Source organism: Aotus nancymaae, unplaced genomic scaffold, assembly GCF_030222135.1.
Source record: "Aotus nancymaae isolate 86718 unplaced genomic scaffold, 86718_ANA_hifiasm-v0.15.2.pri h1tg000014l, whole genome shotgun sequence".
NCBI lineage: Eukaryota > Metazoa > Chordata > Mammalia > Primates > Aotidae > Aotus > Aotus nancymaae.
In genome coordinates, this window is record NW_026988425.1 from 121,896,488 (window position 1) to 122,184,845 (window position 288,358).

At 47.7% G+C, this 288,358-nt stretch overlaps 2 protein-coding genes across 6 annotated transcripts; both read left to right on the top strand.

The window, feature by feature from the left end:
• Nucleotides 1-25,902: 25,902 nt before the first annotated feature.
• On the top strand, nucleotides 25,903-62,861 carry ALDH1A3 (aldehyde dehydrogenase 1 family member A3). Of its 2 annotated transcripts, XM_012463881.3 has the most exons (13): nucleotides 25,903-26,078; nucleotides 31,159-31,263; nucleotides 33,162-33,302; nucleotides 38,337-38,466; nucleotides 38,773-38,834; nucleotides 39,740-39,868; nucleotides 41,409-41,522; nucleotides 43,530-43,632; nucleotides 45,982-46,166; nucleotides 51,015-51,179; nucleotides 52,947-53,104; nucleotides 54,212-54,286; nucleotides 60,939-62,861. In XM_012463881.3, exons 1-13 carry the CDS (start codon nucleotides 25,980-25,982, stop codon nucleotides 61,009-61,011), a joined length of 1,539 nt encoding a protein of 512 aa, XP_012319304.1. In that variant the 5' UTR covers nucleotides 25,903-25,979; the 3' UTR covers nucleotides 61,012-62,861. The 2 variants fall into 2 exon arrangements, with proteins under 2 accessions (XP_012319304.1, XP_012319305.1); XM_012463882.2 differs by lacking the exon at nucleotides 33,162-33,302 and having other exon boundaries at nucleotides 25,959-26,078.
• An 8,561-nt stretch (nucleotides 62,862-71,422) lies between these two features.
• LRRK1 (leucine rich repeat kinase 1) lies at nucleotides 71,423-209,030 on the top strand. 4 transcript variants are annotated; one of them, XM_064376303.1, is made up of 33 exons: nucleotides 71,423-71,632; nucleotides 116,157-116,320; nucleotides 125,793-125,964; nucleotides 131,171-131,350; nucleotides 131,777-131,925; nucleotides 153,736-153,962; nucleotides 155,318-155,445; nucleotides 155,539-155,702; nucleotides 156,583-156,720; nucleotides 159,183-159,295; nucleotides 160,179-160,255; nucleotides 165,594-165,723; nucleotides 166,407-166,519; nucleotides 166,939-167,153; nucleotides 169,326-169,490; nucleotides 170,452-170,624; nucleotides 172,094-172,214; nucleotides 172,471-172,630; nucleotides 173,785-174,061; nucleotides 183,912-184,083; nucleotides 186,414-186,577; nucleotides 187,563-187,702; nucleotides 190,382-190,631; nucleotides 191,512-191,678; nucleotides 191,817-192,014; nucleotides 193,839-194,116; nucleotides 195,770-195,964; nucleotides 196,904-197,055; nucleotides 200,115-200,232; nucleotides 201,250-201,366; nucleotides 204,319-205,169; nucleotides 205,601-205,702; nucleotides 207,593-209,030. In XM_064376303.1, the coding sequence occupies exons 1-33, from the start codon at nucleotides 71,536-71,538 to the stop codon at nucleotides 207,768-207,770; spliced, it is 6,045 nt and encodes a 2,014-aa protein (XP_064232373.1). In that variant the 5' UTR covers nucleotides 71,423-71,535; the 3' UTR covers nucleotides 207,771-209,030. The 4 variants fall into 4 exon arrangements, with proteins under 4 accessions (XP_064232373.1, XP_064232376.1, XP_064232374.1 ...); XM_064376304.1 differs by lacking the exon at nucleotides 71,423-71,632 and adding an exon at nucleotides 74,576-74,599; XM_064376306.1 differs by lacking the exons at nucleotides 200,115-200,232; nucleotides 201,250-201,366; nucleotides 204,319-205,169; nucleotides 205,601-205,702; nucleotides 207,593-209,030 and adding an exon at nucleotides 199,585-200,105.
• The last annotated feature ends 79,328 nt before the right edge of the window (nucleotides 209,031-288,358 follow it).

The following is a 288,358-nucleotide window of genomic DNA, read 5'->3' on the forward strand; positions in this document are numbered from 1 at the left end:
TCACTGATGAAAGGAGAACAGGACCGTTCCTAAGTGTGGAGCACCAGGCAGCATCTATGACAAATCCAGACACAAACACCAGTGTAACTTTTTGAAGATAACTCCCTTTTATATTCACGTTTCTTTGTCTCAATGAAATACAAGGTCCTTGCTGGAAGGGCTGTTACTCATCTCTGGGCCCCTCGTGGTTCAACACCTGAATGTAATGCGTAATCCTCAACCCTCCAACCTCTCCACCGACACTCAAGGGTGTGGCATTCCCTGGGGTCTAGGAGAGGCAGATTCTAAGCTGGGCATGAGGTGAGGTCAGAGATAGCCCTTTCCCGGGAGCTCCAGGGAGAATTGAGGGCTGCAGCGCCTAGCTGCAGTTGAAAAGGGATGATCCAGGGATAGCTATTTGCCCACAGAACAGCAATTTTCAACAGCCAATAAAATGCCTTTTTTTTTTTTTGAGACAGAGTGTTGCTCTGCTGCCCAGGCTGGAGTGCAGTGGTGCGATCTCGGCTCACTGCAACCTCCAACTCCCGGGTTCAAGCAATTCTCCTGCCTCAGCCTCCCAAGTAGCTAGGATTACAGGTATCTGCCACTATGCCCGGCTAATTGTTTTATATTTTTAGTAGAGATGGGGTTTTAACATGTTGGCCAGGCTGGTCTCTACTCCTGGCCTCAGGTGGTCCACCCACCTCGGTCTCCCAAAGTGCTGGGATTACAGGCATGAGTTACCATGCCCGGCCAAAATGCTCTTTCTTGACTCTGGATAGCTAAGACAGTTATAAAAATGTAGCTCACCACCACCACCAAATAACAACAAAGTACAGTTGTGTCTATGTGAGAATTCTTGTATCATTCCTTCTACCACTTACTTACATGTGAATATTACCTGTAAATGTAAGCAGCTAATCAGCCATGTAGCTCACGTAGCATCTTAGATGATTATTTGGAAAAATAAAGCCAAGCACACACTTTTGACTCAAAGCAGGAAGCGCATTCCTATTGAGCTATTGTTATTTTAATAATTTGAAGTAAATTTCAATAAAGCCATTAGCTTTTGCTAAATACACAGTTGTGCTTTGAGAGTGACGGAAAACCAGTTAAAGCCACGTTTGAGGCTCTGTCGTTGGCACAAACGAGATTGAAAGTCTGTGTCTGGTTAACCCTTTTAAAATGCCTTCCTTTACTTCTGATCTGTTGACAAAGGGCTCTATTTGTTTGTAGAATTTTTCCTTAAAAATGGGGCAACAGAAATTATTTCCTGCCCAGTGTTCTGTTTCAGGGAACCTGGTGTGTTTTTACTCATCTAAGCTGATCTCTCTAGCAGGATGCAATCCGGCTGCTTCGTCCTGCTGTAAAGCAAGTTTAATTTACTTGATTAAAAGTACGCCTATGCTCAGCATGTCTCACAAAGGCAGGGACAGACATTAATGAAGAGTTTCCCTTTGAAATAAAATATACAGATTTTGTTTCCCAGTGTTCCCACGTCTATCTTATTTGCTTTCTTAGTTTTCATGTGGTATCCGGTATCACAGAGACTGGCAGCAGAACATGGACATGCTTCTCATGGAGGCCCATTCTCTGAGCTTGGCAGTGCAACATATATTTTACAAGAACAATGAGAAATCATTTAGGGATCCACTTTTCGCCATTCCCTTAGAAGAAATGCTCTCTGGGATGGAAGAGGGGGTGGAGGGTAGATGACTGTTATAAAAAGCACTTGACAGGAAAAAAGGCACCCCCTCTTTCTTAGGATTTTTCTCCCACTACAATCCCTTTAACAAAGTTCCTTTGCCTAGAATGTTCCCAAAAACCATAAATATTAGAGAAGAAAAGGGACTCCTATTGACTGGAACTCATTACATCATCAGAAAAATTGAGCGTTTTATATTTGTTTTTATACTTACATCCTTCAGGGGAAAATATACTATGTATATTAATTTTTACCACAATGTGCAGAAATTCCTTAGGCAAGTATGTAATTAGGCATTTTAAAATATAAAATGTATTTATTCGTAGCTTCCAAACACATTTTTATTTTTATTTATCTGGAAGATTAAAACGACACTGTCTTGGATTCGTTCTTTCTTTGGTTTCTTTGTAAAATATATAATTGGGCAAAGTTTGAACATACCTAGTAGCCCTGAGGAGCCTGGGCAGTGATCTCTCTGAAGCTTTAAAAGTATTAGTAGGAAGCTGTTCTCTTCTTTTTCCCCAAAGTTCAATAGCTTAGCTGTTCATTTCCCGTTTCCCATCGCCAAGGTAATTAGACCATAATGAGAACTCTTTGCTTGGAAGATGACATTGAAAGTTGAAACTATTTGCTGCTACTCAAACCTCAACAGGGAGAGGAGGGGGCAGGGATCACCTCCTCACGGGAGAGAGTTCCAGGACTAGAGTGTCATTTCCCCCTAAAATTATTTCTCCCTGAAAAGACTCCAAAGTCCAGGAGGCAAAGTGACATGTGCACTGTTTTTTTTATGGAATGGTCAATTCTTCTTCATTGTTGAGGAAACATCTCTTAAAAACTCCAAAAAGCCCAGAACATACAGAAAATCTGTTTCCCACTTATTTTACCTTTCTTTTTCTAAGTATCACACACATCAAGTGCATACATCTGAAATGCATATGTTGATGAATTTTTCACCTGTGGGAATATGTGTGTAACCACCACCAGTATCAAGAAATAGATCATTTTCTGCCCTTGAAGGCTCTCAGACCCCTCTGTCAAGACCCCACCCAAGGGAGTCACCGTCCTGATTTCTATCCCCTGGAATGGTTTTGCCTGTCCTTGGATTTTCCATAACTGGAACTACAAATTTTATATACACTCTGGCTGGCCGGCTTTTTTCTCTCAAGGGTCCGTGTCTGGGGTCCGTCTGTGTTGCTCTGTAGAGCTGGGCTCTTGCATTTTCACTGCAGTTAGTGTTCCTTTGTGTGGATATTTATTTGTCTGTTCTGCGTTTTATGGACATTGGGGTGTTTCCCAGTTATCCCTCTTAGGAAGAAAGCTACTATGAACACTCGTCTGGGTGAAAGCACTTGTCTCCCTTGGGTGTATACCTAGGAGTGAACTTCCCGGGCCACAGAGGATGTGCGGTTTTGGCAGATTCTGCCAAACCATTTCCCAATCATCGCTCCCACCAGGAGTTCATTCACTTTTTGATGGGCAACAAGGGTTCAGTCTCATCAAAAGCAAAGTCTCAAAGACTTAGTAGCAGGAGAGTTAGAAAGAAATAATTGAAAGAAGAAAACGTTCCCCTAGGCCAGGTGCAGTAGCTCATGCCTATAGTCCCAGCACTTTGGGAGGCCAAGGCAGGAGGATCTCGAGGTCATGAGATCAAGACCATCCTGGCCAACATGGTGAAACCCTGTCTCTACTAAAAATACAAAAATTAGCTGGCTGTTATGGCACGCATCTGTAGTCCCAGCTACTTGGGAGGCTGAGCCAGGAGAATTGCTTGAACTTGGGAGGCGGAGGTTGCAGTGAGCTGAGATTGCACCATTGCACTCCAGCCTGGTGAGAGAGTGAGTCTCTGTCTCAAAAAATGAACAAACAACAACAACAACAAAGCTAACCCCAAGAAAGGAACTGGCCCAGGTTGAACAAGCTCTGGTAGGCCCTGGGACCTTGCTGGGGTAACTGTTTCCCACCCTTGCTGCCCAGGAGGAGGGGTGGTAGCTCTGGCGGGAAAGCTCAGTCCCTCGGGGCTTCCCACCTCATGCACATGGACAGGCCAGGCTTTCCTGGGGTCACCCTCCAGCCCAGTTCTCAGCCACATCGAGCATCACTGGTAGGACGGTCCTACTGGCTGCAATAAGTCCCCTGAACTTTTCTCTGGACCAAAATTCCATATGTTCTCTCTTTCCAATAATTTTGCTAACTATTGATCAAAAAGTAAATAGTAAGGTTATGTCAGAAAATGTGCTGCTTCATGACCAGCAACCCTCCCCAGCCCTCAGCGGCCCCACTGCCCTCAATGTGCCTGTCCTCTGGGACAGCACTGCCCCAGCCCTCCCCACTTACACCAAGCACCCCACTTCCAAGAGCCCAGAAAGGAGCCTTCAGGCACTGAGCTCTCCACTAGGCCAGAGTTCCAGGAAAGGTGAGAACCCAAAACACCTACCCTCCCCACCCCAGCTATTCTAGAAATAAAGGAGATGGAGGTTAACGGAAGACCACTGTCCTTCCTGACAGCTTTTCTCAGCAACCAGGGCAGAGTCATTTTCTACACTTGATATTCTCACAGCTCCCTCTCCAAATGGCGGATGCCCCACCAGCAGCAGTGTGGGCTGTCAAGAGGTGTGTGTGAAAGTCTTCCTACCCTTAGCAGGCTGGAGCCTCTGGGCCAGGCCTGTGGCCGCAAGCCTGGCCCATCCCCCACCCGGCCGCCCTCACTCTATCTGCCGACTTCCTGCTGGGCTTTCTCTTAGGGCGTTTGCTCTGTCCTCTCTGTCTCTGGCACTGATTGTTTGGCATTGCTGCTGGGAGTCTCACATGCACCAGGATGGATAGTGTGGAACCTTAGTCCTGAACTTTCTCTCATAACTCAAAGGGACAGGTATATTTTGCTGTAGTACAAAATCGACTCCCATCCCCTGGGAAGCTTGTGTGCTTAGTGTGTACTTAGTGAGGAGCTCACCTGCTCACTCACCCTCTGCACAAAGGAGCATTTCTGTCTGCCCAGGCAGAGACCGCTGGCTCCAACAGGCCACACCCATCAGTGGTGGAGCACGTTAAGCCAGGGAGAAAGTTCCTATGGGTAGGAAGATTTTCAAATACACCCCTTGACAGCTCACACAGCTGTCAGATCAGCGGGGATTCTCAGTTTGGAGACAGAGCCACAGAATATTAAAGTTTAAAGATGCCAAAGGCTCATGTGCTTCTCTTCCTTCTCTCTCTTTGTCTCAAAGAAAGACAGAGAGAAGGAAGGGAAGACAATGAGACTGTTTTGGAAAGGGTGCACTCTCCTCCTCTCACCCTCCTGGGGCCTCTCCTCCTGTCTCAGTTGGAGAGGGACAGGGACAGGTGAAGAGGTCCCAGACACAACTGGAGAGCCTGAGCTGAACCAGGACCAGCTGGACCCACAGCCCTGCATCTCGGTCCCAGTCTCCGTACAGTCACCTGGGGAACTTGTGTAGGTGTGGTGGTTTTCAGATATGACCCCAGATTCTTTGACACTCCTTTCTTCAAGAGGTGGAGCTAAATTTCCCTCTTCTTAAGTGTAGACGGGATTTAGCGCCTTGCTTCTCGTGCATAAAATAAAGTAGAAGTAGATGGTCGTGGTGGCTCACGCCTATAATCCCAGCACTTTGGGAGGCTGAGGAGGGCAGATCATGAGGTCAAGAGATTGAGATCATCCTGACCAACATGGTGAAACCCTGTCTCTACTAAAAATACAAAAATTAGCCGGGTGTGGTGGTGCACGCCTGTAGTCCCAGCTTCTTAGGAGGCTGAGGCAGGAGAATCACTATAACCTTGGAGGTGGAGGTTGTAGTGAGCCGAGATTGTGCCATTGCACTCCAGCCTGACGACAGAGCAAGACTCTGTCTCAAAAAAATAAAATAAAAAATAAGCCAGGCGTGGTGGCTCATACCTGTAATCCCAGCACTTTGGGAGGCCGAGGCGGGTGAATCATGAGGTCAAGAGATGGAGACCATCCTGGCCAACATGGTGAAACCCAGTCTCTACTAAAAAATACAAAAATTAACTGGGCATGGTGGCGCATGCCTATAGTCCCAGCTACTCGGGAGGCTGAGGCAGGAGAATTGCTTGAACCCAGTAGGTGCAGGTTGCAGTGAGCTGAGATCGAGCCACTGCACTGCAGCCTGGCACCTGGCGACAAAGCAAGACTTTGTCTCAAATAAATAAATGAATAAAATAAAGCAGAGGTAATGTGTGTGAGGTCATAAACAGCCTTGCAGTTTCCTGCTTGTTCTCTCTCTCTCTCCCCCTCTGTCTCTCTCTCTCATTGTTAGCTCTGGGACAAGCCAACTTCTATGTCATGAGTACACTCAGGCAGCTCATTGGAGAGACCCACATGGTAAAGCAAGGAGGCCTCCTGACAGTAGCCATGTGAGTGCCATCTCAGAGCCAGACCCCCCAGCCCCAGTCAAGCCTTCAGATGCCTGCAGCCCTGGCTGACATTTTAACCACAACTTCATGAGGGATTTTGAGACAGAACCACCCAGCTAAGCTGCTTCCAGATTGCTGGGTAAGAAAAATAAATAGTTATTATTTTAAATGGCTCGGTTTTGGAATAACTTGTTACACAGCAACAGATAACTAAACAGGAAGTTATTAGCACTACTCACCAAATGTTTCTAGTTCTAGCTTCCAGAAGCATGGTAGGATGACCTATGTCCCTGCTTGGAAGTTATGTATATCCACACAGCTTTGAAACTGAGCAAGACCAGGATGTGTTACCTCCATGAGGGCACTTCAAGAGCCAGTGTGCCATCATGATCTCTTTCTCTGCCGCTACCAATCAAATTGCCGGTGTTGTAAATAATGAGACCATGCTCTGTCAGCTTGGGGCCAGGGGTTGGGGTGATGTGGAGCAGAGCTGTTAGCTGACCCACCGTGGATTCGTAGCAGCAGAAGAAACAAGCTGTGTGGTCTTTAAGCACGCACATTTTGGGTGTTTGTTACTATGGCACAACCTGAACTATACTGACTGATACAGCTGAGGACAGACAGGGATCCCCTGTCCCTCCACCCCCAGCTCTTCATGCTCTTTGGGCCCAAGAAAGCCAGCATCTCCATCAAGGTCAGCAGGATCATGCCCTTGATGTGGGCTCCCTGTCCCCTACCCAGGGAATGGCATTCCACCGTGTCCACACCTGGATAAAAAGCACGGAGTGGAGCCTGGTTCAGGAGTGGGCTGGGGGCTTGGTTTGGTCATCACAGCCGCTCTGATTAGAACCCAGTGGATGGGAAAGGATTGCATGGCAGTAAGAGGCGTTTAAGGTGTTAAGTAACGGCCCGTGTGATCCAGTTCTGAAAGCCACAAAGTCAACAGTGATTGATCCTTTGCTTTCTTTTCGAGAACCAGAGAGAATTTGGGGAAATTACTGTCTGGCCACCCAGAAAACAAAGACCAGTGAAGATTTGTTTTATTTTCTCTTCTTCCCAGATCAATCCACAGTTCTCCAGGGACCCACTGTGGTTTTGTGCTTCCTCTGTGCCTGTTCTGCCCCTCTCCACGCACCCCCGCCTCCCCAGCCCCTCCCAGTCCCCTCAACGGTCCTCGCCAGCCCTGCAGCCCCCTCTCCATCCCACAGCCCTCAGGCTCCAGCCTCCTCGTTAGGAAGTGTTAGAAAGTTGCTGGAGTGAGAAATGAGCCTGTGAAAGCTCGTTGTCCTAATTAAACTTCCACAAGGAGAGTGACAAGAGGCGACGGGGAGGAAACACTGCCACCACCAAGGTCTCAGCCTGGGCCCAGGTCGAGGAGGGCCTTTGTCCTGCAGAACAAAAGCCACTGTTTGCACGTGTTAAACCTCATCAAACTTCAACAGACCCAGGTGCAAAAACCCGCATCCCAAATGCCATCCGGGCTTATGCCACCTTCCCGAGCACTGACCGTCCCAGCCGTCAACCCTAATCAGGGCCATGCCCCACATCAAAGCCGCACTCCCTCCACAGACAGCTTCTGCTCCAAGATGCATTGTTCTTATGACTTCCTACACTCAGCCCTTGTCTGACGAATTAGGGCACAGAGACCCCCATGGCACAGCTGGGCCCTGCTGGCACTGTTAATGAGGTAGGCAGGGCGCGTTGGTCCGAGCCGGCGACTGACATAATCATATAAAGCTGTTGCTTTGGAATAGACGGGGCTGCCCAGAGTCAATTTTCTTGGAAGCAACGCAAAGCAGAGCTTCCTGGGAGAAGACACAATGCCTCCTATTGTCTCTGCCACTTCCGCTCAACCTCCCGGCGTGTCTGCGTCTACTTGGGAGCCACTGCCCTGTGCAAAAGCTGTTTGCTGATGCCCAGCCGCGGTTTCCAAAACCCCCATGAGAAGCCGTTTCTGTCCACAGTCATTGTTTCCAGACCCGCCGAGCCAGCTGGGGAGGAGAGGCTGGGCCCAGGGAGACCAGGAAGAGGCCCAGCTTGCAACACAGGCCCCCAGTGGCTGGGGTCGGCGCATGGGTTGCTTGGGGGCAGCTGTTGCCAGCCCTGCTAGACATGCCCAGGGTCGGGGCAGAGGCCAGTGTGGCTCATCCACAGCGAGGCCCCCAAGAAGAGGCTCCGAGGGCTCAGATCCCTGGAGGACAGAGTGTGGATTATCCAGTGAGTCCTCAGAGTGCTCCCAGGAGACTCTACCCGTAGGCCCTCACCCTCCCTAGGACTCAGGAAGCTATCTGGGTCTCTGCTTCCCTAACCACGTCCCCCTCCACCTGACCATCACCTAGCCCCAAGGGCTTGGGCAACTTCTGGAAGTGGCTGAGACTGGAAGGATATTGTCACACCTACCAGATACCCCCACGTTCATCTCTACCACTCCCACTATGTATTCTGAAGAACCAGAATACATAGTGGGCCAGGGGAGTCCCCAGGCCAGCAGGGCAAGGCCTGGGCAGGAGTGGAGTCAGGAAGTGAGAAGTGGGGACCCTGGGGGGTGGGTCGTGGGGCTGGGCCGAGCTGGACATTGGGCAGGAGGTGGGAGGTGGCTATGGAAGCGACCTCTCCCCATCTTCCCCGGCTGCATATGTGAGTGGTTCTGCTGCATTGACTGAGTCACCAAAGGACACTGGATGGCCATCAAAATTTTTGAGTGACCAAGACATGGCTTCCTTCTTACTATCTGTGAGGAGACAGACATGTGAGCAACCAAGTCTAACCCAAGCAGAGTTGACTGAGAGCTATTTAAAGTTTCCACAGAGCCTGGGCACTGTGGTTCACGCCTGTAATCACAGCACTTTAAGAGGCCAAGGCAGGTGGATCACTTGAGGTCAGGAGTTCGAGACCAGCCTGGCCAACATGGTAAAACCCCATCTACTAAAAATACAAAAATTTGCCAGGTGTGGCAGTGGGTGCCTGTAGTCCTAGCTACTCAGGAGGCTGAGGCAGGAGAATGGCTGGAACCCGGGAGGCAGAGATTGCAGTGAGCCGAGATTGTGCCACTACATTCCAACCTGGGCGACAGAGGGACACTCCATCTCAAAATAAATAAATAAATAAAGGTTCCAAGGACGGTATGAAGGACAAACAAAGGAGAAGATGTGATGCAGGAGGACGAAGATTCAGGGGAGAGCAGCCCCACCTGGGGCCACAGTCAATGAGTGGGGGTCTTTTGCAGAGAGGAAGTGGAGGATGTGTGTGGTGAAGGCGCTGCTGAAGCATCTTATGTCAGGGGCAAAAGCACTTGCCTCCTCCCAGCTCTGGCTTAGCCTCTCTCCAAGTCTCTGGCATCCCTGGAAAACCACGACTTTTCCAGTCCGCACCTCCTCCCAGCCCCTCAGGCTGCAGTCCGGTGTGTGTGACGGACACTCAGAGAATACTTGCTGGTCTTGAAAATGAAGCCCTCCTTCGGGCCCCCTAGAAACCAAAGAGACCCACTTAGCCAAGAGATCACTCTTGGACACCAACGAGAGTGAGATCACTTGGTAGGTATTTTGTCGTGTGTTTCTTTTTAACTATATAAAAAACAAAGGGTGGATGTGCAAACCCAACCCAAGAATACCTTGGCTCAGGCTCAACTAGATGAAACTTTAAAAGATGATTTAATGTTATGTTAGACTGTTGCATATTACAGCGATGTAATGCCTTCTAAGAAATGAGAGGCAGCGCCTGAAAGCGATGACTTGGGTATATTTAAGGAGTTATAACCCACTTTTCGAGGGAACAGCTATGAACATTTTGCAGTCTATACAGCAGCCCAGACCTCTAATGACAGTGTCCAAAGACTCTTTCATCCCCAGATTCCGAGACTACCACTGTCTCCTCCCCTTCCCGAGCCACACTTTTCTAAACAGCAACTGTGGGGGCGGGGGGATGGGAAGCTCATGAAAAGAGGAAATATTTGGGGCCCTGTCGGCTGGCGGAGTGGGGCTTGTGGTCACCGTGTTACAAAGTTAAATCACTTCCCAGTAAACACCAGTTTCCGATGGCTCTCTGGCCAGGGTTGGCCGGGGACAGGAGGGAGTATATGTGTCGGGTACGTTGCATCACAAGCTGTGCAGCTGTGTAGGCCTCTCTGTCCAGAGGCATTAATGGAAAATGATTGGGCACCCAGCCCGCAGCAGATGCGCTGGGGAATCCAGCCAGGAGGAGCTGGGATGCAGCGGAAGAGGGGACACGCAGGGCCTGAAAAGCCTGGCAAGGTAACCACAGGCAGAAACCTGAAAAATGAAGACGTTCCCACCAGTCCCAGAAAACAAGGCTAACTTAAAATGCAGGCTCTTTCCTTGAAGTGGGCGTGGCAGGCCCCAAGTGTTGAAAGACAAAAGAAAAAAAAGAGAAAGAGAAAGAAAACAACATGTTTTACATTTATCTAGCCTGCATTTCTAGCTGAGTTTCCTTCAGACCCCCTCACATATTGAACTGATGTGTGAGATCAGAACAAAAGGAATTTCGGGGAGTCATTGCTGTAGGGCCCAGAGCTCAGGAGACTCTAATTTTAAAATATTGGTTCATGCTTGCACTTATTAGACTAAATCAGCAAACAGGAGTCCAAGCGAGCAGCCCAGGCGAGGGCAGCTCTTCCGGGAATCTTCGTCCTCCTCCTGCACCAAATCTTCTCCTTTGTTTGTCCTCCAGACCATCCTCGGAATCTTTCTTTATGTTTTTGAGACAGAGTCTCACTCTGTTGCCAGGCTGGAGTGCAGTGGCACAAACTCAGCTCACTGCAACCTCTGCCTCCCAGGTTCCAACGATTCTCCTGCCTCAGCCTCCTGAGTAGCTGGAACTACAGGTGCATGTCACCATGCCAGCTAATTTTTGTATTTTTGGTAGAGATGGGCTTTTCACCATGCTGCCAGGATGGTCTCAAATTCCTCACCTCAAATGATCCACCTGCCTTGGCCTCCCAAAGTGCTGGGATTATAGGCGTGAGCCACTGCCCCTGGGTCCTCCTGGAAGTTGCCAGAAGTCTCATGGCTGTAGCCTCCCTGGCTGCTGCTTCAGGGGGTCCTGGACCCCTCAGCCCAGGACAGGAAGGCAAGGATCCACTTTTCCTTGTTTTAACAGTTCCTCTCCCCTCCCCACCCCCACCCCTTCCTGTCTCAGAGCCCCAGCTCCTCCATGTCTTTCATCTGTCAAGTCTGCTCTCAGGGAAAAGTGGAAGCTCACTCAGACCCGAAGGTGATTGGTGACCCCAGCTTCTTTTCCGGGTGGGAGGGGAGGCTTGTGTTTTCCCAGATCCTAAGCTAAAGTAAGCTCCTGCTAAACAGATGAGGGAATTATATTGAGGGGAAGAGGTCCACGCTGGACTCCTGTGAATTCCTTGAGGGATTCATGAGATTTCTCACCTCTGGGCTTTCTGTGGGGTAATGCTCTCTGTCTGTAATGCTCTTTGTCTAATTGGCTCATGCTTTCTTTCTGCTGAAAAATATCACTTCTGTGCTTGGGAGTGGTCCCTGGGGTCAAGGATGCCAGTTGCCAAGCAGTAATACGTAGTCCGCTTTCTTCTTGACTGAGAGACCCTTATAGTATTGGGGCAGCAATAGGTCCAGCTAAAGCACTACCTTTCCCAAGTCTACAGACATCTGTGGCCAAGAGGGTGTAAGCAGAAGACTTTGGGGTAGAGGATACCTCAGAGAAAGTTATTTGAAAGGGGGATAATTAAACTAGGAGGCCAACTTTCTTCTTTGCCCTTCCCCATGGAATGTGGCCATGATGGTTGGAACTCCAGCAGCCACCTTGAGACCAATGTGAGGATGCACATTAGAAGCTAAGAGGGCTGAGCAGAAAGAAAGAAGACAGTAGACTCTCTGATGAGTGACTGTGGAGCTGCCTTGCCAGCCCTGACTTCCCATGGCTGTATTTCTCTTACGTGAAAATAAACCCGTGTCCTCTTTCAGTGATGTTGCTTCTAGTCTTCGTCACTTGCAGCTGAACTAAACCAAAGTAAGCCTTCCCTTTCTGCCCTTCTCCACACCACTGCTCAGGCTTACAGCTTCTCAGTCCATGTCTGTCTTCTCCCCGCCATATACCAGCTATGAGATCAATGCTGGGTCTGTGGTGCCGTCTGCAGGAGCCTCAGTGCCTGGCGTGGTGTCTGGCATGTAAGAGAAGGCCTGTAAATGTTTTCTGAATGACATGCCCCTGCAACATGGCTCTGCCAGTGGGTTGGTACACCTGAAGCCTCCTTCCATGGAGTTAAGCAAGATTTAAGGATATTGGGGGCTGATGTAGTGGCTTATGCCTGTAATCCTAGCCCTTTGGGAGGCCAAGGCAGGCAGACCACTTGAGGTCAAAAATTTGAGACCAGCCTGGCCAATATGGTGAAACTCTGTCTCTACAAAAATACAAAAATTAGCCACAGGTGGCGGTGGGTGCCTGTAATCCCAGCTACTCAGGAGACTGAGGCAGGAGAATCTCTTGAACCCGGCAGGTGGAGGTTGCAGTGAGCGAAGATCGGGCCGCTGCACTCCAGCCTGGGCAACAGAGTGAGATTCTGTCTCAAAAAAAAAAAAATAAAGATTTAAGGATATCAGGAGCCAGGGCCCATGAGAGGTCAGTGTTTATAATAATTAGGGCACAGGAGAGGGAAAACCACCTATCTGCATTTATTTATAAGAAAACCAGCTATTTTTGAGCACTCTCCATGTGTCAGGAGCTGTATTGACACTTAGCAGAAAATCTTTCCGATCCTCACCATGGAAGTGGTGCAGGGAGCTGGCATTCCTCACTTTAAGGTATGCCTATGTCTTGTGATCTATCTCTGCATAGCAAAGTGCCTCCGAGCTCAGGGCTTAAAGCAACAGGCATTTTTTGAATTTCTCATGATTCTAAGGGTTCACTGGGGCTCAGATGGAGGGTCCCTCTGCTGGTCTTGTTTGGGGTTTCCAGCTGCAGTCAGGTGGCAGCAGTGGCTGGATGTCCAAGGTGACTGCTTCACCTCCCTGGAGCTTTGGCAGGAGTGCCTGGGAGGCTGGGCTCAGCCAGGACATTGGGACACCCGGGCCTGATTCTCCTTGGGGTGCTGGGGCCTCTCCCGCTGCACGTGGATCTTCCATGTGGTCTCTCCTGAAGGCTACCTGGACTTCTTACATGGATGCTCAGGCTCACAATAGTACAGAGTCATAAGCTGCCCAGCTTCCCAAGGATCAGGTCTGGAACTGACCTGGCACGACTCAGCACTTTGTAATTAAGGCAGTGGCAGGGCCAGCCCAGAGTTAGCATAGCCGGGGACTGCACAGAGACATGGACACCAGGAGGCTCCATTCGTGGAGGCCATCGCTGGGGACTAGCTGCTGCCCCCATGAGTAGGCGTGATTGAATTTTATAGGTGAGGAGGCTGAGAGAGGCAAAAGAGCTTGAAGGCCCCACACCACTGAGGGTGAGGATGCAACCCAGAGCAACCCACCTCCCTCGCCTGCCTTCTCTCCTCCATACTCAACCTCTTGAGCAAAGGAATACTCCTGACAGTGCATTTGAGGCCAGAACTCTGCAGGGACTGCAAGGACACACAGTCAAGGACTGCCTGTGTGGGGTTGAGGATGGTCTCTATCCGGTGTTTCATAAGTCGTTTATAGCAGGAGGGAGCCGTGGGAAAATGTCACCAAGATGAAAGGTGAGTTGACAGATGGACTGAGACACGGAGGGTCAGGGCATCTGCACTCTGTACCCACAACCATGGGCTTCTCTGTTCACTCCATCTCATTCTTTGAAAGCCTGTGCATTATTATCTCAGATTAAAACCAACTCACACCTGCACCTTACCTTCTCCAACCAGAGTTTTCTCACCTGAATCTCTGCAGGTGCAACAGGGACCCGGGGCCTCAAGAGACGAGGATGGGGGAGCATGACTCCAGGGCTCAGAAGGAGCCCCTCGAGTAAGGTCCCCTCAAAGCCTGAGAGTTCCCTTTGTCCACAACTCATCTGTTTTGCCCAAATATGTTTTTGGACACGCAGTTCCCAGAGAAGAGCAGGCCCGGCCCCCTGGCCTCAGAGCTCAGCCTTCAGGGTAGGGCAGCAGAAAGAATGTAATCAGAGTTATGGCTTAATGAAGTGAACCGTAATAACCGTAAACAGACAGTTTGGGATTTGATTTGTTATTTTGTACAAGGCAGTACCTTTCAATAGCAACTGGTGTTAGAGCCAAGCTTAAACATTTTCATCTCACCAACAAAAAAAAAACAGTCATGCCATTGTTACACTGTACTTTCCCACCTTAAAGTGGGATTGGTTTTGTGGATTGGGAAAGTTACCAAAAATAACTTTCTTCCATCACAAAGGTTAGCAGAAAGGAAGTTGCTGGATTGTTGCTAGACTGCTAGGAAGTTGCTGGATGAGACGGGTCTGTAGGTAAGCAGTGTCTGTTACAGACGATGTGTGCCAAGCCACCTACCTCCAAACGTCTTCCCTATTTAATCCAAGAGCGTGCTTTGGCCCAGGCGTGGGGTCATGGGTTTTTGCATGGCGTGGAAGAAGGTATCCCAGGAGGGGGGTCAGATGGCTTGGGCTCCTCTGCCCTAGCTAACAGCTAACCCCACGGCCGTGGACACACACTTGTGCTATGGTGCAGCGTTTCTAAAGACATGGGTTTTGGAGAGCTCTCCGGCCTCCACCAGGGATGCAACACTATGCCAAGCACTGACAGTGTCACTTCGTCTATGAATGTCCCAGTCACGGATGGGAAAACAAGCAGAGCTTTTTTTTATGACACCAACCTAAGGTCTCATTTTAATTTGTTCCGGAAAGACTATTAGTCCTGATGCATTCACTGCGGGTCTACTAATAACCTATCCAACTCCCAGGTGGTTGGTGAAGGTGCCAATTTTGAGTATTTGGGGGCCCTTTGCAATATTCAGTACCAAGCTGTCCTAGGTCAATGATGCCACCTGGTGGCTGGCGTTGGGGGGGTTCCCCTGCGTTTTCGCACTTCGGTTGTAGAATCGGGAGTCCTTCAGCAAACAAAGAGGAAATGTATAATCAGGGCCATAAAGATGTCAGAACAGGATGCGGGAGGGAAGTGTGAGGTTGTGGGGTTTCAGACAGACTGGTCAGGGGAGGCCTCTCTGAGGAGGGGGCATTTAAGCTGAGACTCTAATGAGGAGAGATCAGTCATGCAAACATCTGAGGAAGAGAGCACTGCAGGCCGGGGCAGTGGTGATTATAAAGGCCCTGAGCAGGAGTGAGTGATTCTGTTTCAGCAACAGAGGTCACCCTGGCCAGCCGGCCCTGGTGAGCACACGCCACACTGAGGCAGTGTAGAGGCAGATCACTGGAGGCCTTGCCGGGCGGGGACAGCTGATTCAGAGTGGAAGGGGATTGGGAGTTGGGTGGGAGAGTGGTGTGAAGTGTTTGAGTGGTGTGGCACTGGGCTGTATTCCTTCATTCTCCGGGTCAGTCCTCACGCTTAAGTTAGCTCCACTTCAGAAGGTGTTTCTTTATATTCCAGCCTTGTTCAGGTATGACAGAAAAAATCATCTTCCCTTAGTCTTCCCTTCCATTCCACTGGGACCAAACACAACCCTAACCTTGGCCAATAAATGTGCCGTAGCCTTGGAGACCTCCTCCTTGAGCAGCTGAAAGGTGACCACACACCCAGCCAGCCCCAGCCCCAGCACCCCCACCTGGAGAGGTCCATTTCCTTAACAGTCCAGCAGAGCAACACCGTACAGTCCCCATAGCTGTGCATTGCCAAGCCACCCACTTTTGCAGAGAAGGAAGCGGAGGGATAGAGACCTCTGCTAGGTACCCCAGGGGTTAGAGATGCAGGTGCTGGAGTCGGGGAGCCTGTAACTAGCTACTGAATCTCTCTGTCTATAACATAAATGGGACCTCTGTCTAGTAAAGAAGACCGACATCAAAGAAGAACTACACAAATAAATGCATCATTATGATTCTGTGTCTACAAAATCATATGTGTATGATAATGTGGCCACCCTACGAGCTGGAATATGCACAATGCCTAAAGTCAATGCTCTCTCGTAGGAGGCTGGGCCACTACTGGGCGGGGCTGAGTGCCTGAGACAGCCCACAGGTCCCCAGCTCGCCCGAAACCTTCATCTCGAACCACTCAGCCTGAGTCAGGGCAGGTGCTCCAAGCCCACGTGGATGACCCCACCCCGTCCTTGCCTCGCCTCTCCAACCTGAGGCTTGGGGCCGTCTCCCAGATCTGCCTTCCCATTGGCTGCTTCAACTGTTCACTGTCCACACTTGTCCCTTTAATGTCCCCCTTCAGCCATTCTGGGGAAACACCTTGTTGTGCCCTGTTGCCCCTGGGGCCTCACATCCCAAAGTGGGGCTCTTAGCCTGGTGAGATTCATTGCAGCCTCTCCAATGGGCACAGGACCTAACATCCATTGTGCACAGAGGGTCCCTCCTTTCTCCCCAGAGTATGCATCCCATCCCAACAAGCCTGCCTTCCTCAAGCCCCAGAATTCAAGATCTGTATAAAGAGCAATTTACATGCAATGTAATGAAGGTACAACCTCTTCTTAATAGTGTTGCCCTCATACTTCTAGACTCTAATCTTGTAAAACTATGTTGATTAAAATCCTTCAAAGCCATTCCCTTGGGAATAGCTGTAAGGACCCTCTAAAGAGCAGGGACAGTTGGGATCTTGGCTGGGACCAGTATTGGGCTATCCTTGGGCTCACAGTAGAATGTGATGTCATCTCCCCCCTGAAAATAAACAGAAAACAAGAAAAAGAGGAGCTCGTTTCAGCCATTCTGACAAGGTGGGCTTTGAGAGGGGCAGGGAGTGCTTTTCCTAAGAGGCCAGGTATTAGCCAAACTAGATCCTGGCGGCCCTTCTCATACCGTGATGTGCATTTGAAGCTCCTGGGTAAGGCTTTTGTCAACCTACAGATTCCAGCTCAGTAAGTCTAGGACAGGGCCTGGGAGTTTGCATTTCTAACAAGCTCCCAGGAAATGCTGATGCTGCCTATCTAGAGAGGATACTTGTTAGTAGCTTGTTAGATACTTGTTAGTAGCTTATTAGAAGGGCAGAATCCTGAGCCCCACATCAGACCTATGAATGCAACCTGCCTGTCAACAAGATCCCCAGTGACTCCTGCTCATGTCACCATGTGAGAAGGCCAGTTTCTAGGGCTTGCCTGCATCCTGTACCCACGGCAGACATCACTAATCAATCAGCACATTCTGATGATGAGTCAAGATCCTTGTCTACACAGTGCTGCCAGTGCCCCACCAATGCCTGAGAGGCAGCATGGGGAAGAAACTAAAAACGCTGAGAAGAATCAGCGAGAGAAGCAAGTTGGGGCAGAGATGGGTTTTCAGAAACCCGAAGCCAGATAGATACCTAGAAGATGCTTAAAAAGTGTCTGTAAGGTCTTGATGAAGCATAAATACAAGTGAGGGGATGGGTGTTGGAGGAACGGAGCCTGGCACCAGCCAGAGAAGAGTCTGGAGCTGCTGAAAGCCGCTCGTAGCACAGATCAGAGAGAAGACCAGGAAGAAGGTTCTAGAAGGGTTGAGAAGCTGCCTAACCAGCTGGAGGTTTCTTGGCCAGGGCTGAAGGAAGAGACTGAAGTCCATCCCCCTAGCAAGAGAGTCTCTCAAGTGACATAAACAGAGCATCCTCTGTACACCAGGCAGGGGCCGGACCTGTTACATCAGTGATCTCTGTTGTGTTTCTCATCCCATGAAGGAGGTACCATCATCTTCTACAGTCAAGGAATCTGAGACCAAGGGAGATTAAACAATGAGGCTGGTAAATGCCTCGTAGGAATCCTTCCCAGTTTACTTGCCTGCAAGGCTGACCTCCTAGGCTCATACACACTTATCCTTTGCCGTTGTTTATCCTGTTGGAAATCCTTGACAAATTTCTAGTGGAGGGTCCTGGGTAGTCTTGTCTGTCAGAGGGACAGAAAGGGATGGGGATGAGGTGGGCACCCAGGGCCCAACAGAGCAGCCAGGTCAGTCGTGATGCCTCACAGCCGGGAACAGGCAGGACAGGGTTCTGGGTGGTGCTTTCTGTGGGATCCCTCAAGAGTCAGGCAGTGGTGAGGTCTTGTCTGTCTGCTTGCAAATGTACTTGTTACACCTCCACTCTCACCCACCCCTGTGACTTCCTTGCTGAGCAGGAATTATTATTCCCATCCTCAGAAAATGAAGCAGTGGTTCAAAAAGATGAGGTGCCAGGGTCAAGTTCTCCCTGAGCTGAGAACAGCACCCGCATCTGTCTGATCTCGAAGCTAGGAACCCATTTTAGACTGATGAAGAAGCAAGTAGGCTTTTGTGGGCTAGCCTGGGCACTAATCACAAGTTCTAGTATCATGTCTGTGGTGAAATTGACGTTTTGGGCACTCCACTATCAACAAACTTTTGCACTGCCATTTACTGCTAAGTCGGGAAATTCCTGCTGCTTGCGTAGAACAAACTTCAGTGGCAGCCTCCTACTCAACTTGGTCCTGTGACATCTAGTGGCCAACAGGAGAAGTGCAGTGAAATCCCTGGACATTGTAAGCAGGTGCAAACGCTTAGTACTTCCTGGGATTAAAAATAATGCGCTGAAATTCACAATAGCGGAAGTATCCATGGAATTTAGAAGATGCACATTTACATGCATCTTATAAAGTCTATAATCCCATATTTTGTTCCTAATACTAGTGTTTATTTACTATCACTGTTGGAAAACACACCATATCAGATCCATTGTCTCTTAATTGATAAACTATCTTCACAAATAATACATAATACAATGTAATGTATAATACAATGTAATGCATACTGAATGCTTACAGAATGCTTAATAATAAAGAACATTATAAATATGAAAATACTATAGGTCACTAATTAATCTCTTCCCCTGGGAGTGTTTTGGAATCACCATAATGCCGTAGGAAACTAGATGAAAATATACGTAAATAGGCTTCCTGTCTGCTACATACATAATAGGCTTCCTGTCTGCCTAAACGTGTTATAAGACACGATGTGCTTTATAGAGACTTTCTGATTACAGGGGAACCTCAAGAGTGCTGCCTGAGTAACTCTCATTCCACAAAGAAACAACTGCAAGAGGGTCCCCAGGCATTCCCATGATAACACAGATTCTAACAACCCCTCCATCCCCCACCCTGTTCTCCACCCCAGGACTTACAGAATGGCAAAAATCCAAGGAAAGATTCTTGGGTAACTAATGCTCCTTTACAGGGGGTCCCCGGATGAAGGGCGGGGGGAAAGTCTTCTTACTGTGGGGCTAGCATAAATGAACCCAAGAGTGATTCGCCAAACCTTAACACACTCAAATTATTTTTCAAACATTTTGGGTTTGGCGAAATGCATGTTGCTAAGCCCCCTTTCCCGACATTGTTATACCCATGTGAATTTCAAGGGAAATTCAATATGTACGTTTTTGATTCACTTAGGCTTAACTCAGCACAACTATTTAGTGAGAACCACTTTGTATCCAAGAATCTTCCTGAACCCTTTCTTTTGTAAGCCCCCTTAAACGATTTTCCTTTTAACCAGGAAGTATGTTTTGTCTGGGGTAAATTGAACTCAAATCCCAAAGAGTGTGGTTCAAAATTTAGAATTCTTGAATTTTGAAGATGACTGGAAAGTCTGCAAGCGGAGCCTCATGCCACTGAGAATGGCCAGTGGTGGTATTGAGAAGAGTGAAGTATTATGAGCAAAATCCAGTGATCATATGGAGTGACATTTTGTTTACTTTAAAACGAAGTCTGACCTCTTGATGCCTGGGTTGAGTGCTGTCCTGGCCAAGTATCTTTCAGGTCTGGGTGGCCCAGGGACTTTTACTGTCACACAGTCTCTCTGAGTGTTGGTGCCTTCCTCAGTAGATGTGAGGACACAATTAACACCTATGGGCACCAGAGGATGGCAGCTCCACGGGGCTTTTGTACGAAACAGATTCTCTTGCCTAGCAGGACCTTACCATTCAATTTAGGCAATTAAAACTATGAATGAATCAATGAGCTAGCTCCATTTATTCCATCCCAGGCCTTGTTTTTGTGTTTGTTGAATATATTATAAACCTGAGCACAGCGCATCAAGGGTATTTGATTAATGTCAAAAATAAGAGAGATGGTGATAAGATTTTTATATCTGTGCTGCTCTGTTTACACAAAAATGAGATAATTATTCCACTTGAATTTAAAAGTTTGCTTTTCTTGTCATAGCGATGGCCAGCCGCCAGCTATGCTGCTTAGGATTAGGTCAGCCATGTATAACAGAAAACCCAAATGGCGGGCTTTAATAATGCAGGAATTTTCCTTTTGCTCACATGTAAAAAAAATCCAAGAAAAAATATTCAGGGATGAAAGACTGGTTCCAGGGCCATCAGGGACCTAGATTCTTCTTACGTGATTCTTCCAACTTCCTTACCATGTAACTTCCCTTTCAGAATTGCATTATGGTTACGTGATGGCTGCTGGAGACCCAGCTCTCATGTCTATGTTCCAGGCAGCAGAAAGGAAAAAGAGCCTTTCAGCTGACTCAGTCCCATGTAAAGAGCTTCTTTGGTCTCGAACTCCTGGCCTCAAGTGATCCTCCCACTTCAGCCTCCCAAAGTGCTGGGATTACAGCCCTGAGCCACCATGCCTAACAGTTTCTTTGAAAGCCCAAATCAAAAATCTTCAGCTTACACCTCTTTAACCACCCATCTGCAAGAGAGGCTGGGAAATATGTTTTATCAAATTCCATTGCCACCCTTGATAATATGGGATTCCACTGGCAAGAAAGGAGAGAAGAATCAGGTAGCCGGCCAGCTCTCCCCACCTCACCCTCCATGCTCTCTCCCGGCTGTGCCACAGCTCATCAGAGGCAGAGTACAGACCAAGGGGAAAGAACGTGCAAGGGAAAAAAGGCTGTGTGTATGTGTTCGTGTGTGTGTGTGCACGTGTGTGTGTGCGTGTGTGTGCATGTGTGTGCGTGTGTGTGTGTGCGTGTGGCCTCACTCAGGCCTGACCCACAAATACTGTAATGTGTCCCCTTTGCTTTTATGAATTAGTTCTCCATTTACTCCTGCTTGGTCTAAGACTGATTTGCCTCAGCCTAATATTGTATGGGGAAGGCCTTCCCCAGGGCCAGAAAGGACCAACAGGGCTGGAGAAAAAGTAGCTGGCAGAGCTGTCTGGCAGGCTGGCAGCTCCTTTCTCTTCTCCTTGCTTGGGTGTTATCAGCTCATCTTTCTCCAACCTGTGGTGTTCCTGCCTCAGTATAACCACTGATGGAAACTTGCAGGGAAAAAGACTTGTTGGCCAGGCATGGTGACTCACGCCTGTAATCCCAGCACTTTGGGAGGTCGATGCAGGTGGATCACCTGAGATCAGGAGTTCGAGACCAGCCCGGCCAACATGGCAAAATCCCATCTCTACTAAAAATACAAAAAAATTAGCTGGGTGTGGCGGCCTGTAATCCCAGCTATTTAGGAGGCTGAGGTAAGAGAAGAGCTTGAACCCAGAAGTCAGAGGTTGCAGTGAGCTGAGATCTCACCATTGCACTCCAGCCTGGGCAACAGAGCAGCATTCTGTCCCCTCCACAAGAAAAAGAAAAAAAGAAAGACGTGTTTGTGTGTTCCTTGAAGACAGAACAATGTTGTAGTATGGAGAAGGCTTGGTGGGTCTTAATTTATAGTGAGCTTGAAAGGTAAGTAGCTGCCTGTTCAAGTCAGGCTTAGGCAACACAGAACAACTCACGTGAAACACGGAATTGACTTCACTGATACCAGCAGGGAGGGGTTCACAGTGAAGTCAACCTTCCTTCATCACAGGAGCACATGCCACCCCCATTTTATATCCAAAAAACCTGAGGTTAAGTCACCTCCCCTGCATCACCCAAGAGCTGCACCCACGAGCTGGCCTTAGAGCTGCATGGTGGCATGACTGGGCTTTCCTACATCGAACAACTACCCTCAGCCCAGGGGCCTGGCTCTCTAGTGAGGGGTTCAGAACACACGCCCAAGCCCCAGGGCCCTGTCTCAAGTCCACAACACTGAAGGAGGTGAGCAGACTGGGTAGGAGAGGCACCCTGCAGCTGGACAGAGGCTGTGGGGACACAAGGGGCACTCAGCAGGCCTGGTACCCACAGGCCTCAGGTACCAGACCTGAAATAATGTGAAACACAGTAGGGGCTCCCTCAATATCATCATCATTATTCATTACATTTGCTTCAGACCTCAACATCACCCACAAATGATTATGGGTTTAAAAATGGAATTAGGGACTGGGCGCGGTGGCTCACGCCTGTATCCCAGCACTTTGGAAGGCCAAGATGGGCAGACCATGAGGTTAGGAGTTTGAGAACAGCCTGATCAACATGGAGAAACCCCATCTCTACTAAAAATACAAAAATTAGCCGGGCATGGTGGCACGTGCCTGTAATCCCAGCTACTCAAGAGGCTGAGGCAGGAGAATCACTTGAACCCAGGAGGCGGAGTTTGCAGTGAGCCGAGATCATGCCATCGCACTCCAGGGCAACAGAGTGAGACTCTGTCTCAAAAAAAAAAAAAAAGCATCATATGTTGGTAATCAATTCAGATCATACTAAAAAGTAAAAATAAATACAAAAGTTAGCCAGACATGGTGGTGTGTGCCTGTAGTCTCAGCTACTCGAGAGGCTGAGGCAGGAGAATTGCTTGAACCCGGGAGGCAGAGGTTGTGGCGATCTGAGATGGTGCTGCTGCACTTCAGCCTGGGCAACAGAGCGAGACTGTCTCAAAAAAAAAAAAAATGGTATTAGGTTGAACTAGGGGGTGATCACCTGACTTCTGTTTTATCTTAGTCTTTTACTCATGCTTCTTTTTACTGAGTGTTCATCCACAAACAAACCTGCAACATGACACATCTTGGACTCAGCTCATTTGATGCACCAAGAAGACAATCAGCAGACAATGGCAGTACCACAGAGCTGAAAACAAAACAAATAAAGACTTTCTCACAATGAAATGAGCGAACGGACTGCTGACTCCAGGAGCTCCCGCAAGCCAGAGAGAAGTGAGGAGAACTTGCTGTCTTCCAAGAAGAAAAGCCAGCAAAGAGGAACCAGTCTCCAGGAAGAATTGGAAAATGAAGAGCTGGCACGTAGACAGCACTCTACAGCTTATGAAACACTTCTTGAGAGCCTTATCTTGCTTGAGCCTCCCAAACACCGTAAAGTGGGAAGGAAATTATGGAAAAGGAAGTTCAGAGAGATCAGTATCCAACTCAAGGGTGCACAGCTGGAACTCAGGTCAGGGATGTGGCCAGAAGGGGCTGGGGGTCTGCCACCTCCAATGCTGAGGCAACCCACTGTGAGTAAAAGTAAATCTTCCTCCTTCCCAGCCCCTGTAGTCCCTGCCTCTGAAGCCACAGCTAGGAGATATGATTCCTAGGAAAGGCACAATGAAATGGGTTACTCCCACCATTTTTGACCTTCAAAGCACTTGGTGTCTTCACTATGTCCTATGCAGCCCCAGTGACCTGGGACCCCCCTGGGTCACACATGCCCACCTGCGTGAAAGAATAGGTCAGAGGAATGTCAGAGAAGCCCCTCCTCCCTGCCGTGCACCACCCACTCTCACACAGTCTGGCCTTAGTTTCTCCACCGATGGTGATGTCTGGGACAAGTATCTGCACGCCTCTGTTTACTCACCTGTAAAATGGGGAGAATCGCGTTTGCCTCCACCCCTCCCGCCGATGGGAGCAGAGGTACAGCCTGCTTGTCTGGACAAGCCCAGAGCGAGGCCCATTCTCCTGATCTGCTCTCTGAGAACCAGCTGCTGTGACAAGGTCTGTGGCTGAGTGCTCCAGTCTGATCTCAGGCTCCCAGGATCACGTGGGTATCAAACGGAGTATCTGCAGGTGAGCCAGATGGCATCATTGCAACTGGCTCCTGAGACCAGACCTCGGGCACAAGGATGTCTGAGTGCGAGGTGAGGTGGCTTTCGTCCCTGACTTCATAGCCAACAAAGTGGTGGCTGTCTACCTTTGAGCAAATAGGCTCAACTCTTTTCCCTAAAGGAGCAGAGTTTCAAGCTCAACCCTATTTGCCTCCCCCATCAATCCAGCAATTATTTAATTAACACAGTTTCCTCTATAAATTTTATTTCAGATAAAAAAAAAAATCCTGGCAGTGACATAAGTTCAACCAACCAGAATGCCAGATAAAGTCTCCGAATGGGAGTTCACTCCCTGGTGCCTGGTGCACCCACTGGCCTTGAGCCCCTGGCTTCCATGCAGGAAGGGCCTGTCGATCACTCTGACAGTCCTCCTGGGCTCAGGCACCCAAACGCTAGAGCTCAGCACCCAGCCGGGGGCCCTGGCATGGCGCATCTGCCCAGAAGTTTACAGGAGACCTAAGTGGAAGCCAAGAGGGCAGGGAGCCCAGGATTTGGCAGAAGCAGCTGAGGAAAGAGCTGGCATTGCTCACACTCACCAGTGTTAGCCTGCTGATATTGGTCAAGCCTGCCAGGCTCCAGGGCCCACTATCCCCTTTCCCCGCCCTCAGCTGCGCACTCCAGCCCATAACAGCACAGGACCTTTCCACCACCACAGGGTAAAAGTCAGATACGGGGTTTCCAAAAGCTTCAAAGCTTACCCCTCCATCCCGAAGGACACCACGGGACAGAGATGGACACGGAGGCCTCAAAACAGGAGGAGCCTCAGGAAAATACGGAGACCCCTCTCCCTTGTTGATTACTTGGGTATTACAGAAAGAGACGGACTGAAGCGGCTGAGCCTATCTGAGGATTAAAGCACAGCTTTTGTCAGGAGTTCGTGCCTCCCGTCATTGTTCCAGCGACCTGAGAAATGGCATGCACCAGAAGCCGCTTCCATGTCTCAGATGGGGGCTGGGTCAAGTCCTGGGGACTGATGGAGCATTTCCCAGATGGCAAGAGGAGAGGAGCTAGCCGTGCCTCCCTCTCCCGGGAAGTTATGTGCGATGAGAATTTCACCTCTTAAAACGATTAGCAGCAGAGATCTTACATGCTTTTTTTTATCATCATTTTCTAATCGAGGTACAATTTACGCGTTTTAAAAATCAAATTAATTGCAACCCAGGGCTCTGGGATGGAGGGCGGTGTGCGTCCGTGAAGGTCAGAGGCCCAGCGGCGCCAGGGCTCCACAGCGTAGCGCTGGAATGAATGGCCCCGCGCTTTGCTTTCGCCTTCTGCCCCACTGCGTGTGAAGCCCCAGGGCCGCGGGGAAATTCCAGACCAGCTGGGCCGGGGTGCGCCCGCCGGCGGTGCCCGCTCGGGCAGGGTGGGGCGCAGCGGGCGTCCTGCGAGCCGGAATCAGGCAGCTGGACCCAAGACCAGGGCACGTGCGCAGCGACGCGGGGCAGCCCCTCCAGGAGCCTCGACCCGGGCGCGATGCAGGACCCAGCAGAGAGCGCGCATTCCGGAGGGCGGCGCGCCGGCCGAAGTTGGGCCTGCGCGCGGTGCGGCGGCTGGGAGGGGGCTGCAGGTGCCGCGGGAAGAGCCCGCCCGACTTCGGAGAGGCAGCCGGGTGCTGTGGCCCCTGCGGCTCAGCTCCCTACGGGGTCGGGTGTCTCATACCCGCGACTTCCGGGGCCCGGCGGCGCTTCGGGGAGCTAGTCCAAGGGCAGCCTCCAGGGCTAGAGAGCGCACGGGGCGGTCCGCAGCACGCGGGCAGCGCGGCCGGCACTCTGGCTCCCGCAGGGGCGGCGGGCGGGGTGGGGTGAGGCGGGCCGGCCCCCTCCCCTCCCTCCCGCCGCCCGCCCTCCCTTCCTCCGGTCCTGCAGCCAATTAGACGGCCCCCTCCGGGGGGAGGCGTGGGGCGCTGCATAAAGCGGCGGAGAGCTGTCACCCCGGGAGCAGGCTTCGCAGTGCCCGGGCCGAGCCAGTGCGCCGCAGACTCGGGGGCCTCGGGCCAGGGAGCGCGGAGGAGCCATGGCCACCACTAACGGGGCCGTGGAAAACGGGCAGCCGGACAGGAAGCCTCCAGCCCTGCCGCGCCCCATCCGCAACCTGGAGGTCAAGTTCACCAAGGTGAGGTGGGCGCCCCTCCCACCCGACGGCCGCCAGTCTCCGCGCTGCGCAGCCGGCTTCGGGGTGCCGGGGCCAGGGGCCAGCAGGCCGGGAGTCGGCCGGGCGCTCCCGAGACCCGAGCTTCCCTGCCCGGGCTCGGACCTCTAGAAACCGCACCCTTCGCGGGGCATCTTGGGCGGGATCGCAGGCTATGGGGCTCGGCGCTGTGAGCCTCGAAGCCGGCAGACCGAGGCCGTCTAGCGCCCGCGCGGTGCCAGGCTGCAGGCATCCCCGCGCGGCCCCGACGTTTCCCTGCACTGCCCGCTTTGATCGCGAGTGGAGGTGAGCGTCACGTTGACTCGGAGCGCGGGGGTCTCGCTCCTGCAAAAACCCCTGGGATGGTTTCCAGGGTGGACGAGTCTGGCTTTGAGGGTCAGAGGTGCTCGAGAACTCCAAGAGCGAGCCTGGGAGCCACATCGCGGAGCTGCAGTTAGAAGACTGGGGAAACAGGTCCTCCGAGCAAAGCGAGAAGAATGGGCACCTTCCGAGCTTAGCTTCTACCCAGCTCACCAGCAGAGCTAGAGGGGAGTAGGAAGGTGCTCACCTACTGATGAAACCGCCCCGGAGCCCAGAGGGCCTGGTGTTTACAGACCAGGAGGGCGTTCTGGAAGGTCGCCGGTCTGGTCCTTGGGAAGCCGTGGGTAGCAAGGCCGAGCGCACAGGCTCCGTCGCGCGGCAGAAGCGCACGGTTCTCTGCCTCCTTGCGCTGTGGGCTGGGAGGCCAGGGCGGTGGCAGAGCGGTGAGATTAACCTACCTGGGGCAGAAAGGAAGAAGGGAAGATGGTGAGGCCTCCGAGGCCTCTGAGCTGGGGCTGAGGAGGGCTAGGAGACCCGGGTCTGGAAGCGCTGTCTGGGGTGCGCTGCTGCCCGTGGGCCGGTGCTGGGCACTTTAGAGGCACGGGCCAGGCCGAGAGCCACGGCCTTCACTTTCCCCACCTTTGGCTTCTCTTGATTTTTGCTTTTATCCATAACCCCCAGCTCCAGCTGACACCGCACTTAGAGAATTTCCTCATTCGTTTTACTTTCAGAAGGAGCAATTATCTTTCTCAAAGAGTTTTAATCAAGCGGAGAAAGTTGCAGGGCACTATGTGTGGCCTTCAGATTTGGGTCTCTCGGCACTTAATTCCCAATGTCGGCTGAGCCTCTGATCACATGACATTTAAATTAACTGTTTTCAGAAGGCTCTGTAATCAACAAAGACAGGTCGCCGTGAACGCTGGAAGTGATTCTCAATGTAGTTTTCTTTGTAATATCAGCTTCAGAGTGAAAATTCCAACACAAACTCTGGGAAGAGTGAAAGTGGTATCTTCATGTTGTGCCCTAACCCCAGGTGCTTGGCTCCTGCTACTGGCGGCGAAGTGGGGAGGTTGTGTGTTTTCTTTTGGTTGTGCAGGATTTCAAAATACTATATATAGAAACCAGAAAGTAAAGGTATTATGGTCCTTTTACTGTTGATGTTTTTAAGTCCTATCAGCAATCTGACAACATACAAAAATTTACCTCTTTCTTTACAATTTTTAGGACACTTTTAAAGTGTAAACGTAGCCTTTAGGGAGATCTCAGACAATGCACAGAGCCATGACTGCCTGTCGTCTTGGCGGGTGCACAGCCTCTGCCAGTTGAAGGGAAGCAGTGCAGGGCTGAGGCCGAGGAAAGGTGGTAGATGGGCCTGGAGCGCTGGGATCTTGAGTGTTCTCCCTGGGGTCGATGGCCCCAACTGCCTGACATTGGCTGCTCCCTCCTCCCCCGTGGGGGACAGTGCTGCTGTCTGCTTTGTCCTGGCTTCTGGTCCATCTTCTGCAGAGACCTCCTTATAGCCGTTGTGGACCCAGGCAGCTTGCCTGGCTGAGGGTGGGTAGCCAGTGCCCTGGTACAGGGCCTGGCCTGGAGAGGCCGCTGAGCGTGAGGCTGCCAAGAGCGCCTGCCGAGGGAGGGAGCAGCAGAAAGTGCAGGTCCGAGGCCCAGGGTGGGCGAGTGGCCCCGGCAGGTGGGCGGTCTGACGGGCAAGCAGACAGTGGAGCATGGGAGCCAGCAATGGTCTGCTGTTTTCCTAAATTGACTCGTGATGCTCTTGATAATTGGGGCACACGCCAGAGTCGGTCTATCTGAGCCCCAGCCCCGGCGGTGCAATTTCCCAGGGTGGTCCTGCTTTCAGGAGGATGACTTTGTCAAAGCCCCTTCATTTGTCCTCACATGTTAACACTGGATTCTCTAGGGTCATGCTGTGTGGTTCTGGATAGCCAAGAGCCCCTCCAAGGTCCCCACACAGATCTCAGAAGATAGAAGCCCCTTCTAATTTAGGGGTCCTCTTTCTTTATACAACTTCTTCCAGTAGTAGAGATTCTCTTTAAAGTTTTCTGGTTTTAAAACACCAGTTTTTATTGTCTCTCTTATGAAAAATGAAATTCCCCCAAATCTCCTTTTCTGAAAACATGTTCTTTTTGAGTTTATCTGAGTGGCCCGTTGGCCAATGGAATTTACTGGAAATCGGTGCCAGTAGCATCTACGTGTATGACTGCCATTTTCACCTCTGCCTGAGACACCTTACAGCTCAGTCCTGATTCCATGCTATTCTGTTCCTTTTGTAAAATGTGAGCCGTGTCTACAGCTCAATGTAGCTTAATGTTATCCCTCCATAAGGTTCGTTGTATGCTAATTCACAAATCAAAGACAACAGTTCCTTCTAGACCCTTTACCCTGATTTGGAGTTCAAAACAATACAGCCAGCATAATCGGTAGGCCATATTTACTGACCCTTTCATTAAATTTTTGTTTTAGTGGAGAGAAAAATCAACAGTAGAAACTACTTACAAGATTACTTACTAGTGTGGTGTAGTATAAAGAAACCGATCTTACAAAATAAAAAATATTGTGATGGGAAAATATGGTTAGAGCCAAACAGTCTGAATTTTTTTTAAAGTTGCTTGTTACAGATCAATGTCATGAGCAAACGAATTTTTTCTCTTTTTTGGAGGCGTATGCTCGGAGATGAAGTATAGCAGACATCCGATCACTGTAATCTGTTTCCAGCCCCCTTATTTATATTCTTTTCTGCCACCTTCTCATTTTCCCTCCCCTTTGGAATTGATACCGGGAAGAATCTGGAATCAGCAATTTTCACTGACAGTCTCTATTATCTAACCCACGAAATTTCATCTTTCTACAAATGGGCCTCTCTTCCTGGCTGCACTTTCCTCCCCGCACTAACTTAACTCTTCTTCCCAGTTTTTAATTTCTCGCTGTTACCGAGTGATGACTTGCTGAATGGTGAAAGTGAACTCTTGGATTTAGTTTCAGCTGGAAGAATAAACCTGTAATTGTAGCCTGGCCTTTTCCTGGTGTGCTTCCCTGGGGGCCTGGCCTCACGCTCGAGACACTAAGCTTCCAGAAGCCAGACAGGCACGTCCCACTGGTGACGGATGCTCTCAGTTCTGGATTCCAAACGGGGGCAGCTGGACTCTGCTCACCTGCCCAGCCAGAGTCTGCTGCGTGTGCTTGGTCCCCAACAGACTCAGACCAGGCTTCCCCACCCCTGAGCTTCGGAGGTTTTTGTGTTGTTGTTGTTGTTTTACTTTTTATCAACTTTTAAGTTCTGGGAAACGCGCAGGATATGCAGGTTTGTTACATAGGTAAACATGTGCCATGGTGGTTTGCTATGCACATCAACCCATCACCCAGGTCTTAAGCTCAAGCTGTGGCGTTCATACAAGAAGCTCAATACAGAGATCGTAACCAATACGCATGCTTAGGAGATGGCTGCCCTCTCTCACCTGCTGTCACTGGGGAGTCAAATGCTCCAAATGAATCAGTTTCACAATAATTGAAATTAGTCCTTGAGGGATGCAAGTGTTCCTTTAAAGAAGTCAAAGAGAAGCAAAGTAAAGCTGTTTGCCCTGTACGCAGATAGATATAAAAATGGAAACTGATGAACTAATTCTGTCCTCGGAAATTATTGATGGCATTTTATTTGATAGACTTGCATGTTAGCCATTTCTGCCGTGGGGGTTTTTCTGATGCTGTGATAGGCTGTGATGAGGAGGAAGCCATTCCAAGCTGGTGTCGTAGGAGTCTGTGTGTCTTCTTACTGGGCAGTGGGGGACTTCTGTGCTGTCGGAATGTGCTTTGTAATGTTGTCTGTCCCCTCTGTTCCTAGTTCTTTTCCAAAAGCCCTCTCTTTTAACTGACGTTATTAAGACAATTAGAACTTAGTGTAAACTAACAGTAAATAGTACATATGTTTTAGTGCGTGCCCTTGCTATGTTCTCCTTAGTCTGCTCATGATGTCTTTTGTTAAAAAAGTTTTTATTCTCAGCTGCACTCTGGATCATTGAGGTTCCCAGAAAAGTCATTTCTGTGGGTTAAACAGTTATTTGCGACATCCCTTAATGTAATCTGGAAAGTTTCTAACGCAGATATTTAACTTTGTATTTCAACATTGGTTTTTTTTTTTTTTTTATCAAGACCAATGTGAAAATACACATTTTAAGGGGAATGCTGGGGAGGGGCATCCCGATGTGCATTGGTGAAAATTGAAGGGTGATGCTGAGATCCTCCTCAAAGCAAGCTCCTTGGCAATCAGTGTGCTGGGTGTTGCAGCTGAAAGGAGAAAGGGAGCACTCAGTTCGTCTTTACCCTCCAGGGGCAGGCGGACTGCTCGGGACTTTTCTATATGTAAACCTAGTGACTCTTCCCCCAAAGTCTGTGAGGTTGTAAGATTCAATTCATAGCCTCTACTTAACCATTTAACTTAGTCATTTCTCTGTGAATCCATGTCATTGTTGAAAATAATAATAATAATTTAGAAAAAAATCTCTAAATGACTTTAGTTTTATTTGACCAGCTTGGATTCTGAGTTTGTCCTGGTTGATCTACTGGTCGTGTGGTCCTGGGACTCTCTTGTCTATAAAATGTCGACGGGGAGAGGGAAGCAGCAGGGAAGAAGGTGGACAGGATGAATAAGACGTTACCTAAGGTCCTCAGCATGTTGAGATTATATGATTTTGATTTAAACCTAATTCGTTACACTTCCTTTCCTGGTTAGATATTTATCAACAATGAATGGCACGAATCCAAGAGTGGAAAAAAGTTTGCCACATATAACCCTTCAACTCTGGAAAAAATATGTGAAGTGGAAGAAGGAGATAAGGTAAGTACTTAAAAGAAAATGTTGCTCTAAGTAATTCAGTTACAGATGACCAAAGGATAAGGAAGCCGTTTGGCTTAGCTAGAAGACAGGACTGGCCCATGCTAGGGGCAGGGCCTGGGCTAGCTGCACGAATTGGCGTGTGCTCCTCAGACACGTGGCACAGAATGGGATCAATTACCGACAGTCCTCTGCAGAGTGTCATTTTCCTGTGATAGATGTTTCTCCATCTATGAGGATGACTTCAGCTATCCTCATCATATGGCTAAAGGAAAGATTTTTGGGTTTTTTTTTTTAAATCAATTATTTGAAGAGGCATTAAAGAATCTTTCCAGAAAGCATTTCCGGCTGGTGTGTTTCACCAAATGCAGCATTCTGACAGGAGACACTTGAGAAAAAAGTAGACTTGAAGGAAAAAAATAGTTTCTCCACAAGTGATGAGGGGATAGTTAATAATGTAACCACCAGATTTCTTCTTTCTTAGAAATTTACATGAGCATGGAAAGCAGCAATCTTTATAACTCTATTTGCAAGTGCAAGGTCTATATTGTAATACAGAAGCTAAGGAACTTCTGAATGTGTCCTTTAGACTTTGCAAGGCCATCAAATCTATTTTGAAGGTCAGTGCAGAGGTAAAGCCCTTCCACTGAGGGCGGGGAGATGTGACTGTTTCCTCAGCCGCTACAGCAGTGGACTGATGTTCTTAGTCAACAAACTGATGATGTTGGATGTAGATGGAGTGAAGGGCGTGTGCAGGGTAGGCTTGGATTTTATCCTGCCCGTGAGTTTTGTGACAGGTGAGCAATTCACAGCCGCCCCACCTGTACAGGACAGCTAGGCTCTGCTAATACAGAAAGCAGCACAGAGGAGCTCATAGAAAAATGTGAGGGCATCGGGGGGAAGCCATGACATGGAATGGGGTTTCCACTAGAAGACTCCCAAGTGGCCTGTACAGGTGCTGGGAGGAGAACGAGACCGTTGCCCTGGGCCTTGGTTTCTCTCGTTCTGAGTGACTGTTCTGAGCTACAGGCCACCCCATCCTCTGCAGCTGGAGAGATCCTGGCCTCCACCCCAGAGCCTGGGACAAGGAATTCAATGTCCCATATCTCCCCTACCAAGCTTCTGCTCACCCCCAAGCCAGCTCTGGACACAGAGTCTCGGTAGAGTTGCTCCTGCCTGGGGTCCGGCATCAACTTCTTGCTGTACCTTCCTAGAAAGAGAGAGGCGTGAAGGGGCCTTCGAGATGAATGTGACCCATGTTCCTGAGAAAAAGAAAGAATGACACTACTCTAAATAGCCCCTACTTCTTCTAAAGAAGGTTCTGTTGTGATTATTCTATCAGTGCACAGAAGATCCAGTTCTGCTCCCATGGGGCGGGAGAGGGCAAAGGGAGAAAAAAGGCCTCCATGGTACTCCCTGCTCCTCCCTGTCTGAGAACTATTTCACAGGGTCAGTTCCGCAATCTAGAGAGGAACGAATTCCTCCATTCACTCTTGACCACCAGTTCCCAGCTGGAATAAAACGCCAGGCAGACGCGTCCCACCTGATTTGTGAACAGCAGCTGGCATGTGTTCACACTGAGCTAGCCGGTGGGAAGTCTTTTTGTACTTGGGTCCTCGAGAGAAATACTCAAGGTCGGTGACTTTCTGAAATATTTTATAATGCTTTTTATAATCAGAAACAAGCATTGATATTTGGCCACTGTAGACATCGTAAGATGTAAAGAAGAAAAAAAATCACTTGAATGCTCCCGGCCACTCAAGTGCTTTAAAAACTTGATGCTGCTTGGGGCCTGTCTGCCAGCGGCACGATTCTGCTGTTCTCTGTAACTGACAGCCGCCGTCCCAAACTGCAGCCACGTGAAAAGATGACACCCTCTCTCTGTCCTTTTGGCCACTCAGCCCGATGTGGACAAGGCTGTGGAGGCCGCACAGGCCGCCTTCCAGAGGGGCTCGCCGTGGCGCCGGCTGGACGCCCTGAGTCGTGGGCGGCTGCTGCACCAGCTGGCTGACCTGGTGGAGAGGGACCGCGCCACCCTGGCCGTGAGTACATGCACACAGGGGCCAGTGTGGGATGAGCCGTCCTCAGGGAGGGTCCTGTCTCCCATGGAGTGTGCGAAAAAGATCAGGGTCCTGGTTTTGTGTGGTCATGGGTCTGTTCCGTCCTCTGAGATACAGCTCTCTAGCAATACAGGCAGGCGTTTATGCCTCTGGCTGAATCCCTTCATTTTCGAAGTCAGATGTTTTGTCCTCTGCAGCTCAGCTTCTTGACCAAGTGGCTGCCTACAGGAAGTTCAGCTCTCTCAGTAGTCTCAGGCTTGCTGCACTCCCAGATGGTGACCATGAGCTGGGCCATATCCTGGTACCATTGTGTGTTTTTGTAGTTAACTTTTTTCGATTAACTCCCATTTATTTATTTATTTATTTGAGACAGAGTCTCCCTCTGTCGCATAGGCTGGAGTGCAGTGGTGCGAACTCCGCTCACTGCAGCCTCCGCCTCCCGGGTTAGAACATTTCTCCTGCGTCAGTCTCCCGAGTAGCTGGGTCTGCAGGTGCCCACCACCATGCCCGGATAATTTTTATATTTGTAGTAGAGACAGGGTTTCATCATGTTGGCCAGGTCTTGAACTCCTGGCCTCAGGTGATCCTCCTGCCTTGGCTTCCCAAAGTGCTGGAATGTGACAATATTCATTAAGTATTCATTAAATCACAGGTTTGATATGCTAATTTTATTTTTCTAATACTTACTAAAATAAACGCCAGCAGTTAACATAGAAAAAATTGCCCCCATGTGCCCTAAAATCATTCCTCAGTCACCCCTGAACTGGCCAGTAGCAAGCGTATGTGGCGTGGTGATGAGGTCAGAATAGCCTGCTTATAGGAAACCTCAGAGTAGAAAACATCTAGGTTCAAATCCCCACTCTGCCACTTACTAGCTGTGTGACTTGGGACAAGTTGTGAAACCTCTCTGAGATTTATTTCTTCATGTAAAATGTCCCCAGTAATGATATCTCAGTGGTGTAAGAATGGTCTATCTAAGATTCTAGGCAGAGTCCCTGGAGTGCAGTAAGCACTAAGTAGGTGATATCTATTATTAATCTATTATTAATAATGGCAGTTATCATAATAAGGCCATATGAAGACCCATATTCTTTTTTTTTTTTTTTGAGACCGAGTGTCACTCTTGTTGTCCAGCCTGGAGTGCAATGGGGCCATCTCAGGTCACTGCAACCTCTACCTTCTGGGTTCAAGCGATTCTACTGCCTCAGCCTCCCTAGTAGCTGGGATTACAGGCATGCACCACCACGCCTGCCTAATTTTGTATTTTTAGTAGAGACGGGGTTTCTCCATGTTGGTCAGGCTGGTCTTGAACTCCCGACCTCAGGTGATCTGCCCACCTCAGCCTCCCAAAGTGCTGGGATTACAGGTATGAGCCACCACATCTGGCCGAAGACCCATTTTTTAACCTCAGCTACATGCATTGCTGGCCAGTAATTTCTGGATACCTTAGGTGGGGATATTGATGCAGCGTATCCCATGAGGTTGGGCTGCGAAGGCATTAATCAGTAAATGCAGTTTTTAGCAGGATCCTCAGACCTTCCTCTGGTCTTGAGGGGTGATTGGAGGACATCTTGGGGCCACGTTGGGTGGTGAGGTCCTCTGCATCTTGTGCATTTTGTCCTTGCACGTCTCAGCCTCTTATTTTTAAAACTTGTTCCAAACCTTGAGGCCTGTTGTAGGGAAGGAAATCTCCTTTTTGGCCTTTGATTTGGAAAAATGGTTTTTCTGATGTCGGGAACAAGCAGTAGGGTAGCCACTGTTTAAAGGAGGGTGTCAGCCAGGACACGGAAACTGCTGTTGCTCCTGAATGTGGAGGAACTCTCAGGCCTTACTCTTGGGTGCATTTTCCTAAGAGTGCATCAACACAGAAACTTGAGCTCTCCTTCCTTCCTTCCCAGTCAGCCCCACCAGCCCGAATGTTTCCCGGGTGAGGGTAGCTCCCTCCCAGGGTAAGTGCTTCTCTCTGAGGAGCCTCTGGTTTCTTCCTGCAAAGTAAGCCAGCTTCAACCCTCAAGCTGCCAAACTGGCTTTTTCAAAAACATTTCTGTTTTCACCCGGCATGAGCTCATCGGTCGGCAATGTCCGTGTGGACTAATAGCAGGCTAGAGAGTATGTGCCCTGGGCACCCCCCACCCCCGAACCCTGTCCTTAAGTGTCAGTATCATCTTAGGAACAGCGGCTGCAAAGCCACCTTCATCTTCAGCCCGCCCCATTGTCCTGGCATGACTGTGTTTTGATAGCAGACAGAGCTTTGGAGGATCTCAGAATGCAAACCCAGCAAATCACTTCTGCCATTGGGACCTCACTGCCCACAAGAAATAAGATCCAGCTCTTTGCCACGACATGAAAGGGACTAGAGAATTACTGGCAAACACGGTTTTTAAAACTCCGACCACATCACAGGGGAGCACCCCTTGCTCTCCACCTTGACATGGTTTCCGTGCGTGTTCATGGAGCATGTTCTCTCGCCGGCTCAGTGGTTTGACAAGACTGGATGTTTATTTCTGTGCTCAGTGTCTGGAAACAGATGTGGGGGATCCCGCGGCTCCTGGATGGCTTTCCTTTGCTGGGGCACCCAGGCCCCAAGTCTGGCTCTTTGGGTGCTCATTTTGGGAGCTCCCACATGGAAGCCCTCCCTGTCCACTCTCCTTTACACCCCAAATGCCGTTTCTGGGTCCTCTCATTGTAAGCCCTGCCGTGCTGTTTTCCTGGCACTTTCCGGTCACTCTTTAGTATATGAGGGTTATGATGTGTTAATTTCTCAGAAGGCACATTTTTCTCTTAAAATATTAAAGGAAATTAACTTAGGAGTGGCTGTGGTTTACTCATGATCGAGCCACAAGAACAAGTTGTTTAAAGAGTGACTGTTTCAATCTGTAGCTAGCACTTGTACTCAGTCACCTGCAGAATTTTTTAAAAAAATAATTGCCCATCTAAACCTATCATGACCTGGATTTTGCTTGGAGAAATTCCATAAAACCAACCCGGTAAATTCACGTTGTCACTCCAGTAAGCAAACTTGCTGAAGTTAATAATAATTTAAAAAGCAATGTTTATTGAAAGCTCAGCATGTACCCGGCTTGTTGTAGGCACTTGGCCTGTAGGATTTATTGTCTCAGTTTCAGAGGTGAGAAACTGAGGCCCAGAGAGGTTAAGTCACCTGTCCGAGGTCCCCCAGCCAGAGGTGGTAATCCAGGACTGGAGGCAGAACGTTGGCTCCACGTCTCGCACGTACACGTACACTCAGGGCTGATGTTGAAGTCCTCTCTCTTGTTCCATCCCAGAAAAGAGCGAAGAAGAAACTCTTGGTTCCACTGACGGATATTCAGATACTGACTAGGTCAGGCTTAGAGGCCTTTTGGCACTATTTGCAGTTGCTAGGTTTCCCTGGCAAAATGAAAGTTCATGTTTGAGTGCAAATCTATAGGAACCAACAGGAGAATATACTTGATGTCACACTGGCCTGACTCAGTCCCTGAGCAGCAGCTGCTGGGGGCGGAACACACGCCCCGACCTAGTCCTGTGGTCTTCAGCAACTCAGGGCCCTGTCTGGGTCCCCAGGTGAGGGTCACCAAGCCCTTGACTGGTGCCTGAAGGGAAGGTGATGATAATCAGCGTAGCCGTCAGGGTTCCCATCTGAACACCATTCTCACACTCAGCACGTGCGGGCAGTGCGGTTGGTGCTGCGTACACCGACTCCTTTCACTCTAACACTCGCCCTGTGAGGTAAGCACCATTATTATTCTTCTTTTACAGATGAGGAAACTGAGGCAGGGAGAGATTCAGGGCCTTACCCAAGGCCCACTTACTTAACTAGGTTCATCCGATGTGGTTGGCTCCATTTAGAGGGGTCTTGCTCATTCCTGGAGCACAGGGGAGCTGGGGGAGCCGCAGCACTGGAGCGGTCACCCTGCAGCCTTTCCAGACCCACATGTCCAGGAGCAGCCTCTAAGGGCCGGTCTCTGTGCTGGCTGGAAGGAGATGCCCCGAATTCAGCTGCTGCCTCACTGGGTGGCCTTGGCCAAGTCACTGGGCCATTAGTGCCTGTGGCTGCACGTTGAAGTGGGAACAGAGTCGTGGAGCTCACGGGTGAGACATCGGGGAGTGCACCGGGGTTAAAGCCCTGGACCCAGGAGGGGCCTTCTTCCTTTCTCAGTCATCATCTCACTCCCCTGACTCTTCCGCAAGAATCCAGCCCTGGGCTATGCGTCAGGGCGGCCACTTCCTGCAGAGGCGGATGACTGGCGGTTTCAGCGCTGGGCTCAACTGGGGCCGCTTGTCTGAGGGACAAAGGGGTTCTCTTCCACCCAGGCTGGAAATAGAAAAGAATCCCTGCCATTGAGTGGCTGCACACTCGCCCTGGGTAATCACCTCCCTCACCAGCAGGGCAGTCTGCTCCCTTCCGACTCCGCATCCGGCCAGCCGGGCTCCGTGGTACAGGAGGGAAGGATTGCATCTTTGTGCTGGGGGCGCAACCCCTCTAGGCTTTCCACAGCCACGCTGGCCAGCTCGGTGGGAAGGAAGAGCCTATATCCTCCCTTTCTCTTTTGTTCGAGGAGGGCAGCCCCCACCACAGCCACCCCAAAGCCAGCTAACCTTCAGAGAGCTTCCTGGGAACGCATAAGCACACATGACTGGCCGCACAGCGGAGGCCCCTGTGCTACAGATGGACGGTCAGATGCCAATGTGCATTCCTTCCCAGCACAGCTTCAAGTCCGCCTTGCCTCCAGGGGCCCCTCAAGGGGGTTGCATGTCTATGCTCTGGCGCACCACCCTGCAACCCACTTTAGGTGTTTTGAAATCGAAGCAATCCTCACACTCGGGGACAGGCCTCCGTTTACATTTGGTGTCATGCTTTCTGATGAGGTACATCTGACTGTGAGGTCCGGAGAGCGATGTCCTAGGACTGTGTTCTCTCTCCGAACGCTGTTCCCAGTCCACTTGCATCTTGAACAGCCTGATAGTGCAAAAGAAAAGCAAGTCGCGTCTGAAATAGACATCATCTTGTGATTGCAGGCCCTGGAGACGATGGATACAGGGAAGCCGTTTCTTCATGCCTTTTTCATCGACCTGGAGGGCTGTATTAGAACCCTCAGATACTTTGCAGGGTGGGCAGACAAAATCCAGGGCAAGACCATCCCCACAGGTGAGCAAGGTGGATTATAGCCTCATCTGGGATGCCTTTGGGGCTACGTCTTCCCATTAATCCAGAGCCCCTCCTCACTGTTTCCCCAAGGCACTATTCCCAGCCCCACTCCCTCTCCAGATGGCACTGCCAATTCTTCTTCTAAAGAACTTCACTTTTAAAGTAGAGTTTACGTCACTTCTCTGTGTAATAGATAAGACTTGGCTCTGGCACCTTTGTGGGTTTCTTTCTTGTCTTTTTGCTACTTGAAGTTCTCAGCCTGTATTAAGCGACTGTGTTGTTTCCCACCATGCAACCCTCTTCCAGATGACAACGTTGTGTGCTTCACCAGGCATGAGCCCATCGGTGTCTGTGGGGCCATCACTCCGGTAAGTGTGGCAGCTTTTCTCAATAGATTCTATGAAGATCCGGCCCCACTGCCCTGTGTCCTTTGGAACCAATGTCCGGTGTGTTTTGAGCATTTTCTCTATGGCATGGAACTCCATGCCTGGGAGCTCTTGAGATGGATTAGACCCCATTCCTGCTCTCCTAGGACTGGCTCTAGGTGTGCAACAGAAGGCACTGTGGATTCCAGCCAGAGTGCTCAGGAGTGGCCAGCATTCCCAGGAAGGTAGTCTCTTAACTGGACCCTAAAGATAGGAAAGACTTGTTCAACAAGAAAAAGGATTTTCCAAGGAGTAAGAATGGCCAAGGCCAAGGTGTAGAGGTGGCTGGGCTACTTGGAAGGGAACAGCAGGAAGACCGGTGGGGCCAGAGCTCAGGCAGGAGCGAAAGTGAGAAAGAGGGTGAGCACACGTGGCAGGTGGTGTGGGCCAGCTTCCAGCAGCCTTGGCTGCCGAGGGGCTGGGACTCTATTCACTGGGCAGGGGGGATATTCACAGGAGCCCAAACAGCTTGTCTGGGAAGCGCCTGGCCACTGCAACAGTAGCCAGGCAAGGAGCTGGAGAGTCAGGCAGCAACACGAAGTGAGGGTTGGAAAAGCACCCATGGAGGAAGGGAGGAGGCCAAGTCTTCAGCAGACGTTTTAGAGGGAGAAGTAGAGCACGTGCAACAGCATCCTCTTTGCAAAGGCTACCCATTAGCACCACCCAGAATGCAGTTTAGAAAGTGCTGTGCAGGAGTGCAGTTCTGATCACTGCACACGCCTACGTTACCTCACATACCCCAAATCCTGACCATGAAAAGCCAGTATCCTCCACAAAGGCCTCGCTGGGCACATGGGACAGGGTAGGAGGATGGACCGGGCCCCCAAAGCCCTTGTGCTCTGTCGCAGTGGAACTTCCCCCTGCTGATGCTGGTGTGGAAGATGGCGCCCGCCCTCTGCTGTGGGAACACCATGGTCCTGAAGCCCGCGGAGCAGACACCCCTCACTGCCCTTTATCTCGGCTCTCTAATCAAAGAGGTGAGACATCCAGAAAGAAAATGTCACGTGTTCTTGATAACGTTCCCACTCCTAGGAACCAGGCCACCGTCACGAGACAGGACGGGCAGACTGCTGGCAGCCGAGTGGGAAGGGAATGGCTCCCAGTGTTTTGCTTGGCGACTGTGCGGTCTTTCTCCTGCTTGTGGCCACTGAGCTGGAGAAACTCCACTCCTCCTGGTGGTCTTCATGAGAATGCTTCACTCTTAGTATGGGCTCAAACCCATGGTTTAGGACCCAGTGTTTTGTTTAGAGAATTTTCAGGGGGGTCAACCAAGAGGGAGCCAAATATTTGGGAGGTTCTCCGGGATTTGCATTTGCAGCGTGTGAAATGGTCCGTTTTTCTCTGGAGGGGTGGCCGCACCAGCTCCAGCTGGGTGGCTGCAGCCATGCATGTGCCGGGTCCCTGCTAATCAGTGCCTTCCTCTCTGAATGCAACCTCTTCTCCCTCAGGCAGCCACAACTTAGGGAAACAGAGGCCCATAGGGACACCTCTTTCCAGACGTACCTTTAGCCATCCCATCCCCAGGTTATATGGAGCAGAGATTCAGAGAAAGCAACGGGAACCAGAGAGACAGGAGAAAAACTGATTCCTTTCTCCTCTTAGTCAGGGCTGATATGGCTGGGAGCAGGTGCATGGTTGCTTAGAGGCTAGGTGGGAACGGCTGGGGATGGGCCGCTTTCCCACTTTCCTTTGGTGATGGGGGCATAATTAAGTCACACGGGTGAGACTTAGGAATTCAAAAATCCCAACTGTTCAGAAACAGTGCCTAAAACTCTACTGACTCAAACACTGTACCTAGAATGTTGACTTTCTGAAATAGTATGTTCTAAGTAAGACTCAGGACAGGTGGGGAAGACCACCGTCCACCTCGTCTATTTTGTGTTCTAGCCTAATAAAGAGGCTTAGTATATGCAAAACATGAGGCATGAACTTGAATGAGGTGACAGCCCCTGCCTTCAGGAAGGGCTTGCTCCAGGTGAGACCCAGGTTGAACAGGCAAAGAACTTTAAGGGAGTGATATCTTGTCACAACATTTGGAACAATAATGAGTCTGATTAAAAAAGGAAAACTGAAGCTCTGGGCAGATGTTTCCAGATATTTTGCAGGTGCCTCTGATTCTGGGCAGGGAGTCATGATCAAGCCACCTCTCTCCCCTTAATACATACACACACTCTCTCACACACACGCCCCACATGGAAAGGCACTGTGCTGCAGGCAGGCCACTGCCACCTGTGGCATCACGACACATTTGTGCTGCACATCGCTTTGGGGTGGCGTCCGCCCTGGAAGGAGTGGGCATCTCCCCCGGGCTGCACACTGGGCTGGCAGTTGGGGGTGAGAAGCCCAGGTCAGCTCCCAGGGTGTCCAAGGTCAACTGCACTTGGGTCCTGGGTAAATTCACCCCAGCCCAGGCTTCCCTGTGGGGACATGACACAGCCACGGCTCTCTCAGCCCAAATGTGGATCCTTGGCAGATGAAGTCCATCCTTCTTCAAGTGCTATCTTGATTTCTTCCCAGGTCGGGTTCCCTCCAGGAGTGGTGAACATCGTGCCAGGATTCGGGCCCACAGTGGGAGCAGCAATTTCTTCTCACCCTCAGATCAACAAGATCGCCTTCACTGGGTCCACAGAGGTAACCCTCCTCACAGGGTGCTGGCAAAAGTAAAAGTGGTGTGTTACTTGACACGCGTGAACTTCTCCTGTGACGGGCCCTAATGTGATTTGCTTTTCTTCTAAATTTGACCATGTTTTAGTACATAACGACCAGTTAAAAAAAATCACTGGCCTGGTTTCCAAACTAAATAAAGAATACTAGAACTCAGAAACCTTAGAAGAAAAGATTGAGAGATAAGATAAAGTAAAAATGTAAAATATTCATCTGGCCAACAATACCATAATTAAGGTTAAGAGATAAATAACAAGCTCAGAAAAAAACAGTTGTGATGCAGTCAGCGCTCCAAGAGTTTATATCCATCATATGTAAAGTGCTCTTACAAATCAATAAAAAAAAAAACCAAAATGATAGGTAGAAAAATGGGCAATTCCGAGAATAGAAATACTGAATGCCCAATAAGCTTAAACTACTTTGCTGGTAATCAGGGAAATGCAAATTCAAACAAAATCAGACTCTCCTTTTGCCTGCCAGATTGCTAAAAACTGAAATGATACTATTGAGAATATGGGGAAGAGGTGCTCACTGGCACTTTCCCTAAGATGAACGGTGTTTCGGTAGCACTCATCCAACATTTAAAAGTGAAAAACTTTTGATTTAGAAGCTTCATTTAAAAAAAAAAAAAAAAACTACTTAGAGAAATTTTCTCATGAGCCTTCAGGGACATGTCTTCCAGGATGTTCTATTTACTCTACGAAACGTTTTACAGCCGTTACAAGGAAAGCTGCCCACTCTATTGTTGAAGCACAAAACGGCAAACTGTAGAAAATCATCAGCGATACGAGCTTATTGGTAAAGTGTGTGCTTGCGGAAGTGGAAGTTATCTGGAAGGATTCCCAAGAAATTATTACTGATGGCCACCTATGGGGTGGGCTCAGGGGCAGAGCGGGAGGGAAGCTGAAGACTTTCTCCCTTTAATTTACATACATCTCTATGTGGAATTACTTTTAATGAGAAAGTACTTCTGTACTTGAAAAAGAAGAAAACGCCCATTGCAATCAGTGTCTCCATACCCCTCCTCAGTCCAGCCCAGCCCTGCTGGACGCTGTTACTGTCCTTGGGGACACACATTGTCCCTGTGGACGGATTCCAGACCTCATTCAGCCGTCACCCACGAGCTCGCTGAGGTTTCAAATGCACTCACATCTTAGCATTGGAGAAACCAGCCTCAGGCCCAGAAGAGCCCGGGCCGCCCCTTGCTGTCTTCTGGCTCTGGGCCTAAGTGTCTGTGCTGGTCTCTGAGGGTCCTCCCAGCTCTGAGGTTCATTCCTGTTGCCCTAGATAAGTCACCAAGTCATGCTGGGCCAGCCCTCCCCACCAGGGGTGCGGTGGGCGGTGGGAGAGGAGGGGCCTTGAGCAGGACTGGTGCGCGGCTTCTCTGCTCCCTCAGAGCGCACCCCTTCTCTCCCTGCCTGTCAGCGGCAGCCTCAGTCTTAGAATGTGTTTCCAGAGAACTTGCTCCCTCTCACCCTGAGGGCTGGCTGCCCTCGCTGCTTCTCTAACACTTGGGGGCTCCCTCAGAGCACACCAAAAAGCCACACAGAACCACCTCCCAACTGGGCTGTTGGAATTTCAGTTGTTTCTAGTGAGGGTAGAAGAGTCACCCCATGGTCCCTGGAGCCCTTTACCAGACTGGCTGGACCAGCCTCCTGGGCTCAGAAGGACAAGCACCAGGACAGGTGAGAGGGCGAGGCCCTGCTCCTGACCAGCTGTGTGGGCTCCCAGAGGCTCCAGCTCACACCTGTAAGTGGAGCAGCTCAGACCAAGGATCCCGGGATGTCGCGGTCTGGCATGGGAGGAGGTGCTGGCAGAGGCCAGAGAGTGAAGCGACACCATTGGGGGCTGGAGTGCCTGGGCAGAGAGGCAGGTGGTGGCACTGCCTACCAGGCTCATCCAGAATGTTCACCTGCATCTGGGCCAAGTTCAGCCGCATCCAAGGTACACTGTGGTCTGTGTTCTGTCCTGGAGGTTGGAAAGCTGGTGAAAGAAGCCGCCTCCCGGAGCAATCTGAAGCGAGTGACGCTGGAGCTGGGGGGGAAGAACCCCTGCATCGTGTGCGCTGACGCTGACTGTGAGTCTCTGCCCTCCTGGGTGTTGCTGGGGCGTCGGGCACCCATCAGTCTCTCCCCACTTCCTGGCCTGAATTCAAAACCCACTGAGAGTGAGATGCGTACACACACAGTAGGGATGCTTCCGCTGCAGGCATCCTGCCCACCGTCAGCCAGCCACAGACAAGCAGGTGGACATCACAATGCCAGCTTCACTTCTGGTAGAAAGCTTCCTTCAAAAGGACATGGCTTGAGTGGCACCAGAGGGGCTGCCTGTTTCTGCCCCTCAACATTAAGTGTTCCTGCGTGTTCCTGCAAAGCTGGGGTCATGAGGGGCAGGTCTGGCTTCTCCTCCAGAGCCCCCGGGAGGGGCAGGGAGGGCAGGTGCCACCCACTCCCAGGCATTCCTTTGTCTCCCTCCAAGTCACATTTCCTATCATATGTTTTAAGATCCCTGAAGAGTGGAGATGCCTTTTCCTTATGTGTCTCAGACCTAAGAAACCAGAGGAGGGCAGTGTCAACTGATCCTTCAAAATACCCTGGTGGTCTGGTTCCAGGGGTGTACCCCTGTCCTGGGAAAGCAACCAGCCCAGTGGCTTGGGGGCAGCTTGTGTCTTGCCAGAGCCGAATGACACAACATTAAAATACATGCTATTGTTGGCTGCCATGTCCACAGGAGGGAAGAAAGGGCTGGCCGGGCATTCATTCACCTGCCAACAGGGTCAGCTATCAAAAGGTGTGACTTCCCAAGTGCCTTGAAACACCTTTGCCTTAAAGAATAGCCTCACCCAGCTGTCCACTGGTGCCAGAAATCCCTGTCACGGAGAACAAAGCCTTTCATTTCACACTCAGATAAGGTTGGAATTGCAACTATCCCAGAGAAAAATGACCCTTGCGCAATTTCTCACTAAGGTGTAAATGACTGATATCAGTTCCTTTCTGGCAGCTGGCTCTCACAATGGGAGAAAGGACAGGAGGAGGGAACAGGCTCTCAGGAAGGAAAGGGGAGCTGGGTATGAAGACGGACTGCCCATTTCTTGCCTGGGTTAGTGTTCCCTTGTGGAAGCACTGTGAGTGCCGTGGATAGCACGAGGTTTTTGGAGGCACCCAGAGCAGTTGTGGCACTGTGACTCACATTTGGAGTCCCAAACAGCCAGGACTCCCGTTTTGCATTCCTGTGCCACCATATCTGGACACTCCACCTGCACTCAAGTTCATCTTCTTCCTCTCGGGGCGGAAACTGCGGCTAGAGCACAAGACTAATTCTGTTTGGGGCTTGGTTTTACTCCCAAGGGTCATAAAAACATGCTGTGTAGCCACCTCCTACTCCTCATCAGGGCAGCGCCAGTCCACAAATTACATCTTAACGTAACCAGCATCCCAGGCAAGACATCAAGGGTAACAAGCCACCATTCTACTGCCCCTTCGCCTGCCACCCCTGGCTCCATCAGGAGCAGGAAATGAGTCTGTTATCTTAGAGGAGGGGCAGTTCCAAGCTGGGAGCTGGCCCAGCCAGCTGCAGGAGTTGAGGTATAAGAGAGGTACCCCCAAACTTTATGGTGCTGTCCTGCTGCCACCAAAACTTGCACAAATGACCCAGCTAAATAGTAACAGCCTCCTTCTCAAAGCCAAGGGCAGAGGCTCTTGGAGCAGCCCCAGTGGAGTTGGAATGGATCACCCTGCAATGCCCAGAGCCACTACCAGCCTCTGTGCAAAGGAAAGCTGCATTTCTTAAACAGGCAAGAGAGTGGGGGTTGGTGGTCATGAAACCAGCCAAGGGTTGAGCACTAGAAACCCCTCCGTACATGTGAATGACATCCCAATACCATTCTTATCCACTAGGCATGTCCCCCAAGATCTTACTCTCTGCAAGCCCTGTAGCTTGGTTTGAATAACTGGTTTTAGTTCAATGTCAGCTCTACAATTTAAAGTCAACCCTTCTAAGTCACATACATGAAGTTACCTTACTTAATAAGACCCTTCTTTTACTCAAGATGAAAAATTTTGGCTTAAGTTCTTGCCAGTGGGCCTACATCAGTAATTAGCAAAGTTTATTCTATAAAACATTAGTCCTCTAGAAAAAGGGGAGGGGAGGGTTACACAGGCAAGTGAAATGGGGGCTGCTATGATTCTCTGGGTTCATTAGCATACTAAAGGTACTGAGAAGTCCTACAGGGAATTGATTTAACCCCAAATCCTTTCTCCCTTCCTCTCTGGGAAAGTCTGCAAACAAAATTAATTTCTGAAATGCAGCCACCCTGGGGCCTGTTTTCTTGTGCAGGCAATTAGAATTGCAGCTGTCACCAGTGCTGCCTTAACAACTTAATCGCTTCCTCTCTCTGCGGCTGCTCCCGCATGCCCTCCCCCTCCAGTGGACTTGGCAGTGGAGTGTGCCCATCAGGGAGTGTTCTTCAACCAGGGCCAGTGCTGCACAGCCGCCTCGAGGGTGTTCGTGGAGGAGCAGGTCTACGCGGAGTTTGTCAGGCGGAGCGTGGAGTACGCCAGGAAACGGCCCGTAGGAGACCCCTTCGATGTCAAAACAGAGCAGGGGCCTCAGGTAACTCCCTGATGTGTCTGAACCCATGGTACTGGTCTCAGGGCTGAAGCTGGCAGGCCCACAGCCTACAGGGTCCCTCTCCAAGGAAGGAACCGGTGACTTGCCCTGCCCAGGAGCCTTTTCTTTAGAAGCTGATCAGGTCCCAGGGGGTCATGAAAGGAGGCAGGACACACTCAGGCGTGGGAGGAGGGCGCTGTTCCCAGGGCAGAAGGCCATCTGCCTGCACCCTCCACTCTCCAGGATGGCCTCCCTACGAAAAAGGGGCTGTAGGGTGGCTAAAGACAGCAGAGTGCAGGCAGAGTGTGGCGTGGAGCCTCTGGCACAGCCCGAGGCCCTCAAGCCCACGTGGGTTATAGGACAAGGTGAACCATCAGAAACCAAAGAATCCCAGATGGGGAGGACCTGGGGCATGGGGCTGTGTCTCCGGGCAGTAGGAACATGTCTCTGGAGGCTGAGTTTGGGAAGCCAAGGACAGGATGAAAATGATCATAACCACGAGATTTAATATCCTCTTTAAAAGGGCACATCCTGTATCACTTTCTTACTAATTATGAAGTGAAGCAGATGGATAAATATTTAAGAGGGCAGCCTGACCATCCCATGCATTATTGAAATGGAGCGCAGCAGCCACTCACTTTGCTTTTAGCCCAAGTCCTGCCCCGGCCATGAAATTTCAAGTCACATGTCTATGACTTTCCCACTGGTGTCTATCCCAGGAGGTTGCCACTTCCCCACTTTGACAGCGTTGCGTGTTTACAGGGGAGGCTTCTGTGGATCTGAGCTCAGATTTGGCCCTGGGCTTTATGAAAGTCACAAAAATCCTTCCATTGCTCAGTTTCCTCATCTGGAGAATAGAAGTAAGCAATGAGTATTATGAGAATTTCATGGCACCTAGGAAGTATTCAATTACGGGAAGGTTTTATTTTAAACAAGAAGAACCTTTAAATGAGGTTCTCCAGTCTAGGTGGAAGTGAGTGTCTGTGCATGACCTCAGGCCATCCTATGGGGATGCCCTGGCTGGGGAAGAAGGGAGGGCCTCATGGAGGAAGGGTGTATTTCTGGCCATAGTGCCCACCCTCACCTGGCCCCAGCCCACACACTGATGCCACGTGACCCTGGCTGAAAGCACTTCTGCTCGTGGTTAACGTTCCTCCTCCTCAGTCATTGCCTGCCCAGCCTCTGCCCCAAACCCAGTGGTCAGTGACACAAGGTTGTCTAATGGCCTCAGCTGGATTTCAGATCTGAACGCAAACATGACCACAAGTCATTATCGAATCCATCGTAATTTTAAAGCTAATCCAGAATCAGTGGGAACTATGTGAGCTGATCCCCATACCGAGGAAACTTTTTTACCCCATCATTATTTGTAAGTCTCTTTCCATGGCTCCGGTCTTGACTTTTGAGGCCAGATATGCCAATCTCTTCCAAGAGAACAGATAGAGGCAGAATGGGTGTTGATTTCATCAGTGCATTTATGCCACCACTAAGTCTGTTTGAAAGCTCACTAAAGCCATCTAACCTCAGCATATTATTTTAGAATGCTGTTGGTGTTTTTTTTTCTTCCAAAGTGCTTTTTCATCTACAGTAATAAGATTTTACTCTGAGAGGACTTACAGCTGTCCAAATAGTCCTGTCTGTCTCATGCCTGTGAAACAGCTAGCTGACCTAGATCGGGGTCCGTGGCCGGGCTAGCGCTCCCAGGAATACTCCAAAATCGTTCAGGTTTATTTGGCAACTGAGCAACGAGGCACATAAACATTCTGCAGGCCACCTGGCCGGGCAGGATCCGGCAGCGTCCTCCCGGCAGAGAGCCCAGCACAGCCTTGAGCCAGTCCTTTGGGGGCCGTATTTCCCTGTTTCTGGTGTTGTGCCCTGCCGCGTCATCCCACTTCCTGGCAGGTCTCTCTTCCTGTACTGTAAGGCACCAGCTGACATTTCATGGAGGATTATTAGATTTAAACAATGTGTTCCTACGGACTCTCCAGGGAGTGTTGAGTTTGGAATGTGTAGGGTTTCCGCAGGGACCCAGCACTGCCTGCAGGACAAACGGGGTCTTCCAGATGGCCTATGCCCAGCAGCCAGGCCGGACCTGCAGTTGGGTGAAGCCCCTGTGGCCCTTTTGGCCCCTCAGGGAGGAGAAGAGAGGCTCAGCAACACCTGGAACTGGTAACCCGAGACCTGGTTCACCCAGAGAGAAGTTGAGAGAATCTTGAGCTCTTCCGGGATCCGTTGCAAAGTTGTTTTGTTACTTTTTTTTTTTTTGGAGATGGAGTCTTGCTCTGTCACCTAGGCTGGAGTGCAATGCCGCAGTCTAGGCTGACTGCAACCTCCCCCTCCCGGGTTCAAGCGATTCTCCTGCCTCAGCCTCCCAAGTAGCTGGGATTACAGGTGCACACCACCACACCTGGCTAATTTTTAGTAGAGAGAGGGTTTCACTATGTTGGCCAGGCTGGTCTCAAACCCCTGACCTTGTGATCCTCCCACCTCAGCCTCCCAAAGTGCTGAGATTACAGATGTGAGCCACTGCGCCCGGCCTGTTACTTTTTTGTTGTTTTCGTTACTTTTTTTGAGTGGAAGTACACATACATGGGTCAAACTCCAAAACGCCTAAAACATCTGCAGTGAAAGGGTTCCTGCCCCTCCCACCCCCACCTTCACACACCTGGTCCTTACCCTTCCCCGCGTGGGTATCCCCAGTTCTTAGTTCCTCACGTTTCCCTCTAGAATGTCTTCATGTGTATACAAGCAAATATGAATGTGTGTCCTGATTGCCTTTGTTATTTTTACATGGAAGTTACCACGATAGTATACTGTTTTGCACTTTCTTGTTCCTTAAGAAAATGTGAAGAGCTCTTTATACCAATCCATGGGAAACTGCCTGATTCTTTTTCACATGTGTACAAAATTCCACTGGATGAAACCACCAGGATTTAAGTAACATCTTCTGATTAGCACGTGTATGTGTGCAGTCACACACAAGACCTCAGAGTATGTAATTTCACACACACACAAGGAAATCCCTGGGACAGATTCCTCAAAGTGGGTTGCTAAGTGGGAACACATTTGTAATTTCCTTAAGTGTGACTGAATTACTTTCCTCTATAGAGGGTGAACCCACGTGTATTCTTACCAACATTGTAGAAGCTCGTCTGTTTCTTTACCCTTGCCAACAGAATATGGACTTTTGCCCATCTGAGAGTTAAAAGTAGTATCTTATTTCATTTTAATATGCATGTACCTCTTATAATAAACAAGGTAGAACATCATATTATATATTTAAAAGCCATTTGTATTTCCCTTATTATCAAATGTGCATTTGCTTTGACTATTTTTCTTTCGAATTGTTGGGCGTTTTTCTTATCACTTCTAAGACCTCTTTACATATGTATTAGAAAGATTAGCTTTCTATGAATACGACTTGCTAATATTTTTTCCAAGTCTGTTGTTTTGCTCTTTGACTTTGTTATGATAATTTTGCGCCCCCCCCTTTTTTACATACTCAAAATTATAAATCTTTTCTTTTTGGCTTCTGCATTTTGAGGAATTAGAAGGCCATTGGTGCTCCAACTTTGCAGAAGTCTCCCACATATAAAACTTTTATGGTTTCATTTTTCATGGTTATATCTTTGATCTATCTGGAGTCTGGCTGGTATAAGGTGTGAGGTATGGATCTGAGTCAGTATTTTTAAACGGGGTCTATATTTCATGAGATGATTGGTCAAGTGGCGTGCATGGTTTATGCCCTCTCTCTTGAGAAAGCCAGCCTCCTCCAGGACAGACTGTCATCCAGTCACACCACTGGGTTTGCATGTTTTTCTGTTTACAATTATTGGAATGAAACCAGTTTTCCTACCTAGAAATCCCAGCTATAGTAAACCTAGTAAAGCTTTGTCTCTCCCAGCCAAAGAGGAGGGGGACCAGCCACAGACCATAATAAAGGACAGGATTCCCATGGATTTAGGAAGAAGGACCAGTGGAGGGGGCAGAAAGAGCCCTTTCCCCCTTGAGCAGTCTCCCAAAAGGGTGCGATTTTGACAATTGGTCAGTAGCAGGTTCACAAGCTGGGTATCAGGCTGGTGGTACAGGGCAAACTCCAGCCAAGGAGACGTCTAGACAAGATAGCAAAAGGAGGAGTCTTTTTCACGAGCTGTTCCCCGCCAACCAAGGAGCAGCCCTTCCACCCCACCTGGAGGCTCATTCTGCTTTGTCTCCGGGGGTGTTGAGTAAGGTGGTCAGGTTTGCTTTATGCTTCTCTGCACCATGACAGGAGAATTCCAGTAACTATTACCCTGATTCATAGTACCAGCTGAGCAGGGCACAGGGTTGCCAGGTGATACACCCAGGTAGACTTGAATTTCAGAGAAACAATGAATGCACTTTTAGCTTTAATATATCCCAAATATTGTTTTGGGACATGCTTACGCTAAAACAAGAGAATCGTGTCATTTTTCTGAAATTCAAATTAACTGGGCATCCTGTATTTTTATTTGCTGGATGTGGCAACCCTAGTAGAATGTGAAGCGTTTGGAGAAGAAGGAACGCGACCACTTTATACCTATGTCACCCATGGATTAACTTTGTGGCATGGAAAAGCGAGATAGAAGTGCAAATAAGTCCCAAACCTCCAGAGGACGAGACTAGCCTGTCTCCCCATCTCTCCCCTGCTCCAAGGAGCCCAGCTCTGGGCATTGGAGGAATATGTGCCTGCAAGTCACGTTCGTTACATGGATCACGGCTTGACAAGAACGTGCAGAGGGAGGACGGCCGATCATGTGTGAAGGCCACCGAACACGAGATGGCAGCCACTGCCCAGAAGGAAGCCAGGCTGTACTTGTTCGTGTTTTGCAGATTGATCAGAAGCAGTTCGACAAAATCCTAGAACTGATCGAGAGTGGGAAGAAGGAAGGGGCCAAGCTGGAATGCGGGGGCTCGGCCGTGGAAGACAGGGGGCTCTTCATCAAACCCACTGTCTTCTCAGAAGTTACGGACAACATGCGGATTGCCAAAGAGGAGGTACAAGGCGGGTGTGTCGAGGCTGTGGCCTGCGTGTCCTTTCAAACAGGAGTCCTTCCCTAGGGCCCGGGGATCCCAGAAATCCTTGTGAGCTGAGGGTTTTTTTTTTCCTTTTTATTCGGTGTGGTCTTTCCCCTCTCCTTTGGGGTCCCTGGGGAAGCCGTTTTGTCCCTACCTCTAGGGAATCCCAAGCATGATACAGCAGGTCCCTTGTTTGTCTTAGCCCTGTTTCCACTGCTGGCTCACCTTCTCTGGGGAGCAACAAGCCCTCTCTGGTCTTCTGACATACCCCCGTCCCTGCGTCAGTCGTGGAGCCAGGGTGGAGAGCTGTCGCCACCTGTGGGCTTTGCCAGGAATCAATTCAGGAACCTGTGGATTCAGGGCCCAAAGCTGCCTTCAGTGCCCCAGACTGAATTTCAAGTGTTCATTCAAGGAGCATGTCACAGCTGGAATTCTTATTGACATTTTCTCCCACGGATGTCTTAGAAATGAGGGAAACTTAGGAGACTCCCCCGCTGATAAGAGTGTAAATCTTTGTCTTTCAACCTCACTGTTACACTACACTAAATGGGAACTGGTTTTCACACAGCATTCAAAAGAGGAGGGCTGGGTCCCGGGACGTTAGACCCTGCACGTGGTCTTTTTGGGCACGTAAAAGGATGAGTCCCTGCCGAGGGCTTCCTGGGGCAGGTATTTTAGAGATAGCCTCCTTGAGATTTTTTTTTTCTTTGAGACGGGGTCTCGCTATGTTGCCCAGGCTGGAGTGCGGCAGCTATTCACAGGCGCGATCCCACTACTGATCAGCACAAGAGTTTTGACCTGCTCCATTTCTGACCTGGGCTGGTTCACCCCTCCTTAGGCAACCTGGTGGTCCCCCGCTCCCTGGAGGTCACCATATTGATGCCAAACTTAGTGTGGACACGCAATTGGCATAGCGCACTACAGCCCAGAACTTTTGGACTCAAGCGATCCTCCAGCCTCAGCCTCCGGAGTAGCTGGGACTACAGGCACGCACCACCATGCCTGGCTCCTTCTTGAGATTTTTGTGGGTCATGATGGCATGAAGTTCAGTTCCTTAAACATCCCTGTGACGAGAGGTCCTGGGGAACCCAGGGAAGGTATTTTGGCAGGCAGGGCACCATCCTGCTGGCTTATATAATTATGTCTAATACTGAATCAACTACAAACTCCCTTCAAAATCATCTTTAAATATTCAAGCCTTAGTTCTTCCATTTCCTTTTCTTTGTTATGTTACAACTGTGATGAAACATAGTTTCAAAAAACGTATGTTACAAACTACCAAGGGGAAAGCTAATTCTTTCCCCTTGGTAGTTACTATGGAAATGTTGCAGGGTGTCTTCATTGGTAGAAAACACAGCTCTCAAGAGGTAGCGGCACAGTCTTACAAGGTGCCTGTCAATATCCTTCAAGATAATTCTCAAAAATTTATTGAAAGGTTTTGTTTTCTGTGCATGTCACGTGTATGGGTTACTACAAGCCTCTCTGGCTGGGTGTCTCAGAAACCCTGATGACGACAACGCATCTTAAACACAACGTACATTTTTGTTATTATTTTTTATTTTTGTTTCATTTTAATCCTTCTCTTCAGTCTTCAACGGTAATGCAGCTTCTTCTCTGATCATCATTTTTCATCTATGTGTGTGCTCTGGGTGCACGAAAATCACGTAAAGAGAAGGAAATGCGTGCTCACGGCATACATTTCCATTCGATCAAAGCTCTCATTGCCATTCTTGCAATTAATCGTAGATTTTCGGACCAGTGCAACCAATACTGAAGTTCAAAAGTATCGAAGAAGTCATAAAAAGAGCAAATAGCACTGACTATGGACTCACAGCAGCCGTGTTCACAAAAAACCTTGACAAAGCCCTGAAGCTGGCTTCTGCCTTAGAGTCTGGAACCGTCTGGTGAGTTGACAGTGTGTGTATTTCAGCTCTGCTGAGCTGCTTCTTGCTCAGTTTCTCATTCTTCTATTAACTGAGAGTTTCTCGTTGTTTACACTGTATATTATGTGCCAAGCATTATCTCAGGGCTTCCTTCCATCCTCAGGACCACCTTCTGAGGTAGGTGCCATTATGTCTCCATTTCATAGATGAGAAAATCGAGGCACAGAGAGATGAAGTGACTTGCCGGTGTCACTTCAGAGAGGGCTCCAGTGCCCATGCCCGTGCCCCCTGTGCTATACTGCCCCTCTGACCTTACTTCCCGTTCTGATTCTAAAGCAATTCATACTCATCTGCAAAATATGGAGACTAGTCCCTGCCTCATCAGTGATTCTGCAGATGATGCTTTGTGATCCCCATGTTAAAGATGAAGGAATTGAGACTCAGAGAGGGAAAGCAACAAGCCCAGAATCACATAACTAGGAAGCAGAACTTTGGGGTCAGATCTGTCTCATTTCAAAGCTAATTTCTTATTCCTCCACAGCCTGATTTTTCTCTCTCTTTCTCTTTTTTTTTTTTTTTTTTTTTTGAGATGGGGTCTCGCTCTGTCGCCCAGGAGGCTGGAGTGCAGTGGTGTGCTCTCGGCTCACTGCAACCTCCACCTCCCAGGTTTAAGCGATTCTCCTGTCTCAGCCTCCCGAGAAGCTGGGACTACAGGCACACACCACCACACCTGTCTAATTTTTGTATTTTTAGTAGAGACGGTGTTTCACCATTTTGGTCAGGCTGGTCTTAAACTCCTGACCTCAGGTGATCCACCAGCCTCGGCCTCCCGAAGTGCTGGGATTACAGGCGTGAGCCACCTCGCCCCGCCCTCTCTTCTCTTTTTTCCCCTTCTCATTTCGTTTCTATTCCAATGAAACTCCCTGTACTTGAGGATTTCCAAATTTCAGTTGCTAATGGGAAGAATGGGAAGGCAAAGGTTGAGAGTACCATGTGTTTTCATCATGGAAGCTTTGGCAAAAGACCACTTATTAGACAGTGCCCTGCATCAGGGGCTCAGTGGCTGCAGTGCCAGGAGCCAGGGGGTCTTTTCAAGGTGACTCTGAGCCTTCTTCCATTCTTTTCTAGGATCAACTGCTACAACGCCCTCTATGCACAGGCTCCATTTGGTGGCTTTAAAATGTCAGGAAATGGCAGAGAACTGTAAGTGTTTCCATCATTCTGAGCCTGTCACGGGCTGAAACAAGATCTGCTGGATATGCAGACGGTGACCCTGGCTCGCATCTGCTGACCCCCACCTCTGCTCTGTCTGGGCCAGCTGTGTCCCTCTAGGGCTGGTGGGGACCCATCCCTTCCTCTCTCCTACCCACCACCCCTACCCTTCCCACACACATCGTCAACCTGCCCCCTCCAGGCCTCAGCTTTTGTGTCCACCCAGCACCCATCATGCTGGGGACCTTGAGTGGGTATTTGGCATAAGCTCCCTGGATGAGGACACAGGCAGAACTGAAAAAGTGTACTTTTTGCCAGATGTGGGGTGTCCTTATTCACACAGCTCCCCACCCACAGCAGGGAAGACAGGCTCTGATCCAGGTAAGGCTCCTACCTGCCAGGTCCTTCCTTCTGAGCCTAGCAAGGGCCCCCTCCCAGGAGGCATATGACACCTCCTGTTGGGCCTCTGTGGCCCTCTGAGTATGTACAAGCCCATTGCAAACCGCTTCACATGTGTGTGCAAACCCATGAAAACCCCTCCACATGTGTGTGTGGAAACCCATGCAAACCCCTCCACATGTGTGTGCAAACCCATGCAAACCCCTCCACATATGTGTGTGGAAACCCACTGCAAACCCCTCCACATGTGTTTGCAAACCCATGCAAACCCCTCCACATGTGTGTGTGCAAACCCATGCAAACCCCTCCACATGTGTGTATCAACTCACTGCAAAACCCTCCACGTGTGTGTGGAAACCCATGCAAACCCCTCCACATGTGTGTGCAAACCCATGCAAACCCCTCCACGTGTGTGTGTGGAAACCCACTGCAAACCCCTCCACATGTGTGTGCAAACCCATGCAAACCCCTCCACATGTGTGTGTGGAAACCCATGCAAACCCCTCCACATGTGTGTATCAACTCACTGCAAATCCCTCCACATGTGTGTATCAACTCACTGCAAACCCCTCCACATGTGTGTGTGCAAACCCACTGCAAATCCCTCCACATGTGTGTGTGGAAACCCATGCAAACCCCTCCACATGTGTATGTGAAAATCCACTGCAAACCCCTCCACATGTGTGTGTGTGGAAACCCATGCAAACCCCTCCACATGTGTGTATCAACTCACTGCAAATCCCTCCACATGTGTGTATCAACTCACTGCAAACCCCTCCACATGTGTGTGTGCAAACCCACTGCAAATCCCTCCACATGTGTGTGTGGAAACCCATGCAAACCCCTCCACATGTGTATGTGAAAATCCACTGCAAACCCCTCCACATGTGTGTGTGTGGAAACCCATGCAAACCCCTCCACATGTGTGTATCAACTCACTGCAAATCCCTCCACATGTGTGTGTGCAAACCCACTGCAAATCCCTCCATATATGTGTGTAAACTCACTGCAAACCCCTCCATGTATGTGTGTGGAAACCCACTGCAAATCCCTCCACATGTGTGTGTGGAAACCCATGCAAACCCTTCCACATGTGTGTGCAAACCCATGCAAACCCCTCCACATGTGTGTATCAACTCACTGCAAACCTCTCCACATGTGTGTGTGGAAACCCATGCAAACCCTTCCACATGTGTGTGCAAACCCATGCAAACCCCTCCACATGTGTGTATCAACTCACTGCAAATCCCTCCACATGTGTGTGTGCAAACCCACTGCAAATCCCTCCATATATGTGTGTAAACTCACTGCAAACCCCTCCATGTATGTGTGTGGAAACCCACTGCAAATCCCTCCACATGTGTGTGTGGAAACCCATGCAAACCCTTCCACATGTGTGTGCAAACCCATGCAAACCCCTCCACATGTGTGTATCAACTCACTGCAAACCTCTCCACATGTGTGTGTGTAAACCCATGCAAACCCTTCCACATGTGTGTGCAAACCGACTGCAAAGCCCTCCGCACTTCCTCTGTTGTCCTGCCTGCTGGGAAAATGAGTTCCCTAGGTTTGGATTAATGGGTGGAACTTCTTGTGTCTGGCCCAGGCCCAGAGCTGGCTAGAGCAGCCCGGGACTGGAGATGTGTGTTTTCCAGCCAGACGCTGTCTTCTCTCCCCAGCTCAGGATTTTATTAGCCTGTGTGGACAAACATTTTGTAGGATCAGTGTTCCCAAGGAACCATCTGTGACAACACCCCAGGGCTGTTCCTGGGACATCTTTAGGGACACAAACTCTTCCTTTTATTTCACCAGTTTGTCCTATTTATATACAAATGTACTCCCCTGTACGTTTGCACATCTTCCAATGGGAGCAGACTCGAACACCTCCCCTCGCCTTGGGTCTTGGTTGAGGCCTTTTTGCGGCTCCCTTTTGAGATTCTTAAAGATGCTACGAAGTGACGGGCCTGGCTTCCATCCCTGAACAGCTGCTCTTGACCAGTCTATGTGGAATTGGGGTCCTGTCCCCCTCCCACCTCAGTCCCGCTTTGTAGTCCATGCCTGACTCTCGGCAAATACCCCAAGGCGTCTGCACATGTGAGTGGAGCCTGCCCATTGGCCTCCCCCTTATTCCTATGTCTGGCTTTCCCTTCGGGGACATCAGTAAATTCTTGGCCATGAAGACACTTTGCAGAGATTGCATTTCCTCCCTCTAGTGGCCCATTTGTATTTGAGTTCTGTGAGCCCCTGCTTCACTCTTACACCGGCCTGCCCTCCAGAGACAGGCAGCCAGGGTTGGGGTCACCAGGGTCCCCTCTTGGGCCCTCCAACAGCAATCGTGCTGGCGACAGCTGGGATTTGCTGAGCACAGACTCCGCGGCAGGCTCTGCTGAGCTCCCTGTGCCTGTTCCTTCATACCCTCCTCACGCCCATCCTTGAGACGGATCCAGGTGTTTCTGGATGAGAAAATGGCACAGGAAGCTGGTAAGTGACAGTGAGATATGAATGCTGGCAGCTTAGTCCTTGGACCTACCGCAGTGCAGGACCTTGCTCAACAGGGGTCACCCGTGTCCGCCACCTGTTCGTGAGGCCAGCCAGGGCTTGCGTGGTCATTGTCTCCTTTCATCTGCTGCCTTCAACCAGCTGGGTCATTAGGGCGGGGGAACCCAGACCCCCCACAGTCCTCCTCCCAGAAGCCAGACACAGCCTTGTCCCACGCAAGAACTGCAGTCCCCAGAGCAAATGTCCCTGGGCATAGAAGCCGCAGGGCCCCCAGTCCCTGGTATGTACTGCTTTGCACTGGCGATTCGCCGTCATTGCAGCCTCCCCTCTTGCTACCCTGATGGTGCTTTTGGCTCCCTAACACCCCCTCGCTGGCACAGAGCTGGGCTGGGTGAGTCCTCACATGAACACAGTCCATGTTTCCTCCTGCCAGTTAGCCACCATCGGGACTTTTTTGAATGTCTGTTTTTTAGACCCTTGGCATATATTTTCTCAAGGCCTTTGATAAAATATTTAAAAATAATTCACAAGGAGCCTAGAAACTGCCTGGAAAACCAATTTCTGTTTTCAGTTGTCTCTGATGAATGTCCTCAATGTTGCAAGAAGTTCCCTTTTTTTAATGCTGGAGCATCCCGTGGGGGATTCCATGGTTTTCCCCATCCCCGGCCACCTGGGCTGGGCTGGCTCCTGGCCGCCCACCCACGGGCCCCTCCAGGAGCTGTTTCTGTGCGGGTCTCAGGATGGAGCCTTCAATTCCTCTTCCTCCTAGGCGCCTTCCTTCTTAATAAAAATGATACCGTAACCAAAAAATCTATGCAATAGAGATAGGGAAAGTCAAGGCTTCCCTTTCTGCCCCTCAATCCCACTTGTTAGAGATAAACATTGTTCAGTCATTCGTTTGCTCATTGGTTCTTTTATTCGCTTGGCAAATATTTCTTGAGCATCTTTGATTCACCAGGCATGATGCTAGGCTCCGAGTGTATAGCAGTGAACAACAGTCACCAGGCCCTGTGCCTCCTGACATTCTGTGAGGTTTAACAGGAGTAAGTCTGGGCTCATGGATAGCTTTGAACTCCAAGGTGGATGAGACTGGGTGAGAATCCATTTAGGAGAAGCACTACTGGGTTGAATAAAAGCAGCAAGAATTTAAACCAGGACAGTAACTTAAGAAATAGAAAGAATGAGAGGATCTATGTATGTATTCTTAAAGGAATGATTTAATACTTCTGCATGTGTTAGTTATGTGTTAATTTAATCTTATCGCTTTGCTTTTCTTTACTAACTTGAGAAATCATTATTGGCTTTGAATTTTTACAACGCAACATTATAGTCTCACTTTTTAAAGTATATTGTGCATTTTCTATGCATACAATGGATTTATATATGTGTGTTCTTTTCTGTTTTCAAATGAAATGGGAGCAAGCTACATGTTGTTCTTGATACTGGGTTTTGGATAACCATCCATTCTTTTTATTGATGTCTCCTATAAGGAACTTCTGTGTACTTCCAAGGGGTTTGCTATTACAAACCATGCTGGTGTACTTCCTTGGGTATACATCTTTATGCACTTGTGGGAGATTGTTTTCAGAATACATTCCTAAAATTGAGTAATGTGCCACGTGAAAAAATGGGCTCACCACTGTTTCGGTTGCATTTCTTTATCATGATGGGGTTGAGCACCGTTTTCACACTTATTAGTAATTTGTATTTCTTTTTCTGCACACTGACTATTCCTGTCCTTTGTTGATTTTTCCATTTGATGGTTTGTGTTTTTCTTGTTGGTTTGCAATAGTTCTTTGTATATTAAGGAAAATCGCACTCTGATTTTCTCAGTGCTCTAAGTTTTTTTGTCTAGTTTGTCATTTGGGAGTTTTTGATGGAGTCTCTGCTCTACATAAGTAGAATTTACCATTCTGTTTATGGCTTTTATATTTTGGGTAATATTTACAAAAGATTATAAAATAATTCACTCATTTTAATGGGTTCTGAAGCTATTTGTTTTAGGAAATTCCCTAAAAATCTCTATGGCACCTGCCATTCATTTTCTGTCTAACACATAGTAGGTGCTCTACATGATTATCTGTAATTGTTATAATTACAAGGAGGTGATGGTATTCCCATCTGATAGCTGATGAAGTTGAGGGTCGGGGAAGGCAAAGAGCTTACCTAAGCAACATAGTTTTAAGCCAGTGGTTCTCCAACTTGAGCACGCATCAGAATCACTTGGAAGACTCGTTAAAATACTGATGTTTGGGCCCCACTGTAGAGTTTCTGATTCTGTAAGGTTATTAGTTTTTTTATTACTCCTACAAGAAGTTACCATAACATCAGTGACTTAAATTACATAAATCTATTATCTTACAGTTCTGTAGGATAAAAATCTGAAACAGGTCTCCCTGAGCTAAAATCAAGGGCTGTGTTCCTTTTTGGGGGTTCTCAGGAGATAATCTGCCTCCTTGCTTTTCCCATCCTCTACAGGCTGCTCACATTCCTAGGCTGGTGGCCCATCCTCCGTCTTCAAAGCCAGCAGTGATGCATCTCTGAAACTGTTTCTGTAATCTCATTTCACTCTGCCTTTCTTCTGCCAGTTTTAGGGACCCCTGTGATTACACTGGGTCTACCTGGATGACCCAGGATGGTCTCCCTCTTTTAAGGTCAACTGATTAGTTGCAACATTAGTTCTTCACCATGTAGCCTAACATATTCACAGGTTCAGGGGATTCTATTGTGGATACCTTTGGGGAAATCCTAATTCTGCCTACCATAGTAGGGCTGGGCTAGGCCTGAGAATCTGCATCTCTAGCAAGTTCAGAGGTGAGGCTGATGCTGCTGGTCTGGGGACCACACTTGGAGAACCATTGGTCTAAGGGAGGAGATGGGATTCTGTCACAGGTCTTTTTAACTACCGAGACTCCAGCAGCCACGTCTACTTTCATTTCTTCCTAAATAAGCACACGGTTTTCTTCACCTGACAGCAGATCAAGTGCTTAGAGGGATTTAAATCTCTCCCACGCTGCCTCTTGGCTCTTGGAAGGGAAGCTACCCTGAAGATGGCCCATGGTGCCAGGGAAGGGTCACCTGAGCCCAGCAAGATTTAAAGAAAGAAAATACACCAAGGATGTGAACTCAAAGGCTGTGGCTTCCCGTGTCTAGTCTGTGCTAATGTCCGCTTCCCTTGTGCCCCCCAGGCTGGCCACCCTGGCTGACAGCTGGCCCCTGGCTGTGCACTCTGAGACCAAATTCAGGCCCTTGGTGTTCTTACCTCTGGTTCTCCGGCATTATCCCCAGCCAATAGCCTTGGGCCTCTGCCCCTTCTGTCTCCTCTTCAAGAGCTCCCAATTTCCATCTAAAAGTTATCAACCCAGTGTAATTTCTGCTCCCCACTTGTTCACACCCAACCCCTACATACATCAGGCCCTCTCTTTTTGCTCTCTGTCTCCACCCCAGGGCATTCACCTCTTTATTTTTTCTTAATCCCCTTCATTCTCCAAAGGTAAACCCCTGGTCCTGGCTATTTCAAAGCATCACACACAAAAACCTTGATATTTACATTTAAGTCACATATGCAGTTACTAACCCTTACTGTGGTATTACAGTCCTGGCTATTATTCCATGAAGTCATCACATTTTGGCCTTTTGCATAAACCTCTAATGGCCTGATGGAATGAGGAAGCATCAGAACAGTTTCTACACAAAGGCTAAGGAACGTGCCCATTTTGAATTTTCCTTTTTTCTGTGATCACAGAGGTGAATATGCTTTGGCCGAATACACAGAAGTGAAAACAGTCACCATCAAACTTGGCGACAAGAACCCCTGAAGGAAAGGCGGGGCTCCTTCCTCAAACATCGGACAGCAGAATGTGGCAGATGAAATGTGCTGGAGGAAAAATGAGATTTCTGACTTTCCCAGGACACTTTCCTCTGGAGGCTTTATATCTACTGGAGTTGAATATTGCTGTTTTCCTCTCACTCGCGTGTTCGTTGACCAAACTGGGGATGCCCATATGTGGTGTGCGAAATCGCAGTCCCGCCTGAGGAGGGAGCTGTTGGCCGTTTCTGTTTTTAACCTTAAGACCAGATCCCAGAGACAGTGAGAAACTCAGGGCGTTAACAGGGAGTGGTATTTGAAGTGCCAGCAGTTGCTTAAAATGCTTCGGCAAATCTAACTCCAGTAAGAATGTGGGAAAAACCCCCTGTGTGTTCTGAAAGCAGGGCTGTTGCACCTGTGGTCTCCTCAGGGTGGACCCGCTCAAAGAGCAAGCCACACCTCTTTCCGAGGGAAAGATGGGACCATTCTATGGGAAAGGATTCACACTAAGTTTGTTTGTGTTTTTTTTTTTATTTCACAGTGGGAAACTTTTGGGAAATGCATACCATGGAAGGGTGCCAGAGGCTTTGGGCGTGCACAGGTGTGGGTCTTTGTGGACTGCGTATTGACCTTTACCGTGAGATGCAGCTTCAAACTAATACAGCCTTTGGAATATGACAGAATCAATGGCCCAGAGAGCTTAGTCAAAATGTTATCATGGTCTACCTTAACCAAGGCACTTTCTTAAGCAGAAAATATTGTTGATATTACCTTTGCTGCTAAAGATTCAGTCTTCTAACACCACAACAGCATAGCAAATCCTAGGGTAATTAACCACCCCCTCATTTGACAAATCAGAGTCGTGATTCGCTGTAACAAATTCTGCATTTTTATCATACTCACTAATGGTTTATGATAAGTCTATGTAACTTTCCTTTTCTCTAGTCCTGTTATCCATTGTACATTAGTAAAGCATACACAACTGGGAAGACTGCTGTGATCACGCAGCCTTGTTATTTTTAAGTCCTATTTTGACATTAATTTCTGATTAGTTAGTAAATAACGCCTGGATCCCATGGAGGACCTGGGTCTTTATCCAAGTGGCCTGAGGCTCTCACTGGCAGGTTGTGAATTTTTCCTCTTTAGGTATCCAAATGATGATGTGCAATTTCATGTTTTAACTTGGGAAACTGAATGTGTTCCCATATAGCTTTAAAAACAAAAACACAAATGTATTATTCAGATACTTTTATGGTTACTAACTAGTACTTTTCTAATTGGAAAAGTGGTGCTTAAGTTTGCAAATTAAGTTGGAGAGGGCAAGAATATAATGAAGCCCCGTATCAGAACCAGTGTGTGTGTAAGGAAAACCATGTATAAAACGGACCGATCCCCCTTGTCAGAGGTATGAATTACCACATCTACCTTCTCTTTATCAGCTAACACTTATCACTTACACTACCAATAACTTGTTCAATCAGGATTTGACTTCATACACTGAATTTTCAGTATTTTATCTCAAGTAGCTATAGACACTAACCTTGATAGCAATACGTTAGAGGGTTCCTATTCTTTCATTGTATAATAATGTCTTTAATATGAAATGCTACATTATTTATAATTGCTATAGTTAATGTATCTTTTTATAGTTGTAAGTACACAGAGGTGGTATATTTAACCTTCTGTAATATACTGTATTTAGAAATGGAAATCTATATAGTGTTAGGTTTCATTTCTTTTAAGGTTTACCCCTGTGGTGTGGTTTAAAAATCTATGGGCCTGGGAATTCTGATCCTAATTGCAGACCGTGTTCTACAATGTGAGAATGATAAAATAAAATTGGATATCTGAGAAACATTATGCTTTTCATTTAAAGACCAAACTCATTTCAATTCTATGGCGGGCCTTTCTCTTTCTGAGACCTGTACAAAACAACTGATAATAAAGCAGGATCAATAATGTAAGCACAAAATTACATTTGCTCAATCAGGCCCAGTGCTTTGCCTGAGTGGGAAATCCATTTCTGTGGGCTTGGGGGTTGACCAGGCAAGGAGCTGGGCCTCGGAGGTTCCCTGTTGTAGCTGGCTGAGTTTCAGCTGTCTTCTAGGCTGCCTGAGCCTCCGTTTATCATATAGCGGTGAGGACGTCAGTGCGGGAAATGGTGGGGAGGACTGCGCGAGGACTAAGGGACAGCACTGTGCCCCTGACGGTGAGCACAAGTGTCTGTTTTTGTCACTTTTTCTTCTGAGGATCTAGGGAAAGGATCTATTTGGGTTTAACTGACCTAAAGTTTCTAAAGCTTCTAACCAAGAAGCCTCAGTCACCACGTTGTGAGCTGATGCTGCCGTTGGATCAAGATCATTGCTCATACTGGGGTAGGTCCTCCAAGCTCAACGTGTGCATTTGATGTGGAAAGCCCAGGTCACTTTGACCGTGGGTGGCAAAGCACCACCCCTTTAGGAAAAAAACCTAAGGGAGGCTGGGATCATAGCTCTCATCACATACACACTTATGTTAAGAGAACGTAGACACATTATTTAGAGACATCCCATTTCTCAATCCAAATGTGAGCAGAAAACTATATGAGAATGACAATTTCCCTCATTTTGGTGTCCTGGAACATGTCCCCAGCCATTCCGGGGACAATCGGAGGGTGTGGTATGCGTGTGCAGGTGCTTGTTCACATGTGTTTGCGCACATACATTAGTGTGCCCTGGTGTACATGTGGGGGTTGGCACATTCTCTACAAGTGGGCCCTTTGGGATGTCCTAGCTTCTCCTGCTGGTGGAGGAAGCCTCTCTAATGTCTTTGCTCCCTGCTCCTACGCCTGAGCTTGAGGAGGGATAACGAAGGGCGTTTGGGAAGTTGCCCAAGGACGACTGTCCGAGGAAACTGCGTACTAGGCTGAAGAAACACAACTAGAAAACTCCTCCTGAGGAGAAGCTCTCAGCCACTGTGCCTTCAAAAAGACAGAAAAGTCAGTTCAGGGAGGTGGCTTCCAGCTGACCCCACCCACCTTAGAAGGGGTCATTCCAGCCTGGGGTGCCGAGAACCCGGGTGGGATTACCAGCAAAAGCTAGAGAATTATGGGTCAGCGAGCCTTAGGAAGAAGTGGAAAGGCATCTTAACTGACCTGCAATAACCTTCCTATGGAAGCTGTGGCTGATGCATGCCTAATGGCTAGAATTAAATGCTGGGGCCATAATGAGCTGAATACAAGTCAGCTGCGTCAAACGTTAACTAAGTACAATTTGCACATTCTCCGTCACCTGGACTTTACTAATTCAATTATGGGTGGATGCAAAGATTTTGCTGATTGGCGAATCCTTTTTGTCAGCTTTGGGGGGAATACATAAACCATGGAATGCTGGCAATGTATCTTCCTAGCCTATTCCCAAGCCCATTTTGAAGGGAAGTGGAGGCGCCCTATCTGCATCGGCCGCGTTCTCCCCAGCGTCTGCCCGGGCCCGGGGCCTGCACTCCCTCGCGGTGGCGCCAGGTGGCGGGGCTGCGCGCCCTGGAGGAGCTGCGCCGCCGTCGCGGGGCCCACTCAGCCCTGAGGACGCCACGCCCTGCAATACTTGGGAGCTTATCGGTAGCACTCACACTGCGGGCTCCCGCAAACTGGTGTGAGGCCCTCAGGGGTGAGGACAGGATTGCAGAACTGCGCCCACCCTTTGGGAAGGTCGCCCAGTGGCAGGAGTAGCCTCCCAGGAGCAGAGCAAAGCTGCCCGGTGGTCCCCTCGCCAAACAGAGACCCAAGGGGCCGCTCAAGGAAACGGCCCCGCGGTGTTCGGGACGTGGCGTGGGAGCTCTGCAGCTGCCCGGGTGCTGTGACTTGGCAGTGAGAGTTGGGGAGATTGGAGCTAAATCCTGGGAATATGCGAGTCATAACATTCCAGGAGAGGCGCCTACAGGGCGCTGGTCCTGGAGGGCGTGGAACCCTCAGCTTTTCCCGAGCAGGCCATTTTCCTGGATGGACACGTGGAGCTCACGGGGAGGCCCGCCTACGGCGTGGACGCCGATCTTTATGGTCTGCGTTCCAGGATTAGCCCCAGCAGCCTGATGCCTCCTTTAGAATAGGTCGAAACACGATACATCGCCAACTTTTCAAGTTTTATGTATTCCCCCAAAGCCGACAATTAAATGTGATTCACCAAACAGCAAAATCTTTGCATCCATCCATAATTGAATCCATGTGATGGAGGTTGTGTAAATTGCAAATCGTTAACGCTGTAGAACTGTGTTCTATATTGCCTTGTAAAGAGCCGCACACAAATGAATATTCCCTGTCTTTTTGAATTCTACGGCCGGAGTATATGGGCCCCATGCAAGTGAGGGGCTGGTCTGCCGAGGTGGCTGCCGCTAGAGCAGAGGATAGTGAAAGCGGGGCTGAGCGCCGCACCGACCAGTCTCCTCGCCGCGCTTGCCCCTCGTGGAGGGAGCCGGGTGCCCGAACCTGGTACTAGAAGGGCCCGCGGGCCCCGGCTTCTCCCGCGGCACCAGCAGTGAGCGTGATAGCCTGCGCTGTACGGCTAGGGAAACTGAGGCGGCCACCGAGGGGACGCCTCGCGCCCATCCTGGGGAGAGCCGGCGGCGGCCTTGCCTTGCGCGCTCTTCGCACCGCCCGCCGTCCCCGCCCGCCGGCCTCAGGATTGAGGAAGTGCGTCTGGGCCCGGCCCCGGCGCGCGGCCAGAGGCGCGGGGGGCAGACGGCGGTGGGAGTGCCAAGCCCGGACCCGCCAGTGTCCGTCCGGCCCCGCGTCCTGGAGCGCCCGCACCCCGGCCCCGCAGCCGCCACAGGTAAGTGCTGCTCCTGCCCGCGCCCCCCACCCCGGGGGCCTGGCTGCCTCCTGCGACCGGGCCAGGAACCCAGCCGGGCCCGCGCCCGGCGTCCGCGGGAAGCCTGGCCTCTGCCTGCCCGCGGGCCTGAGCTCCAGGCGGCCGCGTGGTCGGGCATGGGTGGCCCTTGCTCAGGGGCCGCAGCCCGAGGGGGCGCGGAGGGCGTGGGGCGACCTAGTCTGACGCCCCTGCTGCCTCCCGCCACGCCCGGAGCCCAGCCAGCCTGTGGGAGGCGGGTCTGCGGGGGCCGAGCAGTGAACCCCGAAACCCTGTACCGGACGGGGTTGGGAACGCGGGGAAGCAGAGGCAAGAAACAAAAGTAGGGAAATACACCAGGGCGTCCATATGTTTCCTCTGCCTTTGGAGCAAACCCCGTCCTTATCGGAGAGCTGCTGAAGTGTGAGCGCGCGGGTGTGCGTGTGCCAGGGTGTTGGCAAGAGACTCCCCAGGAGTCTCTCGCTGCTCGGGGGCGTCCTGGTGTTGCGGGGTGGCGCAGCGAGGCTTCACCCTCCTCAGTGTCTGGGTTACGTTTCTTGCCCAAGGGTATTCTCTGGCTGATAGCGATACCATTGCTATGTCTACCATGGTCTCTGCAGCCTACAGCGGACCTTCCAGGCAGGCAGGGACGCAGGGGAGGAAGCCTAGGAAGGCCGGGGTCAGCGGGGAGATGATGGCGGAGAATTTGAGGACCGCTGTGGCCGTCTCAGCCTACCCCTTCACAGTTTGAGGCCACGAAGTTTTTCCTCCCACAAACACATCCCCTGCAACAGGGAGAGAAACGGGGGCATTCAGCTTTTAGCAAGCCCCTCACTGCCTACACTAATTTTAGAGTTTGCCACTCACTCACAGGGTATCGGAACGCCCAGACGTTAAAGAGACAGCAAGAACATGCACAATTTTGGAAAACGTTAGCATTAAATGCCTCTTATGACTTGATTTTCTTCATCTTTGGCCATGTCCTGAAAGCAAAAATGACAACAAACTAACTCACACCTAATTTGTTCCTAGAGGAGGTTTTGCGGTCAGCCAAAATGTCAGTGTCCTTCTCCCAAATGTCAATGTCTCTGGGAGTGACCTCACAGTCAGCTCAGGTGCTCAGATAAAAAACATTCCGTCCATTGGATCCACCTCTAAAATGTGTCCTGGTCTGTCCCCTTTTTCCTTTTTCCTTTTTTTTTTTTTTGAAACAATCTCACTCTGTCACCAGGCTGGAGTGCAGTGGCGCGATTCCTGCAACTGTCTGCCTCCTGGATTCAAGCGATTCTCCTGTCTCAGCCTCCGGAGTAGCTGAGACTGCAGATGTGTGCCACCACGCCCAGCTAAATTTTGTGTTTTTAGTAGAGATACAGTTTCACCATGTTGGATGTTGGCCAGGATGGTCTCAATCTCTTGACCTTGTGATCTGCCCACCTCGGCCTCCCAAAGTGCTGGGATTACAGGCATCAGCCACCGCACCTGGCCCGTCACCTTTTTTCTTATGCCCCGGCCCCTTCTCCAGAGTACCAGCGTCTCTTTCCTGTAGGATTACAGTTCCCCCTCCCCACATAAACGCACATGCATGTGTGTTTGTGTGTGTGTTTAAATGGGTAAATCGGATCATATCAGTCCTCTTTATGGACTCCTTCAGTAGCTTTTCCTTGCAATTGGCATGCAATCCAGGAGATCTCCTTCCGCTCACAGCCCCAGCTGATCCAGCCTCTGCTTTCTCAGACCACCAGGCCATTGCCCCCAGCCACCCTGGCTGAGCTCGCTGTCCAGCACTGGACTCTGTGTTGCTGCCTCCCGACTCTTCACACAGCCTCAGGAAGCCTTCCCTGGTCACCCTCTGAAAATGCATGCTCTCTCTCACGTCCCTCACTCTGTAGCCTCCCTGCGTCCCCACCGTGTACTCCTTTATCTGTTTAATTTCTCCTTAATTACCTTGTGGTCTCTACTGGAGCTCCTGGAGTCAGAGAGTAATCTGTCTTGCTTACTGCTGCGTTCTCGTTCCCATAACTGTTCAGAGAGACACCCCACGCTCGGTGGTAGAGTGACTGGATGGGGAATGGACAGCCCTAACTTACCTGTGGTTTTAGACTCATGGAACACTTCTCTGCCCCAGGCTTTTTGTGCTCATCTGGGACTGAGAATGACATATTCCTCTGGCCTGTACCTCCAAAGTATTTTGATGCCCACAAACCCATTAAACACATTTTGTAGGCGAGCCAACGTTAGTAAGGGATGCAAATAGCACTCAAGATTTCTAGAACCATGAGCTAATCATTTTGACCAGGATTTTGGTTCAAAAAGAAGTTGGGTGATATGAATGAGCATGTCTAGAATGCTTTGTTGGTAAGGGTCTTCTAACTCTTCAATATCGACAGTCCTTCCCAAGCCTCCTAAAATACTCGGGTTTCTCTGCTGTCAGAAACTTTATAGCAATTACTTAGCTGTCTCCTCCCCCACCAGCTTCACAAACTCATGAAGTTCCCTCCTCATAGAAGGAACTCAATAAGACATTTATAGAATGAATGACAGGTTCCTTTTTTTTTTTTTCTTTTTTGAGATAGAGTCTTGCTGTTTCGCACAGGCTGGAGTGCAGTGGTGCAGTGTTGGTTCACTGCAACCTCCACCTCCCGCAGTTCAAGTGATTCTCATGCCTCAGCCTCCCAAGTAACTGGGATTACAGGCACCTGCCACCACACCCAGCTAATTTTTGTATTTTTAGTAGAGACAGGATTTCACCATGTTGGCCAGGCTGATCTCAAATGCCTGATCTCAAGTGATCACACCTGCCTTGGCCTCCCACAGTGCTGGGATTACAGGTGTGAGCCACCACACCTGGCATTCTTTTCATTAAATATTTAGGTTTATTCATTAATGCAGGTATAAATAGTTGGCAAAAGGAAATTGATGAGGTTTTGAAACATCATTTAAACCATCATTACTGCAGAAAACCTCTTGATGCCCTCTTTAGGAAGTATAATGAAAACATGTAACTTGTAACCATCATGTGTTGGCACTGATCTGAACCCAAAAGAAGCAGGAGGAAGCAAAGATCCGTTTGAGGGCAAAGATTGAGTAAAATTTGAATTACCTCATCTTAAAACTTCTACCTCAGAGTGTAAGCCAAAATGCTAATTAGACTTTTAAAACTGCTCCAGGGGCAGACTCTTCCACTGGTAAAGTGATTTTCAAAAAGAAACTGAAAATGAAAAGGGGAACAAAATGTGCTGGGCAAGGGTTAGCTTAAAATATTCTTAAGATTTGTTTTTTAACTTAAAAGCATTGTATGGCAAGACACTTCTGTTTTCAGGAGGAATGTCTAGCGTTTGGATTTTCGAAATGTTGGTTGTGTGTGGTAGCTGTTTTGCAGAGGTGTTTGAAAGCAGATGGCAACTGTGCTTCTCAGTTTCTGGATGTGAATGCGTGATTTGGAACCTTTATTTTAAAACAGATTCTGTCTTGCTGGCTCACCCTGTCTGTCTCAAGTTGATTTTCCAAATCAGGTTTTGTTATTTAGAAGGCTTTAATCCTCCCCTGAAGTTTGCCCAGATTGATCATTTTTCCTTTCCTCCTTGGACTTTTGAGGCTTCCCAACTTCAAACATGGGTGTTTCTCACACATGGTTTCTCTCCACCGTTCCCTCTTTGGCTCAGAAACGTGTGCAGAATGCACAAGGCTGCTGGAGCCTGGCTTTCCTAGCTCCACCTTCCCCTGCCTTGAAGAGTCCAGTCCACCTGGGCCCGGTGCCTGATTTCTAGGCTTTTAGGTGAGACATTCCCACAGCCTTGTTCTGTACCTTACTTGTGCCCCTGCTGCTCACAGCACCTTCTAGAACCTACCCACTGCCAGCATCTGCCTTCCAGCATTGATACTCTGATCTTGTTAATTAGACGCACTGGCCTCCAAGTCTGCACGCTGGTACTGCGGGTAATGACCACCCCAGCCCCGTCGTAGAGAGTGGCTGCAGAAACTTTAGTTGAATTCACACAGTAACCCTGCCAGTGGACCAAGGTGTAAGGATAGATGTCTATTTTTAACAGATGAAAAACTGAGACACACATACATTTCAGCTGGAGGTCACACTGCTAACATGTGACAGAGGCAGTCACACCTTTGACATCCACACCTTAGGCATTATTTTTATGTAACCTTGATTTTAAAAATCTGTATATTTTTGGCTGCACTATCACTGCCCATTTCAGAGTTGTCTATCTCAGGGAACACAGACAAGGGGGTGCTAATTACCTCGTACTCTGTTACATATAGGACACGCTATAGGGACATTGGTAGGCACACATGCATTTCTTGTGGTAGTACCTCGTATCAGGCCTGAGCTGGGCCTGGGTCTTACCCTCCCTCTGGTCCTTCAATCACAGTAGCAGGATGGGCATGAGTGCCCGTCGGGGACTCCAAGCTCAGTGCGAGCCCAGCATAGAAGAGCAGCACCTGGTCTGGGCAGTTTATCACAGTCACTAGTTTAAGAGATTAGTCAGACTCCACCTTGGAGCTTTTGGGGCCAGAGGATTCTCTGCTGCAAATAGCAGTCCCGTACATCATAGGATGTTTAGCAGCATCCCTGACCTCTACCCATTAGACGCCTGTAGCACCCTCCCCCAACCAATTGTGACAACCAAAAATGTCTCCAGACATTGCCAAAAGGGACAGAATTTATGAGGCTCATTTCTGCTAATCCCCATCATTTAGTTTTCTGCTAAAACTCACACTAACTTGACTTCATAACCAGTAATAATTTCCTGTCTTGGTCAGGCGCAGTGGCTCACGTCTGTAATCCCAGGACTTTGGGAGGTCAAGGTGGGCAGATCACGAGGTCAGGAGTTTGAGACCAGCCTGACCAACATGGTGAAACCCCATCTCTACTAAAAATACAAAAATTAGTCTGGAATGGTGGTACGTGCCTGTAATCCCAGCTATTGGAGAAGCTGAGGCAGGAGAATCATTTGAACCCCAGAGGTGGAGATTGCAATGAGCTGAGATTGTGCCACTGCACTCCAGCCTGGGAGACAGACCAAGACTCTGTCTCATAAATAAATAAATAAATAAATAAATAAATTTCCTGTGTTTGGGATTGTTGCCTGACTGCCCCTTTGGAATGACATGCTCACCTCTGAACTTCCAGAAGAACTGGCCCTGGGCAAAAGGAGGGCCTTGTATTGTGACCAGCCTAAACTATGTCTGCCATACCCCCATTGAAGTGTGCCCCTGAGGGCAAGAGGCTTCTTTAGCCATCTTGGTACCACTGAGCCTCACACAGGGCCTGGCTGCCTTGCAAGTGACAGTGGGTGTGCGTTGACTGAACAATGATCGAAGCTGTTACTAGTGTGTGTTTTGCAATTGTCTGGGGTTTCCTTGAACCTCTTCTCAGGTAGACAAGATCTAAGCCCAGCATCAAGGTGGAATGGGGAGCTGTGCCTTCCTACTGCCCACACCTGATGGGTTTGGCTGGATAGATGGACTCCAAAGAGGAATGTTGCAGAGGGAAAACTGAATGAACCCATGTCCATATATGCAGGGGAGGAGGACAGGAATGATAAAGGCTTCTGATTTTATGATGTTTTTCACCACCAGAACAAGAAAGCTTTCTGCTCAGCCATGACTCTGATTCCATGCCTTAACGCACCGCATGGGCAGCGGCGGTGGCAGTGACAACAGCAGGACCTGCCTTGGAAGATCGGCTGCTGCGAAGGTTGATGGCTGGCATGTCGCAAAGACCACCCAGCATGTACTGGTGTGTGGGGCCGGAGGGGTCAGCTGTGTGTCCAGAACGCGCCATGGAGACGCCTAACGGTAAGGACAGGGCTGTGCTCATGCTTGACTGGGTGCGACCTGCCGTGTTCCTTCTGCAGGGTGTCTAGGCTATGTAAGAACAAGGGGTTGTCAACCAAAGGAAATAAAATGCCAGTCATTTGGTGCTCTTTCATCATAAAATATATCTTGGGATTCCCAAATTCTACAGATTGAAGAACCATGTACAAAATTTATAGCAGTCTCATAGATATTTACAATTGAGACATCACTTCATGTTGGGTTAAAGGACTTTTTTTTTTTTTTTTTTGAGATGGAGTTTGGCTTTTGTTGCCCAGGCTGGAGTGCAATGGTGCGATCTTGGCTTACCGCAACCTTCACCTCCTGGGTTTAAGCGAGTCTCCTGCCTCAGCCTCCTGAGTAGGTGGGATTACAGGCATGTGCCACCAAGCCCTGCTAATTTTACATTTTTAGTAGAGATGGGGTTTCTCCATGTTGGTCAGGCTGGTCTCGACTCCTGACCTCGGGTGATCCACCCGCCTTGGGCCTCCCAAAGTGCTGGGATTACAGGCATGAGCCACTGTGTCCAGCCAGCATGGGTAATTTTTTAAAGTTCCCTGGTGATTCTAACATGCAGCTAAAATGGAGACTCAACCCATCTAAATGGTTTGAGTCCCGTAGAGCAGCACTTCTCAAATTATCGTGTGGACACGTATCCCTGGTGAAATGCAGAATCTCCTTCAGGAGGTCTGGGGCAAAGAGAGCCTGCATTTCTAGGTCCCTAGGGACTGCTCGATTGATTCTTTCTTTTTTCTTTTTTTTTTTTTTTGAGACAGGGTCGTCTCCGTCTCCCAGGCTGGAGTGCAGTGGTGCAATCTCGGCTCACTGCAATAACCTCCCCTCTGAGGTTCAAGCGATTCTCCTGCCACAGCCTCCCGAGTAGCTGGGATTACAGGCGCGTGCCTCCATGCCAGTCTAATTTTTCTATTTTTAATAAAGACAGGGTTTCACCATGTTGGCCAGGCTGGTCTCAAACTCCTGACCTCAAGTGATTCTCCCACCTCGGCCTCCCAGAGTGTTGGGATTACAGGCGTGAGCCACCATGCCCAGCCTTCCCCATTGATTCTTACAGGTCCCAGGGACCAGGACGCAATAGGCCCTGGACAAACCCATCCCCACCTCCAGGCTCCTGACAGGACAGATAACCAGAAAATGTTAAGGTGCTCTGAGAGGTCAAAGTGTGTCCCTCCCCCAGCCCCCCGTGACTTTCCCTAAAGGCCTGCATGTGAGCTTGGCACTGCTGCTTAGGGGGCGTCCTCTCCCGACTGTGCTCTGATGGGAAAGAGAAGGCACGGAACAGTCTTTTCTCCTCCTAGCCTCTTTCCCCATTGGGATCTTAGGAGTCCCTGCCATCCCTGTTCTGTCTAACTCAGGGGACACACACAAGGGCCAAGGACCCTGATGGGGCCTCAGCAGCCTTCACTGCTTACATCCAAAGTTAGATCTGCTTCCACTGACCTCTTTTCCTCGATGTCTTTTTGGAATAAATGTGGAATACTTGACTCTCTATGACTGCGGCTGAGTCCCCCCGGCTCCCCGCAGGACTCACCCTCTGAGCGTGTCCCCAGAGCCTAAGCTGGATTTGTCCCATCCCACCTTCTCCCAGACTTTGTGAGGTGATAGCCCTGTTTCCCCTCTCCCACTCCCCAAATCCACCAGCCTCACTCAGGGAAGACTGTTCCAGACCTAATTTCCAGCTCTGGCTAAGAAAAGTTGGCTGCCAGAAGAAAAAGTAATGATACTCAAAATTACGTAGGGACAGCTTTCTTACGCTTCAAAAATCATTGGAAGATAACGTGTTTGAAAATGATAACGTTCTTATTATACTTCTGAGTATGCTTTAGAAAAGGACCCACATTTTAAGAAGACACAGTGTCAGTTGGGCACAGTGGCTCACACCTGTAATCCCAGCACTTTGGAAGACAGGCGGGAGGATCACGAGGTCAGGATTTCGAGACCAGTCTGGCCAACATAGTGAAACCCCATTTCTACTAAAAAAAAATAGAAAAAATTTGCCGACTGTGGTGGTGTGCGCCTGTAATCACAGCTACTCGGGAGACTGAGGCAGGAGAATCGCGTGAACCCGGGAGGCGGAGGTTGCAGTGAGCTGAGATCGCGCCGTTGCACTCAAGCCCGAGGAACAGTGCGAGACTCTGTCTCAAAATATATATATATATTAAAAAAAAAAACACCACAGGGTCTACTTTTGGGTGTCGGGGTAGTGGTATTTTTAATTTTTTATTTGTGTACTAGGCGTGTCTTTTCACACCCCCTACCTGTCGTGACTTGCGTGACCTCAGCTCATGTTTGTTTAGAATGGTTAATCCTTTCAAAGCCCCTGGATTCGGCTTCGCCCAGCTGGTGTGGAGCCGGGGTCTGTGTGTGCCTGCCCTGCCGCGCGGCCCGCTGTGTGTTTGTGCAGCACAATAGTGTCCCGGGAAGGTGTGTGACAGTCTCCACCTCATTAGCACCGGCAGCAGTCAGCTCGCCTGCGGTGCAGGAGGAACGGTTGGAAAGCTTTGACGGGCGTAGATTTGCCAGCTGACAGAGCAGCTGTCAGCGAGATACTGGGCATGGGCTGCAGCGCGGGCACTACTTTGACAAACATGTCATTAGACGTTTATTCTTCCGAGTGTGTCTGACACCAGCCAGAGTGGAAAAACCGGTCCTGCCAGCCAACGAGGGCTGCCCTGGAACGTAGAGAAGTGAGGAAACTTCCAGATAACTCAGGTGGAGAACACTTGGGGAGACTGCTGATCGCGGAGGGTGGGTGGAGCTTAGCAGACATCGCCCAGGCAGTGGCTGGCACCCCTGACTCTCTGTGAGCAGCTGTCGCTTTGGTCCTGAAAGCCCAGACAGAGTCCCACACCTCTCAAGCACTGCTCATCACCACACCCAGCATGGAGCAAAGGAGGAGAAGGAACATTCCAGAAGGTCTTCAAATCCCAGGTTGTTTCATGGCTACTTTCAATGTCTTGTATTTTTCTCCTTTGGCTTTTTCAAACCTGTATTTGAAATACAATTTCTTAATATAGGAGCTAAGAGCTTCGCTCAAGTGGGGGCTCTTCCTGCCTTCCAGAAATAGAAGTAGGAAATAGACAGAATTAGGAAGTGCCGCCAGGGTGGCAGCCGGCCTTCTTGTCAGGCCACAGCAGGGAAGTCTACAAGGGACAGATCCCCATGGATGAGTGGAGCCCGCCTCTCTGACCTGTTCCTCCTGTTTGTGTCCTGCCTGACTGTGATGGGCTGTGTTCTCGCTGTGGGAGCCATGGGCAGGGGCCGGGTAGGGCCTTGCAGGGGAGGAGATTCCAGCCTGGCCGCAGGAGCATGCTGACCCCTCCAGGGAGCACAGCCACGTCCGGTCAGGAATCTTCTAATGAGTGCGAAGGACAGGGAGGCTGATTGGTGGCCCAGGTGGCGGGCGAGGTGGCCGTGTGCGTCCATCCATGCAGGTGGCAGTTAGCACAGCTGTGTTTCACGCCCACAAAGCAGAGCCCAGCTACAGGTGCTCGGGCCTTGATGCGCCTTTGAACATTTTTTTTTAACCCGAGGCTTAGATCTCCCAATTACTTGTCCGGAATATGCTTGCTTACTCCTAGCGATGAGGAGCTGACTACCTAGCAAACAACCCCAGCCTTTCTGTGGACAGGCCTGCTCGGAAGGGGATGCTGTGGGGCTCTCACTGTGCCTGGCTTTACTCATTGAGGCAGACTGGAATCCCATAACCCATTTCTTGGAGTCACTAAAAGCAGATGTGTGGCCCTCACTGCAGATTCCTTTTTAGGCTGAGTAAGCCATCCCACTGTCAGGCCATCAGCAACTTTACACGTTCTGCTTACACAAGAGCTTTTTGACGTTTCAGCCTGTCTGTATGCTAATTATTAGGCCATAGACACCTGGGTCCACGGGGAGAGCTGCCCTACCTGCTTCCCCACTCTGCCGTGGATGGGCTCTCAGGAGCACCCCCTTTGATCCACCCCATTCTAGGTGGCCTGAGCCTGAAGGTGGTGGCTCACTGGAGCCCTGGTCCTCATCCGCTGCCTGGCCTCCCCCACCCCACACTTGCTCCTGACTTGGCCCCCTTTATGTGGGGTGTGCAGGGCAGCCCTATCTGGTGGTCTCTGTACTTGCTAGGGAGCAGCCCAGGCTCACTTGGCATGCATTCAGCCACCAAGAGAGATTTTCTTACCAGCCGTCCGCCCTCACCCCCATGAAGATGTCCGTAGCCTAAGAGCAGGAAGATATTCGTGTGGGCATCCCCAGACCCTGGACAGAGGGCCAAGGATTTTCACCCCTCCTGGTTTGCTTGAGCCAGACATTGAAGGAGCCATTACTGGCGATTTTTCTGAAATTCTTTACTTCTCTGGGACTGGAACCCTCCCACCCCACCACCCCTAATGCCATGTAAGTCAGCTTGAGCGCGCGAACTGCACACACATTTTGGGGAGCTTTGATGAATGAAAATAAGGAGCTACTATTATTCTTTGGAAGTCCCAATTCTGAGTCCCTTCACTATCCCAGCCACCCTTGGGTTTGGTTTGTCCAGATTCCACTTAACCATCTTGCTCTTCATTGGGTGACATTTGTCATAAAGAAGAAAAGGAAAAAATCAAACCGAAACACACATCTCAAGCAATAGAATCCCCCCTGAGGTCGTCACCCCCGTGCTGGGCAAAGAAGCACACATTAGTCGGAAGTCATATTTTCAGCTGTAAAGGACTTTTTTGGAGCTCCTTTTGCTCATGCTGCTAGGGTTGTGCCTGGCTACCTCCTCTCATCCCCCGTTCAACATCCAGCACCCAGGGGCCGGGGCATGTGGCCAAGTGTTGGCTGAAAATCACCTACCTGGTCATTTCAGGAGAACCAAGAGCAAAAATAATCTACGTGACACTTTGAACTTTTCAGTGACTTGGAGATATTTAAAGGCATAGAAAATGTTATTCTATTATTTTAAATATGGAACCATGTTACGATGCAAATTTGAGGTTAGAAATTGAATGTAAATGAACAAGAATGGCTCTCTGAAGTTCCTGTTAGCAGCTCAGTTTGGATTTGACACTGCCATGTGAACTCTGAGAGACAAGTGGGTGGTCACAGGCATCCCACACCTGCAGGGGTTGGAGATGGAGCGTTCAGGATCTCACTCTGCTGGTGGGGCTGGGTGGGGCAGGCCAGGGATAGGGCTCCTCCAGTCATTCTGCCCCCACCCCAGATTCCAGGCTCAAATGACTCCAGTGGGCGGTCACCCCAGTCTCTGTGTGAACATCACTAGCATCCCTGGGTTCAAAAATAAGAAGCAAGCAAAGAGCCCCTGCCTGACAGTGGGCTGCGAGCATTCTCCTGGCACCCGACTCCTCCCTGAAGGTTAAGAAAAAAGTTGTTTATGTGGAATTCCACAGTTTGCACAGTGGATTGAAATGATAAGGAGAAAGCCACAGTTCTTCTTGGCCCCATCCATCATGCCGATGGTTAATCCCTGTTAGCTGAGTGTGGTTTCTTTTTTGTGTGTTTTTTTGTTTTGAGATGGAGTTTCACTCTTGTCACCCAGGCTGGAGTGCAATGGCGCTATCTCAGCTCGCTGCAACCTCTGCCTCCCAGGTTCAAGCGATTCTCTTGCCTCAGCCTTCTGAGTAGCTGGGATTACAGGTGTGTGCCACCACACCCAGCAAATTTTTGTATTTTTAGTAGAGATGGGGGTTTGCCATGTTGTCCAGGCTGGTCTGGAACTCCTGACCTCAGGCAGTCCACCCACTTCGGCCTCCCAGAGTGTTGGGATTACAGGCGTGAGCCACCGTGCCCGGCCTGCGTGTGTTTTCTTCCTAACCTCTTCTGAAGCACGTGTGTGGTTCTCCTTGTGTGTATTTCTGGTTTTACGTGCATATTCAGTTGTACATACTATTGCGCAGCTTTTTTCTCTGAGTATCTCTCAGAGTTCCTCTATATGCACCACATTTGGTGTGAATACAACCACGTTTCGTCGATCTCTTACTAAAGTGTCTTTAGATTCTTTCTACCTTTTGCTTCTAAGAGTTGAACATTACTGTATATGCCCCAGCAGAATTGCAGGATCACAGAATAAGCACATTACGAATTATCAAAGGAATGCACAGCCCTGGTTAATGAAAGCTGTCAGACAGAAGGGACTATAATATAGAAAGAGCAACAAGGCCCTGCCCCAGCGTCACCTCCAAAGAGTCCTTATTTCCTGTTTCTGGTTTTAGTTCTTTGGGTAATTACCGTTTCTCGGTGTAAAGAAGATGCCTGCACCTCTCTATTACTCATTTGTTGAAACAGTGTCTGTTGACTTCCTGCCATGAGAAATGAATATTTCCTTCCATTTTCGACCTCATCTATCTGCTGCTCCCTCTGCATTTCATTCTGTTAGGGCTGACTCCTCCCTAGGTTGCATTTGTGACTTTAAATGATATGTCCCCCTCGCGATGATGAGTACTTAGAGACTCAGTATCCTGTGAGGCCCTGGAGATGAGCACCACCACCCCCTTCCCTGCTACCTCCATCTGCCTCCTGCCTCCCACCCGGGACTCTTACTTTGAACCCAAATAAATAAAACTGGACTCTTACTTTGAACCCAGTTAAATAAAACTGGAATGCATCAGCCTAAGAAATGCCTAAGAAAGGGCCCATGGGAGGCTCCCGCAAGAGACTCTGTGTTCCTAAGGGCATCTTTATCTTGCCCGCTTCCGCAACCTCAATTGGAATCCTCTGCCTTTCGAACTGTCTCTCTTGTCCTCCGATCTGGTTTCATTCTCACTGCTCTGTGGGTGACCTGGTTTTCCTTTTCAGAAGCTTTGAGAATCTTCCCTGTGTGCTTGGTCTTCCAAACTTTTCCAGCGTAAGCCATGGGTGAGAGCCCTCTTCCATTCCTGCTGCTTGGCACTGGGTAGGCCACGCATGTATCCCCTTCAGGCGTGGGACATTTCTCGTATTTTCTTTGATAATATTTTTCTCTTGCTTTTGCTTTTGTTTTGTTTTTCTGGAACTCCTGTTAATTAAGATACACGTTGCTTATCTTTTTGCTCACATTTTCCAACTCTTCCTCTTTAATGTTTATAAACTGTTGGCCAGGTGCGGTGACTCGCACCGGTAATCCCAGCACTTTGGGAGGCTGAGGCAGGTGGATCACTTGAGATCTGGAGTTCCAGACCCGCCTGGCCAACATGGCGAAACCCCATCTCTACTAAAAATACAAAAATTACCTAGGCATGGTGTTGCACACCTGTAGTCCCAGCTACTTGGGAGGCTGAGGCATGAGAATTGCTTGAACCTGGGAGGCAGAGGTTGCAGTGAGCCAAAATCATGCTACTGCATTCCAGCCTGGGCAACAGAGCCAGACTAGGTCTCAAAAAAAAAGATTTGCTTGACTTTATCTTCTAACCTCTCTATTGAACATTTCATTTTGGAACTCAGTCTCAATTTCCAAATCTCTTTCCTGTTCTTGTTTGTTTATTTTCATAGTATTGTGTTCCTGTGTTATATATGCAGTATTTTCTTGAATTTCCCAAAGGATCCTAGTTGCCATTTATTTTATTTTATTTTGGTGTCAGTCTTCTCAGTTAATTTTTATTTATTAAAATGTCAAAATCATGTATTGAAACCAACATTTTACAGTAAATTCCAGACAAAGCAATAATTATATGATTCAAAGCATTATTAGAGAAATTTGCAATCAAAGCTGACTTTGCAGACAAAGAATGTTCATAAATTACATAGAAAGCAACTTCCTGGGATACTAAGGCAGTGAAAATGCTGACAGAAAAATATTTTTCATTGGCTATCATTTTTGAAGTTCTTTTTAATGGCCTCTGCATTCTCTACATTTCTTCTGAGGCCTGGCTTTGTGTTGTCTTTATTAATTCAGCATGATTATTTCAACCATTCTTATGCATCGGTTTATAGAGGACACAGTTCCAGATGCTGAGGATGCAGGAGTGTGGCCTCTGCTCTCACAGGCCTTCCAAATGTAGCAGGAAAAATAGACAGCAAAAAACAAGAGGACTGAGCAACGTAGCTCACACCTGTAATCCCAGCACTCTGGGAGGCCGAGGCAAGTGGATGGCTTGAGTTCAGGAGTTTGAGACAAGCCTGGGCAACCTGGCGAAACCGTGTCTCCAAAAAGCACAGGAGGGAGGGCACATATACATTATAGAATACTATGCAGCCATAAAAAAGGATGAATTCATGTCCTTTGCAGGGACATGGATAAAGCTGGAAACCATCATTCTTGGCAAACTGACACAAGAACAGAAAACCAAACACTGCATGTTCTTACTCATAAGTGGGTGTTGAACAATGAGAACACATGGACACAGGGAGGGGAACATCACACACTCTGGGGTCTGTTGGGGGTTGGGGGGCTAGGGAAGGAGTGGCAGGGAATGGAAGAATGGGGGAGGGATAGCATTAGGAGAAATACCTAATGTAGATAAGGGGGTGATGGATGCAGCAGACCATCATGGCACGTGTATACCTATGTAACAAACCTGCACATTCTGTACGTGTACCTCAGAGCTTAAAGTATAATTTAAAGGAAAAAAAGTTAAAAAAAATTTTTGCCAGGCATGGTGGAGCGCACGCGTGGTCCCAGCTACTTGGGGGAGGCTGGGGTGGGAGGATTACTTAAGCTGAGAGGCAGAGGTTGCGGTGAGCACAGATCACACCACTGCTCTTCAGCCTGGGTGACACAGCAAGAAACTGTCAAAAAAAAAAAGGAAGAAAGAACAAATAGTGATGTTCAATGAAACATTAGAGTAAGATCATGTACAAAAGAGGCACATTGTTGCCATTTTTATTTGTTATTAGCTAAGACATTGATGTTGAATCTCAGATCTGCTCAGTTGACCAGAAGGAGGCAGGCATGGGAAGGCAGGGAAGAAAAGTGTTTATTGAACATATTGAAAATAACAGAACGATATGCCCAGCCCTCCATCCAGTGCTTAGTCATACACTCCCGGCTATGTCAGAACCTGCTATGGTCAGGGCCCTGGGAAGCCAGGAAAATGTCCTCATGATGCTTATAGTCCAGTGGGGGAAACACAGTAAATCAACATGCACTCTACTGTCAGGAGTGATCAGGGCCATGACAGGAATCACAACCGGGTTGCAGGGATGGGGAGCGACAGGCATGGGGTGCTACTGTGGCTCAGAAATCAGGGAAGGTGTCTGGGGTGAGGTGGCATTTATGCAGAATGAAGAGAATGGAGTCAGGAGGTCAGCCCTGTAAAGGAGCTGGGGAAGTGGTACTCCTGGCAAGGCATCAGTAAGTGCAAAGGCTGGGCAGCGGGAATGAGCTCAGTAGATTTGAGTGACTGCACGATGGCCTGTGCAGTTGGGGCAGTGAGAGAAGCACCAGATGCGGCTGGAGAGGTAAGCCTTCACAGCAGGAGTGTAGATTTTGTTCCAGAGCTGATGGAAACATCTGAGGAGCAGCATGATCTTATTTAGGAAACAGGAAGGCTATTGCCAGAGCCCTGGAGAGAAGGCACCAGGCCTAGCCCCGGATGGTGGGGTAGGAGTGGGAAGAACAGAATGCACTGCGAATAGGTTTCAAAAGAAAGCTATCAGGACTTGTGCAGGTATTTTCACACAAGTCACAAACCACCCTGTCACTTGTTGGCTTAAAAGAACAATGAATTGCCGGGCGCGGTGGCTCACGCCTGTAATCCCAGCACTTTGGGAGGCCGAGGCGGGTGGATCACGAGGTCAAGAGATTGAGACCATCCTGATCAATACAGTGAAATCCCATTTCTACTAAAAATACAAAAATTAGCTGGGCATGGTGGTACGTGCCTGTAATCCCAGCTACTCAGGAGGCTGAGGCAGGAGAATTGCCTGAACCCAGGAGGCGGAGGTTGTGGTGAGCTGAGATCATGCCATTGCACTCCAGCCTGGGTAACAAGAGCGAAACTCCATCTCAAAAAAAGAAAAGAGAACAATGAATTATCATTTCCCAGGTTTCTGTGGGTCAGGAATCTAGGCAGGGCTCAGCTGGTGGTTCTTCTTGCTTCGCTCCTGTGTCTGTCCCCTCCATGCTCCTTGACGTGACTTATCTCTCTTCCGCACACTTTCTCATCCACCCCACGTCTAGCTCAAGCTTCTTTACAGCCCACTGTCGAATTCCCGGAGTTCAGTACCAGAAGCTCCTAGGCCTCCTAAGGCATGAGCTCAGACCTGGCACAGCATCACTTCTGCCACCACCTGTGGGTCAGAACTAGTCAAAGCCCAGTCCAGATTTAGTCCAGGTCAGGAAATAGACTCCACTTCCTGGTGAGAGGAGCAGGCTTTGATATGGGCTAGATGAGTGAGGAGTAAAAGGAGGATCAAAAATATACCCATCACTCAGATTTTACCAACATTAATCTTTTGACATTTTTGCTTCAAAAAAAAATGAGAAATCAAACCTGACAGACACAGCCAGAACCCCTTTGAATCTCTCCCTGATCACTGCTCTCCTTCAGCTGCAGGGGTAGCCATGATTCTGAAGTTAGTATGAACGCTTTATGGTGCTCTGTGTGTGTGTATGTGTCCATAAATGTATATTGTTTCTGCCTTGGTGCATGGGTCTCCTCTGGGCTACCACCTGTTGTGCAAGGGTTGGCATGAACTCCACAATGTCATCCACTGAGGTTAGAGAATAGGCTTCATTAAGAGAAAGAAAATCACAACTCCTGAATCTGCAGGATGGCATGGCATGTATGGAAGGAAGGTATGCCAGGTCATCTACTAGACAGGGCTGGATGGAGCTGGTTCTACTCCAGCCAAGGGTCCAGCCTGGGTCTCCCTTCTCAGAAACCCAGCCTGTTAATAGCATGAGAGCTGTGGGTGCCGGCTGCTTATATAGGACAACTTGGGGTCTGTGGGATGTTCAGTCCTCAGTGATGAAGCCATAGACCCATGGAAAACTGAGCTTGGGTGCTATGGCTTCATCTGGGAGAAAGGGGCATCTCTCAGCTGGCTCATTGTCCAGCTGTGGTGGGCATGGGGCAACCAGAGTCCTGTTTTGTCAATCCTGCTCCTGTCAGAACAGTTTCCAGACTAAAATGTTGGATTAAATATTTTCATACTCTGCCAATCTTTTTGCAGCTTGCTTTTTCAACCAACATTAAGTTTGATAATATAAGTATCTACAATATTTTCTAAGAAGCGGGGTACATCACTTTGCCTATAAAACCATATGGGCCTGGTGCTTTTTAATGGGTAGATGTCTTACTATTGATTATCTGTCTTTAAAGGTTATAGGTTTATTTAAATGTTCTGTTTATTGTTGAGTTAATTTATGCAATACATTTTTTAGATAGTTACCATTTAATCTAAATTTTTGAGTGTTTTAACATGAAGTTCATAGTGGTTCAGGATTTTACAATATATTTTTAAACTATCTTACTCATTTTTAACATATACTTACAATTTAGAAGTACAACAGAAAATAAAACAAACAGTATCCATTCCCGCCTCCCACCCAACCTCAGTCTTTCAACTGCCCTCTCTTCCAAAGAATCAGGGCTAATGCTTAGTTCCCCTTTGGCCTCAGAAACCACAGTTTTTAGCCATGCACTCAAAATGGCATTGTTCCCCCCCTTTTCATAAGACTTCAGCCATGTGGATCTTTAAAATGTACATTTTTACCTTAGATTTCCTTTTTTAAAATTTGTATTTATTTACTTACTTATTGAGACAGGGTCTCACTCTGTCACCCAAGCAAGAGTACAGTGGCAACATCTCGGCTCACCGCAGCTTGGACGGCCTGAGATTAAGCGATCCTCCTACCTCATCCTTCTAAGTAGGTGGGACTACAGGTGCACACCACCATGCCCGGCTAATCCTTTTTTTTTTTTTTTTTTTGTAGAGATGGGGTTTCACCATGTTGCCCAGGCTGGTCTTGAACTCCTGAGATTAAGCTATCCATTAGCCTTTGCCTCCCAAAGTGCCAGGTTTACAGGTGTGAGCCACCACACCTGGCCACTTTTTAAAATTTTTTATTACAGGAAGCTTTGAACATAGTACAAAAGTAGAGAGAATATGAAAATGGACCCCCTTTGTACCCATTACCCAATTTCAGTAATTGTCACACACGGCCAACCTTTTGTTTTTTTACCCTCTTGTTTTTAGTTGACATGTAATAATTGTGCTTATTTATGAAATACAGAGTGCTATTCGGATACATGTATACAATGTGTAATAATCAAATCAGGATAATTAGCATATCCATCATCTCAAACATCATTTCTTTTTTTTTTTTTGAGATGGAGTTTCGCTCTTGTTACCCAGGCTGGAGTGCAATGATGCGATCTTGGCTCACCGCAACCTCTGCCTCCTGGGTTCAGGCAATTCTCCTGCCTCAGCCTCCTGAGTAGCTGGGATTACAGGCACGCGCCACCATGCCCAGCTAATTTTTTGTATTTTTAGTAGAGACGGGGTTTCACCATGTTGACCAGGATGGTCTTGATCTCTTGACCTCATGATCCACCCGCCTGGGCCTCCCAAACTGCTGGGATTACAGGTGTGAGCCACCGTGCCCAGCCCAACATTTATCATTTCTTTGTGTTGGGAACACGCAAGAGCCACTCTTCTAGCTTTTTGGAAATAGACCACAAACTATTGTTAACTCCATTCCCCCTTCAGTGCTCTGGTACACTTGAACTTATTCCTCCCGTGCAGGTAACCCACCTGTCCCATCCTCCCTCCTTCCCCGACATGGCGCATCTCCATCCACGTAAATCCTCTTCTCTCTCTTTCCAGATGCTTTAGAACCCAATTTCATACTTATAGCTTAAGAAGTCTAAAAAAGGAAAAGCAAAATACATTTAACATGCATTTTTAAATGTATGTTTAAAAATCTATGTTGACGTATGCCCACAATAGCATGAAATTGACAGGCTAGGCTTCTGAGAGGGGAGACCCAGGCTGGACCCTTGGCTGGACGGCACCTGGTGTGGTGGTCATGCTTGTAACCCCAGAACTTTGGGACTCTGAGGTGGGCAGATCACCTGAGGTCAGGAGTTTGAGACCAACCTGGCCAACATGGTGAAACCCCGTCTCTACTAAAAATACAAAAAATTAGCCAGGCACGGTGATGGGCACCTATAATCCCAGCTACTTGGGAGGCTGAGGCAGGAGAATCACTTGAACCCAGGAGGCAGAGGTTGCAGTGGGCCCAGATCGCGCCAGTGCGCTCCAGCCTGGGCAACAAGAGCAAAACTCCATTTCAAATAAATAAATAAAAATAAATAGCAAAAATAAATTTACAAAGTCAAAATATTAAACAGCTGATTAGTGTTCAAATGTCCTGGATTGTCTCTTCATTTGGTTTTGTCATTGGTTTATTTGAGTCAGGTTTGTTGAGTCCGTGCCCCTGCATGTTACTGGGACAGTACAGTTCCTAAGTCTCCTAATTTATATTTTTCTCTCTCAATTTCTTTTTCCTTGCGGTTTCATTGTTGATAAAACCACACTGTTTGTCCTTTGCAATTCTCCACAGTCTGGATTTTGACAATGGCATCCCTATATGTGGCCTGACATGTTCCTGTCTTCCCTATGTTTGTGTAGATCCAGAGGTTTGATTAGATTTAGTAAGATGTTTTGGCAAAAATGCCCAGTAGATGGTATGTACTTCTCCTGCCTCACCTAGCCACAGAATGTCCAATTGTCTGTCTCTGTCGCTCAGAGTGTTTCAGTGATTTCTGGTGGTGTCAGCACGATCATTCATTATAAAGGTTCTATGGTTTTTCAACTAATGACACCCAGTTTTATCAGTCATTGATGGTTGCGTAGATCAATTATTTAATTGAAGGTTGCAAAGTGGTGTTATTTTAAGCCTATCTTTCCTTCTTCATTTATTAGCCGAAACGCATCTCTAAAGAAGAAATTTCTTCCATCAACTCTGTGGTACCTTGAGTTACAGTTTGTAAAGCAAAGGCAGTACAAATGTTTGGGTTTTTTCTCTTAGTTTTCTTATTCATTCTCCTGAAAATAAGTCAATTTCCTAGCACCTCTTGAAGGCGGCCAATGAAAGTGGGTTTTTTTCCTTAGTATCATTATGAACTCATGAATTTTAACTTATTTGATTCTTGATGCTAAAGCTGTTCCTCTTTTGCCAGGAGGCCCCCTGAGTAGGTTCCTCTATTCTTTGGCATGACCCCAGGAGTCTTTGATAACTTCCCTGCTTTCTGATGTGAGAAGACATCCAAGGCCAGGTTGTGCGTATCCTGCCCCGATGCACAATACACTGTTTCTCCAAGAACCCCTGTGTCCTTCGGTGATGATGTCATGATTTTAAATTCTCAAATGTAGTTCTGTCTCCTTGTTCCACATACTGCTTGTGTGTTCTCACGTGTCCTGCTCTCTCTCTCTCATTTTTTTGCTGTCAGTCTTTCCATAAGATAGTTAATTTCACTAGTCCTTTGTTCTTCTTTTTTCTAAATTTACTCCTCCTTTTTGTCAGCTTCTTGACTAGTGTCCTGTCACTTCTGAGGACATATTTTTGCAACTTGAGAATTACTCTATTTAAGTAGATGCTTCTGAAATTCTCATTAGACACATTTTGAAAAACGTCAAGAAATTTCTTCAATGTCTCTCACTCTTTTATCTCTGCTCCCGGCCTCCTTGTCTTTCGGTGCTACACCCTCAGCATGGTCTTCCAAATTCCTGATTTGTCCTTCAGCTCACCCACTGTGCTTCACAGTGCAACACTTCTCATTTTAATTTCCAAAAGTTTTAGTTGATTCTTGTCTGTGGATGCTGCGCCCTCCTGTTTCTTTCTAAGACATCAGTAATATTTATTCTGAGTTCATTCTTGCTCTACTAACATTAATTCTGCATAAAGAAGGGCCCCGGAGGTGCTGGAAAGCTGGAGACAGAGATTCTGCTTAGGGAAGCTTCTGTGCTAACTCGGTCTTTTCCTCCAGGATAAGGATAAACAGTTGCTGATATCAAGTTGTACTGTGAACCAGAAGAGCCTAAAGCTCCCTTATCTCAGTGACTGTGTGATTTGTGTAGGTTTCCCCTGAGCAGTAATATAAGGATACAGCAAGATGCAGCCCTCTGACCTGGCTAGACCCTGCCTTGCACAGACATTGTCACCTCAGCTGCTCACTTCCTCCTGGGGACTCTGAGGCCCAAAGGGGACCATGGGAAATACGACATAGCTTCTCCTCTAGGTGGTCAGCCTGCTTCCAATGACACTGTGCCCTTGGCTACATAAATAGGGAACATAATACTAGCTTATTTTCTGTGTATGTGTGTGTCTGTGTGTTTGTGTATATGTCTCTTGGTGTGTGTGTGTGTCTGTGTGTGTGTGTGTCTTTGTGCATGTGTGTCTGTTTGTGTCTGTATGTGTGTCTGTCTCTGAGTGTGTGTCTGTGCGTGTGTGTGTCTGCGTCTGTGTGTAGGTGTCTGTGTGTGTCTGTATGTCAGTGTGTGTCTGTGTGTGTGTATGTGTTCTGTGTGTGTCTTTGTGCGTCCATTTGTGCCTGTGTCTGTGTGCTTGTGTCTGTGTATCTGTGTGTGTGCCTGTGTGTTTGTGAGTCTGTATGTGTCTTTGTGTATCTCTGTGTGTGCCTGTGTGTTTGTGTGTCTGTATGTGTATCTGTGTGTGTGCCTGTGTGTTTGTGTGTCTGTATGTGTATCTGTGTGTGTGCCTGTGTGTTTGTGTGTCTGTATGTGTATCTGTGTGTGTCTTTGTGTATCTGTGTGTGCCTGTGTTTGTATGTGTGTGTATCTGTGTGTGTCTTTGTGTATCTGTGTGTGTGTGTGCACACATGTGAGAATGTGTGTGTGTGTGTGTATGGAATGTGAAGGTGGGATGTCTCTCCCTGCCGATCTGTGGCTTGCTTGGGCTTGGTTAGTGGAGTTTGATGCTTCTCTTCATGGTGCTGCTCTTCCTGAAATGCTGGTGGATGCTGACTGTTCTGTTTGGGATTCCCTGTAGTTCTTGTCTGTGAACACAGCATTTGTCATGATAGGCTTTGAAGAGGAGGGCCAGGGGACTGCAGCAGGCTGCCTTGGGGACATCCAGAGCGTGCCTTCCAGGTAGGGGGCTCCATGTGCCTCCCGGGAGTTGCCCACCACACTTCCTCTTCAGCCCACATTGAGGGTAGATCCATCAGTCCCAGGCTACCTGGCACAAGCTGGAGATGGGCCAGATCACAGGAGTCTGCCCACTGTGGCTCCCCACTCTTTCCAGTTGCCCTGCTCGTCACCTGGGGGCCCTCTTGTTATCCGTGCTCCCTGGCATCCCCGGAGCACTCCCAAGCCTTCTCCACCTCATGCACAATGGATTCCAACCTTCTTAGGTCGCTTCTTCTCCCATGCTAATAAGGCTTGTTGATATTTTTAATAATTCTAAGGATTTGGAGCAGAGGGTGGTGGCTACAGCCGGGCTCAGGCTGCTGTCTTGATCTCATCTTCCAGTGTCTCCTGGGCATCTCCAAAGTGTGCACTTGCAGGAGACACTGAATGAGAGTGTTAAGAGCCTGGGCTTTGCAGTCAGAAGGAACCAGGTTCAAATCCTGATGCTTCCGCAGCTAGTCCTATCTGTAACGGGGCATGGTTAGAATCTGTTTCCGGAATGCTTAGCACCATGCCAAGTGCACATGCTGGGTGGACCCTCAAAAAATGGCCATTTTTTTCTCTTTCTCCATTGGGCAAATTGTGTAGCCTCAGCTGGACTCCATTTCTATTAGTGAAAATGATAATAATCTTACAATAATTAAAGAAAGAAAGTAGGGTCCTTACAAAATGGGAAGTCTGGTTTTATTTGGCTCTAAGCTAGAAGTTATGGAAGCCATGAATTTAAAAATGTGGCCAGTCTTCATATTCAAATGTGTGTACAGCTGAAACGTGATGACCCTCAAATCTAATCATCAAAATTAAAGCTTTTAAATTAACATTTTAAATAAAAATATTTGAATTAAAGTTCAAATCTTTCCTTGTGTCATCTTCAGAATGCTTTTTTTTTTCTTTTTTCCAAATTACAAAACCTGTATGTCTCACTGAAGAAAAGTGGTGAAGTGTAAAGTTCTGAAATTCATGGAGTAAACAGGGCTGGCGGTGTGGTGCCCAGAGTCCTCCGCTGGTTCTGTGGGTAGCAGTCCTGGGAAGTCATGGGGGCTCTCTGCTCATAGTGGGCAGGTGGGGTGTGCTGTTGCCCAGAGGCAGCTTCCGGGTCCATGCTGGACTATGACTCCCAGGGTTCTCCATCCGCCTGTGCTTACTAATCGACCTGTAGTGCTGGCCATCCCTTTTCCATAAGTGTGGAAGGTGCTTTTTCCTGGGTTTTCCCAGAATAACTCAGAAGTGACTTAATGAAAATATGCATGAACTGTCTTGGTATGTTCCAAATTGGGATCTTATATAAGGACTTCTGGGCCTAAGGCAACAGTCTATGTAAAGCGAATTATTTCCCCTTCTTCTAATTGGGATAAGATGACCTGCCTTTCCTTCAAGTACAATTTCAATCTTTCTGTTTGGCTCCAAGGGGGTGTAAAAGCTTTCTGAGTCATTGTTTCCTGCCCTTTTTACTAAAAATTGAGTGATTTAGAGTGAGAATTCTGCCCTCTCCGTTGGTCAAGTCACTGAATCTCTGGGGATTTCTTTCTTTATCTGTAAGTGGAGATAATACAAATACCTGACGGGGTTAAATAAATTAATCTAAGTGTTTGCTTTGAACATTGGCTCGCTTCCTTTACAAAATCATGTTTCTACTCTCTCTCTCCTCCCCACCAATTTCCACAAAACAACAAATTTCTGTCTTTGTTGTTACTGCCATCACAATTTCTAAAAATTTAAATAAACAAGTAGTAGCTTTAGGAAATAACGGAGATAAGCTATCAGAAACTTATTTTACTGAATTGAATCTTAGACGATGTCCCTCTTTGCTTGGTTCTTTTTTTTGGTTTTCTTAGCTAAAAATAAGCTTAGTTCCTTCTCCAGTTCTTGGTCTTTTTGTGATCATTTGTTTGCAAGTGATTGTATCTTTTAAATGTTCAGCCTCCAGCCATTCATAGTGAACGCCTTGAACACAGGCCAGAGAAGAATCGTGAAGGGGGAGTTGTTAGTGAGGTTTGGGTCATGGAATCATGGAGTGTCTTGCTTTAATATCAGGATATTGCTCATGAAAAAAAGGAGGAGACGTATCGTTGTCCAGCCAGAGTTTGTACTAAATGGAAGAAGTTTGCACCGTACACAAGTGGGTTTCTCCATCCAGGAAAAGAGCTGTGAATGCGACACCCACGGCCCAGCATTGATCCAACTCAACCATGCACCAGAAACCCAGCTGCAGAGCAGTGCAGCGCCCCGGGAATGTTCACTCTCGCTGCAGACTGAGAATCTTCTCAGAGTTTGTGTCTTAGGTCAAAGGGGCGGGATAGGCAGGCGTTCACTTCTGTTAAGCATAATCTTTTACAAGGATGGGTTTGTGGCATTTGCTTTAAGCTTTCAGAGGCGACACTATCGTCACACACTGGGTTCATCTCAAGTCCTCACGTGACATACACCAGCCTCCAATTCTAGCAGCTACGGAGGACCCCTGAGCCTGGTTTTTTTACTTCTATTTTTTGTGCTTGCTTTTGGATTTGGAAGGCAGATGGCCGTCCCAGTATTGAGACAAATCAGCTGGAGTCAATTTCTGTTGTTTGACCTTGAGGGTGTATATCTCAGCCTGAAGACATGCAGAGGAAAAGGAAGAAAACATGACTTCGTATTTTTTCCCTTGCCAATATTTTAAAACTTTAGTTGTTTGAAAGTATCACACAGTCATATGGTTCAAAAATCATGTCAATCTACCATTCTGAGATCCTTACATCCTTCTAGAATTTCTTGATATATAAACAAGCAAAACAAAGATAGAGTCTGACTTTTTCCCCTCTTTTACATAAAATGTAACTGATCGCAGATGCTGTTCTGTATCTTGCCTGTTTCTTTCACACATTAAGGACGTCATTGGCGTTCTTTTAGACAACTGCATAGTATTCCGTGGCATGGCTGAAACTCAGTTCTATAGGCAGTCTCCTTTTCATGGGCGTTTGGTTCATTCCTAATATGTGCTGTAACAAATAATGCCAGATGTCTTTTCCCGCGTATAGAAGCATATCTGTGCAATACATTCTCAAACTGATTGGTCAAAGGACATAGGCTTCCAAAAATCTTTTTTTTTTTTTTTTTTTTAATTGCATTTTAGGTTTTGGGGTACATGTGAAAAACATGCAAGGTAGTTGCATAGGTGCATACGTGGCAGTGTGATTTGCTGCCTTCCTCCCCTTCACCCATATCTGGCATTTCTCCCCATGCTATCCCTCCCCAACTCCCCACCCCCCCGCTGTCCCCCCCACTCCCCCACAACAGACCCCCGTGTATAGTGCTCCCCTCCCTGTGTCCATGTGTTCTCCTTGTTCAACACCCGCCTATGAGTGAGAACATGTGGTGTTTGATTTTGTGTTCTTGTGTCAGTTTGCTGAGAATGATGGTTTCCAGGTTCATCCATGTCCCTACAAAGGACGCGAACTCCTCGTTTTTAATGGCTGCATAGGCTTCCAAAAATCTGACGCATGTTGCTATATAGCCCTTCAGGAGACTTTCCTGTTTATGCCCCATCCCTGAAAATGTGTGTGCTTCTCTGTTTCCCAGTGGCTGACAAGCATTTATTACCAAATGTTTGCTTTTTCCTAGTCTGTTATGTGAAAAATGGTGTCCCAGTCTAGTTTGAATATGTACTTCTCTGATGATGAGTATAGCTAAGCGTGTTTTAGCATGTGTAAGAGGTAGTTATATTTGCTTTTTAAATGACTATTTCTTCTTCTTCTTCTTCTTTTTTTTTTTTTTTGAGGTTGAGTCTTGCTCTCTCACTCAGGCTGGAGTGCAATGGTACGATCTCAGCTTACTGCAACCTCCACCTCCCAGGTTCAAATGATTCTCCTGCTTCAGCCTCCCAAGTAGCTAAGATTACAGGCATCCATGACCATGCCTGGCTAATTTTTGTAGTTTTAGAAGGAACAAGGTTTCACCATGTTGGCCAGGCTTGTCTCGAATTCCTGACCTCAGGTGATCTACCTACCTCGGCTTCCCAAAGTGGTGGTATTACAGGCATGAGCCACTGTGCTGGCCTTTATATTCTTTATTATTCAATTTTTGAGAAACTCTGATTTTCCTTATCAATTTCTAGGCACCGTTAGTGTTGGCATGGTATCTGGTGGTTGTTAACCCATAATTAGATGCCTTGTCAAGATCTATCTAAGAACAGAGAAAACTGAAATGAAAACTGAGTATTCGAAGGTGCTATAGAGGAAATGCTCTACCTTTTTATCTTACTTATTAAATGAATATGTTACATACAAAATACCTGGGAAAAATAGTGGTAAATATATCAAGCCTACCTGAAGAAAACTTTAAACTCTGGATATAAGGGATATTTGAGTAAAAAAATAACATTTCATCTTCTTGTGTAGGAAGACTTAATATTGTAAATATATCAATTCTCCACAAATTGATCCTATCATGTAATGCATTCTCAATTAAAATACAAATAGGATTGCCGTTTGGAACATGAAAAAAGTATAATACATTGTACCCAGAAAAATAAACCTATAAAAATAGCCAGGAAAGTTCAGGTGGGGAGGGGATGGGGTGAGAGGAGGAGAGGGGATGGGTTGCAGAGTATGTATGCTAAAATTTATTCCAATGCCACAGTAATGACTGGGGTTGGAGACTAAAGAGGGAAATGAATGGCACAGAGTGGCAACGGGAAAATAGGCCAAAATGCACATTGCTTTAACCTTGCTAGTTAGAATTAAAATGAGTCCAGGAGAGGTTTACTTGGGAATAGCATAGGGGTAGCATATTGCTTATTCACTCCCACTCCAAAATCAGTTTCAGATGAATTAAATATTTAAGCATAAAAATCAACACCACTAAAAGTCTAGGAGAAGGGTGAAACTGAACAGTTTTGGAGTGAAGAAGGACATTTGTCTAAGCACAGCACAAAACTTAGACATCATACGTTTAGGAGACGTCGAATGAATATTCAACTACATATCAATTAAAACTATTCTGTAGCAAAGTCCTTCTTAAGTGCCAATCAACAAATAGGTAGAAAACTATTTTCAGCATAGACTCCAAAGAGCTATTTTCCTTCCTTTGCAAAAAGCATTAGCAAATCAATTAGGAAAAGAACATTCCAATTTTCAAATCAAACAAAAAAACAGGATTAGGCAGTTTAGTTCCTACAAAAAGAAACAATTGATAAACATAGAAAATACATTGTGCCCATTCCTATGGAAAGAGATGCAAATGAAAACCAGTTATGAGTATGTTATTCTGCTTTACAGGTTGGAAAAATCAGAAAGTTTGATATTATTTAACTTAGTAAGACTATCGTTGTTCCACTTTATATATTTTTTATTCTCAATATTTTAACTCAATATTGAGAGAGTTAATAATTGAGGCTATCTTGAAAATAACTTGTGGAATGGAAATTGGCAATATTTATAAAAATTTGGACTGAGTATATCCTCTGCTCCTTCCACTGCTGGAGATTTTATAGTTCTTACACGGGCGGAAATGCATAGCATTTCTCAGGATGTTTATGGCAGCATTGCAGAGACTAAGAAGAAACTGGAAATGGCCTAAATGTTCAACCATAAGGACAGAAAGCTACCATGAAGAAGAATATGCTAGATCTCCATGTACCTATGCAGAAGAACTTTCAAGCAGGAAAAGCAAGATGCAGAACGTATCATATACTCCATTTGTTAAAAAAGAAGAGGAGGAGAAATGAATATTTATGTGAAATCTGGGGAGACGTGAGCTGTCCCATGACCTTTGTCCACACGGTGATGTATTCAAAGGAAACTCTAGCCTGGAATCTTAAAATCAATAAGCAGCTGAAGTCTTAAAGACAATTGCTTGACAAGGCATCCACAGAGAATTCCATTGAAAGCACACAGCCAAGCTCCTAAACTCCTTTGCCCAGCTCTTCCCCACAAGCTCAAAATACAGTCTCAGTTGTCAGTCTTAAATTTCATTCTCTAAAAAGGCCCCAGGTGCTTCCCCCAAAGCCAGTTTGTCTTGTTATGTATGCGTGTTTCTGTCTGTGAGTCTGTCTTCCTCCACCTCTGCCCCTTCCAATGCAGACATCTTGACCCCTTCCCTGCCTGCCCTGTACCTGCACCAGGAAGGTCCACTTGCACTTGCCTTAGGTAAAGGAGGAGGCAGAGGCAGGGAGATGGGACACTTCCTTGTGGGTTTTGTCTCCACCATTCAAATGTGACTTACGAGTGCATGGAGGATATAAATTACATCATGTAAAGGATGTAATTTTGCTAGGTATTGGTAAATTTCCCTCCCTATGAGTTGTACCATTTTCCACTCTCTCTAGCAATTAAAGAGCATGTCTGTTTCATCATATTAACCCTTTGTCTAAGTTGCAAATATTTTTTTCCAAGTCCCCATTTGTCTTTTTACCTTGTTTCTGTGTTTTGAGATGTAGAGTTGGGGTTTTTATCTTTATGTGTTTAGATTTTATGTTTGACCATAAAACAAGCCTCCATAAATTTAAAAGGATGGAAATAACACAAAATATATTCTGTGACCACAATGGAAAGAAATTAGAAATCAGTAACAAAAATTTGGGAAATTAACAAATAAGTAGAAATTAAACAACACACTATTAAATAACCAATGTGTTGAAGAAGAAATCACAAAAGAAATCAGAATTATTTAATAATTAGAGTTATTAAAACAAAAACACAACATGCTAAAACTTAAGGAATACAGCTAAAGCAGTGATTAGAGTAAAATTTATAGCGGCAGCTACGTATATTAAAAAGAAGGAATATCTCAAATGAGTAACCTAAACGTCCACCTTCAGAAACTAGAAAAAGAGTAGACTGAACCGAAAGCAGTAGAAGGAAGGAAATAACAAAAATCCGAGCAGAAATAAATAAAATAGAGAATACAAAAGCAGTAGGGAGAATCAGTGAAATCAAAAGTTGGTTCTTTGAAAAAACCAACGATTTTTGTTGACAAATCTTCAGTTAGAATGACCTTAAAAATAAAAAGGAGAAGGCTCGAATTACCAAGATCAGGAATGAAAGAGGAACATCACTGCCAACCTTATAGAAATTAAAAAAGATTATAGGAGAATACTGTGAACAGTTTGCACCAACAAATTCAATAACGTGGATGAAATGGATAAAGCCCTAGAAAGACACAAACTATCTAAACTGACTCAAGGAGAAATAGAAAATCTGAACAGACTTACAACAAGTAGAGATAATTAGTAATAAATAAATAAATAATTCTCAACAAAGAAAAGCCAGACCCAGGCCAGGTGCGGTGGCTCACGCCTGTAATCCCAACACTTTGAGAGGCCAAGGTGGATGGATCACGAGATCAGGAGATCGAGACCATCCTGGCTAACATGGTGAAACCCCATCTCTACTAAAAGTATAAAAAATTAGCCAGGCATGTTGGCACGTGCCTGTGGTCCCAGCTACTCGGGAGGCTGAAGCAGGAGAATCACTTGAACCCGGAGGGGGAGGTTGCAGTGAGCCAAGATTGCACCACTGCACTCCAGCCTGGGTAACAGAGCAAGACTCCCTGTCAAAAAAAAAAAAAAAAAGAAAAGAAAAGCCAGGCCCAGATAGTTTCACTGGTGAATTTTACCAAACATTTAAAGAAGAGTTAGCATCAACTTCACAAACTCTTCCACAAAATAAAATAGGGAAGAACACTTCCCAATTCAGTCTATGAAACCAGTATTACCCTAAAGCCAAAACCAGAGAAAGATATCACGGGAAGACTACAGACCAATATCTCTTTCAAATATAGATGCGAAATTTCAACAAGATACTAGCAAACAGAATTTAGTAACACATAAAAAGGATTATACACCATGACCAAGTGGAATTTATCTTAGGATTCCAAGCTTGGTTTAACATCAATCAATATAATAATCCATATTAATAGAATGAAGGAGAAAAAAACATGTGACTATCTTAACAGACATGGAAAAACATTTGACAATATTCACCACCCTTTGATGAAAAAACACTAAATAAACTAGTAATAGAAGGAAACTTCCTCAATCTGATAAACTGCATCTGTTAAAAAAAACAAAAAACCCATAACTAACATCATACTTAATAGTGAAAGACTGACTGCTTTCTCCCTGACATTAAACAAAACAAGGATGTCTCCTCTCACTACTTCTATTCAATATTACACTGGAGGTTCCAGCCAGGGCAAAGGCGAGAAAAAGAAATGAAAGGCTTCCATACTGGAAACGTAGGACTATGTTTTCAGATGACGTCATGCTGTATGTAGAATATTCTGAGCAGTACACAAAAAACAATTAGAACTAATCAGCTCAAATTGGCAGGATGCAAGATCAAAATGTAACAATCAATTGTGGTTATATGAATTTAACAATCTGAAAATTTAATTAAGAAAACAATTACTTTTACAATAGCATCAAAAAGAATAAAACATTTGGGAACAAATGTAACAAAAGAAGTGCAAGATTTGTACACCAAAAACTGCAAAAACATTGTTGAAAGAAGTTAGAGAACCTAAATAAATGAAAAAACATCCTGTATTCATAGATTGGAAGACTTAATAATGGTAAGATGGCAATACTCCCCAAGTTGGCTTATGCATTCAGTGCAGTCTCTAACAAAATCCTAGCTGAAATTCTTACAAAAATTACAAGATGATTCTACTATTCAAATAAAATGCAAAAGAACCACAATAGTCAAACAGTCTTGAAAAGGATGAGCAAAGTTGGAAGACTCCCTTTAATTTCAAAATGTATTACAAACTATAGTAATCAAGGCACTATGGTATTTGGGCATAAGAATAGACATATAGATCAAAGGAATAGAATTAAGAATTCAGAAATCAGCTAATACATTATGGTCAGATGATTTTTGGCAAGAATGAAAAGGGAATTATATGGGAAAAAAATAATCTTTTCAACAAATGATGCTGGGACAACTAGATATTTTCATGCAAAATAATGAATTTGATCTCTACTTATACAATATACAACAATTAATTCAAAATTGATCATAGACTTAAATGTAAGGGCTAAACCTATAAAACTCTTAAAAGAAAACAGGATTAAATCTTTATGACCTTGGATTCAGCAATAGTTTCTCAGATACTATACCAAAAACACAGGCGACAAAAGGAAAAATAGGTAAATTGGACTTCATCTGTGAAATATTTTTGTTCTTCAATGGATATATCAAGAAAGTGAAAAGACAACCTGTGAAATAGAAGTAAATATTTCCAAATTATTTATCTTATAAAGGACTTGTATCTGACTAGATAAAGGACTCTCAGGCCGGGCACAGTGGCTCAGGCCTGTAATCTCAGCACTTTGAGAGGTCGAGGAGGGCAGACCACAAGGTCAAGAGTTCGAGATCAGCCTGACCAACATGGTGAAACCCCATCTCTACTAAAAATACAAAAATTAGCCAGGCATGGTGGAACATGCCTATAATCTCACCCACTCGGTGTAAGGCTGGCTGCCTCGCTGGGAGCTGAGTGGACACACCCCTCTCCCTCCGCGCCTGAAAACTACATCACCATTCTGAGCACATTACTCAGCATTTGCCCTCTCCACGCGGGCTCCCCGTACCCATTTCCACATTCCAATCTCAGTCCTGCACCCGCCGAAATTTTTAAAAAGCCTGCCAAAGTCCTGCCCTATGGCAAGCTTGCCCCGTACATCCTCAGCCAGCCCCTTGTCCATGCCCAGTCCCTTCATATCCAATGAAATTACCTCCTCTTTGTTTCCCCGCAGTCAATCAGCTACCTCCACTCCCTATAAAACCCCACGCCCCAAGAAGAGAAGCGCGACTTCTCCGGCCCCTCCTGTTGGACCGTAGAACCTCGCCCAGGAGCTGATTAAATTTCTTTATTCCAATAACTGGCCTCAGTTGCCTCATTTAAATCTCAGTTGCTTCATTCAAACCTTACACTCGGGAGGCTGAGGCAGGAGAATCGCTTGAACCCAGGATGCGGAGGTGGCAGTGAGCTGAGATTGTGCCACTGCCCTCCAGTCTGGGTGACAAAGTGAGACTCCATCTCACACAAAAAAAACTCTTAACAATTCAGCAACGAAAAGACAAACCAATTTAAAAATGAACAAAGGGTCTAAATAGACATTTATCCAAAGAAGATGTGAAAATAGCCAATCAGTACATGAAAAGATTCTCAACATCGTTAATCATTATGGAAATGTGAAGCAAAACCACAATAGATACCACTTCACACCCAACATAATGGATAACAGAAAGACAGATGGAAAATGGCAAGTGGTGGTAAGGATACGGAGAATTGGAGCCCTCATATATTGAAGGTGGGACTGGAACATGCTGCGGGCAGTTTTGAAAATAGTTTGGCAGTTTCTCAACATTTTAAATGTGCAATTACCATATGGCCCAGCAGTTCCACTCCTAAATATATACACAAGAGAGCTGAGGGCAGATGTTCACAGAAAAACTTGCACACGAATGGTCACAGTAGCATTATTCCTAATAGCCAAAAACTGAGAAAACCCAGACACCCATCAGCTGATGAATGAATGAACAAATGTGGTCTATTCATGCAGTGGAATATTATGCAGCAATAGTGAGGAGATAATAGCATTACTAGCCGGTATGCATTAATACTTAATAGTATTAAGAGTAAATGCTAATATATGCTACAACATGAGTAAATCTTGAAAACATGCTGAGCGAAAGAATTAAGTCACAAAAACCGTATTGTATTATTCTACTTATATGACATGTTCAGAGAAGGCCAACTGTAGAGATGGAAAGTAGATTAGTAGTTGTCAGGGACCCGGAAGGAGGAAGTGGGAACTGACTGGTATAGGGCATCTTTGCAGGGTGGTAAAAACGTTTTAAAATTAGAAAGTGGTGATAGTTACACAACTACGTGAATATACTCAAACCCACTGAATTGTACACTTCTAAATGGTGACTTTTCTGATATGTGAATCATGTCTCAATAAAACTGTTACCTTTTCAATGTGGCCAGTGTATTCATCTTTTATTACTTCTGGGTTGTGAGCCACAGTTAAAGGATTATATACTCGCAGGCTAAAAAGGAATTTGCTTGTGTCTTTTTCTAATGCTCACATCAGTTTATTTTTTTTACATTATATCTCTAATTTTTTTTGGAATTACCTTGGTGTTTCACGTGAGGAATGGATCTGATCCTGTCTTTTCCATGTGGCTCTCCAGTTGTACAAACACCACTGATTAACACGCTCCTCTTTGTGGGGCCTTTCTCACCAGCCCTGACTCCTGCCCTGGCGCACTCTTTCCTCTGACGGAGACAGCATTCAATCCTAGCACACGTTTCCATGGAAATGGTATCAAATTGCTTGTCAGACTTTCAGTTAGATCCACTTTTTATCATGGTAATCATGCCCATCAATGGTTTTTATAGTGATTAACCAGACAATTAACTCTACTGCCTGCAGGTTTTAAGACTGCATCATAAAGCTTACATCTAAAAAAAAAAAAAAAACAAAACAAAAAACTTACATCTTACTTGGGAACATTACTGGCCATTCCTTATGCCTTTAAACTAGATCTTTTAACAAAATCTATTAGCCAAAATTGACTCCAAGGCCACTCATGTGAATGTTGGCTAATCTCATTAAGCAGCATTTTTATTTATTTATTTTATAGCTTGATTGAGGTATAATTGACAAAAATTGTACATATTTAATGTATACAATGTAATGATTTGATATACATAAATGTTCCAAAATGATTAGCACAATCAAGTTAATGAACACAACTACCATTTCGCATAATTACTTTTGTGTTCCTCTATATGTAAACAACACTTAAGATCCACTCTTTTAATAAATTTCAGGTATACAACTTAATATTATTAACTATATAGTCAACAGGCTGTACATTAGATTCCCAGAGCTTACTCATCTTATAACTAAAAGTTTGCACCCTTTGACCAACACCTCCCTACTTCTCCCATGCTCTTGGCAACCACCATTCACTCTCTGCTTCTTTATTCTGACTTTTTAAGATTCCACATATAAGTGAGGTCATAGAGCATTTGTCTTCTGTGTCTGGCTTATTTTACTTAGCATAATGCTGACCAGGTTCACCCATGTTGCAAATGACAGGATTTACTTCTTTTTAAAGGATGAATGGTATTCCATTGTGTATGTATGTACATAAGCCACATTTTCTCTGTCCATTCATCTGTAAAAGGACACTGGTTGTTTCTATATCTTGGTTATTGTGAATAACGCTACATACAGTTAATATGGAGTTACAGATACCTCTTCAAGATACTGATTTCCTTTCCTTTGGACAAATACCCAGTAATGGGATTTCTGGATCACATGGTAGTTCTGTTTTTGTAATTTTTTGAGGAACCTTCATACTTTTTCCCATAATGACTGCTACTTTACATTCCCAGCAACAGTGTATGAGTGGTGCCCTTTCTCCTTGTCAACATGTGTTATCCTTGTCTTTCTTATAATAGTCCTCCTAACAGGTGTGAAGTAATAACTCACGGTTTTAATTTGCATTTCCCTGATGATTACAGATGCCAACAACCTTTTCCTATATCTTTGGTCATTTGTATGTCTTCTTTAGAAAAATGTTTACTCAGGTCCTTTGCCCATTTTTAAAATCAAGTTACTTACTTTTTTATATTTATATATTTATATTTATATAATATATATTTATTATATTTTTATATTTATATAATATATAATTTATATTTATATAATATACAATTTTTAAATATATTTTTATATTATATATTTTTATATTTATATAATATATAATTTTATATAATTATATAATTTATATAATTTAATATAATTCATATAATATATAATTTTATATATTTATATAATATATAATTATATTTATAATCCATATTAAGCCGTATGGGTTCCTCATATGTTTTGAATATTAACACCTTATCAGATATATGGTTTGCTAATGTTTTCTCTCGTTTCATGAGTTGCCTTTTCATTTTCTTGATTGTTTCCTTTCCTGTGGTTTTTAGTTTGATGTAATCCTACTTTTTATTTGCGCTTTGGTTGCCTGTACTTTCAGTGTCGTATCGGAAAAATCATTGCCAAGACTAATGTCAGGGAGCCTTTTTCCTATGTTTTCTCTTAGGAGTTTTACCGTTTCTTATGTTTCAAGTCTTTAATTTATTTCTAGTTAATTTCTGTGCGTAGTGTAAGATATGGGTTCGATTTCATTATCTTGCATGTAGATATCCAGTTTTTTCAACACTATTTATTGAAAAGACCATTCTTTCTCTATTGTGTATTTTAGGCATCTGTCTCAAAGATTAGTTATTTGTATATGCATGGATTTATTTCTGGACTCTCCCTTCTATTTCATTGGTCTATGTCTCTCTTTTTACATATAGACCAATGCATAAAATTAGAACCATACTGTTTTGATTATAATTTGTAATATAGTTTGAAATCAGGAAGTGTGATGCTTCTAGCTGTGTTCTTTCTCAAGATTGCTTTGGCTACTTGGGGGTCTTATGTGGTTCCATACAAATTTTAAGTTTTTTTTTTCTATTTTTGTGAAAAATGCCACTGGAATTTTAATAGAAATTGCATTGAGTCTGTGGATCACGTTGGGTAGTATGGACATTTTAACAATATTAATGCTTCCAATCCATGGACATGGGATATCTTTCCATTTATTTGTGTCTTTTTCAACTTCTTTCATCAATGTCTTACAGTTTTTAGTGTATAGATCTTTCTGCTCCTTGGTTAGATTTACTCCCAAGTATTTTTTGTAGCTATTGTAAATGGGATTGTTTTCTTAATTTCTTTCTCTAAAAGCTCGTTGTTGGTGTATAGAACTGCAACTGATTTTTTATATGTTGATTTTGTGCCCTGCAACTTTACTGAATTTATTTATTCTAGTAGTTTTCTGGTGGAGTCTTCAGATTTTCTGCATATAAGATCATGTCATCTGCAAACAGACCATTTGGCTTCTTCCTTTCTTATTTGGATGGCTTTTATTTCTTTTTCTTGCCTAATTTCTCTGGCTAGGACTAGTACCATATTGAATAGAAGTAGCAAGAGTTCACATCCTTGCCTTGTTTCTGATCTTGGAGAAAATACTTTCAGCTTTTCACCATTAAGCATGATTATAGCTGTGGGCTTGTGATATATGGCCTTTATGATGTTGAAGTACATTCCTTCTACACCTAACTTGTTGAGAGTTTTTATTTTGAAAGGATGTTGAATTTGTCTAATGCTTTTTCTGAATTTATTAAGATTGTTATATGATTTTATCCTTAGTTCTGTTAATGTGGTGTATCGTGTCTGTTGATTTCCATCTTTTGAACCATCCTTGCTTCCCAGAAATAAATTGTATTTAATCATGGGGTATGATCCTTTTAATGTGCTGTTGAAATCAGTTTGCCAGTATTCTCTTGAGGATTTTTGCACCTAAGTTCAGCAGGGATATTGGCCTGTAATTTTCTTTGCTTATAATGTTTTTATCTGGCTTTGATAGGAGGTATTGCTAGTTTTGTGAAACCAGTTTGCAAGTCTTTATTCTCTTCAATATTTGGAAGAGTTTAGGAAGGACTGGCATTCATTCTTCTTTAAATGTCTGGCAGAATTCACCTGTGAAGCCATCTAGTTCTGGGCTTGTTATTGTTAGGAGGTCTTTGATTACTTCCTCAGTCGCCTTACTCATTATTGGCCTGTTCAGATTCTCTCTGTGTGACTTATTTTTGATAGGTAGTATGTTTCTAGGAATTTGTGTTTTTCTTCTAGGTTATCTAATTTGTTAGTGTATAATTGTTTACAGTAGTTTCATAATACATTGTAGTTCTATGATATCAATAATACATTGTAGTTCTATGATATCAATTGTAATGCCTCCTCTTTCATTTATATACTTATTTATTTGAGTTCTCTTTCTTTTTTTATTTAGTCTAGCTAACAATTTGTCAATTTTGTATTTTTTTTTCAAAAAAAAGAAACAACTCTTACTTTCACTGATCTTTTCTATTGTCTATGTAGTCTCCATTTATTTCTGCTCTAATATTTGTTTTCTTCTAACTTTGGGCTTAGTTTGCTCTTCTTTTAGTTCCTTAAAGTATACAGTTAGTTTGTCTAACTGAGATCTTTCTTTTTGCTTAATGTAGGCATTTCTGGCTATAAACTTTCATCTCAGAACTGCTTTTGCTGTATCCCATAAGTTTTGGTATTTTGAGTTTCCTTTTCCATTTGTCTCAAGATATCTTTTGATTTTTTTAAAATTTCTTCTATGATCCATGGGTTGCTCAGGAGTGTGTGGTTTAATTTCCACATATGTATGGATTTTTCAGTTTTCTTCTTGTTACTGATTTCTAGGGTTTTTTGTTTGTTTGTTTGTTTTTGTTTTTTTTGAGATGGAGTCTCGCTGTGTCACCCAGGCTGGAGTGCAATGACACAACTTGGCTCACTGCAACCTCTGCCTCCCGGGTTCAAGTGATTCTCTTGCCTCAGCCTCCTGAGTAGCTGGGACTACAGGCACCCGCTACCATGCCCAGTTGATTTTTGTATTTTTAGTAGAGACGGGGTTTCGCCATGTTGGCCAGGCTGGTCTCAAACTCCTGACCTCAGGTGATCTGCCCGTCTTGGCCTCCCAAAGTGCTGGGGCTTTCTAGTTTTATACTATTATGATCAAAAAAGAGACTTGATACTATTTCCATCATCTTAACTGTGTTAAGACTTGTTTTGTGGCCCAACATGTGCCATTTCCTGGAGAATGTTCCACATATGCTTGACGAACATTATATTCTCTTGCTGTTGAAGGCATTGTTCTGTATATGTCAGTTAGGTCTATTTTGTCTATAGTGTTATTCAAATTCACTATTTTCTTATTAATTTTCTGTCTGAATGATCTAGCCATTGTTGAAAGTGAGGTATTAAAGTCCCCTACTATTATTGTAGTGCTATCTATTTCTGCCTTTAGTTCTATTAATATTTGCTTTACATATTTATGTGCTCCAATGTTAGGTACATATATGTTTAAAATTATTACACCCTTTTAATGAATTGACCCCTTTATCATTGTATAGTGACTTTCTTTGTCTCTTCTGACAGATTTTGACTAAAATCCTATTTAGCTCTTTTGGTTACCATTTGCATGAAATAGATTTTTTTATTCCTTTACTTTCCATCTATATGTATCATTCATTCATTCATTTATTTATTCATTTATTTGATGGAGTTTTGCTCTTGTTGCCCAGGCTGTAGTGCAGCGGTGCAATCTCGGCTTACTGCAGCCTCTGCCTCCTGGGTTCAAGCGATTCTCCTGCTTCAAGCTCCTGAGTAGCTGGGATTACAGGCACCCGCCACCATGTCCAGCTGACTTTTGTATTTTTGGTAGAGATGGGGTTTCACCATCTTGGCTAGTCTAGTTTCGAATTCCTGACTTCAGGTGATCCCCCCACCTTGGCTCCCAGAAAGCTGGGATTACAGTTGTGAGCCACCGTGCCCGGCCCATCTATGTGTATCTTTAAAGCAAAAGTGAATCTCTTACAGGTAGCATGTTGTTGGTTCTTGGGTTTTTTAAAATCTGTTCAGCTACTGTGTATCTTTTGATTGGAAAACTCAATTCATTACATTTAAAGTCATCATTGATAAGTAAGGACATACTTTGTGCCAATTTGTTAATTCTTTTCTGATTGTTCTGTAGTTTGTTGTTTTTGAGATGGAATCTTGCTCTGTCACCCAGGCTGGAGTACAATAGTACGATCTCTGCTCATTGCAACCTCTGCCTCTGGTTCAAGTGATTCTCCTGACTCAGTCTCCTGAGTAGCTGGGATTATAGGCGTGCACCATCACACCTGGCTAATTTTTGTGTTTCTAATAGAGACGGGATTTCGCCATGTTGGCCAGGCTGATCTCAAACTCCTGACCTCAAGTGGTCTGCCTGCCTCAGCCTCCCAAAGTCTGGTCCTGGGATTACAGGCGTGAGCCCCTGTGCCGGGCCTGTTCTATAGTTCTTTTGTTCTTTTCATTCTCTCTTCATATCTTCCTTTTTAATTTGTTGTTTTTCTGTAGTGTATTAAGCAGCATTTTTAAATAAGGGAACTATCAGAGTAAACAATTGGGGCTCTTCATTTTGGCAAGTAGCATGTGTACTGACTGTTGAGCTTCAGGTGTGTGCTGGCAGCATGCAGAATCTGGCTGTGTCCACTGGCATGTGCTGTCCTGTCTGGAGTCGATGTTCAGGTGTTTTGGGAACGTGTGTACCTCTGCTCCCCAGCCAGCTCAGCAAGGGTGCTAAAGCAAGGCTTTTGTTTTCCACTTTTTGGACTCATTAACATTTGACCCATAGCTAAGTAAATAAGATTCCGAAACCCACTAACTTGTTCATTTGAATTGGCATGATTCATCTCAGATGCCTGAGGAATAAGATAGGAAACCCATACTTCCATTTTGAGGCAGGGGCCAAATTTCTAACTTAACTTCAAAAAACAATAATCGTAGCTAGTATTTATCTGGAGCCCGTCAGGGTCGGGCAGTGTTCTAAGCACTTCTCATACCTTCATCCACTTGATCCTCACAATCACCCCCCTGAAGTAGGTGCTACCATCCTCTCCAGTTCTGTGGCAGAGAAGAGGCAGCAGAGGTGACTGAAATGTGCCAGGGCCTGAAGGTGGGCCCAGGAAGCACAGCAGGCTCAGCATGGTGGTGCCACTTCTCCGTTTCTCTCCCGGGCTCTCTGCGCTCTGGGGCTTCCTTCCCTGCCAGCGTTTTAGAGCCGTGTATTTCTGGGCAGTGTGTATGACTAATGTCTCAGATACTTTTATGACTTGGAAAGTCCCCAAATATTATCTTGCAAGAGTATACATTTTGACCTGATATGAACCTTACAATGGTGCTGAAGAGACCACAGTTTTAGATTTTAGGGCGGGGTTCGAGGGGGATGTGGAGCTGAGTGGCCAAAAAAAAAAAAAAAAAAAAAAAAATTCATTCTTGGAAGGGAAAATCTAGAAGTGCCTGAAGGCATCACTCTCCACCTTTTACTGGGAGAACCCTGTGCCCCTGTGGCCATACCATGACTGTAGATAGGCAAAATTATAGACGACTCCTTACTAATATGTGGAGAGCTCTGGGCGGTGGACAAATTGAAGTGGAGAGGCTTTCAATACACAGACTAGATAGGCATCCATGGCAGTGAATAAGCTGAACCCAGTCCAGGACCCAGGTCAGACCACGTGCAGACAGAGAAAGGAGAAGGCAACCCAGTGGGAAATTCTGCAAGTCCTTTCTGGGGTGCACCCCTGCACTGGGCTGGAAGGACAGGAGAATTTTGAGACACGTAGAAGGTGTAAGGGCTCCTTCCAGATAAGGGAGACACAGGAACAAAAGCTAAGGGATCCTGGGTCCATAGAGGAAATGGGAGTGCAGTCTGGCTGCCTCACAGGCACCTGGAGCAGCGAGGAAGGGGCCAGGCCTCCTGGAAGTCACCCCCATTGGTGTGCTTGCCACCTCTATTTGTGTATATATTTTTTATGTGTATGCATTGTGCAATATCTTTTAAATAAACCATTTTCTTTTACAAGAAGATGATAATATTCAGACATCTTAAATACTTGCAAAACACCATGCTATGTCAAAGAGCATAGCTGGGACTTGAAACCAAGTCTTCCAACTTACAGAGTACAGCTCTTTCTGCGACTGCGCGTTTTAACACAGTACTCAGCAGATGACATGACTGGCAAATTCTCGGTGCCTCATCCTAAACGTTCCTTCCAGATTGAGGCACTTTCTTCCTTTCCTTGCACCCACCTTTGTTAGGAGGAAAATAAATCCAGTTAGAAAATGTACTCCATTAACCTGAAAAGTACAGGTGTGTTTTTAAATACACCAATGTTCTTGTTATAGCAATAATGGAGAAATGGCTGGAAAATAGAGAAAAGGGTTCTGACAAGTTCCTCTAAATTCCACCGCATAAGAAAAACTAATGTTATCATTTTAGCGGCTTCCTTTTTGTCAGTTTTCCTGTTTGTATAGTTCCAGTGTCTGTACATGTTATAATTGTCATAATCACTATTCTTTGCTATATGAAGCAGTGCTGCAATCAGCATCTATATGGCATGTTGCTTTTTTTTTTTTTCTCATAGTACTTTTTAAATGTGTAGAACTATTCCTTTGGAATCAGTTTCCCAGAAGCAACATGGCAACGTCAAAAGGTGTCCTGATCCTGCAGTATTTATAATCACAATCATCTTCCCCAAAATCGGAGTGGGACTGACTCTGTATGTGTGTGTGTGTGTTTATCTTCAAATTGTACCATTTTCTGTAGTGTCCCTGAGTATTAAATACATGAACTGTCCTCTTTCTGTGATTTTTAATTTTCCGGAAGATGGTTCTTCTTTCTTTACCAGGTCAGTTTTTGTCAGTTGGCTCTCCCAAGTCCTTCAAGCATCCCATTTTGGGTAAAGGGCATGGTTTCTGTTATAGTTGTTTAAAAGTAACTCTGGAAATCCTGTAGCAGCACACTTGAGCTCTTCCTGTGTGTCTCAGCAAGCTGTGTCCCCAGGGTCTAGCTCAGCACACAGGAAATACTAAATATTTGTAAAATGAGTGAGCAATAAATAAACAAATTTTTGGAAGAGGAACAAAATCTAGGAAAGAATTCATCTTCATAGCTCTGTATTTCTGTGTTTCTCTTCTTCTGCAGCAGAAAATTCATGGAGGGATTGGTTTCCATTTCCTCTGTTTTTTCCATCGACTGAGACGGGTCATCTCATGTGGTAGTTCCCACGTTTTCGCCATGCATGTTAGGTGCTGAATAAGAGTCTCATGTTTGGCTGCTGTCTTTGTCCGTTTTCTGTTGCTTTAACTGGATACCAGAGACTGGGTAATTTATAAAGAAAATGAATTTGTTTCTTACCATTCTGGAAGCTGAGAAGTCCATGGTCGAGGGGCTGCAACTGGTGAGGGCTTCTTGCTGGTGGGGTCTCTCTACAGAGTTTGGCACTGGGCATCACATGGCGAGGGGGCTGTGTGCTGGCTCAGGTTCCTCTTCTTCTTCTTATAGAGCCAGTCTCATTACAGGGTCCCCACCCTGATGACCTTATCTAATCTTGATTATGTCCCCAGGGCCCCAACTCCTAATACCATTACAATGGGGATTAAGTTTCTACATGAATTTTGGAGGGGACATTAAAACCATAGCACTTGGGAACACACAATGTAGGAAGCAGGGGGCGAGCTTTGATGGCAGGTGCTGGGGGTCCAAATCTCAGCTCAGCTGTTGGGAGCTGGGTGGGGGCAGTTTCTCTAACCACCCATGGCACTGGTCACCTTATGGTGAGTGGTGATGAGAAGGTTCCCAGCCCTCTATTGGTGTTAGGGGGAGGTCAGATGCACACAGGACATTTTCTACAACATCCGGCAGGACTCAATAAATGGCACCAATGACCAGTACATGAAATGTTGTTATAAACCATTTTATTTTATCGTTTAAAATCTGGGACACCTGTGCCAATTATTGTTCCATGATACTTTCTTGCTCTCCATCCTTTTCTCTAGAGCAACTGAGTTAAGACTGGGTATATCTAAGAGCAAGTAGTTAAACAGTTGCTTCAGTATAGATAATACTACTGAAGAACTGGTTCACTAAGCTGGGGGAAACATAGTTAACATTTTGCTGGACATTCTTTCCCTTGTTTTTTTTTTTTTTTTTTGAGACAGAGTCTCACTCTGTCACCCAGGCTGAAGTGCTGTGGTGCAATCTCAGCCCACTGAAAGCTCCAACTGCCTTGTTCAAGCAATTCTCCTACCTCAGCCTCCCGAGTAACTGGGATTACAGGCGCACACTGCCACGCCCAGCTAATTTTTATATTTTCAGCAGAGGCAGGGTTCACTGTGTTGGCCAGGATGGTCTTGATCTCCTGACCTCCTGATTTGCCTGCCTTGGACTCCCAAAGTGCTGGGACTACAGGCGTGAGCCACCGTGCCCAGCCCATAATTCATCTTTTAATATTTTTTTCTTAATTTCAACAGCAATACAAGTTCAGTGCAAAAAAAAAAAGAAAGAAAAGAAAAGAGAGAGAGATCGAAAAACACAAAAAAACAAAATTATTTTAAAAACTCCAGACTGGGAGTGGTGGCTCACGCCTGTAATCCCAGCACCTTGGGAGGCCAAGGCAGGCAGATCACATGAGGTCAGGAGTTTGAGACTATCCTGACCAATGTGATGAAACCTTGTCTCTACTAAAAATACAAAAATCAGCTGGGCATGGTGGCAGAGTCTGTAATTCCAGTTACTTGGGAGGCTGAGGCACGAGAATTGCTTGAACTTGGGAGGCAGAGGTTGAAGTGAGCCAAGATGGTGCCATTGCACTCCAGCCTGGCTGACAGAGTGAGACCCTGTCTAATAAATAAATAAATAAATAAATAAATAAATAAATAAATAAATAAAACTCCAGTCATTTCGTCTACTGAAGGGGACACTCACTGTCATTTATGTGTGCCCTTCAGGTCTTCTTTCTAAACAGAGACAGAGGGAGGCAAAAAGAGAGTCAGGTTTAGGTTTTACAAACAAAAATCGTAGACTGCATGTATTATCTATACTCATAGACTCATGAGGAACCTTTTTTCAAGGCATTTTAATCACAAATAATCTGAGCACCTAGAATAAATTCTTTCACTGCGCATATGTTTAAGTGGTGTCCATCTGTGTTCTGTTTTTCCTGTGATGTGTTGCAGCCTGTGTCCTATATTCTGCTTTTAGCTGATATCTGATGAGTATTTTTTCGCACTTCTCCTTAGTCTTCATTGTCCTTGGTTCCAGTGGTTGCCTCCCAGCCGCTCATTCCAAAGCAGCAGCAGGTACAGACTTAGAAAGCCGAGTAGCGGCGACTCTGTGGGCCCGGGGTCAGGACTCGCGGCTTCCACTCCAGCTGTTCATTGCCAGCGCTGTTGTTCTGTGAACTCATGTCACTGGCTTGGCCTTGTTCCTCTGTAAAATGGCAACAGAGTCACCTCCTACCTAGCGCTTCTGTGAACATTCAGTTAAGTGACATGCATCCAGTCCCCAGGCCTGTGCTGGCCCCTGGGCACCGCTCTGCTCGACTCCACTCCCTCATTCTTGGCCCGGGCCACTTGTCTGAAGAGCTGCTGTCACCTCGGCTATGGCAGAGACCCCTGCAGAAGTCCTGGCTCAGGAGGGGTCTTTTAGTGTCTGCGATGTCATTTCTGCAGGAAAATGCCTAGAAGAGAAAACCATGGGTGAACGGGCCAACCTCCCACTTTTGTAATGTAGTACAGGCCTCTTGCTTTCTGAAATGACCATCCAGTTGGCAGGCCTCCCACGATGGCAAGTGGACCAGAGAATGCACCCATTTTCCCACACTCAGGCCAGCGAGGAATGTTAGAAGCAATGTTTTACTGTGTCAGGTGGAACTAACATGGCATCTTGTGATTAATTATATTTTTATTACTAAAGCAAATAGCACTTTTCCATGCAATTCTCCCCTGTGGGACCAGCCTGTCTGTATGTATAACCACCCGTCTCCCTTTTATTAACAAAAATTCCTAGTGATTTGGTGAAGATATCCACAAAATAGGAATCTGTGCCGTGAAGCCTTTCTACAAGGAGAAACGCTGGCCTCTGAGCCAGAGCTGTTAGTGAGAGCCCGCAGAGCCTGGCCCTGGCCTCTGCTTTCCTGTCTGATGTGGGTGGAGGGCCCGGGTGACGGGTGTGATGGCCCTGAGCACCCGCCATCTGGAGAGGAATTACCACCTCGGATCGCCCCAGGGCTGGGTGACCTCCCTCCTCTGCACACCCACAACCTCCACGTCTTTCCCGAAGAAATCAAGGGTTGGATTTCACCGTAACGTGACCCAGAGATGAAAACGGCTGCTGAGGCTAAAACGCTAGAGGGATATCTGGCAAAGAAAGAAGCATCCTTCCAGAGGAAGGCTGGCAAAGCTAGGGCGACAGAAGGCGAGCCCCCAAAGTGCCAGGAGGGTGTCACCTCCCAGGAGGGCCTGCCCCCTTTCCGTGGTGCTTTGGCCACATGACGACTCAGTGGCACAGGAAGGTCGTTAAACAGCTATGACCAGGTCAGTAGCATCTTCAAGTTTACGTTTGTTTCTTGTGCAATGAGCCGTGGGTTGGTAGGTCATTCTTTACTTTTTGCTGCTCTATTGACGGAGGCAAATGCAATTTAAAAAATGTCATGGATATGCAAATAAAACAGCAGTGTCTTTTCTAAGATTTACAGAGGATGTAAATCTTTGAATTGACAAACAGCATTTGCCTTTTATTCTAAATGTTTTCCTTGGTGGGAGGAGAGAAATACACACACACACGAGGCCAACATATTAGGACTTACAGAATTAAAGCCATTTTTTTTTCATTTCATTTTCTCTATTGTCCTGGATTTGTAGGAAAAAAAAACAGTAGCGAGAGAATTTTATTTCAATTATTGGGACAGAAGAGATGACTTAACAATTATTGTTCTGCAACAAAAGATAAGACTGTCTCCTTGGAACCTAAGGACAGACAGAACCAGGATGGACAGACGAGGGCAATCTCTTTTGAGGTGTGCCTGCAGAACAGTGAGCTGCCTGCTCAGGGACACGCTTTTCACAGCCAGCATTACTCTGTCACATTCATGGAATTCTGTTTTATTACTCTTTCAGAATACTGAAAAAGAAAAATAATTTCTGATAGTTTTTCTGTAATTAGAATACTTTGTTTTTTTCTGAAACATTCATTATGCAGTGATGTTCAAAGATTGAGTTACTGGCAGCTGAAATCATTTCTCCTTGAAATGGCTGACTGTGAAACACACAGTGTCACTGAAGGTATTTCTTTAAAAAGAGATTATTAAATTGAAAGCAATTATCAAGAACTAAATTGTGTTCAAGTCCTATAGGTTTTTAAATATTTTATGTTTTTCCTAACCAAATACTTCTTTACATAGGAACTTTAATGTACCATCCATGGCCAGCACACTGAAATACCAGCATACAGTGAAGACTGACACTTATCAGCAACCAGAAATGTGTTCAGTTACTAGCTCAGAGATTATTGTAAATGTTTCTTGTCATCTTGAGTAGCTCCACATGTGCTGATTCCATAACCTTAGCTATTCACTGCATTTATAATCTCATCTTCCCTTAGCAGTTCCTGCTTCTAATGACTGCCTTTGAAAACCAAACTAGTGGCCGGGTGCAGTGGCTCACACCTGTAATCCCAGCACTTTGGGGGGCCAAGGCGGGTGGATCACAAGGTCAAGAGATCGAGACCATCCTGGCCAACATGGTGAAACCCTGTCTCTACTAAAAATATAAAAATTAGCTGGGTATGGTGGTCAGTGCCTGTAGTCCCAGTTACCTACTTGGATAGGCTGAGGCAGGAGAATCACTTGAACCCAGGAGGCAGAGGTTGCAGTGAGCCGAAATTGCACCACTGCACTCCAGCCTGGGGACAGAGTGAGACTCCGTCTCAAAAAAAGAAAGAAAAAGAAAGGAAAGATCAAACTAGCAACACTAATCAAACCTGAAAAAAAAAAAAGTTTCCCTGGTGCTCTTCATTTATCCTCCTCCTTTACTGAAATACTTAATTGGAAAGTATTAACTTTGCATTAAAAGCAAGTGAGATGCCTGGAAATTTGGAAATTTTTATTGCTGTATATGAAAAGAATGACACAAATTATAATTTGGAGAACAAAAAGGATTTTTTAAATTTAAAACTGCACCCTAGCAATGTTCTATCATTTTCCTACTAGCTCTAGCTACTTACTTGGGACATTCATGTGTTATCGAAATAGAATGTTTGCCGCATTTTATTTTTTAATATGAATTTAAATCTTTATGAGGAAAATATTAGAACTGAGATATTTTACTGTATAACAATATAATCATGGATAATAGTTGATGAATAAGCACAAATAACTGAATTATCTCAAATAGTATAAATGCATTTCCTACATTTTAATTTAAGTCAAAAGTTGCCAATTCTCAAATACAAAACAATAGTATTTTGGAGAAAAAAATGGTTAAATAAATATTATCTCTAGGAAAAGGTGCCTGTGACAGTGAGGAGGGACTTTTATATTTATTTCTGAACTATTTAATTTTTTTCAGTGAGAATGTGTTTTTTTTTTTTATTACTTGCATAGTTTCTTTAAAGTTTTCAATGAAGTAGTTCTATATTCCCATTACATAGGACTTAGGAAATAAAGAAAAATCTCTTCTAGTTCTGTCATGAATTCCCCCATGGCGCATGCGTAATACTCATTATGGTCAAAGTATTTTGGACTTTTTTCTTGCAATTTAAATAAATGTTAACTCTTCTCTGTATAATTTCAGGAAATTAAGTGAGATTAGCTGATTAAATGAAATGCGTATGCATTAACTGATGCTTTTTCCTAATGTCCATTCAACAATTTGATGGGACCAGATCCACAGCCCACAGGGTCAGTGAGAGTAGATACAGTGTCATTCTTGCAACTTAAGAAAGTCAGATTCGAAACAGACACCACAACATTTTTATAATGTAAAGAGTACTGAGCAGGTTCTAGATTCTTATTACATCATTTACTCCACACACAAGGCATGATCTAAAAATCAAGTTAAATCACTTTTGTAATCTCCTGGGCACCTTATGTCCTCCGTACATCTTAAGTTCCACCTTCACAATGTTCCTTCACTTGGGCTTAAAGCTTTCGCTGTTTGCATGTGTGTTCCCAACATGGACAGAAGAAGCTACTTCCTACCTGCTTGTGCATTCACACGTACACATGCCTGCACATCTGTTTTACTGGTTAAGTGGGTATTTGCTTAATTCTGAAAGACGAGCAATGGCATAATTAAGTGCCCCCATCTGAGGTATGACTGCAGTTGAATCTACCCCTTCTGGGCCCTGCTAATGGCCTTTCTCCCTCTGGCCTGCTCGCAGATGTCTCAGGGGCTCTGTCTATAAATAATTAATGGTGACTGTTAATGCGTATTGGGAAGTGAAGCTGCCTTACTCACGCGTGTAACTGCTTACACGCCAAGCCTTTTCCTGATTCCTCTTTCCAAAAGCAAACAGCCAAGACACAGTAATCTCCATCAGACACAGCAATTCTGTGCTGGCATCTCAGGAATGATACAGATGATGTGTGATGGTCATCCATTTACTTGGATTTTCAGAATGGTTGTCCCTGAAATGGAGCAAGTCATGGCTTAGCATGGGTTGTAAAGACCCTGGACTGGTATTAGGGTCTTTGCTCTGTAAGCAGCTTGCCTTTGCCTTTCTACAGAGCAGGATTTTTCAGCTTTGGTGGCATGAGCTTATACTGTGTGTCATATGGCAAGTCATGCATTTAGAGTGTAGACATTAGGACTCACTTTTTGCCGAACATCTTGTTATGAAAAATTTCAAACATGTACTAAAGATGAAAGAATTGAGGCATGTATATTCATATACCTACCACTCAGATAGCACCTTAACACCTTCCAAAATTTCTCTCTTACCTTTCTATCCACCTATCCACTCATCTTTAATGTATTTCAAAGCATATTGCAAACATCTATACACTTCACTCTTAAATACTGTAGCATGCATAGTATGGACTACGGTTCAATATTGTTTGTAGTTTTTTGGGTAAAAAATATATAAAAAGTAAAATATACATATATGGACTGCTTGCTAAGTTTTGACAAATACAGCAACTGTGTAATGAAAACTCCAGTGAGATATAGAACCATCAGACTGATGTCCTTATAGCCCATCCCCGGTAAACCTCAGTGTCTGCCCTCTGCCCATGATTCCCTCTTCTGATTTTTTACTATAGCTTAGAGCAGCATATAAATAGAATCATTTTTGTGCAAGGTTTCTTTCACTCAGCATTATTTTTTTTGAGATTGCTATCTATCTTTTCGTAGACCGATCAGTCCTTCCTTTTTGTTGAGTAGTTATTGTACCACCATTTGCTTGTTCATTTTCCTGTGGATGGACACCTGGGCTGTTTACAGTTTGGAAATATCATGAATGAGGCTGCTATGAACGTTCTTGGATACATTTTTGGACATACTTCTCTTGGGTAGCTAAGAATGGAATTGCTGGGTCATAGGGTAGGTATACATTTAGTTTTATAAGAAACCACCAGACCTGTTTCCAAGTGGTTGGACCATTTTGCACTTTAACCAATAAGGTATGAACATTCTGGTTGCTCCATTTCCTCACCTAGTTATGTTGGTCTTACAATTTTAGCCATTCTGGTGAGAGCATAGTGGTGTCTCATTGTGATTTTAATTTGCATTTCCCTGATGACTAAAACATTGAGCTTTTTGATTATTTTTTTTGTTGTTCAAATCTTTGCCCGCTTCCTTCCTTCCTACCTGCCTGCCTTCTTTCTCTCTTTCTCTCTCTCTCTCTTTTTTTTGTTTTTTTGAGACAGGCTCTCACTCAGTCACCGAGGCCACTGGAGTGCTAGGGTGCAATCACAGCTCACTGCAGCCTTCACCTCCTGGGCTCAAGCCATTCTCCCACCTCTCAGCCTCCTCAGTAGCTGGGACTACAGGTGTGCACCACCATGCCTGGCAAATTTTTAATTTTCTTTTTATAGAGACGAGGTCTACATGTTGCCCAGGCTGATCTCAAACTCCTAGGCTCAATGGATCCACCCACCTTGGCCTCTCAGGGAGGGCGAGAGGCCGCCTTCCTTTACCTCGGCTTCTTCTGCACCCAGCGCGTGCTCGGCCTATCACGCCACTCAGTAAATGAACGGCGCGTTTATTCAATGGCCTGGCTGCTGCATCGTGGCCTCCCGCAAGGCTGGCCTCTCCTCCCGAGTGGCACCAGGTGCTCAGATGACCTGGAGCATCCCAGTGCTCCAGTGAAGCAGCGCGACCTGAGACCGGTGTTTCCGGGAATTGTCCCTGGTGGTTACGCAGCGCGTTTGTGCAAGGGCAGGTCTGGAGTGAGGGCTGCTGGTTCTAAATCCCACGCCCTTCGTGCGGTTTTCTAGGCAGGGAGGGAAGGCGACTAGATCGCCACACCCCCAGGAGTTGGCCTGTCTTTCTCCCATCACTAGATACTCTGTCCCCTGCGGGCACAGCAGCCAGCAGAGCAGTTCGGCTGGGACCTCCAGCGCTGTCGCCAAAGCCCCCGCTCCTCCGCTGCGGTCGGCGAAGTCGGCCCGGCAGCTCCCCCGCAAGCAGGCAGCTGTCCCCGTGCCCTGGAAGGGCTCCAGGTGGCGGTCTCGCTGCAGAAGCCTCCGAGCCGCTCGCCGCCAGTCGCCTTCGCACCAGCCCCGGGAAGGCTCTGATGCGGACAGGGAGGCAGGTGCTTGGTGCGGGGACATTGCTCGGCCATCCCTTTCTCTTCCTGCAGCCCCCGCGATCGGGCTGTGGACCGCGCGTCCCTCTGCTGTGTTCTACCATGATTCCCAAGAGCACACCGGCAGTGACGGTGACGCCCCGTGTGTGCTTCCTCCCACGCAGGTGCCGGGGACATGGGCAGCAAACCGTCCACGCCAGGCGGTGACCCTACAGCGCCGTGCCCCAGCACTGAAGCCATTCACGCAGCGTACAGGCGGGGAGACCGCGGCGGCGCCCAGGACCTGCTCAGGGAGGCCTGCGACCAGTGCACGTCCCAGCAGGAAAAGGTAGGAGGAACGCCTGTCCCTGCAGCCGACAGTGCAGTCCTGGGCTGGACGAAGGTGACCGCTCAGATGATTTGCTCGTTGTTGTCATAGCTGTAACGAGCATTTTTATTGTGTTCTGGAAATACTTCCTTTTGCATATAAACTTGTGAGCGCCTTTCCTTTCCAGGTGATTTCTCAGTTTTACATCACCTAAGCAGGCCCCTGCCACCTTTTCATGGGAGGCCTTTGAGGGACAGTGGTGGGGTCACTTTAAAGAACAAAATGCCACCCAAAGGCTTAACCTACGGCATTCTTTTACCCTTTTTGTCATAAAAAGTAGCACATGCTGGAAAAATAAAACTTAGAAAATATACAAAAGTAGGAAAAATGGACAAAAACGTTACCAAACTCCTAATATACCCCAAAACCCACTTAACCATTTTCCCGTATTTTCTTCCAGCCTGCTGATCTGAGCATACATCGTTGCTGTTGTTTGTAATATAGATGCAGCCAGATTGCATATATGATCAAGCAGCTGCTGCTTGTACGTTTATAACATTACTCTAAGAATTTTCCAGATGATTAAACATTCCTTATAGGTGTCTCCTTCAGTGGCTACATGACATTCTGTTTAGAGGGACTGCATTTACCTGGCTATTCACTTTGGTTGGATATCTGGATTGTTTATCATTTCTTACTAATGTAAATAATGTGCTATTGAATGTTTTTGCGTAATTCTTTTCTTATTGTGAGGTTATTTTCCTAGCACAGATCTGCAGGAATTGAGAATGTGAAGTGTGAGGACTTTTAAAGTTTTGGAACTCATGTCAAGCTGTTTTCCAAAAAGCTTCTACAGAAGCCTCCCAGCAACAATTGGAGTGGGCCATTACCACATTTTTTGCCCTTGTGGGGGATTCTTATTGGCTGTTATCATGGAAATACCTTAAGGATGTTTACTTTGATTAGGGCAGGTTTAACATGTCTCCATTTAATTGATAGCTAGAATTCATTCAATTCCTAAAACTCCAACCTGTTCTCAGACGTGTAAGAGGTTGCAGGGAGGGGCAGTACAGCATGCTTGGGAACTGTTAAGCAAAAGGAAGACATTTGAGATCCCTCTGATTAGGAATTCATGGTGGATCTGGCAAAGGAGCATCCTTCTACACAGGGAATGCTGTGCTGTGCACACAAGCAGGTAGAGCTGTGGGTTCCTCGGGTGGATGCCAGTGGTCTCCAGCAGGGGGTAGCTGTGCAGCAAACACAGCCTGGCATCCCTGCCAAGTGGCCAAGCAGCCAGAGATAGCTCATTTCAGAGCTGGGCAGATTCCCGGATGTAGCAGCAGCAGGAGACGCTAATGGGGGAAGACAATCATGGAGGGACCCGAGAGCCCAGCGGGGTGAGACTTCATCCTGAGGGTAGAAAAGCTGTTAAAGGGAGTGGCATGATCATTTGGGAAAGGGCATTCTGACCAATATTTGAATAAAGAAAAACAGAGTCCTGGGTGTGGGTCTCTTCTCTGTGGCATCACGAACAGTGGCAATGCAAAATCGAGAAGGTTCCTAGAAGGCTGCCTGTTCCCTGAATACAGGACTGTTGGAACCCCAGACGATGGGACTTTGAGAAGACAGTGAGGAAAAGGATGGATACATCTGTGTTTTCATAAAAATGTAAAACTGTAGTTCCAAAAAACACCATAAATAGGAGTCAAGGATTGATGCAAACGGAGAAGGTATATGGCTAATATCCTTCACTGACAAAGAGCTTGTATAAGTCAATATGAAATAATACCATCATTTTCAAAAGGACGACAGGACACGGAAAGAAACAGCAAGATGAAGGTAAAGAAAATAGAAGGCATAAAGTTGTAAAAAAAAAGATTTGAAAGTTGAAATAGAAAGCAAAGCAGAAAGAAGTAGAAATGACTACCACATCAAAAATTGGTGCTTTGAAGAGATTAATAAAATGGAAAATCTCTGGTGAGAGTAAAAGGTAAAAAAGAAATAGATAAATCAGGACTATAAAAGAGAACTTCACTACAGTTTACGCAAGCTTTAAAAAGATAAGAGAATGTATTATGAGCAAGTTTATGTTAACACACTTGAAAATTTAGATGAAATGAACAAATAAGAAAAATTTAACTTTGAAAAGAGACAGAAAGCATAAATAGTCTTTCAGCCATGAAGGAAATAAATCAATCATGTAAAGCTTTCTGACAAAACAAATTCTAGGTCTACGTGGCTTCACCGGTGTGTTCTGCCTGATAATATAATCACTTGTCCAGAGAGTAGAAAAAGAGTGTGCACTCCCCTGTTTCTTTGATGAGGCTAACACAACCTCAGTACCAACAGTGGATGGGAACAGTGCCTGGAATGAAAATGACTGAGAATATGAATAGGCACATAGATGCACACACACCTGAAAGAAATTCAGATAGACGGTACACATATGTAAAGTTATTCAGCTTTGCTAATGCTTATAGAAAGGCAAGTAAAACAAAAAGGAAACAGCATTTTTAAGCTTGTCAGATTGGCCCCTTAAAGTTTGATAAAAATCAGAAGGAAAGCTTTGGAAACTTACACACCTTTATTCAATGCTACTAGGAATATACATGTGTGCGGCCTCTTTGGAAGGCAATCTGAAAATACTTGTCCAATTTTAAAATTTCATCATCTTTGACACAGCAAAACTACTGCTAGGAACTTACCCCTACAGATGTACTTGTAAAAAAATTGCCAAGTTTTATGTGTAAGGATGTTCATTGAAGTTGTGTTTACAATAGCACAACCTTGCAAACCACCTAACTGTTCTATCCATGGGAGAAGACTCCTGCAGAAATCTCAGTCTGTCCAGGTCCCAGAATTTTCCTACAGAAATCTCAGTCTGTCCAGGTCCTAGAATTTTCCTACAGAAATCTCAGTCTGTCCAGGTCCTAGAATTTTCCTACAGAAATCTCAGTCTGTCCAGGTCCTAGAATATCACACAGCACTCCAAAAGGACAAAATAATCTCTAGCCGCTGTTTTCAAAAGAACTCCAGTGTATGAAGAAGTTGGCAATCTAGAAACACAAACTGGCACAGATAAGAAAAAAAAAATCCAAGGAAAGCCTGCTCTCTCTAACGAAAGCACCAGGAAAGCCACAGCAAAGCCAGAAAGGAAATTTACTGTCAGTCACCAACCCTCTTCAGCCAAACACTGCAGATATATACCTGCAGCCCGGACCCACCCCTCACCAGCAAAGGCCAAGTGCAGAGCTTAGACTTCCACCCTTCCCAGGCTGTAACAGGCACCCCGATCATCCCCACCCCAGGGTGTCAGAGAATGCTGTGGGGAGCTGGGGTGCTGATCCCCACCAGGTGGTGACAACAGCCCCTGCTCACCATCAGTGGACAATATGCAGGGAGCCTGGACTTTGGTCTCCATCCAGCCTGGCAGTCATGAGACATGAGTTCCTCGTCCAACTTGGGTGGAATTGAAGCAGGCCTAGAAGAGAACCTGAAGTCCCGACACTGCCCAGCAATAACAAGGAGCCCCTGCTTACTGGGAGTCAACTGATTCTAAGTACAGCCCCCAGATTTCCATACCACCAGGCAGCATTGAAGGGACACCCCTGTTTACCCACCAGAGTGGCGTCAGAGGAGGCCTGCCAAAACACAAGATTTAGGTAAGATCCGGAGTCTCAAAACATAATGCCCCAAATATCCAGGCCATGATAAAAAATGACTCATAATTACCAAGAACCAGAAAGATCGCAAACTCACTGCGGCAAGACAAACGAGATGCCAACACCAGGATGACTCCGATGTTAGAACTATCTCACAAGGATTTTAAGGCGGTCGTCATAAAAATGTTTCTGTGAGCAATAATGAATACACTTGAAACAAATGGAAAAATAGTCTCAGCAAAGAAATAAAATACATGAGGAGAGCCAAATGAAAATTTTAGAACTTAAAAGTACAATACCTGAAATTAGAGAAAAAAAAAACCTCATTGAACGGGCTCAACTGTAGAATAGAGAGGAGAGGACGGGGAAACAATCAGGGAGAAAGCAGAACAGTAGAAATTATTCACTCTGGAACAAAAGCCAGAACAAAAGAAAATAGACAAAAAAAGAAAAAAAAAAGCAGAGCCTCATGGGCATGTGAGGATTTTAACAAAAGATGTAGCATTCATGTCCTCAGAGTCCCAGGAGAGTAGACAGAAGGCAGGACTGAAGGAAAACTCAAAGAAACAATGGCTGGAAACTTCTCTAACTGGCAGAAGACATAAATGTTCAGATTCAAGAAGCTGAATGGACTACAAACAGGATACACCCAATGAAATCCATTCCAAGCACATCATAGTCAAACTTATTAAAACTAAAGACAAAACAAAACAAAATGAAACCTGGAAGAAGTCAAAGGGAAACATTGCCTTTAGGGTAAAAATCTGAAAGACAAACATCACCAACATCAGAAAGGAAACATGGAATATCAAACAGATCCTGCAGATATCAAAAAGATACTAAGGGGACAGCATGAACAGCTCTAAACACGTAAATTGGAAAACTTAGATGAAATGGACAAATCCTTGAAAAGAAGAAACTACCACAACCCTATAGGAAATACATAATTGGAATAGTCCTTTAACAGTTAAGAAAATTCAATTCGTAATTTTAAACCTCCCCAAAAAATAAATTTACAGGTCCAGATGGCTTCACTGGATAATTCTACCAAATATTTAAAGAATTAATACCAATTCTACATCATCTCTTCTAGAAAATAGAAGGAACATTTTTTAACACTTTTATGAATTCTGTATAACCCTGACACCAAAACCAAAGACAGTGTAAAAAACACAGAATACAGACCAATGCCCATTATGAATGTGATGCAAAAATTCTTAACAAAATATTAGCAAGTGAAATTCTGCTCTATGTAAAAGGAATTATAAACCATGACCAAGTGGAGTTTATTGCAGAGATGCAAAGTTGGTTCAGCATTCAATCATTGAGCAATGTAATCCTCCTTATTAATAGACTAAAAAAGAAAAGTTACCTTATATCAATTGATACAGAAAAAAATTTGACAAAATTCAGTACCATGTTTTTTAAAAACTCTCAGAAAATTAAGAATAGGCAGGAGCTTCCTCATAGGATAAAGAACATTGACAAAAACCTACAACTAACATCATTCTTGATGTTGAAAACTGTTTTTCCCTAAGATCAGGAACGAGGCAAGAATGTCCACTCTCAATATAATACTGCAAGTTCTATTCAAGAGCAATTATAAAATCATTGTTTTTAAAATAATACTATTCAATATATTTAACAGATTGCTAGAAATTCTAGCCAATACGAGAAGGCAAGGAAACGAAATAAAAGGCACACAGATATGAAAAAAATAAATTACACTGTCTCTATTTGTAGATCACATGACAATCTATACAGAAAATCCATAAAAGAAATGATTTATGAAAGAAAAATTGGTAAACTGGACCTCACCAAGATTAAAAACTTTTGCTCTGAGAAATACCTAAGACTGTGATTCTAAAAAAAAAACAAAAAGCCACAGACTGAGAGAAATATTTACAAACCACTTATCTGACAAAGGACTTATAGCTAGAATATGTAAAGAACTCTCAAAACTCAACATTAAAAAGCAAACAATCCAAATAGAAAATTTATGAGATACATGAAGAAACATTTTGCTGAGGAAGATACATAGATGGCAAATAAGCACATGAAAAGATGTTCAACCTCATTAGCCATTATGGAAATGAAAATTAGAGCAATGATAAGATGTCACTAAACACCTTTATGAACAGCAAAAATAAAAAGTAATGACAGTACCAAATTCGGATTGGGATGCAGAGAAGGTTACCAGCAAGAATGTAACATGGTACAATCACACTGGAAAATAGTTTGTCAGTTTCTTTAAAAAGCTAAAAATACACTTATGAACCAGCAGTTGAACTCCATGTAATCTAGAGAGAGGAAATTTACAGGCACACAAAAGCTTGCTCATGATTTTTCATACCAACTTTATTTCCAATGGCCCAAAACTGGATACAACCAAAGACTCTCAGAAAGTGAATACTTAAACATACATAGAGTACTACTGAGCTCTTCAAAGGAACTCTACTGAAACATGCAACAAGTCAGATGGATCTCAGGACATTATGCTGAGAAGAAAAAAAAAGAAAAAGCCAATCTTGAAAGACCGTAGTCTCTATGATTCCATTTATATAACGTCCTCAAAATGACAGAATTATAGAGATGGAAGAGAGATTAGTGCTTGTCAGGGGTGAGAGATGGGGAAGAGGATGAGTGAGACCTCTGTAGGTGCGTGGCATGAGGGAGACCTTTGTGGTGCTGGAACAGGTCTGTCTTGATTGTGGTGGTGACTGCTCAAATCTACATGTGTGATAAAACGGCAGAACTACATACATACATGGTAGCAACGTCAAGTTACTGACTTTGATATCTTGCTACAGTTATGTAAGATGTTACCATGGGGAAACTGGATGAAGGACACTTGAGTCCTCTCAGTACTATCTTTGTAACTTCTGTGAATCTCTGATTATTTCAAAGCAAAAGTTAAAAAATAATAAGTGAAGTATAATTCCACTTTTACAGCACTTAAAAACTGGCAATAGTTAATCGATGATGTTAGAATTCAGGAGAGTGGCTCCTCGCCAGAGGGCAGTGCCTAGAAGGAAGAAAGGGCGTTTCTGGGCACAGTGTCCTGGTCTTTGGAATGAGATCGGTTACATGGATGTGTTCAAATGCCTTTCATGAAACTGAACACTTAAAATATTTGCACTTTTCTGCAGGTGTGTTATAGAGCTAATTAAAAGGGCATAATGAATTAAGTGAAAAAAGCATTTGGTTTTATATGAGATTTCCTGTGAGTATTATGAATAAACATATTCTGGAAGGCATCCTTTGCAGAGGGCGATTGGGGGATAAAGGCATAGAGGGAAGCCTACTTCTTGTTTGATACTTCTCTATGCTGTTAGAATTTTTAAAAATACACACTGTGGAGCCTCCAGCTAAAAAGCCAGCTTTGACCTTTCCCACCGTCTGGGTCCCTCTTGGTCTTAGGCTGGCTCCTATGACATCACTTACCACCTCTAAAGGATGGGGCTTTTAAGCCTCTAACTGACCGAGTCTAGACAGCTGTTAGTTGTGTGCAGTGAAGCATTTAATCAATCACTGCGGCTTTTCTCCATAATGCAAATGCTTTCCTGGAATGATAGGGCCACTGCGCCCACCCTGGGGAGAGTGGCAGGTGAGTGGGGTTTTCTTTTCTGGTCATATTGAACATATGAGTGTACTGCCCCTCACCTGATCCCAGCCCCTTAGATTGTTCCTCTCCTCACCTGTCACACATACCTCCCACCAGCAGCCCATTCACTCTACTTACAGAACCTGAGCCTTCCTCAAAGTCCCGTGTTTCCAGGAAGTCTTGGATGGAACAGACACTCTTGGGCTTTGGAGCTAGACACAGCTAAGTTCAAACACTGAGTAGTTCTGCCGACAATAAACTCCCTAACCACGGGCAAGCTTTTATTTCCTCCTCCTTAACACAGAAGTACAGACACATTCCTGGCATGAATGTTAGGAGGATTGAATGTGGCCATGTAAATAGAGTACTCAGTCCAGCATCTGGCACATGGTAAGAGCTTTGATAAATATCCATTCCCTTTCCTGGGGGCTCCATTTACCCATTCCTGCCCAACTCACCTAAAATGATTTCCATACACTCTTGTGTTATAAACTATTCAGCAACTAAAATGTGCTCACTGGGGGCTGTCTATTCATATTCCCACCTCAAACTTAATTGTAAATCTGTGGAGGCCAGAAATGGCCCCTGGCATCCTCAGTGCCTAGTCCCACCTCTCACACACAGTAGATCATCAGTAGTGCTGATGGGGGCACTGGCCGTCCCATTCCAATAGGGGCTCCCCATCTACCTGCTTGAACCCACTGATGTTCAAGCCCATAGGAGGCAGCCAGTTTCCAAAGGATTTGACATTTCAAAAATGCAATCAAACACTTGACATGCCAAACTAGCAGCCATCTGAGTATCTTTTTCTCAGACCTAGAGAGCTCATGATAAGTCAAGACCACTTTTACTCAGGTCTGTGATAGCCACTTACTAGCTATGTGGTCCTGGGCAAGCTCTGAAACCTCTCTGAACCTCACATCCTGTCCATGTATTAATATATGGCCCGCCTCATAGAACCTTTACATACCAGAAGGACTGCGGTGAGGAGGAAGTCTGGCTTGGGTCCAGTTTCCACCATATCCTTTCCTTCCTCTGGGCCACCAAGTCAAGAGTCCCTCTGCATGCTGCTGGAAGATCTTTGACCCTGGATTCAGATCTGTGAAGTCCCCTGGTCTGTCACATTCCATTCAGGAATAACTTACAGGATGGTTCCTCAGAGGGCCTGGTTGCCTTCCCGCTTCCCAGGGCTGACTCAACATGTGCCAAGTGGTTACTGAACTCTGGCTGTATGCTAGAAGGGGCTAGCACACCCTCCCCATCCTCATGAAGCAGGTAGTGGAGAGCAGCGAATGCGAGCCACATGCATCATATCGTATTTCATGGTAGCCACATTAAAGTAGTAAACAAGCTCACACCTATAATCACAGTTACTCTGGTGGGAGGATCACTTGAGCCCAGAAGTTCAAGACCAGCCCTGGTAACATAGCAAGATCTGGTCTCTACAAAGAAAACAATAAACAAAATTAGCTAGCGTGGTGGCGTGTGCCTGCAGTCCCAGCTACAGCTACGCAGGAGGCTAAGGCAGGGGCATCACTTGAGCCTGGGAGGTCAAGGCTGCGGTGAGCTAAGATTGCACCACTGCACTCTAGCCTGGGTAATGGAGAGAGACCCCGCCTCAAAAAAAAAAAAAAAAAAAGCCGGGCGCGGTGGCTCACGCCTGTAATCCCAGCACTTTGGGAGGCCGAGGCGGGTGGATCACGAGGTCAAGAGACCGAGACCATCCTGGTCAACATGGTGAAACCCTGTCTCTACTAAAAATACAAAAAATTAGCTGGGCATGGTGGCGCGTGCCTGTAGTCCCAGCTACTCAGGAGGCTGACGCCGGAGAATTGCCTGAACCCAGGAGGCGGAGGTTGCGGTGAGCCGAGATCGCGCCATTGCACTCCAGCCTGGGTAACAAAAGCGAAACTCTGTCTCAAAAAATAAAAAAAATAAAAAAAAGGGAACAAACAGAAACAAACAAATAAAATGTTAATATTTCACATGAATATATTAAAATCGTTGTTTCATCATATAACCAACGTAAAATTATTGATGAGCTAGCTGACTCTTTCTGTGCTTGGTCTTCGAATTCACGTGTGATTTTACACTCTCCCCTTCTCACTTCAAGAAGCCACACTCGGCAGGTGCTGCCATTCTGGGCAACGCAACGCCAGTCCTGCCCTGGGACCTGGTGAAGCATCATTGAGCCAGTCTCACTGGAGCCCTGTTGTGTTTTGACCAGAGCCAGCTTCTGAGCGTCCCGGCGGCCTATGGGGATCTGGAGATGGTCCGCTGTCTACTCACTGAGAGGCTGGTGGAGTTGCCGACCGAACCCACGGATGACAACCCAGCCGTGGTGGCAGCGTATTATGGGCACACGGCAGTTGTGCAGGAATTGCTTGAGTCCTTACCAGGTAAATCACAAGGCAAGTTCTTAACCATGTCTCAGGGCACCCTCTTCTTAGACTTCACCCCAAAATGTTTATTTCTTCATGCTTTCACCAGTAATGAGATCAAGAAATCCAGGGCAGGCCACTGACATCCAAAGAAAGTGAAGCTTGCCTGCCAGCCACATCTTGCCTCTCACTCCCGTGAACTCACAAGGGAAAGTCTCACACGCCATATTTCATAAAGAATGTAATTAACATTGCTTTTTAAAAAATAATTGATAGACTTTGGGTTTTTTAGAAGTTTTATATTTATGGAAAAATTGATTGGAATGTACAGAGTTCCAGAATTAATGATATGAAGATATGTTAACAGAAAACAGGTGATCCCTGATGCACTTACACAAGAATATCTAGGTAAGAGAAATGCAGTAATCATGCTGTAACTTCTATTGAGATCAGGATGCGTCAGTCTTAGGAGGCAGGTACTATATTTCAGGACCATGGTTTTAAGATGAGGAAACCGAAGTTCAGAGAGGCGAGTTCCACCGTGCACCCCCGACATGGTTTTCCCTATAACTCCATTTCGCATTAATATGGTACAGTTGCTACAATTGATCAACTAATATTATTAGCTTCTTACTAAAGTCGGTTGCTTACATTGCAATTCATTCTTGCTGTTGTACATCCTGTCGGTTTTGACAAATGGATAATGGCATGTGTCCATCATTACCGTATTACATAGAAGAGTTTCACTGCCCTAAACATTCTCTGTGGTCCACCCCTCCCCTGGCCCCATCCCCCGCTCCCACCCCGGCCCCTGGCAACTAGGCATCTTTTTGACTATCTTTGCCTTTTCCAGAACATCGCTCTAGTTGGAATCCCACAGTATGTAGCCATTTCAAACTCACTTCTTTCCCGTAGCGATATGCATTTAAGGTTTCCCCACGCCTTTTTGTGACTTCATAGCTCATTTTTGTAATGGCTGAATAATATGCCATTGTATTGGTGTACCACACTATGTTGCTTTTGTAGAAACTTTTTTTTTTTCCTCTGGTGAACTCAAGATGTCCTGGTTTCCTGTAATTTCCTGTGGTGAACCTGGCTCAGAAACATTGCACCAGTCTAGGCTGGCGTCGCTACAGCTATAGGTTGAGGCACACCCTAGCAGTGGTCTTTGGGAGTTAGGATTTTGCTTGGGAGCCAGGGCCCACCTCTCGGGTGGGAGAACATGCAGTGGCTCAGGGGCCTGCACCTAGAAGGGCTCCTGCTGGGTTTAATACTCTGTACTCACTATCTTAAAATTGTTCATGATTTTTAAACAAGAGGCCCCATTCTTTTTATTTTGCATTGGGCCCCAGCCCTTCTATAGCAGTCCTATTTGAGGGTTTCCAGCTGTGTGCTTTGATAGATCTGTGCTTGGAGTTGGTTCCAAGCTGGTGATCCCCTCGTGTCTGAAGGGAGAATTAGGTTCTGGGCGGAAATCAGGACAGATTTAGGGCCCATGAGAAGTAGACTAAGACAAGACATAGGAGGGCAGAGAGGAGCCCGGGCGCCCCTGAGGAGCCAAAGGCTGACCCCCCTCTTTTCAGGGAGCCCCAAGAGTAGCTCTGTTCTAACCCTGAAGAGTCTATGCCAGCTGACTCAGTCACCTAATTTTAGCTAATATTTATTGAACACTGCTGAGTGCTGAGCACTTTGTAGAACTTGAGAAACATAGAATTTTTAAAAAAGATTTTCCCAGCCCTTTAGTAGTTCCTGGCCAAGCAGGGGAAATTGAGGCAGAAAGGAATAATGCTGTGCAATGTAATTATGCTGAGGTTGAAGTATTTTTACACAGAGATCTGGAAGCACACACTGGAGGCAGGCCTGTTTGGATGCAGGATGGGGTCTCTCAAGGGAGGCTGATATCTGACCTGGGCTTTGCAGAGTGAATAGGAGTTTTCTCAGCAGACACGTGAGGGAAGGACTTGGGTCGCCTGCTTTTGCAGAGCAGGAAGTGTGGCTGGACCTCATCACGGTTTTCAGCTGCTCCCAGGAGCATCCTGTCCTTAGCTTAACTCTGAGCAGAGCTGCTGAGGACTAAAGGATTTCAGACCATTGTGGTGGGCTTTGCAGAAAGTGCAGAGATGGGCAAAACAGTGTGTACCCACCCCTGCACTTCCTGCAAAGGGGTTCCCAAGCCAGAAGGGAAGTCAGCCATGGTCAGGAGTAAGTTAAGGCAAGAAGACAAACAAGAGGCAGGTCAGACGTGGTGGCTCACACCTGTAATCCCAACACTTTGGGAGGCCAAGGTAAGAGGAGCACTTGAGGTCAGGAGTTCAAGACCAGCCTGGGTAACATAGTGAGACCTCCTTCTCTACAAAACATTTAAAAAATTAACCACGCATGGTGGCACATGCCTTTAGTCCCAGCTACTTGGTAGGTTGAGATGGGAGGATGGTTTGAGCCCAGGAGCCCGAGGCTGCAGTCAGGTGTTATCACATGACTGCACCCTGGCCTGAGACAGAAGGAGACCCTGTCTCAAACAAAAAGCAAAAACAAGAGGCAGCTAGAGAACAAGGAGGGTTTGAGAAGAAGAGGGATGAAAGGTTGAGGGGATGCATTCTTTGAGGCACACTGCTACGTGCTTTCTGGTTTCTGGAGCTGAGGGAGGAAGAGAGGTTCCTCTGTCGTTGGCTTTAGGCTGTAGACAATGTCTGTAGGGGTTTTGTGTGGTTAAGGGAGTACCCTTTGATTTTAGACAAAGCAAGGTTTAAGTCTTGACCTTGTTACTTACCAACCATGGGACCTTTAGGAAGTTCCCCTGCCGGGTCAGTCCCACAGACCCCGGCTGATGGATGAAATGTGTACTCAGACACAGGTATGCAGTGTAAGAACAGCTAGATGACTGTCTAGTGGGCAGATTGCAGCCCGGAGAAGCTGGAGCTGCTTGCTCTTATTCGGTGCAGGCACAGTGCCAAAAACCTGGAGCCCACGCAACCTGTAGGTAATTAACATTTATAACGTTCCCATGACCTCACTCACGCAGATGATCAAAGTTCAGTTCCTGGTCACCATAAGTGAACAAGCCTGTTTAAGATAACTTTCCCCACAATCCCTTGCACCTACTCCTGCCCTCTGCCTGAGGGTTATAGAACAACTGCCTTCAGCTCTTCTCTCCCGAGGCTCTGCAGAACCTTCGCACCTTTCAGAAGGTTTGCGTCCTTTCCCTATAGATTTTCCCACCGCTTTGACCCATCTCCTCCATTTCCAAACCTCTCTGAGCTTTGGATTCCTCATCTTAAAGTCATGGTCCTGAAATATGATGCCTGCCTCCTAAGACTGATGCATCCCCATCTCATCAGCAGTTACGAGCGTGGTTACTGTGTTTCTCTTACCTAGATATTCTTGTGTAAGTGACTTAGGGATCACTTATTTTCTGTTAACATACCTCCAAATCATTAATTCTGGTTAACAGTAGAGGGAGAAGAAGGGATATTTACTTGGCACCAGCTCCAGCCTCAGCCCTATGTGAGGTGCTTTATTTGGTGAATAACAGGGCCATCCTGACCCTGGGCTCCTGATCAATGTCCTGTCATGAAGGAGAGGGTCACTCTCTCCTCACTTGGGAGCGCTTGGATCCCTAAGGACTCTGTGCCTCTGGAAATGAGACAGTGTGTTATGATGCATTTGGGAAGTGTCCATGCAGAAGATGAGGTCATTTTTCCCTGGCAACTAGACCCAAACGATATTGCACTATTTTGAACTTGAAGATATTGTAACATTTCAGCCCACACTGTCCCCGTTAATTCAATGTGCTAAGTGTTATTTCATCCTGAAATTAAGTAGGCGGTTCTACTGAGGAGAAATTCTCAGTCTTAGACCTGACAGTTTAGATCTATTTCTTTCAGCAAAGCTTGTATTATTATTATTCATGAAAGTAATATATGTATGTTACAGATAAGTTAAAAACGTGAGGAAGTCTTAGTACTCTAATAGCATAATAACACGACATGATGAGTTAGGATTTATTGATCCAGGCACTTGATATATTATATAGTCCTCACATTAAACCTGGGAGGATGAGTATTATTATTCCAATTTTACCAATAGGTAAACTGAGGCAGAGAGAGATTAAGAAATGTGTCCAAAATTACATAGCGAAACTATGCCTGTCTCCAAAGTTTATACTCCCGCGTGTAATGTTACCCTAGGGGAGGGCTGAGGGCGGGGGAGAGCCCAGAGATAATACTACAACATTGGGGTAGTTCTTTCTAGTCTTATTTCCACACACCTATTTTTTATTTGGCTAAGATCACACCGGATATGGCATTTGGAATCCTACATTTTATCACTTGGCGTTATCTGATAAGCAGGTGGGTGAATGACATGGGAAATGTCATATGCAGTTCAGGGGGGCTGTTCCAGAAAACACTGTGAACTCAACAGAAGCAACTTTCAGCTGGAAACAGGACAGCTGGATTTTGCTTTTTTTTTTTTTTTTTTTGAGACGGAGTTTCGCTCTCGTTACCCAGGCTGGAGTGCAATGACGCGATCTCGGCTCACTGCAACCTCCGCCTCCTGGGTTCAGGCAATTCTCCTGCCTCAGCCTCCTGAGTAGCTGGGATTACAGGCACGCGCCACCATGCCCAGCTAATGTTTTGTATTAGTAGAGACGGGGTTTCACCATGTTGACCAGGATGGTCTCGATCTCTTGACCTCGTGATCCACCCACCTCGGCCTCCCAAAGTGCTGGGATTACAGGCGTGAGCCACCACGCCCGGCCTGATTTTTCTTTTTCTTTTTTTTTAACTTTGAGGTTCAGGGGTACATATGCAGGTTTGTTACATGAGTAAATTGCATGCTGCCAGGGTTTGGTATGCAGATGATTTTGCCACCTGGGTAATCAGCATAGTACCCAATAGGTAGTTTTTAAATCTTCACCCTTTTTCCTCCCTCCACCCTCAAGTAGTCCCCAGTGCCTGTTGTTCCCTTCTTTGTGTCCATGTGCACTCAATATTTAGCTCCCCCTTATAAGTGATAACATGCAGTATTTGGTTTTCTGTTCCTGTGTTAGTTCACTTAGGATAATGACCTCCAGCTCCATCCATGTTGCTGCAAAGGACGTGATCGCATTCTTTTTTCATGGCTGTATAGTATTCCGTGGTGCATATGTCTAGGGGAAGAGCAGAGTGGGAGCAAGCAGCACCCTTCAGTGGCACTTTCCCTTTGTCCTGCCATCTCCTGCCAGGTCCATGCAGTCCCCAACGGCTGCTGAACTGGATGCTGGCCTTGGCTTGCCAGCAAGGGCACCTGGGAGTTGTGAAGCTCCTGGTCCTGACGCATGGGGCCGACCCGGAGAGCTACGCCATCAGGAAGAATGAGTTCCCTGTCATCCTGCGCCTGCCCCTCTATGCGGCCATCAAGTCAGGTGGGTCTCCCCACTACCCGAGTCAGCCCTGACCGTGCAGACTGTGTCAGCCTCCAGATGTGGGACCGCATCTTTCTTCTCACTCTTAGCTCTCAAATTACGTCTTTTGCAACTCCTGTTCTGTGTTTCTTTTTCAAAATATCTGCGCCCTTCCTTATTTCCCCCTCACTTGCCCCCGCAAGGGGATTTCAGTGACAGAGACTGACTGTGGCTAGTGGGACTGTTGCCTGAGGCACTCCAAAGGGCAAAGCCCCACAGAAATTCTCCCACTAACAGGAACTTGACACAACAAGGGAAGTAAATAGAGAAGTACAACCAGCACAAGTACCTTTTCAGTTTCCATTCCACGTATCAGAGGCTGCCCTTCAACAACTGTGACACTCTCTGCACCTGCATGCCCTTAGCTTTCTGGTTTTGTTCCTTTAGGGAATGAAGACATTGCCATATTCCTGCTTCGGCATGGGGCCTATTTCTGTTCCTACATCTTACTGGACAGTCCTGACCCCAGCAAACATCTGCTGAGAAAGTATTTCATTGAAGCCAGTGCCTTGCCAAGCAGTTATCCGGGAAAAACAGTGAGTAGTCACTGCCTGTGGAGTGCATCTTATTTCCTTTTGTACTGCTGAAACTGAATACCACAGACTGGGGAATTTATAATAAACAGAAATATATTTGGCTCACAGTTCTGGAGATTGAGAAGTCCAAGGGCGTAGTGCTGGTATCTGGTGAGGCCCTTCATGCAGTTGCATCCCATGGCGGAAGGTGGAGGGCAAGAGACCAACAGACCAAGGGAGGGAAGAACTCACTTTTACAAAAACCCACCCTCAAAATTACAAACCCACTCCCACAGTAACAACATGAGTCCATTTATGAGGGTGGGGCCTTCTTGGCCTAATCACCTCTTAATGGTTCCACCCCTTAATATCATCACAACAGCAATTTCATTTCATCATGAGTTTTGAAGGGGACATTCAAACTATCGCAGGGTGGGATCTGAAATCTGGGCTTCATCCCCCTCCCAAAATTTTTGTTTGTTTGCTTGCTTTTTTCAAAAATTGGCTAAATACGTCATATTTCACGTATTTTCTTTTTAAAATTTTTATGTGTTAAATTTTTAAATTACTAAATTTATATTACGATTGTTATAACAAGTGATAACAATTGAAAGTGGTAATAAAAATTATGAATCTTCTGCCCTCGGAGTAAATAATTTAACAACCATGTAGGAATCTTTTCCCATCCTTCCATATGCGATACTATAAAAGCATTTATAAACTTCTACAAGGTTTACTTTTAATTTCTCATTTTAATAACAAAAATAGTATTGCATTATTTATATTATCTTCAACTTGGCTTTTTAAATTTAGTGCTCTATCATGGACTTCATCCAGATCAGTCAGTGTGGCTACAACTCGTTCTTTCAGGTACATTCTTTAAATACATAGAGTTAATGTAGCTTGGTTGACATAGCTCTCCTTCTATTGGCGAACATTTGAAATATGGTTTTTCCTCTTGCAGTATAGCCTGATGTGCTATGGTATGTTTGCTTATATAGAGCAGAGTCCCAAAAGTGGACTGCTTTGGAAACACTGCCCCCAAAAACTCTGGCGATTCACACTTTCACCAACAAAATACAGAATTCTCTGTCCCCACACCTCAGCCAGCATTCAGCATCCTGGAGCCTATTAATTTTTATCAGCGTGATTGACAAAAATAACATCTCCTTATTTTAATTTCCATGATTTTATTAGTAGTAATATTGAATATCTTTCATATGTTCATGAACTATCTGCATTCCCCTTAAGTGAACTGCCTGTTACTGTTCATTGTTTTTTTTTTCTAAAGGGTTGTTTGTCTTTTTTTCTCACTTTGGAGGGTTTTTTTTTTTTCTTGGTACATTAGAGGTTTTTAAGACTTGGCTTTTCATAAATGATGCCAGTATTTTTCCCAGTCCATTATTTTTCTTTTTTTTTTTTTTGTTATCTTTTGTGATAGTAAAGATAAAAGAATACATAATTTAGTATGTTCATCTTTTTCTTTCTGGTAACTTTATAAAAGAAGGCCACTCTCACTCTAATTTTATTTCAGTATTCTCCTGGAGTTCCTTGTAATGTTTTCATTCATTTAGTTTTTACATTTTAAGCTTTAGCCTTTCTGGTATTTATTTGTGTGTATTGTATGAGGGAAGTGGCAGAGGGTGGAGGTGGCTAGCTTTTATCTCTTCCAGATAGCTAGCCAGTTACTCTAGCACAGTTTTTAAAATAAAGCTTCCTTTTTCATCTGAATTTAAATGTCACCATGGGCATTTTCCCCAGTAGCTCTATCTGTGTACATTTTGGGATTCTCAGTACTGGTTCACTGGCCTATTAATCTGTTTCTAGCAAATGTCATATTGTTTCGATTATGGGCACCACATTTAAGTTTTACAATCTGTTAATGCAAGTTTTCTGTTCATTTGGTTTTTATTTTTTTCAAAGATATCTTGACTGGACTATTACTCGACATTCATTCTTCTATTTTGCCCATTTCCCACAGTGACTCTATTTGTGTAGCTTTTATTTTCTTTAATGAGATTTTTTTTTCTTTTCTTTCTAAAAGTCCTGGACCTGTCTTGTCTATCTGTGACTTTTTTTTTTAATTGTTTTTGCTACCATTTAAATGAACTATCTATATAGTTATATAACTCCTTTCCATTTCTGTTCCAACCTGATGTTCCTAGTATGGAGAAAAGTTGTTTTGTTTTTTCTGTTTTACCCAGTTCTTGTCCCATCTTCTCTTTTCACTCCAGTAGTTTTTACTGGAATTCCCTGAGACTTTTGGGTGTGATCATATTCTGCAAATTCAAAACGAGTTGATCTCTTTTCTAATATTTATATAACTTGTTTTATTATGTATCTTTAGAAATTTCAAAAGTTAAATAATCATAATTCTAGCAGTTACATGTATCTTGTTCCCGATTTTGAAGGTCTTGGTGTCACCAATTTCTGAGCATTTGCTCTAGACACTTGGTAAACAGGTTCTTGTTATATTTAGGTAATTTCCATGTATTCATTTTTGCTTTGAGTTTTTGTTAGGAAATATGCCGAACTTTGTCAAATCTCCTTTTGCAGCAATTAGTGTATTCATATAGCCTTTCTACTTTAATGTATGTATTGAATAAATGATTATGAGAGATGTTGACTCAATCTTGAACTTCTATTATAAATTCTAATTGTCTTTTTTTAACTGCTAGATTTGATGTCGATATTTTATTTACAGTTTCTGCATCTGTGTTTATAGGTGAATTGATCTATAATTTTCTATTATTAATGTTTTTATGTGACTTAATATAAGATGATGCTAGCTTTACAAAATAACTTGGGGAACTTTCCATCTTAATATTATCTGGAGAAGCCTCATCAGAATTATTTATTGTTAAAGATTAGTTAGATAAAGAAGATCTTTAAAAATAAAGATCTTTATTTTCTGATTCCTTTTGAAGTCACTTGTCAATTCACATTGTCTGCTTTCCCTTATATGCAGATCAGGAAATTACATTTTGGTAGAAAATTATCCATTTCCTTCAAATTTTTGAATTTGCCATCATAATGTTGCGTTTTCTTATTCTTTTCTTCTATATCTATACTTATATTACTGTCTTCATTTATGTTGTTGAACAGTTTTATTTTTTCTCTTTCACACTTAATCAAACCAGCCAGAGATTTATGCTAAAATACAAGTCCTGTCAAGGAATTTGATAGATTTTTTTACATTACTTGTTTTGTTTGTTATTTCAATAATTTTAGCTTCTGTCTGTATTAAAACCCTCTTCTCATATATATATATATATATATATATATGTGTGTGTATGTATTTGAGATGGAGTTTCACTCTTGTTGTGCAGGCTGGAGTGGAATGGCGCAATCTTGGCTGTTTGTAACCTCCATCTCCCGGGTCCAAGCGATTCTCCTGCCTCAGCCTCCAGAGTAGAGGGGATCACAGGTGTGCACTACCATGCCCAGCTAATTTTTGTGTTTTTAGTAGAGATGGGATTTCACCATGTTGATCAGGCTGGTCTTGAACTCCTGACCTGAGGCGATCCACCCACCTCGGCCTCCCAAAGTGCTAGGATTACAGGCATGAGCTACCACACCTGGCCCAGCCCATATGTTCTTTTTTGAGTGTTTTGTTCATGGCATTGAGGTTAAAGCAAGGCCTTGGCGTGAGACTTTCTGGTTCTCATCTGGATTCTAGGCTTCACTGCTGCACGGCATTCCTCTGTGTCTTGGATCAGTGGGAAAAACAATAAAATACCTGTCTCAGAGGGATGCTTGACAAATAAATGTGGTAATATTTATAACATCCTAATGCCAGTGCCTGCCACGTGGCAAGCGCCTAATAGATGCTCCCTGTTTCTTGAGGTGAATATTTATTTATTTATGCTTTTATTTCTCTAATTTTAGCTTGTTGATCGCAGTATTTGAGCCCTTTCTGTGCTGCGTGTTTGTGCTGGCTTCCTTTATCAGAGTCTGAAATATAGTTATAGAGGTTTACAGATATATAGAGATGTGCAAGGGTACACATACCCATCGATATAAGGACATATGTTTATTTCCCACTTCTGCTGATTTTTCTTATCTCATTCTTCTCATCTCTCTACGAAGTCTTGCTTGACATACCTGGTTTCCGGCTTTATAACTCATCAGTACCTATCTTCATTATATCAAATGGCCACCTTGATCCTGTCGATGTCTCTGTCCTTGAAACTGAGTTGGTTTTCTCTTCACGCGGCCACTTCGCCCTCTTTTTCTTTGTGCACACCTTGGATACATTTTTCCCAGATATTTCTTTTCAGGTTTTTATTTGTCTCTTTGCCGTAGGCATATTTCTTGTAAACAGCATTTACTTTTTAATCTCATCTGAGTGTGTGTCTTTTGAAAGAGGAATCCACCCACTTCACATCTGTGTAGAACCTGTCCTATTAGTGTATATTTTTCCATCTTTTAAAATTGTATTTATTGCTGTTTCCTTTTTACCCTTCCCTTATTCTTGCTGGTTTCCTGGTTTCTAAAGAATACTGATATTCCACTTTCTGTATATTTCTACCTTTCTGTGCCTTGGTTGGTTTTCTCAGTTATAAAACAGAGATAAGAATAATCTCCACCATGGAGGGCAGCTGCACTTAGCACAGGGCCTGGCACATAATAAGTGCTCAATAAATATTAGTTGACATTATTATTAACCTCCCATCCCCAAAGAAAATAAAGATCATGTAACCATGACATTTATGTAGTGCTGGTTATTTTCCTAAGCACTTTCTTATTTGGTCCTCATTACACCTCAGTAAGAACTTCAGGGAATAGTATCTGTTTTACAGATGAAATTATTAGGTATAAAGACATTATGTTATTTGTCCAAGGTCAACAAACACTGAATAATATTGACGCTCGGACTCTCAAACACGGGGCTTTCCCCAGTTCTCAGTTTCTGAACCGTACCACCTAGGCTTCACGTAGACTAGTGATTCTCTGCACATCACGATCCCTGGGAACTTTGTAAAACCCTGACGCTCAGACCACATCCTACACTGATTAAATCCGAATCTCTGGGGTGAGATGAAGAGTTTTAGAAATTCTCCAGGTGATTCCAGTGTGCACCCAAGGTAGAGAGCCAGTGTCTCCGATTTTCTTGGTGTAAAGGTAAAAGCAGAAACGGCCGTCATCTCTATCTGTGATCTTTTCTGTGGGGTAGCTCTTCTTCCACCTGTCAAGGTTGGCATAGAGCATGGAGGAAGTGATTACTGTGTCTTGCGAATGAAAAGACAAGGAAAAGACAATGTTGCTTTTCCTCCTGTTGGATCTGTTGCGTGGAGTCAGAAGAGGAAGTGAAATTTCAGTACAACCTGAGTCATAAGGACTCCTTGAGCTTCCCCAAAGCAGATGGTATTTTTAGCATTCGAGTGAATTTCAAAGGCAAGTACCTTGGAGCGGGTGTGCCTGGCTGCCCGTGATCTCCAGCCTGCAACAGCACATTCCTGCTGTGCTGCTGGTAGAAGAGAGGAGAGAGCGGGTCCAGGTGGAGGGCTCCAGCATCAGGAAGGATGACTCGGGAGCCAGAGGTGAGTGCTCCCACCTTCCCAGGTATCCAGTGGGATTAAACTGACAGTTTGGTTGGTTCAGAATATTACGCAAGGGTAGGCATGAAAAGGGTGCTTCTCTGACATGATGGGTGGTGTGAAAACGCCTTTGGCAGTCATGGGTGTGACCTTGTTGAACTATCAAATCCTTCAGGGCGCATGTGATGGAGGTTTTTGCTCCAGACCTGGTACAACAAGTCATCACAGGCCACGCGGTGGCATCTTAGGGAGATCATGCATGTGCCATTATGGTGACATCTTAGGGAGATCACTCGTGCCATTATGGTGACGTCTTAGGGAGATCACTCATGTGCCATTATGGTGACGTCTTAGGGAGATCAGGCATGTGACATTATGGTGACGTCTTAGGGAGATAACGCATGTGACATGGCATCTTAGGGAGATCACACATGTGACATGGTGGCGTCTTAGGGAGTTCACGCATGTGACATTTCGGTGATGTCTTAGGGAAATCACACATGGGCCATTACGGTGACATCTTAGGAGATCACGCATGTGCCATTATGGTGGCGTCTTAGGGAGATCACGCATGTGACATTATAGTGGTGTCTTAGGGAGATCACGCATGTGACATTATGGTGGCGTCTTAGGAAGATCACACATGTGCCGTCATGGTGGCGTCTTAGGGAGATCACACATATGCCATCGTGTTTTTTGTGTGGTTGAGTTCTGCCTAACCCACCAGCTGGTCAGTATTTTTAATGTCATTGCTGCCTGCATGGAAGCCACAGCCGGTCCAGGTACAGCAGCCCCTCTGCATGTTTCTGGATCAAGCATGGCCCGAATCTACCTCTGCCAGCAAATGGAGAAAGTACAGAGAAACTCACATTTGTTTTCCCTTGGCAGTGGCTGGCTGCTTGGGTTTTGTTGGTGTTTGGTTGAAGAAGGTTCCAGAGGCCACACTGCATGGTCTGGACTGCTAGGACACACTCTTTAAGGAACAAAAGTGAAGTAAAGTCAGACCTGGCCAAGCCATTTGCCTGGCTGGGCAGTGCTCCTCTTAAAGCGGCCGAAGTCCTTCCGGAACATCTAATGTGACGGCCTGCGTTCATGGTGAATATCCTGACAATGTTTAGCTGTGTTTCCACGAGAAACGGCTCAATGCTTTGATGTTGTCATACCCAGAAAGGAACAGGAAAACTCAGAAATGCCAGGAAAAGCCTAATCAGGTCCCAGATTAACCGAGATGTTCATCCCTGTTCAGCAGTTAGAGTGCCAGGCCGAGGCTCGCTGGAGCTGTTTTAAGTGTGGGAAGTAGACCAGACCTGAAATTAACTTTCAAACAACCCAATGGGGAAATTATTAATTTCCTTTGAAAAAGTCTCTAATGATTTCAAATCTGGCAGCTAACCTAAAGAGAGAGGGACATTTATTATTACTTTTTGGATCAGTCCTGGCTTATGTAGCTTGCAAGTTCCTGGTGCCCCACCCTTCGTGTCTGTGTGTCAGTGCCTGAGCCCAAGCAGCCCAGCTGCACATCCTCAGAGTTAAGGCAGGCACTTTACTGGGGCTGTGCAAGCTGCTGATGGAGGTACCTGAGCCAGGGCTGCGTGCTTATGCCTGATGGCCGGGAGCTGGTGGCCTTTCCTGAGGGACACTTAAGGTCTCTGGGCAACATCCCTGTCTTAGGTAGGACCTCACATTTGGTGCAGAGGGTGTTATTCCAGAGCTTTGTGCATTGCAGAGCACTTCTGCACACATCACCACTGCCCTGGTGCCACTTACCTTTTCTTAGCGGACGGTGCTGCTGTAGGAGCACAGGTGGGCACTGGCATTCCCAGAATTCAGCCTGGCCCGGCAAGGCCCCCATGGTAAGAGCCAGTGCTGGGGCATGGACCCTGACACCTCGTGGCCTGGCCTTTTCAGCAATCACTTGTGTGAGCAGAAGAGGAGGCCCTTCCCCTACCCTCTGAGAATCACGAAAGCAAATTCTGGATTGTTCCCAGCAGCCTTCCACCAGCTCCACTTGTCTTGTGCCTTGTTGAGCAATTCAGTCAGTTGTTCCACATACCCATTTTTCTCTACTTTCCACACACGTGCCCATTTTCCCTGGGTTCCAAATACCGAAGCTTCCCCTGTCCTTGTCCTCTGCCCATATGCTTTCCCTGTGGAATAGGAGACCAGCGTGACACTATCCATGTGTACGTTAGTGCTTCACAGAACTCAAAATTGGGTAGCCAGGGCCACGTGGCAGAATAAGTGAATGGGAACAGCACAGGTCTTCTCAGTCCGGTGTTCACGTTGTCCTGCTGGATTTTAAGACCTCCTACGAAGCAGTGAGCATTTCAGTCACTTGTATTTAGTTAACAACAGAGAAAATGATTAAGCTAGACGGGCAGAAACAGAAAAACTGTTATTTGAACTTAAGTGACAAACTAGAAGACGTAATGAGAATAGAATAAGAAAGAGAATAACAGTAAGAAACATTATTGAGCCAGGCGTAGTGGCTCACACCTATAATCCCAGCACTTTGGGAGGCCAAGGCAGGTGGATCACAAGGTCAGGAGTTTGAAACCAGCCTGGCCAACATGGTGAACCCCCACCTCTACTAAAGACAAAAAAATTAGCCAGGCATGGTGGCACGCACCCATTACCCCAGCTACTTGGGAGGCTGAGGCAGAAGAATCTTTTGAACCCAGGAGACAGATGTTGCAATGAGCCGAGATCACACCATTGCACGCCAGCCTGGGTGACAGAGCGAGACTCCATTTCAAAAAAAAAAAAAAAAAAAAAAAAAATCCAAGGCTGTGAGAATTGTTGGACATCAACACAGTTTATTACAATGCAAATCAATTCTAGACAGGTTAGCATTAAGCACTGAAAACTCATCAGAATGTACATATCTATAGATATAGATAATATCTATAGTATAATATATATATAAAATAATATATAGATGTAATTATTGATATAATCTATATAGATGTTATATACATAGACACACACACATATATATATATACACATATAAAAGCATGTTTATCCCAGTTATAAGTGGGAGATGATTGCCTTTCAATTTCTAAATGTATATGAAGATATATGGTTAGAAATAACATGAATATTAAAGCAAAATGATTTATACTAAACATAATTTTAAAAGGAAAGGACATGGAAAATATTTCAGAGAAAAGAACTGACAAACACTTAAATCCGAGGTAGATCATTGATGCAATTCCATGTCAGTTGATGACTGAATTTAATTTAGCCGAGGTTTGTAAATCACCTGCTAGATGCCTGGGACTCTGCAGTGATGGGTCAGACTCTTGCCCTGGCTGTTACATTGCTCACAGATTCCACTGAGGAAAATGTTGAGATGAGTGAACAGTTAATGTACATGTAAGAAAACATCAGCAGTAAATCATGGCATGGAAACATATACAACATTACTGGCAATTACAGAAATTCAAATTAAAACAACTTGCAAGTACTGTCACACACCTATTAAACTAGCAAAAATAAATAGACACACTGAGTCAGACATTTGGCAGGGCAATGGAGCAATGGACACAGCAGTGTCTTGCCGCTGGCAGTGTAAATTGGTTCCATATGTGTGGAGAGTAATTGGCATCATGTGACAAAAGCTATAAACCTCTTTTCTCCCAGTGAACTGTTCAGAATTTGATATTTCCTTTCTCAAGGATACCTCTAGGACATAATTCAAATGAAATAAATAGTGATTGCCACAAACATGGTCAAAGCACTGCTATTTATTATAAGACGACATGGGGGAAAGAAACCAATATGTCTGCTGGGCACAGTGGTTCATGCCTGAAATCCCAGCACTTTGGGAGGCCTAGGTGGTAGATCAGCTGAGGTCAGGAGTTCGAGACCAGCCTGGCCAACATGGTAAAACCCCATCTCTCCTGCAAATACAAACATTAGCTGGGTGTGGTGGGGCATGCCTGTAATCCCAGCTACTGTGGGGCTGAGAAACGAGAATCACTTGAATCCAGGAGGCAGAGATTGTAGTGAGCCGAGATCGTGCCACTGCACTTCAGCCTGGGTGACAGAACAATATTCTGTCTAAAAAGAGAGAGAAAGAGAGAGAGAAAGAGGGAGAGATACAAAGAAGGAGAAGGAGAAGAGAAGAAGAGAAAGGAACCAACGTGTCTGGTGGCAGAGATAGACTACACCATCCATGTTGTACCAGCAAACAGACCACACCTAGCCAGGAAAAAGCAAGCCTGCCTCCTCAGCACTCAGCACTCAGCACGCTGCTGCTCCTTGACCCAGAACACCCTGCAGATCCCTACACAACATCCTCAGGAAGGCTTTCCTTAACCCTCAGGCCTGGTCACTCACCCCCACCCCAACCTTATATGTCTCAGAGCTTCCTGTCAGTTTTATTTAAAGCACTAAGCAAAGTTTGGGGTTATCTGTGTGGGTGACATTCTTCTTTAATCAATTTCCCCACATGACTAGAAGCTTCCTCAAAGCAGAAACCTTGGCCAATTTTGCTCACCCTGTGTTTGCCCTTCAGTGTAGGGCTTGGAACAAGATGGATAGGTGGGTAGGTAGATAATGGATGGGTGGGTGGGTGGGTGGATGAATGGATGGATAGTTGCATGGATGGATAGATGGGTCAGTGGATGGTATGGTTCCATGGATGGATAAGAGGATGGTAGATGGATGAATTGATGGATGGATAGATAGATGGGTGGGTAAATAGGTGGTTTGATGGTTACGTGGTTGCATGGATAGATGGGTGGGTTGATAGTTACATGGATGGATGGATGGATGGATGGATGGATGGATGGATGGGTGGATGAATAGATGTATGATTGCATGGTTGCATGGGTGGGTGGATGGATGGATGGATAGATGTATGATTGCATGGATGGATGAATGGATGGATAGATGGATGATTGCATGGTTGCATGGATGGATGGGTAGATTGATGGTTGAAATTTTTATATGAAATAACCTCCCTTCTGTTTACATAGGGTCTCATAGCTTTAAAAAGTACTTTGCCAAACATTCTATTTTAATCTCTTATACAACCTGTGAGGTGGAAGTTTTGTCGTTATTTACAAGTTGAGAAAACTGAAAGTTCTCTCAAAAGCAAGTTAAGTAGCTTATTTAACTGCAGACACCATATTTTTAGTTCTTTTTTTTTCTCTCAAATAGCTATTGGCAAAATTCCTAAGCTGGAACTAGTGACAGGAGATTTCTTGTAAGTTTCCTGTTTTTAAAAGGAATGACTGAAATATTACCCAAAAAAAGGGTACAATGTCGCTTTTTGTTTTAAAAACCTCTCTACCTATGTTTTAAGAATTTTAGCAAAGAAAAAGTGATGAATTTTACTAAACACATCTTTTGGCATTCACTTGCTTAAAAGAGGAGCTCTGATTCCCTTTCTTTGATAGAACATGCTGTGCTTCTCCCTAAATTACTGCCATGCTGTTGTCTGTGTGTAGACCCTATCTGGCTAGAGAACTGAAATCTTTGAGTTTAGTTGTTGTAGTTGATTAAATATTTTGTTGCAGTGTCTGCATCCGTGTATATGCATGTAATTGGCCTGGAATGTTAATGGCCCTTGCAAAGTAACTGATTTTGACTCATAAAATGAAACCAGTCCTGTATTAAGGAACCATTTACATAACATAGGGGCTATTTGTTATTTGAAATATTTGATTGGGAAAAAAATTATATTGAATCGGGAGCCTTTGGGAGCTGATTCTTTATTTTCCTTGTTTGTTCATACAATGTTTTGGTTTTTCTCCGATTGTATCACTGATAATTTTTACATTGGTAAGTAAATCTTCCATTTCTACTTCCAGATTGTTTGCCTATTGTCTGAACTTGTAGCCACAGATCGTTACAATGATTGTTCAGTGCAGATTGTTACATGTTGATTGTTTAATACAAATAGTTACATGTTGATTGTTCAATACAGATTGTTACATGTTGATTGTTTAAGATAGGATCAGAAGTGTATCTTGTAAGTTATTTTTGTGCTTATGTTTCTCATTTATCTGGTTTCTGTGGTAATGTTTCCTTTCTTTGTTTGTTTAAACATATTGGCAGCTAACCACTAATTCTGATATTTACAATATATTTAGCAGACATGCTATTGTCAAAACTGACTTCATTACTTTCTCTCATTTAGTCTTTTATTTAACTGAGTAAACCCCTCTAAGATTAGAAGGAAACTGTCAGCCAGGCACGGTGGCTCACGCCTGTAATCCCAGCACTTTGGGAGGCCGAGGCAGGCGGATCACAAGGTCAAGAAATCGAGACCATCCTGGCCAACATTGTGAAACGCCATCTCTACTAAAAATAAAAAAAAAAAAATTAGCTAGGCATGGTGCCAGGCGACTGTGGTCCCAGCTACTTGGGAGGCCGAGGCAGGAGAATTGCTTGAACCTGGGAGGTGGAGGTTGCAGTGAGCCAAGATCGCACCACTGCACTCCAGCCTGGTGACAGAATGAGACTTCGTCTAAAAAAAAAAAAAGAAGAAGAAGAAGGAGGAGCCTGTCCCCCCTTTTCTTGTCTCTCCTTTCCCTACTCCCTGTGGTATTTATTCTCAAGTCCCTCTGAAATTCTCCATTTACACCATAGAGTCCTCACAGGCTTTCCCCAAATTTCATGGCTGATTTTTTTTCTGTCATTGTCATTACCTTTTAAAATTACATTTCTAATCTACTTATCTCAACAGAAATGCTTTTGGCTTTCAAGAGTCCGTTCCTTGCCTTTCCTTTTGTAAACTGTGTGAACATGGCCATAATCTGTGTCAATGCAATGTTCCCAGTTCTCAGGTCCCAACCTCCCCTCTCTTCCCTTGACTCATTACCATCTGAATTCCTAGAACTGTTATAGCAAAGCACCCAAAACTGGGTGTCCTAAAACAACAGAAAATTGATTCTCTCACACTTCTGGAGGCCAGCAGTCCAAGGTCAAGGTGTTGGCAGGGTTGGCTTCTCCTGAAAGCCCTGAGGGAGGGTCTTCTCTGTCCCTTCCAGCTGCTGGGGGCTGCTGGTGGTCCCCAGCACTCCTTGGCTTGCGGCCACATCTCTCCAGTTATCTGCTAACTTCTTCCCGTGTCCTCACATCGTCCTCCCATTGTCTGCCTCTATGTTCAAATTTCTCCTTTTTCATAAGGACACCAGTCACATTGGGTGAGAGCCCTCACAATAACCTCATTTTGGCTAAATGACCTCTGTTTTTAATTAAGGTCACTTTCTGGGGTACAGGGCATTAGGACTTCAGCATATCTTTTGAGAGGGGCACACTGCAACTCATCACACCATCCTTGCCACCTTTGCTTCATTGCCCTTGGCCTGGATCCACCTGCCATGGGCCACCTTAGGGGCCAGGTAGACAGCCAGTCAAGGCACGGTGTCCTTCTCATCCTCCTATTTTAAATGCCTCCTTTCGAGCTTGTCTCCACCAGAGTTCAGGGACTTGAGAAGCAGGCATTTAGAAAACCCACACTGAGGATTTCTCCTGGGAGCAGAGATGAGGCACAGTTTGCTTCGGTTCTGTTGTGGCCGTCATGTGTCCAAGGATGCTGGGACAGAGTTGCTGTCTCTGGTGTTGCCGATTCTCTGTCACTGAATCCCTGTTGCTCAGGGCCCCTTCTGGTGGTCTGGGATCCCGAAGAACATTTGCAGCCTTAAAATTTACCTTCGGCCTGTGGGTATCAGTGCACAGGCCCTGCCTGCGGCCTTCATCTCTTCTCTACTGTCATCATTGGCGTCACTCAGATGACCTGGGGTGAGCCTTCCAATGCCATTTCTGGGCCTGCTGCTCTGAGCACCTTTGCTTTGTTTTCAGGGCTTCTTTTGGCATGTTCTTCAGGCCTGTGGGTGATCTCTTCCTTTTAGATTAGACTCATTGATTCCGCAGCTCCTCTGGCTGTTGTTGTTCTTACTGTTTCTTCTGCATATCGGGGTGTGGCTCTTGTCTTACCGGCTGATTCAACAAGGAGAAGGCACCGTCCCAGGAATCTTTGCTTAACCGCAGAAGGAAAGACTTGGGGTTCGTATGGGCAAAGGATTGATAAATTCAAGACCTTTCTGTGTATTTCCCTTCCTTGTAACATGTGTGTCTTCATTGAATAGTTACCTTTTTTTTTTTGAGACGGAGTTTTGCTCTTGTTGCCCAGGCTGGAGTGCAATGGCTCGATCTTGGCTCACTGCAACCTCCGCCTCCCAGGTTCAAGTGATTCTCCTGTCTCATCTTCCTGAGTAGCTGGGATTAGAGGCATGTGACACCCTGCTTGCTTGCTTTCTCTTTCTTTTCCTTTCTCTTTCTTTTCTTTTTCTTTCTTTCTTCCTTTCCTTTCCCTCCCTCCCTCCCTCCCTCCCTCCCTTCCTTCTTTCTTTCTGTCTCTCTCTCTTTCTTTCTTTCATTGGCGTTTTTCTGTGTTGGTCAGGCTGGTCTTGAACTCCCAAGCTCAGGTGCTCTGCCCTCTTTAACCTCCCAAAGCACTGGGATTACAGACCTGAGCCGCCGTGCCCGGCCGAATAGATACCTATTAACTGCCTTTTATTGTGTTGTACCTTCTGTCACTGAGCCATAGTCTGTGCTCTGAGAGGATTGGCAGTTTCTAGGGGGAAGATTCTTACTCATGACTCATAAGCAAAATACTGACCAATGGACAGGAACAAGGAGTTGGAGACACGGGAAGAGCTATGAATTCTGCTTTGCGGGGTCGGTGAGACCTAGTAAGGAGCTAACATTACGTCACTCTGGCAAGGCTGCTCTTGACCCCACAGAATCATACAGGGGCACATCTGTGTGCCTATGTCCCAAGAGCCAGGAATCCTTTTCTGAGTCTGCACTGGGCTGGGGTGCCAGCCACATCTGCTGAGGCTCAAAGCCAGGCTAAAAGCCTTGTAGATGACAGCTTTTCATTAAACAATTTTTTTCTTCAACCAATAGGTCTGCACTGACGTAATAACATAAGAGATGTCATTGTGGCCCAGTGCTTCGTTCACTGTCATAAGTTTATGGTTAACATCTCCAAGACGCAGCATGTAAAGGTGGCTAGTACCCTCCTGACTGGTCCCTTCTTACACATTCGTCTCTACCGAACCAGTTGCCCTTAAATACGTCAGTCCTTCTTGAAAACAACCTGAGTCACTACCACTGCCATGGAGAACAAGTTTCCAAATCATTGCACTGCACCTTCTGGAGAAAGAGGTACTTTTACTTGACCTGAAATTTAAAGGGCTCATGCTTGAAAACCAATATGAGCAGATTCCCCGTCTGCTTGCTCCAGAGTGGGTGCAGCTTGACCACTGCTGTGTTGAATTGGTGGGTTCTCCATAACCAGCTGTCTTTGATTTTGTAGCTCAGCCTTCATGGGTAGGATTATACAATTGCTGGCTTTGTTCTCTCTGAATCTTGTTTATTGTGATTCTGCCTGGACTAAACACACATGAGTAATGAGGGCTAATGAGGGCTTCAGAGCCTGAAGAGCTGCGTTTTATGTCAAGTGCATGGACATCTATTTTTTATTATTTTTTTTGAGACGGAGTCTGTGTCACCCAGGCTGGAGTGCAGTGGTGCAATCTCAGCTCACTGCAACCTCTGCCTCCGGTTCAAGTGATTCTCCTGCCTCAGCCTCCTAAGTAGCTGGGACTACAGGTGTGCACCATCACACCAGGTTAATTTTTCTTATTTTTAGTAGAGATTGGGTTTCACCATGTTTTCCAGGCTGGTCTTGAACTCCTGACCTCAAGTGATCCACCCACCTCAGCCTCCTGAAGTGCTGGGATTACAGGTGTGAGCCACCGCACCTGGCCCTGAGCATCTTTTTCAACTGCATTCTTTCTTCTTTCTCTCTGCTACTTTGTGGACACCTGGACACCCTATAATGTCTGTGCTTGAAAAAGAAAATAACTTTTGTAAATCAGTTTTCAGACTAACCCCAGACCAGGTAGAAATTGTACAGGTTCTTCAACCTCCATCCAGCCCGGGAATCATTCCCAAGCATGTCTATATTCCATGCGTGGGAATGATTTCTGGGTGTCAACATATTTGCAGTGTCAACATATTTGCGGACTTCTGCTTTTTACCACTTCTCTCCCAGCTTGAGTTTATTAGATGTCAGTCCTGCAGAAATGCAGTGGGTGCATGTCTAGAAAGAGCTCTGGGAACTGCGGCATCTGCGTTGTCTGCTTCCTCGTGTTGAGGGAAATCACTGGTACACACAGCCACTCGTTTCGTATTGATGACTTTCGTCTGATAAAGCAATACCCCCAGAGGAAGCACAGGTTTCCCCACAAGTGTTCTTTCTTGGCTGGGTGGTCATTGTCACATGCTGTTTGAATCCATGAAGGTCAAGAAACCCTTGAGTTGGGGCAGTCAGATGGGCACACATACACATGCACACCCTGCACACACACACACACACACACATGCACATCCCCCCCACACACACACACACAGGCACACCTCTTCCCTCTGAATTATAAGCTCCTTGAGTGTCGGTTCTGTCTGCAGCCTCTGCATCTTCATATCCACCCCAGTGCCTGGCAGAATGGTTTACACGTAGCAATACTCAAGAAAGCATTGTTGGATGTATGGGCACAAGTTCAAGGCAGCATCCCTGTTATAGCATAATAACATGTGCACTTGTTTGGGAGAAGATGGGGATCTCTGACCCAGGGCTTACAGGAGAAATGGGATTTGGATGAGAGGGAGGGGACTGTGAGTCCAGGAGGGACTAAGTGGAGCAAGGTGCAGAGGTGGGAAGGGCTGTGTTTCTGCTTCATCATGCTCACAGGGCACGGTGGGAACAGAGACCAGCCTCGTCTGCAGAATCTCAGCTCCTTTACTGGCCTCACACTACCGCCACTGCTTTTCACTGTTTCCCTCCAGGCTTGAGTTTACCGGGATATCAGTCCTGCAGACACGCATGAGTGTAAGCCTAGAAAGAGCCCTGGGAACAGGCAACTCTGCTTTCTCCAAGAGGAGAAAGGAGGCTTGCTCTCAGGAGTGTGTGCAGAGACCCTCTGTATTAGTCCGTTTTCACACTGCTGATACAGACACACCCGAGACTGGGTAATTTATAAAGAAAAAGAGGTTTAATGGACTCACAGTTCCACATGACTGGGGAGGTCTCACAATCTTGGTGGAAAGTGAAGGGCACGTCTTACATGGGGCAGATAAGAGAGAGAATGAAAGCCAAGCAAAAGCGGCTTCCCCTGATAAAACCAGCAGGTGTCCTGAGACTTACTACCATGAGAACAGTATGGGGGAAATGACCCCATGATTTAATTATCTCCTAGCTGGTGCCTCCCATGACACATAGGAATAATGGGAGCTACCCGTAATTCTCTATCTCATTCAAGATGAGATTTGGGTGGGGACACAGCCAAACGGTATCACTCTCTTAGCTCCAGGCCTAGCCTGCCTTGTGCTTCCCGTGGTGTCCTCCCATCTTGGCCCCTTTGGTCACCATGATAACCCACATTCCAGTAGGGGTACGGGGGAGGTCTGCAGCCCCAGAGCACCCCGGCAGCCCCTTGAGCACATGGGCCAGTCAGTTACCAACAGCAAGGCTACACCCTTGTGGCCCCCGAAACCTTCCTACAAATGTCAATGTTGGGCCCACTTTGTGAGCCCTGCAGTTTATTTATGAACAAGGAGTTTCTGCACTTTGATTGGCAGCTTTTCCTTGGCCTTGGATACCCTGCTTTGCCAGTGTGCACCACCCCCTAATTTCTTTCACCTAGAATAAATTAACCCCACAAATGACCACCAGCAGGAAGGCAAAGGGCATCCCTATGGATCAGAAACTGCTCTGGCTGGGCAGGGAGAAGCTATGAAAGAGGCAGGGAGACATATAGTTGGAAAAGTGGGTTGGGGCTGACTAGGGGCCTGTGAGGCTGCAGAGGAAGGACTTCGGATGTTCTGCTAAAGGCTGAGTGGGCCGGGGGAAGCTGAAAGGTCTTGAGCAGACCTTGATATTTCAGGATGATTGCTCTGGTTACAAGTGCAGAGTGGATGGCTTGCAGGTCTTGCTCAAGCCTGCAAACACTGATTTAGTGTCTGCTGCATAGTGGGCCTGAGGTTGAGCTGTGGAGGTGGCCAGGCGGGGCTCTGCACTGTGGGTGTGCAGTTTGGGTTCTGGTTGACCGTGCTGTCCACCACAGCACAGGAAATGTGGCTGCGTCAGTGCAGAGGTTAATACAAAGGGTCTCGAGCTGGACAGAGCCCAAGAAAATGCTCACCTCCACTGCGACTCGCCCAGAATCCACATGGAGTCAGTTAAGCAGCCTGAGGCCAAGCCCCTGCTCCTTCTGCAGTTCAGGGCTCCAGCTCCAGCTCAGGGGACATGGAGGAGGTGTTAGGAGGGAGGCTGCTATTGTAGGAACAGCCACACCTATGCCCTTCCCCAAGGGATTTGTGCCATAATTGGCTCATGTCACAGTAATAAGTTGATTCTTTGCTGTCGTTTTGTGTATTTTATGATGGTCCTCAAAGTTTTATTTAAAGGCTTTTCACTAGCCACCTCAGATTTGTTGTCAAAGCCAAAACCATAACCAGCCTCCTCTGCATCTTGCGTTTGGCTGCCATTTCAGCTTGGGTCCAAACCATTAAATATTGAATGACCATAATGCCCATGCAGAGTGAGTGGAGGGGGTTGGATTGCAGTCTGGACCTCTTGGTTCCATGTTCAGCTGTCTGGCCCTTGCCCCTGAGACCTGAGTGTGTCTCTGTGAATCCAGGAAGGAGAGGCACATAGGCCCTGTGGAGACTTTTTTGACGTGGCATTGCAAAGTCCACATGGTGTCCTACCTGTGAGCCCGTTGCTGGGTTGACTGTCATGCTTATCCAAAGACTCTTCATGTACTTTGCAGGATGACCACCAGAAAAAATATTGGGATGAGAATTGACCTAGGCATCATCTAATCCGAGCCATTTATTTAACAGATTAAAACCAACAATAACAGAATGAAGAGCGATACAATGGTGAATTGTGGATTATGGAAAGATTAGGAAAAACCCCACTTTGCTGCATTGAGCTGGAGGCATCAGATTGCACTCATGTTAAATATAGAGCTGTGTCCATCAATGGGCTGAGAAGCGGTGACACCCCAGCAGTGACAAGCACACCACATCCAGATCTTGGTTTCTGAATACCGATTTTTTGCTAAAGGGAATCAAGGCCTGGGCTTAGAAAGTACAAGAGGAGGCTGGAAGATCTTGTTTTGCCAGGAAGTAAGGAAGTACCCCAAAACTGATAGTGATATGTCACAGGAACAGAGGGGGCACCCTCCCACCCAAAATGGGGCTCCCTCTGGACAAATTGGGGATGACTCGGGCATCAAAAAAGATGATACTTGGAATAAGAAAGAATCCATGAGTCCCTAGTGATACTTAAAGAGGTGAGGAGACCATGCTTTTCTGTACAGAAGAATGTCAGGTAATTAACATGTAGAAAGACAGGTCGTTCTGCAAAACTTTGACTTTGCAGCCACCATTGCACTACTTGATTCAGGCCGGGATCAGCAACGGATGCTAAACCCACTGGGCAAAAGGATATAGAAACAGAATAGTCACATAGTCTCAGAATATGACCCCACAGATTATTTACTGATCACAAAGGGTGTAATGTTCACCTTTACAAAGGTGGGATCTGACACACACCGCCTTAACCAAGAGACCGAACAGGCATCACCTGTAGCAGGATAACCTGACTTCAGGGGCCCTGAGTGGGATTCAGTGGGAACCCCTCGACATGGACTCGAAGGCTCTTGCCAAAATAGCTAACTTGAATCTAAACTTCAGGAAAAAAACTGAGTAAATTCAGATTATGGGATATTCTATAAGGCAGTGAAACGCACCAGCGTCTGCCCCTGATTGTCATTGCATTAAGTTCCAGGAATTAATGTAACGACAATCTCCCAAAAAAAAAAAAAAAAAAAAAAAAAAAGGCGTGAAGACTCTTCTAGATGAAAGAAAAGTCAAGGGACATGACAAGGCAATGCAGCGTGGGATTGCGACGTAATGCAATCGTGATGGGGTTCCGGATCAGGACACAAAATAGTTATGAATCACATTTCTGGGATAATTGAGAGTATTTGAACATGGACTGTGAATTCAATAATATCGTACTGATGTTACACTTATTGAAAAGGATAACTACATGGCTACCCTGTATAAATATTTATTGTTCTTCAGGGATATGTGCTGAACTATTTACGGGTGAAGCATCATGATGTATAATTTATTGGCAAATGATTCATCAAAAATGAAAAGTGTGCATATTTGTGCGGAGAGAGAGGAGCAAAAGCCAATGTTGAACAGTCAGTGAGTTGGGGTGGAGAGTGCGTAGGGATTCACTGTGTCCTACTGCAACTTTTCTGAAGCTTAAAAAAATGTTCAAAATTTAAAAATGTAGGGAGTAAAACAGTAACAGTGAAACCGGCTCGGGGCAATTTAGTGACTTGTCTAAAAAAATCAACTCAGAAGTTACTCTCCTGACTTTAGATCCAGTACTGCCCGTCCCTTTTCATCCATGTGAACAGACAGACAGAGAGACACAGACACGGAGCGACAAAATCCCTCATTCCCCTGATTCAAAGACCAGAGCTTTGAGAGGGTGTAGACGCAGTCTTTCCAAACTCCTGGAGTTGGCAAAGGAGGACATAAAGACAGGCGCTCATCGCCATCTAGTGGCCATATAAGGATGCCTGTCAAGTGCCGCCAGTTTTTGAGACGAACTCGTCCCACATTATTGGGAGCTTTCCGGCAGCCTCTGCCTGGTTGTTACATTTTCCCATTTGCAAAGCACGAATTTTTGTTTATATTTCTGCTCCTCTAATTTTCCAATGTGTATTTCCAGTTGCTTCAAAGAAACCGGCCCAAAAGTAGATTTCCTTTCCCCAGAAACCAATATTCTTCGATAATCAGGAAGAAAACGTCCTGCTCCGATATATTTCACCAGGTCCCTTTGACCACCCCATGCCAGCAAACCACTGGCCCTTCTGACTCCCTCTTGTGGAAATAAAGGAAGACCAATGAGAAATGAGAAGAGCAAAGGCAATTTATTTAGCAGCACTTCAACAGCAAGGGCATCGGCCACCATCACTTGCATGTGGCAGAGACCCACAGGCTGGCAGAGGAGTGGGAGCTTTCTAGTGGGACAAAGGGAAGACTTCGTGTCCTATCTGGAGGCTGTGGGTATGGGGAAGCTGGGGGGGCTCACTGCAGGCTGGGCATCCTATGGGATTGGTAGGTGTGCAAAGTTGGCTCTCTCTGGTTGGTCATAAATGGAAAGTAAGGGCAAAACTTAGAGAAGCTGTCAGTTATTAACCGAGTCCCGGCCATTTTAGACTGACTTTTACAGAAATGATGGTTTAGCTTCCTGGGTTGTTACTAGAAATAAGAAGTGGCTCATGCCTGTAATTGCAGCACTTTGGGAGGACAAGGCAGGTGGATTGCCTGAGGTCAGGAGTTCCAGACCATCCCGGCCAACATGGTGAAACACTGTCTCTACTAAAAATTTAAAAATTAGCTGGTGTGGTGGCGCATGCCTATAGCCCCAGCTACTCGGGAGGCTGAGGCAGGAGAATCCATCGAACCTGGGAAGTGGAGGTTGCAGTGAGCCAAGGTCGTGCCACTGCACAAAAAAAAGAAAAAAGAAAAAAAAGAAGCCAGGCTATTTATTATAGATAAAGAGGTTGGTTTCCCAGGCAGGTCACTGTAGGTTGTGGGTCAGAGTTCTATTTTTATATATTGTGTGGCCATCATCTGTTTGTATATCGAGCTCACTCTGGAAGCAGCCTGTCCACCAAGCACCCTGTCACAATGCAGGCAGCTGCAGGCAGCAGCTCCTCTAATCACAGGGAAGGAGGCCTTGAAGGGAGATCAGAGACTTGGGTTTGGGTGTTCAGCTTTCTTCTCCAGTCTGGGGGAGGCGTCTCTAAGCTTCAGTGGCCTCCTGTGTACCCAGGCAATTTCTGCTGCGCTTCCTCCCTCCCTGTGAGCCGCCTCCATGGGTGGCACTGAGCCCACACCCACAGCTCCCTCTGGAGGCTGGAGGGTGACTTGCAGGTGCTGTGCACGGATTGCCTGTGAGTTTCTAAGTGCAGATGGGAACAGGTAGCTCCTCTGCTCCTGCCATCATGGCAGCCTCTGTGGTGGGGAGGGATGGAGAGGGACATGTGCAGGCCTCTTGGGACCCCAGCTGGAGCAGGCACACAGAGGTGCACTCGAATTAACTCTTGCTTAGCCCATGTGAGCCCTGAGCTTACCCTCCAAGTGTGCTTTTCCCTTCTCTCCACTGCCAGGCGCTCCGCGTGAAATGGTCCCATCTCAGACTGCCCTGGGTGGATCTAGACTGGCTCATAGACATCTCCTGCCAGATCACAGAGCTCGACCTTTCTGCCAACTGCCTGGCGACCCTCCCCTCCGTCATCCCCTGGGGCCTCATCAACCTCCGGAAGCTGAACCTCTCGGACAACCACCTGGGGGAGCTCCCTGGCGTGCAGTCGTCGGATGAAATCATCTGTTCCAGGTGGCTCCCTGGGGTGTGCACGGAGCTGTGTGTGACCCCGCTGTCACCGTTGTGCTCCTGGGTTGTATTTTGTGGTTTGGGGGGGGCAAAATGTTCTGGCTAAAATAGGAGTTTTGCCTGCCCCTAAGTCAGCCTCCTTTTCAGGTGAAAACGAGAGGTCTAGAGAGATCATTGGTCTGGCTCAAGTTTACACAGTTCATCTGCGGCTGTGCAGAATCCTTGCCTGAGATGCTCGTCTCGGTCCTTCCCAGGAATCAGATGAGGGCAGCCAAACCTTCCCAGGCTGGTGGATGCAATGGGGCTCTGAGGCACCAGCTTTTACTCCACCTCCCAGAGAAAGTGGGAAGGGCCTCAGAGAAAGGGTTAACTCTGCAGGACTCTGGCAGCAGGTGGACCTTGTGGGCAGCCCAGGCCTGCTTCTTCTGGAGGCCTTGGGAGAAGGCCTGAGCTTTACCCCTGAGCTTGCATAGGAAGGGGAAGAACCTTATTTGATTTCTTTAGGATACGTATCGGCAAGTCCTCATTCCATAAAGGGGTTGAGTTGATTTTTAAATGAAGGGTTTAAATGAATTAAGAGCCAAGAATGAGCAGGCACGGTGGCTCATGCCTGTAATCCCAGCACTTTGGGAGGTCAAGGCAGGCAGATTACCCAAAGTTGGGAGCTCAAGACCAGCCTAGGCAACAAGGTGAAACCCCGTCTGTACTAAAAACAAAATACAAAAATTAGCCGGGCATGCTGGCGGGCACCTGTAATCCCAGCTACTCGGGAGGCTGAGGCAGGAGAGTTGCTTGAACTCTGGAGGCGGAGGTTGCAGTGAGCCGAGATCGTGCCACTGCACTCCAGGCTGGGCGACAAGAGCAAGACTCCATCTCCAAAAAAAAAACAAAAACAAAACCAAGAATGTTGGAAAGAGCTTGGGGTAGATGGTAACTCACGGGGTGCCCAAGTGAGAACAGGAAAGAAGGCTGCACACCGGAACTTAAATACAAGTGCCATCCAAGTGGGGCCCTTCCCCTGGGCCAGATGGACAGGTCCAGAGGTTCAAAGCCCTGCTCTGTGGTGCCTCAGCAGCTTTCAGGGCACCCACTCATTTTGCTATTACGTGTGTATGAAGGATTAGAATCCCTGTTCGTCAGCCCGGGGCCCACCAATGAGAGGTTTGTCTTTATCTACACAGGACACAGTAAGAGTTCTTCAAATGAATTAAAAATCATATGCACAACGTTTTCAGTGCACACTCTTTAACTTTGCACAGGGAGACCGAGAGAAAACAAATACACCTCCTTGTTGTAAAATATGTCCATTTGGTGTTTTCCCTCCTCCTGATGCCTGCCTGCCTCCTTCTCCACCCCAGGCTGCTTGAAATTGACATTTCCAGCAACAAATTGTCCCACCTCCCGCCTGGATTCTTGCATCTCTCAAAACTTCAAAAACTGTCAGCTTCAAAAAATTGTTTAGAAAAACTGTTCGAAGAGGAAAATGGTATGTTTTCTCATCAGTGACCTGAGTGAATTAGTCATTTGCTTCTTGGTAGGGATATTTTTACCAGTTCATACGTCGTCTCTTTTTTTTAAGCTACTAACTGGATCGGTTTACGGAAGCTACAGGAACTTAATCTATCCGACAATAAATTGACAGAACTCCCCGCCCTGTTTCTTCACTCTTTCAAGTCCCTCCACTCTCTGAATGTCTCCAGAAACAACCTACAGGTGTTTCCAGATCCCTGGGCCTGCCCTTTGGTGAGTATTGTATCAAAAGTCATGAAAGCCACGGTCAACTCTGCATCTCAGCTAGCCTCAGAGAGCCTTCAGGTGCATCAGGTCAGCTCAGCCCCTCGGCAGCCAAGCCGGGTAGCGGGACCTGGTTCCCACATTGTAGCATTGTCACTCAGCATGCAACGAGGCTGAGTGTCCCAGGCAGGTGACTCCCCTGAAAGCCAGCCTGCCTGGCTCTGGGTTCAAGAGCCACCCCGCGACACTCACAGAACTTTACCTAGGGACAGCTTGCACCCTGGCACAGGACACGTTGTGCCTGAAAAAAGAGAGTTCAGTTCTTTTAGAACAACTATCACCTAAGAGTGAGAAATCATCGGTCTGCACTCACAGCACTGCTGATTAAATGGGGTTTTTGCTTCTGGGAAATTTTGCTGGTTAAAACAGATGGAACAGCATAAAGAATGTGTGTGTGTATGTGTGTGCGTGCGCGTGCGTGCATGTGCACACGTGCATGTTCTGGTTGTTGGTTTTAAACCAGGAAACTTTCCATCACTGGCATTAGCTTTCCTGGTTTGACCATTTGTGTGTGGGAAACCAGCTTCTCACTCCAGCACGGTCCTGAATTGTTCTGTTATTTCCAAGGGCAATGGGCCGGAAGTTCTGGAATGAAGGAAAAAGACTATGAGATCCCCCAGGAAACCCCATTCCTGTCCCTTCCTTGGAGCAGGGGTGGGAGGACGGGGACCGTGAGGGTGTGCGGCCTCCCAGCAACACTCAGTCTCCTCCATCACACAATGTCGTTGTAATGGTCTATTTTTAACATGCAATTTGGAAACAGTCTCATAGGCACCACTGCATTTAAAGAGCTAACTAATATACATTTTTTTTCTCATCAATCTCTTAGAAATGTTGTAAGGCTTCCAGAAATGCCCTGGAATGTCTGCCAGATAAAATGGCTCTCTTTTGGAAAAATCACCTGAAGGACGTGGATTTCTCAGAAAACGCACTAAAAGAAGTTCCCCTGGGACTTTTCCAGCTTGATGTAAGCCTAATAGCCCTTCCTTCCGTCCTCATTTTCAGCTTTTGAGAGAAAATTGCTCCATGTTGCAGCAAAATCCATGTGCTTTTCCTGAGCTTCTGAGACAAATATAAGAGGAAAAGGTGAAGAAAAAGTTCAGCTGTCAAAAATACGCATGGCCGAGAACAGTGGTGAGGGCGGTCCGTGGAAAGCAGACGCAGCTATGTTGGGTGGTGGGGTGATGCTTTGTATCCCTCGGGACTGTCTTTACGTCCACAGCCTGCCCATCTATGAAGCTGAGTGGACACTGTGAGTTCCAGAAAGGCCTTTCCCCGGAGCCCTGTGTGCCCACCCCAGCACAGAGGTACCTTCTCACTTTAGGTTGTTTTAGGTGGTTGGCGGGTCCTTAGGCAGGCAGGCCGTGGATCACACTCATTGCTTGGAGCTCTGGGCCAACCCAGAAGGGGCCCCATCCGTGCCTGCTAAAGGCATCAGGGCAGTCCCTCCAGACGCCCTGTGGAGGACCCCCAGGCAGAGTGCCCAGGCCACCCTGCACCGGCCTCAGCCCCCGGTCCTGCCAGGCCACTGCCCGGGCCCCCACGAGCTCTCCTCCAAGGCCTGGTGCAGCCTCTTGTGTGCGGCGACCCCCACAAGGTGGTGAAAGCCCCTTCAGTGTGTGTATCCTCAGAGAGGAGGGGCCATCAGGTCCTAGGCTCCTGACAAGCACAGGGCAAAGCCAGGGACCCAGGGACAGGACCTACACTGCTCAGAGGAAAAGAGCCACATGGGGCCACCCTCGGAGGTACCACATCATACCCCTCACAGGGCTCTCCTGTCCTTCAGGCCTTGCCCACAGCCATCGGGGCCCTGCTCTGAGCCTGTCTTCTCGTATTTCACACCAACAACTCGCGGGCTTAGTTTTTTGGCTTCCCCCAAAGCTCAGAAGCAGCCAATCGGGAGAGGCAGAGCCTTGTCCCCAGCGTCACCACGACCTGCGGAATGGGTGTCTACTCAGGGTCTCCTCCACACTGGGAAGGGTTGGGTGGGTGTGTGGGGGCTTGGGGGGCCCTGCGGCCTGGCACATGGCAGGACCTCTATAGAATTTCAGCAGATGGGGCCTGGCTGCAGTGGTTCTGATGGCAGGCGGTGGCGTGAGCCCCTTCCACAAGGCAAGAGACAGAAGCACTGGGAATGGAGAATTTAATGTAGGGCCACAAACAGCCTGTGGCCCTCCTGAGGCCACCCTGGTTGTGGGTGGGATAGTTGGTGGCTGTGGTGATGTCCTCAAGCAGGGTGACAGCATGTCTGTGGCACTCCTGTAAAGGAAAACCTGGGCCAGGCATGAAGGCTCAGACCTGGGCATGTGACTCAGACCTGTACTCCCAGCACTTTGGGAGGCCAAAATGGAAGGCTAGCTTGAGGTCAGGAGTTTGAGGCTCTGATCATACCCCTGTGCTCCAGCCTAAGTGACAGACCCTATCTCTAAAACAGTGAATAAAAAGAAATAATAACCAAAAATGAATAAAACATGTTACAGGTCCAAGGTAGTACCTCATCCCTGTTAGTGACTGGGTTCCCTGCAGGGTCTGTTTGCAGTGGGACTGAGGGAGGGGTACCCGTGAGGGTCACTCCAGACACGCTGATAATCCTGGAGGACCCAGCTTGGGACTCTGTAACAGCTAGAAGAGGGCATGTAGTTAGGGCAATTACCCTTGATGGCACTGCCACCCCTGTCCCCAGACCTGGGCCGGCCCAGGAAGCCACCCACCAAGAGGCAGCAGACACCAGCACTGTGCTGAACACACACCACGTCACCCCCACCAGTGATGACCCAGTGTCCCCTGAACCATCAGAGTCTGGCACTTTCCCCAGAGAGCCCTCCAATAATCAGCACTTTATTTTTATTTATTTATTTTTTAAGACAGAGTCTCATTCTGTTGCCTAGGCTGGAGTGCAATGGCGAGATCTTGGCCTACTGCAAACTCCGCCTTTCGGGTTCAAGCGATTCTCCTGCCTCAGCCTCCTGAGTAGCTGGGATTACAGGTGTCCACATCAGTCCTGGCTAATTTTTGTGCTCTTTTAGTAGAGATGGGGTTTCACCATGTTGGCCAGGTTGGTCTCAAACTCCTGACCTCAGGTGATCTGCCCGCCTTGGCCTCCCAATGTGCTGGGATTACAGGCCTGAGCCACCGCACCCGGCCAGTCAGCACTCTTAAGAATGGAATCCTTCATGCTAACAACTACCTGGGCTGCTTTCACCGACTTTGAGGGAAGCGCTCCTGTAGATAGCCCCGTCGCTCTGTGTGAGGTCATTTCTTGAGTTTGAAGAGACTGCTGAGCCCCACACTATTGGGAGCTGTGTGAAGGTGAATTGGTTGGAATTGTTTGACTGCGCTTGGTCGGGAAACTGACTGGCTCTTCATTCTCTCCTGCCTGCTTGTGTCTGACGCCATCTTTGCTTCTCTCTCCCTCCCTGTCTCTCTCAGGCCCTCACGTTCTTGAGGTTACAGGGAAACCAGCTGGCGGCACTTCCACCTCAAGAGAAGTGGACCTGCAGGCAGCTCAAAACCCTGGATCTCTCCAGAAACCAACTTGGCAGGTAAGCAGGGGCCTCTCCTCCCCGGCCATTCCAAAGCATGCGTGGAGCAGCGGCTGAGCCGGTCCTTGGGATGGTGGCGTGCCAGGCCTGCTGAACCGCCAGCCCGGGACTCGACAGCAGAAATCACTGCCTCACAGTCCTGGGGGCTGAAGTCCGGAGTGGCAGCGCCCACAAGGCTGCTTGATTTCTCCTGAGGCCCCTCTCCTTGGCTTGCAGACGCCGTCTTCCCCCTGCGTCCTAGCCGGCCGGCCCTCTGTGCGTGTCTGTGTCCTAATCTCCTCTTCTTACAAGGACACCAGTCAGATTGGATTAGAGTCCATCCTAATGACCTCATTCTAACTCAGTTACCTCTTGAACAGCCCTGTCTCCACATACAGTCACATTCTGAGGAATCGGAGGTTAGGGCTTCGACATAAGAATTTGGGGGGACAGAATTCAGCCCATCACACTGTCCTTTCATTTCTAATTTTTAACCTTCTGAAGAATCTTGTCTCTTACTTCAGCCCAAACTGTAACTCTATTCAAAAGTCTCTGCTGATCACTAACTGAAATGGATACGGAATTGAATAAAACCACCCAGCCCCAAAGCCTTCCGATAGGTGGAAAGCCAGGATGAGCCCAGCCAGCCTCTGGGGACCAGTGACCCCAGTTCATTTGCAGAAGGCCACTTCTGCATTATTACAGTGGAACTTGTACCCCAAAGAGGGCCTCTGCGGGGGGCAGTGTGAAAGGCAGCCACCACTCCAGCGTGCGCTCCTGCCAGGCCCTGAAGAGTTGCACTTGAATTTCCCCCATCTCCGTGATTTGGCATGATAACATCACAGCCAAAATAGTAATGTTTTTCTTGTGATGTCCTCAAATTTTCTCTTTTTCCTCCCCACAGAAACGAAGATGGACTGAAAACAAAGCGTATTGCCTTTTTCACCACCAGAGGTCGCCAGCGCTCCGGGACTGAGGCAGGTGTGTGTTGGTTGGGAGATGCTGGCCCAGATGAGACAGCGGGGTAGCCTGGTTCCTACGCCACCCAAGTGAGGATCGCCCTTATCTCGGGCCTTCCCCTTCCACGCCCTGTTGCAATGCCAAAGATGCCCATGGTCAAATGAAAACCCAGCACGTGAGCTGCACCCATTCCTTATGTCCCACGTGTGACACACAAGTAACCTTAAACCCTGCTGTCCTGCATGGAGGCCACTGATACCGGCAGCTAACATGGGCGTGTGGTCTACACGCCAAGCACTGCCCTAGACAGGTTATGTATGTGACAGTCGCTCATCCTCCCAACGTGAGGTCTGGGCCACAGTTCCCCATTTTACTCGTGAGGAGACTGAGCCTCCCAGGGTGCCTTAGCCATTCCACAATACCGTCGGCCGAGTGCTTCAACAGCAGGCATTTATCTTCTCACAGTTCTGGAAGCTGGATACCTAAGAGGAGAGTGCCACACTGTCAGGTCTCGGGGTCGGGGGCCTTCTTCCTGGCTTCTTTCTCTCTGTGTCCTGAGATGGTGGAGAGAGGGAGAAGGACTGGTCTCCCTTACTCTTCTTTTTTTTTTTTTGTGGCAGAGTCTTGCTCTGTCACCCAGGCTGGAGTGCAGTGGCTCCATCTCAGCTCGCTTCAACCTCTGCCTCCCAGGTTCAAGTGATTCTTCTACCTCAGCCTCCCGAGTAGCTGAGACTACAGGTGCCTGCCACCATGCCCGACTAATTTTTGTAGTTTTACTAGAGATGGAGTATCACCATGTTAGCCAGGCTGGTCTTGAACTCCTGACCTCAAGTAATCCACCTGCCTCAGCCTCCCAAAGTGCGTGAGCCACCACACCCGGCCCCTCTTCTTATAAGAACGTTAATCCTTTCATAAGGCCCCCACCCTCATGACCTCATCTAAACCTAATTACAGCTCAAATATCGCATCTCTAAATAGCATCACATTGGGTGTTAGAGTTTCAACATATGAATTCAGTGGGAAGTGGGGGACACAGTTCGATCCACGGCACAGGGACTGACTGATTTGTCCCAGGTCATGTGTCTGCTTCTCGGTAACAGAGCCAGGTTTCATCCCAGGACTGTGGGACTCCAGCCCTGGAGCCAGCAGCCCAGTGCTGTCGAGTCTCTACTGCCACACAATGGCACCTCACAAAGCCCACGTGGATCATGGCCACTTTTGGCTCCACAGGCTGAGGTGAGGCTGAGGTTGCACAGGAGCTTGTGGTCTTCCCCAAAACTCATCAGAGACAGAGCCTGTCCTAGTTTTTGTACTGGTCACGTAAGGCCAGCTCAGCACGGAGTATGTGTAGGGAAACAAGCTCTTTTTGTTCCATTATCTTCTGTGAGACACAGGGGAGCGTATGGAGCTGTCCCTTTCATTAAACAACCAGCTCTTCTTCTTAACCTCAAAGCTAAGACTTTCAAAGCCAGCCCCACTCACAGAAATATCCCTCAGGATACTGGCCCAGCAAATCAGTACCAACATCTAGGCCATTTTAAACATAATACAGCTTTCTTCTTCAGTCTGATAGATGGACGTTGGCAAGTACAAATAGTGTGAGGTAGGGATAAGCGATGCTACAGAGGTGAGGACTTATTTGCAGGAGGTGAACGAGGGAATCTGCCACTGCTACGCTCTTGGATGAACTGGTGTGCTTGTGTGTTTAGTAGGATACACATATAGATCTGTCACGAACGAGTGTGTGTGTTTATATGTGACTGAAAAAGGAATATCAGTGGAACAGGTAAGAGAGTTCAAAAATAGACCTAAGTAAATATAGAAATGTAATATATCAGGAGTCCCCAACCTCCACCCAGGCAGCGAACCGGTATTGGTCTGTGGCCTGTTAGGAACCAGCCCACACAGCAGGAGGTGAGCGGTGGGCAAGTAGCATTAGCCCCACCTCCTGCAGATCAGCGGCGTAGATTCTCACAGGAGCTCGAACCCTGTTGTGAACTGTGTGTGCAAGGGATCTAGGTTGCACATTCCTTATGAGAATCTAACGCCTGATGATCTGAGGTGAAACAGTTTCATCCCTAAACCATCCTCCTCCTCAACCGTGCAGTCCATGGAAAAATTGTCTTCCACAAAACCAGTCCCTACTGCCAAAAAGGTTGGGAACTGCTATTATATAATACATGACAAAACAGAATTTCAACTTAGTGTAGAAGGACGTTTGCTTGCTTTAGTAAATGGTGCTGGCATTTCTGCCTGGAAGGGGGACAGAACACGACACTAGATTACAAAAATGTCTGTGTGGACAGCAGGTTTAAGTATAAAAAAAGAAAACAATAACATTTAAGGAATATGGGTAGAATTGGCTATGAGGGAGATCTTTAAAAGCTGGTTGGGAGAAATCCAGGAATAATTTTTTTAAAGACTGAAATCATTGGCTTCATAAACATTCAAAGATTGTGTTCAGTAGAAAGCATCATAAACACAGTCATAATGCAAACAGACTAAGAAGAAATGTTTGCACCACAAATGGTTGCAACATAAATTGGCTTAAGTCCCTAATATACAAAGAATGCTAACAAATCGGTTTAAAAAAAAAAAAATCACAATAGCCGAAAAAAAAAAAATGGGCAAGGGATATAAAAAATTTACAGAAAAGGAAGTCCAGAGGACCAGGAAGCAAATGGAAAGGTCCTTAACCACACAAATAGGGAAATGCAATTATGAATTTCATAACTGATCCTTTTTTAAATGAAGAGCCTTAGGACTTTGGAAATTGAGTCCAGACGTAGGGATTTCACTTGGAAGGCAGGGGAAACAAACACCGTCTTCTCCTTCGGGCCAGACAGGATGATGGGCATGAGAACAGGAACCAGCGTAGACCTCAGTCACGCAATCCACTTACCATGCGGATCAGAAATGTGTCTCCAACTTAGAAATGCCGAATCCTTCCTGGGACCGCGGAGGAGTGTGCAAGGAAGTGACCCCGGCACTCAATGAGACGCCAGAAAGGAAAGTCACGGGCATGCATAGAAAAGCACCGTAGGAACCAATGTTCTAGAAAATGATGGTTGGCAGCCCACAGGAGTCTGTCTGGGGAGCCACGTGAGGGGTCCACGCCCCCAGGGAGCTTCTCTGGCAGAGGTGGATCTCAGCTTTGGTGGATGACAAAGGCCTCTTGATTCTTTAAACTTCATCTAGAAAGTCAAGGCCCACACCTGAGTTTGTAAAGAAGGCTCTTTGCAAACCCTTTTCCTCAGTCGGGTTATTCTCTCAGGGCCGTGGACCTTGGGTAAGGAATTATCTATAAAAGACAGCTTGTTTGCAGAAGGATAGTAAAATTCCAAGTAAATTTATGTACATTCAAGGAGTCATGTTTGTGCAGTGGCCTCATCCAAAAATAATTTGGATTGCCTTTTTTACGGTAAAAATCAGACCAGCATAGTCAGAAATAACTTATGAATAAATAATTACAGTTCATAAATACCTGCCCCAGCCCAGTGCCCATCCTGCTTGACACTGGGCCGGGAGGCGGGTTACAGGTGTTGTCTCTGTTAGCAATCAGAGCTCCTTATTCCACCCGTCTGTTACTTAAAGGGGCTTCATAAACACTGGCGAAACTTGAAAATTGGAAAGAATGTGTTCTCTGCAAAGCAAGTAAGCCCTTCTCGTTACTGATGTTCTTTCATGAAAACGTGGATTACGGCAGGCTAACATTGATCATCCCTCTTCATTGAAGAAAAAAAGGCACCTTTTTGAACACTTCTTTACCGAACAAGGCCTCGTACAAAGCCATCTTGGGAAGGCTGGTGCACCTTGATTTCCGCAGGGGCCCCCGCGGTGAGCCCCATTCACGGAGCAACCAGCCGGGCAGATTTTCCAGGCGTTGGTTTTGGTATTCCATTATCGTCTCTCCCTGAACGTTCTTGGAGGCCAGGTTACCCGTTACCATTGTTACCGCAGCTGCTTGTGTGGAAGAAAGCCAGCGCCGAGGCGGGGTAGCTGTGATCCAGAGCAACTGAGCCTGGTTTCAGCCCAACAAAAGAACCCTGCTTCTCTGTTTTCCGTGTCTGGCAGGGAACTTGTGAGAGGGCTTGGAGGCAGTCGTTTTATCTTGAATTCTCTGAGCTCCCAGGCGTGCCGTCCTGCCGCTCCCTGGGCCTTAGTAGAGACGAGAAAGGCACTTCACAGATTCTGCTGAAATCCAATCCTCTGATTCCCATCAGTGCATGTTTCCAAGCTCTTTCTCAACTCAAATGCTCTGGTGCCCGGGGAAACAGCCCATTTGACGTGATTTTCATGGCAATCGTATAGTAAGCCTAATTAATAAACTCACTTAAATACCAAACAGTTGGCTGGTTTTTCAAAGAATGTCATCACAAGAAGCATGAAAACAGCCAACCTTAGTGTATTTTCATTAACAAGCCTTTTTCATGGAAAAAGCGATGCATGTATATTTTAAAACACAGTTTTGAACACTAACAAAGGGCACGGGATAAATATTCAGTCTTCTAGTAATTCCCTTCCCCAGAGACATCTCTGGTAACCATTGTGTTCATGTCTAACAACTGTATGTAACCTATATGCATACACATGTGCAGGTGTGGTGTGTGCATGTAACATACACAGTGTGCGTGTGTGTGCATGAGTGTGCGCAGACATTTTCCGGCACACTAATAAGTCTTCTAGATATCTGGTTCTGAACTTTTTTTTTTGAGACAGAGTCTTGCTCTGTCATTCAGGCTGGAGTGCAGTGGGACGACCTTGACTCACTACAAGCTCTGCCTCCCAGATTCAAGCAATTTTCCTGACTCAGCCTCACGAGTAGCTGGGTATAGGTGCCCGCTACCACGCCTGGCTACTTTTTGTATCTTTAGTAGAGACAGGGTTTCACCATCTTGACCAGGCTGGTCTTGAACTCCTGACCTCGTGATCCACCCACCTCGGCCTCCCAGCGTGTTGGGATTACAGGTGTGAGCCACCAGCCTGGCCGCGCTTTGCCTTGTCAATTGATGGGCAGCTCTTGAGTGTCACTTCATCCCCCGTATGTGTAGACCCGCCCCGTGCTTTGTAATACTTGCAATTATTCTATTACTCATTGAACCAACCCCCTGTGGTTGGACACATAGGTTGTCCTCTATCTCTGCCACTGAGTGTCCTCCTTCTCACATCTTTGCCACACATGCATGCAAGGATGTCTGTAGAATTAGAACTGCTAGGTCGATGAGGTGAGCATTTGGTTCTGCTAGGTTTGCCAAAATGCCCTCTGGAGTTGGCATCAGTTTATACACCCACCTGGCCACCACGCTATGATGGTCCAGAATTCTTTTTAAATGCAGTCTGCTTTGCTGTGTCTTTGCAGCATGTGTGCTGGAATTTCCGGCCTTCCTGAGTGACTCTTTGGAAGTCCTTTGCCTGAACGACAACCACCTTGACACAGTCCCTCCCTCGGTTTGCCTGCTGAAGAGCTTATCAGAGCTCTACTTGGGGAAGTAAGTACTCATCTGGAGGAGCCGTGCTGGCTGCTGACCCAGCGAGGCAGAATGCTTATCCCTAAACCACCTGGGATACAGGAAGCCAGGCAGAAAGAAGCCGTTGACTCTTCAAGAAGCAGTAGTGGGATTTTCAGAACAGGGCTTGATCAAGGAGGGAGGGAGAGAGGAGGATGGGGTAGTGATGGGTGAGACACGCTTTTGCTGCATCACTCGGGCTGTGATGAGAACACTCAGTCATCCATCCTTTCATTACTGAGCTTTCATTGCATGCCAGATACTGCCAGAGGTTCTAGGCAGTGTGCAAACCTTGATGAAAATGTAAAATGTTATATCAATATTAAAGTGACATCGCCTCTTCAAGAAGAGGTAGTGATCATCTTCATGGTGATGTAGTTAGCAGCAGAGGCAGAAAAGTTGGAGGAGGGGACTCAATTCTAAGCCATGGGGATTTGCAGAAGACAGAGCTGCCCTTTCTACCACTGACCCTTCAGGGAGAAAGGCTTTGGAATTAGTGTTGAAATCAGGTCCTGAGGTGTGGGTTCTGGGGTGCAGGCTGCAGAGGCTGACAGGAGTCGTGTGTGTGTGTGTGTGTGTGTGTGTGTGTGTGTGTGTGTGTGTGTACGTACGTACATGGTCGGGACACACCTGTATTCTCTCGTGATGGGCACATGTGTCTTCAGCAACCCTGGCCTCCGGGAGCTCCCTCCTGAGCTGGGGCAGCTGGGCAACCTCTGGCAGCTGGACACTGAAGACCTGACCATCAGCAATGTGCCTGCAGAAATCCGAAAAGAAGGTAGAGCATCCACAGCTCTGTCCCCTGCCATCACCTTGGAAAGACAACTCAAGTCCACGAGTTAAGTTCTGGGGTAGAAACAGTTGGTGACCCATGGAGCACAGCTCCAGGTTCCAGGTTTGGCAAGATGCTATAAAATTGTCCCTAAAGCAGTCATTACTGAGGGTCACTATATTGAGAATGTCCAGGTGATAAAACTGTGACCTCCTAGGCAGCAAGGACTTTGTCTATAGGTTCTTGCCTTTGAGACTTCACTTTTGGGGTGATTACTGTCACATCTTCCCTCCACCTGCTCCAGTGTTCCTTAACTGTCCCCATCAGAACACAAAGAAGGATTTCCTTCACAACAGGATTTTGTATTCTAAGAGATGTGAGCATGTTCCCATGCACCTACCCTTCCCCTTAATGATTTTGCACAGGCCCCAAAGCAATGCTGTCTTACTTACGAGCTCAGCTGCGGAAAGCAGAGAGATGCAAGCTGATGAAGATGATCATCGTGGGTCCCCCGCGCCAGGGCAAGTCCACCCTCCTGGAGATCTTACAGACGGGGAGGGCCCCCCAGGTGGTGCACGGCGAGGCCACCATCAGGACCACCAAGTGGGAGCTCCAGAGGCCAGCTGGCTCGAGAGCCAAGGTCAAGAGTCCCTGTGCACAGAGTCCCTGTGGGCGGGAGGGACATCCCATGGACTCCTCTGTCTTCTCCCCGGAGAGCCCAGGATTTTCTCAGCCAGATGTCCAAAGCCCAGGACCTTTGCAGGAGCCACTGTGTACTGTACTGTACCAGCTTCTGCCAAGAGCAGCGAATCATCTCTTGATGTGACCTTGTAGTTTTCTTTTCTTTTCTTTGAGACAGTGTCTCACTCTGTCACTCAGGCTGGATGTATCCTCAACCTCCCCAGCTTAAACAATCCTCCTGCCCTGTATGTTTTTGTGATCGTTAACTCAAAGCTCTGGGCCAGTGGTTCTTAACCCTGGCTGTCCATTAGATTTCCTTGAAGAGCTTTTAAAGATAGCACCGCCCAGGCCTCACCTCACTGCTCTTTGACCCCAAGGATTCAAGTTCAAGTGGTCCGGGGTAAGGCACCCCCAGGGCTGAGAGTAACCACTGTTGCAGGCAGTGAAACACACCAGCATCTGCCCCCTTAATGAGGAAGCTAAAAGCATTCCAGGACTTAATGCCCTGTCCTCCCTGATACCCGCTTTCACCCTAGGTTCTGAAAAGTCCTGTTTCTAAGCCCTACTTTAAATAAATCCATCACTGTTTGAACCCAGGAGGTGGAGTTTGCCAAGATCATGCCACTGCACTCCAGCCTGGTGTCAGAGCATGACTCCGTCTCAAAAAAAAAAAACAAAAACAAAAAAAACAATTCATCACTGAACCTAGTAGTCATCCTGCTTTCCATTCAGTGCCAGGCAAATGGAAATGAACATTTTCCTGTTCATGAAACAGAGAAAAGAGCCCATGAACTATAGGTGGGATCTCTATCCCTGGAATAGAGCAGGGCAGTTAGCTCTTTCTCTGAGCTTGGCAAGCGAACACACGTAGATAAGGCCTTCCTCATCAGCTGTTTTTGCGTTTCTGCCACCCTGTGGTTCCCTGGGATCCAAGGGGCAAGGAGACTGCTTCACTATGGAAAACTGAGGAGCTTTGAGGTCCAGATGTTCCCTGATTTTCCCTAAAGTCCCACACATAGTGCCAGCCAGACACTGTAGCACCTTTCACACATAACCACTTTCCAAGCCTTGTTTGAGAAATTAGGCATTAAAGCTGTGCCTCTGTTCTAGCACAGACTCGAAAGCTGGTCCTCTAAAGGATGAAGCGCTGCCTACTGGGGCTAGAACAGTCAAACACAACAATCAATGCCAGGCCCATTCTAGAACATTCCAGGAGCAAATCCAGCTGAGTCTAAAGGTTCTCTCCAGGACCCAGAATCCTCTGCATTGTCTCCTGCTCTGCTTTTTTCTTAACAATGATGCAATCTCATTTCTTCCCTTAGCTTCCTCTAGCTGAGGCCTGAAGGGTGAATTAGTGCTTCTATTTTTCCTGGCCTTCAGCCCCCACTTCCCTTCTGCGGTGACTAAAGCCCCACCCTTTAGTGGAAGGACAGTCCTGTGCAGGCTGAGTCTGCAGCTCGCTGTGTGGCTGGGCTTAGCCAGTTGAGAACAGCTGTTTTCATCTGTATACAAAACCAGGTCAGCATGCCGTGTCTTGGAGGCCGACACTGCCTCACAGAGATGACTCCTTTCTGTGGAATACTGCAGCCCTAACTTCCAGGACCAGACTCTTACCTCATGCAGTGACAGAGAAACCACTGTTTACACAGCCGTTCCCAGCACCCCGACAGCTCATCTTTTGTTTCATTCCCACACGGTGGAAGGGAGTTTCCCAGCATCCTTGGCGGGCACTGCCCTCTGACCCCCGTCTCCTCCTCTTGCCCTGGCACAGAGGGAAGCTGAACCCCAGCGCAAGCCATGACATCAGAGTGCAGCTTCCTCCCACAGGGTGTTCTCTACCCATCTGCAGCCCAGACAGAGGCCCATGCCCTCTGATGTCTGTCCCGGGCCTGGCCCCTGCTCTGCTAGGAGTAGACAGAAGCCCCAGAAGCCCACCCCCATGCCATGGGACCCCTGTCCCTCGCCCGGATCCTGCTTCCTAAGAGAAACAACAGGGTGTCCAGAGTTTTCCCATGGTTGTCTCTTTCAGTCCCTCAAGTAGAGCCTCCAGAGTTATCAGTGGTCTCCGTTTGATTTACTGAAGGCTTTGTCTCTAAAATGCCTCCCTGTCACTGCCTTGTTGCTCAAGTAGGTTGAGTCTGTGGAGTTCAACGTCTGGGACATTGGGGGACCGGCCAGCATGGCCACTGTCAACCAGTGCTTCTTGACGGACAAGGCCCTGTACGTGGTGGTCTGGAACCTGGCGCTGGGGGAGGAGGCCGTGGCCAGCCTCCAGTTCTGGCTGCTGAACATCGAGGTGAGGACACCTGCCGCCAGCCGTGCCGTTTCTGTTCCCAGAGCTGCTCTCAAGCATCCCCTGTACTGGGAAAAAAGGGATTCTGTTCCGCGGAGGGCCCAGAACCGTGGTCCTGCTTGCTTTGCACAGTGAGACACTTGAAACCCTCCTCTGCTGAGGGCCGGTGGTGCTCTTGTAATTTCCCTGCTTCCCTTAAATTTAGGAACCCTCACCCTTGGATCCAAAAGGGCAGCAGGGTCCCCTTCCTGGTGTAAAGGTATCCTTGTCTCCCTGCCTCAGATGGCTGCTGTCATGTCTGAAGGGTCAGAAATCCCTCCCCACAAGTCCCACTCAGCACCCCTTGTGGAGGAGGTCACAGAGCACCATAGACACCCCTCAATGCAACAGTCCCTCGGGGTTCACAGAGAATGAAGAGCATGGGCGCTGCCTGGGCTGGCAATCCTATAGCAGTGTGTTTTGCATTAGTATAAAGGATTGCCTGAGACTGGGTAATTTATGAAGAAAAGAGTGTTTATTTGGCTCACGGTTCCACAGACTGTACAAGCATGGCTTCAGCACCTGTTTGGCTTTTGGTGAGGCCTCAGGAAGCTTCTAGGCATGGCAGAAGGGAAAGAGAGCTGGCATGTCACATGGTGAGAGAGGGAGCAGGAGAAACAGGAGGAGCAGCCAGGCTCCTTTTCACGATCAGGTGAACTCGCTCATTACTGCAGGAGGGCACAGAGCCATTCATGTGGCATCTGTGCCCATGACCCAGCCTCCCATCAGGCCTCCCCTCCAACACTGTGGATCACATTTCAACATGGGATTTGGAGGGGACGAACATCCAAACCATCTCAAGGCTGCAGATCGGTGGCCAAGCAGGGCCCGCGGCAACCAGGGTCAGCACACCTGCAGGGAGCTCTGTCTTGTCCCTTGTTCACTGAACAGAGACAGTACTCGGCCTCGGCATTCTCTGTTACAGGCCAAGGCCCCAAATGCTGTGGTGCTGGTGGTCGGGACACACCTGGACTTAATTGAAGCCAAGTTCCGCGTGGAAAGGATTGCAACGCTGCGTGCCTACGTGCTGGCGCTCTGCCGCTCCCCCTCCGGCTCCAGGGCCACAGGCTTCCCGGACATCACCTTCAAACACTTACAGTGAGTGCTCAGGCTCTAGCTGCTCCTACCTTCCTGTGGGTGCCGGTTGCTGATCTATCCTGGGATCTGCTTACAGAGAGCTCCTGAGGCTGGGTGGGGCTAGGCCCCTTCCCTGGCCAAGGGTGGCAGCCTATAGAGCTGACCCAGCCTTGGAGGGGGTGAAAATCCACTGGACGGCTGGCTGGGTGAGGCCCGGAGATGTCCCCTCTGTGCTTCCTTTCTGCCTCCTCCCCATCCCCAGGGCCAGTGCTGAAAATGTGTGGTGCCCCTGTAACTAGGAGACTGAATGTGGGCACCACCCATCCAATGGCTGTCCATCTCATTTGTTGATCACTGATCAAGGACAGACCCCGGGGAGGGTGTGTCCTTGTCCACCACTCAGACCTGATGCAAGGCTGGGCCCTCCCTCCCAGCCTTGCATCAGATCTGAGTGGTCCTGATGGCAGCCTTTGAGTCACAGAGGGCCAAGAGTTAGGAGGGGCTTTTGGGTAGGCATCAGGATGGGCCCAGGCAGGTAAGTCCAAACTGCCCTGGACTCACCACCTGTCACTGGACTTCCACGATATCCCTGTGGGTTATGGAGATTGTTGTGTCACTTTGTAGATGAAGAAGCTGAGGTTCAGCAAATTAAGGGTGCCCTGATGGGAGTGAAATACACTGCACATTGCAGCAGCTGCACTGGTGGCTCTCAGATTCCCTCATCCCGGGTGGAGCACCATGGGTATTGGTGCACAGGTCAGCCTGGGGACAGTGGCATGGCTTGGAATAATACAGGATGAGGCTTTCAAGAATTCCTGCTGTGCCCTTGGGAAAGCCCCATGGGGTCTGTGATAAGAGGGGCACTAGCACCTGTAATCCCAGCACTTTGGGAGGCCGAGGCGGGTGGATCACAAGGTCAAGAGATCGAGACCATCCTGGTCAACACAGTGAAACCCCGTTTCTACTAAAAATACAAAAAATTAGCTGGGCACAGTGGCGCGTGCCTGTAATCCCAGCTACTCAGGAGGCTGAGGCAGGAGAATTGCCTGAACCCAGGAGGCGGAGGTTGCGGTGAGCCGAGATTGCGCCATTGCACTCCAGCCTGGGTAACAAGAGCGAAACTCCGTCTCAAAAAAAAAAAAGAAAAGAAAAAAGAGGGGCACTAGCTCCAGATCAGAACCCGAGTCCAGCCTGTGTGAGTCTATGCCTGCCCAGCCTGTGCCCTTGGGTGTCTCAGTGTACCTCTGTACCTCACTTCCCTCTGCTGTGAAGTGCTGTGTAGTCCGGGAAGATAGACTAAAGTGACGCAGTGTGGGGCACCAGCACAGTGGTTTGTACCAAACAAGGCCTCATTAAACTTCTTGTGTCATCTTTCATGAGTTTTCCAGACTTGCCAGCATTCAGGGCAAACATCCTGGGAACACAGAGAAGCTGCTGCACTTCCTCGGAGTGGGGCATGATGAGTAAACGTGGGTCTGTTTTGCACACAGTGAGATCTCCTGCAAGAGCTTGGAAGGTCAGGAAGGGCTGCGGCAGCTCATCTTCCACGTCACGTGCAGCATGAAGGACGTGGGCAGTACTATCGGCTGCCAGCGACTGGCAGGAAGGCTGGTGGGTACCTTGCTCATCCGCTTTAAACCAGAGGGCATGCTTCCCATTGTTGGGGATCTGCACTGTCCCCTCTCTCCTGTGAAAGCCATGTCTGTGTTGCAAGGCTCAATGGTTCCTGGTGAGGGAGGGTCAGGATGGAGGATAGTGGGTGAAAATGTCCCACCCCTTCAGGTGGCAGGGACCGGGCAGGATCTGCCCAAGCTGGCAGGCACGCCTTGGGACCTGAGGGACCCTGCCTTGCCTATCTGTCCCCCAGATCCCCAGGAGCTACCTGAGTCTGCAGGGGGCCGTGCTGGCGGAGCAGCAGCGCCGCAGCCTGGAGGACGACGTGCAGTACCTGACGGACAGGCAGCTGGAGCAGCTGGTGGAGCAGACGCCCGACAACGACATCAAGGACTACGAGGACCTGCAGTCGGGTGGGTGGGGCTGGGGTGGGTGGCGGGGTGCCCGTGAGAAATGGAACCGTCTGCACTTGCTAACTTTAGCTTGGCCCTCAGCAACGAGTGAGATCCCAACACTCAGACTGCGTTTCTGCCTCCCATCCCGCTCTCCTTCCTCCTTCCCTCCCACCCTTCTTTCCTTGAAGGGTGAGAATACAAACAGCTACTCTACACCAGCGTTGTGTTGGCCACAGGGGCAGACATACAAGCTAATGGACTGGCCCCTGACCTCCAGGGCTGACGGTCTAGTCAGGGAGACAGAGGTCAAACAGTTAACAGTTGATTCTAGATTCTCGTTATCCACAGGAGTTATGTTCTGTGAAGTCACCGTGATCACTGAAATAGCAAATACTGAACCAGTGCTCCTAGGAGAGATGCTGGTTTCGGTTCCTGCAAGCTTCCGGTCAAACGTTCCTGTCAGCCCATCAATACAGAACCTTGTTTTATGTGTGTTGCTGCTTAAAGATACCATACTTAATATATGTTGTTGATTTGTTGGTGTTGAATTCACGGTTGACAGTACTATCGCTCGTTCCTGAACAAAGCTTATCTAACACACGGGTTTTTTCCATAAGGCACATCGCAGCCTTCTCACGCTTAGGGAACTACACAGTGCTTCAGCACTTCACTTGGCTCCACTTTAAACAATAAACACATCAACCAAAACCACAAAAATTTAAAAATCATGGCACTGACATAGACCACTAAGCGGCCACTTGTTTTCAGCATGAGAGCTGAGAGTGTTGCCCTGTTCAGCCTCTGCTGGGAATGTGCACATTGGTCAATGCAAATTTTTTACTACTCAGCACATGTCTGTAAATAACATTGATTTTGGGGTCACAGATAAATTTTAGCAAGAAGGCAAATTTGCAAAGGCAAAATCCACAAATAATGAGGATCAACTGTAGTTACCCAAGTGGCCCTCAGCCCAGGACTTTGGCAAGAGTTATCACGGGCCACCAGGGAACCCGTGACTAGGCTGCCAACCTGCCTGAAGGGTCCAGCATGTCGGGCATGTTGGTTTCTTCCTAGGAAGAATTTGTGACCTGGGTCCTCTTGGAAAGAGGGCCACCCCAGAGTCCCTTTTGCCCCTTTATCTGACTACTGCTTCCTCTTCTTGCCTGGGGCAGCGATCAGCTTCCTCATAGAAACCGGAACTCTACTACACTTCCCGGACACCAGCCACGGCCTGAGGAACCTCTACTTCCTTGACCCTATCTGGCTGTCCGAATGTCTGCAGAGGATCTTTAACATTAAGGGCTCCCGGTCAGTGGCCAAGAACGGGGTGATCAGAGCGGAAGACCTCAGGATGCTGCTGGTAGGGACTGGCTTCACACAGCAGACAGAAGAGCAGTACTTCCAGTTCCTGGCCAAGTTTGAGATCGCCCTGCCCGTCGCCAATGACAGGTGAGGACACAGACTTACCAGGCCAGGCTGTGCAGGCTGCTCCCCAAAAAGGGAGTTGAGATCTGGAGCCACTGGTGGCCTGAACAAGATTTCCAGGGATCTGTGCTGCCACCGCTGTACCCCCAAACCCAGGGACAGGCCAGCACCTGATGACCTGCCTGCCTGGCTGGGGTCAGCGGGACGGTGAGCACAGCTGGCCGCTCTCTCCTGTACCACGGGCTTCTGTTCAGGGAGTTAAAAGAAATGCACTTATTGAAAAAGTGCAGGAAAACATGGTAAGGATGGCATTAAAAATAATTTGTGGGCATTTCACTTTACAGGGGCTTAATGCTTCGTTATTTGGTAAAAGAGAGTAAGTGGCCAGGTGAGGTGGCTCACGCCTGTAATCCCAGCTCTTTGGGAGGCTAAGGCAGATGGATCACTTGAGGTCAGGAGTTTAAGACCAGCCTGGCCAACATGGTGAAACCCCGTTTCTGCTAAAAATACAAAAATTAGCTGGGTGTGCTAGCACGTGCCTATAATCCCAGCTACTTGGGAGACTGAGGCAGGAGAATGGCTTAAACCCAGAAGGCAGAGGTTGCAGTGAGCAGAGACCGTGCCACTGCACTCTAACCTAGGCAACAGAATGAGACTCCTTCTCAAAAAAACAAACAAAAAGTGAGTGAACTAGAATGTGCATGCTAATTACACAGCCCAGCTTCAAAATGCAGTCCAACATGATTAAATCATGAGAGCAACAAGATCAGCTGCTCCAGAGTGGATGGTCTCAGGGTCAAATGGAGGCTTTCTGTATAGTAGCTAATCCTTGCCTCTTTCTGTGGACTTCTCCCGGATCTGTAACATACCCAGGTCTCCCCAGTCCTAAACTACAAACAAAACAAACGAGCCTCCGTCCTCCTTTTCCTTCCTCCTTTCCTTGCTCCCCAGCACCTGCTACCCCTCATCACTTTTTGCTGGTTGCCAGGCAGCCTACTAGGTGCCCCCAGGTACTCCTCCTGTCTTCTGCTGACCCTGCCCCGAGTACTGACCCTCACCTCTGGAGGGCCTTCTCCATGATGGGACCCTGCCACCCTCCCTTCCAGCCTCCAGTGTCCTCAGCAGGCCCCTCCCCTGCACTTTCCTCAAGCCATCAATTCAGCTGCCTTGGTCCTCCATGCCTCAAGGGAACAATCCCCAGATTTTCAGCAGGGCCCACCCTCCAGAGGCTCAGGCCTGGGTTTCCAAATTGCTCCCGCCTAGAAGTCTGGCTTGGTGACCAACTCAGCATGTCTGAGACTCCTGCTTTCTCTCCACTGCTGTCCGGTCGCACTGATCACCTCCATCATGGAACTGTGCTTGGGGAGTGGCACTCGAAGCTCAAAATTCCTCTCTCTACCCCTGACATCCGGTCCTCACCCCACCTGCCATGACATAGCCCTGCTGTCTCCCAGTGAAACAATTCTGTTGACTGGACCTTTCCTCCTTGTGCCACCCACATCTGCTTCTGGGTTGTCTTTTGTTTTTGTTTTTGTTTTTGTTTTACAGTTTTAGATATTTTTTCCATAAGTTATTGGGGTACAGGTGGTATTTGGTTACATGAGTAAGCTCTTTAGTGGGGATTAATGAGATTTTGGTGCACCCATCACCCAAACAGGATACACTGCACCCTATTTGTGTCTTTTATCCCTCACCCCCTTGAGAATCTTTCCCCCAAGTCCCCAAAGTCCACTGTGTCATTCTTATGCCTTTGCATCCTCATAGCTCAGCTCCCACATATTAGTGAGAACGTATGATGTTTGGTTTTGCATTCCCGAGTTACTTCACTTAGAATAGTCTCCAGTCTCATCCAGATCACTGCAAATGCTGTTAATTCATTCCTGTTAACGGCTGAGTATCTTCTGGATACAAGTTCTTTCTCCGATATATGATTTGCAAACATTTTCTCCCAGTCTGAGACTTGCTTTCTTTTTTTATATTAATGAAGTCTAACTTTTTAATTTTGTGATTACTGCTTTTTGTGTCATCTTTAAGAGATATTTGATTATGCCACAATCTTGATGATCTCTCTATATTTTTCTTCTAGAAGGTTTGTAGTTTAGCTTCTACTTCAAGGCCTATAATCTATGTAAAATTAATTTTTGTATATGGGGTAAAGTAGGGGGTCAAGGTCTATTTTTTCCCATATATTTATCTGGTTGTTCCAGAACCATTTGTTGAAAAGATTTTCCTTTCCCCATTGAATTACTTTGATTTCCTTATCAAAAATCGGTTGGGTGGGTATCTTTCAGGACTCTATTTTGTTCCACTAATCTATGTACCTATCCTTACACCAGTGCCAAACTCTACTAATTATTGTAGCTTTAGAGTAAGACTTGAAATCAGGTTGTGTGAACCTTTTGTATCAGTTTCCTGTGGCTGCTGTAAGGTACCATGAATGTGGCATCTTAAAACAACACACATTTATACCCTTATAGTTCTGGAAGCCGGAAGTCCAAAATCCATTTCCCTGGTCCAAAATCAAGGCATCAGCAGGATCAGGCTGCCTCTGGAGGCGCTAGAAGAAAATGCATTTTCTTATCTTTTCTAGCCTCTGGAGCTGCATTTCTCAGTTTACGTTTCTTTTATTGATTCATAATATTTTACGTATATATGGGGTACATGAGAGTATTTTTTACATGCATAGAATGTGGAATGATCAAGTCATGGTATTTGAGCTATCTATCACCTTGAGTATTATCCTTTCTATGTGTGGTATCATTTCAAGTCCTCACTTCTAACTACTGTGAAATATACAATATATTCTTGCTAGCTGTAGTCACCCTGGTCTGCTATTGATCGTTAGAACTTATTTCTTCTAACTCTGTTTGTACTCATTCACCAACCTCTTTTCCTCTCTCCCTCCCACTCTCACACGCCTCCCAGCTTCTGGTGTCTGTCATTCTGTTTTCTATCTCCATAAGATAGAAGTTTTTTAGCTCCTACATATGAGTGGGAGCAGGTGGTATTTGTCTTTCTTTGCCTGGCTTATTTCATTTAACGTAATGACTTCCAGTTTCATCCATGCTGCTGCAAATGACATGATTTTGTTCTTCGGTTTGGCCTAATTGTATTCATTGTGTGTATGTACCTTTCTTTATCCATCTGTCCATTGATGGACACTTAGGTTGATTTCTTATCTTTGCTATTGTGAATAGTGCTGCAGTAGATATGGGAATGCAGGTGTCCCTTCAGTACCTGATTTCCTTTGTATAAATACCCACTAGTGGGATTACTGGATTGTACGATAGTTCTATTTTTAGTTTTTTGAGAAATCGCCATACAATTTTCCACAGTGGTTGAACTAGTTTACATTATAGCCTCTCTCTCTCTCTATATATATATATCTATGTGTGTGTGTATATATATATATATACACATATATACACCAAATACACACACACCAAATTTTTTATCCAATTGTTGATTGATGTGCATTTGGGCTGGTTCCATATTTTTGCAATAATGAATTGTGCTGTTACAAACATGTGTATGCAAGTATCTTTTTTGTATGATGACTTTTTTTCTTCTGGGTAGACAGCCAATAGTGAGATTGCTGGATCATTTTCTACGTAAGTATTTAAAGCCATAGCTTTCTAAGCACTGCTTTATATGACAAATACAACCAATTTTGCTATGTTGTGTTTTTATCATTTCGTTTGAAAGATTTTCTAATATATCTTGTGATTTCTTCTTTAATTGATTGGTTATTTAGAAGTGTGTTTTTTTTATTTTCAAATACTTTGGAATTTCCTACTTGCCATATTGTTATTAATGTTTAATTATTTTGGTCAGAGAATATATTCTAAGATTTCTGTATTTTGAAATTCATTAAGACTTGTTTTGTGGGCCAATGTGTGATCTTCCTTGGTGAAAGTCTGAAGCACATACAAAAAAAAATATGCTTACTGTGGTATGGCTATAGTATTTTATAAACCTTAATTAGCTCAAAGTGGTAAACAACGTGTTTCAATCTTCCATATTCTCACTGATTTTTTTTCTTACTCATTCTATCAACTACTAAGAGAGAGATGGTAAAATATCTAATGGTGAGTCTACTCTCTCCAGTTCTGACAGGTTTTGTTTTGTACATTTTGAAGCCATTATGGGTTACATACATGCATTTATGTCATGCCTGTGTAATGAAGTGACCCTGTTGTTATTTTATTAAATGTTTCTCTTTATCATTGGTAATACTCCTTTTCTTGAAGTCTATTTTATCTGATATTAAAATAGCCAAACCAGCTCTTTTACTTCTACCCGTTTTTTTTTTTTCCCTACCCTTTTAGTAGCAGCTTATTATCTGTATTAAAAATGAATCCCAGCTGGGCTCAGTGACTCACACCTGTAATCCCAACACTTTGGGAGGCCGAGGAGAGTAGATCATGAAGTCAGGAGTTCGAGACCATCCTGGCCAGCATGACAAAACTCTGTCTCTACTAAAATGCAAAAAAATTGGCCGAGCATGGTGGTGCGCACCTGTACTCCCAGTTACTCAGGAGGCTGAAGCAGGGGAATCACTCGAACCCAGGAGGTGGAGATTGCAGTGAGCCTAGATCACACCACTACACTCCAGCCTGGGTGACAGAGACTCTGTCTCAAAAAAATAAAAGAATCTCTTGCTGACAGCACATTATCCAACCTGATCATCTCTGCCTTTTAATATGAATATTTGATTCTTTTACATTTATCGTAATTAATTATATGATTGGGTTTAAGCCTACTATTTTGCTATTTATTCTGTATTTATACCATCTTTTTTTTTATTTTGTTCATTCCTTCCTGCCTTCTTTTGAGTTAAATTTTATTTTAGTATTTTCGTGCTCTCTATTGGGCTTTTGGCTATTCTTCTTTGTATTGTGTTTTAGTGGCTACTCTTGGGATTACAATATGTGTTCTTACCTTATCGCAATCTACTTGTAATTAATATTATGCCACTTTGGATTAAATGCAAAACCCTTAGCACGATACGGTGACATTACTGCTCCCACCACCCTCTGTACTCTTGCTGTCATCCATGTGTCTTCTATACAGAGTCCCCCTTATCCACAGCTGGTAGATTTCAAGACCCCAGTGCATGCCTCAAACCGCGATAGTATTGAGCTCTACATATACTGTGCTTTTTCCTATATACACATACCTAGGATAAAGTTTAATTATAACCCAGTAAGCGATTAACAACACACAGTAGAGATTAACAACAATAACTAATCACAAAACAGTATAATTATGACAATATACTGTAATAGAAGTTACGTAAATGTGGTCTCTCTCTCTCTCTCTCCCCCTCCCTGTCTCTCTCTCTCTCTCTCTCTCTCTCTCTCTCTCTCTATATATATATATATATATATATATATATATATATATATAAAACTTTATGTTTTTGAATCAGTGACTGAAACCGTGAAAAATGAATTGCAGAGAAGGGAGGACTACCATGTATGTAATGAACCCCATAACACAGTATTATTACTTTTGCTTTAAATAATTAATCAATAGTCTTTTAGGAAATTAGGGGGAAAAGTATGTTGACCATTTCTGTTGCTCTTCCTTTCTTTCCCTAGAGCCAAATTTCCATCTAGTATCATCTCTCTTTAGCCTCAAGAATTATGTGTAGCATTTCTTAAAGTCTAAGTCTGACGGCAACAAAATTATCTTTTTCAGACAAGACTTTAGTGTATATGAAAATATCTTTATTAACACTTGAATTTTTTGGTGAATAATTTTCTTGGATGTAGAATTCTGGGTCCTTTTTCTGTCAGCCTTTTAAAGATGCCACCCTATCATCTTCTGGTCAGATAGGGGTCCTCCTCGGTCTTCCGCACCTGACCCCCCGCCGAGGACCTTCTGACCCTGTGCCATCTCCTCTCATGTGATCAAGGATGCCCAACCACCTGCTCTGCTGCAGTCCAGGGGCCTCTGAGAAGCCTCCTGCCCCTTCGAGGGCTCTGCCACCATCCTCCTGTGGCTTTTACTGCCCTTACACTCCCCTTCTGTTTACCTCTTACCCACCTGCCCAGACCCTCAGTTCTGCTGTCGGCCCTGAGTGTGGTCAGCACACTTCTCTGCCTCCCCACCATGGGCCCTAGCGTTTGGCCCATGGAAGGCAGGGGAGAGGCAGTGAGGTCCCTGGCCTTAACAAGCAGGGTGCTCTTAGCAGGGAATTTTGGCAGACTCTTTATAAGCTCTTATTTACATTTCCTTCCTTCAAATTCTCACTGTCAAGGCTTGGCTTTCATGAAAACCAAGCGTAGTGTTGGCGTCTTCTTTTCTTCCACTCTCCTCTGTGCTACTCAGTACCAGGATGCATCTTCCCAAGTAACTGAACTGAATGCCTCCCCTCAGTGAGTGAGGGTGCCTAAGAAGGCCAGGCTTGGGGAGCACATGAGAGGTGAGACCTCGGTGATGCTCTGCCCTAAACCAGATTGGTCCTCAGGCCCCCAGTCCTAGTTTCCATTTCAGCCGCTTCCTGGGTTTGATGCTGATGTTGGCAATGAAGCTGTATCCAGGATACAAATCCACAGAATGTGGCCACGCAGCACCCAGAGAACATACTGCCACTCTGCGTCCCCAGCTCCAGATCTTTGCAGGGGTGCCCACTGGAGACTCTTGGGGAGCAGGCCTGGATCCTACCCAGTGAGGCCAGAGACCCCCGCCTGGGAACCAGCCCCTGGTCCCCGCTTTGCCTGAGGCCCCACCCACCTCCCACTCGGTATGGGAGGGGCCTCAAGTCCTTGCTCCTCCAGCCCTCTGGGTTCCTTAAAAGGTAAAGCCCCGAAGAGGAATTCGAAATTCCACAGCTCCTCATAACATGGCCCGGGGTGTCCTTAACTGTGCTCCATGAGAAAGTTTGGGGTGAGGCAGCCTGTGTGTTTACAACACACAGGATCTGACAACTTTCAGATCGTTTTATCGCAGTTTGGAGGAGTGAGGAGATAGAGCACCCAGTAAAAGCGAGTCAGTTAACTATATGAAGTCAGTTTATATATATATATAAAATATATACATGTTTTATAATATGTGTATGTGTGTGTGGTGTGTGTGTGGTGTGTGTGTGTGGTGTGTGTGTGTGGTGTGTGTGTGGTGAGTGTGTTGTGGGTGTGGTGTGCATGTGTGGTGTGTATGTGTGTGGTGTGTGTGTGGTTGTGCGTGTGGTTGTGTGTGTGGTGTGTATGTGTGTGGTGTGTGTGTGGTTGTGCGTGTGGTTGTGTGTGTGGTGTGTGTGGGTGTGGGTGTGGTGTGCATGTGTGGTGTGTATGTGTGTGGTGTGGTGTGTGGGGGGTGTGTATGTGGTTGTGCGTGTGGTGTGTGGGTGTGGTGTGTGTGTGGTTGTGTGGGGGTGTGTGGTGTGTATGTGTGTGTGGTGTGTGTGTGGTGTGTGCGTGGTGTGTGCGTGGTATGTGTGGTGTGTGTGTGGCATGTGTGTGTGTTTGGTTGAACAAGATCATCATTGCGATCACTACCAAGTCCTCACCAAGGCTTATTGCACAGCAGGTTAGAATATGAAGTCAGTCAGCCTGCTGGAGTATGAATCTCAACTACCTCTGCATAATGGGGATAATATAATTACTATAAGTATGATAGTTGTTGTTAGGATTAAATTAGATAATACATGTGAAATACTCAGAACAGCAGAAAGAAACAGGAGCAGGCACGACCCAGGGCCTCCTATATGGGAACAGACACTGATTGATACATGTAACATACTCAGAACAGTGTCTCTTAAGCACCCAAGACATTTTGTATTGACAGTCCAGTTATAGTGACTGTTTCTTCGTGGTAAGTACTCATAGCCATAGTGTCTGGTTCTATACACATCCAGGAATCGTGGAACACGTTTTGTCTTAGCGCAGGCATAATGGGTCCCTTGTGCCCTAGGCGAGTCTCAGTTCCTGGCAACATCAGCTTTCTAAGGCTCCTAGGATCTCTGGATCCATGCTGCTCCTCTGAGCATGGTCTCCCACCTGCAGTGAACCCCTCCAGCCCCTCAGAAAACCTCCGTGAACCCCCTGAAAGTACCATACACTTTTGAGCCTTTGTGCTTTTTAGGAGGAAGGTCCTTACCTCTCAGCAGACTCTGAGAAGGGCTACAGCCCCCGTTGGAGACTGGCTCAGTGGGGTGGATGAGCCAGCACCCCGGTGCGGACACTGAGATGTTGAAAAGTGGAGGAATAAAAATAATTTGCCAATCAGCAATGAGGGACTTCTCAGCCATTGCTTTCATCACAGATCATGTCAGTGCCAGGGTGTGAATTTCATCAAACACATGAATAATTTACCTCTTAGGGCCTGTCCTGCCAATTCTCTGGTCATTCCCTGGGATGACCTTTCCCAGCTGGTAATTGCTCTGAAACCCAGAGCCAGCAGTCTCCACTACCACGAGACCACTGCTTACCTTGTGAATGGCTTCTGTGGCCACTCGGAATCTCTTCATTCGCCTTGCCACCTTCTAAAGCTCTGCCCTCAAAAACATCATAGAGCACCTCTTCTGGGTGCCACCGCACTTCATGCTGGTGAACCTTGGGACAGAGAATGACCCCCCTACTCTCCAGGCACCCTCCAACAAGGAAAGAGAAGAGCGAGAAAGCCACAGAGCACCGTCACTGTAAGAGGGCCACGTGAGAGACCCAGGATGCATGAGACGCAGTGGGAAACGCAAACAGAAACAGCAGGCATGGCCCAGGGCCTCCCGTGTGGGGAACAGACACTGAGCAGAGAGAGGAATTGTCAGATGTGAAGGGATAAGACAGGAAGCTCTGATGGAGAGGCGGCTAGCGGGAGGTTGGGAATGTGCTTTCACCCAAGACCTGAAAGGCGGCCAAGGCCTGCTGTTTCCCCGCCGTGTCTGCTGCACCGTCCACACAGTCCCTGTCTACCTTCCCAGCCCTGCCAGGAGGGGATCCTTTCTCTTCCTGTGGTGTACCTGTGTGTCAGAGCATGTAAGTCAGAGCCAAGACTTGCGCCTATGTGTTTGGCCCATAAGCATTCATTGAATTTTCTTATAGTTTACGGAGTCTCTTCCAGAAAGTTCTAAGGACATTTATTAGACTGAAATAGATTTGTTTTAAGATTAGGAGAGCTGAAGGCAAAACCTTTATTGGTAAAGAATCCAGTATCTACGCACCCAGGGCGCTGTCCCGTGCCTGTCCGGTCCCTGCCCCCACAGCCCCACAGCATGCAGCTGTTGCTGGTTTTCAGGCACACTTTTGGAGGGACCTCCCAGGTTTCAGCTGTTTTGAGATGACAACAGACTCGAAGTCCTTGCTGACACAATGATGCAGCGTTTTTATGATGACCAAGAGCCTTCTCGTAAAACATCCCTCTTTTGCACAACACAGGCTCATTCTGACTTTTAAAGGCAATTGCCTCGTCTCTGCTGGCCAAGAACAATAAACAGCTTTGAAGGCCAAAAATGTTTCTCTGACCCTAATATCTGCATCGTCCTTGAATCCCTGAAGCTGTATTTGTTTTTCCTCCATCAACCAAAGTTAATGTTAAGCGACTCCCCAACTGCCACCCCACCGACAGAGACTTGAGTCCCCTTTGCTGCGTCTGACGTTTGTAGGGCCACAGGTGTGTTCATGTCTTCCCTTAGCCTTCTTCTAGTCTATATCTTAGAAATCTTGATAGACATATTCATGGGACCCGTCTTCAGTGTCCTTTGGAGCATTTATTCTCAGCACATAAACCGCCCTTCTCTTACTAACAGAATTCCGAGGGCCCTGGGAGGAAGGAGCCCAGCAGCCTGAGGTGCTTCAGCACAGCCTCTCCCACACCAGGCCGTCTGCTGGGAGCGTGGGCCCCGCTGTTCACCATTCCCCTTGATGTGTTTCAGCTACCTCCTGCCACATCTCCTTCCGTCTAAACCTGGCCTGGACACCCACGGCATGCGACACCCCACAGCCAACACCATCCAGAGGGTATTTAAGATGAGCTTCGTGCCCATCGGCTTCTGGCAAAGGTTCATAGCACGGATGCTGATCAGCCTGGCGGAGATGGACCTGCAGGTATTAAAGCTGCGGTTTCTGCACAGGGGGGTGCCTGAGAAGCACCTGCAGTTGTATCCTGCTGGGAGGGGAATGCCCTTTGCTTGGGGGCCCTGCTTGGAGACCCTTCTCTCAGAGCGATGCCACTGATGTGGTGCCGGGGGCAGGTGTGGCATGGGCTGCTGGCCAACCCATGGAAGCCATCCTGTGAGTTCCAAAGCAGCACCCACCTTAGACAGAACACGCCCTTTATAAGTGGTGGTTCTAAATGTTAGCCCGCCTCAAAATCACCTGGAGTTGGTTAGAACACAGTTTGGTGGGCCCCACCCCAGAGGTTCTGATTCAGTAGGCATAGACGGAGCCCAAGAATTCGCATTTCTATCCATTCCCCAAGGCAATGCCACCGGCCCAGCAGCCACGCTTGGAGAACCGTGACTTTAGAAGCACAGTTTTGCCATCCTGGCTGCACACTAGGCTCGCCTGGAGGAGGTTCTGAAAGACACTGACCACACTCCAGACCGATCAAATAGAATCTTTTGAGTGTGGCATAGTGTTGAAAAGTGATTCCTCTTTGGTTTTTTTAAGGCTCCCAGGCGATTCCCCTGTGCACCCACTTTGAGAACCACTTGTGCAGAACTTTACATTGCTCTGGTAACACTGGAGACCCAGCCCAAGGAGTTCGTTTCTGTGGGCTTACCTGGGGTTATGGGAAGGAGTCCCAGCTGTCAGGCAATGTTAATTTCATGCAAGGCAGGAACATGGAAGCAATATTTGCTACAGTGGTGTTTTTCAAAGTGGCTTTCCTACACCCACAAAATCAGCCTCACCTGGGGACGTGTGAGGAATGCAAGTTCTCAGGCCCCACCTCAAACCCGCTGCATGAGAAACTCCAGATGGAACCCCGCACTGGTTTTCACATGCCCTCCGGGGGATTCTGGCACACCTTTGGTTTTGTGACCTCCTGGCATAATCCCTGACTGTCAAATCCTTGACATTAAACTCCGTATGAGTTTACCGTTGCTACATTCTAATTAGACAGCCCTTATTGAATGAGAACTTCTCAGATCTATAAAAATGTTCTTTGATTGTCCCATATTTACTGAAATGGTAAGAAAAATAAATGCAAAAGCCTTAACATCCATCGTAACAGTAGCGGCCTGTGCTAGCAACGAGGGAGATTTGTTAAAAGTGTCAGAACTTTGCGCTGATTGAAGGAGTGGGTGCAGGCGCTGGTGCTCCGACGTTCCCATCCCTCTGCCCTCCCTTTGAACCCTGTGTCCCGCTGCGTTCTCAGGGGAGGGTCAGGGAGCACTAGCGTGGTGGGAGGCCGAGCTCACAAGTGGGGCCCAGCTGGGCCTGGAGGCCCGGGCGCCCTTCCGGGCAGCAGCATCCCTCACTTGAAGTTAGGAAAGAAGTCCTATTGAAATTCAGATGGGTGGCAGGAAGGGAGAAAGAGTTCTGTCTCATCACTCATCAAAGCCATGCAAATTCTGGCAGCAGGGAGACGCCACTTTTCATCCATCACATTAGCAAAGAGCTGAGCCCTAATCTCCAGCCCTCAGCACGACGCGGCCCTACGCACATGGGTAGTTGGTGCACAGGACAGTCTCACCGTTCAAATAGCGATTCCTCAGGACGCATCCAGAGCTTTAAAACATCCAGGCCCTTTGACACATAATCCCACTGGTAAACATCTAAACGAAGGACATCAGTTTCAATCAGAGAAAGCTTTGTGCCTTTCTCATGTGCCTCACAGTGGTTTTGAGGGAGCAAAAGATTGGAACCATCTTACCCTTCCAGAAGAGGGTGGTTTGGGAGATGGCTATACGTGATAGAATATTAAACTTCAGAAAAGCGAATTTAATGTGTGATTTTAATGGCATAGAAAAAGTGAAGTTTTTTAAAGTATACAAAATTAGAAATCCAATATGGCTTCAGCTGCTTTTTATACGTATATGGAGACAGAAAAAAATCCTGGAATAATACGAAAATCTGAACGATCTCTCTGCTTGGTGTTGAATTACTGTTTGGTTTTCCCTCTTAACATTTTTCTGTATTTTCTACATTTTCTAATATGAATTTTTGCTTGTAAAGTCAGAAAGGGGAAAAAAATTTAAAGGACAGCCTGTGTTTCAATTCTTTGGAAAAACCGTGTTTCCGGAATACCCTGGAGACCCCATCAGATAATGTAACGTTTAATTTGGCAGCAGGGATGAGCGGCGTGGGAGGAGAGGGTGGGAAAGACGGTGGCCATTTATCAAGATGGGGCCCAGCCCGGCCTCCACAGAGCTCTGCCCAGGGCCAGCGAGGAGCCCAGAATACTTAAGCAGGGTCTTTTCTATGTCTTTCAGCTGTTTGAAAACAAGAAGAATACTAAAAGCAGGAACAGGAAAGTCACCATTTACAGTTTTACGGGAAACCAGAGAAATCGCTGTAGCACATTCAGAGTGAAACGAAATCAGACCATCTATTGGCAGGAAGGGCTCCTGGTCACTTTTGATGGGGGCTACCTCAGGTAGGAGCATCTGGAAGCCGCCTGCCGGGCCAGCAGGTGCCACAGCAGCCACCCCAGGGCCACCTCCACAGGATGCCTCATCCTCTTGGTGTCCAGAATTGTGCTCCTGAGAGCGGCTCGTCATGGCAGCTTGCTAGAAATGTGAGGCCCTCCCATGAGTGTCCCAGAGGCTCGGGTCTCCTCACCCTGGCTGAGCCCCCCTCGCAGGATGGGAAAGGCAAAGGCAGATGTGGCGGCCGCAGCTCAGGACTTGAGGGACGTGGTGGCCATTGAGCTCAGGAGAGCTTTGAGCACCTCCCACGGTCATTCAGGTCACCTTGGTGACCTTGCAGCCGTCCTACCCGTCCCCTTGTTCCACCAGAAGCCAGGTTTGGGACAGGGGGTGCTGGGACTCCTCAGCCCCCATCTCCACTGCCCATAACCAGACACAGAACTCACCCCCCTGTGCCATTTATTCTTGGTCTTTTGAGAGCGGTAGAACTAAAGTCAGCTCAACAGGCTTAACGAATGACAAACACCCAAGATTATTTTAATATTTACAATGACGTTTGCAAAATACTCTTCAGCTCTGTGAGAGGAGAAGAAGGGAAAAGGGGAGGTAACTTTACAGAGGGCTTGATTGGGACCTGCCGCTTCCACATAGAGGTTCTCACTTAAAGCCCACGGTTGCTGCTGCACAGATGAGAACCCTGAGGTGCAGGGAGGTCCCGGAATCTCCTGAGAGCCTCAGCTGGGTCAGCTCCCAGGCCGAGCGTCCCTGACAGCAATCTTCCTCGTGTGACCTTCACCAGGCCACGTCCAGGGCAAGAGCAAGGCAGGGCCACACACACACCTACGCACAGGGAGGAGTCCCCCATCAGTCCTGCAGGGCACAGACCCCCTCCAGGTCCCCAGAGGTTGGGTCCTGTCCCTGGGGGCGGGGATATCATCCCAGGGGCTCCCAGAGCCAGATCACAATGGGCTCCTTTTGGTTTCTGGGTTGCAGTGTGGAATCTTCTGATGTGAACTGGAAAAAAAAGAAAAGCGGAGGAATAAAAATCATTTGCCAGTCAGAAATGAGGGACTTCTCGGCCATGGCTTTCATCACGGATCACGTCAATTCCTTGATTGATCAGTGGTTTCCCGGTAAGAGAAGGTTCTGGAAACAAGCCCTTGTTCATGCTAATATTTCTTTATGAATCAGGGTGGGGCTGCTGCTTTGGGGGAAGGACAAAAATCCCACTGGGATTTGGCCCAAGAAAACCAGGGTGTCTTAACAGCCCTTTCATGGGAGTCCTCGCCCTGAGAAGTCCAGCTCTGTCACTGGGGGGAGTGCCATGGGGAAGACGGGGCTCAGACCCCACCGGGAATGTGCAGGGAAGCAGCCTGCCAGCTGCCCACAGGCATGCCACAGGCATGGCATGCCCACGAGTTGTCCATGGAGATGCCCAGTGTGAGCTCACACATGTCCTGTCTTCACAGTGAGGCCAATGTGGCTGAAATCGGGGGGGAGTCGGCAGATGGAGATTTATCTCCTGTGCAGGGACAGGGATGAAGGAAAGCTGGGGCCACCAAGGGGCCTTGCTCTCCTTCCCTGCCACCCCACCCATCCCAGCAGTGATCAACCCACTCACACAGCCCTTCGGATCTGTTTCTTCCTTGACAGTTCACTCAAAAAAAAAAAAAAAAACTTTTGAGTGAAGTTGCTGAGGCCCCGTTTGTTTTGCTCTGGGGTAGAGATGACTCCCAGAGCAGCCTGCAGTGGGGAAGGCTATCTGGGCTAAATGGAGCAAGTAGCTGTGGGGGAGGCTGCTCTGAGAGCCTCAGGCCCTGAACACTGGAGGCCAAGCAAGCGCGTGGTGGATGGTGGGTTTGGAATTGCAGTGCCACCCCTGCAAGCCTCGGCGGGTCCCCCGGCCTCCTGGGCCAGCCTCGCCTGCATGCGATGCCTGCATCCCAGAAAGCATCAGGGAAGGTGGCAAAAGAGCAGTGGTGGCATGCACTCAGGAGACACGTTCCAGATCCCAGGGCGTTAGAAGTAAGGCTTGGAGTCAGAAGGAAAAACAAGCACTTGGATAAAGGATTTCTCAGCAAGGCAGGTTTAATCTTGTGCAGGAGGGTGCCTTCCATTTGGCTGGTTGCTACGAGAGTGCACGGAACAAAGGAGAGTCGAAGCTTTTTTTTTAACACAACTCTTGCTTTTGTGCCCTTTCTCCATTGACTGGGGTCACACTGCACAATTTAGGCTTGATTGGCCGAACATTTAAACTTGCTTTTTTTTTTTTTTTTGAGACAGAGTTTCACTCTTGTTACCCAGGCTGGAGTGCAATGGCGCGATCTCGGCTCACTGCAACCTCCGCCTCCTGGGTTCAGGCAATTCTCCTGCCTCAGCCTCCTGAGTAGCTGGGATTACAGGCACGCACCACCATGCCCAGCTAATTTTTTGTATTTTTAGTAGAGACGGGGTTTCACCATGTTGACCGGGATGGTCTCGATCTCTTGACCTCGTGATCCACCCGCCTCGGCCTCCCAAAGTGCTGGGATTACAGGCATGAGCCACCGTGCCCGGCCACATTTAAACTTTCTTAGGTAAGGTGGCTGGGTGGACACATGATGGGAGAGAGAGGAGAGAAGGACGGGGTCGTCTGTGGCAAAATAAAGAGCTGGTCTTTCTTTAAATAGGAAAGGAATGTGAGCGTGTGCTGATAACGCTACTGGTGCTGTGGCGTGCTTGGGCATGCAGTAAAGTGAGAAAGAAGAAAAGGAGAAGAAAGGGTTGCGGGTACTGGGAATTAAAGAATGAAAGGTGGAGCCGGCTGTTTGAAGAGAAACCTTGCCAAGTCTCACACAGGGTCTGGTCTCTGTCAGGGTTGGGGTCCTTCCTGTGTCAGCAGGAAGGCTGACCCACAAGAAAAAAAGCTCAGCAAGGAGCCCTCGGAGAAGACAGCTGGGTGTGTGTGTCACGGTGATTTGGGAGGCACTTGGCCATCCAAGGGGGCCCTTAGGCCCGTGTGAACCCTTCTGAGCACTTTGCAGCTCCCCACCAGCCAGTGTTCCCCCCACAGCAGGTGCTGGGCAGTTTGACAGGTCACCTGAGATGAAAAGGGTTTGGGTGAGCCCCTGAGACAGGCTGTCTGGAGCTGGCATCCCCAGCCAGGGGCCCCTCCTAATGGAATGCCTTGCACATGGACCTGCAGATATCAGATATGCCTGGAAAGTTCTAGGCATCCACCTCCTACTCTGCATGAAGCAGACAGTTGGCCCACCCTGAGGGCACCTCCACACGGCATCTTGGAGGGTGTTTCTCTGCACCTCCTATCACAGGCGTGTGAGGGAACCCATGTCTAATGACTCGGTTTTGTCTGTGATCATTTGCACTCGTTTCTCCCCCTGCATTGCCTTCATAGACATTGTAGCCTGGATATTTCTCGTTGTAGGAAGGGTGCCTTACACGCTGCAGTGGTTGGCTTGCTGGAGGATAGCTCAGACCCAGTCTGCAGTGACCTGTTAGGGCCTAGTCATGCAGGAGGGATCCCCACCCTCCTCTCAGGGCCCCCAGCCAGCCTGCTCAGTGTCCTGACCACTGGACAGTTCTCAGAAGCATTCTGAACCCTCTCTAGACACATCTTTCAGGGCAAACAATTGCGCTCTCCAAGAAAAGGCCCCTGAAGGTGGCACTGGGTTTCAGCCTGTCTTTTGGGTACAGGCCAGGCCAGGCAGCTCCCCTGCTATGAAGGTCTCGGGGCCTGGGTTTGCAGAGTGCTACTCGGGGGCCCCACCTGCACCACCTTCTTGTGAGCTGTCTCCTGCTCTGTCCTTATTTAGCCCTGACGGCCACAGAGAGTGATGGGACCCCACTCATGGAGCAGTATGTGCCCTGCCCAGTCTGCGAGACGACCTGGGCCCAGCACACAGACCCCAGTGAGAAATCAGAGGGTGTGCAGTACTTCGACATGGAAGACTGTGTGCTGACGGCCATCGAGCGGGACTTCATCTCCTGCCCCAGACACCCGGACTTCCCCGTGCCGCTCCAGGAGCTGGTCCCTGAGCTGTTCATGACTGACTTCCCAGCCAGGTATGTCCAAAGGCCCCTCCCAGAACACAGCGCAGGTCACAGGGTGGCACTCCTCATTGTGTAATTGCCGAGCGATCTCCAGGAAGACCCCTCTGGGGCCAGCAGGGGCCCCAGCCATAGCTTCCCAGCAAATCGCAGTACCTTTTAGGTTCCTATCCTCAGCTGCATGAAGGGAACAGGCTGCTGGCTTTCCATTTTGGAGGCCTTGGCAGGCCCAGCTGGGAAAGCGCTTTGCAGGTGCAGCCGTCCTGCCTCCCCCCACACCGCACCCCTTCCCCTCGTAGCCAGAGCTGTTCTCTCCCGAGTTGCCTCTCCCTTCTGACTCCCACACAGCTGGCACTCAGGGGCTGGCAGGTAAGCGCAGCTGGAGCTCCTGGGGAGTTCAGGAAGGGGAGAGCTCTGAACCATAGCCTCATTTACCTTTTTTGTCAAACGCTGACTCCTGTCTGTAGCCCTAGCGCTGAGCGTTGGACCCTCAAATCTGTTCTTAGAGCTGATTCTACCTGTGCTGACCCAAGATGATAACAAGGGGAGAACGTGGGAGGAAATAGGAAACATCATCTTTCAGAAGAAAACTTCCACAGGCATCCTTTCTCTACGGCCACCACTTCCCTGGGCTTCACCCTATGGCAGCCATCACCACCTCTGAGGCCACTCCTGTCTTGAGCCCACTTTACAGGGAAGGCTGGGGCTTGGCAAGCCTGCATAACCCACCCAGGCTTGCCCATCCGCAAGTGGCAGGGCCAGGGTAGCCCAGAACTGTCCAGCCTCACAGATGGCTTTGAACCATGACATTCAGCCGTGGGGACGAACGACCCAGCCCAGGACCCACCCGCGTCAGGGCGGGGGCAGTGTGGCTGACGCTGGGTGTGTGTGGCAGGCTCTTCCTGGAGAACAGCAAGCTGGAGCACAGCGAGGATGACAGCAGCATCCTGGGCCAGGGTGGCAGTGGCACCGTCATCTACCGGGCCCGGTACCAGGGCCAGCCTGTGGCTGTCAAGCGTTTCCACATCAAGAAATTCAAGAACTTTGCCAACGCCCCGGCAGGTAAGCGGGTCCCAGCTAGGTGCTGTTTTACTCAGACATGTTGCTTCGCGGGTCTAAGCTCTGTGCCACCTTCGAGAGGCCCGAGGCCGAATGCACCCTGGGTCCTCCTGCTGGCTGACACTGTGCTGTCCCCGGCAGACACCATGCTGAGGCACCTGCGGGCCACGGATGCCATGAAGAACTTCTCGGAGTTCCGGCAGGAGGCCAGCATGCTGCACGCGCTGCAGCACCCCTGCATCGTGGCGCTCATCGGCATCAGCATACACCCGCTCTGCTTCGCCCTGGAGCTCGCGCCACTCAGCAGCCTCAACACCGTGCTGTCTGAGAATACCAGAGGTACTGCGGGTGCCCCACCCAGCCCCTGAGACCAGCAGAGCCCTGGGTGACTCCTGCCTGGCATGGGGGTAGAGCCTCAAACGGCCTTGCCAAGCCCAGGGCATGCCCAACCCGTGGCTTTTGTGACCATCCCCTGGGTGTGAGGCCAGGCACCTCGCCAGGTCCAGTCACTGGGCAGAGCCTTGGTGAGGATGGGAGAGCACACACTGTGGAGTCAGGCAAGACCAGGCTCTGCTGCACTCTGCTGAGTTTATTTGCCTGTTAAAGGAGGATGATAACAGCCTTCACTGGGAGGGCACCAAGCACAGGAGCTGCATTAAATCACCTTTTTTTTTTTTTTTTTTTTTTTGAGATGGAGTTTGCTCTTATTGCCCAGGCTGGAGTGCAGTGGCGCAATCTTGGCTCACCACAACCTCCGCCTCCTGGGTTCAAGCCATTCTTCTGCCTCAGCCTCTCAAGTAGCTGAGACTACAGGCATGCACCACCACACCCAGCTAATTTTGTATTTTTAGTTGAGACGGGGTTTCTCCATGTTGGTCAGGCTGGTCTCGAACTCGTGACCTTAGGTGATCTGCCCACCTCAGCTTCACAAAGTGCTGGAATTACAGACATGAGCCATTGCGCCCGGCCTAAATAATTTTCTTAACTGTACATGCATATCGCTGTGGAGACTCAGATCCTGGGGTCAATGGGACCATATAATATATTTTTTTAAAATTTTAAAGTAATTTACCTTGAGAAATGAGCAACTAAGAGTTGCCGGAGGGTGAAAGGCAGCGGTCTTTTGACTAGGGAAGAAGAAATGCTGTTAAAATAACTTCTGCCTTAGTGGAAGATAATTTTATGAACAGAATTCTTTATTAGTTTTTAGACACGGTCTGGCTTTGTTGGCCAGGCTGGAGTACAGTGGTGCGATCTCAGCTCACTGCAGCCTTGACCTCCTAAAGTCAAGCAATCCTCTCACCTCAACTTCCCGAGTAGCTGCAAGCACACACCACCACACCCAGCTAATTTTCCATTGCTGTTGTTACGTTGTTGTTATTTTTGTAGAGATGGCATTTCACCCTGTTGCCCAGGCTGTTCTCGAACTCCTGAGCTCAGCCCATCCACCCACTCTAGCCTCCCAAAGTGCTGGAATTACAGGCATGAGCCACCACGCCCAGCCAAACATAATTCTGATACTTGCAACTCGCTCCTTGACGTAGGACAGCCTTGGCCTGAGGTGAACTCAAAGGGTTTCGAATCTGTGGTGGTTCAGCGAAAGTGCCAGCAATTCCAGGAATAAGGTATCATGAATGAAGCTACAGTGCTGAGTGTTTCTATCCTAAATACTATTTCACTTAACCAGGCCATTCTCCGTCCCTTCTGGCAGTCTGGAGAATAGTGAGAATGTGTCAATAGAATAGAAGGTATCTAGGGGCCAGACGCAGTGGCTCACACTTTGGGAGGACGAGGCAGCCAGATCACTTAAAGCCAGGAATTCAAGACCAGCCTGGCCAAAATGGTGAAATCCTGTCTCTACTAAAAATACAAAAATTAGCCAGGCATGGTGGCATGGGCCTGTATTCCCAGTTACTCAACTTGGGAGGCTGAGGCACAAGAATTGCTTGAACCTGGGAGGCAGAGGTTGCGGTGAGCCGAGATCGTGCCACTGCACTCCAGCCTGAGTGACAGAGGGAGACTCTGTCTCAAAAAAAAAAAGAAAAGAAAAGAATATAAAGTATCTAGGGAGATAAGAAAACAGAAAGACAGCTGCTATCATGATAATTTGATTCTATCAAAACTGAAATTTTGATACATTTGAAAATTGTTTTACTTTGCAAGATTCTTCCTTTATACCCCTGGGACATATGCTCACCCAAAAAATAGCCTACCAGATTGCCTCGGGCCTGGCCTACCTGCACAAGAAAAACATCATCTTCTGTGACCTGAAGTCGGACAACATTCTGGTGTGGTCCCTTGACGTCAAGGAGCATGTCAACATCAAGCTATCTGACTACGGGATTTCGAGGCAGTCATTCCATGAGGGCGCTCTGGGCGTGGAGGGCACTCCTGGATACCAGGCCCCAGAGATCAGGCCTCGCATTGTATATGATGAAAAGGTACCTGTCCGACCCGCTGCCATCCCCCAGCCCAGCCCCACAGGGCAGGAGCCCAGCCCTGAGGCCAGCCAGGCAGTTCTGGAAGCACCTGCAGCTTCAGGGCTCAGCATTCCAAAAGCACGTTCTTCTCACCCTCCCTTGCTCAATGAGGGAGGTTCTGCCTTGAACCAGAAGGGCACAGGGGCCTATGTCTTCCTGCTTATGGCAAGGTTGACTTCTCCTTAGCCTCAGAATTCTCAAACCTCAATTTAGAAACATCATAGAGCCTATAAATGATAGATGAAGAGTCCAAGATAGAAAAGGTCAGGATTTGGGTTTCAACTCAAATTTAGATGTGCCCAATGAGGACACAGGACCAGCCTTGCAGGGTGCTCAGGAGGAGCAGACAGAATAAGCACGCTAAAGGCCCCTGGCCTTAAGCCCTGGTCACAGGGTGCTGGCCAAGTTGAATGCCAAACCAGGGGAAGAGTAAAAGGACAAGCTGGCATCCCTGGGCAATGGCACTGCCAGCCTCAGTTGAGACTAAATGCTGATCTTCTGATAACATTTATCCCTGATAGCTATTTGGTAGATGCAGGGACACAGACACCTGGAAATCATCTGGCTGTGCAATGTATTGCATCTAGTGCCAGCAGTGCTAATTAATCACCCAGCATTAAAGTTCCCTTGTCTATAATTTCTTATCATTTGGTGATTTTTCAGATGGTCATTGACTAATTACTGTAGGAATGACCTGTGCACGTGTGGATTAGCTCAGCACCTGTGACTGTTGCCTAAGATAGAAAAGGCAAATCAGAGCAACAAAAATAAGAGCTTCATCATAGCAGGTGACTTTGACAAGGAGGTCACCTTGAAACTCAGATGATCATGGAAATATTCACAGTTAAAATTCTCAAGTCTATCTCAGCCATTCTCCTGCTAAAATGTTATTTCCTGATCCTTATAGGGGTCTGTATAAATGTTTCCTTGCTGGACCTTTTTATGATTATTAAAATTAGAAGAGACAGCATGTTGTGATCCAGGAGACACTCCTTTTTTTATGAGTTGCATACACAGCACTTTTAGTACCAAGCACATTAAGCCGAGGGTATGTGTTTACTCCCTTGTCTTGGTACTCAAGGACAGACCATGGCCTCCTTGGAGTCCTTAATCAGTGACTAACAGCAAGTTCTCAGTGTGTTTTATTGGATAGAAGGATGGATGGATGGATGGATGGATGGATGGATGGGACAATGGACAAATGGACAGTATGTTGAGAAGTTAGATGGATGAGTGGATTGAAAAGAGGAAGGATAGAAAGACAGATGGATGAATGTACAGGACAGGTGGTCAGATGGATGAATAGATGGATGGACAGATGAGAAGAATGGATAAAATGTGCAGAAAGACAAGCAAATGGGTAGGTGGGTAGATGGATGGATGGATAGATGGATAGATGGAAGTATGAGAAAATGTATAGATAAATGGACAGAAGAGAAAGTAGGTGGTCAGATGGGTAGATGGATGGATAAATGGACAGAGGGACATGGTCAGGTGGTTGGTTGGATGTTTGTTCTTGTCTAATTGTGTCTCCCTGCTCCCTTCACCTCAGGGCCAGCTTGTGAAAGCCACTGGGCCCAGGCAGGGACCTGATTTGGCTTGTTCTGTGCCCAGGTAGATATGTTCTCCTATGGAATGGTGCTCTATGAATTGCTGTCAGGACAGCGACCTGCACTGGGCCACCACCAGCTCCAGATTGTCAAGAAGCTGTCCAAGGGCATTCGTCCAGTTCTAGGGCAACCGGAGGAAGTTCAGTTCCATCGATTGCAGGCACTCATGATGGAGTGCTGGGACACTAAACCAGAGAAGGTACCCAGGGCACAGAGCCCAGGGCCCGGGGTCTTCCTGCCATGTGGTGGAGGCTGTGGGTCCCCAGGGTGTGCGTGTGTGGCTGTCCACCCATCACAATTGGTAACCTTTCTCTGCTCATTTCTTCTAGAGGGTGAGATTTGCTGCTCCTAACATACTGTTTTCATTTTCTTTGTATACGTGTGTGTCACTCTTAGAAAACAAACTTCCTTTTCCTCCCCAACTTTTGTGTTACTTCTCCATGCAAACAAAGTAGTTCAACTCCTTTATAGCAATACAGTCCCTATGCAAGAACAGAGAGAATGAGGGTATCTCTTTGTAAAGTAATGGGGAAAAGGTTTGCTTGTGAGAATCAGGGATTGTATTATAGTGTTAAGGCTAGTTTTTTGTTGGTCATCTTTTTGTGTTTTTGGAAGAGGCTATCGGTTTTAAGGTTAAAACTTGTTTATCAAATCAGAGCTAGTTTAATGTATCAGGAGCAAACAGGGTATTCTTTAGAAGAAAGTATGTCCTTATCTGGGCATGGGGTGACATGGACCTATAGTCCCAGCCACTGGGGAGGTTGAGGCAGGAGGATCACTTGAGCCCAGGAGTTCAAGGCTGTAATGCGCTGTGATCGCACCTGTGAATAGGTTCTGCACTCCAGCTTGGGCCATGTAGTGAGATGAAGAATGTACATCCTTGGGCCTGGGTTGGAATACCTGGGGTTCAGCTTACCTGACCAGATGAGCTTAAGTTGTCATAGCCAAGGATGACCCAGTCACTTGGATGGATTTGCTCCTGACATCTGAAGCTGTTTCAGCCTCTTGTTTGGATCGAGTCTGAATGAACAGAATCCCTGATTCCTCCCTGGTTGGAGCTGGCTGATCTCATGGGCAGAACTGGCACCAATCTGCTTGTAAGTGACCTTGCTCCCTTCTGGTGGCCCCTCTCCCTCAGCGACCGCTGGCCCTGTCGGTGGTAAGCCAGATGAAGGACCCGACCTTTGCCACCTTCATGTACGCCCTCCCCTGTGGGAAGCAGACAGCCTTCTTCTCGTCTCAGGGCCAGGAGTACACCGTGGTGTTTTGGGACGGAAAAGAGGAGTCTAGGTAAGCTCCTGTCGCCTGCTCTGCCATCTTTATGTTTGGGGTGGGAGGCCACCATGGAATTTGGGAACAGAGTCGATGTTGACCACAATGAGAATTATTTAACAGACAGTAAGGTCCAAAAGCTGGTTACAGTCCACTCAAGAGAAGCGGGGGGGCAGAAGCTGAGTCCACACCAACAGATGTATGTGAATGGTTTTGTGGTTAAGAGACACCAAAAATGGGTAGTATTTGCCAGGGTGTCTGGGAACATGAGGGTGCTGTGGCATGTGCCTACAGTCCTAGCCACTCAAGAGGCTGAGGCAGGAGAATCACCTGAACCCAGGAGCTCAAGTTTAGCCTGAACAGCACAGCAAGACCCATCTTTTAAAAAATTAGAAAATTTAAAAATATTTTTTAAAAAGGAAATGAGACCCGTCAGCCTGGTTATGTGACTTTCTCAAGCATGTTCTGCTGCCCCAGATTGCAGGAGGGGTAACAGGGTGGGTTTAAGCAGAGTTGGGGTTTTGCCAGGAGGGAGAGTGGGCAGGGGCATTGGGGTGTTATCAAGGGAGTGATACAGAGATGGACCATGGAAGCTAAATGAGGCCATAAATTCAGGGAGGACAGTGGAAAGTACCAAAGGATCCTAGGTCTTGCTAGAGTTAAAAAAAAAAAAAAAAAAAAAATCTCAAGAGTTATGGTATTAGGTGGGGTGAGCCCAAAAACTAGGAGGTGGTGGTCAGACAAGGTATGCTTGCCATGGGGTGAGTGGGAGACACACAGTCAGTAGTAAAGATGGCATCTGGAATGTGACCTTTGGAGAGGGTGCCTGGGGTAGAGTGGGAAAATATCACTAAGGAATGAGCTTGAGCCATAACAAGATAAATGAAAGCCTTCACAGTTTCTCTTAGGTCAGTCTTCGTGAGTTTGCATCAGATTTTATGCCACTAAGACTGAGTGTTGTGACATAGACACACTCTAAGAAATGATGCCCTAAAGAAGTTTTATGACCAGGCATTGTGGCTCATGCCTGTAACCCCAGCACTTTGGGAGGCTGAGGCAGGTGGATCTTTTGAATTCAGGAGTTCGAGACCAGCCTGGGAAACATGGCAAAACCATCTCTACAAAAATAAATGAATAAATAACAGAAATTAGCCAGGAATGGTGGCGAGCACCTGTAGTCCCAGCCACTTAGGAGGCTGAGGTGAGAGGATTGCTTGAACCTAGGAGTTTGACACTGCAGTGGGCCGTGATTGCACTGCTGCACTCCAGCCTCGGTGACAGAGTGAGACCCTGTCTCAGAAAAAAGACAAGTTATTCTAAAAGACAGCAGTGGAGCATGCCTTCCTGAGGGGATGTACTCTAAAGACAAAACAACAAGCAAACATATCAATTAAACAGGTTTCAGTAATTATATTGTTGGTAGTACTGTTTTGATTGTTATTCTAAGAAATTGCTTGTGGTTGTGGAGTAAATTAATGAGTAATTATGTTGCTGTCATTGGAAACCATGATTTTCAGTATAGGCTAAAGGGAAAGAGATATAAAGTAGAGTAAGTAAAAGCCTGCAGTTCTAAATTGATTGGACAGACTCGTGATATATTTGAAGAAAAATAAACACATATTTCTCAGCTCTGCTCACTGAAAAGGCCTAAAAACAAGGACCAACCAAATGCCAATGTGCACCCCTGAGACCCAGACTATGGTCTCTAAGTACCAAAGGAAACTAGGGCTCTTCAGAATCATGGCAGAGTCCAGGTCTGGGGCAGGAAGTGGGTCTGGAACATCTGCCACCCCAGAAGTAAGGACACCATCAGACACTTCTGAGGGCAAATCAGAGGGCTTGGAGCCAGACTGATTCTGGGAAGCTGAGCTGGGCCCTGCTCTGCCGGCCTAGGAACATAGAAACAGCAGGTACCTGAGACAGTTCTGTTCAGGGCCCAGAAGACTCATCCCAGAGGGAAGAGAGAGGCCTCTTCCCGTGTCCTGCGAAGGTTCTCACCGCAGCCTGAAGAGAGGCTCACTCACAGGAAGGGAGGGGGAGGCTGGCCGGAAGCACACGGGCAGCCAAGCAGGGGAATCAGGGTGGAGCCAGACTTGAGATCTGTCTGAGAATTAAGGAAGGAAAGGAGGTGGGAGAGGCAAGGCAGATGAACAGGTAAACAGGAAACGCATAGGACACAATTCCAGTTGTGGGGAACAGGGGAAATTATTCTTTATGACTCTATCTTTTTAACTGTTTTCAAAGTAAAAGCTATTTAGAATATCCTAGTTTTGTTTTTCTGATGCATAAAAAAATGATGGAAAAAAGAGGCAAATGTACCTGAAGGAAGTTTTTGTTTGCTGTATTTTCTACCGTTTCTGTCATCTGCAAATACGTTATCAGTCAACAGTGGTGAAGCTTTTTAAAATTTGGTGGCAGGAGAAACTTTATTTTGAGAACTTCTGTCCACGAGTTTAACGTATCCTCTTGAGTTTGAGGGACAGGGCTGTGTGATGTGGGGCACGTGACTTCCCAGCCCCGTCAGCGTCAGCCTCCTCTTCTGTTCAGTAGGCGCCCAGGATGCCCGCCACGGCTGAGGGGAGGCAGTGATGCTGGGGACAGCCAGCCTGGTGAGCCAAGGCTCTTACAATCGACAAGCACAAGTTCTCAAAGCACTCGTGCAGGGAGCACATTTCGAGTGCCCCCCCACCTCCCCAACCCAATCTCCTCTGGAATTCTCCCAACTTGTCTTTAGCCTTGGCTTTGTCTTCTCTGCAGTGAGGAGCTCCCCACATCATAGGGGTGGGAAGGATACGACCAGTGGGAGGGCCCCTCCTTCATGCTGAGGGCCACCATCTCAACCGCAAGGGTCACAGAAAGGGGGCAGCCTTTCTTCCCTCGGGAATGCCCTTCCTGCTGGCGATGGTCAAGCATTACCCTGCGGGCAGAACCCGGCTCTGCCCTCTCAGAACGAGCAGGCTACAACCCTGGGTGGGAGCAGAGGAGATAGACGAGGCTTGCAGCTGGCAGGCCAGGCCCAGGCAAAGGAGGTATCCCTGGCCCCCAGGCACTAACCGCACAGTTGCCACCACTTATAGGAACTACACAGTGGTAAACACAGAGAAGGGCCTCATGGAGGTACAGAGGATGAGCTGCCCCGGGATGAAGCTGAGCTGCCAGCTCCAGATCCAGAGATCCCTGTGGATGGCCACCGAGGTAAGTGCTGCCCGCAGGCCTAGCCAGGTGGGCCCTACCAGGTGCAGCCCCTGGGCAGGGGCCACATTCATAAAAATACAGGACGCCAGGTCAAGCGAATTTTCTGATAACCGTCAGCGCATGCCCGTGCAATCCCAGAGTAATGCCATGAGCCCCGTGAAATAGCAGCCTGTCACGAGGGGCGGCTCAACCCTCCCTGCTGCTGGCTGGCGGCCGGGATTAGGGATGGTGATGACCAGATGTAGACCCTCAGCAGGAGGAGAGACCCAGCAGGCTAGGGGCATGCCCAGGTTTCCCCTAACACTGCTGAGTCAGCCAGCTCCGAAGGCCTCTTGCCTTCACATCAGAGAAGTCACTAGAAGGCCCAAGGAGCTGTCTTCTGTGAAATCCTGAGAGAACTGGCCAGACACAAATGTCCCGAGGCTGTGGGTGTGGGATAGAAAGGTGCAGCTTTTCCGTAGGGCAGTTTGGAAGTGGGTTCAGATACATACCACAAATCTCAAAAGCATCCATACCACTTAGGCCTCAGGAATCTGTGTTAAGAAAAATCTGACAACAGATTAGCCAAAGTACGTGCGCCCCAGTCACAGACAGCCAAGAGATGCCCCCACATTATTTCCTGCTGGAATGAGTGAGAGCAGGGGCTCTGCCTCAAGCATGCTGTCCGTGGAAATAGTGAGAAGACAGCATTGCAGCGTGAGTCCACTTTTGCCGGTACCACGTGCACACACAAACACCTCAGGAACTTCTGAGAGGCTGTGCCCCCAAATCCCAGTGGTGGTTTTCTCTAGGGAATAGATTATGGGCTATTTTCTGTTTCCTCTTTAGACTAGTCTGTGTTTTTCAAAGTCTCTACAAAGAACAGAAATACATGAGCAGCCCATCAGAACGTGTCAATCCATGTTACTTTTCAAGACCCATAGGGGATCCCCAAGGCAGAGTGCATCCTCACGGAAATGCCTTGGGAAATGCCATGCACTTTCCCAGGTCTCACAGTGGACCTGTCTGCCTCTGCAGGACCAGAAAATCTACATCTACACCCTCAAGGGCATGTGCCCCTTAAACACGCCCCAACAGGCTTTGGATACTCCGGCTATCGTCACCTGCTTCTTGGCTGTGCCTGTGATTAAAAAGGTAAGATGAGGGCAAAGGTGGGTGTGCAGGTCTCTGATGCGCTTCTGTGCCTGGGAACGGCCTCCTAGCTGAGAACAGCCCGAAGCTATGTCAGGGTGGGACTGCAGTGCCACAGCTTCTAGGAACACCTGGCCTAGGACACAGCCTTAGACACAGTGGGAGGAAAGACATCATACCTGGTCCATCATTAGTGTCTTCTGGTTTGCCAAAACCTAAGTGCCTGGCCAGACTGAGGGCTAAGTGAAAGGAGAAAACTCGCTTTCACATGCAAATACCCTGATTCGGGTGGAATGCGTGTTGATGCAATGGCACAGTGAGCAGTCATATGTGTGCCCTTCCCCTTCGGAGGGCAGTGGCATCCAGAGCCTCTTCCCCACCTGCCCAGGCCAGAGCCACCCCACAGCCACTTGGTCACTAGGTCCTGGAGGTCCTGATCTCCTTCATTCCATCTCTGCCTCCCCCCAGATACTCACCGTCTACCCTAAACCCGGTTCCTCTGTCCAGCATGGCCCTGCAGACTCATCTCTTTAACCTCCTAGTCCTGGCCTTCCTAAATAAGACCCCAAGGGGGCCCAGCCAGCTGTGCGGTACCTTGGGATTAGCCCCAGCCTCTGTGAGGCTGTCACCCAGCCTCTGCCGGCCCCTTCACCCTCCCCACACAGCACCCCACTCTGTGCTGAGTCCCTGACATCCCAGCCTCCTCCAGGAACAACCCCTCCATGCACCTCTTCCCAGACCGCCTCTAATTCAGTTCTCGAGACCAAGGGCCTTGGCCCCTTCTCTGAGAAGCTGCCCCTCCGCAGGAGGAGGTCCCTGGCTTGTCCAGGCTCCTCCACCCACAGGATTCAGGCCCGGCTCATGCAGTTCGGGTTTCATCCACCCTGAGGGGCCCATCTGTGCAGCAGGCACCCTCGGTAAATGCACAAGAAGCCTTTACTGGTATCGTTTTGCTAGAATGCAGTGCCAGACGCAGTAGCTCACGCCTGTAATCCCATCACTTTGGGAGGCTAAGGCAGGTGGATCACCTGAGGTCAGGAGTTCAAGACCAGCCTGACCAACATGGAGAAACCCCATCTCTACTAAAAATACAAAAAAATTAGCCAGGTGTGGTGGCGCATGCTTGTAATCGCAGCTACTTGGGAGACTGAGGCAGGAGAATCGCTTGAACCTGGGAGGCGGTGATTGTGGTGAAGGCCAACGAGAGCAAAACTCCACCTCAAAAAAAAAAATGCGGTGACCATCATCATCCAATTCCAGTTTGCCCATCTACAAAGCAGGCACGAGAAGAGACAGAGAGAAGGCCTATCGTGCCCAAAGGTCGAGGCTGGTGCGCTTGCGAATGAGCAGTATTACTACTTCTGGATGGTTGCAAAATACGTGAGCTCTTCCCTTCACCCTTCTTCAGTTTCATTTCTAAAAAAAAACAAAGCCAGGTATGAAATTAACCTTAGAGTCATTTATGACCGTGGCCCCACAGTGAGGCTAGGCAACTTGGGACCCGGCCCGCACCAGAGTGCAGGCGAACACGACACAAAGTGTTATTGAGGCCACCATGGGCCAGAGCCCCCAGCCAGGGCACCACCTCCCACACGACCAGAGGGAATAAAGCCGGCTCTGTGCAGGGCCTCCTGTGCAGGGTGTCTGCCCCCTCCGAGGCCGCCAGGGCAGAGCCTGCATTCTTGCACGCGCACGCATGTTCACACCCAGCCGAGACGTGGCGCTCACCGCCCTGGCCGGGGCCTGAGCCAGGATTCCAGATAGAGACCTGGAGCCTGTTTGCCTTGGCTGCTTCTCTCCCTGAAATCCTGGGGATGGATTTCGATACGCTTGCTTAGGGCATGTTGTCCTGGACAGTGAGCTGCGGGCCACCACTCCATTGCCCTGCACAGCCAGCCTCCTGAGCCCCCCAGCTCCCCACAAGGGGGCTTTCCGCCCTGCCCCCTCACTGGCTCGAGGCCAGCTCCCTGCTCTGCCCTGACTCCGGCTTTGTTCTGCAGACCTCTTCCCACCCCTACCACAGCCGACTCGGTGTCTAGGCTGCAAAGCTGCACTCTGTCCCCGGCTCTGCCCTGGGAGGTACCCGGGGAAGGTCTGGGGTGGGCCCAGCATTCGGCATGGTCTCTGCAGCTTTGGCCTCTGCCCCGTGACCTCTGGTGGGTGTAGAAGAGCTCATTCTTCATTGTGGGGGTGGGGGGCACCCTGAGGACCCTGTCTCCATCAGCTGGACCACAGGCATCTCAGACAGATGTAAGCCAGGATGAGGGCTCAGCAGGCTGAGACAGGCCTCCATGAGAGGGTTGAGTAGGAAGCTATTTCTTTCAGAATTAGTTCAGCAAACACATGTTGTCCACCTGCGGCAGGAGCCAGGTGGAGTCACAGGTCCACAGAGATAAAGGAGACCAAGCCCTTCCCTGTGCCAGGCCAGTGCCACGGGGATGCTGGTGGGCAGGGGGCCCATCCTCATGGAACATTCCACCTGGTGGGGCTGGCAGGCAGGACTGGGAGGCAGTGCACAGATGCCTGCCATGCCCACACTGTTGTCACGTGAAGCAGCACCCAGGAAAGGGCAGGCACCAGGTCCTGCCAAGGAGGTCTCAGTGGCCTCAAGAAGAAGGCAGCTCCCTGCTGCTCACCCTGCAAGAAGCTGGCACCAGCAGAGGCAGCCCATGTGGTCTAGGTGACATGCGACCTCGCTTGGTGCCACAGGCCCTGCCTCTCGGTGGCGCATTCCTTTCTTTGCTGCACGGATGGTAGATGTGGCTCTGCTGGGCCAGAGCTGCACTTCCTTAGGAGCTGGTTTTCTAAGAGCTTTGCTGCCCTGAGGTGTGTTGGTAGAAAGCTGCCTGCCCGCCCAGTGTGGGCGCAGATGAGTGCAGCGCCTACTCTGTGTCTCTGTTGGAACGTGGGACGTGTGAAATGGAAGGGCGTGACGCATCCTATCTCCCCCTGCAGAATTCCTACCTGGTCTTAGCGGGCCTCGCTGATGGGCTTGTGGCTGTGTTTCCCGTGATGCGGGGTGCCCCAAACGACAGCTGCTCCTACCTGTGCTCACACACGGCCAACAGGTCCAAGTTCAGCATCGCGGACGAAGACGCCCGGCAGAACCCCTACCCGGTGAAGGCTATGGAGGTGGTCAACAGTGGCTCTGAGGTCTGGTACAGCAATGGGCCGGGGCTCCTTGTCATCGACTGTGCCTCCCTGGAGATCTGCAGGAGGCTGGAACCCTACGCGGCCCCCTCCGTGGTGACGTCGGTCGTGTGCAGCTCTGAGGGCAGGGGGGAGGAGGTTGTCTGGTGCCTGGATGACAAGGCCAACTCCTTGGTGATGTACCACTCTACCACCTACCAGCTGTGCGCCCGGTACTTCTGTGGGGACCCCAGCCCCCTCAGGGACACGTTTCCTGTGCGGCCCTTGGACATGGAACCCCCGGGCAGCCACACAGCCAACCCAAAGGAGCCCGAGGGGGACTCCATTGCGGACGTGAGCATCATGTACAGTGAAGAGCTGGGCACGCAGATCCTGACCCACCAGGAATCACTCACCGACTACTGCTCCATGTCCTCCTACTCCTCGTCTCCACCCCGCCAGGCTGCCAGGTCCCCCTCAAGCCTGCCCAGCTCCCCAGCAAGTTCTTCCAGCATGCCTTTCTCCACTGACTATGAGGACTCGGACAGGCTACACGAGCCTGGCATTGCCTCCGACAGATCTGAGCATGAGCTGACACCCATGGATGGGGAGACCTTCAGTCAGCACCTGCAGGCCGTGAAGATCCTCGCCGTCAGAGACCTCATTTGGGTCCCCAGGTAAGTAGGTGAAGGCACTATCCAGGCCGTGCCCACTGCTCCTGCTCTGTGGGCAGAGAAAGGAGAGCCCCCTGGCTTCCTTAAAGGTCACGTGGGGACCCAGCAGGGACTGTTCTTCCAAGAGGGTTGGTTCCCTCCATTGGGAATCAAAGCGATGTTTTTAGCAAATCTAAGAGTGGCCGCATCAAAGCTCATTGCCTGCCAGAGAGCTTAAGGTACCACACAAGGAAAGCCACAGTCAACTGTGATTGAGTTTCCACTGGGAAAATTCCCCTCTACTTTGGGGTCTGTCCCCTCCCTGTAACTTAATCCCTTAGCAGAAACTGCACGTCTGTTGCCTCCCTCCCGCGCCTTTCCGCACATTGGCTTCACTCCCACGAGAGCACGGCTGCAGACAAAAATGCTTCCCCTTCTGGGTTTTGGTTTCTTAGGCGCGGCGGAGATGTTATCGTCATTGGCCTGGAGAAGGATTCCTGCGCCCAGCGGGGCCGAGTCATCGCCGTCTTAAAAGCCCGAGAGCTGACTCCACATGGGTAAGACTGAGGGGCAGCTCCTTTACGACCCAGGCAGCAGCATGAGCACGGAAGGCCCCCGCAGCCAGGTCCTGCGCCGTGGGCTTGCTGCCCTTCCATTCTCACAAATAGTGCATCCACCAATGTGGCCATAAGGCAAAGTGGGGACAAGATGGGGTCCCCCAGGCAGCCCCTAGCGGCTCTGCCCTGGCCATGGCTGCCTGTTTCTGGAGTACCCAGTGCACCTGCAGATCAGGTTCCCTACCTAACAAATGCCTCCAGGGCCAGAGTTCAGCTGCAGTTGAAATGCAGATGCATCCAGGCGATTGGTTCCCTGTTCTTCCTGCCAAGCAGGAAACCCTGGCCGAGGTGCCCATCTGCCCACACAGCACCCGATGGGGCCTGCAGAATACCCATCTCCAAGCCTGGGTCTCACCTCCTGCCCTTCCTGGGCTGAGGCATGGCTCAGTATACCCGTCTATGGGTGGGTACCCCCAGGAGGCATGCCAGTGTCCTCTGCAAGGGTGTACTGGGCAGGGTGGCCTGTCCAGGACATGGTCTTCGTGGCTGGAGTGATGTGAGGCTGGCGCCAGCTGCAGCTCCACACCGTGTTTACTCCCCTCACTTTGACGACTGAGCCCCACACGGCAAATCTCCCTTATGAAAAGCCCTTGTGTGTGTGTGCGTGTGTGTGTGCACACGTGTGCGCGCGTGCCTTGGAGCTCTTCCATTTTGCACTAGGCCTGTTTCCCTGCAGCATGCGTTATCCCCCATCCATGGGCAAGTGGGTTTTTATTTCATCTGGAGCATAAGAGGGTGGAGAAACCCCAGTCAGTGTGTTTCTCCCAGAGCAGAACCATGACCAAGGCAGCAACCATGGCATCCCACTCCCGTGCCCGCCAGCTTTGAACCTTTGCAGTGAGTCCTGGGCCAGTGACCCTTACTCTGTAAGTGATTCTGGAGGCAAGACCTGGATGTGCTCCTGAGCTCTGGCGGAGCCCGTGGATGGCAGCCTGGAGCTGACGGAGCTGCCAGCTTGCAGGTCAGGCTTCTGGAGGAAATGGGTGTGCAGCACCCAGGTCCGGGCCTTGGCACACCTGCCATTAGCGTCCTAACCTTTAGCTGTTGCTGCTTTTCCTATCCATCCCCTAAAGCCAGATTTTACCTTTTTCCCCCCATAAGGAGAAAGAGGCCCCAGAAGCCAGCCTAAAGGGGGACCCTGGCAAGGCCATGCGGAGTTAGAGGCCTCTGGACATCCCAATTTGCAGGAGCGCCTTGGCGCCATGCAGGCCACACACACACAGCACAGAGGGAGGAAGGGCAGTTAGTATGTGCTCGGGGTGGGGCACCCCCAGGGCAGGGAGGCCGCACTGTGGCCCAAAAGGAAACTTGCAGCGCACCCACCGATCCTGCAAAACTGTCCACAGTTTCCAAGAACGTACAGCTGACTTTGGGGCGGTAGGTTTCCTGTGTAGTATGTGAGCCTGTACTTCCTAATGAGAGAAGAATCACAGTGAGCTTAGTGGCAAGGGAGTTGAGTTAAACTCGGTCATGAGCCATTCACAAGCAGACTTTTGGGTCTAGGGTGTTTTCTAGACCCTTTGGGGACCGAGTCAAGGATGCCTGATCTGATTGCCTCCATGGCCTTCCAGGGAGTCACATTCTCACAGAAAAAGCTCATGGATGTGAACTCATGCCCGCAGCTCGACTTTGCACTTTATAAAGCCTAAGCTCATAGGCGGGGCCGCCAGGAGGAGTGTCACATCTGAGCACACCTGGGAGAGGACTGGTGTGCAGACACATTCCCCTCCACTTAGCCAGCTCTGCCTTCCTCAGATGGCACAGGGTGGGGGTCCCGGCCCCTCCCAAGTGGGACCCCTGTGAGTTTCCTCAGACCCCTTTTCTCTGCAGGGTGCTGGTGGATGCTGCTGTGGTGGCAAAGGACACGGTGGTGTGCAGCTTTGAAAACGAAAGCACAGAGTGGTGCCTGGCTGTCTGGAGGGGCTGGGGTGCCAGGGAGTTTGACATTTTCTACCAGTCCTACGAGGAGCTGGGCCGGCTGGAGGCTTGCACACGCAAGAGAAGGTAATTCCTGTGGAATGACAGTCACGCGTGCAGAGCTGGCTGGTACTGGGCCACAGCCTGACCCCTCTGCCATCAGCCTCTAGTTCTCCAAGGCCCTAGAAGACAGATGGAGTTCACCACTGAACTCCTCGCTGCTAAGACGTGCTGAGAAGTGACCCGCCTGGTAGTGGTGGTTCCAGGGTTCTCCGGTTCTCTGGAACAGAGTTATCTGAATACCCCATACCCCGACTGCTGATTTTACAGCCCCAGGGAAGACAGTGGGATCCAGCTGGGAGGGGCCTCCTCTGGCCTCCTCCGTCAGTCTCCAGGAGCAAGGGTGGAGGATCCTATTCTGAGCTGGCTCAAACAAAGACGGGCCAGGCCTTCCTTCCATCCCCAGGTCTCAGATGGAATTACATTAGGGGCCCTCTGTTGGGAAGCAGTTGAGGTAGAGCAGGAGGTGGGGGCTGTGACCCCTGCCCTTTCCCCCCTGGAGACCCCAGGCTCTCAGCACATTTCACAAGCTCCTGAGGCCCCCAGGCCTGGGCCAGCTTGGGCAAGCCAAGATCAGATGTCTGTGTGTTCGGGAAGGTCTCTGTGTGGGAAAGCCCTCGGAGGACCCTGGGTGAGGAGTGCTGCCCCCATCCAGAGAATGAATGAGTTCCTTTAAGTTCACAGCCAGAAAGCCCAGGGTTCCATAGTGCAAGGGCACCAGCTCAGCCTTTACATTCTTCTCCAGCGACAAAAGGAAGGAGAAACTCAATCAGCAGGACTTGAGAAAGGACCTTGTGTTTATAGCTTTGTGAAGTAAATTTGGACGCAGCTGGAGCACAAACCCTGTTTGTTTGCACATAATAATCTTGTTTATCACTTTAAAAACTTCAGTAATATCTCAGTGGTCAGGCTTCTGGTTGTGAAATCAGACTGTATGGGATTTATACCAAATTATGTATTTGCTAAACATTCACTCCACACGTGTACAGCAGAATACGAAAAGGAAAACTGTCAACAGGATTTATGGATACAATAGCAAACATGTTATAAATTATGTGCATGCATGCATTCTGCTCAGGCACACACATGTGCAAACAGAGCCACATTTTTGTCAAGAGTTACCGTTTGGGGCTCCTTCAATCAGAATGCAAGTTTGAATGAGAGGTCATACTCCAGCTGAAGCATCTTGACCCTTTTCTAAAATTATAAAAATCAAACTGTGTATTTGCTGGAGACGCAGGGAGATGAGACTCTTGTAACCTGAAAATAAACAGATTCTTTCAAGAATGAAGCCGTGGCCTCTGTCTTTCGAGTGCTTATGTCCACAGCACAGGCTTAGCCCTGCCAGACCCACTCGCTGCCTGGGAGTAACGGGCAGCTGCTCCTCGCCCACTGTGCCTGCATGCAGGTGCTCCCTGAGCAGCTTCCGTGGGTGGAGACGCTGCTCTGTCAGTCACGGGCCTGGAAAAAACGACCTCCCATTTTTTTTTTTTTTTACCAGTCTGGGCACCATGTCCCAGAGGGCTGAGGGTCTGTGTTTACTGCCCACCTCCCTGCCATTCTTTGACCCTCGTCCCACAGCAGGGCTGCAGGGGACCATTTCTCCCTTTCCTCCCATTCCAGTGCACCACAGCTGCCCAGTTCACCCCCAAATGCAAGCCAGATTCTGTCTGCCCCATGTCCCAAGCTTGTGCTTGGCATCGCCTGAAGCCAGACTGCTTTGCAGGCACCAAACTCGCTCTCTCCTACTCCAGGAAAAGCCCAGCCCCAGGCCTCACAGAGCCAGGGGAAGGGATCTCTTCACACCACACTTAGAAATCATATGGGCCTGCGGTCCCAGCTACCCAGGAGCCAAGGCAGGAGGATCTGCCGAGCCGGGGCGCTGGAGGTTGCAGTGAGCTATGATCACAGCAGCTTTCTAGCCTGGGTGACACAGCAAGACCCAACTCTTTTAAAAAAAAAGCATACAGGAAATGACTAATGAACTCGACTCCATGAAACTGAAACTTACATGGAAAAATTAGTCCAAAGCTTAAAAGTAGACTATCAACTGAGGGAAAAAAAAATATTTGCAACACAAATGAGAGACCAAGAGCTCACTTGCCTTTATTAGAGAGATCATAATATCAATAAGAAACAGAAAACCCAAAAGGCAAACAGGTTAAGGGCGTGGGCAGCAATTGAATTACAAAGAAACAGACCCTTAAACATCAATGCTTGACCTCACCCGACTGCAAGGAAACAGACCTGAATACTTGAAGACAACAGTAAAATGTCACTTACCACCCTCAGATTGGCAGAGATTAACCGGCCAGCAACTCCTTCTTGAACACCTACTAAGTGTCAGGCACTGTCACCGGACACACAGACAAGAATCTTTGTGGGGTTTGTGTGTTGTTTTTTTTGAGACAGAGTCTTGCTCTGTCACCCAGACTGGATTGCAATGACACCATGGTCTCAGCTCACGGCAACCTCCGCCTCCCAGGTTCGAGCAATTCTCCTGCCTCAGCTTCCCGAGTAACTGGGACTACAGGCACGTGCCACCACACCTGGCTAATTTTTACCATGTTGGTTGGCCAGGCTGGTCTTGAACTCCTGACCTCAGGTGATCCTCCCATCTCGGCCTCCCGAAGTGTTGTGATTACAGGTGTGAGCCACTGTGCGCAGCCGAATCTCTGCTTCTAGGAGCTCACTCCTTATAGGAGGAGTTGACAGTAAGCACACAAACAAGCGCGGTGGTAGAGCAGCCAGCTGGACCGCCCCGCTGGGGAATGGTAGCTTGGCCTAGGGCTGTTAACGTTTAACTGAGGCTGGGAGGCTTGCACCCTGCACCAGGAGGTGCAATGTGAGACTGAAAACTGAGGGCACTAGGTGCAAGGACCGTGCACGTGCAAAGGCCCTGTTGTAGGATCAAGCCACTGTGTGGGAGGGACAGGAAAGCCTGGCGTGGCTGGAGCCTTGAAGGAGGGGAGGAAGCATGGCCCTGATCGCACAGAATTGCAAGTGTGGGTCCCCGCTGAAGCTCCTGGCAGTTTTAAGCAGGATTATCACATGATGTAATCATCTTTACAAATCACTTTGCTGAATGGAGGATGGATTAACAAGGAGGTAGTTGGAAGTTGGGGCTACCTCTTGGAGGGCATTTTGGCCTTATCTACCCAAGTTTCAAATGCACATACCCTTTGACCCAGCAGTTCCACTTAAGTATTCGGTCCTGAAATATTTATAAAGGGGCCCAGAGATACAGAACAAGGATGTTGATCGTAGTGTCTCTTAGAATATGGCCCCAAACAGGGAGCAACCTGAACCTCTATCAGGAGGGAAGTCATAAAATTCCTGCATGTACAACAATGCAGTACTCTGCAGCCTGTCAAAGAGGTAGACAACGCTAACTGTGCTGGTCTGGAATGTTCTCCAAGATATAATAAATGCATTTTTTTGAAAGCAGCTTGCAGTGCAGTGTGTATTGAGTTACCATGTGTGTAAAAACATTGTAGAGTTCCACGTGTATGCACAGGGACAATATCCCACAGGACACCCACAGACGTGGCAGACACTGGTTGCCTCTTGCGGGGAGAACTGAGGGCTGGCATAGAGGAGGGAACCTTTTATGCTGCTTGTACACCTTCCTCTCTGCACCCTGAATTGTGTGCATGCCTTATGATGCAGGTAGGTAGGCTGGGAAGGGCCTCTACCCTGAGTCCTACAGGTGCCTCTTGGCCTTGGTCTCCAGAGGTAATGGGGTGTCCCCCTTTGTCCCCTCTCCTCTGTGGGTGTCTGACTCCATGGAGGACAGGTCCTGGGGAAGGGCTGGGCCCTCTAACAATCCTGTCCATCTGACTCCATGCTCCTGGCTGAACCAGAACCTCCCTGGCTGTCTTTGGGATAAAGGCACAGAGCCCCAGCCAAGGTGGGTGGATCATGAGGTCAGGAGTTCCAGACCAGCCTGGCCAACATGTTGAAACCCCACGTCTACTAAAAATACAAAATTAGCTGGGCGTGTTGGTGTGTGCCTGTAGTCCCAGTTACTCAGGAGGCTGAGGCAGGAGAATCGCTTGAACCTGGGAGCAGTGGTTGCAATGAACCAAGATCGCGCCACTGCACTTCAGCCTGGGCAGCAGAGCAAGACTGTCTCAAAAAAATAAAAAGTTGCAATGATACCAATACAGTTACTAACAAGCATGTACATTGTAGTACTGATGGAAAAGGTTAGAGCTCATCGTACATGTATATGTGTATGTATATCCCCATCTTGGAAGGAGTGTAGGAGCTGTCGCTCTGGGGGCCACACTGATGACCAGCTGGAAAGAGGTCCAACAGGAAGGGGCCCACAGATGCAGCGCAGCCATCTGTCCTGAGATAGCCCTGAGACAGCCCTGAGACAGTGAACCGCCTGCACACACCCACCCCTCCAAGCCTAAGAAAGACCCTCAAACCGGCCGGTCTAGCACATGCTAACAAGATACCCTTCCCTGGTGCTAGTGAAGCAAGCCACAAGAGCATAACTTTTTTTTTTTGGAGAAAGTCTCTCTCTGTCACCCAGGTTGGAGTGCAGTGGTGTGATCTCGGCTCGCTGCAACCTCCACCTCCCGGGTTCAAGCAATTCTCTGCCTCAGCCTCCTTAGTAGCTAGGATTACAGGTGCCCACCACCACGCCTGGCTAATTTTTGTATTTTTAGTAGAGACGGGGTTTCACCATCTTGATCAGGCTGGTCTTGAACTCCTAACCTTGTGATCCACCTGCCTCAGCCTCCCAAAGTGCTGGGATTACAGGCCTGAGCCACCGTGCCTGGCCGGAAGTATATCTTGTTAGCATGTATATGTCCCACCAGCATATCATAAGAGTGGGGCAAATGACACCTTTGCTTCAGGAGGTAGACGTCAGGCTGCAAACAAACACAAAGCTTCATGAAAACCTTGAGCTTCTAACATCCTATGGATGCACACACGCACATATGTGCAGATACATCACATACACACACGACACATGTGCATGCACACACATATAAGGGGACTCGTCATGCAGGAAGGACGCAGCCTAACACCTGAGCTCATGTTATGTATGAAAGTTTTATTTTTGGTGCCACAAAGAAAAATTAGTACTGGGGCAAAGGATCTCTCAGCAAAGCAGTCCTTTTTACTCCCTGCGGAAAGGGAGTCCCACTAGCAATCTTGCCATGAGAGTACAGCAAACAAAGGAAAGCAGACATACTTATCTCTTATGCATCTGGGGTTGACCTTACTGCTGTGTCTGATCTCCATTGGCTGGAGCCAAACCTCACGATCTAAACTAAAACCCGATTGGCTAATAACTTGAAACTTTTCTAAACAGGTAAAAGCAATGGAGAGCAAAACAAAAGGAAGTCTAAATGAGGAAGGGGCATAGGCTGTGAGCTGGGACATGCCTGTGAGCACGTCCAGCACAGGTATCTTGGTCAAAGTACAAGGACATAGAACGTACTACGTTCTAACATAGACATGCTACATAGGATAGGGCTTCTAGCAAAAAGCAAGAAGGTTTTTGAAGAAAGTTTAAAACAAACTATTATTTCTAACACTTACGAGTTTTTCTTAAGAAGGGAAATCTTGAAGAGGATCTTTTCTACTTCCCACAGCTCAGGTTCCAGTCACCTTGGGAGGAACAGTTGGGAGCACTGCCCCAAATGAACCATCGACACCCTGGCCCCTGTGTCCTCAGCTCTTATCTGGTCACACTCTGAGGACTTGCCTCTTTTCCAGGGGTCTGGAATGGTCACCACAACCCTAGGAAGGCTCAGAACCCCTGAGAAGAGCTATGAGCACCGGCAGGAAGACGGGGAGTGGGCTGAAGACAGGAGGTGAGAAATAGGCTTCAGCATTGGGGGCAGTTCCAGAGAGAGCAGAGTGTTTCGTTGTGTAACCAATACAGCATTTTACACGTGTTTTGACTGTTTGGGTGTTCGAAGCACTAGAGAGTGTCTAAAATTTTAGACTTTAAATATTTACAAGTGGGATCCAATAAGAATGTTAAATCAGTGTTTCACTGGAGGAATTGCTAAAACTCAGGAGTTGTATGTTAGATGTAGAAGTGGTATGTTACCATTTGGAAACGGTTGATGGTTTCATGTTTAACAGATTCCTGAGCCTGATAAGGCGGGTATCAACCGTGCAGTCATGCTCAGGGTACTGCTCAGGCAGTAACGTGTGAGGCCAGCAGCGCCCTCATAGCCTGGCACCCAGCCTGGCTCCCAGGAAACGCTCATGTGGTTGAAGGCAGAGGGAGTTGGCCATGAAGACACTTCAGGTTTGCTGGCCAAAAGTACTGCGATGACTTGACTCCATTTCTGTGACGTAAGGGCAGAAAGATCTGGAAGAGAGTGGCACCCATTTCCCAAGGGCACCTTCACCCCACTCCAGGCTAGATACCCCTTGCCTCCCCTGCACCCCACAGTGTTCAACTCACCCAGAAGCCCACAGAACCCAGAGGAGGTGTGAGCAATGGAAGAAAGATCAGCACAGGGGCCTCACCGGGCACACCGTGTCACTCAGCAGTGGGGCAGGGACAACCCTCAGGGAGTGGGACATATTAGCTGTGCTCCGGGAGGCTGGGAACAATGGCCCTACAGCATCCCACAAGTCTCAAGTGCTAGGGTTCCCCTTCCCCATCCCTGGGGGCTGCAGATCAAAGTCCCCAACCAGAAACCCACAGCTCACGGCATGGCAGCCCATTGTTTGCCACTGGGAGATCTTGCGCCTCTCTGGGGTGACGGTGGCAGGGAGGAAAGCTATCTGACATTGCCATGGTTCACATCTCTCTTGCCAACAGGAAGCTTGACCCCTGGAAATTCCTCTCCAGTTGCCGTAGGCCCCCTCCCCATTCTGCAAACCCCTTTCCCAGGCATGGGGATGCCCACTCAGAATTACTTCTACTGCTCAGTAGCAGGAGGCTACGTTCCGGAGGCTGGAAGTCCGGAATCAAGGTGTTGGCAGGGTTGGTTTCTCCGGCGGCCTCTCCGCTTGGCTTGGGGATGACCACCCTTCTCGCTGTGTCCTCACATGGTCGTCCCTCTGTGCGTGTCTATGTCCTAATCTCCTCTTATAAGGACACCAGTCCTACTGCATTAGGGCCTACCCTAATCGCCTCTTTAAAGCCTCTGTCTCCAAATACAGTCACACTCGGAGGTACTGGGGGTTAAGACTTCAACACATGAATTTCAGGGGGCCCAGTTGAGCCTATAACACCCTTCGTGTTCCGAAAGCTGTATGGGGGATTCCACGGAGCATAAAGGCCAGCCAGAGAGCATGCCTGAGGGTGAACGGAGGCTCTGGGAGGAGGACGGTGAAAGGCAAGGAAAGGCGCCCGTAATACACTAAGTGAATCAGGGAGGCCTGGGGATCATGTTTATTCAAAAACTGTGGAGCACTGTATAAACGTATAAATGAAAAGGCAGGAAGGACATGGACCAGCGGTGGTTACTCCTGGCTGCTGGGATGGCCCCTAACTTTTATTCCTTTCTTTTAAATAAGAAAAAAAATCAAAGTTACAAAATGATTCTTTTTTTTTTAGACAGGGTCTCACTCTGTCATCCAGGCTGGAGTGCAGTGGTGTGATCTCGGCTCATTGCAGCCTTGATTTCTGGGCTGAGGTGATTCTCCCACCTCAGCCTCCTGAGTAGCTGGGACTGCAGGTGCACACCAACATGCCTGGCTAAATTGTTTCTATTTTTTGTAAAGACAGGGTTTCACTCTGTTGTCCAGGATAGTCTCAAATTTCTGGGCTTAGGGGATCCTGCTACCTCATCCTCTCAACGTGCTGGAATTACAGGTGTGAGCCACTGTGCCCAACTAAAATATTCATTCTTTATTACTGTAAAGTCACTATGGAACTGAGGAGTGCACATCCATGCTGTGACTGGTCCCCTTTGGGACCCCAAGCATCCTGGCCGCAACACCAAAAAGGCACCATTGTCAGTTACCCAGTTCCTAGAATCCAGAAACAACCCATTTGTCCAAGTGGTACGTAACTGCCTTGCTCCTCCAAGGTTGGACAGGAATCTCATTTTCCCGAGGGTGCGGGACAGAGGGCCTTCTGCAGTGTTGTCTCTTCTCACTACCTTGGACGAGGGGGTCGAGGGGGGTGCTCCCATCCAATCACTGCTGGCCCTTGAAGGCCTAAAGCATGGGTTCCTGGTCTCAGAAGGACCCCAAGGTACTGGCGTACCTAGTACACCCAGCCTCCAAAACCTCCTCCTGGAGTGGAGTTTCTGAATGAGAGGGAGGCTGGGTGCTGGGAGTGCCCACCCTCTGATGAGCACAGCTGGTGTCCTCTCCTGGGATGGGGAGGGGCAGTGGCTTCTCTCAGCCCTGGGGGCTGGCCCGGAAGCTGGGCCTCCAGTGTCCTCGCTGTTTCTATGGAGAGTTGAGTCTCGAATCACCATCCAGAAGCCCCCTCTCCCTCTGCCGTTTCCCAAGGACTAAGGGACAGGGCCCAGGATTCTCAGCCGCCCCTCCCCCCACACCAGTGTCTGTCTCCTTCCCAACTGGGCACTTTCCAGAGGCTGAGTAAATTCTGGTGGCCCAATGCATTCTGCTGGTTCTGCTGCCTGGACTTACAGCTGTCATCAAAATTCCCCTTGACACGCGTCCCCACCTACTCCTCAGCTCCCGAGTCCAGCCCCTTTGCCCAGAGGTGCCATGAGACCTGGAATTCACCTGCCCTCCAGAGCCCCAGCCGGCCAGTGGGACCAGAGCAGTCTCAGGCTGTGCTGAGGACCCCATCCCGAGAAGGCTGGGCCGGCTCCACGTTCCACCACCGTCCTCTTGCCATGTCCCAGATAATGAACACCTTTAGCGGGATCAATGCACAGCAGGCCGCTGTGGCCAAGACCTGGGGCCTCCTGCCCACTCAGCTCCATCTGGGGTGTGGCATATCCTTCATTGCAACCCCCACCTCAGCCACTACTGTGCAGCTCTCTGATCCTCAGCTTTCTCATCTGTAAAACCAAGGAATTAAACAAAGGACCTGCATCCAGGACTTAGCAGAGCGGGATGCTCAGTAACACTCTCAGGCGCCAGTCACCCACTTCCCTGGTTCCTGCTGCAGCCCGTCATCTCCCACAGCCCCCAAGTGCTGTGCATCAGCGGCCCCACCATTTAATGGCATGCTTAACCACACCGAGGCCCGGAGAGCGAGGATCTGCTGCCACTCAGCTGGGAGCCAGCTCAGAAACCGGTTTCTGCCGACTCCGATAGCGACTGCCATTTTGGATCCTGCATCATCCGTCCGTCCCGGGCTCCAGCTTGGTCCCCTCACTGGTGTCATCCAGGAGCTGCCCAGTCCTGGTCTCACTGGTGTGGGTGTGGCAGGCTGGGCATGCGCACAATCTCCAGAAGGCGCTTATTCTGCACCCCCTGGAGAGCCTGCCTGGCCCCTGTCCTCCAAGCACACAGCGACCCCTATGCAGATCCTAAAAGGCCCTGCAAGGCGATGGTGGCTTCCAGCACATGAGCACCAGGAGCTGACCTCTTCGCTTCCTCCAGAGACCTTCCCTTCCTCCAGAGTGGTCTCTGGGATGTGCTGTGTGCTGTGTGCCAGGTGACATCTCTCCCACCCCAACCCAATCCTCCATCTCCAAGTCCAGCCAAGGCAGTCACGTCAACCCTACCTTCCAAGCAGCACAACCACTACCCAGGTCTGGAGACAGAGGAGAATGGAGGGAAGGAAGAGGATGGGGGTGGAGGGAAGCTTCAGCCGACAATGAGGTGGAAGGAACTAGAAATAGCGGCATCAGGTCGCCGAAGCCTGAAATCCAGTGCGGCGGGAGAAGTGGAAGTGAATGAACTCTTTATCTGGACTTTCTTTATCAAAACGGTTTAAATTGGATCCAAGGCACACTAGGTGTTTCTGCCCTCGGTGCAAGGTTTCTGCTCCTCAGTGGAGCCGTGGAGCAGACAATGGCTGGAGCCCAGCCTGCCCATCAGTGGGGCCCGCTGGGCGGGGGCCCAGAGCCTGCACAAGGCCAAGGCGATCTCAGGAATCAGGGCTGGACCCCTTCCAGCTACTAGTCTGCCCGCCCCAGAGGCCCCTGTCCTTCGAGCTTCCCATTATTGGTTTCCTTTTCATTCACTTTTATGCTCAGAGGTCAGACCTGAGAGAACAGAGAAACACTGGGTAGTGCAATTTGATGCAGGGCAGCTGGGGTCAGGGTCAGAAAACGGGCCCACACTCCCGCCAGCACCTCCTGGCTGGGTGACCCACAGCCGCCTCCTCTCTCCCGGGACCTGCGGCTCCTCCACGCCCTGCCTTCTTGGTTGTGATGAAGAACCAATGGCTATGTTCCACAAACTACCAGGTTCCTTCGCGATGGAGGCCATGGGGGCCTCCAGACAGAAGAGCCCAAGACCTCTGAGTACAAGGAGGGGCAGCTGGGAATTGGGCCTCTGCTGAGCCCTGGAAACCCCAAAAGCCAAAGACCTGGGGCTTTGCCCCAAACCTCCCTCTCAAGGCCACGCTGAGGACTAAAGGAATGGCCAGAGCTCAGCCCCAGGGGGCTTTTCCTTAATGTGGTGATGAGCGTGGGATTTGGAAACACAGGCCCAGGTTCAAATCCTGCCTCTGCCAATTGCCAGCTGCCAGACCCAGTGCAAGTTTCTACGCCTCTTAGATCCTTGTGTCCTCACTGACAGAAATGGAAAATAATACAGTGTTGGTGTTCTGGAACAGCAAGTTGTAAGGGTGTATTCATAGACAGATCCCCACGCGGAGAGGACACCTCAGGGACAGTGCCGCAGCCCCACCCTGGCTCCCGGAGTACAGGTCAGGTGCATGAGGCCTCCAGTCTTTCCTGTCAGCACTCCTTGGGGACATCCATGCCCCCTCCCCAAGCCCACCCTCCTGACCTTGGCATGCTCACGGCCAGTGTTACGTCTTTCCTGCTGTCTACTTCTGTTCCAGTCAGGGAGGAGACCCAGAGCCTCAGGCTTGGCCTTAAAAGTTCTCTTCAGCTGCACACAGCTGCCCCCCGCACAGGGACAGGTACAGGGACCAACACCGAGGGACCTGGCATTTCCTAAGTGACAAGGACCTACGGAGTAACTCCCATCCCTCAAGGTAAGGCATCTGCTCCTCTCAGTTCTCAGGGAGGGATTGCATCAGGTCAGGGGCTGGGCTGAGAGGACTTCCTTACTTGCTAAAGGGAGACAGGCAGGTGGACACTGGAGGAGGGAACGTGAGGGTCTGGGTGCAGAGGCTTCCTTGTTGCCCTAGAAAATGTGACACTCCTCATCGCAGCCCCTCTCCCAAAAACCAACCCTCCCCAGTCACCATTAACTTCCAGGTAATGACGGGAGACGGAGGAGAGGGGCCCTTGGGCAAAGCTGGGGGCTGGGCCCTCTTTCTCCCACAACAGAGAGAAAGAACTCGGCAGACCATGGTGGCTATCAGCTGGGGGCTGGGCAAAACGGTCTTCTGTTTGCCAAAATGTAACAGCTCCTCTCCCTCGCTGAAGCCCAGGAGCGGAGGTAGCCGTGTCAGCCTCTGCAGCCCGTTCCTTAGGGCACCTGCCCCTATTCAACCCTCTGGCGGGAGCAGTTCCCGCTCCCGCCGCCAGGGGGAGCCCCGCTCCGAGCAGCCGAACCCTGCCCTCCCTCTGGCTCTGTCTGGCCCCACCGCGACAGGGGACCAGCCAGCCGACAAATGGCTGCCCCTGGGCTCCTGGGCTCTCTGAGAAGAGTTTGTGGCCTTGATGAGTTTACTTTACCAAGTATTCCCAAGTATGATGCCTTCTGGGGAGAAAGAAACCCTTGTGGTGGGTGTGGACGAATGTAAATACAGACACCCCAGCGCGGGCAGGCAGAGGCCCAGAGGAGCGGGCCTGCCTGGGGGCCGGCTGCGGGGCGACTTTCTTCTCCAGACGTTCTAGTTGGCATCTTGTATTTCTTGTGCAATAGAAATTTTTTTTCAATGTAACTTGGCTTTTTTGCGTGTGCTACAGGCTTATGAATAGTCTGGTCTCTGTGTGCATGCACGTGTGCGTTTGTGTGTGTGTTGTGTATATGTGTGTGTTTATGTGTGTGTGTTTTTATGTGTATGTATGTGTGTGTGTGTTTTGTATGTGTGTGGGGGTTTTGTGTGTATGTGTTTGTGTGTGTGGGTTTTTGTGTGTGTGTGTGTGTGTGTTGTGTATATGTGTGTGGGGGTTTTGTGTGTATGTATGTGTGTGTTTGTGTGTGGGGGGTTTGTGTGTGTTTGTGTGTGTGTGTCTGTGTGTGTGTGTGCACACACACATACTTTAATGTCCCCAGTATGTGGCCCCATGGCCAGGTGCAAGCCTGGTCTGTGTCCACACTAGGGAATTTTGGTGCTCTGCAGCCCAGGGGCACATTGGGAATAGGGGAAAGAGTAGAAAAGGGTCTGGAAATCTGGAGAACATTTTTCCTGAGAGAGTCTCTTGATAAAAGTAGCTTCTATAATTGCAACGGTCCCACAGTTCACAGCTGGGACCTGCTAACCCTGTGCTGTTCTCAGCAAAACTGCTCAGAACTCAGCTATGAAAGGCAAGCCTGCAGCTCACACTCGTGTCAGCCACACAGAACCTGTATTCCACCAAGAACTCATTTGTATTAGCCTGCCCTTGATACAAATAGGGCAGAGGATGGCAAAGGTTCTGTCCCAAGGCCCCTAAACTGCAGCCACAAAGGGGACACCATCCACCATGGAAGCTCTAGGTCCCCGGGGGGCTCTCAGGACCCCCCACTGCTTGGCTCCAGAGTGAGGCTCTGCCTGGCTCCCCTCATTCCAGAACCACAACTCACAAGCCAAGAAACACAAGGCCAAGAGCCACATGAACAGTCACGGATAGTGAGGGAGGCGGGCCAGGCCCCTGGGGAAGCCTGGGGCACTCCATCAAACTGAGTGGCCCCGTGGACTCCAGTTAACCCTGAGCTTGCCCCTTTCACCCAGCCATGGTGAAAAGCCAGAGATGGAGGGGCCTCCCACATGCCTGGGTGACCCAGCTCACTATTGGGCCTGTGGAGGACCTGCCCAGCAGCTGTTAGGAAGAGAAGGAGGCACTGGAAGGGCCTGGTCAAGGCTGTCTGTGCGGCTGGACTGTGGCTAGGGTGGAGTGGGAAGGAAAGCCAGGAGGGTGGCATGTCCAATTATGTTTTCCAAAGATGACCACAATAGTACCTCCTATCCTGTCATGCCTCCCATCAAGAAATGGAGTCTATGTCTCTTTCCCTTGTATCTGGGGGGCTTGTAACTTGCTTGTTACCACTAGAATGTGGTGAAAATGATGCAGCATGACTTCCAAAGCTCAGTGGGAAAGGGCAATGAAGCAGACACTCACCTCTGGAGCCCTGAGCCTGTAGGCAAGAAGTCTGACTGTGATGAGGCCACCATGCTGTGAGGAAGCCCAAGCCACATGCAGAGGCCATGTGTTGTGGCTGACAGCCTGGCTGAGGTCCCACCAACAGCCAGCAGCATGTGGGGGAAGCATGAGAGATGGCATCTTCAGATGGTTCCAGCTGTTGGGTCCCTCTCAGCTGTAGAGTCTTTGCAGTCGAGGCTTCATACTTCACAGGATAGAAGTGAGTCGGCCCTGCTGTGCTCTGTCCAACTTCCAGACCCGCAGAGCCACGAGCATGGGGAGATGGCTGCTGCTAAGTTTTGAAGTGCTTTGTTAGAAAACAGCAGTCACTGGAACAGATGGTCCAGGGAGAGATTCAGAAAATGGTGCCAGCCAATCTTCTGCTCTTTTCACTTTCACAGATGCTGCCAGGACCCAGGAGGCCACAGGTCTTTTGAAGAGCTGCCCCATCTCTAGCAGGTAATGACTCAGGCTCAGGGGACGTGGGAGTTGCCTCTGACAGGGCAGCCCCCTCTGCCTGGGGCACAGGGAACCAAACTTAGCAGCTTGTGCCAGGCAGAACTGGCCTCTTCTTCCCAGGCCCGAGGAAGGTGCTGGTGGCCGAGACTGACCATCCACGCTGGCTGAGCTCTGGGGTGAATTGGCCAGGCCTGCTGGTGTTTCTGGGTCTGCTGGATGAACGGGGCCTCCAGAGTCATGGGTGGCTATAGCACCAGCTCCTTGCCAGGCCCAAGTGCAAACCACTGCTGCTGTGGCCTAGCGACCTTAGAGAGGAGACACAGCTTGCCTTTGCCATTCGTTTCTGGTCGGGGCTCTGCACTCCTCTCCATCAGCTGCTCCGACTCATCGGGAGTGGACAAAGGGACAGAAGTTTCCAGGAAAAGGGAAAGAGACTGCAGGCAGGTCCTGTGGCTGTGGAAGTGCATCTGGGGGTGCAACGACAAGCCTTCAGCTCCGGGGCCCAAGTGGTCAGCAGCAGCCAGGCCACAGGCGGTCAGCAGCTGCTGTCATCGCCCATCAGACTATCTGTTTCCAAGGAAGAGGCCCCAGGAAGCTGCAACACAGATGCCTTTATTCTTCCTTCTGAGATGCCAGCCAGGGACTAAAGGGCAGGAGAGAGGCCCCCGAGGTGCGGGTTTGCCTCCCGGAATGTGCAGCCGGAAATGACCTTGACCTTCTCCCATCCCCGTTGAGCACATGGGAAACAAAGGCCCAGGGAAGCGGCCGACCCAAAATGTGTCGTTGCCAGGGCAACCCAGCCACAGAGCTCGCAATCCTGGGAAAAAGTTGTTGTTCATCGCGGGGTGGATGTTTGTCTTGTTTTGATTTTTCAAAAGCCTGAACCAAATGAGCTTTTTAACATGCTGCTCCAGGACACGGTGCTACTTGCAGACAGCCTGAAGAGCAGACGCAGGCACAGCTGATGGTGTTCAGACACCCTCACAAAACATCCCCGCAGGCCTCCTCCCTCACTTCTCGGCAGACCGCCGTGTCCCGTCTGTACTCGAGACCGGAGGGTCAGGCCGATCCCTGTCCATTTCCCTCAAACGGCAGCTTTCATGTAGGAATGAAGTTAAAAGATCCAAGTTCCTGCCCACAGTATGATGCAGTTGCCCTATTTTCTCTTCCTTGAAAAGTTAGGAAACTTTGACATTAACGAGGTCGTTCATCAGGATTTCACATTGTCACACGAGTTTAATTACTGTCACATCAGAACAAAAGTCAGTGTTGATCCAGCCGTGTGTGGCATGACTCCAGACTTCTTGGTGAGGAATGGAGATCCTTTCGCAGAATTCGAGCTTTCCTTGTTGCAAGAGAAAGCAAATTCACCTTCCGGAGAGGCCTTCTAGCATCAGCCCTGGCTGGAGGCTCTGTCCATTTAGCTCCTGAGCATCTCACGTGGGCATCAGGTGAGATGAGCAGGGACCACAACCCTCCCCTAATTCCCCAATCTCCATTGTGGGGTTCAGACCTAGGCAGCTCCCAGGCCCTCATTCAGCTTCACAGGGCAGCAGTGCCCTCTTTAAGCCCCTGCTCCACCCAGCACAGCCTCTAAATCCCCCTGTGCCTGCCCCTTCTCTTAGGCACCTCCCATCTGAAGGACGGTGGGGCAGATCACCAGCATGCACCTGCAGGAGGACTCAGCGTGAGGAGGGAGACAGGGCAGCCAGGCACTGCTGTGCTGTGCCCACCCTGCCTACTGTACTGGCCGAGGGCAGACCATGGGGACCTGTGCTCAGGTTTTAAGAAGAGAGAGATCATTCAAAGTGGACTGAGCCATTCTATATTGGTGCCAGAGTGGCAGTGGCTCTCGCATGTGGAGGAGCACACATGAGAACTCCCTGGAGCACTCCCAACTCTAGATCATGGCAGTTGCAGAGAGCCGTAGGAGGTAGGGGGTCTACAGAGCTGGTGGAGGACCCTCGGGGTCCATGATTGCCACTGTGACTGGGTCCCGTTTCCAGGCTATGCCCGACAAGGCCAGGATGGCAGCCTCCACCTCAAGCCTGTACCATGCCAGCTGGCCCCAAGGGGCTTCTGGGTGGAGCACCAGCTGGGTACACCATGAGGATGAGATGGTACGAACTGAAAATAGAGTGGTGGGAATAATACAAATTACTAAGCCATGAGGTGAGATCGCCTGAAGGTGACTGGTGAGTGTAAGCTTTGGCTCCATGCTCCTACATCTAAGTTCTTTAAAAATGCAGAAAAGGTGTTTAAGAAAATAAGTTAATTCCTGGCAGTGCTGGGGAAAGGTGGGTGTAGCAGATTGCATTTTCCAAGATGGCTACCACAAGACCTTCTACCCCACATAGCTTTTCTCCCAAAGGACTCGGACGCTTCTCCTATCCAGAGTTGGGGTCTCTCCTTCCTCTCCTGGAACCCTGGGGGGCCAGTGACTACAGCAAAAGTGATGCCATGGGACCACACCCGGCTGCACATTACATTGACTGTGCACTTTATTTCTGTTATGACATTGTAACACATGATGAAATAATGGTACAACTCTTCATAATGTAGAACCAGTGGGAGCGCTGAGCTTGTTTTCCTGCAACTAGACTGTCCCATGTGGAGGTGATGGGAGACAGTGACGGATCAGTAGGCAGTACATTCTAATAAGGAGTGAGCAACCTAGATCCCTCGCATGCGCCGTTCACAGTAGGCTTTGTGTTCCTATGAGAATCTAATGCCGCCACTGATCTGACAGGAGGCGGAGCTCAGGTGGTAACGTGAGTGATGGGGAGCAGCTGTAAATACAGATGAAGCTTCTCTCGCTGGACTGCCTCTCACCTCCTGCTGTGCAGCCCAGTCCCTAACAGGCTACTGACCAGGACCAGTCTGTGGCCAGGGGACTGGGGACCCCTGTTCTATAGTATTGTAGGATGACTACAGGTAACAATTTATTTATTATATATTTTCAAATGTCCAGAAGAGAAGAATGTTTCCAACACAAGGAAATAAGTGTTTGAGGTGATAGATATATTAATTACCCAAATTTGATAACCACACATCGTATACATGTATCAGAATATCACAACATACCCTGTAAATACACACAATTATCATGTGTCCATTAAAAATAATCAAAAAGGCCAGGTGCGGTGGCTCACACCTGTAATCCCAGCACTTTGAGAGGCCGAGGCAGGCAGATCACTTGAGGCCAGGAGTTTGAGACCAGCCTGGCCAGCATGGCAAAACTCTGTCTCTACTGAAAATACAAAAATTAGCCAGGCGTGGTGGTGGATGCCTGTAATCCCAGCTACTCTGGAGGCTGAGGCATGGGAATTGCTTAAACCCAGGAGGTGGAGGTTGCAGTGAGCTGAGATTGTACCATTGTACTCCATCCTGGATGACAGAGTGAGACTCCATGTCAAAAAATAAAAATAAAAACAAAAACAATACTAATCAAAAATAAATAAGTTAGAATAGGACAAATAGAATTTTTACATTGGATCTAAAACTTTTAAACAGTTAAGAGGCAAAAAAACCACGATGAGACACCACTTCACATGCTGTAGGATGACTGTTATTATTATTATCATTATTTGAGACAGAGTCTTGCTTGGTCACCAGGCTGGAGTGCAGTGTTGCAATCTGAGCTCACTGAAACCTCCTTCTCCAGGGTTCAAGCTACTCTCCTGCCTCAGCCTCCCAAGTACTTGGGATTACAGGTGCCCACCACCACACCCAGCTAATTTTTGTATTTTTAGTAGAGACAGGGTTTCACCATGTCAGCCAAGATGATCTCGATATTTTGACCTCTTGATCCACCCTCCTCGGCCTCCCAAAGTGCTAGGATGAGGCCTGAGCCACCGTACCCGGCCAACTATTATTTGAAAAACAAACATAAAGGGAAATAGATGTTGGCAAGGATGTGAAGACCCTTGCGACCCTTGTCACTGTTGGCCAAATGTGAAATGATTCAGCCACTGAGAAAAACAGTATGGCAATTCTTCAGAAAGTTAAACATCAAATGACCACACGATCTGTCAATTCCACTTCTGGGTATATACCCCAAGCAATATGCTTGTACACCCATGTTCGTAGCAGCATTATTTGCAATTGTTAAAAGACAGAAAGAACCCAAATGTCCATCAGCAGATAAATGGATACACAAATTGTGTTCTATCCACACAGTGGAGTATTATTCAGCCTTCTAAAAGAAATAAATGTCGACATGCTGAAACATGGATGAACCTTGACAACATTATGCTAAATGAAATAAGACAATCAGAAAAGGACTCAAACTGTATGATCCCACTTCAGTGAGGTGTGTAAAGCAGTCAAATGCATAGTCAGAAAGTGGAATGGTGGTTGCCAGGGGCTGTGGGGAGGGAGAATGGGGAGTTTTTATTTAATGGATACAGAGTTTCTGCTTGACATGATGAAGAAAGTTCTGGAAATGAATGGCTGTGCGACACTGTGAATGCACTCATTGGGAATGACTGCCACGGAATTGTGTACTTAAACATGGTTAAAATGGTAGAATGTGTGTTGTGTATATTTTACCATAATGAAAGAAGAATTTAAAGTTATAAAGCGTTCTTCTGTAAATAAATTTTTCTGGGAAACTAGGAGAAAGTCAAAACAAGACAATGTGGTTTTGCAACGCAGCATCCTCAGGGCCGCCAGTCTGACGGGCCGCAGACAGACCCAGGTTCCCCTGGCTGCCACCCAGGCTGGCTGAGATTGAGGCCAAAGCCAGCCGAGGCAGAGGGGTCCCCAGGCCCTCCATGGAATGCTCTGGTCCTGGGTCCTTCCTCCCAGAAGCCTCTTCACTATGGGAGTAGTGGGCCTTCCACCGGCACCTTCTGTAGAGGAGGCTGGGCCTCCATCAATTCCCTGCGAATCCATGGTTCTACCCTGTGACCGCCACGGCTTGCCAGCCACATAGACCCAGGCCACCAATGGGCCTTCCTAAATGATATGTGTTGGCAGCCCAGTGAAATGCAAGAGCACGGGCTGAGGCATCAGACCCACATCCAAATCCTGCCCCGCTCTTCTGTGCTGACCGACCTCAGCAGGGCCTCAGTGTCCTCAGCATTCTCACCTGTGAAATGGGAAAGAGTATCTCACTGTGAAGGTTCACTAGGAAAATGTATATAAATCACCTGGCACAGAGGAGGTTTTTTCAATCAAATGCTAGTTATTTGCTCGTGTTGGTTCATAAGTCATGTGAATTTAATTTCAGAAGTGAAACCCAGGAGTTCCTCCTTCCCAGTTAGCCTCCATCCCTGCTGCATCTAATGGAGAACCGTCCACGTGGTAGTCAGAGCTGAGCCCTGGGAACGTAAGGAGCCATCTCTGAAATTGCGGGGAGCTGGGGTTTGGCAATAGAATAAAGAGAATAAGTCATCGTGGGGCCGGCCTGGGGCCCCCAGCATAGCCGATACCTGTGTGGCAGCCACGGCGCTGGGAATCATTGAATGCCAGAGGTGAGAGAGTCGCAGCTAAAGTGCTGAGAATCTAGAAGCTGCTCAACACACAGTGGTGGCCTGTTGCCCATTTTGTCAATAAGAAAACTGAAGCTCAGAGGCTAAGAGGCTCGCCTGGGACCAAGCGGCCAGCACAGGCCTCTCTCCAAATTCCGCTGCAAGAGAATCCATGTGAGAACGGGGAATTTTACACTCAGGGATGGGGGCAAAGGGTCTCTCTCATGATTCAGAGAAGGGCTTCAACAAGCCTGATCTGGTTGCACTTACAAGCAGAAAGCTGGCCTCCGCCTCCCGGTCATGCTGGTCCCTGGCTGGGAGAAGCCCCTTTCTAAGGGGATGGCATCGGAATCTGCAGGCTGCCCTGTGGCTGGGTCTTGGCACAGCTTCCTTCGCCAGCAGAGGGGGCAGCCTGGCAGGGGGAGCTTGAAGCCTGCTTAGCCACTGTCAAGGGGTTGGGAGTTCCTGTTCCCTCAGCCTAAATGGTCACACTTGTCAGGAGGACAGGCAGGGTTCACTGGCCTTCCATCAAGGATGACGCAGGCTCCAGGGTGATGTGACCCTCACAGCCTCACCTCACCAGGGAAGCTGTCACGCACAGGCTTCGTGGCTCATTGCTTGGCCATGTCTCACAAAGCTGGCTCCAGAGCACTGCGCCACCATGATGGCTGGGGCCCTGGGTGCCAGGGGAAGTGAGACGGATACAAAGCTCTGGTTTTTAGGCCTGGCCGGAGATGCGTATTAATTACCTAAAGGCAGACCAGGTGAAGCTCGTTCATTCCCGGCAGGTTTCAAGACCGGGGCAAGCAGGATGCCGCTGAGAGGCACAGGCGGAAAGGAAGGATGGGAAGAGTCCTGGGGTCTGCTTCCTGCCCCCAGACTACCCCAAACTGACCTGCTCAGGACAGAACAGCCCCACAGTGATTCCACATTCCAGGCTGGGACCCCACAGGCTCCCAACCGCCTCACCCACAGTGGAGAAATAAAGCATCAGGGGTTGTTGGGGAGGAGGAGCAGATTTTAGGGAAGAGCTTTGGATGCCCCACAAGAAAAGAGAGCAAAAGGCTCTTCCCTCCCCACCTCCAATTGCATAAACAGGGCTCTGGGAGGACCCTCAAAATCTCACTATTGCTCCCCTGCAGCACTGGACACACCGAAGATCCACCCCTCCTGAGGATGCCTGATGGACTGGTACACTGCTGGGATGGCAGAGTGAAGGTAAGAGAACCCCCAAAGTCAAACGAAAGGCTGAGTGCTTTGGGCCACACACCCTGGACAGCTGGAGGGGGATCTGAGGGCCCAGCTAGAGGGAGGCTCGAGGCACCAGCCCTTAGGGAAATGAGTTCACAAGGTCAAGGACACTCAGCATGACCTTCCCCAGGGAGTCAGGGGTGGGGCACCCCCTGGAGAGCTCAGTGCCCAGAAATGAGGATCATTTGGAAACAGCCTGCTGGGTCTCCGGGAGCCCTTTCTCTTTTGGTTCACTGTTGTATTACCAGCACCATTTCAGTGCCTGGCACTTAATAACTGTTGAATAATAAGCCCAGAGAGGCAAACATGCCACAAGAGTCACTGGGAGTGCTGCCCAAAGCAAGGTTCTGGGAAGGGTTTGTGGGTTGGGGAAGAGATGCTGTCATCAGCTGGTGATGTCCGCCATGGGTGTTGGTGGGAAAGTGTTGGGAAGGGTATGAGGATTGGGGAAGAGATGCTGTGATCGGCTGGTGATATCTGCCATGGGTGTGGGTGGGAAGGTGTTGGGAAGGGTGTAAGGGTTGGGGAAGAGATGCTGTGATCAGCTGGTGATGTCTGCCATGGGTGTGGGTGGGAAGGTGTTGGGAAGGCTGTGAGGGTTGGGGAACAGATGCTGCGATTATCTGGTGATGTCTGCCATGGGTGTGGATGGGAAGGTTTTGGGAAGGGTGTGAGGGTTGGGGAAAAGAAGCTGTGATCGGCTGGTGATATCTGCCATGGATGTGGAGTGGAAAGGTGTTGGGAAGGGTGTAAGGGTTGGGGAAGATATGCTGTGATCGGCTGGTGATGTCTGCCATGGTTGTGGAGTAGGAAGGTGCTGGGAAGGGTGTGAGGGTTGGGGAAGAGATGCTGCGATTGTCTGGTGATGTCTGCCATGGGTGTGGATGGGAAGGTTTTTGGAAAGGCTGTGAGGGTTGGGGAAGAGATGCTGTGATCAGCTGGTGATGTCTGCCATGGGTGTGGGTGGGAAGGTGTTGGAAAGGCTGTGAGGGTTGGGGAAGAGATGCTGTGATTGGCTGGTGATGTCTGCCATGGGTGTGGAGTGGGAGGAGGTGACACAGGCACCATTGATGGAGCCAAGCCTGGAATACTGTCCCCAATGGGACACAGAGGACTCCAGAGAGACAGTCCCTATTCCCACAAATTGCATTTGCAGATTTGGAAGATCCTCTGAAAAATTTAAAGCACACATTGTCACTACTCTCCAAAATGGTTAGAAATGGGAGAGGACGTCTAGGCTGATTATGCCTTCTTCTCCAGGACAGGAGATTTTCACGTGGAAATGGTACTACTATCTCCTTTGAACACTAATTAGAATATGGACTTTTTGCCAACTTTAGAGAATTTCTTAGCTCCCTTCAGAGCCCCATGCCCTAACAGGAACTGAGTAGGCATCCCCCAGTTCCAAATAAAAGGCAACTTCACTTTCCCATGCATTTTGGAGCCGCCAACCAATTCAAAGTCAGATGAGGAAGTGGCAACACGGCAGCCGCCCATCCTACAGATGGCCCAGGGCTGCTGCTCTCGTGGGGCGGCTCCCTTTCCAGGTTTTAGGCACCAAATGTTGCTTGTGTTTGTCATAATGATAGGAAAGAATGTGCAGCTATCTCAATCTTTCTTAAGCACTTCTTTTTTCTGTCATAATCTGGAAACCAGTCAGCCCTGGGTCACCTGTCTACACTCTGGCTTCGCTTACGGAATTGGCGCCTACAGAGTATCCTTGTGTGCAAGCACAGGACTCGCCCCCTCGTCACCCAGAACCAAGTGACACTCCCCGCAGTGGCATGGCAAGTGCCTTCTTAACAGCCAGTCTTGGGATGAAACTAGCAGGAGTCCAAATTCAAACAGAAACCCTCTGCTAAGTGGTGTCCCAAACCACACAAACCCTTTATGAGTCAGATGTCACCACCGTTAGCACTCACTGGTGTGACCCCTTCCAGAAGGTGAGCTGGCTGTCCTGCCTTCTACAGGCCACACCCTGGCAGGGATTTACCTGAAGCCAGATGGCCTGTACCAAAATGTCCCACTCTTTTTCAAAGAGATGGGGTCTCACTCTGCTGCCCAGGCTGGAGTGTAAGGGTGCAAATCATAGCTCAGTGTAGCCTCGTACTCCTGGGTTCAAGTAGTCTTCCCTCCTCAGCCTCCCAAGTAGCTGGAACTATAGGCATGCGCCTCCATGTCCAGCTAAATGTTTTTCTTTTTGTGGATACGGGATCACATTATGTTGCCCAGGCTGTTCTTGAACTCCTAGCCTCAGATGAGGTTCCTGCCTTGGCCTCCCAAGTGGCTGGGACTATAGTCGTGAGCCACAGTGCCCGGCTCAAAATGTCCTACTCTTGACAAACTAATGCTGACGCTTATGCTGTTTATCATCTGATGTCACCCTACTGGAGATGACTAGGGATGGCGATGATCTGGGTTTTCACCAGGAAGCCCCGGGGTGGCATTTCACAGGCAAATGTCCATGGCTCTTGGATGACTTGGGGAACCTGACTCATGTGATTAAACTCACAGCAGACTTAAGTGTTGAAACAGAACTGCCAAATTGTTAATTTACTTTGAGAGGTGCCTTTTCAAGGAGCTAAATGAATGGATTCCCCAGAAGGATTTCTGGCTGGAATTTCCAGAAAGCTGAGTCATTGGAATGGCACCTGATGGGCCTCAGAGGGGAGCTCAGATGTTGAGAGTTTTGGGGCTGCAGCCTCCAGACAAAGGGGGCGCCCATTAAGGTTAGGGTCCAATCAAGCCTCATCCCCTTGGACCTGATGGATAAACCCAGACAGCCACTAACTGCCCGAGCTGCTTCCTTGCATGCTGGTGGGGTTTTAAGTTCACGTTGAATAGTGACCCCCCCTTTTTTACTGAAATATGGTACATATTGCTAATCTATAAAATAGACCAAAACAGTAATTTGTAGGTATAAATGGACTTTATATATTCAATTGTATAACCGTGGTGGGACAGGGTTCAAATTATTAACATGAGGAGTTAGACAGTGTCACACTCCCCTGCTCTCAGTCAAAGGGCAAAGGCCATAGAGGTCAGTTTTCATTTTCTCTCTTCAAAGGGAAGGAAAGCAATGAGGGTGGGGGCAGGATATATTCCACAGAGGATGCCACATACCAGGTCCCCCTGGGATTTCAGCATTAAAGAGTAGGAACACACGTGGAGATTTTAGTAAAAAATCTCTGGAGACCAAATCCTTAGCTGTTTTGGAAAGGTGTAAGTAACATTGGCATTACGATCTGGGCTGTGTTTCTTTAAGTATGACATGTATTCGAGTCCAGATCATGGCAGGAGTGACATTAAAAATTGAGGTTTATAGTGGATGGATTTCCACCAGCACTGTTTCCAGTCTATTTTTGCATTTTTTTCTAGTTATAGATCATTAAGGAAATTTTGATTCGTAAAGATAGTTAGCTGCCAATAATAAGATTGTTAACAGTTTTGTCACAGAGATGAAAACATCTGTATTCTAAGGTTTGCACTAAATCGAGTAACTACCAGCAAAGTCAATGGTTTAAGTTCCAATTTATAAGTAGTTGGTCACATTGAATGTGTGTGAGCAGGTGTGAGAGTGAGATTAAGAGAAAGAATGAGAGGGGAGGGGGAGGGGTAGGGAGAAGAGAGAGAGAGACAGAGACAGAGAGAGAAAGAAAGGAGCGTGTGTGTGTGTGCATGCCTGGGTGTGGCTCAGGACACCTTGCAAATAGTTAGAAATATATGTTCAATGAAAATGAACAAAACATTTGGGAACTCTCCTACAAAACCTCCAGATTCTGCAACCCACGTCTGCGGGCTGCTGCCCCACTCTGTACCACACCTTCTCCTCCTGCTAACTTATCATCCTCTTCCCATCCCAGCTACTCGCTAGATGGAAGTGCTGGCTGACTTCAACCCGACAGGCAATCCCAGAGTTCAGTTCCATTTAATCATCCACCCTTTGTTCAAACATTTTAATGATTTAACTTTCAGGGGCTGTATTAGTTTCCAGAGGCTGCCACAATACATCATCACAAACTCGGTGGCTTAAAACAATTATGGAGCCAGAAGTTTCAGCTTGAGGGGTCCCAGGGCCATGCTCCCCTCCAGAGGCACTGGGGGAGAGTTGGGCTTTGCCTCATCAGCATCTGGTGGCTCCACGTGTTCCCTGTGGCTGCACTGGCCCATTCTGCCTCTGTGGTTTCGTGGGCTTTGAGTTTGTGTCTCCTCTTCTCTTATGGAGACACTCGTCACTGGGCTTAGGGCCCACCCAGGTAACCCAGAATGGTCTCATCTCAAGATCTTTCACTTGATGACACCTACAAAGACCCAAAGACCGTTTTTGCAACCTGGGTTCCATTTCCAGGTTTCCAGGGATTTGGATGTGCACATATCTTTATGGGAGCCAGCGTTCAACACTTGGCAGGGGCCAACCTTTCTCCCCATCATGACCATACATATGAGAAGCAATTCACACCTTTCCTGGCAGACAGTGAGGGTGCCATCAGAGGCGGCCGATACCGTTCCCCCGACATGCCCGCACATTTCGATATGGATCAAAGCGTATTCAAGAAGTGGATCACTTTATGTTTAGGAACAACTACATTTTACCAAATGGTTATTTTTTAAGATCAGTCTAGTCATTATATGTCAACAGAAGCTGCCTGATTTGCTTACAATCTTAGCCAAGTGAAACTGTCATATTGATTTGCAGACATTTGGTCTGACGTCTCAAAGTCAGAACTCCCTTCCTCTTCGTGCACATTCTTCAGCAACACCCCCTCACCTGGGGCGACCCTCCTTTCTTTTCCATGCAGAGAGAGCACCAGGCAAGGTGATGCCCATCACAGGAGCTGGGCCATGGGGCCATCAAAAAAATAACGTTCATGACTGGTGCTGTGGCTCACGCCTGTAATCCCAACACTTTTGGGGGCCAAGGTGGGAGGATCATTTGAGGCCAGGAATTTGAGAGCAACGTGGGCAACATAGTGAGACTCTGTCTCTAATTAGCCAGATGTGGTGGTATGCACCTGTGATCCTAGCTACTCAGGAGGCTGAGTTGGGAAGATCATTTGAGCCCAGGAGTTCGAGGCTGCAGTGAGCTATGATGGCACCACTGCACTCCAGCCCTCCAACCTGGGTGACAGAGTCAGACTTTATCACTTAAATTTTAAAAAAACATTAAAAAGACCACTTGCAGTAGCTCACACCTGTAATCCCAGCACTTTGGGAGGCTGAAGTGGGTGGATTTCCTGAGCTTAGGAATTTCACCAGCCTGGCCAATATGATGAAACCCCAGCTCTACTAAAATATAAAAATTAGCCGGGTGTGGATGAGAATTGCTTGAACCCAGGAGACCAAGAGTGTGCCACTGCACTCCAGCCTGGGCAATGGAGCGAGACTCTACCTCAAAAAAAAATCGTGCTCTCAGGTCTTCAGGTCTTTTGGGGACTGAAGCTCATGCAGAGTTATCTGGAAGCACACCTAGGGCTGGGGACCCTCTGAAATTCACATGTTGAGATCTTAACCTCCAGAAAACCAGAAATGTGAGTATATCTGGTTGATACAGTCTTTAAAGAGGTAATTAAGGTAAATCAAGGTCACATAGGGGGGCCCTAATCCAATATGACTGCTGTCCTTATAAGAAGAAGAGATTAGGACACAGACACTCACAGAGGGAAGACCATGTGAGGACACAGAAGGAAGACAGTCTCTCCCAGCCAAGGAGGGGGCCTGCGAAGGAACCCCCCTGCCGGCACCTTGATCTCTAGGTGAACTCCTTGACTTCTTCTAGCCTGCAGAAATGTGGGAAAATGGATTTCTCTGCTGTCCCAGCCAGCCAGTGCATGGTATTTTGTTCTGGCTGTCTGCTATGGACTAAATGTTTGTGTCTTTCCAAAATGTTTGTGTCTATGACCATTGACACCCTAATCCCCATCAGGATGGGGTTGGAAGGTGGAGCCCTTATCAGCAGAGACACCGGGGAGCTGGCTTCATCTATCTCTTTGCTACTTGAGGACAGAGAGAAAGCAGCCATCTGTGAGCCTGAAGTGGGCTCCCACTAGACGCCAGGTCTGCCGGGGCTTTGATCTTGGACTTCCCAGCCCCTGCTATGAGAAGTCAGTGGTTTTTCGTTAAGTCCCCCAGTCTACTGCAGTTTGTTAGAGTCACCCACGCTAATAGGCTCTTGACGCAGGCCTGCACAATCAGTTAATCCTTTTCCTCTTTCATGGAGGGGTCTGTACGCCTGGAGCTGCTGGAGGGGCAGGCCTTTCCCAGAGTGCAGCCCACGCAGGGGCTTGCTCACGGCCTTCAGGCCTCGGCTCCAACAGCGCTGATCCCCCACCAGGGCTTTTCAGGGATGTGAGGCAACAAAATGCCCTTTCCTCTTAAGCTGGTGTAGGCTGGGCTTCCTTTCATTGATGGTAAATGATTTCTGCCACTTACCGCCAATGAGACTCTGAAGAGACCAGGGGCTCTCTGGTCTCAGGATTCATCAGAATCTCCACACCGAGGCTCCATTGCTGGGAGTGGAGCCAGCCTGCCCCTGGGGGTCTCCCCACAGTGACTGCGTCAGTTGCCTCGCTCCCCTGTGAGGTGGCGCCCCTTCTGGCTCCCACCTCTTGCTCCCCACAGGGCCACTGATGGACCTTGGTCCCTGAGTGTCCACATACGTGTCTATCCCCACTCTGCACCCACAATGGCTGCCCATAGCTGCTCTGGACACCCACGTCACTCCTGCCCATTAAAGAAATAATTATAAAGATCACAACAAATAAAAGCGTAAATGGAAACAGTTGCCTGGGGATGCTGGCATTGTGACCGCCTTTCTTTTCCTTCTGATATTTACTGCACACACAACATCGTGACAACAATGATGGCCAGGTGTGGTGGCTCACACCTGTAATCCCAGCACTTTGGGAGGCCAAGGCAGGAAGATCACCTGAGGTCAGGAGTTCCAGACCAGCCTGGCCAACATGGTAAAACCCTGTCTCTATTAAAAATACAAAATTAGCCAGGCATGGTGGTGTACACCTGTGGTCCCAGCTACTCGGGAGGCTGAGGTTGCAGTGAGCTGAGATGGTGCCACTACACTCCAGCCTGGGCGACAGAGTGAAATTCCATCTCAAAACATATACACACACACACACACACACACACACACACACACACACTATGACAACAATGACAGAAATTAATTTTTTTTTTGAGAACACAGTGTCACTCTGTCATGCAGGCTGGAGTGCAGTGGTGTGATATTGGCTCACTGCAACCTGCTCCTCAAGAGTTCAAGCAATTCTCCTGCCTCAGCCTCCCAAGTAGCAGAGACTACAAGCACGTCCCACCACTCACAGCTAATTTTTATATTTTTAGTAGAGACAGGGTTTCACCATGTTGGCCAGGCTGGTCTCAAACTCCTGACCTCGGGTGATCCACCCACCTCAGCCTCCCAAAGTACTGGGATTGCAGGTATGAGCCACTGCACCCACCCAGCAGAAATGTTTAAGTCACTTATTGTCTTCATGACGCATGGTGATATTGTTTACGCGATTTTTAAAAATTGTGAGGTGGGAGGGTCATCTGAGCCTGGGAAGGTGAGGCAGCAGTGAGCCGTGACCACACCACTGCACCTTAGCCCGGGTGACAGAGCAAGACCTTATCAATAACAAAAAAATGCTGCTGTACTTTCAGCCCAGGAACATCAGGGCACGAGTGGCTGTAGTTCACAAAAATAGTATTTAGATGTGTGTCCCCTCCAAATTGCATGTTGGAATGTGGTCCCTGGTGTTGGAGCCTGGCGGGAGGTGTTGGACCGTGGGAGTGGATCCCTCATGAACGGCTGAGCACCATTCCTTAGTGATGAGTGAGTTCTCACTCAGTTAGTTCATTTGATAACAGGTTGTTAAAAAAAAGCCCGGCATCTCTCTTGCTCCTCTCTCCCCATGTGACCTGCCACTCCCCCTTTACCTTCCACCATGACTGTAAGCTTCCTGAGGCCTCACCGGAAGCTGAGCAGATACTGGTGCCCTGCATGTACAGTCTGCAGAAGCTTCTTTTCTTTATGAATTACCCAGTCTAAGTATGAGTTTATGAATTACATCAGTCTTTTATAGCAATGGACTAACACAGATGATAACAACGAGGAAACTGCTTTGTAAACTAGCACAAAGAGCCTATCCACATGTGGACAGATAGGGGAGACCCATCAGGGAAGACCCAGTCTCAGGGAGGACCCATCAGGCCACACCAAGGCTTGGGGACAAGTTTTAGCTTTATTTATTTACTTACTTATGCCCAGGACTTTTCAAAGTTCCTCTCCCAAAAATAATCCATTGCGTTGCTGAATAAACTGAAAAGCTAGGCCCTCGAATGCAAAGCTTTTATCTCTACCACCACGAAATTATTTCCTCTCTAGATGGCCTCATGCACAATTCATAAAGCAGCCTTTTAGCACAGCCTGGGTGGGGCGCAGGTGGGGGGTACTTTGAGGAGCCAGCTCCTTGTTGCCCAGGTGTGGGGTCCCAAGAACAAAGACCCAAGACCCATCCCTGTGTCACCCAGGCCGACCAGATGCTGTGGCCCCAGGAACGGGTGTTCGGTGGCTAGTTTAATCTTCTGTCTTGGCTGAGATCACTGAAGGATAGCCAGGGAGGCAGGAACAGCTTGGAAATATCTGGACTGTGAGGGTGGTGCCGGGGCTCAGCAGCAGCTGCTCGAGGCCCCCACAGCTCCCGTGGGACAGGCTCACTCCACAGGATGCTGGGAGAGATGGCCCATTCACAAAAGCTTGCCAGTTGTAACCTTTTCCAACCTTCCGGACATCAAGCGCCTGCTGATGGTGGCCTTTCCCAACCTTCCAGACGTTTCTGGGTCCCAGCCTCGGAGGGACTGGGTCGCTTCTGCTGTCCTTTACCTGCAGCCCCGTAATGTGCGTTCAGGCTCCGCTGGGCGTCGCCTGCCTCTCCTGGTGCTTCTCCCCGGGACCCCCGTCTGCCTCTGACTCCTCCCTCTTTGGCAACCTCTTTGCCCCTAACTAGAGTGCACCCTGCTCCTCCTTCCCTCGGGGCCCTGCTCACTCCTCACCAGGCTCAGGCCCCTATGCCCTGTCATGAAGAACCCCCAGGCCTGCCTCAGCTTCCCTCCTTGGGATCCCTCCTTCCTTCTCCCAGCTCACAGCCTTGACCTTTACCAAGGGTCACAGACACCCCGACTTTCCCAGGACCATCCTGGTCTCAAAAGCTCCTTCCTGGTATCCCTGGTGTCATCAAACTGTCCCAGGCATCACATGGCTTTGCTGGCCACAAGCAGAACCACCAACAGGAATGAACAGAGGCTTGAGCAGGTGTCTCGGTTCCTCAGGGAAAAGCCTGTTCTGTGGCCTGTTTGGTGACACCAAAGGCCAGCTGTCACCACCAAGACTCTGACTTGGTTGATGGGGACCCGGACACAGGGCTTTGAAAAGCTCACGGGGGCGTCAACACACAGGTTAGGGACCTCAAGGGTTGAGGGCTGCAGGTGAGCCTCCTGGCCCAGCCAGCCCTGCATACTGGGGGAGCCTCTGGAGGGGCAGGGGGGCTAGGATGGGTCTGGCCACAACAAGGGGGACCCACCTGCCTGAGGCCCCTCAGGAGAGCCAGGTTACCCATCGTTCCACCGCTGGTCCCTGGGCTGCCCTCTCCAAATGGAGGTGTATGTGGCTCAGTCGCCAGACATATTGGGGTCACCCCTGCCACAGCTGCAGAGGCGCGGCTGAAAGAGCAAAGTCTGAAATGTTCAGGTTGGGGGCTTTTCACTGTACCAAGGGATGTGTGCGTCAGACCTGCTCACCCACCCCGGGGGACAAGCCTGGGGCAGTTTTATGCATCCCAGATCCCCAGGGCCCAGCCCAGGCTGAGCTGGGTGCTAGTTGGGGGTCTGCCAGCCCCTCCCCATCCTGGACAGGGCTCATGTTCTCAGAAGGGCTTTCCCCCCAGGGGTTCTGCTCAGCCCCCTGGGCTGAGGGTTTCCTAGTACTCTTTACTAAGTCACTGGGGCACTTATCAGTTTCAAGTCACATGTGACATCTGCACCCAGATGTGTGAGCCCCTCCCCATTCATTCATTTCCTCCACACACGTGCCTTCCAGGCCCTGCGCTAGACTCAGAGGCACCATGACAGATGCCACAGATGAGGTCCCCCTGCCATGGATGTCTGTTCAGGTGAGTAAGAGTGACATAAATAAGCACACGGATAAATAAGCCAGGGCATGCCGGGTCATGACAGGCAGAGGGAAGAGCACCAGGCCCACAGGGACGCCTAGAGCAAGGCGTCCAACATCACGCTGGGTGGTCGGAAAGCTGGAGGAGGTGGCATAAGCCCAGCGGGTTCCCTGGAAGAGTAAACACACTCCGGGACCTCACTCTGAGCCGGCACCCCAGATCCATGGGAGAATATTCAATGAGGCCAAGACTCAGGCAGGCCAGGCTCGCCGCCCTCAGAATGCACCCAGCCAGGGCCTCTGCTTCCTCCACTCTTTGCTCTCCTGGACAAATTGGGGCTGGAGAGCGGGATAGAAAGCTCAAGGCCTACCTGCCCTCAAGGCTAATGACCTCCTTTGGAGCTGTGATTTTCAACTTGGCCACCAGAGAAGGCCCAGGGGAGCCCCGAGAACCTCTGATATCCAGGCCACACTCCAGCCAGTAGATGAGCTGGGTCCAGACATGAGCCTTTTAAAGTTCCCTAAGGGGACCAAGACCTCCAACGTAAGCCTTAAGGGAGGCAGCCTGGGAAGGCCACAGACCTCCATATGCATAGAGCTGGTCAGGGCTTTGGAGTCAAGCATGTCTGCATTTCAATCCATGCTCACAACTTAGCCTCTCTGACCCTCAGTTTCTCATCTGCAAAATGGGTTGATACCCACACATGGTGTTAGGATTGAACAAGGCATAGCGCCTGCCCCCTATGACACAGTGTTAAATGTAAGTGCCCCTCTCCCGCCCAATAGAGGGGCTTTTTGCTCTATGGCAAAGAGCAGAGTGGAGTCAGCAGACCCAGGCATGGCCTGCAGCCCCAATCCTAACTGCTACTGGCTTTGTGAACCTCAGTTTCCCTGTCTGTAAAGTGGGGAGATTCTCTATTGGTGCTGGAGGACCTCAGCAGCATGGTGCCCTCCCAGGGTAAACCTACCAGAGCTTGCAGCCTCTCATATTGCACGGCCTCTGGGGACGGACAGCCCAGGGCTGCAGAGATGACCTGCAACCCCGCCGTGGCCTTTTCATTATCACGGAAATAGCTGCTCTCATGGAAAGTGATGTGAGCAAATAGGACCCTGAACTGTGGTTGCAGCAGATTGCTTCTTGCCTGCACAGAACTTCTCCAGGAGCCCTGATATCTCAACTCCCTGGGCCGGTGTTTATCAGTGAATTCAATGGCTGGCAGCAAGGGTGACAGAGAGGCCACTGAGGGAGGCAGGCTTGGGCCCCCAGGATTCACTTCCAGTCTGATAGTCTTCTGCCCTGGGTATAACCTCAGCATCTGCCTTCACCTGGGCCTGGCCTCTGCTCTGCAGTCCCCTCAAGATCAATGTGCTGGAATGATTTTGGAGGCAGGCAGGAAGTCCCGCCCAGGCTCTCCTTCTTCTGGCTTCCATGAAGCTCACACAGGAGCCACCTACATTCCTTCTCTTCCTTACTTCTCTCATTCTTCCCCAAGCATCTCATCAAGGAGGACCACATCCCTCTGAGGCTAGAGGCAGGATGAAGTCTTTATTTTACTTTTTTATTTTATTTTAGATGGAGTTTCGCTGTGTTGCCAAGGCTAGGGTGCAATGGTGCGATCTCAGTTCACTGCAACCTCCACCTCCCAGATTCAAGCGATTCTCTTGTCTGAGCCTCCCGAGTAACTGGGATTACAGGCACATGCCACCATGCCCGGCTAATTTTTGTATTCTTAGTAAAGATGGGGTTTCACCATGTTGACCAGGCTGGTATCCAACTCTTGACCTCATGATCCACCCGCCTGGGTCTCCCAAAGTGCTGGGATTACAGGCGTGAGCCACCGCGCCCAGCCAAAGACTTTATAGTTTTGGAAGCCCCTCCTCCTCCCACCTTCAGTTCCCTGCCCTAACCCAGCATAGTCATCCCGGAGCTGCCTAAACGCATTGCTGGTCTCCCAGATGAAGGTCTTGCTCCCAGCAGAGGGTCAGGTGTCCCCCACTCTCCCTCCAACAGCCCAGCCATCTTGGTGGATGACGATGAGCTCCTGTGGCAGGCACGGGCAGCTGGGACATACCACTTCCCCCACCCCACCCCCAACTTCCCAGGCTGCCTTGGGAATGGAGCTGGAATGAAAACTGGGAGGCCGTGGGCCCTGAGTCTGGTGGCCAGGCCTGCAGGGGTTCCATCAGGAAGGCAGGAGAGGCCAGTCCCCCTGGGGTGGACCTGCCATAGCCTCTGGCCTCCCATATCACGTTGCATCTGGGGATGGGCAGCCCAGAGCTGTGAAGGTGACCCGCAATCCCACTGGTGGTCTTTTCATTGTTGCAGGAATAACTTCCCTCATTAAAACGATGGCTCCCAGGGCAGCCAAAGCCAGGGCTGCCTCAAGGACCCTCAACCAGGCGTAGATCCTTAGCTTTGTGGCTAAGGAAGCCTGTGCTTGCTCACCAAGGGCCCGCTTAAGGCTGCACAGAATCTCCAACCTCTGAGTCTCCAATCCTCACCATCTCCCGAGACCTAGGATTTCCCAGGCCTTCAAGCTCATCCAGGCCAGCCTATTGAATTTTTTTTTTCTTTATAGAAATGGGGTCTCACTGTGTCACCCAGGCTGGAGAGCTATGGCAGGATCACAACTCACTGCATCCTCAAACTCCTGGCCTCAAGCTGTCCTCTTGCCTCAGCCTCCCAAGTAGCAGTGACTACAAGCACACACCACCATGCCCAGATAATTTAAAAAAAATTTTTTAGAGATGGGGTTTCACTACATTTCCCAGGCTGGTCTTGAGCTCCTGGCCTCAAGCTATCTCCCTGCCTCAGCCTCCCAAAGTGCTGGGATTACAGGCATAAGCCACTGCACCCAGCTAGGCTTTTACTGATTTTTGTTTGTAAAAACCTTTTCCTGAAACAAAATCTGACCTGGGCATTCAATCAGTCAAACCCTAAGAAGGGCAGACGTGGGCATGGGTGCCCCTGGGCCCTGTCTTCTCTTTTCTGAGAGCCTTGGCAGGGCCCCACGGCTCTGAAGAATGAATGAAATTCTCTGGTTTAGTTCAGTGTGGGGATGCCCATTCTACAGGTAAGGAAACTGAGGCTGTGGAGACAAGGCATGCCCAGGCAAAACGTGAGCGGCTCCTGCTGCCCCTGTCCCTGGCACTCCTGCCCTAACTCTCACTGGAGATCATTCACATGGCTTCTGCAGCATTCGGCCCGCACTCTGGCCGGCTCCCGCCGGAACCCTGATGAGTACCATATTTCTGGTCTGACAGCCAGCCGTTGTAAAACTGAACCTCCTCCTTGTAATCGCCAATAAGTTTCCCCTTGGAGAGCTGACTTTGAACTTGTAGAGAACAAAGACCCCTTTGTGGCTTGCTTTTGGGAAGAGGGATGGAGGGAGAATTGCATAAATAACATGAGAAGCAGCAACCCCAATTATATTTTGTTACCTTCTCTTGTGAATATGAAATAAAAACCACTTTATTTGGAAAGCTGCAGGGGAGCCAAGTTTCTCCAGCCTGGACATGGAGGCCCAGAGCCCAGGGCCAGGCCGGACAGTCGCTGTGGTTTCAGGGGCAGCCAGGCCAGCTGTGAGCACATCGGGCTGCGCTGGCCCTGCCTGGCCCAGGCGAGGCATCATAAAACATGGCATGAGTCAATTTCTTCCCAGCTGCAGGAAGTCCAATTTGTGCAGGAGGAGGGTCATTTCTTTACCATTTGCGGCTGGAAAGAAAACGACTTTCTCCCCTCCTTCCCCCTCCACTGTTCTCAGCCATGCGTGTCTTCCTGAGTTTCCCTCCAGCCTCTTCCTGCCAACACTCCACGCAGCAGGGCCAGCCTGGGGCCCCTGCAGGACTGGGGTGGGGGCTGCAGCTGTCTTCCCACCACCCCACCCTCCCCCAGCACAGGGAAGTCTGGCCCGGCTCACGGCCTGCGGTTTCTTTATGCACTCCATGTCCTGACAGCCTCGTGGCCTGTGCCCGCACTTTCTCCTCTCTTTGGGAAGCCCCATCCTTCCCTCGAGTGAAGGTGTCACCTCCTCCGGGAAGCCCTCCCTTACTCAGTCTCATCGTGCCCACCCTTCTTCCAATATTCATCATGGGGCAGTGTGGTATTGTCTCATGACTAACCCTTCAGTGGACTGAGGTCCTCACTGGGACATCATTCTTCCCAGCCTCCAACATACGTCATAGGGCCGGACACAAGAGCAGCCTGTGGGTGGATAGCTGAGCAAGCCCACATCCTTCTCACACCATCCATCCTGGGCTTAGAGTGGGCAAGACTCGGTCAACCATGTGGGAAGTAGAAAAGTTCCGTTTTAAAGTTTCCTTTCTTGTTAAAGAATAAGTGTGCTAATAACTTTGGTAAGCCCTACCCTACGCAGCTGTTAGACATGCCGTGCTTACCGGCACATAGTACACTCTATGTCCTTGTGCTTTAACCAGATATCTGTGCTGGACGTGCTCACAGGCATGTCCCAGCTCTCCACTGCTTTTACCTGTTCAGAAAAGTTTTAAGTTATTAACCAATTGGGTTTTAATTTAAATTGTGAGGTCTGGCTCCAGCCAATGGAGATCAGACACAGCAGTAGGGATGACCCCAAATGCATAAGGGATAAATTTGTGTGTTTTCCTTTGTTCATTGTACTCTCATGGCATGACAGCTAGCAAGGGTACTCTTCCTGCAGTCCAGAAAGTGAAAATTGTGTGGCTGAAAGATCCTTTGTCTCAGTGCTGATTTTTCTTTGCAGCACCGAGCATCTGTTTCCAACATCTATTTCCAACAAACCACAGGCCACCTTCTTTAGGAAAAAAAGGAGAGGGGGTTGTAGGTTAATATCACTGAGGTGTCTGAGTAGGTGGCTTCAGGCATGTCTCTATCCAGGGCCTCTCTCTATCTGATCTTATCACAGACAGGCCTCCCCACATGAGAGGAGCTAGAAAGAGGCATCCTACTAGCTTCAGAAACCCTGTAACCCTGTAAAGGGATAGTCCCTCTGTCCCCATAGCTTGACAGCATAAATGCTCTGTCCCCACCCAGGCCAGGGGGTCTGGAGGCAGAATCTCTTCTGGGAAGGCAAATGCTCTGGCAACTTTTGTGAAGAGACACCCAAAAGGGGAGGTTCGGGGGACATAGGAGACTTCCCTGCTGGCTCTGGGCCTGAAAATACAAATATAATATTGTATACCTCCTTCATTAATACTTTATACATCGTCTACTTCTAAAAGAGATCCAGGCTGCAACATAACTGTGGCCTTTCTCGTAATTCTTCCAAAGAGCTTTCATGGAGCCGTAGCATCCGTGGAAAGAGAAGTGAAGTGATGGGCTGGAGGCCATCGGCAAGCATGGCCTTCTGACTGGAGCACCACCTAAAGCAAGATTTGCCTACTAAAGTTGAAGACTTGCTTTCTTGCCCACTCTTCCAGAGGAAGCTAAGAAAAAAACAAAACCTAAGTAGGCTGCCAAAGCTGCCTGTACCCCACAACCACCATCTCGCCCCAGCTCATACCTCACGGGGTCAGATAGCTTGTCTTCCAGCAAGAGAAATCCTGGTGTCCCAGGCACCTGGGGAGAAACTCACAGTTCTGTGGCTACTGTCACTGTTGGTTTTAGCTTTTTAATAAAGCTGTATCTGTGGCCGGGCGCGGTGGCTCATGCCTGTAATCCCAGCACTTCGGGAGGCCAAGGCAGGCAGATCACTTGAGCTCAGGAGTTTGAGACCAGCCTGGCCAACACAGTGAAACGCTGTCTCTACTAAAAATACAAAAATTAGCTGGGTGTGGTGCTAGGGGCCTGTAATCCCAGCTATTAGGGTGGCTGAGGCAGGAGAATCGCTTTAACCTGGGAGGCGGAGGTTGCAGTGAGCCAAAACTGTACCACTGCACTCCAGCCTGGGTGACAGAGGGGGACTTCATCAAAAGAAAAAAATTATATCTGCATATACACTTACACATATATGTGCACATACATATTTAGAGATACATATGTGGGAACTAGAACCCAATGCAGAAGGCCCATATTACCTTGTGGAATCCATACATGGACCCATTACACAGATTAGGACACTGGTGTCCAGAGAGGGTGTCCTAGTCTATTCAGTCTGCCATAAGAAAATACCTAAGACTGGGTCATTTATAAAGAACACAGTTTTGGAGGCTGGAAAGTTCCAGGTCAAGGCAGTAGCAGGTTTGATATCTGGTGGGGGCCCAGTCTCAGCTTCCAAAATGGCACCTGTTGCCCTCCAGAGGATGAACGCTGCATCCTCACGTGGTGGAAGGGACCCAAGGGGATGAATCCACTCCCTCAAGCCCTTTTCTAAGGGGCCTAATCCCATCCATGAGGGCTCTGCCTCATGATACAGTCACCTCCTGAAGGCCCCACCTCTTAATACTGCCACACTGGCCATTAAATTTTAAGGCATGAATCTTGGGGGACACATTCAGATATAGTACAAGGCAATTGACAACCCCAAGGACAATCCACAGGTAGGTGGAGAGGCCCCAGACAGGCCTGAAAGACAGAGGGCCTCACACTTCTTGACCGCCCCATTCAGTCTGCAAGACACTGAGAGAAGGTTGGATGGGGCCTCGGAGAACAGGGACAGAGGCGCTGTCTTTCCCAGATGCAGGCATTCAGCTCTGTCAGTCAGTCCCAGGAGGCGGGGTTAGTATGCCCACCTGTAAGTCATTCTCAGGCTGGTGGGGAGCCCCCGTCCTTATCTGGTTGTCCTTCCCTGGGGCCTGGCTGCCCGGTGACCGTGACCTTAATTCTCAGGGGTCCAGGGAGCGGTCAGGGGCAGTTAGGGCCCACAGGACCTTCAAGGTCAGTAGCAGCCAGTGGCACAATTGGCTCAGGCTCCGAGGGGTCTAGGCCAGGTAGCAGCCTGCAGGAGGACCTGCGGGACAGGGCTCGAGGGCTGCCCTTCCAAGGACAAACCTCTTCCCTGGGACAAAGTACAGGGATGTCACTCTGATTTCACCCGCTCATATGTGGCTGCAGGTTGGAGGCCGTGAGATTTTCCTGTCACTTTCACTCAGGACAAAAGACTTATTTGCGGTGCCTCCCGACCTCCCGGCTGCTCTGAGCCCACAGCTCCCCACCCGACGCCGGGCCTTGCTGGCCCCTGCTCCAGTCCTGCCCCAACTCCCTGGCTAGGATGCCACGTCTTTGGGGCTGCAAAAGACCCAACCTGCACAGCACTAAGATACAGGCCCCAACTTCACTCCATGGCGCTCCATCCTGTGACTGGCAGCTGAGTGGGGGAGCACACTGTCGACCTATCCAAGCCAAGGGCCAATGGTACCACCATGTGTTGTGCAAACAGGCAGTTGTCATAGCTGACAATGCAGAAAGACCCACATGCCCAAGGGAGCTGGCGCTGAAACAGACACCATCGAGCGGCAGACGTTGTCACGTACCTCATTAAGCTAGTGTTTTCCATCTGTGGGTTTTGCTTTGTTTTGTTTTGTTTTTTTGGAGACAGAGTCCCACTCTGTCTCCCAGGCTGGAGTGTAGAGGTGCGATCTCAGTTCACTGCAAACTCTGCCTCCCAGGTTCAAGCAATTCTCCTGTCTCAGCCTCCTGAGTTGCTGGGACTACAGGTGCACGCCACCACGCCCGGCTAATTTTTTTTGTATTTTTAGTAGAGACAGCGTTTCACCATGTTGGTCAGGCTGCTCTCAAACTCCTGACTTTGGGTGATCCACCTGCCTCAGCCTGCCAAAGTGCTGGGATTACAGGCCTGAGTCACTGCACCCAGCCTCAGGTGGGGTTTTTTGTTTTTTTGTTTGTTCATTCATTTTGAGACAGTCTCGCTCTGTCACCCAGGCTGGAGTGCAGTGTCATGATCTCAGCTCACTGCAACCTCTGCCTCCTGGGTTCACACAATTCTGCCTCAGCCTCCCAAGTAGCTGGGAGTACAGGCACACGCCAAAAGTCCTGGCTAATTTTTGCATTTTTAGCAGAGACGAGTTTTTGCCACATTGGCCAGGCTGGTCTCGACCTCCTGACCTCAAGTGATCTGCCCACATTGGCCTCCTAAAGTACTGGGATTAAAGGCGTGAGCCTTGGTGCCCACCTAATTCTGTTCATTTGAATGCCATTCCTCTTTTCACACTGTTTGTATTTAACTGGCATGATTAAATATGATTGCTGGTATGATTCTATCATGGCTGTAAGCGTAAAAGGGTTATGCTTGCGTGCAGGTGTTTATGTACTTAAGTAACAGTATAAACCAACACTAGGGGACCAAGAGAATCTTTCTCCCTAGAATGAGGGTGGAGAGGTTGTCCTCCATTATTTGAATTTGAGAATCACTGTAATAAAAAGATCAACTCTTCTGAGCTAAGTCACTCAATAGCCATTAAGTGACTTAACGAGGAGGTGGCCCAGAAGAGGATTGAAGGGGAGGGCTGCTCATGCGAGCCCTTGCTCCTGTATGACCTCTGACCTGAGCAAAGGGACTTGGCTTCTCTGAGCCAGGTTTCACATCTGAAACTGGGAGGGCCTCGGTCTCGGGCCAGCTGTCACTCATGTGTCAGAGGCAGAAGCCTGGGAGGTGATGGGCTGTTCCTCTCCTCAGGGGTTTCTGGTTCCAGGCAGGCCTGCTTCACCCAGGCTCCTCTGATAAGCACAGCCTTGACCCATGAGAAGCCACACGAGGATGCCAGGCCCATGACAGGCAGGACAGGAGAAGGTTTGGTTGGAGCCGGGGAAAGTGGCCCCAAGACCCTTGAGGGCCAGCCTCCTGTTCTGCTGTGGGGCAAGAATTTCAGCACTGCACAGTCTGAAATCCAAGCCAAAGCGTGGCCTCAGATCTGCTCCGCCCTCCACACTAGGGCCAGCTCAGCTAGGAGCAAGGAGAGGGTGACCAGCAAGTGTAGCCTGAGAGGCAAGGCCAGCAGGAGGTGCAGACGGAGTCCGAAAGAGTCAGAGCCCATCTGGCTGATGGAGTCACATGTGCCTCTGAGTGCAGCCTGGGCCTCCTGACCTGAGTGGGGGTCAACAGGTGTCCGTGCCAGACCCAGGTCCTCTGGTCCCGGCCACTGGGCCTGGCAGCCGCTGACGAGCCCAGCGTGAGGCCGGTGAGCTGGTGCAGCCCAGGCGGGGAGGCTGGGAGAGAAGGGCTTTGGGCTTCTCTGTGAGCAGCTGTGGTCGTAGGCTGGCCTGGTTCCCAGCATGGCCTCCTCGAAAAACGGGCCTCCCCGCTCACCCTGGACACTGGGGCACCAGGCCCACAGTCCACCCAGCAGGAGCCCGGAGGGTTTACTTACAAGGCAAAGGTCTGATTTCTTTTTACTTTTTGGGGTTGTCCCCACCAAAATGAAGGCTGCTATTTAACCAGCGGCCACTAAAAATAAATATTTAAACACCACATTCGTGCAGCTGAGCCAGGCCGGGCGCGCCTTAGAGGCATGCCGTTTCCCTCGGGCGGCCGGGACAATGACACCCTCGCGCCTCCCCGAGCCGCAGCCCGGAGAGTCCCGGCCTCAGCCCAGTGAGAGGACAAATCCTCCTGTCCAAGAACGTCTTTATTCCCCAGTGTCTGGGGAAAGCAACAACTGGCTAGAGAAGGGGACAGAAGAAGACCGAGAAAGGAAACGCCTTTCCAGGAAGTCCTCCCCTGGAGAGGGCGCGGGCAGCCCCGAGACGCCCCACTGCTCTGCGCGGCATGGCTGCCTCACTCCAGCTGTGCGGGTCCTGCCGAGACACAGACAGCGCGGCCCTGGATGCAGCGAGGTCAGAAACCACACGCGGCAGGGGCTCTGCGGGCAGGGAAGGCCGGGCCCTCCAGCTGGGAGACGGAAGTCCCCAGGCCACCAGCGACCTGCTGCTCTTTCCCAAGCGCAAGATTTCTCAACGCAGCTTTTCTCATCCAGAGGCGGGGGCGTGGAGGCTGGGGAGTAGAGACTGGGGCGTAGGGTCCACAAAGGCTCTGCTTTGGCATCTGGGATGAAAGAGGCAGAAAAAGGACTGAGAGAGAAACAGACAGACAGGAAGGAGGAAACAAGCACGTGTTCTTCCAAGTGGTGGAGTTCAAGAAATTGAACCAGGAACATGACATTGATACAAGTGGAACAGCATCCAGAACAATTTCTGAAGACCATGCCTCTCGAAGCTTTTTCTACCTCCTGATTCTCTCTGCAAACTATTTTCAAACTGTTCCTCAACTCCTTATCAAAATTGTTTATACACTGTTTCCTCCATGAGCGGTGGAAGGTCTGTGCATCTTCTACAATACCCAGATAGGTATAAGATTTTTCACAAAATCCGTATGTAAACTATGTTCCTTTTTTTAAAAATTAAATGCATGATTGGAAAGAAAAAGAGAGAGACACAGAGAGAGAGGAAAGAGACAGAGACCAAAAGAGACCAGAGAGGGACAGACAGAGAGAGAGGCCGGGAGAAGAGAGAAACAGAGACAAAAAAGAAAGAAATGGTGGTGGGGTGGAGTGGGGGGCTTAGAGACAGAGGAGGAGAAAAGAGAGGGAGAAAGAGACCTCGCTCAGAGTGCGCGGGGGCAGTCAGGAGCGAGAGCGGGGCACAGCCCCTGCCCAGACCCTGGGCTCCTGAGCCTCCCCTGCAGAGCAGCCTCCCTCACCCATGTGGATGCCCCGGAGCTGAGGGGAGTGAAGAGTGACTGCTCGTGGTATGGGGTTTAGTTTTCAGGTGATGAAGATATTTTAGAATTAGATAGCAGTGATAGCTGCACAACCTTGTGAGTATGGTAAAACCACTGAATTTTACACTTTAAAACAGTGAATGTTATGGTATAGGAATTATATTTCAGTAAACAAGCCAAAACATCTGCAAAAGATAGAACTTTGGCAACTACGGCATTTTCTCTAATATTTAATTTTCTTGATTTGTTCCTTAGTTTTAAATGAATAATTTTAAAAGAATTTTAAATATACCGTTCCATTGTAGTAAAACATTTCATGTATGAACTAAAATTTCCCCTCACCTTGCAATTCGTGCTCTGACACTCTCTTAAATGTCAAACACAAACAAGACTTCGAGGGTCACAGTGAAGGACAGCAGCGAGGTAACTCAAGTTCCGAATCTTCCTCTTTCCAGTCACTGTGCTATTGTTGTTTTGTCACGTCTGCTGTTTAAATGTAGGAATTCACAGTACCCTGGGGCATTGGAGACAAGAATTATCGTCTCCAAAGTGGCTTTAGATTGCTCACAACTTACCTCTGAAAAGCACCTTTCTGGACCAACTTTATACCTGGGCAGTTCTGAAATTAACTTTCACGTAGAATACAAAGCGTATTAAAGGATAATAAAGAAAATCATGGTGAGTTGTAGTATATCTATATCTATCTATATAATATACATATGTACATATAGATACATACCCTAACAATTGTTTAGAATTTAGATCAACAAAATATTTTCCCTGGCAAAAGTATTTAATCATGCCTGGTCATTTAAAAAAAAATACAATAGTCCAACTTGGTGGATTTTATTATTGTCACTTCAGGTGACAGTATGTCACCTCGTTGCCCAAACCCAAGCACACAGCTCCCGCCATCTCACCCTCACTTTCTATTTCCCTAACGCTTTGAAGATTCCATATTCCATTTTACCCACCTCAGGAGAACATTACTAGGCTATGTTCTTCCTCATCCCTATTTGACAGATGAGGAAGCAAGGGGCCCAGAGAGGTGAGAGGCTTGTTCAAAAGCCAGCAGGAGGGGACAGAGCCTGGAAGCCAGTTCTGCAGGGCTCAGCTCCCACTTCTCAGGGCCCAGTCCCGACACGCCCCTCTTACCAGGGCCGGTGCAGGGGTCTACTCCCCACAGTTCTGGCTGTCAGACTCACCCAGGCTAGCCTCATCCTTGCAGTACCTGCTCTCTCGGCTTGGAAAGAACCTGGAAATTCATTCACGCTCAGATGCTGAGAGCTGCTAACAGGCTTCTTTCCTAAGAAGTCATTGCCTTTATCAGAGAGGGTGCTCCTTAATCAGCTGAAAGAATGCCTCTGCAGGTGGGGTGTCGGGCCTCCTCCCTAGGCTGCTGGGATCACGGGTACACATCTGTCCTCCTCCACCTCACCTCAGGAGTAGTTTGCTCCTCAAACAGTCAATCCCGTCTGAGAGTAAATCCAAAGAGACGTCCCACAGTCAGCTCAGCCTCAAAATGCATTTGGAGTTGCAAATTAAATGGCATAGTCTCGTGGCTTGTGTCTGATTATGTGGAGCTAAGAAAATCCAGTTTTCCCCCTGACACAAGAACAGAAAACCAAACACCGCATGTTCTCACTCATAATGGGTGTTGAACAATGAGAGCACACAGACACAGGGAGGGGAGCATCACACACTGGGGCCTGGGGATGGAGGCTGGGGGAGGAATAGCAGGGGGTGGGAGGATAGGGAAGGGATAGCATTAGGAGAAATACCTAATGTAGATGACAGGCCGATGGATGCAGCAAACCACCACCATGGCACGTGTATACCTATGTAGCAAACCTGCATGATCTGCACATGTACCCCAGAACTTAAAGTATAATAAATACATTTAAAATAAGAAAAAGAAAATCCAGCTTCTCCCTAACCAGCACCAGCATCCTACAGCATGTCTGTGTTCTGCCTGGTGAACACAGACAGCCTCACCAGGGCCTGGGAGAAGGAGCTCTAAGAGGACAGGGCCTCACAAACTCTAGAAGTGGGTCTCGTCCTTCTCAGCTCACTCAGATGCTTTGTCTCCAGAGTTCTTGGATGTACAAAGCTTAATGAGTGCCAGTTTACTCATTATTGTCCTCCCAGGCCTCACGACCTATGAAAATCCTTCTGCACAGACAGGTTAGGAGACAGCCTTAGGAAAATGTACATCTGCTTTAAAAAAAAAAATGCACTTTCAAGTTCCACTTTACATCAGCCAGGGTTTAGTTACAGGAAACAGAAACCACTCTAACAATTTTAAGCAAAAAGGGGTTTAGGCAGGAAATTAGGGGCTTACCATTTTATTGAGAGGCATGGGCCGGGCCTTTTGGAGTGGTGCCCAGAACGAGGCCTGGGGACCAGCCGGCTGGGCGCTGCCAGCTTGGCCCCAGTCAGCCAGGTGGGAGCCAGGAGGCTATCAGTGCTGTACCGTACCTGCCTCCTGACCCCGCAAAGGGACTGAATGGACCCTGGAATGCTGCCACGGGAAAAACAACCACCACAACTTTGCTGGCCAGCAGAAACAGCCAAAAGCAGCAGGAGGAGAGTCTTGGCCTCTGAATCATAGTGGCGTGCAAAGAATTGGCAGGACTGGGGATGGGCTGGAGCTGGCTCAGCCGAGAGACAGCCAACAGTGCACAGCAATTCCAACCCCAGGTCCGGGGACACCACGGGTTAGCATGATTAAAATTGACCATGGTAGAGATATTTACACCATGGAAATCAGCAAACACTAACAGCCAGGTTGCTTTTTTCTTTTCTTTTTTTTTCTGAGAGCTGGTTAAACATTTACCAATGGGCATAACCCATTTCACATTTAGAACTCTAGCGGCAAGGGAAGCGGGAAAGGCAGTGGTTCACCTTCTAGCCTTTGAAGGAACACAGAAAGGAGAACCTGCAGGACGCTCGCTGCCAAGCCGTCCTCCATTACACACACTTGTAGGAATGTATCCTGCAGTAAACTTGCACATGTGTGAGATGATGAATGACTGCTGATACTGCACATTGTTGGTGATTGCGTGGAAGCAACATTTCTTAACACAATTGCTCTTGCACATATGAGAAGTTTATTAACCCTGGAGCTAGGAAATTGGCAAGGTGACAGAATAGTGGGTTGGTTCAAAGATGGTTTGGAAAGGTTTGGAAATTGTTGATTTGTATCTACAGGGGGGAAAGAATGCTGGCATAAGTAGCTAATTAAGAAGAGGCAGCTAATAAGGTCAAGCTTACGGTTTCATTTAGCGTGATCATTAACACGTCATTTCCCTATCAACTGGAACAAGTGAGGTCTGAGGCACAGTAATCTTGGGGGCGATTTCTGGAGCGGCCAGCCATTCATCAGAAATAATAAGAAACACATCCAATGTACACTACATCTGTGGCTCTTAATTAGACAAAGTTACACGGTTTTGTGCCCCAGCTGAGCTGGACGAGAGCCCATCAGCTCCGAGGCAGCAAGCATGTCCAGCAGAGGTCACAGCAAAGCACCAGGCAAGCAGGGTCTGCACTGGCCTCTGGGCTGCTCAAGCTTCTGATTCTCAGGGGCTGAACGTGCAGGTTGCCTAGCCCTCTGTGTTATTTTTATTTGGCAATAGCCAAATATGGCAACAAGTTGCTACGCACTGAATTGTGTCCTCTCTAAATCCATATATTGAAGCCCGAACTCTGCAGTGTGACAGTATTTGGAGATAGGGCCATTAGGAGGCAATCAGGGTTAGATGAGGTCAGAAGGGTGTGACCCTGATTCTCTAGGGCTAGTGTCCTCTTAAAAACAGGGAGAGGCGCCAGGCACTGTGGCTCATGCCTGTAATCCTAGCACTGTGGGAGGCCGAGGTAGGCGGATCATGAGGTCAGGAAATAGAGACCATCCTGGCTAACACAGTGAAACCCTGTCTGTACTGAAAATACAAAAAAATTAGCCAGGCGTGGTGGGGCATGCCTGTAATCCCAGCTACTCGGGAAGCTGAGGCAAGAGAATCACTTGAACCCAGGAGGTAGAGGTTGCAGTGAGCAGAGATTATGCCACTGCACTCCAGCTGGGAAACAGAGTCAGACTCCATCTCTAATAAATAAATAAATAAGAAAGAAGGAACAAACCAGGGTTCAGGAGAAGCCGCTCCTCACTGTGCAACCATGGACAGGTCCCCAAGGCTCTCCAAGCCTTGTTTTTCTCCTAGTGAAATGGGCTAACAATACCAAGCCAGCCTGCCTCTGCGAGGAACTGGGGGCAGGTAGCTCAGAGGAGTGGGCATGCTCCACAAACCAGAAACATACAGCACAGGTTGCACCTTTGCACAAGTGGGTGTGGCAGGCAATGCGGTGGGACTGAGGCAGACCACATGGATGTGATGGGGACTGAGCAGCGGGGGACATCTAACACCCAGGCACATGCAGCACCTTCTTCGTATGCCTGTGTTCCAGGGGCCACTTCCCCTTCCACGTACACGCAGCCAACTAGCAGGTCTGCCTTCTAATTCCACAAGTAGATGCAAGGACACACCAAGCCATGCACACAGCCCCCACTCTGCTCCTGGCTCCCCACCCTAACAGTGTGGCCAGGGCTCTTCCTGTTCCTCTACATTTAACACACATCCACGTGACACCCTGCGATGGGGGGAGGGGCACCGTGTCTGTGTTGTGTGCATATGTGTGTTGCATGCATGTTGCATGTATGTCGTGAGCATGTGCGTGCGTGTGCGTGTGTGAATGGTTGCTTAGCATACGTGTTGCTCTGACTTGCTTTAACACCAGGACTTGGGGACCTTGGCTTCAGGACATCTTCTTGGGCAGTGCGGAACTGCAGAGCCACCCGCTGCCACACAGTGTTTGGATTATCTCAGACCTCCCTTAGCCAAAGAGAGGCAAGGAACAATAGTGACAGATTTCTGAAGTGTGGTTATTTTATTTCATTTTTTTTGAGATGGAGTTTTGCTCTTGTTGCCCAGGCTGGAGTGCAATGGCACGGTCTTGGCTCACTGCAACCTCCACCTCATGGGTTCAAGCAATTCTCCTGCCTCAGCCTCCTAAGTAGCTGGGATTACAGGCATGCGCCACCATGCCCAGCTAATTTTGTATTTTTAGTAGAGATGAGGTTTCTCCATGTTGGCCAGGTTGGTCTCGGACTCCCAACCTCAGGTGATCTGCCCACCTCGGCCTCCCAAAGTGCTGGGATTACAGGTGTGAGCCACTGCGCCCGGCCTGAAGTGTGGTTATTTCATAAACTGCATAGTTGGCAGCACTGTTGATCTGTGCATGCCAGAGTTTCCAGGTGAGGATTCTGAGAGGTCCAGAGGCTGTCCCAAGCCACTGTGCAGAGGACAGACTCCCAGGGCCACACTCAGAGGAAGATGGCTCTCAGGGATCTGATCCCAAAGATGTGGACTGCTCCTGTCTCTCGGGACCTATGGGTGATCAGACTCTCTACCCTGCATTCCTGAGGACCTCCAGAAGGAGCCCAGAAGACGGGACTGGAGCCCACGCCCGGTCCGATAAAGGACATTGAACCGCTGCCTGGCAGGGAGGCTCCAGGCCCATGGGAGCAGGGGCCAGGGAGGGGTCCAGCCCAGGAGCCCCAGATCTCTTCCCCAAGGGCTTTTCCACTCTGCAGTCAGCAGGTTATCTCGGGTGGTACCTCAGTGCCGTGTGAACACCCCAGTCCTCAGTGACCTTCCACTGCATGGGAGCAGCCCCATCCACAGGCCTGAACCAGCTGTTCATTGAGGGTGTAGATCAGTGGGTTTGTACGTCTCTCCTTCCTTCTCCGTTAGCTGACATTCTTCTGTAAAGAGGAGTTTCCCAGGTCCCCTGGGAGGAACGAGCGCTCCTCCTGTAAACGTGTCATGCTCCTCTCCGGTGGTGATCAGTGGGCTTTCCTCTTGCCTTCTCTTTCTTTCTTTGCTTCATCTTTTCCTGTTTTGTCATAATGGGCCTGTGGACTTAAACACACTGTGCTTCATGCTCACTTTCAGCCATCGTGCTTTTTTTTTTGGTGGGGGGGAATCTCGATCTGTCGCCAGGCTGGAGTGCAGTGGCGCAATCTCAGCTCTCTGCAGCCTCTGCCTCTTGGGCTCAAGTGATTCTCTTGCCTCAGCCGCCCAAGTAGCTGGGACTACAGGCATGTACCACCACGCCCAGCTAATTTTTAAATTTTTAGTAGAGATGGGGTTTCACCATGTTGCCCAGGATGGTCTCAATCTCTTGATCTCATTTTCCACCCGCCTCGGCCTCCCATGGTGCTGGGATTACAGGCACGAGCCACCACACCCAGCAGTACCATGCTTTTTGAAGTTCCAATTGTTCTGGAAATCTCTGAGCACTTCCTTGCTTTCTCAAACCGTTCCTACCCAGACCCAGAACCAGCCAGTCTCCCAAAGAGCCCTGGTCCCTGGGGGTGGGACTGGGATTCAGAACGTAAGATCTGGCTATTGTTGTGTTCATGGCTATGTGGCCACCTGCTTCACCTTACAGAAGAAAGATCTGACTTCCCAAATGGGGGCTGGAGGTCCCCCTAGTCCCGCAGGCAGCCAGGGCACAGTGGGGCTAACCTGCAAGACTCTGCCCTGGCTCTTTGCGTGGGGAGGGGTTTCTAGGCTAGTCTCTACAAGCTCATGTCTCTCCGGAGGGAGCCCTACCCAGGGTCCTTTGCATATAATTTATCTGAGCCCTGTGGTCAAGGCCTTAAACACAGACGATGAGTAATTTCAAGAGTACTGGAAAGGCCAGCCACAGAAATAGAGCTCTCCACCCACTGGCTGATGCCTCATGTTCCACCATTCATTCCTAAATATGGAGATTCAAATCCCGATCTAAATGCAACGTCCCTGAAGATTTCACTGTCCATGTTCAGGTGTTCCTAAGAGCAGATACCACTGAGAGGGCAGACATGACCCTGAGGCCCTTGGCCTTGAAGTTGGAGGGAGGGGCCACCCTGTACTGGGGAAGAGCCTGGGGACCTAAGCAGGCTCTGAAGACTTCACACACATGTGTCACAGTCTGCCAGCTCCAGCCCCTGCTCACCCACTGTTCTAGGGAAAAAATACATCACCCCCTGCAACCTCCAGACCCCCGGGGGGCTCCTGGGGCTGGCTGCAGAATGCTCAGCCTCTGCTGGGCACAGTGGAGCTTTATGGCTGAAGCCCGTCGAACCTCATGTGAGTCAGCGAGGAAACACATGTGCTCTCTTTTTCCTTAGAACCGCTGTGGTCTCCGGGGCCTGACAAGGTACAAATGGAAATGTTATTCTTGACGGCATTGAGAGGCACGGAGTGGAAATACCGAACCAGCCAAGAGTGGTGGTAGGGAGTGTGCAGGGCGGGGGGAGTTGTGAGGGGGGTTGTGGGGGTTGTAGGGGGTTGTGGGGTGGGAGGGTGTGCGCCTGCCTCTAGCTGGCATCTGTTTTGAGCAGTGGGCCCCAAAAGACTTTAAAGTGGCTACACCCTTTCAGACTAACTCACCCCACCCCACCCCTCCACTCTGTGCTTCCCCACTGGCCCCCCATGGGATCCAAATATTTTTCAGGCCAAGAAGCCTCTACCCATTAACAGAAAGACCCCATTTCGGAATTCAAGGTCCATTGTCGGCTCCAGGGAGCCGTTTCTCTTTGTGGCAGAATAATAGAATACTTTAGCATATTGACAAAACGCTTTGTTTTCGGTTTTGGGGGACTTTTTGGTACTTGATGATGCCCATCACTTAGGCCAGGCAGGTAGGGGTTATTTCAGACTCGCTGTCCCCAGGGAGGGGCAGCACAGCAGGGCACAGACCACGTGCTTGTATAGTTTCCACCTCCACCGACAGCTACAGAGACGCTGGGAAGTGAAACTACATAGGAGCTGAGGCCTAAAATCGCAAGAGCCAGGCTTCATAACAGATCAACATTTCGGGGTTTTGGTTTCATGTTTTGATTTTTGGTTCCAAAAGGCTCCAGGGATAAAGTTTAGACCATGAACAACAGGATAGGAGGACACACATACGCCAAGCCAGTGTCCCACCTGGAGACAGAGAGCCCGCTTCCGCAGGAGCAGGGGTTGGAAGGGAAGCAGGGGAGGAGGATGCTGTCTGAGAAGCTAGGCCGTTCCCCTCAGCGCCTGCCAGGACCACATGCTGGAGAAAGAAGCCCAGGACCCTGCGGGGCGCAGGAGAGGACAGAAGAGAGCCAGGCCTGGTAAATCTCGGCTAGCCAGAGCTCCTCTCCAGGGCGGATGAGCTGGTTGGGCTTGAACCTGAAGCTCCTGCCAGGCTTCCTGCCCATAGCCTGGGCTGTCTCCTGGTCCTCGTGGCTAAAGGTGCGCTCTGGTCCTCACCTCTGCTCCAAGCAGCAGGATGGAGGAAAGGGAAGACAGGCAGCAGCCCTGCCCAGACGGGTCTTCAGGATATTTCCCAGTCACTGCCCCCAGCATTTCTGTTTTCATCCTTGTCTCAGGAAAGAGGTCACCTGGTCACACCCAGAGGCAAGAAAGGCCGAGACCTGTGGTCATTCCAAGAGACCCAGCTCCAAGTCAGGAGGTCTGGGCAAAGGACATGGAGCAGGGGACCCCTCTCTCAGAGAGTAGCCTTTCTGCAGTGTGTCCAGCCACCAGATGCTCCCTGCCCCTGTTGACAACACGGGATACCTGAGCCCCCAGCAGCTGTGCCTGCAACACCCCTGCTAAAAGATGACCCTCCATGGCTCTATTTTGGGTTCTCAGGTTTTAGGAGACTGGGGCTCCCTTTCCCAGGACACCCCACTCCTTGGATGAGGTGATTTTATAGACAAGCACTAACCCAGCCCTCCAGAGTTGTGCTGCCTGAAATGGTAGCCACTACTTACCTGCCACTATTGAAACATAGATTTAAACTAATTAAAATCAGGTATATTCTGGACGTCAGCTCCTCTGCCACATGAGCCACACTTCAAGTGTTCCATCACCACCCAGGGCTAATGGCTCCCATATTGCATGGCACAGACCCAGAACCTTCCACCATGACAGAAAATTGTATGGCAGTGTTAGCCCAAAGGCACAAGGAGCCAGAGGCCTAGGGCTTCGTGTGGAGAGCTGCAGCAGTGGCCCCAGCCAGTGCACCTGCTTCTTTCTCACCCCAGTCCCTGCTGCTGGTGACTGGCACTGCCCCATGGCCCCGTCACTGCTGAGGGGCAGGATGGACACTCAGCCTGATCCCAAAGACCAGCCACATGATGCTTCCCCAATGTGGGAGGAGAGACCAACAGGCACGGCCAAAGATGAGGAGCAAGACAGTGAACTGAGGGTCAGAAGGACTGGAGTGCTGTGCCTCTGTGATAGCTGACTGGGCAACTGGATGCAAAGTCCCTCTGCCCTCAGCCTCCTCGTCCATCTGCCAACCCCTCCATCTATCCGTCTACCCATGTACACATACATTTATTTACCCATATCCACTCATTCATTTATCTACCCACCCATCTACCCTTTCACCCGCCCATCTGCCTATCTACCTATCTACCCATCCACCCAACCTCCATCCACCCACACAGCCATCCACCCATACACATCCATATACCCACACATCCAAACAGCCATCCACCCATCTACCCATTAACTCATGCATCTATCCATCCTCCCAGCCATCTATATAGTCACACAGCCATCCACCCATCTACCAATCCACACACCCACATATCCATTAACCCATGCATCCATTTACCCATCCACCCACCTGTCCACCCATTACTCACCTATCCACCCATCCACCCACCTATCCACCTATCCATCTACCCATCTATCCACTCATCTACCCCTCTACCCACCTATCCACTTATCTACCCATCTACCCACCTATTCTTTCATCTACCAATCCATCCAACCACCTATCCACCCCACCATCTACCTGCCTATCTACCCACCTATCCACCCACACACTCATACACCCAAGTCCCCATCCATCCACCCGTCTACCCATCTACCCACCTATCTACCCATCCACCCAACCATCTATCCACTCACACATCGATCACACATCTACTAATCAATACACCCATATATCATCCACCCATGCACCCATCTACCCATCCATCCATGTACCCATGCATCCATTTACCCATCTATCCATCCAACCATCCACTCCTCCATTCACCCATCCACCCCTCCACCCACCTATTCACTCATTTACCTGTCTACCCAACCACCTATTCACCCTCCCATCCACCCAACCACCTATTCACTCAACCATCCACCCATCTACCCCCTTATCCATCCAACCATCCAACCACCTATGCAACCATCCGACCACCTATTCACCCATCCACTCATCCACACAGCCACTCATCTACCCATCCACTCATCCATCCATTCACTCATCCATCCATCTGCTCCATATTCCTGCCTTCCAGGCATTGTGGGTACAAAAATGAATGAGCCACAGTCTCCCACCGCAATATCAATATGAAAATAATTTGCAGAATAATAACAATAATAGCAACAGGAACAATCATTGCTATGGTGATGCAGTACGTGTTCTCACAGGTGTGGAGTGAGTTCCCCTTGCAGAACACAGTGAGTGGTAAATGCTGGCAAGTGCTGAGGACCCTCCCAGGTCCCTCTCCCTCTGAGAGCCTGTGCTTCCCTGGGTGGGCTGAGGCTGTCAATCCAAATGCTGGGCCTGGCCCAGACCCCCTGAGGGAGCTTTGTGGGAGGCCAAGCTACATTCCCCACACCTGCTCTGGCCAGACCACTCAGCCAAGGTGGGACCCAGGCCAGGCCCCCACCTGCCTGCTCCATGGCCCCGCATTCCCAGGCTGCCAAGTCTCCACCCCTGTAACAAGAAAAAATCCCAGGAGCCCCCAAGATGTAACCTCACCTGCAGGGGAAGCTGGCAAAGGCCGCCTTCACAGCTCCAGCTCCACTCTAGAGGAGTTGGAAAGGGTGCAGGCAGGGGCAGGGGGCCTGGCTGCAGGCTTTCTCGGTCTTGAGCTGCACAGACCCATTCACTTGCAGAGTTGTGAGGACTGAAGATGATGTCAATAAAGACCTAGTTGGAGGCTGGCGTGTAGCTGGTACCTATGAAATACTACTCAGAGTTACAATGTGTGAGGGGTCCCACTCCTCTTTCACAGACTCTGAGGCTATAAACTAGAGGTGTGAGGTGCACAGATCATTCCTGTAACTTGACAAGCCTGAACAAAACCGTCTTGCACACAGGTTCCAGCTTGTACTCAAAAGGAAAGGACAACACACTGTATATCAAACCACCTTTGACCTGCCTGGGAGATCTGCTCCCCACACACTTCGCCTGAGGCTTTGGAGAATTTTCATGGCACATGTCAGCAGGCCAGGTGGCCAGGAAGCCTGAGGCCTCTGGGAGTAAGTGTGTGGATGGCCACAGAGCATCAGCATCAGTGCCACAGGGCCTGGGCACACCCGAGGGTGAGCTAGTTGGCTTCATTGCACTTCTGGTTATTAAGAGGTTTAAGATCAGATTGATTCATTTTAAACACAGCTTGAGAGCTGAAAGGGCCATGGGGTTTGCAAAACCATCTCTCCCCTACAAAAACACATCCTACAGGCGACATCTGCATTCAGGCAAAAAGAGTCAAAGATTTTTGAGTACCAGGTGCTGAGCCAAATTTGAGAGAGAGTCAAATCATTCAAACATTTCTCTTTTATTAAAAGAGACAGGGTCTCACTTTGTCACCAGGCTGGAGTGCAGTGGTGCAGTCATGCTCTCTGTAGCCTCAAACACCTGGGTTCAAGCAACCCTCCTACCTCAGCCTCCCAAGTTGCTGGGATTACAGGCATGAGCCATCACACCTGGCTTCAAGAATTTTCTTTACAGAGTGTCCACTCTTCCTGCTGCTAGTCAGTGACTAACACAAGGATGATTCCTGTTCTCCTTGGCCTGGTGTTCAAGGTGGGGAGCCGATAAGGAGACAAATAAAGTGACTGTAAATCAAACAAGTGTAAGACTACTCTCAGGGGCCATTTCTACAGTTTGTTACAAATCAAACAAGTGACTAAAATGATAATGACACAGGCACTCGGGCCTCTGATAGCATGACATTGAAACTGCCCTCTCAAAAAAAGAAATAAAAAGTGTCCCTCTAAAATATCCATCTTCTCAGTTAGAGGTGACCATGTGACCCAGGTCTGGCCAAGGAAATGTGGGTGAAAAGCTCAAAGAGAAGAATATTTTCTAGATAAAAAGTCAAAGCTCTATTGGAAGAAAGACCATCTTTGTCCTGTCTCTTCCTCCTTCCTCTTCTTCCTGCCTGGAAAGGAGATGCAATGCTGGTGGGGGAGCAGCCATTTTGTGCCTATGTGGTGTGACGAGATGTCATCCACCAGCAGAAGGGAGCTGGAGGGGTGAGGGAGGTTAGGAAAGAGAGACAGCAAGCTCACCTGGGAACTCAGACCTGACCCCACCCCTGAGGCACCAAGGCAGGGAGCACTGAGAGAGAAGCACGCAGCCCTAGGGGAACGTAGAGGGAAGGAGGACAAGGAGGGGAAGGAGATTCATCTTTCCTAAGAGCATAGAAGCCCAGACAAACAGACGGCCTTGAAGGCGCTTTCTATTACCACCCATTGTCTATTAATAAAACGGGAAACACCACCTTTACTGAGTCACAGCGCAAGGAGCAACACACTTGCAAGCCTCCAGGTCTACTTAAGTGGGGTCCAAAAATAAAACTGAAATCTAAATCAGCATTACACCGTTATGATGTTAATCAATATTTCACTATTGCTTTGACCAGGCTGGCTGGCTTCCCTATAGAACATGCTGCTTAGAACATTCCAGACGCCAAGGCTGGAGACTTTCAAGGGCTGGAGACATTCTGGTGAGCTTTTCCTGCCCCACTCTATCTTTAAAAGTTACGAGGGGCCAGCACTGTGGCTCACACCTGTAGTCCCAGCACTTGGAGAGGCCAAAGCAAGAGGACTGCTTGAAGCCAGGATTGAAGATCATCGGGGCAATACAGCAAGACCCCATCTCTAATATATACATTTGGGGTTTTGTGAATTAGTACACAATGTCCGTGAAAAGAAATTTGACGCTGTCTTTTAAAAACCATAAAAATGAAGACGGTGAAGTTCCCAGACAACCCATTTTGGAATTCAGAGGTGAATCCAGGAGGAAACTGATGAATCAGGACATGTGCCCCGGGCTTGCAGGCTGGCTAGTAGCCGGGGCCATCTGAAAGCAGAACATCAGGTGGTGGTGATCGCAGGTGTGAGCAGAATCACAGGGCCCCACAGTGTGCAGGAAAGCATAAGGAAAGCATTATTCCTCCCCCGCTAGTTACACATCTTCTGAGAGGCTGTACAGAGCATCAGCCTTTTGTAAAGACTGCAACACTTGCATCTTTCAAGAGGCTCCTGTCGCAGGGTGAATAGCGTCATCACTGTTTTGCAAATGCTGTCCCTGCACCCAGGACGATGATGGGACTTTCTGAGGTTATCTGGGAAAGAGGAGGACTGGGGATGGGAACTCACACTTCCTGCGTGTCTACCATGGCTGGAGAGGCCACCGTGCCACATGTTTGTGAATGTGACTGATCTTTAATTCTCACAGCTCCCGTAGGGTTTATGCTTCTATTTCATAGATGAATTAACAAGTGAACTGAAGTAATGAGCTGGGCGCCATGCTCATGCCTGTAGTCCCAGTGTCTTGGGAGGCCAAGGTGGGAGGATCACTTGAGGCCAGGAGTTCAAGACCAGCCTGAACAACACAGTGAGCTCCTATCTCTACAAACAGTTTAAAAACTTAGCCAAGTGTGGTATGCAACTGTAGTCCTAGCTACTTGGGGTGCTGAGGTGGGAGGATCACTTGAGCCCAGGAGGTCAAGGCTGCAGTGAGCTATGATCGCACCACTGCACTCCAGCCTGGGTGACAGCATGAGATCCTGTCTCTAAAAACAAACAAAAAAATCAAGCAAAGTCACCTGTCTGGGGATCAGCAGTGCTAGGACGCAGTCCCACGTGTGCCAGCTTTGGAGCCCCCTCTGCCCCCAGCTTCAGCCGGTGGGTTTCTTTCGGTGAGTGCGTGTGTACGTATTTGTCATCTCACAGCATGAAAAGCCTGTGCAGTGCGGTGATTAAACTCTGGCTCTGGAGTCAGACCGCCTCCCTCTGAGCTCCAGTTCCACTGCTCACTGGCTGTGTGACCTAGAGCAGGTTTCTTGACCTCTCTGTGCTTCAGTTTGCTCATCTGTAAAACGGGAGTGACGAGAGTAGCCTCTACCACAGAGCTGGGATGGGAAAAGTCCTATGTGAGCTATTTTGATTATTTTTGTTGTTGTTGTGGGTGCTGGAGGAACCTGTGAGCCTGCACAGCAGGGAGGGGCAGTCCTGGGGAAAGCATCCCAAACCCTGCTGATCCTAGAAGCCTCCAGAGCCTGCTTCAGTGGCTGCAGGCACAGACGGCGGCAGCAGTCCCCGACACCCTAGACAGCATCCTCCCAGGAAGTGGTTCTGGTTTTGTCCCATGTTTGCTCTGAGTGAGCAGACAGGCCCTTCTCTGGGCTGCCCTTCTCTGGGCTCCGCTCCCCCAAAAGCCTCCCACCCTGTTTTCTAAGGGAAAGTGAAACTGCCCATCTTCAGGTCCTGAGCAGGCCCCTGCTGAGCGCTGACCTCCCTCTGAAGTGGTCAGAAGAGCGGGCTTGGGTTCCCGTCAAGCACCCAGAGAAAGGCCAACCCCCCCTGCTGGATGCAAGTTGGGGGGGGGGCCGGCTAGTGTGGGGACGATTGCCCCCTCAGCCCTGGGCTGTGGGGCTCTGTCTGCCCATGGAAAGGCCTAGGCCCCAGTGGGAAAGGTTCTGGTCTGGGGGACCTGGAGGCATCTCTGCACTATCTGCCTGCCCTCGGGGCTTTAATGCCGCTGGACTGGGCGTTTCTGTTGTTTCCCTGAGGGTCCCGTCCTATCTACACCTCCAACCCTCAGGGCCTGGCCACCCTGGCTGGGCTGCTGGCCTGGACTGAGACACCCACCTTCTCAGAGCACCCCCTGGGCCTGACCAAGCCAGCCCTGCCTGCAACCCCGGAGAGGCCAAAGCAAGATCCTGGGAACCTGAGGCTTTCCAACCCTGGTTAGAGACCGCCTAAAGTGTGAGCCCTGAGCCGGCAGAGGCAGGGTCTGAGGCAGGCAGAGCCCCCATAGCTCTGTGCCAGGTCCCCAGACCCAGGCCCACAGCAATAGCCACCAAAACTGGTGGGACGGAAACAGTTCCCAGACAACCTTATCAGTCAGATAGCACAAAGCCCTCCTGTCCGCTCCAGCCTGGCCCCACAAAAATAGAGCTGCTGATTAGAACCTTCCAGACACCAAGGCTGGAGCCTTAAAAGGGCTGGAGACATTCTGGTGAGCTTTTCTGCCCCACTTTATCTTTAAAAATTACAAGGGCCAGGCACTGTGGCTCACGCCTGTAGTCTCAGCATTTGGGGAGGCCAAGCAAGAGGACTGCGTGAAGCCGGGAGTCGAAGACCAGCCGGGGCAATATAGCAAGACCCATCTCTAATTGACATATATATGGAAAGTAGAAAAGTTCCTCTTCAAACTTTCCTTTCTTAAGAAAAATTCGTGTTAGAAATAATAGCTTGTTTTAAACACTTTCTTCATTAAAAAAAAAAAAAAGACGTGGGGCCTTTAGGAGATGATTAGGTCATCAGGGCTGTGTCTTCGTGGGATTTGTGACCTTGTAAACAAGCTGGAAAGAACGCGAGGCCCCTTTTTTGCCCTCTGCCCTTCTACCATGCGAGGACACAGCATTGGTCGACTCTGAAGGATGCTGCGACAAGGCACCACCCCGAGGCCGAGACCGGGGCCGTCACCAGACACCACACCTGCTGGCAACTCCAGCTTGGACTTCCTAGTGTGCAGAACTGCGAGAAATAAATTTCTGTCCTTTTCAAATTAACCAGTCTCAAGTAAGATAAAAAAGAAAAGAAGCAATCAATTAATCAATTAACCAGTCTCAGGTGCTTTGTTACAGCAGTACAAATGAACTGCTGTAACATTAAACCTTTGATTCGAGAATTCAGGAAACTCGCTAACTCTCCCCGACCCTGATCACGAAGACTGGTGTAAATAAATGCATGCCAAGTTCTGGAATGCAGTTTTCTTCTTAGTTCAAACACGCTACTGCCCCTTGTTGTGGAATGAACTTGCGTATTTGGAAGAAGGTTGCAGTCACAGGTAGGAAACCAAGTCATAAGTAAGGAAACGAGGCAGAAGCTGAGCTGTGGAACCGGCCAGCCCACTGGAAGAAGAAAACAGCTAGGAGGTTGCCCCTGGGCACAGGGCAATCCTGGTGATACTGGCCATTAGCTTTATGCCCCTGTGACCAACACCAGGCCCCACATGGCAGTGTACCTGGAGCTGCCGGCTATTCCTGCTCAGACAAGGATTCGCTCAGGGGCTGGGCTGAGTTTAGCCAACACAGGGAAGAGGTCACTTGTCCCCCGAACCCCACTGAGAAAGGGGAACACCTCCAGAGGGATTCTGCTCTGCCCCTTTCTGCCTTGTCATGGGCAGTGAGTATCTGATGTGTGACAAGAAGGGCATATAATAAAGATTTTTGTAAATAGGAGGAATGCCTGTATTTATAAAACTGATCTCTTTCAGGGATTTAATAAAACTCGAAATAGAAAAAAAAATCAGTCCTCGAGAATGTACTATTTTTGTTAAAAAAAAAAAAAAAACTTTGAAAAGGTTTTTCTTCTCTCTGAAGTCTTGACTGATATCAGTTGGCGCCTTCTGACTTGGTCAGTCAACGGCAACTCCCCTCCCTCCCGCTCTGGATAGCAGCCATTTCACTGCCTTTTACATTTTAATCTTAGCAAGAAGGATATTGACCAAAGGATTATTCTTCAGCCTTTTGTGTCAAATATTTATTTAAAATATGAGGCCATCAAGATTAAATGCCAAACCTTACTGTGGTTCTTTGCTTCCATAAAGATGGCTAAATTTAAGTTGCTTTGTGCCTGTAGCCACTAACAATGAAACTTGCAGGGACTTACTCCCTCTGTCCTTGTCTTTAAGAGATTGGCAATGTACCGTAAATACCTGTGTCACTGTGAACTCACAAGAATGAAATTCTGGAACCACTGCAGGGTCGCTGGCTGTTTCTCCCACCACCTGTCCCGGGGATTCACCCAGGCCTCCCTTAAAGTCAGTTGGCCTTTTTCTGTTATCACTGTTGTCAGGTTTATGGAGCTAGAAAGATGTGTTTAATGCAGTGGCTCTTGATCATTTATGTGGTAATGCACATTTTGAGGATTTGATGAAAGCTAGATTTTTCTCCAGGAAAATTAACAAAATGTACAAACATTTCAAACACGGCATACAGTTTCAGGCTTTTTGCAGCCCTTAAGCCATCCCATGACCTCAGGTTAAATATAATCAATAAAGGAAGATAATACTGGCATACTGTTAATTTTTGTAGGTAGTGTGTCAATCAGATTTTAATCAGAGAAACAGAACAAATAGGAGATATAAGGAAATATATTACAAGGAATGGGCATGTGTGATTACGGGGGCAGCCTAGGCAAGTCTGAAATCCGTAGGGCAGGCTGTCAGGAAGGATAGGCTGGGACTCTTGGGTACAGGGTGAAGCTGCTATCTACAGGTGGAATTTCTTCTTCTTTCAGGAAGTCTTAGCTCTGTTCTTGGGCCTTTCAACTGAGTGTATCGGGCCCACCCAGGTTATCTAGAACAATCTCCCTTAAAATCAAGTGACTATGGACTTAAATTACCCCTATAGATTAGACGTGATTAAAATCCACCTAACTTGGTGTTTCAATAAGGGGACTGTAGTGCAGCCAAGCTGACACACAGAACTGACATTCACAAGTATAATGGTATTATGCTTACGTAAAAAATTATTTTTGCTTTTAGGAGATAAAATATTTAAGGTAAAGTGTCACAACCTCTGCAACTTATGCTCACGGAGATTACCAACATGCACGTGGTGAGAGCAGACGCGGCCAAAGGTTAGTGAGTGTGACGCAGATGGAGGTGTTTGAGGGTTCGCTGTATTATTCTTTCCATTTTTCTGTATGCTTGAAAGTTTTCATAGTAAAATTTGTGAACCAAAGTAGCCCCAGCCTCCTGCCTGACACAGTGTCTGTTAGCTCATAGCATACATTCAGTAAGTGTTTCATGAATTAAACTGAGTAAGCGGTAGCATTTCACTCACAACCAAAGAGCTCGGCAGGATAATACTGTCATGGTTGTAACTGTAAGCGGTCTCCTGCTGCCTGTCCTCTACGCTTGTTCAAATAACTCCATTGATAAGTAAGAATAGCAAGGCATTTTTATTTTTACTTATTTATTTATTTTGAGACAAAGTCTTGCTCTGTTGCCCAGGCAGGAGTGCAGTGATGCCATCTCAGCTCACTCTAACTTCTGCCTCCCAGGTTCAAGCAATTTTTACATCTCAGCCTCCCGAGTAGCCAGGATTAGAGGGGTGTGCAACCATTCCCGGCTAATTTTTGTATTTCTAGTAGAGACGGGGTTTCGCCTTGTTGCCCAGGCTGGTCTCAAACTCCAGACCTCACGTGATCTGCCTGCCTCAGACTCCCAAACTGCTGGGATTACAGGCGTGACCCCCCATGCCTGACCAGCAAGGCATTTTAGAATTCTCTTTTCTTTTGTTTTTTTGTTTTTTGTTTTTTTTTGAGACAGAGCCTTGCTCTGTCACACAGGCTGGAGTGGAGTGCAATGACACAATCCTGGGTCACTGCAACCTCCACCTCCCAGGTTCAAGCAATTCTTCTGCCTCAGCCTTCCGAGTAGCTGGGACTATAAGCATGGGCCACCATGCCTGGCCAACTTTTGTATTTTTAGTAGAAATGGGGTTTCACCATGTTGGTCAGGATGGTCTTGAACTTCTGACCTCAAGTGATCCACACACCTTGGCCTCCCAATCTGCTGGGATTACAGACACGAGCCACCGCGCCCAGCCCCTTCTTTCTTTAATAAGAGATGAGGGCTCCCTATGTTGACCAGGCTGGTCTTGAACTCCTGGCCTCAAGCAACCCTCCCTCCTCACCCCGGCCTCCCAAAGTGCTGAGATTACAAGTGTGAGCCACCATGCCCTGGCCACCTAAGACATTTCTTAAGGTGGGGTGAAGCTGCATGATATTTTAAGTGCCGGAATTTCCGTGTTTGAGTCATGAATGCATGTAAACTCTGTGACTTTGGGCAAATTGCTTACCTACTTTGAACCTATTTCCTCGCCTAAAAATGGGATAATAACGCCTGCTTTATAACTTACAGGGTTTTTCTGAGAAGAAATTTGACAATGACTGTGGAAATGCACTATACACAGCAGAGTAGTTCTACCACTCACAACTGCACTTCAGAATCTAAGACCCACACCTTTGCACACTTAATGCCTCTGTCTTGGGAGATGTCTTGCAGTTGATAGTGCATCATAGTTTAACCAGCAGCATGTTTTTCTTTTTTAATGGTATATGAAATAATAGTGGCATCTTAGATTTGATGAAATACTGTGGCTGAGTGGTCTTAGGCAAATGACTTAAACCCTTTAAATCTCAGCTTTTTCCTCATTTCATCAGGGATAAAAGTACTTTATAAAATTGTGATGAAGAGTTTAAAAGATAAGTATGCAACCAGGCGTGGTGGCTCATGCCTGTAATCTCAGCACTTTGGGAGGCCGAGGCGGGCAGATCATGAGGTCAGGAGATGGAGACCATCCTGGCTAACACAGTGAAACCCCATTTCCACTGAAAATACAAAAAATTAGCCAGGCATGGTGGCATGCACCTGTAGTCCCAGCTACTTGGGAGGCTGAGGCAGGAGAATCGCTTGAACTCGAGAGGCGGAGGTTGCAGTGAAGTGAGTCAAGATCGTGCCATTGCACTCCAGCCTGGGCGACAGAGCAAGACTCGTCTCAAAAAACAAACAAACAAATAAACAAACAAAAAGATCAAGTATGTAAAGCACTTAACAAATGCTCAATAAATACTAGCACACCATTGCATTTTTGCGCAAATTATGATTAGTGTAGAACTGGTGCAGTCTCTACAGGGCCCGCTCATACAATCCACCTTTGCCGCCCTATTCTTGAAGAAGAACATAGAGCCTTATCAAATTTGCTTTGGAGAAACTGACCCCAAATTAAACACTCGTGATTGCTTGGAGTGTTACGGCTAAAGAAATAGACCTGAATACAGGGTGTCAGAGTAGTAAACTTTTTAAAACTTGTTTCTACCACCTGGCTGCTGACATTATTTTCACAGCAACCCTCCTGGGGACTCCCTTAGACTGTTTTAGACTAGGACCTCGGGTTGCACAGTCTCTGAGAGTGTGGAGGCAGCAGCCAGCCTGAAAGCAAGCAGGAGATGGCTTGCTTTGGGCCAGCTACAGCTCAGGCTTCCCTCAATAAGCCTCCCAGTGATTTCTCCTGCACGGTGGTAACCAGACTCTGAGGCTCTGGTTTCCAGGAACTGGGGTTGGTAAACACATTTCCCGAAGTAAAGGCTTTTGTTTTTGTTGACCTGCAGCATGAGGATTTAATTTGCCTGCTTCATCCTGTGGAGGGAAGTGTGTGGATCCTGCGGGTCGTTGCAGCCTGTGGTAAGTGCTTTCAACTGAAAGGGCACCAATCAAATCCTGCTGCGAGCGCTCTGGTCTTTCCTTCTGAGCCTGTGCCCCTGCACCTCCTGGGGAGCGTGGGGGAGGGAGGAAAAGCATCCAGCAAGAAGCAGTGCTTGGACGGCAAGGTTGTCCCAGGATGCTGTCTCGGAGATTAGGACCTGGGCATCTTGAGGGGCCACTGTTCAGTCCATTGTAGTCATAGTTCCCTGATTGGACATGGACTTGGGCAGTGGACTTGTTGAACTGCCCTCCACCTACCTGAGTGGGGCAGGGAGAACTGGAGAGAGATGATGGAACTGAGAGGGGATGGCAGTGGGGCAGATGCCACTGACTGGTGAGATACAGATGTTTGCTAGCAAGCAGGTACCAAAAAAGCAAAAGACAACTGTATTCTAGTGTCAGGAGTCTGTGAACCATTTGGCTGGAGTCAGACAACCAAGAATCCTCTGGAATCAGCAGGTGGACACAGGACCCTTTATGACTCAAGCCGAGGGGTCATTGATAAGGGTTAAATTTCTTATATTCCATGCATGCAAGTAGATTCTTTATTTTAATCATCCATATATGTTGAGGAAACTATTAATTTTTATTAATGGAAACTCATTTGAATATTCATTATTCTAATGAAAAAACTTAAAGGGCTGATTAGAGATAAAAACAGCTGAGGAGCTTATAGCAGTCCCCTCTGGAGTGGGGCTTTTTTATTAGATGCCAGCAACCCACCGCTGGGGTGTATATTCCTGATTAGGGAAATGGCTGTCACAAGGGTATAGTCTAAACTAACACCCACATTGATACCACAGCCTATGTTAAAATATTTAAAAGTAAATTACAGGTGACAGTGTACCTCTGACACCCTGGTTTCCTCTTCTGTAAGATAAGAATAACATCTACCTCACACAGCGTTCCCCCAAAGTATGAAATTATAAGAAAAGCTGAATACAGTGGTGAGGAGTAAGAGCTCAGAAAGGGTCAATTGACATTGTTACTTTTTGCCTGGATACACTTAAGCAAACATTTTTTGAAAACTGTGTATCCACTGAACGCCTTTCAGTTGACATCTAAAATTTTTGTTACAGATTTATATAGTATAATTGTAAAGGATGTAATTTCTAAAGCCGTGTAGTAGTTACTAACATTTTAAATTAAAACTGCTAGATTGGGTCCAGTGTGGTGGCTCATGCCTGTAATCCCAGCACTTTGGGATGCTGAGATGGGTGGATTGCTGGAGGCCAAGAGTTCAAGATAGGGACATGGTGAAACCCCATCTTTATAAAAAATAAAACAAAACAATAAAAAACCTGATATATTGATGTTTTAAACATATCCAGTAGAATGTAAATACCACAATATTTTTATACCTGCTATCCTTATTTTAAAAGCACATGAAGTTTTTCTTTAATATAAATGCTTTTCTGTAATATTTAAAGTAGGACACTTTATTTACTTTTTCTTTTCGAACTCACATTTTCATTCCACTACCTCACAGAATTTTATTCTAATGTAATACATTTTTTTGCTTGGAAGTCTTTTGATTGTCCTATTGTATTTTCTGCAGCAAATGCATCTGTGTAAATAAAAGTTTTATTTCCTGTGACCATAAGGCTCTGATAAAATCATAATTTAGATAGGTTTTGGGTACAATTGATCAAAATAACAAATATCCTACAAATTTTGATAAGCACACACTAAACAAACATTAAACTTATACGGGAAATAAATTTTTAGTAATATTTTTTCAACCCATTTAGTTAATGGGTGAATATTATTTCTAGAATGAGACAAGGCTGAACAATTACTTTCCCATTTTTCTTTTGGTTGATATAAGCAGATGGGAGTGGAAGGAGTTTTGCCACAGTGATGGCACTAAACTCTTTGAACTCTACACATTTCAAGGGATATTATAAAAACCACTGGGAAATAAACTGCAAGCCAGATTATAAAAGCATCATTGTTATTTAAATTACCAGGACCTGATAGAATTAGTTTATCTACCCCACTTGGTAAGGATTAGCTGAGGCATTTGCTGAGGGTAACTCAGCTATGAAAGGTGAGAACTATAAGCACACGCCCAGTTGCAAAAATGTAGTACTTATGGGTGTTTCTCATTTTGGTACCTATTAACGGAATGTGTTTGAGTTTTTTCTCCCTTATTATCATTTGTCATCTAACATAAAATGTGTTCAGAGTATTTAACTTTTTATCTCAGTATTTAAGTTACAGGATAGCAAAGAGGGAGTGTGAATCTGCCATGAGAAAAGGGAACACGATTACCCAAGAAAAACAAAAGGACTTTGCATCCACTCCTGGATTTGTGTGTTTTGGTTGTGTCAGGTATGTAGGCAAAGTATGGCTTTGCTTTTGTCTTTATTTGGAGATTTATGGCTTAAGGACGTGTATTGGGTCATGCTGGACCCCTATTAGCTTCAACAGAGATGGCACCAGGTTTAAGAGGTCCATGAAGAGACCTAGAGCCGGAAACGAGACATGGGGCTTTACTAGTGGGGAAACGTACATATAGAGCAGTCCCGCAGCAGCAGGATGGGCAAGAGAACCGCAGCTGTTTTGCAGAAAGCATGCAGCTTACATAGCATTTTCACTTAGCACTCCCCCTAACAGTCTCCACCTGACAACCTTACTGTTAACCCGAAGCAAAAGGCCTCGATTCTCCCGTACAGCAGGTGTTCCACAGGGCCATTCAGGGGCTCAGGTGTTCCTTATAGATAAGAGATGACGCTCCTGATTGGCCATTCCTGAATTCCTTAGCTCAGAATTCCAAACAGATACTCAGATGCAGCTACCATACAGTGTCATTCTCGGGGTCTATGCCTATGATTGCCGTCAAATGCACTGATGTGGTTTGGCTGTGTGTGTTTCCACCCAAATCTCGTGTTGAATTACCTTCACATGTTTAAGGAAGGGCCTTGGGGGAAGTGATTGGCATATGGGGCAGCCTTCCCCCTTGCTGGTCTCACGGGGGGGGGTCTCGCGAGATCTGGTGGTATAAAAGTGTGGCACTTCCCACCTGCAGCCTTTTGCTGCCCTGAGAGGAGAGGACTTGCGTCTTATTTGCCTTCCACCGTGACTGGACGTTTCTTGAGGCCTCCCCAGCTATGCGGAACTGTGAGTTAATTAAATCTCTTTTATTTATAAATTACCCAGTCTCAGGTAGTTCTTTTTAGCAGTGTGAAAATGGACTAATATCTGTATCTAGCGTACATATGGGCGCCAAGCTGACAAGAGGTAGACCGCTGTGGCTTCGAAATGTGTCAGGTTGGCCAGGCTGAAATACGGTGCCTAGACGTCCCTTTCCTATGTTTCTGTTCGGGTACACCCCAAGACAGAGTCCTGGGGGATTTCAAGGCCGGAAGTGAAGCAGCCGCCATTACGTAGTTCCTCAGGGTTGTCGTTTACCTGCCAGCTCACCTTGTGGCGGGAGGTAGCAGCTGGGTCTGCAATTGCGGCACCTTCCCCTGGATCCTCCTTTAGTTTTTCTGACTCCTGGGCATGTATGTGTGTTTAGCTACTTGACAAAAGAACCTGGCTTCTGCAGGACACCTATTAAGGTCAGAGGCAGCAGGAACCAACCAGGACACCTATTAAGGTCAGAGGCAGCAGGAACCAACACAGGTTTCAGCAGGCTTTGTGAGCTCCGGATTGTGCTCGTGGGCTCCAGCTTGTTTCTGCTGTCCCTCACTTTCCTCCTGCTTTTCCCTCTTGTTTGCCTGTCCAGCATCAGACTGGAAGACAAGAGCCTCGCAGAAACTGTTAACCAGCTTCCACAGTTGTGGGAGGTCCAATACTTGTAACAAATCCCATCCGAGTGGTTCTGTTTCATTGATAAAGTAATACGGTAAATTATAAAAACTGTGCTATTTAAAAATTTTATAATCAGTACAATTTTTGCTAACATTATAAGCTATTTTACTGTGGAAGCTCCTTGTTTGATAAAGGCATGGTACTCCTATAATTAAATGTGCGAGCACATAGAAACTCTGGTATTCTGTCTCGAATAATTATATTTGAATTTAGCATAATAATTTGAAATTTTATTTCCTTGGACATTATAATCCTTTTCAATTTATAAAAGAGAAAGGTAAATACGGCTAAAAGCTAATGAGTACAACAGCTAGCATATAATTTTATTTTTAATAAAAAATAGAAAATATTAAACATTTTAAGATGAAGTAAATGATTTTACTCGAATTAAAATAAATATTTCATAATATCTGTTTTAACAAGACTATTAAGTATTAAATCTGAGATGTTATGCATGGGTTAATTTCAGTGTGTCTTAAAAATTTGATTAATTGATCCAGAAAATAATATTGAAAAGAATTAGCATCACTGACTCCTACTTTGGTTGCTCAAGTTTGCTTTTCTTTCCAGCTAATGACAAGTTCTAGGGATGAGTACTGAGAATAGCAGAAAATATTTGCTGGTGTTCAAATATAGGGATAAAATATTTTTAGCATTCAGAATTTCTAATTGATGTTCTCTTTGCTATTGCAAAATTCTCCCTGGGATAATTTGCCCTTTGAGAAGAAACAGGTTGATTTAAACAATGGATAAAAGAATTCACAGAAAAAGAATGGCAAAGAGCTTATGCTCATAAAGAAAATGCTTACTTTAATTCAAAATATGAGAAACGCAAGGCAAAACAGGTGACAGGGAGAGACTGAGGGTTTGCGTTGGGTTAGTAGATGATGGAGACTGATTATACATGAGATTTGGAGCTGGGGATTCGGGAGACGGGCACGTGGCCTCAAAGTGGCAAAGATGAATGAGAAGGACACCTCCTCCAAGCATTAGTGATGTGGGAAACAAAACAGCCACCCCCTAAGATGGCTAAAAACAAAACTCAAGCCAAAAATAATAATAATAAAAACCACTCCCTCTGCTGAGATTAAAACTGGCAAAAATTCAAACGTTTGACCATTGTTGGCAAGACTGGGGAACCAAACTCTCACATTGCTGGTGGGAAGGCAAAATGGTAGAACCCCTATGGAGGAGATTTGACAAAGATCTAGTGATATTATGTAGATATTTACCTATTATCTGATCAGACTGAAGCAGAGGATGGCAATATGTGCCCTGTACAAAGATGCCAGAATACAAGATGAAGGAGAAAGTCACCAAGCCTAACAGCTTAGCAAGGAAGGGGCCTTGTGAAACTCACCTGTAATTTGCATAATTTTCTGTAATTTGCTTAGAGGCGCTATATGTGCTAGTCCCAGGTGTACAAGCCTAACACTCTTCTCCCAGCTCATCACCTTCCCAGTAGCAGGGCTTTGGGGATCTGCTGATAGGAACCCAGAATCATCTGTAGTTGTTTTGTGATGATTGTGGAAGTGGGAAGTCTTTCCTATACAGTCTATTCAGTCACATTCAGAAGGCAGCAAATCTTGGAAACTCAGGAAACACAGAATGTAATAATCTCCATCTTTTTCTCCCTTTTCTCCTTTAAACTCTTAAACCCTCGCTGCAAACATAGATGCTTTCAGCAACTTGGAAATGATGCAGTAGTCTATTTCACAATTAAGATATACAACTTCATTAAAAACGATTCTACCACTCAATAAATATCATTAACATTCTGGTGTTAGCTGCCTATCTCCTTCGTATGCATCAATATATAGCTATATTTGAAAATATTGGGCACAATCTGTATTGACAGTAGTGTATCTTGCTTTGGTTATTAAATCTTTGAAAACATTATTTGTTTTTGTTTTTGATGGTTGAAGAGTACTACTCAACTCATTACAATAATAGGAAAGGTTCTGTGCTGGGCTTTGGACATAGAGTGTGAGTGTGTGTATGCATGATTATATTCTCCAGCTTGTTCCTAGAGGGGAATAAACAAGTATTTTCTCTGTTCTCTCAGACTTTTTTTTTTTTTTTTGAGACAGTTTCGCTCTTGTTACCCAGGCTGGAGTGCAATGGCGCGATCTCGGCTCACCGCAGCCTCCGCCTCCTGGGTTCAAGCAATTCTCCTGCCTCAGCCTCCTGAGTAACTGGGACTACAGGCACACACCACCATGCTCGGCTAATTTTTTATATGTTTAGTAGAGATGGAGTTTCACCATGTTGACCAGGATGGTCTCGATCTCTTGACCTCATGATCCACCCGCCTCGGCCTCCCAAAGTGCTGGGATTATAGGTGTGAGCCACCGCGCCCAGCCTCTCTCAGACTTTCTACTCTAGTAGACAAGATAATGCATGTATGTAATAACTTCAATACAGTGGCAGTATTGTATAATGAATCATGAATTCCTCAGAGATAAATCTGAGATTGAATGAATCTACATATGCCTATGCTGGGCATTTTTCTGTTCTTGTTGTTGACACTGAGCAATAATCTTAAAGCTTCCTCCAGTCTGCAAATGAATGATCTCTGCTTTTCAAATGCAGAAGTCATTGAAAGGTTTAGTAGGCTCACAACAAAGGGGTGTTGGAATCAACAGAATTTATCTCATTTTTATTGTTCCCATCTCTGAAAGGCTACTCTAGTGGTCTGTTTCGTCAGAAGCAATTAGAATCCTAGGTAGCTAGGCTACCTGTCTCTGGAATGTTTCGAGGGTGAGGAATAGATGAGATCTTCAAAGAGAAGAGGCCTTGCGCCTCCATTTTTATGTGCCATGGGAAAACACTAATTTAGAATAATTAGAGCTAAGTAATGGAGGAGCCCTAATGGGACGTTAGCCATGCCTGTGACATAGCAGGAGGGCCCCTGCTAATAAGCAGACAAGACCCAGTCTCCAGTAATTCAGAGTCTTAAATGTAAATTCCCATATAAAACAGTGTCCTTTCAGATAGCAGGGGACTAGGAGATTGGAGGTGGACGTACAATAAGGGAATGTACGCTCTTCAGAGACAGAATTCTAAGGTTGTGTGTGTCTCCTGATGTGTTTCATGTAATTTTCTTCTGCGCCTGATCGTTATTTTTTAAATGTATAATCCAAAGAAAATTTTAGGCACATAGGCACATTTTTATTGAATGCCCAAATAGTAAGAAGGCCTCTTGACATTCAGTATTATGTTGTTATGGCTACATTTTTAAAATAGATAACATCGTTTTTCTACTACACTGAGCATTAAGTCCTCTTTCTCTTAGGGTCCTTGCTGTGTCCCTTTAGAATTCATCATTGGAACTTAGTTCCAAGGTGATAGTGTTAAGAGATGGAGCCTTTGGGAAATGATTAGGTCATGAGGCCTCTACCCTCATGAATGGGATGCATGCCCTTATAAAAGGCTTGAGGGAATAAGTTCATCCCATTTTTTGTCTGCCACTTGAGGACAGCTGATGCCTCTCTTCTATGTGAGGACACAGGGAGATTGTGGCCTTTTTTTTTTTTTTTTTCCTTGAGATGGAGTTTCACTGTTGTCGCCTAGGCTGGAGTACAATGGCTTGATCTCAGCTCACTACAACCTCCGCCTCCCAGGTTCAAGCAATTCTCTTGCCTCAACCTCCTGAGTAGCTGGGATTACAGGCACTTGCCACTACACCTGGCTGGCTGATTTTTGTGTTTTTCGTAGAGATGGGGTTTCACCACGTTGGCCAGGCTGGTCTTGAATTCCTGATCTCAGGTGATCCACCTGCCTCGGCCTCACAAAGTGCTGGGATTACAGGCTAAAAGCAGAAAGCGAACCCTTACTAGACACCAAATCTACTGTCACTTTGATCTTGGACTTTCTGATCTCCGGGGTTGTGAGAAATAAGTTTCTATTTACAAATTACCTAGTCTAAGCTATTTTGTTATAACAGCGGAAGAGACTGAGACAGTCCTGCATAGAGATTTTACACTGCATAAGACCTCTGCTCCCACTCCTTCAGCCAGTGATGTCAGACCCAAAGACTCTTCAAGGCTCAGGCTGCTGTGGAGTGGGAGAGGAGTCCTGCTGAGTACTGGGATTTGGTGAAGGGTGCTTACTGTGTACCCAAGCATCTGCCAGTAGATATGGATGGAAGTCTGTCTCTATGAGGCCCCGTTTATGAAAGCAAACCAATTACATTCTCATCTTTGCCAGGATGCAGCATCTTATGACAATTCAGTATCTTTAGGGTATATTCTTGGACCATTCCTACTTGACGTCCAAATCCAGCCCTGTCTCTGTCTAGCCCTCCTCTCCTCCGTTTCATCATCCCACATCCCTAATGACTTCAGACAGCTTTAGTGACCTGGTTAGTTTTTTCTCTGGCCTCAGACATACCTTCTGCTGCACAGGTGCTGTGTCTTGCCCTCTGGATTGAGGTTCTTCAGAATAGTTGCTGGTGTTTACCATTTTCCCTTGGCCACAACTCTCTTAGGAGTGGTGACCCTAGTAGAGTGTTTCCAGATCTACCCTTGTCCCAGCTCCTGGCCCTAGGATGTGGGGAACAGCTGCTCCCCACATTTTCTCATACCCCCTAGGAACTAGAGCTACTTATGATTTGCCATTTAATCACAACGGAATGTACATTGTTGGACATCAAGAGACAAAGGCCAAAGGGTTTTGCATATCAAATGTCTTATCTCAAGAATATTCAGATATTATCAGCCCCATTTCCATTCCCTGCTTGAAGATGAGACTCTTCAGTTTCCTGAAGAGGGTGAGGCCTTCAAGGCTAGTTTTGCTCCCTTGATGATTGGAGCAGACAACCAAGGAGTCATTTATGCCTTTATAGCTGAGGCTTTGCAGACTGACTGGCTACACTTTCTGAAAATGGAGGTGGTATTCTAGGGCTTTTGGTCTTCCTCAGGGGAGCTTTCAGACTTTTGGTAAATCTGCTTACACTCACTACCCATCAATAAATTAACTCTTGGTTCATAGTGACTTTTATTTTACTTTATTTGGGAAGGAAAGCCCTCCCCTAACCTTCCAGCGAGGATTTGCATATGCTATTCATTTTTCCTCAGTTCAGATATGTAGACAGTTTACAGGAGAGTATGCAAGCCTTACTTGGTATTCTTTAAGCAAAAGGATCACAATTGTATAGGTACCCCTCATTTCTGAAAGACGGAAGATCATGTCATGGAAAGGGCTGGTCAGTCCAGCTCCAGGTGGAGGTTATCCACAGCAGCTTCTACTCCCAGCGTTTTGTTCAATACTCTTGGGTCTTCTGAAGGATGTCAACAAATGGGCAAAGTCTTGAAGATTTTCCTGATACACTCACATGGAAAAAGCAGACTAAGATAGGTCGGATTTCATCTTGAGAAGAGCTTTAGTGAATTTACACCTGCTCACAAGGCACCCTTCTATAATAGCTAAATCCTATGTGGAAAGTGTTATTTTTGGTCTTATGACCAAGGAATTTTTTTCATATCAACTTAGGTTGTTGTAGATTTATAATGACAAAAGCGATAATATGCTTTCCTTCCTACGCAGAGACAAGGTGGTGAGCCCCCATCAGACAGTTGTGAGTTGTTATTATCAGGTAGATAATCTGTTTATACTGCTTGCTCTACCCCATTTTCACCTCCAGATTTAACAAAACATATTTACCTAGGGGGTACAATGTGTGGAATGTTTTTGTGCAAAGCTACTGCGGTTCATTTGGAGACAGGGCCTGAATGTTTTGATCTGTGTGCCACTCTGCTGCCAGATTGAGCTCTCTAAGGGAGAAATCTATCTGACAATGTCAACCTCCTGCTTAAATATTTTTTTGGAGTTTTCCTTAGGCTTTAGGATGAAATCCAAAAATCTTTGATTTGATCATAGACTATCCCTTCCAGCCTACTTACTCTCTGATCACTGTTCAGGTTGCCCCCTGGGTTCTAGTCATACCTATTTTTTTTTTAAGTTAACATTTATTGAGCATGTTTGGTACCATTTGTTCAACACTGATCATTCACCCATTCTGTTTAAGAACCCAGCTTCGTTATTTGCGCTGCTGCCTTCTGCTGACATACAGTTGGCCAGGACTGAGTTACGTAGCTACACTTTGCTGCACAGCAGCCTGAAAATGTATTCTGGGGGGCTGTGTGTCCAGAAGAAAACTTTTAATGCTACTATAGTACTATAGAAGAAGGAAAATGAATATTTGGGCATAACTATTATTCTTTCACAGTAAATGAGAATTTTAAAACCACTATAGAGTCTACTTTGTACATATTTGTGCTGGGTTAAGTAAGATCAACGTACGGAGTATTAAATATTTAGTTAATTAAATAGTGATTTATTTTACAGACGCTAAAGCCTTTACATGAAGAAGTATCTGGTTGGAATAATCTTTCAGCACATGTATTATTGAGTCAATTTGGTGGAACAATAGGGGAATGGTTTGTCAGAGAAGGGTTTCTGGAAGAGGAAGCATCTGACCTGATTTTTGAAGTATATGTAGGAGTAAGTTGGCAAAGATGAGCAAAGGCATGTCAGAGCATTTTAATTTCTTCAACTAAAGAAGAAAGAAAGGAGCAGAGTTTTAGAGTCAGGGGTGGTTCTGCTGTGCAGAAATTCCTGTGGGCTAGGAAAACAAAGAGATGAAAGGACTGAGGGAAGAACCCTGGTGTCAGGATGGTACTGCAGTGTTCAGTGAGCAAATGGGCAGGACGACTCCAGTGAGGTCTAATTCCTCTGGAGTCTGCACTACCCAGCATGCCCTGGATTTGGATGTCATCTTGATGTCATAAAACCTAAGCTTTTTCTCTCCAATGGACACATCTCCTATTTTGTAATGAATGTAAGAAAAGAAGAGTTGTTTTTTGTAGGAACTTTTCTGATACTGATCTATTCTGTGATACAAGGGAAATCTATTAGGCTTTGTTGGGAATTCTCAATTTTAATTTCAAGATTCTTCTACAGGTGCGTGTAATCTATTAGTGTACAAATTTAAATCAAAATGGAAAATAAAAAATGCTTTTTGAAAATGGTCCAGTTGTTTTTAAATAATGTTAAGCTCAATTTATTTTTCCTATCAAGTTTTTGTCTATTGAATGAATCCTTTTATAATTGTTGGAAAAATGGAATGTGCTGAAGGAAGGAGTTTCATAATTATATAGGTCATAAAATAAAATTCTCCATTCCTGAGAGACTCCTGGATGAACATATTTACATCCAGAAATCAAAGGTCAGAAAGTTTCATTAAATATATTCATAAGTATTTCTAAATTATAACAAAAGAAATGTGGTTAGAATTCTTCTGTCCTGGAGTATCTGACGGTAGACTGTACGGGTAGAGAAAACCCTGGGTTGTTAACTGCGTTAAAATGCCTTATGAATTTTAACTTCTCTTTCCAGAGAGTGCAAAAGAAAGTGAGTGGAGATGAGGGAGGGGAGCAGTGTGTACAATGTCTAGATGGAAAACCAGTTGAGCCCAGTTAGAAAGCTGTCTTCTTATAAACAGTTGTAGCAAACATATGCTCCATATTTTCATGGTCAGTTTTGATTTCACAGTATGTTTTTCAATAAAGATCACACATGTAGGCTGGGCGTGGCAGGTCACACCTGTAATCCTAGCACTTTGGGAGGCTGAGGCAGACAAATCACCTGAGGTCAGGAGTTCGAGACCAGCCTGGCCAACATGGTGAAACCCCATCTCTACTAAAAATACAAAAGTTAGCTAGATGTGATAATGTGTACCTGTAGTCCCAGCTACTCAGGAGGCTGCGGAAGGAGAATTGCTTGAACCTAGGAGGCGGAGATTGCAGTCAGACAAGATTGTGCCACTACACTCCAGCCTGGGTGACAAAGCCATGCTGGGTCTCAAAAAAAAAAAAAAAAAATTACACATGCAGGTTTATTCTTAATCCTCCACTCCTTAGTACACTCCATTGTACACTCCAGGATTATGACACTCCTACTGGTCACATGGCTCACTGTGGTGGTGAATTGGATTTGGGGCTGTGGAGAGGTAACTGACTCAAGTTTGGCTGTTTACCACTCAGATATCAAAGCACAAGAAGCGAGGCATGGTAAAAGGAAAGCAGCTTTTTATTCAAATGCTAGCAGATGGAGGAATGGTTGGGTTCAAGCCTCAAAGGAATCATCTCAGCTGTTGGAACTGAGTGAAGGGGTTTATGAAGGAAAACTTGGTATGAGAAACATGAACGAGTGATGCAGGAGGGTACGGGTCTGTGTGCCTTTTTCTGATGGTTAACTTGAGGAGTTGCCCATCTGAAGGTCTGGTTGGCTCATCTTGACTTTGGCGTGGTGGTGAATTCATTGTTCATAACTTCCCCTAAGTGGAAGGATTCTGCAGTTGAGTCTGTCTGGTTTGCTTTAAAATTAGCCCCTAGAATTTCTAAGCAAGCATTTTAATTAGATAAGCAAGCACTGTGCACAGGAGTGCCTGGTGGGAAAGGGAGGGAAGCAAAGAGTTTTAAAGTACATTTCAAGGCTATATTCTGAGATTAAGAAGGAAAGGGGAAAAAACCTTAACATGTATTTTGAGGCTTAGATACTTAGTTATAACTCCCCAGTGTGAAATTATATTCCGTTTTCATGGAAAGTGAAAGATGTCAATTTGACTACTTCCTGCTGTAAAAGGGACACAGCCAGGAGGCAACAGAAGAAAACCTGTCCACTTGTAATTGAAAACTTTTCTGAGTCTCTGACCTTGGAAAATTTTTGAAAACTTCTGAAAAATACAGAAGGTATTTGATGGAGCATCATGGTGGCTGTGTAATAGCAATATAGTCCTCAGTAGAAGAATAAACTTATTTTTAAAATCATGGCTGCAATTATGAGCAACTTTTTTTTTTTTTTTACTAGGAGGGGCCTGATCCAAATTATGAGGGGAACCATTGATTTCAGGACATTGCAAGATAATACATAGAACTGGTTTGCTTGTGCATGTCTTATAGGGCTGAGGGTATATTTCCAGAGTTGTGCAGGAAGTATACACAGCATTTAGTCATAATTATGGTGCACAGTTCCCATTGTCAATTACACCTGGAGTTTCTGTGGGGATATGACAACAGGTTGGCTAAATATACATATTTAACAGGTTATAGGAGGGGCTATGAATATTCATAAAGTTGGTCCTGACTCATGTGTATTAAACAAATGTGTATGTAACATATGACCTATGTTTATTTTGGGATAGAGACTTAACATATAAATGTATTGTAATTAGACACAGTATATACACACAGACACATGAGTGTGCAATTTCTGTAAACCAGCCAGCACTTGTCCATAGTTGGTGGCCTTTTTATCAGGAGAAATGTACTAAAATCAGTCTGTGGTCTAGTTGAAGCTGTAGTTATGACTGGTGAACAGGGAGTAGGGGTCAGTTAGTTGATCTGGAATCTAGTACTCATGTGGCTGCACATGAAATAAAACCTTGTGGCAGCTAGAACATAACTAAACTTTTGAAGTGTAGGAGTGTGCAGCTTAACTGTTGCTTGGGGTGGTCTCAGGTCCTGTTTATAATTTGGTATCTTCTTGTTACAAAGAGTCTGTTTTGTCAGTTTTATGATCTATACTTTAATGTTAATGTTGGTCAGTTGTGTCTGAATTCCAAATGGGGAAGGTATAATGAGGTGTGTCTAGTCCCCTGCTTTCCGTCCAAACCTAAACTAGTTTTCAGGTTTTTGGGGGAATCTCCTTTGCCCAAGAAGGGGTTCCGTTTAGTATGTTGGAGAGCTTAGAGCTTCTTGTTTGATTATATTTCCCCTTTTATTTGGTCAGGGTATGCCAGAGGCAATATAAATGGCCAGTCTTTTATTTTGTTCCCATATTGATGCCAGGGTAATATGGCTACCTGCCCCAGGTTCGTCCTTTCCCTTAGTGGGACTCCTATGGCCAAGGACTTAGAGTCAAAAGACTTATAGCCAATTAAACATTTTGGGCCAGATGGGAATGGATGGAGGCAGGCATGTATTAATGCTTGAAACTCTTTTAAGCAACATCAGAACCAAAGACAAAAGATAAAACAAGGTTATAAAATTGGGGCTTATCTATAAATGTTACTCACTGAGCTACCATAATCTTGGCTTGTAGCAATTAGTTATATAAAACACAAACTTTTTTTTTTTTTTTTAGCTGTTTAGGCATCTGTGTGTCCATCCTTGATTTGGAAGGTCTGAACTAATTGCATCCCTCAAAACCTAGCCCTTACTATGTCATATGCCCATGGTCTTCTGTAATAGTCCCTGGGCCTAGAGGGATTGAATAGTTTCAAATTCCAGAGGTAAAATAAAACATAAAGAATTAGCAACATTTCAAACAAAAGGTCATAAGCCTTGCTTAGTTCTGAGAATGACAGGAAAGGAAGCTCACAGGTAGCTAAAAATATGAATTATTTAATGTGGTATAGGATAAATTCTATTAATTTTGACAGAGGCAAAATTATTAAATATTAATGTTTTTGCATATAGGCCTGTCCCTGTGTCTCATGAAAGCAGTTTACTTTGTCACCTTTGCCTGAGTCTAAAGATAAAGTTTTGGTTAACTTGAGTTTGATGTCAGATATTGGCAAGAATATTGTGCCTTATTTAGATAAGATGTTTGTACCCAGGCATCAAAACCCTGTAACTTAATGGCACAAGGATTAGTTAATAGTGCCAGATAACAGCCTTTTCAAGGGGCTGTAGGTGGTGACACTGAAGTCCATGACCTGACTAGAAGCTTTAAAAAGACTTTACAACCTTCACTGATTTTTTTTTTTTTCTTTTTGAGGCAGGGTCTTGCTCTGTTGTCTAGGCAAGAGTGCAGTAATGCAGTTGTGGCTCACTACAGCTTTGACCAACTCTGGGACTCAAGAGGTCCTTCTGCCTCAGCCTCACAAGTAGGTAGGACTATAGGCACAATCTGCCACAGCCAGCTAATTTTTGTACTTTGCTTTTATAGAGACAGGATCTCACTTTGTTGCCCAGGCTGGTCTCAAAATCCTGGGCTTAAGTAATACGCCTTCCTTGACCTCTCCAAGTATTGGGATTACAGGTATAAACCACCATGCCTGGCCAGTGGTGATTAATATTTATAGCTTTGATAAGCCACAGCAATAAGTCAGATGTAAAATGTGATTTTGAGGGTATTTGTCAAAGATGTTAAAGGATGCAAAACATTTGATCAAAACAGAACGGTAGGTTATTGTAAAACAAGTTACTCATTTAACCAAATTGATTATCAAAAGACTTTAAAGGCAATACAGAAGGTTAGATAGATGTAAAAACCTTAACCCCTTTAAATCTGTTTTTCTAAGCAATCAAAAACCTAATAAAGATAACATAGGAATTATCTTGATTAAATATAAAATGTTTCTTAAGCTAGTTACGAAAAAGGCAAAGAAAAACCTTTTGCAGTGTGACTGCTTTTTCTTATGGGAAGCCCATTGAGATTACCTGGAGGTCAAACTTGATGAGAAAAGTGCTTGAATTTAATCAGACCACAGAAAGTGTGTATTCAAAATTATGAGTATAGCAGGGGAATACATGACTCTTAGTAACTGCATGAGAAGTTTCTTGATTACATGCACTGAAACATTTAGACATATCAAGAAAGGCCAAGAATATAGAATCAAGTTATACTGGAAGAAAACATGGCTTTCTTAGATCTTTAAGATAAAACATTTTAGCATCAGGCGTGATGCTAATATGCAGTTGGAACCAGAAGAAAAACTTAGCAGAGCTGATAAAAAAAGCTGAAGAAGTTATCTCAGGCTTTTTCAAGGGGAGAAAAAGATAAAAGCAGCAAGAACAATAAAAGTTGAACTTCTGAGATATGAATCTGAGAAGTTTTAAAAGAAACAGTTTATAGAATTAAAAAGCAAAATATCTTATAATTTCATTAAAAGTAAATTCATACCTTAATGAAATTCTGTTGTAACACAGGGAACCAATCTTTAGAAAGATTACTATAAATAATTTCCTTTTAATTATAGCTAGCTTAATCATATACAAAATTTATTTTACCAATTTCTCTTTATGAATCTTAGCACTATGTAGACCATCTATGACATGCTTGGATTTTTTTGATTTGTCTTCTACTTCCCTCTCTTAAAAATCAGTCATTTTATTTTAGGACAAAAATATACCATATATTTTTTCACATTAAAAATTTTTTTTAATTAAAATATAATTTTGTATTTATAATTTTAAATATTTCTATTTACTGACTTTAAAATTTTTTTATAAATATTTTTCAAATAGCCTTCAAATTATATACATCTATTTTTAAAATAAGATTGTTTATAGAATTACATATTAAAAATTTTTATTCTTAGTAACCTTAAATTTTAGTGAAAATTTAGGAAGCAAGAAATCTTGAACTGTTTTTCATGTTAGCGTTTTACAGATAAAACCATGCCATGATTTTTAGAAAAGTTTCCCCATATCATAACCTTTTCTTAATTGTAAATCTGACATACAGTGCATATTTATTATTCATTTTATAATAAAAAATGTTTAATTGCACAAAAAGTTCACCTATAAGCATTTATCCCATTTATATATACTCGACCCTTTCATTTTTAATAGTTTACATCTGAAAACTGAGATATTACACAAAGCTACTCATAATTAAAAGTTATTTCCTTATTAACCATTTTTTAAAGTCTGTGAACATCAGGTGTTCACCTAAGTAAGAACCTTAAACACATGGGCGTTTTGCCAATGACTTAGAGTATTTAGTTGTTTTTATTGAACCAACAACATTAAATTAGTCTTGTTTAAAAAAGCTACACAAAGATTACTGTTTTTGGCTGCATAGTTTTACAACCTTTGTGTGAAACCCTGACACCTTAAAATGTCCAACAGACATTTTAAGGTGTCTTAAAATTTAACCTACCTAAACTAAACCTACCTAAAACTAAAATGTATGCTGATGATTCTGAAGACATCTTTATTTTTATTTTATCCTACCTAAACTAAAATGTATGCTGATGATTCTGAAGACATCTTTATTTTTATTTTATCAATGATTTTAAAGCCAATTTATTAAAGATTGATAAATTCATGTGAACTGGAAATGCATTTTGACTTAATTTATGAGTATATACTTATAAGCCATTTGGTAGTATGCAAGGCACAACACAAGACATAAACTTGTTGTCAGGTCCAGGGCCATGACTATGCCATGTCACATTCAGGGTTAGGGTCCAACCCCTGCTGAGGTCCAAGGGAAGTGGATTGATCGGAAGATAGCTGAAAGAACACTCAGGGGGTCATAGGTAGGTGAAATGTAGTTTTATTCAGCAGCTCTCCCATCAGCAGCTTACTCACACTGTCGATCTTTATCTCAGCTGTTTGCTCCGGCTCTGTGGCTCCTCTCAGCAACTGGCCTCCACACGCAGCTGCACAGCCGGCATGCAAAGCCAACTCTCTGTTACAGTGTTAGCAGCTTGACTCTTTCCCTCTGGGCCCAGGCCAGTTTCTGGCTTCCCCCTGCACACCTTCAAGGTAACCAGCTCTCCCTTACAGTGGTCAGTAGTTACTCTCTCTCTGGGCACCAGCACATACACCATGTTGAGCCATGTGGAACCCTGGCTCCCCTCTGTCTGCCTGCAAGACTGACAGCTCTGGTTCTCTCTCTCTTTCTCTGGGTGCCAGTGCACCTGTACAGCATCAGCAGAGCAGTTTTAGCTCCTACGGACAATAGTGGTTCAGGGCTAAGTATGAACTTACACAAACAGGTTACATAACAAGTGGAGGAGTGCACCTACACACCAATCCTGCTGTGTCACACTGGCCTGGATGTCTGCCTCGGCCTTGGCCTATTCCTTGACCAAAGCACATCCATGTACCTTACATTCCACCCCTAGGCTGAGGGAGCCATAGGATTTGGACGCACAGGTTTGACATAGCTTTGGGCATGCAGGCCCGATACACAGCTTTGGCACATAGGCCCAGGACACAGGTCCAACATATAAGCTTTGGGCATGCAGGCCTGATACCTACACATAGGCTTGACACATAAACTTTCGGCACGCAGGCCCGATACACATACACAGGCTTGACACAGATGCCTGGGCACACAGGCCTAATATACAGGCTTTATACATAGGCTCTGGGCACACAGGCCTGTTACATACATAAGCTTCAAAAAAACTACCCAGCTATCAGCACAGATTACCATAGGTGTCACCTCCTTGGTGATTACTATTCACACTGCCTTAAGTTCACCTTATTAGCTACTTTGCCTACACCTGGTTTCAAACCATACAGTGTCAGTTCTAGGTTGGACTGTGACAACAGTCCAGGCAGCAGTAGCACCCTGGCTAGACCCATCTCTGTACCATGTCCCATCAGGAATGGGAGGGTGCCCTTCCTTAAACAGTGATGGCACGGGGTCTAAGGGTGCCTCAGGCCCCATGGTCTTATTCTGCATTAGGACTACAGGTCCCAAGACTTCTTTTAACTTGTACTCAGCATATTCCACTGTTCCAAGTAGGCTCCCCACTTTGCTTAAGTGGATGTCTGTGCAGTCGCAGTCCAGGGGGTCATTACCCGTGAATGCATACCCATGAATGCACCCATCCTGCTGTTGGGTAAGTCGTCTGCACAACGACTGTAACCTGTCCTGCTATGCTTTACCAGCCTGAAGGGCAGCATATGCAGTTACTAACTGCTTCTTTATTAATGAACACCAGAGCTCAGCTCCCCTCCAGAGTTGGAACTAAAAGCCTACTGGTGCTCCCAAGCGCTCCATGCACTGCTGTAGGCTCTAGCCAAAACTATCTGTGGTTACGTGCACATCCAGTTTAAATGGGCACCCCTGGTTAACTGCCCATATGGTTTGTGCCTACTGAATAGCCTGCTTGG

Coding starts and splice junctions, on each gene's coding strand:
- ALDH1A3 (XM_012463881.3), top strand. CDS start 25,980: ATGGCCACCACTAACGGGGCCGTGGAAAACGGGCAGCCGGACAGGAAG. Junction 33,303..38,336: donor GGGACCGCGCCACCCTGGCC/GTGAGTACATGC, acceptor TTGTGATTGCAG/GCCCTGGAGACGATGGATAC. Junction 54,287..60,938: donor TCAGGAAATGGCAGAGAACT/GTAAGTGTTTCC, acceptor CTGTGATCACAG/AGGTGAATATGCTTTGGCCG.
- LRRK1 (XM_064376303.1), top strand. CDS start 71,536: ATGGCTGGCATGTCGCAAAGACCACCCAGCATGTACTGGTGTGTGGGG. Junction 159,296..160,178: donor TCCAGAAACCAACTTGGCAG/GTAAGCAGGGGC, acceptor TCCTCCCCACAG/AAACGAAGATGGACTGAAAA. Junction 167,154..169,325: donor CAGCTGGCTCGAGAGCCAAG/GTCAAGAGTCCC, acceptor TTGCTCAAGTAG/GTTGAGTCTGTGGAGTTCAA.